The sequence below is a fragment of the Nesoenas mayeri genome, assembly GCF_963082525.1.
Source record: "Nesoenas mayeri genome assembly, chromosome: Z".
Classification (NCBI taxonomy): Eukaryota; Metazoa; Chordata; class Aves; order Columbiformes; family Columbidae; genus Nesoenas; species Nesoenas mayeri.
The window spans coordinates 20,920,155-21,174,153 of NC_137542.1; the positions used below are offsets into that span (position 1 = coordinate 20,920,155).

The 253,999-nt window shown below is 37.4% G+C and overlaps 2 protein-coding genes and 1 long non-coding RNA gene across 10 annotated transcripts; 1 reads left to right on the top strand and 2 right to left on the bottom strand.

Annotated features, from left to right (window-relative positions):
• Positions 1–2,484: 2,484 nt before the first annotated feature.
• On the bottom strand, positions 2,485–39,530 carry LOC308051857 (lysine-specific demethylase 4C-like; the record flags this gene model as incomplete). The annotated part of the gene is made up of 8 exons (XM_080362502.1): positions 2,485–2,748; positions 10,501–10,577; positions 11,521–11,737; positions 12,598–12,779; positions 33,357–33,468; positions 35,663–36,024; positions 37,825–38,066; positions 39,517–39,530. 8 exons carry the CDS (start codon positions 39,528–39,530, stop codon positions 2,692–2,694), a joined length of 1,263 nt encoding a protein of 420 aa, XP_080218628.1. The 3' UTR covers positions 2,485–2,691.
• A 771-nt stretch (positions 39,531–40,301) lies between these two features.
• LOC308051541 (lysine-specific demethylase 4C-like) lies at positions 40,302–180,441 on the bottom strand. Of its 6 annotated transcripts, none has more exons than XM_080362035.1 (9): positions 180,226–180,441; positions 164,889–165,054; positions 156,512–156,687; positions 153,296–153,410; positions 143,149–143,342; positions 128,902–128,951; positions 118,891–118,994; positions 113,238–113,375; positions 40,302–40,918 (listed from the first exon to the last, which is right to left on the bottom strand). In XM_080362035.1, exons 2-9 carry the CDS (start codon positions 165,030–165,032, stop codon positions 40,634–40,636), a joined length of 1,206 nt encoding a protein of 401 aa, XP_080218161.1. In that variant the 5' UTR covers positions 165,033–165,054; positions 180,226–180,441; the 3' UTR covers positions 40,302–40,633. The 6 variants fall into 6 exon arrangements, with proteins under 6 accessions (XP_080218161.1, XP_080218162.1, XP_080218163.1 ...); XM_080362036.1 differs by lacking the exon at positions 40,302–40,918 and adding an exon at positions 94,962–95,077; XM_080362037.1 differs by lacking the exon at positions 40,302–40,918 and adding an exon at positions 105,387–105,682.
• Positions 180,442–180,699: 258 nt separating this feature from the next.
• LOC308051562 lies at positions 180,700–185,942 on the top strand. 3 transcript variants are annotated; one of them, XR_013923510.1, is made up of 4 exons: positions 180,700–181,042; positions 181,997–182,107; positions 182,803–183,012; positions 185,667–185,942. It is a non-coding gene; the product is annotated as an uncharacterized lncRNA (long non-coding RNA). The 3 variants fall into 3 exon arrangements; XR_013923511.1 differs by having other exon boundaries at positions 182,846–183,012; XR_013923512.1 differs by having other exon boundaries at positions 182,882–183,012.
• The last annotated feature ends 68,057 nt before the right edge of the window (positions 185,943–253,999 follow it).

A 253,999-nucleotide genomic window follows, 5' to 3' on the forward strand; every position in this document is an offset into this window, starting at 1 on the left:
CCCATTTGGGCTGCCACACTTTGGGAAGACATTGCTGCTTGGCTAGAGAGCCTGCCTGTGAAAGTTCGGCATGTAGATGCTCATGTGCCTAAAAGTCGAGCCACCGAGGAGCATCTAAACAACCAACAAGCAGATCAAGCTGCTAAGATTAAAGTAGCTGAGGTGGACTTGGACTGGCAACATAAAGGTGAACTTTTCCTAGTTCGGTGGGCCCATGATGCTTCAGGGCATCAAGGTAGAGAGGCAACATATAAATGGGCTCGCAATCGAGGGGTGGATTTAACTATGGACACTATTTCACAGGTTATTCATGAATGTGAAACTTGCGCCGAAATCAAACAAGTGAAGTGGTTAAAGCCTGTATGGTATGGGGGGCGATGGTTGAAGTATAAGTATGGAGAAGCTTGGCAGATCGATTATATTACACTTCCACAAACATGTCAAGGTAAGCGTTATGTACTTACAATGGTGGAAGCAACCACTGGATGGCTGGAAACATATGCCGTACCTCATGTTACAGCCCGAAATACTATCTTGGGCCTTGAAAAGCAAGTCCTTTGGCGACACGGTACATGTCAGAAAGAACTGAATCAGACAACGGTACTCATTTCAAAAACAGTATTATAGGCAACTGGGCCAAAGAACATGGTACTGAGTGGGTATATCATATTCCATATCATGCGCCAGCCTCTGGGAAAACTGAAAGGTACAATGGTTTGCTAAAAACTACACTAAAGGCACTTGGTGGTGGAACCTTTAAAAACTGGGATTCACGTTTAGCAAAAACCACTTGGTTGCTCAACACCAGGGGATCAACCGATCGAGCCGGGCCTGCCCAATCAGAAATTCTTCGTACTGTGGAAGGAGATAAAGTCCCTGTAGTACACATGAAAAATATGTTAGGAAAGGCAGTCTGGGTTACTCCTGCCTCAGGCAAAGGCAAGCCCATTCGTGGGATTGTTTTTGCCCAGGGATGTGGCAGCACCTGGTGGGTGATGCATAAGGATGGAGAAGTTCAGTGTGTACCTCAAGGGGATTTGAGTTTAGGTGAAAATATTCAATACTGAACTGCAGGATGTGAACTGCCGTACTAACAGTGTTTAATAAGTGTCTTTCAGATCAAGACAGTGATGATGAAACCAGAGCTAGCCTTCTTCGAGTGGCGCCTGACAACTTCTTCAAAGTTAATGTCTTTAACCCACAAACAGTGGTCATGAAATGCACTTGTACCATTTTTCCTGCCCTGGGAGACTGTTGTGACAAAATGAACTTAATGAACTTTTCAAAGGATGGTCCACTGATTAAGATTAATTACTCCTGTGTATATATGTACATATGTATATATACATATATATAGTAGTAGTGATTAATTAGATTGTGTTGATAGATTGTATTGATAAGTTTTAAGTATTCAGTGAATGGCATATTATAAGGGGTGGAATGTCCTGGTTTTGTTAAAAAACAAGTTTCTCTTTCAGTGAATTTTGCCTGTCAGCTAAAGCCTTCATATTAACTGCATTTTGCTGGAAAACCAGACACATGTTTTGGTAAACCTAGCAATGGAATGCAAACTTAGTGATAAGCACAGATGGACATCTCACGAGAGGGGCAATGAGAAACAAGTGACCAAGAAACTGACCAACTGTGTATAACATTCCATTCACGTGAATACTTCATATAAAAGTGGGAGATCACGAAGATCTCGTCCCTCTTCCCTTTCCCTTTTCTCTTTTCCTCATGGCCGACATTAGGAGAGGACCTTGCTAGTCGTCCCTGCGAACTGAAGCCTAGTGAGAGACTGAATGCAGCTCTGGTTGGCGGCAGAGTCCAATCCAGGACTTTGGGGGGCCGGCTCTGCAGTTGCTGAGACTTTCAAGGATAGTTTTGTATATTTTGTATTATTTTCTCTATTCTTATTAGTAGCATTAGTAAAACATCTTTAATTTTTTCCAACTCTCTTCTCTCTGTCCTTCTTTCCCTCCCGATCGCCTCTCCTGAGTGGAAGAGGGGAGAGGGAGGGGCAAAAAGGGGAAGTCGGGGGGAGAGGAGGTTAACAATACATCTGCCAGGGTTTTATTGTCACCCTGCAATTTAAACCCTCCACATACAGACAAATTCAGTAGCACTCTTCTTTTTCATCAGTAAACATCACCAAACAGGACCTACCACCTAGTATAATATAAAGTATCATTTAACAGAACTAAAACCAATATTTAATTGCATAAGCAGAGGAATGAGAAGGAACTCTCCCTCTTAAGAAGTGAATTGTGAACTTTGAAGCAATGTTTGTACCAGTGTTTCATAACTTCCATTTTATTTTCCACTGCACAAAACATTTATTTCTCCTTGTTTTCCAATCAGCCTTCCTTTCAGGATTTAAGGCCCTACCCAGAAGGGAATTCCTCAGACAGGTCTTCCTCAGTTACATCTCCTTCTCCTGGGAATCAATGTAAGTGGAAGGAAAACAATTCAGACATTCAGGAAACTGGAGTTTCAAATAATAGGTATTTTATGATAATTAAATCTTCTCCTTTTGTGCACTTTTCTGATGCAAGAACTGAATTTTTCAAGGCATGTGGATATATAGTTCCCACAATGACTCAAATCACAGTTTCACATCTTCTGCAACAGCTGCAGCTTTTAAGAGTGCTTATCCTGAATGAGAATTCGGATGAATACAATTTTTTCATTTCATGCAGAAACTTGAAGTCTGAACCATGTTAGTTGGAATGTAAAATACACTATTTCCTACAGTAAAAAAAAAAAAAAAAAAAAAGTTGTGCAAATAAGTAATTATCTTTAATTATGTCTCCCTCTCCAGAGGGACTTATGGTACCACATAGCAATTTAAAATACAATTAAAATACCATACGTATAACAACACATACAGAAAAAAATTAAACAAATAAAAAACCTGATTCATAAAAGAAGCATAGGCATATAATTCAAAGGTAGCATAAAACTTTCAGCTGCAGGTTGGCACAACTAACATAAATTGCATATTTTTAGAAGGGAAAGGAGTATTCTGGGCAGCAGTGTATTCAATTAAGCTGTCTTTTTTATAGATGTACAGAAGATTGGTTAAAAGAGAACCACATTTATCTTAACTATAATGCTACGATTACATAAAAGTATTTTACTATTTTGAAGTGAAAGCTGTTAGGATAAGCTAAGGTTATTGCCCAAACTCCAAAGAGACAGTAACATTATCCTAAAATGACAAATAGGACCCAAATAAGTATCAGCAATTCTTAATCATGCTGCTGTCAGCAATGAGGTTCCATACAAGCACAAATACAGTAATAAATGTAAGTTGTATATTAAACCGATAATTTTTTATCCAAAGAGAACTACACTCATATTACTTTGCAACCAATAACACTATTCAAACGCAAAATAGAACCATAGAAAAAGAATCCCCAGTGTCTATTTTGTCCTTCTAGCTCAAGGCACAATCAAGTCTTCTTCAACTATTCCTGGAAAATGTTTCTCTAACATGTTTTTAGAAATCATAAATTATAAGACTCTACAACTTCTCTACAGATCCTACCCCAGTAGTTCACTATTTCTAGAAATAAAAAATTGCAAAATTTCCTGGTTTTAACATAAACTTACGCTGATGCAGTTTAAAGTTGCTACGAGTCATCTTGTCCCTAAAATGAGAAAATGGCAATTGATTGTGTTCCTCTTTGATATACACACATAATTTTACATGAGAGAATGCTATTTATTTCCTTTCTGACTTTCACTGGCTGGCTGTACTAAGTTAATTCTTTCAGTCCTCCCTTATGAATGATTGAGATCTATCAGGAATGATTAAAAGAATTTTGGGTTTTGTTTTTTGCAATTTCAATTGCACCTCTTTTTTTCTCGATCCCATTCAGACTCATGTTTTTTTTGCACCACCTGTTAGAAACAGTTCTTCAGTTGGGCTCTCATCGGAGCTGAAGAGAACAGAAAGACTGTTCCGTGTGGTTTTCAGGCTTTACTTCCAGTGCAAGGATTAAACATCCTGGTATAACGTTTCACGCTCTATAGAACTGATGACATAGGTTCAGTTTGCAACCAGAATGGTCACAACTGCAGTCGGCAGCAGGAGCTACTGCTTAGGCAGGTACTTCCATCTTATATGGAAGCCAAATTACTATAGGGAACTTCAGCCTACAAAATGCCTAACACCCTTGGTACTTACAGAAAATGCATCAGGAATGATTCTTATTAATCCTTTCACTTCATTGAAATATTGAAATAACTGAAGAAAACAATATTTTGAATAATGCCTGAAACACACTTCACAGTATTCTGGAAGTTTCTACCTTGAAATATACTCTCCCATCTCCCACAAGCTCATCTTAAATGATCTAAATCAGACCAGTCTAGACTTCCACATTTGTTCCATAAGGACATTAAAAGTGTTCAGCGAATGATGCACAGAACTTTATCATTCTTAGTGATGTCAAGAGTCTGATGAGAATGATGACTGTGGCCTGAGGTACTGTGGGTTGAAAGTAAATCCATATTTCCATGTGTTTGGCAACTATTGATTTATATCATATCTCTTCTGTCCCTTGAATTTAAAATTTTGGATTTAAAACACTAGCAAAACCCTGTGGAAGTTAGGATGCATGAAATCCTTTGCTTATTCTGTATTCCCATGAGCTGTTACAGCAAAAAGCTGGGTTGTTCATAAATACATGTACCTTTGTCACTCTCTAGGTGCTCAGAAATTGATAGATTCATCATTTGTTTAGTTCTCTTGGGATCCAAGGTAGGTTGACTGCTGCATAATTCCTTGAGTCACCCATTTCCTCCCTTTTTAAAAAGCAACATGAAATTTTCCATGCCGCTTGCACCTCATATAAGCTTCAAAAACTCTCAGAGATAATCACTAATAGTTGTGAGATTGCTTCAGCATCTGAAAAGTTTTGAAAGACCCTACTATTAATAAAAGTGAACCGGGTATCGTTAATGTATGATTAAACAACAGAGCATTATTCAGATCCTTCAAAATGATATTTAACTCAGGTAGCAGATGCCTACTATCTATCACTCCTACATCCTTCTGCCGACAATGAACAGTTCACACTGACATGTGAACAACTTGTAATAACAACACACACAAGATAGCAGACTATGGAGGACAAGTTTTAAGTAAACTTAATATTGGTGAGGTCTATTCAATCTTCAACATTTCATTAAAACTTGCCAACTGAATGACAACTTATGATATTAAAAATGTGAATTTTACTCCATAACCATATCTCAATTAAGAGGTCTCTTGGGGCATAAGTTCATTTCAGTCAGGTCACCAAATCAGCTATAGAAAGATGAAGCTGTCAGTACTGACAATTTAGCTGTACAGTAATCAATACATTAAAAAACCACAGCAATTCAGTTAGATATATAATAGCCAAAGTTTACATTAAATAAATTGTCCAAGCGGGCAACACATACTGTCCAGCCTTTGCACAGTGAAAATGGTGCTCCATTTCATTCCTACCATCTTCTTGTCACCTACCACATAAAATTCCATAAATCCACTGAGTCTTCAAACAGAACTACAGGAGAGAGTCCAGCAGAGGACTACAAAGAAGATCAGGGGACTGGAGCAGCTGAGAGACTTGCATCTGTTTAGCCCAGTGAAGGCAAGGCTAAGAGGGGACCTTATTTATACTTATATAAATATATCTACTCTATATATATGTCTACTATATAAATATATATGCTATATATAACTATGCATAGTTATATATAGTTATACACTTATATCTTAAGGGCATGTATCAAGAGGATGAGGTCAGACTCTTTCCAGTGATGCTCAATGACAGGATAAAGGGCAAGGGCCACAAACTGAAACACGTAAGTTCATAGAATCATAGAATAGTTGGGTTGGAAGGAACCTTCAAAGGTCTCATCTAGTCAAATCCTCTGCAATGAGCAGGGACATCTTCAACCAGATCAGGTTGCTCAGAGCCCCGTCCAGCCTGGCCTCAGAAGTCTTCAGGGATGGGGCATCTACCACTCCTCTGGGCAACCTGTGCCAGTGTTTTATACCCTCATTGTAAAAAATTTCCTCCTGATGTCTAACCTGAATCTCCCCTCTTTTAGTTTAAAACCATTACTCTTTGTCCTGTTGTAACATGCCCTTCTAAAAAGTCTGTCCCCTTCTTATAGGGGGACAGACTTCTTATAGTACTTATAAGTACTTATAAGTATTGAGAGGTTGCAATAAGTTCTCCCTGGAGCCTTCTCCAGGCTAAACAACCCCAAATCTCTCAGCCTATCCTCACAGCAGAGCTGTTCCAGCCCTCTGATCATTTTTGTGGCCTCCTCTGGACCTGCTCCAAGAGGTTCACGTCTTTCCTGTACTGAGGGCTCCAGAGTGGGATGCAGGACTCCAGGTGGGGTCTCACCAGAGTGGAGTAGGAGGGTGGAATCACATTCATCAACCTCCTGGCCACACTTCTTTTGCTGCAGCCCAGAACATGATTTGCCTTCTGGGCTGCAAGTGCACACTGCTGTCAAATCTTTCATCCACCAGTACCCCCAGGTCCTTCTTAGCAGGGCTGCTTTCAATCCCTTCATCCCCCAGCCTGTAATGACACTGGGGGTTGACCTGACTCATGTGCAGGACCTCGCACTTGCTCTTGTTGAACCTCATGAGGTTCACATGGGCCTGCACCTTGAACTCTTCCAGGCCCCTGTGGATGGCATCCTGTCCCTCAGGTGTGTTAACTGCACCACTCCGCTTGGTGTCATCCACAGCTTGCTGAGGGTACACTTGATCCAAATGTCTACATCACTGACAAAGATGTTAAGCAGTACTGATCCCAACATGGACCCCTGAGGGACACCACTTGTCCATGACCTTTTGAGCATGATGGCAGTCGGCTTAGCAATAACAACTGCCAGCTCCCTTGGCACTCATGGGTACATCCCATTGAGGCTCATGGATTTGTGTGTGTCTAGTTTGCCTGAACGATCTCTAATGTGATCTCCCCTGACTAAGGGAAAGTCTTCCTTTCTTCAGACTTTCCCTCTTACCTCCAAGGCCTGGGACTCCTGAGGGCCGGCCTTAGCAGTAAAGACTGATGTAGACTGAATGCACCCACGGATTAACTTATCTATACTACTCTGCTTAGCCAATACGAACTATACTACTTCTCACCTTAAAACCTGAACTCACTGTCACCCCTGCCAAGGGGAGGTTTAACCAACAAGAACTGCTAATTTCTATATCTGAGTACATATGATGGTTGGTGAGTTTTGGGAATTTTTTTATACTAGTGAGAGTAGTGTTGGTGTTAGAATGATTATTAGTGTGAGGAGAATGGAGGTGTTAGGGAGTAGAGCGGGTTCCATTACTTTTACTTGGATTTGCACCAAAATGAATGGCTCCTAAGACCAGCGGATTGCTATTATCCTTTAAAAGCAAGGGCGCTGAGGTTTTAGATTCAGGTATTATGAATGCTCACACAACCAAATCCTACAACTCCTACGACTGACAGCCACCTGATGACTCCTAGCTAATCTCAAAAACATAGCGCTCCCCCCACCAACAAACCTAATAGCAGAATTAAATATTACAATTTCACTGTTCAACTTATCTATCCCTACAATCATTTTAAATGGAGTTGCAACCCTATTAACCACTTCATACACTCTATACGACTCATAACCCAATCAGGGACATTACCAACCCACATCACACCTACTTAAACACAAGAGCATTTTCTGATAGCCCTCCACATCATCCTGCACGCCCTGCCTGAGCAAAGTGCCGCACTGCCACCTCCGTGTTTGCTCACTGTGCTCCTCGTCACCTGTGTTCCCCAGAACCATTTGAATCTCCTGCACAACCCTCATCAGCCTCTCTTGCAGTAGCTGTCGCTTCCTGGCACAAATGCCACAGCAGAATCTTCCTCAGGTGTCCCCGGCTCCAGGAACACTGATGTCTGTCACGATCCCGTGCTCAGCCACGGGAACCAGCTGCTACCACCGCTGTGCGGCTCGCTGACTATGAACATCAGGAGAAGCTTTGAGGCTGACAGTGCACTGGAACAGTGAGGTTCCATAAGACAGGCTGTGGATTCTGCTTCTCTGGAGATATTAAAAAAACACCTGGATGCAATCCTGTGCCACCTGCTCTGCATGAACCTGCAAGAGGGTTGGACTAGATGATCTCCATATGTCCCTTACAACTCCAACCATTCTGTGACTCTCTCCAGTTCCTAGAGTGTGTTTTTGAAAAAAAACAGTACTAAAAGCACTTCACATAAAGTTTCCATTTAGCTATTTTCTGTATGTTTTTTATATCTCTTCCACTGCTTCATCTCATCTCCTCAAATAATTTGGCCAAAAAGAACTTTTCCTAAAGATAAGATCTTTCTTATTTTCAGAAACGTATATGCATCACAGCAGAATAAAACTAAATCTATTCAGTAAAATGTGCATAATTCTTCTCAAATTCATGTCCTTGTGTGCAAATTTTTGCCCCAGAAGTTTGTAAAACAAAAATCCCAGTCAGATAAAGCTTTAATCTTTTCCCCAACATTTTCCTCTTTCTACCATTTTACTCAGTTTCCCCTTTATTGTCCCATACTAAACATAAATGAGTCACACTAGTCATTATCTCAATGGTTTTGTTCTTTTCTTTCACCTACCACTGCACTATCTGAATGCCTTCTTCACTTCAAGAACATTTGTAAAATAACCTTAAAAGCCCAGGACAATTTTAGAATCCTTTCTACAACACAGTGTTAACAAATTACAAAAAAATTTATGTTTTACTATTTTTCAGAACCTTTGATTTTAAAATATGCACTGTAGTCAAAAGGGAAAAACTCTCCCCAAATTTTCCCTCAAATGTGTTACTGTCACAATGCAGTTAACATCAGACTCCAAGGCAAAGTTCTAAATTTTTCGGGTTTTTTAATAAAAAATCTGATTCAGTCCTATTGCTGTCACACACAGAATTTAATGAATGACAACTCAGAATTCCCATACTTGCACATTGTAGCATATATCCCCTGAAAAGAAATTAACAAAGTTTCTTCATATAGCAGCAAGGCTTTCTAACAGTGTTTGTTTAACTGATAATTAGATTCTGAGTTAAAAGCTACCTGTCATTTGCTAGAGCAGGCTTATGCTTTTCTCCTGACTTCAGAACAGTAGTCACAAAAGTTGTTCAAGACATCCTGAAACTCATCCAGTCTGCTAAGGAAACTATAATGAAGTTTTCTGGTTATCAATGAAATATGAAAATTGAATTCTACCTAGTAAGAATGCCTTTCCTACTAAAATGAAAGCACGTTACAGAGATAGAAATTGATTCAATAAATAATTTAATAGCTATAAACTGAGAGAATATAGGACTAAACATTAGAGATGGACCATATTTTTGTAATGAGCAATCACTTCTTTCCTTTTGTTTTCCCCAGCTTAGGTAATATGAAGATTAAAAATACCAATTCCTCCTTTGTTTCCTTAACTTTCAGCATTCATGAAAGATCCTTAAAATGTTGACAGTGTAAAAAAAAAAACACACAACAAAAAACCACATATATATACATATATATATTTACTGTTACTTTCAGTTTGCTGATGCTATGACCATGAACTTCTTACAGGTGGCTCTCATAAAAAATATTTTATTTTCCAGTAGCTTGAATTCTCATTGCTTTTTCAACATATCTAAAAATTTTATGATGTCATTTAAGGATTCACATTTTTAAGGCACTCAAATTATGTGGCGGTAATTCAACAACAGAATGAAAAGAAGCCATGCTGCCATCAAAACTGTTTACTGTTTATCACATTTCCTCAAGCTTTTTTAATGAAAACAAGTATTAGATCAGTGAGCAGGGCAACTGATAGATTGGTAAAATGTAAAATTTTAAACTGTTTGTTTTGATTTGGTTTTTTTAATGACTATACGTTTAGGGTTTGTATGAACTATTAATTTCTTGTCTATTTATTCCTTGCTGTATAGAACTATTTTATACCTTATTTTAAACAAAACAGGCATTTAGGATCTTCACAAGTGAAACCTTCTGCTTACACAGCACAGTAAACCTGCTGCAAAAGAACGATTTACTTCTTGACTGTAATTTATTATTCTCTTCCCTTTTTTTATTCTCCAGCTGCCCACACATACACTCCAAAGTCTAAAATATTTAGAGGAAATCTTGTTTTTCCTCCTTCTTACCTGCATTTAAATTTTCAGTTGTTTCTTTGAACAATGTTCTATTCACAACTATATTCTGTTAGATGATCCTCTTGAGTGTATAAACCTAACCCAAATTTGTCTATCAAAATATTATACTACTACATTTTACATTGAAATCTAATTGTATTTTACAAATAGTTTTTCCCCAACAAGTATGTTCAGAAAAAAATACACAGGCCACATTTCACATGCAATCATGCTTGTGCTGTTTCTTTTTTTTTCTTTCCTTAATCCCTAAGGGGTTAGATAACTAAGCAACACGTGAAACTTACGGCTGTCCAGGCTTCCTTACTGCACCGAGAGCACAACCATTCGTTATGGATTTCATGAGAAGGAACACCATAGCAACCTAGAATAAAAAAGCTGAATTGATTAATATATTCTGCCTTTCTGTCTATGATGTCATACAATTCAGCTGTGTATAAACACTAGTAATAAACATCTCCTGTGACCAAGCAGACTTCTCCAAACTAGGCCTACTGCTAATCCCATAGTCCATGGAATATATAAACTAGACACAAAGACACTCTTCCTAAAGCTAAAAAAAAAACAAAGAAAACCTAACTCACAAAAAACCACTAGCAAACAAACAGAAAACAAAGACATGCAAAAAAACCCAACAACAACCACCCCAATACCCAAACCCCAGGGAATTTCTTATTTTCTGTCTTCAACAGCAAATGACCAATTCTCTCTGCAGTATAAAATGCCTAATTTGAATTAATAAGCTGACATTTACTCTACGCAATTATACCGCACTTCCATGTACGAATTTCACATGGAGTTCTTAGAGTTAACTATTCAAGTCCTACTTGTCTGTAGAAGATACAGGAGAAAAAAAACTTGCATTCATCAGTCACTCTTGACATAAAAAAGAATGCATGGTAAAGGAAATTACTGCATACCTAAAGTTAATAGTAATATTCACAATCTTTCCAGAAAGATTTCATCCTGAGTATTTAATAAGAACATAGTAACATCACACAGTGGTTTAAAATACCACAAGTAAAAGAGGAATTTAACAGCCTGAAACTGAAACAAGAATCACAATTTCCTGATTATTGGAAGTTTACAGAGAAGTTAATTCTTCACTATTTTCAAAGCAATTAATTAATTAGAAACAGAAAAAGTAACATAGTTGTAAATAAATTTAGCCAGAAATGGAAGGATTACATAAAGAAATGTTCTTCAAGTACTTCATAAGACATACTAGAAGCCTAGTCAACTATTATTTATCAATACAACAAAGTTTGAAATTACATTTCTACCAACTGAACAATTAGTTTATTTACTTGCATGAACCCGTACACAGCACTTTGCACAGGAAATCAGAAGACTTGTTCCATCTTCTTCGATAAAGGCATTTGATGGATAGTTTTCCGTGTTTTCTTCACTATAAATAAAACACATCTCTGGAATAAGAGGTTTAGTCTTTTCATTTTCAGTCATCAATGTTTCTGCTGAGTTTGCTTCCCCAAAAGTAGGACTTTCTTCATCATTATTGCCTGGCTGGAAAATAAACAAAATTTATATTTAAGTAACAGAAAGGAGAGTCTGTCTTACTCTTCCTTTTGACACTGATCAAACGACTTCTCCCCTCCCAGCTCTTGTACTAACAACGTAACAGTTTTATGAGAAAATTAACTGCTTCTAGCTATCTATCACAGTCATTCTATAGCTCCCGTTCTGTTCAAATAACTGTGAAATCTAGAACAGCACTCAGCCTGCAAACTAGTGTTGTTGCAGCCGTGTTCACCAACGCTTGTGCCTCTGTCTCCCTTTGAGCCCTTTAACTGGGTCCAGTGAAGTACAAGTTTTCTTCCTCGTTCCCATGCTGTAGGGATTCCAGTTTAGCAGCTTCAGAATTAGTACCACTGTACTACAGCAGTATTTTTAGCTGACTTTTCACATAGGAATTCCACAAGCCCGTATCAAACAGTACTCTACTGTTTGTATGGGAATATTAGTCCCAAGAACACTGTGAAAACACTTAGTTCTTCAACATTGCAGGAAAGAGACATAGAAGAGGCTCTGATAAAAACCATTTGAAAATGCACATATAAAGATATAGCTAAATAATACAAACCTATGTGGATTTGCCACCTCCAAAAGTGTAACTTAAAGTGCAAGCACACATACAGTCAACATCAATCCTGGACAAACCCTAGTAGAAGTCCTACACTGTCTGCAACCAAGAATAAATGCAGGTGAAGAGAGTATCAGTTTGAATTTCAACAATAGCAAGTTTGTTTACTTCTCACACAAATCAATTTCATAAGCTTATCTTATTTCTAGTTTGCTGGAAATGAAGTAGCTGTGCAACTATTTCACACTTCACCTGGAGATGGAGCTATTCCAGTCTCGCTTACCTTGTAGTACGGCATGAGGAGAGTGCAAACGGCACAGTGAGGTTCCTTTTCTGCACAAGCTGCATTGTACTCTTTTTCAGCATTGAAATTGTGTACTCGTGTCTGCCAAAGGTAGACCAGAGGCCTGGCCCATGTCTCTGTCTCTTGAACTTCCTCTTCAATTAAGGTAGCCTCAGGCAGTTCTTAAAGAAATTAAAAGAAAAAAAAAGTGTTTACACTGCAACTAGGACAACCAACAATTTTGTCATGTGTGCTAACAATAATGACAAAACAATGCTACAAGAATTCTGTGTGTGAATACAAAGGCAGAAGACTCAAAGAATTATGCAACACGGCAAGCACACAAAAAAGTGGTTTGACACCGGTGTCACAAGCTGACTGCTCCACATAGAGCAGGTCACTAGGTCTAGTGCTTACAGTTCGTATTCATATCCACAACACTATATCTGAGTCTCTCCCACTCCTTAATTACAGAATCAGAGAATCACTTGGGTTGGAAAAGACCTCAGAGATCATCGAGTCCAACCCTTGGTCCAACTCTAGTCTGTTTACTAGATCATGGCACTAAGTGCCATGTCCAACCTCACTTTAAAAACCTCTAGGGACGGCGAGTCCACCACCTCCCTGGGCAGGCCGTTCCAATGCCTGACCACTCTCTCTGTAAAGAATTTCTTTCTAATATCCAGCCTAAATTTCCCCTGGCAGAGTTTAAGCCCATGCCCCCTTGTCCTATTGCTGACGGCCTAGGAGAAGAGACCAATCCCCACCTGGCTATAACTTCCCTTCAGATAGTTATAGAGAGTGATGAGGTCACCTCTGAGCCTCCTCTTCTCCAGACTAAACAAGCCCAGCTCCCTCAGCCTCTCCCCATAGGTCTTGTGCTCAAGTCCCTTCACCAGTCTTGTTGCTCTTCTCTGGACCCGCTCCAGCACTTCAATGTCTTTCCTGAACTGAGGGGCCCAGAACTGAACACAGTACTCCAGGTGTGGCCTCACCGATGCAGAGTACAGGGGAAGGATCACTGCCTTTGTCCTGCTGACCACGCTATTTTTGATACAGGACAGGATACCATTGGCCTTCTTGGCCACCTGGGCACACTGTTGGCTCATGTTGAGCTTCCTGTCAATTAGTACCCCCAGGTCCCTTTCTGTCTGACTGCTCTCCAGCCACTCTGTGCCCAGCCTGTAGCGCTGCAGGGGGTTGTTGTGACCGAAGTGCAGCACCCGGCACTTGGCCTTATTGAACTTCATCCCATTGGAATCAGCCCATTTTTCCAGTCTATCCAGATCCTTCTGCAGAGCCCTCCTGCCTTCCAGCAGGTTGACACTCCCTCCCAACTTGGCGTCATCAGCAAATTTGCTGATGATGGTCTCAATCCCCTCATGTAAATCGTCAATAAAGATGTTAAACAGGACTGGACCCAACACTGACCCCTGGGGAACACCACTAGTGACTGGCCGCCAGCTGGATGCAGCCCCATTCACCAGCACTCTCTGGGCCCAGCCCTCCAGCCAGTTCTTAACCCAGCGTAGAGTGTACTTGTCCAAGCCACGGGCTACCAGCTTTTGTGGGAGTATATTATGGGAGACAGTGTCAAAGGCTTTGCTGAAGTCCAGATAGACCACATCCACGGCTCTCCCCTCATCCACCAGGTGAGTCACCTGATCATAAAAGGAGATCAGGTTGGTCAGACAGGACCTGCCCCTCCTAAACCCATGCTGGCTGGGTCTGATCCCTTGTCCATCCTGAAGGTGCTGTGTGATTCCCTTCAGGATGATCTGCTCCATAACCCTGCCAGGCACTGAGGTCAGGCTGACAAGCCTGTAGTTGCCAGGGTCAGCTTTGCAGCCCTTTTTGTGGACTGGGGTAACATTGGCCAATTTCCAATCATATGGGACCTCCCCAGTGAGCCAGGACTGTTGGAAGATGATGGAGAGCGGCTTGGCAAGTTCTTCTGCCAGCTCCCTCATCACCCTAGGATGAATCCCATCTGGTTCCATAGACTTGTGAGGATCCAGATGGCTCAGTAAGTCACCAACTATTTCCTCCTGGAATACAAGGGGTCTATTCGGCTTGCTATCTCTGTCAGCCACCTCCAGAGGCCAGTTGTCCTGAGGGCCACCTGTCTTTCTGGTGAAAACTGAGGCAAAGTAGGTATTAAGTACCTCAGCTTTCTCCTCATCTTTGTTAACTATATTTCCCTCAAATTCCAGCAGAGAATGGAGGTTTTCCTTGCCCCTTCTTTTGTTATTAACATATTTAAAGAAGGACTTTTTATTATCCCTGACAGCATTGGCCAAATTAACCTCAAATTGCACTTTTGTTTCCCTGATTTTTTTTCTGCATGATCTAGCTATTTCCATAAATTCTTCATAAGTAGCCAGCCCCTTTTTCCACAGTTGGTAAAGTCTCTTTTTATTTCTGATTTCATTCAGAATCTCCCTGTTTAGCCAAGCCGGTTGTCTTCCCCGCCGGCCAGCCTTTCGGCACACTGGTATAGCCTGTTCCTGTGCACTAAAAACCTCCTGCTTGAAGCATGTCCACCCCTCCTGGGCCCCCTTGTTTTTAAGCATTGTTTCCCAGGCTATGTTCTGAACTAGGCTTCTGAATAGGCAAAAATCTGCCCTCCGGAAGCCCAGTGTAGAGGTTTTGTTAATGGTTCTCCCAATGGTTCCTCCAACATCTACCACCTATCCCCCCCCCATGCGCTCTGCCCTGTACTCCTTATGGATGAAATAAGTTGCAACCTGCCAAGCAGCACCAGTCTAATCACTGTTCACCCACAATGTCACCTCTGAACTCTTTATGGGAACTGACATTCATTTTCCAAAAGGAAAAGGAGACAAACGTTTTACCCAAGAAGTAATGGTGAACAAACAGATCTAAGATGTAGGTGGACATGTATGCTGGACCCCGCTACAGGAAAAAATATTTTGTAATATCAGTGATCTGTTGTGGATGCTGGAAAATTTTGTTTTACTTGTTTGCAGTGTTTCTGTGCAGAATTCCGCAAAGGTGACCTTAGGAAATTAAAAGCCTCTAGAGAAGGTGGCAAATAAAGTGAGACTGAAACTCAAGAGAAATAGCTTGTTCAATAGAAGCAATAAAAAAATGTAGTCATTTGCTACTGAGAAAGATGTGGGAAAAGGAAAGCTGTGAAAAGGAGACTGGGTGTAAAACCCATTCCCTAGTGAAATCAATAGTATAATTATTAATGATCCAGTTGTTAACACCAGAACTTCAGCCTAGTCACATGTCTGAGCTAGTCAGAAACCTCAAGGTATCTTCACAGGCAACCTTGCGACTTTGCTGTGTGCAAAATGTACAGATTATGAGGAGAGAAGTGTCTTTTCATTCTAGGGGAGAAAGTATTGCTGACAGGAGATGTTAGCTATTTTTTTCTGAATTGTGTCCTTATACGCTGCTCTGATTAATGATGAGGTCTGTGGTTCTGTTCACTCAAGTGGACAGTGCCTATTAAATCTTTCATGATCAATGAGTAGGCAGGTAAGTATCAATTAGAATAATTAAAATAATGTGATTGTGGGAAGGAAAATGTGGAAAGTTATTGAACAGAAATTTCAGGTAGCAAAAAAGGTCTATAGTTTACAGTGCTTTTCTAACAATGTATTTTAGAAAAATTGTTTATTTCAGAATAAGAAAATTCCAACAACAGAGAAATGTTCAATGAAGTATATTAAGCTGACTCATCACATTCCTTTAGCCCATGACAGGCTTCGTTGACTTTACTAAAAAGCAGAGGCTTTATGAGTTTCCTCCTATGATAAATTGTCACACATTACTACAAAAGCACTATCAAGCTGATACCATTATTATCAGTTTTGAATAAAATATGGATTAAAGTATTTATCTACAAGCAAGCTAAGTGTAGAAAACACAATTTAATTGATATATCCTGAATTGGAATTTTATACCATTTTTAATAGTTTCTCAAGAGAACTAATGTCAATTCAATAAACATTTGCCAATAATCCAGGTGGAAGGACAAACACAAAAGATCTGCAAAAAAAAAGGTGTTACCAACTCAATATTCAGCAGCAGAGCTTTATGGTGAATAAGGTAGCTGTAAAAGAATAGCAGTGAAGAAATAGCTGAACACAAGTAAGAGATGGAAATATAAAATGCTGGCATCACTTTTATAGCTTTCTGATTTCTTTTTAAGTTAAAAGCTTAACTAAGGTTTTCGTTAAAAACATTCTGTCCCATCATATTTTTTTCTATTGCATGCAATTTTCCAGAACTGTAAAATAAAGAGCTCTGAAATCTATGTCTCTAGTTCCATTTCTACCTATTTAAATTTTCTCTTATGGAATGGTCTCACAAATGGCTTCATCTCTGCTAACTTAATTTCCAAATCCTTTCTTTGACATTATTTTCTTTCAGGAGCTTATACTGCCATCACTTTAAATATTTTCATTGTAGTTGTGACCTCACAGAAAATTCATGGCTTCACTGTGCCTGATGAAGACTAAGAGGAACATAAAATTCGTCGTTAAGGTTCTAACTCACATCTTCCATATCTATTATTCATTTGGAAATTGACGTCACTTGATTGCACCACTCCTTATCACTGCTGAATAGTTCTCCCATGAGGGTCGAGGTCTCTGCTCTGAACATCAGCCTATCATGCTCTTCTTTAGTCAAGAATCTATCTTCAGATTTCCAGTCCTGGAATCAACTCTAGGACAATAGCTGTAATTTTCTCACATAGTGCTCTGGTTTCCCATTGCCTGCAGCACATTACTGAGTTCATGACCACATTGTTTTTGCTTTTGATGAGAACAATATTTATATAATATTTATATATATTAAAAATACATATAATATTTAGATAATATTTAGAAAATATTTAACTACAAATAAACTCCACAATTTCAGTAAACTCTCGTATGATGTTTACAAATCCCCTCCAGATCGAGGAAGTGAAAGAATACAAGAGCCAGGAACAAAGGTGGCAGCAACCTTAAAACATTTCGTTGTTTTCAAGAGCTTTGTAGTTATTTTCAAACCACATTCCAGTGAAGGGAGGGACAAAGTGTCATATGCAGATGTACTGAACTGCATCTTACAAAACCTCCAAAAAATTTAACACTATTTTAATAAATGTTTTTCCCCTTTACATTGTGTTTAGAGCAACTACTTCCAGTTATTTATTGACCAGAAACAAACCTCCTCATTTGCATCTGATCTCTATCATATCTAATTAAGTATTCCATCTCCTTTAAGGTATTACTATCTTCTCAACACTCCTTACTGCATGAATTTTGGACCTCAACCTCTTTGATGTGATCCTCTTGTATATTACATCCTGCAATCTCTCACTCTTTTCCACCATAACAAGCCCAGAAGCACAGCCAAGAAAATAAAAATGCCTCCTCCTTCTACAGGGAGCCCAGTACTTCCTAAAGGACTGTTACCTGATCAGCACACAAAATTAAAAATAGGCACAACAGATGCTCTTAAGGGATATAAGCTTTGTCTGACCCTCTGTTATCACTACTGTATGGTTTGTGTATTTCATTTCTCAAGAATTTCCTAGGCAACCTCAAGCTTAATTTATCATCCTTCAAGGGTTTCAGAAATATGAGTTCATTTCTTTACAGTCAACATTCACCCACCCACACAATGAAACGACAAAATGTCAAAAAAAACCTGATAGTAGGAAAAAAGTTACAGAGGACACGACTTCCATTACAGCATATGACAACAAGGCTGCCTTCGACAACTCGGTCACGAGATAAAACATGAAACATATGTGTAAATATTCTACATCAGTAGAACTTAAGCAGTTTCACTTTGTGTGGCTTTTCTAAGATGCGCCAATATCAATGACAGGCAGAATTTCCAGGTCAGCTTCTCAGGTAGTACAACTGGAGTTACCTTCATAGTTTCTATGAAGTCAGAGAAGTCATGTACCATGAATAAAAACTGAGAACCTGGTTACCCAAAAAAAAAGCAAGGAAAAACTAGCTTTCAACCTGTTTGAGAGAAAGCATAGAGTATAAAACCACTTCATGTAACCCAAATTGCCATCTTGATGTAGTTTATAGCTTTTCTTCACTTGTTCATTTGGTAATTCCAATGTAAAATTTATGTTCTGAAAACAAATGGAAAACTTAAGGGGTTTTTAGATTTTTTTTTTTTTGCTATTTATTTGGTGCTTCTTACTTCCTCTTATTCTCTTTAATGAGTCCTTTCATTACTTACTATGTAACCAAAAAGCCATCAGTGACTTAGCCTAAAACAAATTTACTTTCCTGATTCATATTGGTATGTGTGGTTTCAGAGTAGACATTCAGGTGCCTCAGGTGAGCTCAGTGTTTTTTGACCAGGTATGTCTTGCTGGAAGTATGGAAGTGCCACGTACCTTCATATGCTTTCTATATGCAACGGTATAAAGCACATAAGGCAACTGCAAACTCCAGATACCTCCACTCAGAATCCACCTTAACTGAGGATTCTCAGGGTAAGAATGGAGATCAATCTGTGGTGTCGACACTGACTGAAAAATCTCAGAAGCTCCACTGTCATAAGTAGGCATACTTTCTACTTCAACTACATATCAGTGCCATCTCAGTACTCAAGGCCTGCAAAAGCCATGGTGGAAGCATCAGTTCCCACAGTGAAACAGATTAAAACAGTGCCCTCTAAAAATCATACATCTACTTTACAAGACCAGTACGTAATCTTTCATGAAGCTAAATGAACACAATATGTCCCTAAAAAAATCTTATATATTGGCATTTTTCTGAAAGAGACTGAGAGCCAAGGGTAAGTCATGCTTGACCAACCTCATAGCCTTTTATGAGAATGTAACAAGGTGGATGGATGATGGCAGAGCGGTGGATATGGTCTACCTTGACTTCAGTAAAGCCTTTGACACAGTCTCCCACAGCATCCTCACAGCTAAGTTGAGGAGGTGTGGTCTAGAAAATAGAGTAGTGAGGTGGGTTGCAAACTGGCTTAAGGAGAGAAGCCAGAGAGTGGTAGTCAATGGTGCAGAGTCTAGTTGGAGGCCAGTATGTAGTGGAGTGCCTCAGGGGTCAGTACTGGGACCAGTACTATTCAATATATTCATCAGCGACTTGGATGAGTGAATAGAGTGCACTGTCAGCAAGTTTGCTGATGACACCAAGCTGGGAGGAGTGGCTGACACACCAGAAGGCTGTGCTGCCATCCAGTGAGACCTGGACAGGCTGGAGAGTTGGGTGAGGAAAAATGTAATGAAATATAACAAGGGCAAGTGTAGAGTCCTGCATCTGGGTAGGAACAACCCCAGGTTCCAGTATAAGTTGGGGAATGACCTATTACAGAGCAGTGTAGGGGAAAGGGACCTGGAGGTCCTGGTGGACAGCAGGATGACCATGAGCCAGCACTGTGCCCTTGTGGCCAAGAAGGGCAATTGCATCCTGGGGTGTATTAGAAGAGGAGTGGTTAGCAGGTCGAGAGAGGTTCTCCTTCCCCTCTGCTCCGCCCTGGTGAGACCACATCTGGAATATTGTGTCCAGTTCTGGGCCCCTCAGTTCAAGAAGGACAGGGAACTGCTGGAGAGGGTCCAGCGTAGGGCAACCAAGATGATGAAGGGAGTGGAGCACCTCTCTTATGAGGAAAGGCTGAGGGAGCTGGATCTCTTTAGTTTGGAGAAGAGGAGACTGACGGGTGACCTTATTCATGTTTATAAATATATAAAGGGTGAGTGCCACAAGGATGGAGCCAGGCTCTTCTCGGTGGCAAACAATGATAGGACAAGGGGTAATGGGATCAAGCTGGAATACAAGAGGTTCCACTTAAATTTGAGAAAAAACTTCTTCTCAGTAAGGGTGATAGAACACTGGAACAGGCTGCCCAGGGCGGGTGTGAAGTCTCCTTCTCTGGAGACATTCAAAACCCGCCTGGACATGTTCCTGTGTGACCTCACGTAGGCGTTCCTGCTCCAGCAGGGGGACTGGACTAGATGATCTTTTGAGGTCCCTTCCAATCCCAAACATACTGTGATACTGTGATACTGTAATGTTGTCTCAGTTCCGGCAGAGGTTTTCATGGACAGTCACTTATGCAATGCTGCCAACCAACAATGCTCTACAATCCACGCCATTATTTAGTCAAATCTTCTTTGCAATAAACTGGCTTTGCTCTAAGAGCAGCTACCAATGGCCCAAGCCAGACAATCCCAAAGATTCAGGCCAACCAATGCAGTGACACAAAACACAATATGTGTCTACGGAGAGCACTGTATTTATGCAACACTTGAAACAGAGCTAAGCAATTTATTTTGACTTCTATGTTTGCTGTAACCTGAGTCATATCACTGACACTTCCCCACAGTTCACTGCCAGTAAATGCAGGAATAGGACTGTACAGGTGTATAGCAGAATTCCCTGGTGAGAACTCTGATATGCCATTTGCTTTTTTCAGCTTTTCAGCATGTAACTCACATTCCAAATTAAGAATTAATCAAAAGAAAAGTGAATAATGCATTCTCATTATTCTTTGGTAAAGAAACAGGAAATCAGCTTAACTGTACTACCAGATATGTCTTGATGTCAGAGACGATGAAAGAAAATATGGGACTTGAACCTGCTAGCCATGACAAGGGAATTCAATATACATTTGCAGCTCAACTGACAGTGCTGTTGAAGAGATTGCAAACTCTCATGCATAACACATATGCACACTGATAAATACTCAAAGAACCATCTTTAAAGTCTTCAATTGATCTATTTATGTTGTTTAATCTCCATCTGAATCATAACACTACCTTAGTTATAGTAATTATTCCTGTAGCAACAAATGTCATATAAAAAATTAAGGCCATCACTTCAACTACAAAAGTAAACACCTCCTTAGCAGAACATGTTCCCACACAACACTATGTTAAAGTGTAAATGTTATGCTTAATTTAAAATATAAGCACTACTCATAGGAATTCAGAATTGCTAACAATGCAACACAACAATAACTACCTGATTCACCTTCTTATAGTCAAGCTCACTCTTCTCCTGAGACCATTTTTGTCTGGAGAACTTCAGCAGATAAGGCATCGAGCTCAGAGGCTGACTATACTAATATCTATGTGCTCACTCCCTGTCTCAAAGTGCAACTATGAGAAGAACCATACAGCACACTTTTCTCAGTTCCTTTACTATAAAAATACAGTAGAGGGTTTCTTCAACTGGGAAAATGAAAATCCTCTGCTTTTCACATGAAGCCTTTATTATCTGGAATGTGACAGACCTGAGAAATTACATAAAATAAAAATTAAACTGCTTACATGAAAATGATCAATTTTTACATTAAAAAGTCTGTGTGACATCTTGCACGGTGTAAAAATTAAATTTAACTAAATTTTAGAAAAAAAAATATAAATAAGACACTGTACAAGAAAAATAAAAACTTGTATTTGCACCATTGGAAACATCTACATAGACAAGAACCCAAAAACTAATTGCTAAGGTAGAACAATCACAGTCACGAAACAAAGTTAAATATCATACAACTTCTACAGCTTATCATCCTTGTAAAGTTCAAAACATCTCTCTAAGTGCACAATATAAAATAAACTCCAATTTCAAACTAGCCCCTACCTCTGCAGCTGTAAATTAAGCTTATCACCTTTGTGACACGAGTAAGGGCCAAAGGGATCTTCCGTGACTTGGTTCATTAACAAGCACGTGTTACTCAAAGGAAACAAATGTGAAATTATCTTTCAGAATTTCAATAATTTCCTGATGTCAGAGAAAGGAGCTCCATGCTCAATTAATAGTTTCTAGGACAGAGAAGAGATCTTGGGCATCCCATATGTGGAAGAGGACCTACTATTAAACAGACACTCCTTCATTCTGCCTAACAAACACTGGCAGTCTTCTTGATGATGGAGGTATATTTTATAATTTTTTAAATATTTTTTTATAATTTATTGTAAATCAGGGCACTGTTCCTCTAATTTACACTTTAATGTTCCATGTATAAGGTGATCAATTAATAAACAACTGAAACTGAAGAAGGCTCAGAGGATGTGCTAAAGGGCTCTGTGCTTTTAATCTCCAAGAAATCTAGAGAGTAACTGCTCATAGATGTTGCAAAGTAAGAAGAATTTATCTCAACATAAAGGGGGGCCTTTGTTTTATATAAATGGTTGTATCAGCTGGGTGAATCAGCTAGTTGTGTAAATGTTTTTCCTTGAGTTAATCAGAGGATTGCAAATGTCATCCTGAGCCAGACAGACCAGAATACGGGAAGCGTGTACATGGTTCAGTTCAACATAGAGTATCAAAGTTCAACATTGAACAAAATGACAACACATCTGAGCTGATTTCACCCATGTATTCCTCCCCAGCAAATATTGACACCAGTATCATGACACTGAGCATACGAAGACCAGTAATGGCAATCACATTTTTATTGTGATCCAACTGTGTATTGCAATATACGTGCTATATTGTGCTCATACTTTTATTTCAGTACGTTGCTTGTGTGGAACATCTAAAAGAACCCTGTCAGAGACTATGGAACTCTGGCACAAGGAACACAGAATCCAATTCTTCAGTACTGATACTTAAATTGTATTTACATGTAAAAAGACTGACTTGACTTCTGCTAGAGTGTCAGGTATTACAGTTTAAAGCAGCCAGAAAATTCCTGAATAATACAGAAACCTTCAAATTTGGAGTATATGTTTAAATCAAGTTCAAAGACCCTTTACTGGATACACTTTGAGAATATATCACACTTGGACTCAAACACCTTATCAGTACATCATTAAATATATCACTGATTTTGGTATGCTTTGAAAATAACTATGTGGAGTGGTCTTCACATAGTGAGAGTGAGATGTCTGCCTCCTATAGCCTCACAAGGAGACCTTATCATGCAAGTCTGTTAGTATGCACATTTTTTTCCAATGATCTTCTCTACCATAAATTATCACAGCTCAGATTCAACTAGAGTATACATGGAGCCTCACAGAGACACCCTTCGAGTTGGCCTTCCTCAGATCAGCAGGTCTGCAGAGAGTCTCCTCCTTAGACTGGTCATCTAAGGAAAGTTCCTCGAGGACTGAGATACCTTGCCTGATTGGTAAGTGATTATCTGGGTACCCTTGAGTGTCCTCACTTTGTATGAGTGGGAAGATGTGCATTATGAATGGTTAGAACAGAATCTGCTTGGAGCTTATTGCCTTCCTAAATTGATTTCTGGGTGCCTTGATCACAAGTCATCACAGATCTCAATTGTCCATTAACCACCATGGCATTTACTTCACTGAAAGTATAATGCTTTGTTGTAGTATTTCCTTACCTGATACAATCCATAGTGAGGTTAAATATTTTGTTTCCTAAGGGGATAGAGCAGGTGCTCTTTTTTTTTCCAAAAGAAATGCAGAAATACTTGATGAACCAATTAATGAATTTAAATAAAGTGTAACAGTTGCTATAAACCTCACTGTATCATACATGAGCCATAGTAGCACTGATACTATAAGGTAGTTAACAACGCCAAACTCCATACTAGTTCCAGCTATCATATTTGTACCTGAAAAGGATACTTATATAGGATTAATTAATCTCTTTAATGTAATTTTTGATATACTGGTTCTCATTTATATAATTATTTATATGCATCTGTATCCCTTTACATATTTAAGAAAACTGAAACAATTCATTAAAACAAAATGTATACACAAAATGATAGCCCAAAATCTGTGTTAGCACAAAGGATATTCTTATAACAAAGTACGTGTAAACAGGTACTGTGCTGCTTTCCAAATGGGAAAGTGAATGAAATAAATGCTTTCACTAATGTTATTGGTTTAATAGTTCGTGGTAAACTTGTTCCAGTACTCGATACTATTGCTTTGAATGGTTTTTGCTTAGTAAGTTAAACTCAAATTCTCAGAAAACATTTGGGCCATTTGCAGAATGGGCTGTTGCCAGTATTTGCTGATTTAACCCAGCAGATGTGAAAAGCCATAGACGCTAATACAGTACAATTTGCTTTTGCCAATCTCAACAATGATTTTGCTGCCTGGGGTTATGTTCCACTGATGTTTCCTGGCTTTGTACAGCAGCATTCTCTACCATGAAGAGCACAGCAGCATCTGTTATTTTTCAGGTAGTTGAGCATAATCTCAGCCCTGGGAGGCATTATCTATAGTTTCAAATGTCCTGGAGGAAATAATAATAATAATTTAAAAAAAAAAAAAAGGAAAAAAAAAAGTCAATCAGGGAAAAAGACTTGCAACTTCAAACTGTTCCTACAGTGTATTGGCAAATTCAGTTTCAGAAATTGTGGGGCTTTTTTTCTGTAATGAAAGACATAGATTACATAGCAAAATATGAAATTCTAAACTTTTAAATTTCTCTTACTGTACAAGAAATTTAATTTCTTGTATGGTACTGTACAGTAACAGTACTATAAATTATGTATACATTTTTGGTTAGAGAGTCTAATTGCTGAATTATCAATTAATACTTCATTTCTCATAAAAATTGTAAGTAAACACAGCCACACTGAATCAGAGTTCTAGAAGCTAAATCTAAGAGCTCCTGGATTAAATAAGGTTTAGCTCAAGAAAGAAACTAATGGGGTGCTTTCGGGGGGGCGGAGGTGCGAAGAGAGAGCGAGAGAAAAGTAAAATATCAAAAAAGTTATGTCAAAATGTTTTGAAAGGTCATAAAAGTTCAGATTTAAAAAAAATTTTAAAAAGACAATTTGACAGAATTGAAAGATGCATTTAGATTGTGGGGTATTCCAATTTTTCTTGAGCTTATCATTAAAATCTTATAATGAAATCCATGGGTTTTTTGTGACTGAGCTCTGTATCGCATTGGCTACACTGCTAAACATAATTTGTACTTGCACTTGCTGATACTTGCTGTATCAGTCTTCTAAACAAAAATCCCAACTAATTTCAAGTAAGAAAATTCTGTGTTATTCATTAAATCCTCCATATATGGAATATTTAAAAGAACCTAGTCAGGGTATATTATGCTCTGATATTAACTGGCATAGCCAGCAGGATATTCCCAAGGGTGATCAGTATCCATTACAGCAGTAAAGATTACTTTGGCTAAAACATGAATTCTAATTTGGTGTCAGAACCTTGTAGAGAAAACCTAAATTGTGATTAAGAGCAGATAGTGATAAGACTGGCTGCAGACAGGACCACTACCATTTAAAAGAGGAGACAGAACTATTACAAATACTAGCAAAGGCTGAAAAAAATCTCACCAGTTACTTTGAAAAGGAGAGATGGGAAAACCATAATCAAGATTTCCTCTAACGAACAGGAAAGTAACTAAAATCTGTTTGATCTACATTGCTATGCTCGTTTACTAACGAAAAACCAGTTTGCCATATAGTTTCAAAAGCTCAGTAAAACTCATTTAAGCTAACCAATTCCAAATGTAGAATATGTATTTTGATTTACATTTATTTCATATAATTAAGGATTACCTGAACGTGAAGGCCTGATCACCTGTATCTTTATCCCAATATTTAGTACACATGATGTCAACAACATAAAATTAGTGTATCATAAAGGTCTCAGTGAAATACATACACTTCTCTACATAAAAGACTAATTAAAGTTACTATCTCATAAATTTCTGGAACCTTAAGGGATGACCCCTGAAAACCAACACTGGAGTGCAATTACCCACTGGAGTTAACAAACATGCCATGCATTATATTATCAGTGTAAAAGCATTAGATTAGTAGGCTTTTTCCCCCCAGTTTTCTTCCTGCCTTCTAAGAATTTTCCAAGCTAGCATACAATCTAATTCTTACTATTTCTAAAACACTCTACAGAACTTGTCCAACCTACTAGTTGGTATGTGTATCTTGTACAAAAGTTGAAAAATACAGAATACTTTTTCTCAATCTTAAGACAGCTCTTGCCTATTAAAAGGGTCACTGAGTATGTGGTACTTCTTCCTTATTCTAGAAATTAAAATATATCTTCATTGACCATACTGCAGAGTACTATACAGTCAAATAAATACCCAAGAATTTAAAGCTGTCTAGAGTGTTAGAAATACTACAGAGCAGATTCACCAATATACTCTCGTTTTATGCCACTCTTGAGGCAAAAACTAGTACCAAGTGGGGAAAACATGTTTTATGGTTACTTTATATCTCAGGCAGTACAAATCTAACCTATGTCAATATAACATTCCAGCACAAATGCCCCTGGGTAAAACACAGCCGAAATTTTGAGGAACCAGGTTACTTGAATGTTTACAGTTAAGATTATGCTGAAGTTCTTCACTGAAACAAGGCCTCAGGTAGTTAGTTATCTGCATAAGTTAAGTATGGAAGATGTGTAACAGTAAGATTTGAATGTTGGTCCAAATTCACATGGCAAATCAATGCCTGAATCAGAATTATAAAACAAATTATAAAATAATAGCTTCAGGCTACAGTCCCTGCACAGATCACTAAAACAATTATCCCATAAAAACTCCATACACTAGATAACAACTGCATTCAGGTTACCTCAAGGATCAATTTCTTAAGTACAATTATTTTGTACTTTACAAAAAAAAAAAAAAAAAAATAAAATAAAAATAAAAAAAAAAAAAATTACACGTACTTCCCAGCCAAGAAAAAGCATTGAGTTAAACCCCACTGGCATTAAAAACAAGTCACTTCCAATACTGATGATTTACAAAGCAGCTTCAGATTCTGACAAAGGCAACGACGACACTATGGGCTAGATTGTTTTTGTATTTGGAAAAAAAAATACCACTATGATATCTTGGAACTAGGATAATATATTAGACAATCCTCTGTACCAAGACCTTGGGGAACTAATCCTCATTAAATACAAGTTACACATTTTCTGTGTTTCATTTTGGTCTGTAATTATAATTAACAGACGTTCAACTCCAGAAGATAATCTTACGGAAGAGACACCTGTCTCCTTAGCAAACTTCATATCCAGTTTGCTTACCAACTCCACAGCTACCCTTGAGAAGGCAACTGAGAGATTTCACTAATGCACCAGGAACACCATTTTCCTTTTGGCACACTTGATAATGAGAAATTATACATGCCTCTCTCTCTAAGACTGCAGTTCTACCCACTCCTTCAAGAAGTAAAATATTATATTTTAAAGCTAAGACAGCTGCACAGTTAGAGTTGTAAGGTTCATCTAAAGGATGGTGAGTCTTAATGATCATTACACATACCACTGTCCAGCAAATGAGGCATAAATGCTAGAGGAACTGGTTTGTATTCCTCTTTTGAACGAAAATAATGGCTACTTTTAGGCCTTGGTATTTGTAGATGTCCACTCTCAAGCAGATAAGAGCTCCTTGTGAAAGATGCCAATGGACAAGAGCCACCAGTGGCAATAATCAGAGCTGTCAGTTCTAAAAATTACTAGTGATCAGTCACTAGCCCACAAGGTTGACTAGAGTACTGAACATTCAGAAAAAGTTTATAGTTTTCAACAGCTCTCTTTCCCAAATACCTGTGACAGATTCTACCACAATTTTGTAAAGTTTTTTGTGTCTTCAGGTTACCACATGCTATATAAGTGCTAGAACTTATGGTAATCAAATCTCAAAAACTGAATTTAAATAAATCAGAAGCAATTTAAGTACCAGAGGAGAGAAAACACATTTTTCTATAATAATACCATATGAAAAATGCAGATTCTGTACTTGATTAATTAATACTAACACAACTTTAAAGAAGTAAAACTCCATTCAAAACTAGAGCAGTACAATACGGGAGTGAACAGAATACTTTCATGTATAATATAATGTGGCAAAAATAAACATGCTCCTATCAACTGGTTACCAAATTTTTCTCTACCTCCCAAGTAACACCATTAAAAAAAAAAAAAAAAAAAAGTTAACATTTCTTTCTGAAATAAGTAAGAAACTTCAAGCAGAATCTGGCATTTTAAGCTCTGAAGCAAAAGAATCATAATTGCATCTACAAGTGTAATTTTCTCCTATTTCAGCATGTTTAACCTATTTATGACATTACTGAACATGCCTTATATGGCTTAACTGCTACTATCAGCTCAAACACATCTCACAGGATGCTGAGTGAATGTAAAAAACAAAGAAGCTTTATTTTATGTTATAGCAGAAGGAAAACTACAGCTGTAACATCAGCAATCTTCACAAATCAAACTTGTCCAAGCCACTCTTTCAATTCACAGTGCTTTCCTCTCTGTTTCCTTATCTTACAAAGTAACAAACACAAAATGACATTGAACTTCAGAGCTGCATTTAAAACACTAAAAAACATATACAAAGAAACCCATACTGAATTCAATCTATATACTATTATTATATCATTTAGGGCAATGGGAAATCTTAGTCAACTTGAATCTAAAAACAGTTTCTAATGTTGCATGCCCAAATATTGCTGGAAAGGAATCTCTGGAACCAATCAATGTGCATCCAAAGTCAGTATGCTTTCCCCTTCTGCTGAATTTGCCTTTTTATTGCTTAAGTGAGCAGAAATACAACTGCATTAAATACAGAAGAATAATATTACCACAAGCTAATATACTGCATTGAGCATAAGACCAAGGTTCATTACATAAAAATTATAAGTATTTTGAGTGTGACATAGAGCTCACATTGTACTGCTGCACTTATTTTTCTAAACTGGCAGTCTGAGCTATAATTTCTCGGATTGATTCCTCAGTCCCCAGTATTTCTCATTGCTCAGTCCTTTAGACATTAAGTCTGCAAATATAATCATAATAAAGGAGACTCAGAAGTCAGACACATTATGAAAGAAAAAGCTTCAGGGAGGGTAAAAAAAAAATCCACACCAATAGACCACAAAGAAACAATTAACCATTTTTCTGCAGAAGAAACAATCAGATCTTAAAGAAACAAACAAATAAAAAAGCCTATGCAATGATAAAAAGACAAAATCCAATGTCCAAGTGATCCTGTGCAAAAAACCACAATTTCTGACAAAGAACTCTGTTTTAATAGTGAATCCAGAAAGTCTCTGATAAGATTTAAGCATGCTCTTAAATATGATAGTATTCTATTTGCAAAATTATGATTTCGAAATAGTTGACAGTGTTGAAGAATGCTGCCTTCATATTATTAATGGCCTCTGACCACCTCTATTCATAGAAACTTCCTAACAGACCTCCAGTATCTGAAGGACTTCAAATATATTAATTTGAATATAAACTATCTGTATTAGAAATGGCTACAGACTATCCAACTCAGGGAAAGTGACGTAATTTGCCGATGAAATATAAAGCCCCGATTTCTTATTTTTTCGTAACAGCACTAGCCCATGTCTTATTCTTCCATTTTGCTTACATTTATGATTTTATTGGACTCATGTAAATTAAAATATAAACTAATGTATCAGTTCATAAATCCTCCTTGTAAAGGAATAGATGAATTCAAAAGTTATGGTACTAAGAGACTATAGTATCATAGCCATTTCGGGCATCGTTTTTGTTCAAGAAACACAGAGAACAAGAACTGCGTTTGTGAGCATGCCGCATCACACTCCTGGTGACTCCAGAATATGGAGGAAGCACCTTCATAAAGAGGAGCATAGTCATTAGTACATTGGTACTGATTACTCCCCTGATAGCTGACAGCAAACATTCTTGAACATGATCAGAAAAACCTCCTTTGACTGGCATTGAACTAGCCACAGATCCTTAGCTCGCATGACAGCATGTGCCAGGAAAGCCAAAGAGGCTTCAGTTTGCCAGTCTCCCTCAACAGTTCTTCAGTCTCTGCCTTGGATATAAACATTCTGCTCACTCAAAATTTATTGCCTCTATTCTGATGTTCTTAGAAAAGCATGCTGATAAATTAGATCACAATGAGGAATGGATGCATGAAAATAATATCAAATTCCAGTTCCACCTAGGAAATACCAATAACTGCCATGTTACATAAAACTCTTAACCAGTTCCTTCAATCAATAAGCAGACAGGTGCTTAATAGATACTTGAAATTATTCCAAGACGAAGTTTTCTTTCCTAACAAAAATACACCCTCATCTACCAGAAGGACAATCGTCATGTAACCAGGAAACACTGGAAGGTATATGACTTATTGTTGGGATGCTGCTACGTTCACATAAAAATAAGACATCAGGAAGCTGACAAACTACTGGATAAGGTGGCAAATGAAGAGCAGGGTCCTCGAGATTAACAAACCAGTATCATCACATCATCATCTAGTCAGATTATATCATTGAAAATCCTTGCTTAAATAAGAATTTTAAACTATGTTTTAATTATAATGTTGAAAAAGCATCAGCAGGCAAAAAGAATATAATCTTTAATTAAAAAAGAGCAATTTCACTGCAAACTACCATATATTTAAATCTTTAATTACTTTACTAGATGAATCTTAATACTATCCTTTTTGTGTAAATTACCATAACACTTTCTGAAATATGCTCTGTCTAGCCCTCAAGGTATCCAAACATATCCATATATGATATAGATCATGGGCTAAGCTGTCTCTAATTTTCAGAAAGATGCTTAACAGCTAATTGCCTGGCAAAACTGAGGCTTAGTTAAAAAAAAGAGAGAGAGAGAGAGAGAAAGAGAGTATGGCTTCCTCAAACTGGTGAGATGGAAGAAACAAATCAATGACTTCAGTCTTGGAACAAGGAGGAAGATGTACTGATGAGTGACGAGCCAAAATCACAGCATCCAGCTCAACAATGCCTAAAACAGTGCTAAATGAAAGCATAATACTCCTTAGTTACAAGAAGAAGAATGAATTAACAGACATGCTGTCTCTGAAGTGAAGACTGTTGATGTGTAGCTGTAACAAACAGCTATTTTTGACTAGAGGTAATGATTTTGGGGGGACGAAAAAGATCAGGAAGTCCCACAAGACCTTTATATCACTTAAAATATAAAATAAGAGCTCCAAGCAAAATGCAGGTACAAATAACAGGTAAACACTGAAGCGTACAGCAATGCTGGAGTTGGACCTGTAGCCACAGACACAATACCAACTCTGTTGAAGTGAGAGGATCAATCTCCAGTTCTGCTAACTGAAGAGATTCTAGAGAACAGTACTGGAAAAATCTGTGCGTTACAGAACCAAAATGCTAAGACAATATCAAAAAGGAATGTATCTGGTTTCCATATTGAAGGACAGTTTTGATGCACAGTTTGATAAGCTTCACAAGCCACATTCAATAGAATAATGTAGCTTTATCCATTGGCTTCGGCTGGCTGTGTATGTGATTCCTCAGTAAAGCAGATTCACACTTTTTATGTTTAATTCCGAGAAGCAAAGCCCTGCCTTGGGTAAACTTCTTGGCTTCTGCAGCCTGTCTCCAAAGTTTAATTGCTCAAGTAAGCTCCCACAAAGAGCATCTGAGAAATTCTGAGTAATGTTTTAGCTTCTTCAGCCACCGTGATATCTAGTTACAGAGTACTAAATTTCAAGACTGCAGAATTACTTACCTATTTTGTACAGAACTCTGTTCTATATATCACTGTCGTTTATCAACACTATTTCTGGACATGCTGGTTCTTCTTAATTTCAACTTCACTCTATCACTTGATGTGCCTGAAGGCATATACAGTATACAGTAACATGCATATCTCCAATCTATAGCGGAGATCTGCACAACCATACTCAAAATGACTGCCTAATATTAAGCTTCTTATTTATGCAATTAAGTTAAACAACAGAATTTTGCGGTCACTATTCAGTTTTAAAATGAAAAAAAAAAAAACCAAACAAACAAACTTACAGCACCTAAATGCCAAATGAGAAGCCCAATCTTACATGTTCCCTTAGACCACCATTTATCCTGCTTCCAGTTGGTTCTTGCCAACTACAATTAAGCAGAAAACTGCTCTAAGAAAATTTCTCAAGAATTGTTCTGCTGAGGAACAGAGAGGAGACCTTTTGGTGCTTTCTAATACAGAAAGTTTATTTTCATTGTATCTAAAAACAGAACTAGGTTTTTCTACATCTTATTATGTTTGTGCAACTATGGTACTTCTAACCTCTTGCACAGTATTCACTACTTGCAAACCTGCACACCACTTACATACAGTTAAAAGCATATGTAGAGATACGAGACATGTAGGTGACATATGCATCAAAACTGGCTTTTAAATGACTATTTAAAAATCAAGAGAGTAAAGTGGATTTACCAAAACTACAGAGAAAGCGATGTTCATTCTTTCCATATGAAACTAGGCAAAGCCTGGAAATCAAAACATATGTAAAGACTCTTGATGAGCTTTTGATGATATCCAGAAGTCTGTAGCTTTTCCTTGAATGAGAACTACAGTATTTTAAGATACTGACTCCCAAACGTCCAATGTTTATCAAAAAATAGACAAGGAAAATGTAGCTTTAAAGCAGTATACGTGACTATACACCTAAGGTCCATATCCAAAGGATTCTTATGTCCTTTTATTTATGTCTACACAATTAAGAACTCATTCTTAAACAGAACTGCTGTGAGTCCTAATAAGGAACATTAGGTCGGTGAATATATTTGTTTTAAACGGCGTCTTATTTTTCAGAGCTTTTTGCAAAGAGAGATCCAATGGTTTTAGAAGAATTTGAGTGAAAACAGGCAAAGAGAACATGACCTGTCTGTGGATTCAGAAGCCTTACTCTTTACATTTCCCATGCAGAAAGGAACTATTTAATCGAGATTGGTTTTGCAAATGCCTGCACATATGGCGTCACAAAGACAGAGAAATATTGTCAGAAAAATGTATTACTTAGTACACTCACCTTCATCACTAGTTGCTTGCTGTTTAACCAAAGTCATTGGAGATCTAGCTGGGGGTTTATTTAGTGGATGACGCCAACTCTTAGATATTTTCTTTCTTTCAAGTTCTGCTGACTGAAAATGAAAAAACACAACTAATTTAGCGTGTAACTCTGCAAAGTTAATTTTCATGAGCAAAAACATTCTTCTGTAAACAAGCACAGATGTCAATTCTGTAAATACCATCACAGTACTTGAAGCACCTTTAGTGTACCAATAAAACATTTGTCTCTAATTCAGAATATATACTTCAATTAAAAAACAGCAATCCTTGTCAAACACAAGTAGTTTGAGGCATAAGTTACTGCAGCCCTTCCCAAATTACAGAGTATAAATCCTGCTTCGCTCAGGTGATGTTTGAGAGGAGTAACAGCCCAAATAATTCTGCAGAACCAGAAGTATAATACAGCGGCTAACCACGGCTAGAGAAATGAAGCAGAAATCCACTGGCTTCATTTGTGAAAGAGTACAAAATTCCTGAGGAAATTAAGTACAGCTTTCGCAACTCCAGAACTGAATGCTGGTGAGAGAACCACAAAGTAAACCAGCTGCTGATGGTATCTGGGGGTTCAGGAGCAGAGGAAGGGCAAGCACCCTGGCAGAAGAGTGTGAAGGACAGTCTCACAAGATTCCTAGGGACCACAGCATTCTGCTCCTCAACACCCTGAATCTAACCAGCAGGTTACACAGATGCCCCTTGACTGATTTGTGGGTTGAAAATTACTACTATAAAATGGGAAGCAAATTACAAAACAACATGGTATTTGCTGTGATACGCAGAGGGAGGAAGACGTGGTTAAAGCACAGCACAGGTTTATGATCTAGAAAAAGTTACCGAGTAAGTAAAAAGGGAAAGAAGATCAGCCTTTCTAATTGCATCTGTACAACGTGCTTCTTCACTTAAAATTAAAGAGCATGCAATTATACTGGAGAATACCTGAAACCTCATATATAAAAGCCTGAAAGGCTCATAAGGACATAAATACAATCTCTAATACATGATGATTAAAACACTCAGATGTTTATAGTCATCCTTATTACTACAGTGGAAGAGTTGGAGCCAAGATTATTAAAATGCATAACAGTGTAAAAATATCATCAGTGCACTGTCCATGTCTGTGAAAGGGTAACCATGATTATACTTTGGCTTCTAAAATGTATTTCCCACTAAGCCTGCCAATCTGGCAGTGGATTTCCTGCTCTCTCTCTCTCTGCCAAAGTGGGACTGAACTCACAACTTCAAAAGCTACTGGGGCTATCACCACAACTTAATTTTTCATTATGCTTTTCCAAAGTCAAAGCTGCCCATCTTTCATAGCAGAACAACAAGGGTAAAAAAAAGACTGTAAGTTTGTAGGTGCCCCCATAAGAAGACATTATTAAAACTACTATTTAAAAATTCCTTTTATTAGAGGCATATTTTCCTTCAAGTGCTTTCCTTTACGTGTTTTAGGCCCTTTTCAAAATCCAAGAACAGAAGGTTTCAGACCCTAAAATCACACTGCCCATATTATCCTGCTATAGCCATGTCTTGAAGAGTCACCTTCTCCAACTTCAATACTGTGGACATAATTTCAATGAAAGCAAGTCCATAAGATTTCATAAACTGTGTGAGATAATACAACAGAATGAAAAGCAAACTTTATTTCCACCTGTCTTGATGCAGAGATGCTCCTTTGCTTTGCTTCATCTACTTCTTTGAGAAGGGCATCAGTACAAAAATAAATTACCACGTGCTTCCACACCATTATGTTTTATCCTGGGACAGTAAGTCTCTCAGAATCAACCCATCCTGCTGACATTTTACCAGCATATTGTTAAGTCTCCTTAAGACTCAGTCAAAACAGTCATTTCTTGAAATATAAATACATTATACCAAATACAGCAATAATGTCTAAGAATTTCAATTTCATGTCAATAGCCATAATTAAAGCTGATAGCCTTGTTCATACTGGCAGGCAGCGAACACGGGAATAGCTTGAGAGGAGCTGCCAACAGTTCAGATTCAAAGATATAAAGTGAAATTACTAGATATCTAAAATAAGAGGAAAAATATGTCAACATCAAGCTCCAGAAACATTCTGCTTTTAGATCCGAATTCCCCCTCTTACCTGAATACTTCAAAATATGTTAAAATTAGCATCTGATTAAAATCATGCATATTCTTAAGCACTTTATAATAGCTATCAGGTTTCATTACAAACATGTCCGTTCACATTTCATTAAATCAGGAATATGTTACTATAAAGATGTAATTTGCTCCACATACACTGGATGTTTCCATGCCATCATCTTCATCTTTTTTTACAACAGGCACTTCTCCATGTTCCAAGCTACTTCCACAGCTTTCTAGGTCACTGACATCATCCCTGATAGAGACATTTTCCTCCTTATCTGTGTTTTCTGCTTCAGAAGCATGTTCCTCTGACTTAAGGTATACTATGGATGAAACAGATTGATTCTGAGATTCCAAGCTCTCTTCTTTTCTACAGCTATCAGAAGCAGGCGTGCAGGCCACAGGATCTTCACATGTAAAGTGAGGATGACTGGAATCTGTCCTGTCCTCTTCTTTCAGTTTTGTTTTCTCTAGTACAGGAACAGGGCTCGGAAGTAAGTCTGAAAGGATGCTTCCTGTAGACCAAGAATATGATTTGTTAAAAAATCTCACTTTATATCACTCTATTTCACTTCACAACAATCTGAGTTACTCGAAGTCAAAGCACGGTTCCTCATTTAGACATCATACTGAAAACCATTTGGTACAAGGACATACACGTTTTCAGTCTGGAGTGTGAAATAGAGTTTTCATCAAGTAATTGGTATTTTGTATTTGAATTACAACATGTTGTCATGTCATTCAAAATAAACAATAATTCTTATAGTTTGTTTATTCTGATAGCCCAAAAGAACTTCGACTAGTTGGAAAAAAATAATATAAAAGCTTGGTATATTGAACTTTATACCCTGCACTTACACCTATTATGCTTGTTTTAAAAATGGAAATAAATAAAGACTAATGGTTTATAATCAGGAAAAAATATTTCAAATAGGTACCAAAAATATTTTGAAAACAATAGCTCCAGTCTAAAAATGAAAAGCAATTAGCATAATTTTATATTTCAACAATTATCATAATTTTATATTTCAGTGACGTTGAAGGGTGATACTGTGTGGATTTTCCTTTATTAACATTCTTCATCTGCTAATGCTTGCATGGGATGGACAGAACAATGGGTTAGAGAGGTCACAGAAAAAAAACATATTCCTGAAAAACTCTATGGTACACACCGCAGCAAATCCAAGGCATTGAATAGTTCCTCTGAAGTCCCTTCCCATTGTTCCTTTACAATGGTTATTAGAACTTGTTTTTCTGAAAAATTGCCTTTTCGGGTCAAATGAATGTAAAATGTAGTGATATTAAGCATATCCAATGCCAAAACATAATCTCTGGGTACAAAGGGTCCTGCCTCAGTTGGGCATAATGGCTGTACTAGCCAGAGATAACACAGGACAAATGACCATCTCCAACTTGCATACTGGAACTTTAAAAAAACAAAAAAATATCATCAGAACAGACCTGGAAAGGCTTTGATAGAACACCAACTGATCTGTGTGCAGGAATTTCTAAGCTTCCATATTGGAATACTTAATTATCTTTATGAGGATCAGTCCCTGTGTTTACCACCTCCAAATAACCATTAACATATCTATTAATATTTGGAATCGGGGAAATACTCCTCATAAGCAATTTGCAAGTAGATTTTCAGTATTGATATAAAACCAATGGGACTTCTCACAAACTTCATGTTAAAAGTGTTCTCCTTTCTGAACAGGAATGTGAAGCCATACCTGAATTACAATGAAAATTGGAACAGAAGAAATAAAGTCCAGAATAGACCAAGTACATTTAGTTGTGGGTAAAAAAATAACTAACTTTGGTTTGACAAAGCCTTTGTATCTTGAATTATCAGACAGCTAAACAGGAAATGGCAAGAAATATGCAGTCTCTCTGTTTTGGTACACTAATATAAACCACTTCTAACATGCAGCATTCTTCATGTAAATCCATGTAGCATACCGGTATTGTACTGTTTACATAAGCATTAAGACATTCTCTTTAACTTCTGTATCAAAAAAAGGCTATAAAACCTATCAGTGTATTGAAGAAATATAATTTACAAAACCTCCTCCTTTTTGCCCCTTTAAAAACCACTTCATTAAAACAGTTTAAGCGATATTACTCTCACCTGAGAATATTAATTTTGTCATTTTCTCATTCTTACTGAGTATCAATCTTCTCTGCATGACTTTGTAAGCATTTCAGTATTCTACTTCGGATAATACTATGTTTTAACATGCAGTGATTAGGGGCATTAGAGTATATCAACAGCCTACAACTCACATGTTAAATATAATCAGTCTTTATCTCACCTGCAACCTTTACATTGTCAAATAAATGTTGATCCAGCTGCATTCTACTACTGTTTTCTTCTTGCTCAGAAGGCACTCCTGTGTTTACCAGTCTCACTTTTTTCCCAGGTTCTTCATTGACCTTGAAACCATCAGTAGCTGCTTCCGTCACTATGATTTCTGCACCAGCTACCACAGCAGATACTCTCTTGTCCTCTGGAGTTTTAAGCTTTTTAGATCGAGATCTGGTGTGCTGGAAGCTGCTATAAGAGATATTGCTGTCAGAGTAGAATGTCTTGGATAAGATAAAATGTCTACCAATATTTAAGTCCCTTTGAACTGCTTAAAGTGGTAAAAAACTGACAATTTTTCATCTTTTTTTGTGCTGCGATAGTGTTTACAATTTATTAAGTGATAGATTAACAATTGATTGGATTTAACCTTCTAATCTTTTATCACCATTCTAGAGCAAAGTTATTAAACTGTAAAAGTAAAATAACCTTAAGTAACTATTACTTAAACATCATCCAGACTGGCTTTTTAATGAATCATTCTTTCAAGCCTGAAAAAGAATAACCCTTACAAAAATAACAAAGAAAAAACATCCTGAGTTGCACTAAAAATCAGGTGGTATTCCCAAATTTCCATGCTAATAAAACACAGTCTGAATACCTGTGTAAAATCAGATATGTTTAGATATCCTAGAAGTTTTTATACGCATTTTAACATGAACAGCAAGCATCTGAAAGAATGAAAAATTCTCATCACAAATATTTTGAGTGGCTACAATATCAAGCAATATATTTTGTAATGCTGTGTAAAAACAACAAAGTCTTCACCATAAGTTTTTGTATTCTCAGCAGCAGAAGGAAAAGGTAAAGCAGGATAAATGGCACTCTCTGTCAGAAACTGGTTTGTAATTTATATACTTGGGATAAAAGCAACAGGAGATTAGTCCAGTTTCAAATTCAACTGTGTTAAATGGGAGGAGATTTTTATGTACTTCATCACACACCAGGCTTCAAAACTCCTAACACCTTAAATGATAAAAGCCCAACTATGGCACGTGAACCAGGACTTTTACAAGGGTCCTGCATCTTAGACTATACACAACTCCAGAAAAACATTTTGCTACCGCTTACATTTTAGCCTATGTTCACCAATGTATAACTTTCAACACCCTCTGTATAAAATAGCAATTTCCAGAAAACCTGCCAAAGTATGAGACACCCGTCAATTCACACTGTAATATAACAGTGTTATGACTGTTTACATGCAGTCATTAGATGTTCTATTGTAGCAAAGTACTTCAGCCATAAATGTCAGAGTTAAGCTCTCCCTGTCACTATATTTACGAATATTTTCACAGATGGTATTTCTATTTTGATTCTGCTAGAGCTTGTATTATTCCCATAATCAAAATGACAACAATTTCAATTGACACATTACACTAGAAATGAACCTGAATAAATATTTTCCTGTCCCTTTGTAATACTCATTGCTACCATGCCTGAACAAAAGCCAACTCAAGAATTAAGCAGCATTTGAACTGTATTTATTAGCTTAGCTAAGTGCATAAAATCAGCCCATGCGTTCCTACGATAAAACTTTAAACATGATTACTATAAAGGCTTTGCTTATAGTTAAAACTGGCAACCCGTAAGGATGGTTGCAAATGAATCACCACTGGTCCAAATCTGAACTTGCAGTTACTCTGTACAATACATCCGGTCAAACTCACTACAGGTCAAAATGGCATTTAACTAGCTAAACAACAGAATTACTCTGTGTGCCCAGGTTAATATTATACATATTATACATATACTAACAAATTGGCTGTGCAGCAACTTCACTAGTTGTCTTCAAGAACTGACTATCTCACAAATTACTCTTGCCCAGAACAAACCCAATCTTCTGTTTCTCAACCAGAATGTTCCACTACAGTGGCAGTTGATGCTCTTTACAGGTTGACTTTCCTATAATTTTACTCAAGAAATACATTAACTTACATAGAAAATGAAGAAATTCAGTTTAAGAGCAAGTTTAAAAAGCAACCGTATTGTAAAATTATTTGAATGAGGAAAAAAAAGTCTTAAAAAATCAGTATTACCTTTAGCCCAGCAAACTGCATTCAACAGTAAGTATATAGCAATAAAACTGCCCACCCTAGGCTAGACATTAGATATAACTTTATTAGATAATGAAGGAGAAAACTCATAAAGATCCTGTTAAGTAAGACGGGAAGGAATTATTGTACAAAAAATGTTTGTGCAATTGTCTGGGTTTTGTTTAAAACAAGACCAGTTCTCTATTAGTGAATTTTTATTTCAGCTGAGTTCTTCTAAGTAACTGCACTTTTTGGAATTTGGCTGCATGTTTTTCATACACTGTTCACTACAGAGCTGATAACAGTAATAATGGAATGCAGAAGAGGCCCAGATTTAGACTTATTGCTATAGTAGCCAAGGTTACTGCTAAAGTTTGCACATCCCATAAGTGAGAGGGGTGTATTTGCAACGAGTTTTGCCTCAACTCTTAGGAGATTTCTCTCTTGTTTTTTGACTGCAAATGTCTCTAGAAATAATGGCAACCATCCATACCTTGACAATTTTAATGGAATAATCTCTACTAAAGAATGGTTCCAAATACCACAATGGAATGCATTTTGGTGCTCTCCATGCTCATTACCTTCAGCTACACACACAACTTTTAAGTTGGATCAATTTTTCAAAGTCTTTCTGAGAAAAAGACTTTCTTGTCTCCAAGTTGATCTTAATACAGAAAACAGAAAACCAAACTTCATCTAAAGTAAATGAATTCAAATCAAACATCAGAGAAAGGGAAAAGAAAAAAAAAAAAAAAGAAAAGAAATTGACATCATATTGAAGACAACTAAATGGAGGATAAAGAAACATAAATACCACTTGGGAAAGTGCTTTGTTTTCCTTCTTCTCTGTAGCCAGGCCTTTACTTCAGGTGTTGATTCAGGAGTTGGTTTTGTATGATCAATGGTGTATAAATCCTTGCCTTGTTTCCACAGCTGGTATCTGTCTGGTTGAAACTTCCTCACAAAGACGTCCATGGATATTGTCACCATGTCTCTCCTACAAGTGCACTGCATGAGAAGATGGGAATTCGTAAGTGACAAGTAATGGAATACATCGCGGTTTGCTGTAAAGAAAGTCTCAAATATGCTGTAGTGGGCACACTTCCTCACCCCAGCCTTCAAAGCACCAGAAACTTCTAGACCAATGAACCACTATGGTCACGCATATACCTCCTGGTCAACAGACAGGGCCTTGGCCAATGAAACAGCTCTGCTCAGAGAAGCTTCTAGACCATTGACCGTATATAACCACAAGCTCAGATTCAATAAGAGTATAAATGGAGCCCTCATTTATTATCTCCTCCAAGCAGTGCTCTTCAGTTGAAGATCCTTCTCCTTTGACCCAGGATGCCATCTAAGGAAACCTCCTCAAGGATTGAGAGCCTTTGCCTTATTAGTGATCAATTATATCTTCTGGGGTGTTCTTGAGAGCCTTCATTTTTGTGAGTGAGCGGATGCACGTTCTGAATCATCACTCTGAAGTTCTGGGGATCCCCTGAGCCTGAGATATCTGTGCAGTAATTGGATTCCCCTTGGTATCCCAAGTCTGTGTTTTACTGAATGCTTGTTGAAGCATTAAGGAATTTTTATTAAAAGCATGTTTCATTTTTGATTTATCACTGATTATTTTGGTTGCAAAAGGAAAAATAAATTCCTCCTTTGAGTTTGCCATCTGGCTGGTTTGATTTTTATGTGCTTCCGCAATGCACATGAAAACTTACTCAAATAAAAACTTTCCTTTTTACCCAATTCTCACTTTCTGGTGAGTAAACATCATTCAAGAGAAGATACTATCCGAACAAATGTGACACACTAGGATTCCTTAATGGCACTTACGGACACTCCATTGTTTGATTAACTCCTACGAGTAAAGTCCAAAAAAGAAACTATAGCACTTCTCTTTGCTCTATTACCTGTTCTTGACAGTTTTATGCATAATACTATGTTAAATCCAGAGACTGCATATGCTTTTAATGGCATGATTTTAGTTTTAAAAGTAACTTGTGTAGTATCCACCTGGCCCAGAGTTCTCCACAGGCATATACAGTCCTAGCTTTTAATCCTTCAAAACAAAATGTATATGAGTACCTTATCAAGTTGCAGTTTTGCACAGGTTTTTCTACAATGAAGAAGCAGCAGGCAAGAGAAGGGAATATTATGTTAAGGGTCTAAAAGAGTGTGTTATAAATATGTAATCCAACTACCCATGCAATGCAGACCCTAAAATGCCATGCAGTACTTTTCTCACCAGCTTCGCTCTAGACCTTGATTTTAGTCCCACAAAGAATTTTTGCATTATTTGTCTTTACAAATTATGCACATAAGTGGGAAGTTTTACACTTATTTGAATAAACTCTTAATGATGATCATGAAAATGCGGGGGAGTCTTCACTTGGCATACTATAGATGCTAAGAGCATTTTCAGACTGAAGTTACTGTATCTGATACTCAAAAATTCTTAATATTAGAAGACTGCAATCAGTAAATCAATAGCCCTGCAGCATATAAACTATTGTGGTGGGTTAACCTTGGCTGGCTGCAATTTGCCCAACAACTTGCTTTCTCATTCCCCCTCCTCAGCAGGATAGCAGCAGAAAATGAGACAAAAAAGCTCATGGGCTGAGATAAGGACAGAGAGATCAATGACCAGTTACCATCACAGGCTCGACTTCAGGAAATTAAATTAATTTATTGCCAATTAATAACAGATTAGGACAGCGATGAATACAACACTACAAATAGCTTCCCTCACACCCCCCTCCCCCATTTTCCTGGGCTCAGTTTCATCCCTGACCCTGGTGTCTGCAGGGCTGTTTCTCTCACATTTTCCTCAGTCCTCTCTCTCACAGCAGTTGCACGGTGTTTCCTAACCTTTGTTAAATATGCTATCACAGAGGGGCCACCAGAGTTGCTGACCGGCTCAGCTTTGGGCAGCGGTGGGTTCATGTTGGAGCAGGTGGACCTGTCCCTATCTGACATGGTGGCAGCTCCTGGTCCCTTCTCACAGAAACAACCGCTGCAGCCCCCTCCACTGCAAAAATCTTGCCACGTACACCCAGCACAACTATTCCGATTTCAAGTAAATTGACTGGCTAAAGCATACAGTCTCTCAAGTGGAAAAACTTTTCAAGAACTTAGTGTTGTAGACAAATGAGTCTCTTAAAGGGAAAAATTGAGACAGTGTTTTCTTTCAGGTAAACAGATATATACATTTATTTATTTATTTATCTAGCTAGCTATGGATTGATTGATTTATTTATTTATTTATTTATTAGGAGCGGGCAAATGCATGGCTTAGCTTTCTGCTTTGCTACAGCTAAATTTATCTGTTCCTTTAAACAAGGAGGGTGTTTAATTACAGATAAGTTGAAACACACAAGGGACAGAATTTAACTATTCTACTATACTAACTAGCTTTCTTTGTGCTGGATGCAGATTTCTATATCTGCTATTTCCATCTATCATTTCTAGTCCAACCTTATTCCTCCTGAAAAGCACAAGATACATAACAAAAAGAAGGAATCACAGATCTATTTAAAATGCTTGCTTTCCTTTCAATATGTCAACATCAATATGCAGTATGTCTACAACTCTGCCTTCTAATAGGAGATGGAATGAAGAAAAAAAACCTTCAAAATAGAAACTGTAATTTTATGCAGCTGTCTTAATAATAGTTTTTACCCAAAATAGGATTAGAATTTTCATTTTTCAAAAAACATATGTATATGTGCACATACATATATTCTGTAAAAGGCTTAATCTTATTTGAAATAGTATGTCTCATTCAGAAAGTCCTTGATCAGTCACAATGAAAAGTAACAGAAGAGCCATTGAGATACTTCTGTATACTGGAAAGGTACATGGATGGTTCACTGTAATATTTTTAACTTTTAAAAATGAAATTTGTAACATAAAGACAACCAACACTGCATTTTCTCTCCATGTACACACAAAATCCTTCAATACCTAAGCCATACTGCTACACATCCATTAGAAATGTTTGTTAAAGTAAAATATTTAGAAGAATATTCTTTTTGTTGTTAGGCACCAAGACTTCCAGTGGTTTGAAAAAAAATAATCATTTAATTCAGCATTGAAATATCAGAGAAGAAAATACATCACGAAATAAATGTATTCTATGATGGGATGATAATAATATATGAAAAGACTGAAAATAAATTACATCTAAATGAGGCACACAATTTCTGTTTTTCAGTAATCTTTGATCATTTTCCACCACATTTTAATAGCACTACTGCAAATTATTCAGGCAGGTACTAGAAATAGATTTTTTTAGATGTTTTAAAGCTTTTAAAAGCACACACTTCTGCGTAAAAAGTAATGGAGAAACATCATGCTCAACAGTATTACTCCTTGCTTGACAATAGAGAAGACGAGCTTTTAGGCACTAGCAGAAAGAAATTTTTGGAAGACAATGACAGCAGATATGTTCTGAAATTTCTACTCGTATTCCCTAAAATAAGCAAAGAAAAAAAAATAATCTGTTGCTTTGATAAATAATCTGGAGGGCTTTTTTGTTCTTCTTTGTCATGGTGGTGATGGTTTTCAGTGTTTTTTATTCACTTCCCATTTGACTGACTTGTAGCTGACAGTTACAAGGCTTCCTGCTCCCAAGACAAAAACATGACTGAAAGATTTTCTCCAAAGTACAACAAAATGTCATTCTGTTGAAGAAGTCTCCAGGGACAGACACAAAAGGGACATGCCATTGTCTACTAAAAATACAGTGATACCTTCATGGATCACAGTAATTTTGGAAGCATCTTTTCAGATTTTTTTAAAGTGATGCAAAATCCAAGTTGTTGGATCACCATGTAAAATACAGCTGATGATGCAACAGACATGGCAAAAGGAGTATTTTCTATATGCAGTTGAATTAATCTGATACATATTTTTCAAATATCAGTATGAGAATTAGAATCCTTGAGGGAAAAGAACTGTCTCACAAGCCTTTGATATTACTATTAACATCATCAATATCACCATTACTATTATTTATCCTATCATAAAGATACAACTTGGGGGTAAGCAATTCAAATACCATTTATTAGTAGCGGCAAACCTTTATAGCAATGAATTGGAATAAAAATGTTTCAGCAAGTTTAACTGATTAGGAAAACTAAATGTGAGATATATCTGTAATATGAGAAAATTAGCTAGGAGAGACATACTCAGCCAAAAGAATTTTTCAGTACTTGCTATTTGTGAATAGAAAAAAAGAAGAATTATTTTGTGCAAAAAAAAAAAAAAAAAAAAATCTTCACATTTTGAACTCTGATTCATGAAAATGTAAAGGACTACAACCAGCTTCTACACTTATGCATATTTGAGTTAGACACATACTTCAGCACTTTTTAAAATGGGCCTTTTTTTCTACTAATTGCTCTCACTGAGGTAATTGTAGAATTCATGTTTTGATGAGCAGCACATTGACCTACTAACATCTATGGTAGTACCTAAGAACAGCTCTTGATAAACATTTCATATGATTAAGAATCAAGTACATGTCTTAAGGGTCTTTCTAATACTCCATCATTAATATTAAACTCTTAAATCAAACAGAGTAAGTGGATTTTTTAAACTAACCTTAAAATATGCACTCTGTAGAGAGTATCATATTTTGCAGCAATAGAAAGCAAATATATGATTTATCTCATTATTTGATTAGTTGAAGGAGAGGAATATATCTTAGTATCACAGTTCTAGGCACAGAAATGTATATACAGTGTCAAGCCGTTGTGATTTGCATTTTTCTCTTTCAGTTCAATGAAATATGCCTGATGGTGAACCTTCTAATATATGAAACTATGTCTTTATCCACAAAAATATCTCTTCAGTCTAAACATCAGTTGTTACACCACAGTGTTACAATATGTAATACATTAAGCTTAAAATATCCAGAGGATTTTGGATATTTTACATTCAGCAATGGATTTTTTTAATTAAAATGTGGTTTTTGCTATATCTGAAATGTACTTCCGTTAAAATTCTTCCAAAGTATTAGTTTGAAGAAAAACAATGGTACATGGTTAAGCTAATTTTGTCCTTCCTTTACATAATCATTTCAGAAAAAGAGTCACTCAACTCACATTGCAACCGCACAGTCTAGGTAAACTACTTCTACACACCTGTAGAACAGCATGTGTGGGAATAACAGTCAGGAGAAACCATGAAAAGTTCTCTTTGTAAAGACAGAATGGACTTTCACAAAATATATAATAAATCAACAAATTAGCAGAACAAGGCAAGTATTAGGCTGGTAACCTTTTTCATACCCTACGTAAGTCCCAATCCACAAAACATACTCTAAAATGATCTAATCAAACCACTTTTTACTGAGACACTGCTTACAATGGTTAAAGGTTTCTTCATGGTACAGTGGCAATGATGTATTTATTGTAGGGAGACATTTTAAATAATTTAGATTCTTCTTACCATCTCTACTTCAACTGCACTTAACAGACTATCTCACCCACTGTATTCCACTCTTCATGCAATACTTCAACTGAATCATGTTCAAACAACGTAAAAAAAATGTGTTTTGATAAACAACATTTTAAAGGTGCTGCAAGTAGAACTGCTTTTTTTTGGACTACCTGTAAAAGGAGTGCTTGACAGGTACTGTTTGTTAGGAGGACAGGATTTAATAAATCCTGGTAACAATAACTGTTCCTGCTACGGAATCAGGCAGTGATATATTTTCACACTGACCTTCTGGCAACTTGTAGGCAGTGTTGCAGAAACCTTTGATACCAGTTAGCCATCTGTGCAAGCTTCAATAAAGCCAGCCTTCCTTTGGTAAGTCATAGAGAGTACACTCACTTTTTCCCTGACACAATCAGTCACACAAGAAAAATACGAATTCAAAACACAACTCTTTCTAAGGTTCTTTTTATACACATTCCACAATGTTTTGGGTAAATAATAAAATATTTCTAATAAACTCATTATTTGTATTCATATATACACAGGCCAATATCCTGCAATATTTTTAAACAGTTCAATATTTAATTAGTGCATTGCAAAATATGTGGGTTTTTTTCTTTATTCCTATTTCAAATTTATTTTACACTTATGCATAATGCCACCTACACATGCCCACACAAAAAAAAGAGAAGATGCAATTTATATTATGTAGAAATGATTCCATCAGCATCAGATGCCACTGCAAAAATGTGGCTGTTTTCCTCAAATTCCTTTGAAACCTGGCAACAGAAAAGTGTGACAGGACGCAGCTGAAATAAGCCCATCTCTTCTTAAATCTTCCACCTCTCAGCCCTTTTTTCGCTTTAACTGCCTGTTACACCTCCTTGACTATACCCGCTTATTGGCGAAAATAAACTGTTACCTCGACCGGATTATTTAAGACCCTATCTGTTTATCACTACTGATGTTGCTAGTTACTCCAGCAAGTCACATTATTGTCAACGCTTCCAGAAGTATTTTTTAAATTCAGGTTCAGATTTAACAATAATTGATGTTTCATGGTAATATAACCAGATGAGTATAGACACTTTTTTTTCCACAACAATTTGAATTTCACAGATCTGCAAACCTAGCTGCCACTATTAAAAATTATGGTTGCATTCACATATAATAATGCTCACAGACAGTTCATGTTGAAAACAAAATACTATTGAGACTCATCTAAAGCCTTAGGATTACTGAGCATTCCCCAGTGTTGCTTCTAGAGCACTGCACAGCAAATGGAGTACTGACTTGCCCTTATATTAATAACATGATAAATAACATTTTAAGATGTTCTAAAATGTCATGACACATTTCTCTAAGATTTCCTCTTTTAGCATCTAGAACATAGCATTAAGGAACGTTAAAAACAGCAAATTAATGTTACCAATGGTGGATCACAGTATATAATGACTTCTGCCTGGGGGAAGGAGAAGAAAGCAGTGACATTCTAATCAGAGGGAAAACTTGTGGCCAGGTCTCATCTGAAGCAGATAAAGCACAATTATATTCATTAACTTTCTCTAAGGCATATAATAAATTCTTGAAAAAGCTTGGCTCAGTTTTTCAAGATTTACATACCCCAAAATTCATCATTCATATACATCTTGTAGGCTTCTGTAAATGTGGAGTCAAAAAGAAGGCTGAGTCAACCATTGCTTTGTTTATATATCAATAACTTCCTTGTTCCAATTGTTAAGTGTTATTCTTAACTGAAAATCTGAAGTAAGCAAGCAATGGAGCACTGTGGCATTAAATTTAAAAACAAACAAACAAAAAATCCTATCATACACAATGCAAAGAAAAAGCGTCATGTTCAAACAAACTTCAGAAGGAAGATTTTCTGTCATTGTTTAGTAAATCACTTGGTTGTGCTGATAGGTTGAGAACAAAGGCTTTCTGATACAGGTTGGCTAGGTTTGGGAAAGTAGGAGAGGATGAGAAAGTAGGAGAAAATGTCAGTAAAATTGATACTACAGAATCATCTATGACGTTTTCCTCTAATAAATAAAAACTGCATGGAAAACCCACCAAAAGTTTTCCTGTCAAGACACTGACACACTTCTGGTATAAACCATCTTGCAGGCTGACAAACCAGACCCCTCAAATGGTTCCGACCAGCGTAGTGAAGTGGCAAGTTGAGCAATGAAAACTGTAACAACACTGAAAGAATGAAATCAACTCACAACCAAACTCTTATGGTCAGTATCTTGGAACACTGGGCTCAACTATTAAAATTACTCAAACATATAACTTGCAAAAATATGAATCAAAAGAGCAGAACTAGAGCATTATGTACTTTATCTGCCACAAAGAGGAAAGAGCACCTGAATCAGAAGAAAATTCATTGCATGAAGTATGCATTCAAAATAGGGCAAAATTACTTGTAGACGTTTTTGGAAGAAATTGAATGTTTCTGTTGACTAAAGCTCTCATACAAAAAAGAGACCCACTGATGCGAAGCAAAGCCCCCTTCTAGCAAGCACTGGGTTATCAACAAATACATCATTGTCACTGAAGAACCTAGAGAAACATCTGCCAATAGTCATGGAAAATTGAACCCATTCCTAGAAAATATGAGTTTCCAGCTAACAAATACGATAGGCAAACAGAAATGCTCAGTGTAAACAGAGACTGTATTCAATTTAAACTCGTAATGAAAAAAAATGACAGAACGTTCAAAGGAACAGAATTTCCATCCACTCAAGTGAAGAAAAAAAAAAAAGAAGGAACAATGATGTTGACAACACAGGCCTTTCTGGCTTATGGTTTCTAAAAGGATGATAATCAAATGAAGGACTTGACAGAAGATGATGACCAACATTCCTCTTGCCTCAGATAACTTACCATGCCCTAGAGTTCAGAAAATAAACATTACTTCACTATTCACTGAAGTGGTTATATTGCCATAGCGATCACAGTTTATAGGCTGATAACTATGGATATAAGGCAGGAACTTTACCTAAAAAAATCTAACAATTCTGTGCTAGTGGTAGTCAAGCTTTTGAGAGAACAGTAAAAGCAAAACACAATAAGTCTGCAGCTGTATCAGATACATCCATTTAATTTGTTTACATGTTCATCAGCCCATAAAAGAGAATGAGTTAGAACAAACTAAAATATCACTGAGTATTACAACAGGTAAGAATGAATATGAAGCTGGCACACAGAGCTCAGTGTGGAGCATGCAGGTTCATTATTAGATAAGAAATTGAAACCCATTTACTAAGGTACCAGAATTACTTGCCATGTCTTTGGTTCAATACATTTTATTAAACCAGTCTATAGCAGGACTGTTCTCAATCCATTAGCTCTTTGTCTTACAAAAGCCTAGTGTAGCTTATTATTTTCAAGTATCAGTATTACTTGGAATAAAAGCATTGACTTGCTATTAGCCTATTCCAAAGTACGCTAGATGGTCAAACTACTGATCGAAGAAATACCTGATAGCACCAAAGACTGCACAGACAATAAAAAATACACACATCTGAAAAGACTATTTTTCTCTTTTTCTTCTGAGATTCACATCGTGACGCATTAGGTAGGACTTTGTTTTGCTGCCCACGAAACACAGAATAAAGAAGTTTGGTATTGCAGAGAGATATTACCATATAGTACTGGACACTAAAAGAACTTCAGAACCACAAGCTGTACAGCTATGTAAAACGACAGCTAGCCACCTACATCCATGGTCTTTCTCCCACACCCATACATCCACACAAGATCCTCCAGCCTTGCTCTGAAGCTGGGAAGGTAGTATGACCAGAGATCGGTGTGGCTGCAAAACATAAAAGCATCACTACTTTTTCGGCCAGGTGACTGCATACAGACTTGTTTATACCAACCTATATTGAACACCACCACGACTCCTTAGCGTAAGGAGGTTGTGAGGAAGCATGTTCAAAACAGTTTTGTCTTCATCAGGAAGTAGTCGTGGACGATTTGTGACATGTCAAGTGTGCTTAAACAAAAACCTCTTTACTATGCTTTAGTATTTTTAAATCTGCATACAATTAAATGTGTGCTGTCAAAAGTTTTAAAATAATCTCATAATATGGGTAGGACAAAAGGCTGTGCAAGATAGAAGGCTGACAAACTTCTCTAGTGAGAGTTATGATGCAGTAAGAGGAACTTACCAAAAATACAACCAAATGCTGATCATCTGTATTAAATAGATTCAAAAGGTATCACACTATTATGACAAATTTGCTTTTATCAAACAGTATGCTTTGGTTTTTTTTTTCTTTTCCTTTTTTTATTAAACAAAATGCAATAAAGAATATGTGTCATCATTATTCAATTTTGGTGGCTGTAGAAGATAAAAGGATCATTTAAGATCCGTGTGTCTTCTTTCAATAATTATTTTCTATCAATCAGAATTGCCATCATCCAGTTGTTCCTTATGTTCTGACAAAAGATCAGGATTCTGCTTGTGAGTGACAATATGATATGCTGCTTATTGAATTTTTCTGCCAAATGAATAGAAGACATTTTCCCATAACACTACAGGGAGATAAAGAATTTCTGTAGTCATAAAGTCTAATCTAAGCTAATGAAGCATCTACAAGTGGAACAAAAACATGACTAGCTTCCTGTGGATTGGATCCAAAATTCAGGATAAGTGTTTGATGATTTCAAGACAATCAGGTAATCATACTTACCTCTTAATAATCAACTCTCCTAGGATATTAAATGTGGATATTTTTAACTAAGGATTTTGGGTAAGCATAAAAATCCAAATTGTACATTTCTGATGCCGTCATATCCTCAAGAATATTTGGTTTACTCAGACACTGGACTTTATGCTTGGAGTTCGTATTACTGTGGTTCTTATTTACCAACAATAAAATGTATTCTCTTACCAATTTTAGTCCTTTTAAAAACACATTTATTCCACCTGAAATAAATAAAACTGCCAATGAAATTTAAAGGCTTTAACTTCATAGAAATATCTTGTTTGCATTTCATGCAAAAGAAAATTGTGTTACGTGCTTTTCCCTCTGAAAAGCCTTTAGAGGAGGTTTGTACTGGCAGAGAGAGAATTGATAAGACCAAACAAATGGTCCTGTATGCTATCCCAGTTGCTTTTTAATCTGTGAAAAGTCTATTAATCGGACAGAACATGTCTGAAGAGTGAAAGAGATTTCTGCATGAACTCTGTATTAACTTCCAACATTCCCATACATTTCTATGAGATGTTTTATTCCTACTTGCAGCTAGCCTGAAATCTACCATTAAAAAGCGGGTACCAGTTCAATGGGCTGGCAGGCACTGAAGACCGATCTAAGATAATTTAACCTCATTTTGGCCAACTGTATTTCTGGTTTTAAAAACAAACACACACAACACCAACATTTTTATGTTTTGTACACCAAAAAAAGCCTGTAAATATATATGTGTAAAAGGAAATCACTATACGTAGTTCTTTTATTTACACCTTGAAAAAAGGCTTTCCTGTTGTGATCTATTAACTAACAAGGAGATAACCTACATAAATACGTTCTACAGTCAGAAATACGTTCTTCAAGGAAAATAAAAAGTGAGCAGCAGTAGCTTAAGTCATTTTTTCTGGCTACTTGACACCGTAAATTGAAGTGGGAAAGAAAAAAGAGAGAGGGAGATAGAGAAAGATCAAACTGGTTATTCTAATTTTCTAATTCTACATTAAATACCTTTTACATAGATTCAGTATCATAAAACCAGAATATTGTGATCAACTCAGGCCCTACTGTCCCCTTAAAGACTTGCACTAAAGCAGTAAGTTTTGTCTCTGAGTAATCAAATAGTTACACCATTTTTAACACAGAGAACTACCTTAATGTAGTACTCAAAGTAGAAGAATCAGAATGTTACCCATTTCCATAATTTTCAATAGATCTTTTCCTTGCTTGCTTCATATCTACAAAGCTACCAATCTTTCAAATAAAGTAAACAATAGCGTACATTCTATAATAGTTCCAACTAAGAAACTCACTCTAGAAAAATAATTTTAGTTCAACTTCAACATAGTGTACAAATTTCTGAGTATTTCCATTCCATTTGGAAGAACTGATGCTGGAGGTGAAATCCTCAGTTGCAAAGCCTAAAACAGAACATCTACCATCTTCATCTTCAGTCTTATGCATTCAAAAATAAAATTATGCTTCCCTGCAGACCTTCCTAAGTTTAGGTAATATAACTCTATGTTCTGGTTGGCTTTTTTAAGGTCAGGCCTGGCATTTTAACACGAATACACCTCAGGACTGCCCTCAAAGAATCATCACTCTGATTTGATTCAAGTTGTAATTATGTCCTTGTGTTAACTTTTTTTTTTCCCAAAAGTCAAGACTGATGTTAACTTACATATCTTGATGGCAGGATCAACAGGACAAAATATTAAACTATGCAGAGAATAGAACACAATAGGTAGTTATCTTCAGTAAAGTATGGAAATGACCAGAGAATTTTTATTTTTCTCCCAAGTTTTTTTTCCTCAATCCCTGTTAAACATATGTAAGTGCTTTAAGTCCAAATTCTAGAAAACAGCACTTAAAAGTTTTGTGTTCAGCATGGGTCTCTGAATACTTAATAGGGTTATTTTTTATTTATATTGCATGTGATAAGACCAAATTAGATCATTAAATTTTAACATTCCATGGAGGGATGAGAATGGCTTTCTGATTATGTCAGAATAATTAGTGTAAAACTTTTGTGTTTACTTTTCCAGTGTGATCAGCATCTTATTTTATTGTGCAGATGTCACTCTACCAAATTATTATCAGATTGTTCCATCTTTAAGTAGATAATTCTATGCCATATGTTCGTGTAGGAATTAAGATTCTTGCACTGGAACATACCATATTGCTCTCACTAAAATACAGTGAAAGAATTAATGCTTAATAGACACATGCAGTGAACAGTAAACCTGCTGCTGGGAAGGACATGACACAAAAAGAGGAACATTACTGGATGTTCAACTGTAACCAGCTCTATTGGAAAAGTACTAATAATTTAAACTTCAGATTTGTACAATCATGAAATCAGGGAAGATACAAGGATTGTGATTTATATTATTTTAGAAGTTGTCTCTAAGCTTATGTATCTTCTGAGAAAATGCAAAGCTTCTTCAGCTTCTGATGTCTTCAATTGATGCACCATGCCTTGCAGAATCAGAAGCTCTGTGAATACAGACAGCTTAAGGGAAAAGTAAAACTGGCCTCAAGAAAGATATAAATAGAAGAAAATTTAAGTTAAAAGTAATTAAAAATAAATATTTCAGCTTGGGTCAGAAGCATTGTTTTATTATACAAATTGATCACAAGCTTATGTGGGATGACCTCATTAATGTTTATAACTATGGAAAGGGCGAGTGTCATGAGGATGGAGCCAGGCTCTTCTTGGTGACAACCAACGATAGGACAAGGGGTAATGGGTACAAACTGGAAAACAGGAGGTTCCACTTAAATATGAGAAAAAACTTCTTCTCAGTAAGGGTGACAGAGCACTGGAACAGGCTGCCCAGGGGGGTTGTAGAGTCTCCTTCTCTGGAGACATTCAAAACCTGCCTGGACACCTTCCTGTGTAACCTCATCTGGGTGCTCTGGCAGGGGGACTGGACTGGATAATCTGTTGAGGTCCCTTCCAATCCCTGACATTCTGTGATTCTGTGAAATGTTTGTGCTAGAGGAAAAAACAGCAGCAAGACGACCTTTCTAAAACAAGGTGTACATCTTCACAGAATCATTTTTCTGTGAAACATTTCCTCATCAAATACCACATCTTCTACCCGGTATAGTCCGAAAAGGCAAAATGACTACTTCAGTCTTCACTGTTGCTTACAAACAAATACAGAAGGAACTGTGATGAATTTATATATGCTATGTCTTCCTTTTCAAGGATAAAATTCTTAAGGAACACATCAGCCCACTAAACAGAACTGCTAAAAAGCTCTAGCAAAAGCTCACATTCTTCATGTAGTATAAAGTGGAATGAAACAAACCACCTAACAAAAGGCCTGCGATTACCACAAGAATTTCCACAACTAGCCTCTTTTGCTAGGTCCCTAAAAAATGAGGTCTGAATCATGAAATTTATTTCCTTTTAATGATTATTTCAGGCTGATTACAGGGGATATTGGAAAAAAAAAAAACATAAAAAAAGCAGCATACTGTAAGTACTAGAATTCATCTATTTAAAGACACACTAGTAACTTTTCTTATTTTTTAAGGACAGCTTTTAAGAAGGATGAGATTTTATTACCGCTCCATTTCAGGGGATCATAACAAGCAATATTCCAGTTTAAAGGAAATCCTGTTGCTTGAAAAAAAAAAAAAAAGCTATTTGCTCAAGTAACATTTCTAGGTTCCTGGTAAACAGAAGCTTCTCTAAACCTGGAAAAGTGGCAACTACTTTACATTTGAATAAAATGAGAAATATGGAGTAATTATAGGCAAAGGAATCTGTCTCAGATTTCTGTGCTTTGCCTATCAGGACTCTGTTAGGTGATGTTTTCTGATGCATCCTGAAAGTTCATGATTCTCAGAGCCTGCTAGCCAACACAGGAAACAATGCTTAAATCTGTAACGGGGCTCAAACTATGCACTACAACTGGTCAGCCTGCTTGCAAATCTTTGTTTCAGAATCTGTGACCAGTAATTCATACAGCCTTTCACAGGTCCTCTAAACCAAAGAAGGTTTTAATCTTAAAAAAACAGGTAAGTCTGAAAGAAAAACAATGTTTAAACAATGAAACATTGCCCATGGATTTTTTTTTTCCATAAGCTTAGCCCAATCACCTCAGATCATGTGTGCGGTCTCAACCTCTACATCTGCCTGTATTTTTGCAAATAATTCCCAAACATTTTCCAGACAATACTTTTTCAGCTATTCCAATTGCCTGAATTAACCTCTCCAAGCCATTGCAAGCAAATACATCATTATGAACTAGGCTTGGAAGAAATGCTTTCTCAATTAAAAATGTATGCATTGTTTCTTATCCTGACAGCTAAGAGATTTAGTTATTTAACCATCACAATAGCACCATGGTAGCTTCTTTAATAGACTTGCTATTGAATTATAATATTGTGTATGCAGCACATTTCCAACACAGTCATGGGACAATCTTTTACTTGCTGTAAGGTCAGTTCTCACACACTGGTATCAAGCTGCTCTGTATGTTTTACAGGCGTCAGTTCAAACACAAACTAAAACCACTTTGACTCCCAAAACACACACTGTATTCAGAACACTTTCTTCTCCTCAGGTAACAAGGTGCAAGTGAACAACATATAGAGCACTGCCATTAACTCGGTGATATATGTTATGAAAGTTACCAGCTACAGGTGACAGGAAAACTTTAACATTTACCTCATTTCCAGATCTGGATTTTTTTGTATTTTACTACATGCCCTCCAGCATGCTCTCCACCACCACCACTTCATTTCTGTGATTTTAATATAAAATAGTAACCCCTCCACAGATCAACTAATTGTCTCTACAGAACTTCGATGGAAATTTTGAAATCAAATTAATATTTTTAAAAAGACGGGGAAAAAAGGTGAGGTGTATTTAAATAAATTACATTCTCAGCAATGTCAAGAATACTTTCTATATGTCAAGAATGGTCTTTTCTAGTCTATCGTGATTAACTGTTAATAGATTAAAAAAATGACAATGGATTCTAAAATACTAGAACCATTATACTTTCTCAAAAACTCACCTACAGTATCACATTACTTTAATCCAGGGTCCCATTTATAAAAGAAAATGACAAAACTGTGGTAAGCTGCACTGAGGTTCAACACCACTGAGAATCACTGTGAATCTGTGGTACAAAACAAATTGACACTATGTAATTTGTACTGAAACAGAAGTCATATTAAATTTGGTGGGCTTTTACCAGTCAGAAACAACTACAAAAGAAAATGCTACCACTGCACAAGTCAAATTCTTATTACAGAGATTTTTATTTTCTTTGACTTTTATGTTCCAGCTTTGCAACTATTAAAAGATTCAGAGAACAACTGAGTCTAATTGTGACTTGGTCATGATAGGCAGCAGAGTCTTCTGTTAATCACTGCCATTTCCAATGGTACCCAGGTTGATAGAAAGGACGGCTAAGAACTCATTTAAAGTACAGGCATGAAAATATTTATAGAAAAGGGAAGACAGACAGAGGGAAGACTGATTAAAAAGCGTAGACCAAAGACATTCCTACGTCCTTCCACTCTTGAATGCTCAGGTTTGTTTAAAGTCACTTAGAAATTTCCAGGTAGTATTTTCTGTTTCAGGAAATCATCAGTACTTATTGGGCCACCACCCAAAGCAACCCAAATACACACAAATGACAAACGAGCTTCCTATTCATTTTGATGAAGGAACGTGTCATCTTACTTAGGCAGTGAAAGTGAATGGTGCTACTCAGAGAATACAATTATTTTTTTCAAGCACTCCTAACAGTACTTGTAACTCTGTCATCTGTAATGAGGTAAAATAAACAGATACTATTACATATGTACTAAAAGTTCATTACCTACTCAAACATGGAAGAATGCCATTTTTCCTACTATCAGCTAGTTGTACAACGACATAGCTTGTACCCATCTTATGAAATACTGGCAATAAATAGAGGTAGGCTTATTAACATGCAGTACTTGTCTGAACTGCTACATGTTGCAAACCTTACATTCCACTCATCTAGCTTGATAGGGCCATGGTAACACTTTTAAGGGACACTGTAAGAGTTTTATAGTTAACTCACAGACTGGGAAAATGCAACACGGTACATGGCACCTTTCACTGCTGCAGGTTTAAGGCACCTGCCAAAAAAAAAAAACCAGAACAACAACACAAAACAAAACAAAAAAAAAGAAACCACCTGCCAAAAAAAAACGCACCACGATGCCCCCTAAAAAATACCAGCACCATTGACTTCATTTTGGAAGGCTGATTTTTTCCAGTAGGGCATCTTGAGCCTTTACACAAGTAACACTTATGGTACAGAAAACAGAGGTCTTATGAAACCAAGCTCTGTGCTTAAGATGGTTAGTGAACAGCCACTTCCTTTGTCGTTACGGAAAAGTAACAACTGACAGATTGCACTAATCACTGAAAAAAATTAATGTGCAAAATAGATGTCCTACAGCCATAATTTACTAGCCAAATAAATATCCTGGTGCACCGAGTAACCAGAATTCTACTGCCAGTGACAAAAGTATGAGATATGCTCTGCTTTGGACGTAAGTCTTTATTAAAATATATTATCTTTATTTTTTCCATAACTGCACTGTTAACATATTTTCTTTCATAAGAAGAAAGGAAAGTAGCACAGCACAGGCCCCAGACTTCAGGACAGCAGATTTCAGCTTACTGAAGGAATGGGTGGATGGGATCCCAAAGGAGGAAGCTCCAAAGAATAAAGGAGTTCAGGAAAGCTGGCATACATTTAAGGGAAACATCCTTTTTGTCCTGATATTCAGGAAAACCAGAATGTTTAAATGTAGCAAGAGCTGGCTTGGCTAAACAGAAACTCGAGACTAAAGTCCAATGCAAAAAGGCAGCATGTAGAAGTTGAAGGCAGGGCAAGTCTACAAAAGCAGAACTTCAGGCATGCAAGGATGGTATTAAGAGAGCCAAAGCTCATCTAGAGTTGGCACGGGTGAGGGCTATCAAGTGGCAACAAGAAGAGCTCCTACCACTGGTCTGGTAATAAAAGGCTGTGCAAGTGAACTGTGCACTCGCTGCTGAATGGTCAGAGTTACCTAGTGGTGGGATGCACAAACAAGGCTGAGGTGCTTTCTCTGCTGCAGTCTTCACAAGGTCCCTCTGCCTTCCATGCTTAATGACAGAGTACAAGAAGGAACAGAACTACCAACAGTGGATGAGAGCTGAGTCAGGAATTGCTGCCAAAACTCAACCCATCCAGCTCCACATAGCTGACAAGATGCATCCAAGGAACTGGCCAATATCTAGTGAGACTGCTTTCTGTCATCTTTGAAATGTTGTACAGATGACAGGGGAAAGGGCTGGTGACTGGACGACAACAAACACTGCACACATCTTCAAAAGCAGGCCAAAAAGGTAGTCCAGAAACAGCAGACCAGATGGTCTTCTTAGGTCTCACGGAAAAATGATTAAATGAGTCATCTCAGAATGCACTTCTGGCCACCAACAAGTTGTTCTACCTGAACAACTTGATTGCCCTCCCTGATAAAATGACGAGATTTGTGTGTGGCTGTCAGTGGGTGTCATTCACCTCAACTTTAGCAAGGCTCTTAACACTGTCTCCCACAACACTCCTGTATCCAACTTTGGACCTTACAGTCTGGATGGATGGAAAACTAGATAGGTAAAATACTCAACAGATGGATAGCTAGAAGAGTTGTGGTTAGTGTGTTGTAGGTTTACCTGGAGACCAGTAACAAGCAGAGTACTGCAGGGTCTATTCTGAGACCTGAGGAATATTTCTGTCAGTGATTGTAGGAGGTGATGGAGTACACTGTCAGGTTTGCAGATGATACCATGCTAGGGGACCACTTGATATGCAATGGCACAGGTGATGTTGAGAAAGACCTGAACAGGTAGAAGGAATGGGCTGACAGGAGTCTAATGAAATTTCATTTGTGCTCACAAATGTGGAATCCTGTCCCCAGGAAGCCAGAGACCCTGTCAGTGGCACTATGGACCCAGGGCCCTGAATTATTCTATGTCACAAAAAAATAGTTGACAACTCCATCTACAGATCTTTGCACGCCATACACCTATCAGTGCCCAAAACCAATAAACATACACTGAAAAGGCTGATGTCCATGAGGTTAAAAAGCCAGCAAATTTCCTCCATCAGTAGTTATGGATGGTGAATTTTGAAACTCCTTAGTTATGATATGCATTTAATTTTTAAAATGCCACTAGTTAGCAAGGGAGGACAAATGAAAGAGATTGGTTGTATTCAGAAGTAAAATTCAATAAATATTATTTAACATATCCATAAATTTAAAGAGTTGCATGTCCTTCTGGGAGGGAGAGGCAGGAAATACTTTTCCCATAATACTAATTAAGTGTCAGATCACCAAGAAAAAGTAAAAAATCATTAAACAAGATAGCTCAGCAGGCCTAGTTAAAACATACTTGACCTCTGAGCAACAGGACTGAGGACTTCTCCTGAACTAATTTAAAACCTTTCAGTGCTGAACATGAGGAAATTTCAACTGCTTGAATATACTGTTTAGCATACATTTGAGTGAAGTAACAGTAAACTAGAGCACAAAGACATACTATCTTTTCTTCTGTATAAAATACTTATTCTCATGTCTTCATTTTTTATATGCAATATTAATGCAATTATAATTTGCTCACATTTTTGATGGCTGTCTGGTCTGATACTTTGTATTCAAATTAAATCTTTAGTCATACACCATAAGCAGGCTGCCTATTGATAAAGTAGTTTTCCCTGATATATTTAAGCTTTCTTATTCCTTGTTAGACTTTGTGACTATTCAGAGAAATGCAGCCCCTTGCTACTTAAAAACTGACATCTTTTGTTAAAAGAAAAAAAAAAAGTTTGAAGAAAAGAGCTATCACTAATGGCAGCCACATTCAGATAAAAATCTCCATGAATGGCTGAATAATTCAATGATTCATTATGCGTGGCTTCTGATAGGGTTATATCCCTGCTCTCACGGACATCTGACCCAAGCGCGGCAGCTGGTGACTGGCTGTGCGGCGTGCTGTACCCCGACCTGCTGTGAGACCTCAGCCATGAGGCCGCAGCGTGTTGGCAGGGGCAGCACAGCAGATGCCCTTTTCACATTCCCTGCCCAGACAGAAGATAGGCAGACAGACTGGTTTGTAAATGGGAAGAAACAATTTCAGGTAAACAGCTGAGGGACAGAGAGTGGTAATACAAGGATGGAATTTAGCAGACAAACAGTACAAAACTACCGCATACCTCTCTGTACCATGCTGGGGTCAAGATGCCGCAAGATAGCCTGAGTACCACAGAGACCTTGCACAGACCTCCAGGCAACTTGCAATCCTCTCTAGTAGCCAAACTAGCCTAAGTAAATTTATTTGTGCATAGGACTTGCATCTGCATGACTGAACTGAAACAGTACCCTTTTAACCATGGCTAGATGCATAATGAGAACAATAGGGATGTTTAAATGCATTCTGCAGACCTGTGATGATGGCACGAGGGCCAAAGGATCATTTGTTGCTACTGGTTGAATGAGAAGTTTGTTTTAAGTGAAAATGAGAACAAGAACCAAGAACTCTTATCTGTCCAAATACGAAAAAAAAAAAAAAAAAGCACAGAACTTTCCTCCAGCTATAATCTTTGTACATAGCACTTAATTTTGGCTCCAGCTTCACAGTTTGTTAAATAGGTTTCTGAAGAATAAACAACTATGATAAACCAGACTCCTCACACCTAACAATTCACTGTATCTTTCTAAAAAGCATGGGGTCTGAATCTGGTCATCTCTTTAGTACAGTCAGACATGGAAATCCCAGACTCCCTTAAACAATGTTTAGCAGCAAAATATAGAGAAAAAATAGATTTAACATTTTTCCTATGGCAGAGTGACCTATGTAACAACAATTTTATGTACAGCATTCATGAGTCTTTTTCAGTGCACAGTGATTTTGAAACCCAAACCAAACCCAAACAGATTTGAGGAACAGAGTAATAGTTAGAAGGCATATGGCAGAAGGGGGGAATATATTTTTTCTTCATTGTTCCTTCCCTCACCACGGACTCTGAAAACAGCTTACTTAGAAATAATTTACAAAAGGTGTTGCTTAACATTGCAATTAATACCAACAAACTATTTTCATATAAAATATTTTTTATAACATAAACCAGAAACCTTTGTGTGATTATACAGGAAAAAGAGGGTACAACGGCAGCTAATGTTAACATGCCTGTACTAGCCTTCATGCACAAGCACAGGTTAAAAAGAAAATAAAACCATGGAGGAACAAAAAACAAACATACCTTAAGATTTAATGCTGGTTAGAAACCAGCACAGCTATCCATAGTTACCAGAAAACATGTACTCTCATTTCTCAGACATTTTACAATTATAGAAACACACTATCACTTAAATAAGTACACGTCCTAGCACAGGATATGATTAACATTCAATTTGCAGCTTGACATGCACTAGAAGTCAATGTCGGTCAAATTTAATGCACTCCACACCTCAAATCTCACTACAGAACAAGTCAGTTCATAAAGCAACACTGTTTTTCCCACAGAATATGCTGTACCTTAATAATCAGCTATGGTATCCAGAGAATTGCAGTTATACTATTGCATTAGTCCCTATGGACAGGAAGGCATATCTTGAATCCTCAGTATAATAAAACGCAAAGCCAAAAGCAACACAGCTGTAATGTAATATTTTTCAATGTAAATGTGACTGAGGCATTTAAGAAAAGACAGATTCTGAAATGAAATATAGCAGAGAGATTAGCAAAGCCACTACGATTCAAATAACAGTGAATTCTCCAAGGGTTCAAGCTTATCTGAGTCTCAGCAGCAGCATAATACAGCAAAAGTCCAAATCACAGATGCAGGGATTTTGAAGCACTACAGCAACTGGGTATATACCACTAAATAAATCATATTCATGAAAATGTAATTTCTTAACAATTCCTAAATGACAAACTGTTGTTTTTAAAGTAGAGTAAAAGCAGAAACTGAATGCTGTCATGGTGCTGGGTGCTCACGGCAAGGTGCTGCAGGGGTGGCCTGTACTGGGGGCAGGCCAGGGGCTGCCCTGTCCCAGCCGGCCCCTGCCGACCCACAGACAGAGCAGGAGGGAACAAAAAAACCAGAGAAACAGGAGAGGGAACACCAAGGTCAGAAGAGGGGAGGCCAGAGCAGCTGGTGTCTCCTGAAGGACCTGCCTGTGGGGACAGCCCACACCAGAGCAGGGAAAAACAGAGAAGGAAGGAGAGGCAGAGAGGAGATCCTGTGTACTGACCATACATCCCTATCCCCCATGAGACTCGGGGAAGAACAGTCGGGATTGAAAAGAGAAGGTGACCTTTGGAAAAAGGGGAAGAAGGGAGGTGTTCTGATTTTTGTCTATTCCTCACTACCCAAATCTACAGGGTGTTTCAGAAAGACGGACCCAATTGCAAAGCAGTGGTGATTTTAAATTGGGTCCACCTCTGTGAAACACCCTGTGTTTTAAGTGGCAATTAATTCAGCTGCTTTTCCGCAAGTTGAGTCTGTTTTGCCCACAACAGTAGCTGTGATGTCTCTTGGGAAGGGAAGCGAGCCAGTGGCTGGGTAGGCGTCCATCCTAGCTAAAGCTACAATGGGCTAGGCTGAGAATAGGACACAGATTGTACAAGGACAAAGGCACTGTACTGTTTCCCCTCATACCTATAGTAATATTGTGAAGAACTGATTTTACTTGTGAAAAAACTATTTGCAAATGTGGCAGACATAGTGTTAAAATTCGTCATAAGACACACAATCTTAGAACACCCAAGAAACCAGAAAAACTTTCCAAGATTGCAGCTGACAGTCTACTCTTTTATCCTGCAAAAGGCAAAGTAGGGTTTTTTGGGGTTGCTTTTCAAAAACACATTTAACTGTTGTTCACATGATGTATACTGTTAGATGATACTACACTTAATGAAGACAATACATGCCATGCAGAAATTTATGTTTCATTGGTAAACGAAGTAGTGAAGTCTGTACACAGCTGACTCAAGGCAAAAGGATTTGTGCTGGAAAAATCTGGTTTAATTATTAATATAAATGTTCTGTGATACCGTCAAATCAATATTGCTAGGAAATAAGGTCACTTGCACTGTGTTTTTTAACACTGTTATTGTTCCATTATGAAATGCCTGCGCCCTTTATTGTTATCTCTTGTTTGGTTATTTGGATTCTTTCCTTTAAATCTGTAAAGTATCTACATCTTAAACAGACTTGTCTTTTTTTATGCTTTAGAGTCAGTCTGAGTGGGTTCCAACTGTAGTTTTCCACAACTACAATCACACATCCTAAAAAGCTAGAATATCAAGGTTTGTTAGCTTCCTGTTTCCATAAAATCAGTAGTTTTCTGATGACCATTCAATTTGTGATAATTCTACAAGCTCTCCTCTCCCAAGGGGTTGCTTTTTATTAGGCAAAGCACAGGGCTTTTACAACTTTCTTTCTTTAAATAATTATTTTTTTAAAAAAGTCTTTTTTTTCTTAAACATAATAGAAAACTTGTTCCACAGAACTCAGCTCGTACCTTTTTCAAGGTGCACTACCTCACCTGACTCTTCAAATACCTCCTTATCCAATTAAGCACTGTTGACAAGAGTATTGTTGAAAGCTATGAAAGGAGCCATATCCAATCTTCCTCGGCAACCGTGACACAGACCACAGAAGGATTATCACTGGGCTCCAGCAGCTATGAAGAAAACCCATGCTATCTTTACACCATAATTTTATTAAAGAATTTTCCTATTCTTATTACTACCTGCCCATACCCACCAGAAGATGCAGTGATGTAAGCAATGACAGAGGCAAATTTCCGCTGTACAAGCTTAGCTCATAGCAGATTTGGAAAGCAAAAAGGCAAAGCTGCCAAGAGCTTTCAGCACCTTGTGTATGTTGCAGCTCTCACTGCTGCTGCCAGCTGTACAGCTGAACCAGTGATAACACTGGCTGGAAATTTTCGAGTAAACACACTAACACAGACAAGACTCCAAAGGGAAAATATGAAATGAGCTTTTGGCAAAACAATAAGATCAATAAAAAAAATGAAAACCGGGAAGGCTGGATGTACCGTAAAGAGCACTAATACTTTTGTAGTCATATCCGTGAGGAAACTCCAGAATGCATTAGGTAGGGCACCATGCTCCTAAGCAACTATGTGCCAGGCAGCTTTCACACATGTGTCTTCAAAGCATTATAAATAAAGAATAAGTGCCAAAGTCATTATCCTCCCTCTCCTAAAAAGCCTGCGCTAAAGAGTATCAGGCACAGGCAGTTACTGTTCATGCTAATCATCACTGCTGTGAGATGAAACAGCAAAGAAACAGACCTGCTTGGTATTGAGAAACATAATTTGACTAATAATTTTTCCCTAGCAGTAATTTGCATAATCAAATGTATGCAACAAGTGGGTAGCCTTTAGCACCTACCAACCGTACCTTGCAATAAGCCTCCGGAACCATAGTGGAAAATGATATCATTTTATACATTGTAATTCATAAATGGAATGTTTCACTCATTTTAGTCTGGATGAGCAAGTACCATCAGTCCAAACAGATTTTTGTGCATTTGGCCATGACAAACAGAAACAGATGGGAATCCACTTTCTATCTACTATGTAAGAAAAAAAAAAAAAAAGGAAAAAAAAAAAGAAAAAAAGGAACATATGTAGGTTTCTTAAGACATGGTAAAAACAGTTTTTAATCAATGTTGACATTTCCTGTGCACCAGTCTCTCTTTCAAGATTCAAAGTTAGAAAACGGTGCTGTAACACATTATTTTCACATACCAATTTTTTTGGTCTTTCTGCAACAATAAGTCAAGTTGGACTCTCAGTAAGTGTTCAACAGTCTTAAAGACCATAAAAGTCTAAGTATGGAAGAAATAACTTGAATACACAGCCAATCACATTTTGTAAAAGACACAAAGAAGTACTGTTAGAACATAACACTGAGCAACACCTGAAAACAGGCTTTAACAAGTATATCAGAGGTAAGACACATAATAGAGAAAACCAGGAATGTTAATAGACAGAGACTGGACTAAAATCCGTTCATTTCTGAAAAGTATCATAAAAGTTACTCAGATATGTAACTGTGACAATCCTGCCAAAAATGTTTGTTGATGACAACCAAGTTAATATTTCTAGAATCTTTCTTAATGCCAAAACAAACAGCTTGAGGCATATGTATTCCACGGCATTTCTGAGAATAATCACAAAACTCATGGAATAACAATCTTTAGACTAAGTGTAAACTCCTATGTTGAGTGCAGTCATCCTAAACTGTGTTTGCAGCCAGCGGCAAACTTGTCAATGGAGTTTACCATACAATTCATGTCTTGCTTCAAATCGTGCCTAAGATCTCTTGCTAAAGAAACTGCAGTCTGCAAATACCTGTTTTCCTTTGGTGACACTAGAAGAATCTATGGTGACTAACTCAGCTGTACACACCAAGGATGGCTCAAGTCAGTCCAGCTACATTACAGCCTTGACCAGTCAAAACAGTTAAGTCCTAAAACAATGACCAAAACCAGAGAAACAGAAAGACACGGAGAGAGACATAAGATGACATTTGAATCAGGAAGCTAACTTGAAACATAGATTTAAGGGAAAAAGAAAGAAAAATCCGAGGATTTTTCACAAGCGCAATCTTAGATGTGCTTTTGCCATATGAGGGCAGAGAATTAACAAAACTAGAAAATAAAGTACAGAAGAAGGAAAGATGGTAGGCGTGCCTTGTAACAACATTAGAAGATACCAGTGTAAGTAATAAGGTTTTACCAGACCCAAATATTCTGGATTTTCTCACTATTCAGAGTTAATTTTTAAATATTGCATGTGTTGATGCATACCATCAGAGCCGACACTGTACACTTAAAATATTATTTTCATTGTCAGACTGGGGAAGGAAACAATTTGTAGGAATAAATGCAGTTCTCAATTATCTCTTCAACTCCATGCAGCAATACACTTTAATTTTTTTGAACAAAAAAGATACCAACACATTGTTTTAAATGGTTTAATAAATACACAAATCTATTTACAGCCAAATGATAGAACTAAAATTTTAGAACAATGGATGGATTGAATAAGTATTGCAAATACTCCTCCTGGTATTGAAAGGAAATCATTGCATTAATCCATAGATAAGGTAAGAGCAGGAACTAATCCAGTCTGCAATATTTTAATTACAACATTTTCAGCGTAAGTACAGAAATCATTTATATTGCCCATATTCAGTATTACTTAATAAGCAAAAACTAAGAAATAAACAGAGAAGTGAAGGTCATCAAATTAAGCTGACAAACTCCAATTTTCTAATTTCAGTGGAAAAGAGGTTTTTAATATACTTCATGAAAGATACGCATTCTCTTTTCAAAAATTGCTGAGTTGAAGAGAAAGGACTAAAAACCATAGCTTGAGCTACTTAACAAAGGAAAGTTGTTAGTGCTTTTTTTAAAATTACATAGAATTTAAAGATGCAAATCCTATTCACTAAAAGAACATAAGGCTGTCCTGTGGCACTAAAAAAAATGGGGCATATTCAACCTTTTCACCACTGTATTCCTCAGCTTCCCTAGTACTGCAGTTTAAATTTGGCCTGAGTTTCATGTGGTCTGCGTAGCTGCTCGTCACTAATTCACAAAAGGCTATCTTCTGAAACTTGTCCTCCTTAACATGGGAACAGACAAAGTTAGGCTTGAAATTTTCTTTTTGTGCTTTCTTAACTGAGTTTCAGCTCTTTCTCGTATCCTTCAATTTATATCTTTCCCTCTTTGTAACTGACATATAAGGCATAGCATGTAATGTTTTGTATTATCACACCTGAGATAATCTACCTAAGTTTGCTGAGATGAGGTAACAGAAGAACAGCAATCACAATTTGCAATTTTATTAAGTTTTTCTGACAAAAATGAAAATCTTGCCATATGATCATTGGTAGATATTGTTGAACTTTAGTACCTAAAAGGAAACATGACATGAATTGACTAAGCAAAAATAAACTTGAAATCCTTAAAACAAAGTGTAGAAAAAACAGAATGTGGTAAATGTCCTATGAGTTAAGAGGATTCAAACTGTCTTAGAGACACTTAAATGAAATTGAAAAGTTTTACAAAGTTTGCCACCAACTTAGTCTAGAATAGTTTTCCAAAGCCATAACTTCCTGCAAAAACTATACAGAAATTTTGCAACTTACACAGATCTTAGAAAACTAAAGCAAGATTCTGGTCACAAGAGGAAAAAATAAAATAAAATAAAATAAAGGAGTGAGCTGAAGGCAAAGCTGACTGGTAGTCCAAGACACTAAATATATTACAACATTTGTAAGGGAGTCTTGCAGATACCTAAACTACTACAGCAGTCCTTCACTGAAAGATCACTAGTGGCACCTATACTAAAAACCTTCACCTGCTATAAACATCACAAGTCTCTCATGTAAATATTTCACAGATTGTATATGCATACATACACACACACACACACACATATATATATACATACATGCATATATACATATGCGCACAGGTTTTCCAGATTTCACACTTTCCTGGTTCCATAGCTCTTCATCTCTTGAGAACAAACTTTTGAAGGACAAATAAATCCAGCACTATTTACCAGATCATACATAGACTGAATATGTCTGGTTGTAACTTGCGTGTGCTTGGTAAAGGTGTTGCACAGAAGTGGTCTGCACACAGGAGCAGTAAACATATTGTAATTGGGGAAACTTCAGATTCTGTTTATTCTGCACTGAGAAATATTTGTCAGTGCTGTGCTAGATACTACACAAGCTCTCCTAAATACTTAGTAAAGGATATTTCATTATCAGATAGCCTTCCAGTAAGAAAATATTTCTCTAGAATGTAATGTAAATCATCTATCAGGCAATTCAAGTATATCCTCTATAATTTTGCCAGCATACAGAGAACAAAAGAATTACATACTCCATAAAAGAACCTTTTGAAACGCTTGTGATCTCATGCCTTAATCTTCTCTTTTTCAGATTAATCAAACCAAATTATTTCATTAATCGTGTAATTCTTACTGCCTATTGCTGCCTTCTATTACTCTCTCTTTTTCGTATTAATACTTACTAGTGTGTTCTAGACAAATTGGAAAGTGTTCTCCGAAGTGAGGCTTCATTAGCTTCAGGTGAAATAGCCAATTCCCCTGTTTTCCATAAAACATTTTTGCTAATGCAAGATGTCAGGAATTCAGCAGAAAGGTGAAAATTTTCATTATTTAAACAGTGGCAACAGTATGTGCAACTAGAGAAGAATTTGCGCTAAGCCCTAAATTCTCCTTAACAATTGCAATATGTTTAATACCAGCTGTGTACAGTAAATAGATAAAAATTAGTGTATTTTAGAAAATGTCAGAAAATGTCAAACTTTCAATTATGTATTTTCATGATAAAGCAGCTACTGTAGCAGAAACATTACGTTGAGCCTAAGCTTGCATAGCAAATAAATAAAATGTTTTCTTTATACACAAAAGTGTTTCCCTTATTTTTTTCAATTTTCTTACAAGCTCAAAAGTGCAACTAGTATTACCCAGTTTAGAATATTTCTTCACTAAAAAGTGTGCTGATGACAACATGATTATCTAAACACAACAGAAAAAAACAGTAGCAAGTATTGCACTGAAATAGCTAATCTTCCCCTCACAAAGGATCCTGAAGAACTCAATTTGTGAATGCTCAAAAACTGGAGAATTCCTGCTGCTTTGTCCCAGAAAATTCTGTTGAGTCTTCCATGCTCTTCCTCAGGAAAATCATAGCAGCTCAAGATAAGAACTTATCACACTTGGCAGCCAATGCCAAAGTCTCACCACTGTCTTCACGACTACACTCTTAACAGTTGAAGCTGCTGCAGTAATTACAGTGCTACACACTCTCCTTCAGCTAATCTCCAAAACCAGCAGCTCATGCCCATAGCCCACTAGCTCCTGCAGTACCAGAATCTGGCAAAGTACCTTCAGCTCCCATGCTGTCGGAAAAAGAGAAAAAATTGTCCTTAAAGTAATGCTTAAAACCCAGCCTCTTCCCTTATTACTCTATCATGGGAAGGAGATCCCCTAATTCCAGAGCAGAAACCAAAGTGGAGAGCTGAAAAGCTGAGCAAATAATGTTATTTTTGGGAACGATGGTCCAGCTACCACTAAAAAAACCACAATGCCTTCAGAGACTACACAATGACATTAAACCTGCAGCTCAGTTTCACCTGTAATGCAACAAGGCAAGGAGCCACACAACTGATAAATGTAAAGGTGTACCTGGATTATTCTAATTGAAATGTTTCCTTTGCAATCAAGAGAGTATTCTTCCAGCAGAGTTACTTTCTGTAGATGTATATTTAGGCATCTTTTGCTTACAAAGAATCCTACTTTATCTTCTAACCATAGAAATTGGTCTCCACCATATATTGCATGTAACTCCCAGAAATTCCTGTGTCCTCAGAATAAAGCTGGTACAAGATCATTTTTCCAGTAAGATGCAGAAGGTATATGCTTTGCATATTATAACATTAAACATTTAACTTGGAATAATAATCAAATAATCATGAAATTCTGTGTAGGTAAATATAAGCTAGTGCTAATGCACTGGCCCAGACTTTATTCTGTGCTTGAAAGATTTGTAGGAATCCAGGAGACTAAGCAGCTTCCAACTATCACTGTATCCTGTGCATTTCCCTTTCTTGTGTCTCTAGCTGGAGACCAGCTGCAGAATAATAAAAAATACTGTATGCTACAGACTGACTTTCTTTTGGTTATGACACAGCTTCAGAGAGCTGGTCACCAATAGAAATCTCCAAAACAGAGTGTCTCTTTGCCACAACTGTCTTGCTGAGGGCGAAACACAGGATCACCAGTCTATTGCACTGGCTCCACATCATGCGAGGATTCTTTCATGTAAAAAATCTCCAACTGGTAAAGTCTGTCAGGCTTCCTTCTAGCATGGGAACATTGGATGAAACACAGGAGTTTCAGGATATGATCCATTATCTTAATTTTAATAACGGATAGATCTTAACAATATGGATATAGTATTACCTAATCAGATTTTATCATTTTTTCCATCTAAAAGTTGGGATAATTGGGGGGGGGGGGGAGAGAGGGGGAGTGGGGAAGGAGGTTTTAAAGACAGCTTTCAAAACCAAGGTAAATAGAGCAAGCTTGGGAACAGTTACTATGATGGTATTGTTTTCTTTACAGAAATGTTCAGAGAAAGGAAATTCAAAACCGGTTAGAGAGCACTTAAGAATATATATTTTCTGCAGCTTTCCTGGTTGCATCATTCCAAACTCTTTAAAAGCTCCATTGTCTGTCACCAATATGTATCGTATCATCTAAGGCTGAATCAATCTTCAGGATTGACTCCAATAGTCCAGCAGCTTAAAGATACCACTAACAATGAAACATCAGCTACTCCTACGACTACTCAAGCCTATGGGATCTAGCAGAAAATTAGATGCTGTCATTTTCACTCAATAGAGGTGGGGGGGAAATAGAAACTCTAGTTATGAATGACAACACTACCTTAAACTATTCGCATTTAATAATTCTATTTTTCAATGTGTTTTTTACTACTGTTTTCAAATAAGTGTGTGAAAAAGTCCAAGTTATTAACAGAAATACCTTCCAAGATGGAGTTCAGCTTCAATAACTAGTTTAAATTACTTTTAAAGTAGTTTAGTTTTAGTAGCTTATAAAGCAGCTTGTGTAAGCTTTAAGATGACCATTTGATTTTCAGATCACACTGCTGGAACATCCAACAGTGATATATAAAACTGTTAGAGAAAGAACATTAAAATGCAATTAGAGTTTGATCCAGCTGAATTCTCAGCAACTCCAGAAGGCGCTGAATGCCTTCATGTTCTTTTTGTGTTTCTTGGTGCACTGGAACGTCTGAGTTTCGACTGTGTTTATATGGGGTGGAGAGGGGGAAGGATTTTGCTGACTAGTTTATTTGAAATAAGCCTCTCATTAGAAATGACAATGCGATAAGAACTAACACATAACCACTGGCAAGATATAGTTTAAGAGATCTTATCTTATTGTCTTCTTTCAAATACACAAATGCATCCCTTATATAATGCTACGCAAATAAATGCAGTAGGAAAAAGAAATCTACCATTCCCGTTTACACAGTAGAAAGCAACAAAAGAAAAAAAATCTCTACTTAATGTGTTTTGTGAACAGCAACATTTCTGTCATTAATTATTGCCACATGGCACTGAACTTCTCTTTGGATAATAGATGTGAAATTACATTTGCTTTAATCTTCTTCAACAAATCTTACTTTTAGTAATTAAAATCACATTGTTTAAGAGTATTTGAAGCCATTTAAAATAAGGTTACAGCTATATTTTAGAACAGTAACATTAAAAATAAGGCAAAAGATTGCCTAGAAGCCACTTTAAAGATTGCCTGACAATAACAAATAAACCATATTCACAGTCAATAGAAAACATTCCACTTTATTATCCACAAACACCACCAGGATTATTACTAGCCCTACTACTAGCTTTTTAAAATGCACTACAACATTAAAAAATGGTTAAATAGGTTGAACATTGCTTGGCAGGATATAGCAACAGATCTGAGTTTATAAAAATATCCTACACTGTTAATCAGAAAAGCTCAAAAAAAACCTAAGACCTAGATAAGACTTTGCTTTGTAGTGGTGACCTTATCACTGCTATGATACTTTACAGTGCTGAACTACAAAATATACAAACACACTCCTCAAAGACAGATGAGGTAGTTTTAAATCTTAAATATAACTTTTATTAGTCTAATTTCTACACAAGAAAAAATGCTTTATTGATTTGGATCGAAGTCCCAAACCCAATCACACCATTATATCTCAGGTTAATACATAGAGAAAAGGCAAAAATCTGGAGTTAATGAAAAGCTTTAAAATCTGATGTTCAGAATACAAAAAAAAAATCAGAGAAGAACATACCTTATGTCAATACCTTGAGAAAAAAAATCCATTATAATGCTTACTTTAAAGAAACTGTCATAAAAGAACAATTTTCAAAAGTTTTAACATGGTAATTACTCTGGACTCTAAGTCACTCCTTCCCCTTTTAAGAGAAAAAAATCAAATATGAACCTTGGAAATTAGAAGACTTTTCCATGGCCTGTGACATCTGGGAAAGACACTGAAGTAACCAGGAATGCTAGAAAGGGCTTCTACAACCTCCAATTTCAAGAGAGCAGTAAGGGGTGTATGGTCATGTCATCTTCCCAGCGCGACAGTAGGACATGCCTCCCCAGTGCATTTCTCTACTACATAGTCAGACTCTTGTGTGTGTTTTTAAACAGGTATCATCCTCCTTTTGACATGACACATGCTCTTTAAGTCAAAGTACAGATGCATGTTTTAACTTCATCTTCTAAACTTCACATGCGGTCTTAAAAATTTATAATAGCAAGAAGGAGAACAAGGGGATTGCTTTGCACAATCTCACCTTGGGGGGAAAGGAGATACTTGTGTCATGTACCAATTGAGGTCAAGTCTCAATAAAGCACGACAGGTAACATTTCAATGAAGCAGAGGTGATCCTGCTGAAATCTTGATCCCTTTCTTTCCAGGGTTGTTCTATTTGAAACAATATCTGTATTTAAACAGCCTAAATCCTTGAGAGGAAAGAGAATTGGAAACAAAAATATACAACACGGAGTTCACGGTCTACTATGCAAACCAGAAAGCAAGTTTCTATTTCTCTCCTTTTTGTGATTCTGCTCTTGAAAAGAGAAACATTTAGTCCACATTCCTTCAGCAAGTGCCGAACTGTAGAAAGCGCAAACTGTAAGAAGGTCACCTTGTTGTGAGCAGGGATTAAAACGGCAAAATAATGAAGCCATAATTCAAATAGATTAAAAAATACAGAGTCCCTGAAGTGTTTTTTTGAAAAGTAAACAAAATGTTTAAAAAAAAGAAGCATGTTCTTTTCTTAGCTGTAGGAAATATATTTGTAAACTTTTTAAAACTCACTATTTAGAAACAGATATTTAAAGGCTGCCTGAACTAAGCATCTGACCTAGAAATGATTTTCAGAAGTAAACCCCAGCTGAGCTACTGTGTTTACAATCATGATTACAATTGTCTCATTTTCTAAAAGCAAACATAGCCATAGAGTATAAATTTGTCTCCAGTGGGTCTAAGTCCCAACACAGACTGAAGAAATCCTCTCTTATCCAGCCAGTTCTCATATCTTATAATGAGCCCTATCACACAGTGGAGTAATTAAGAGTTGATCTTATATAGGAGAACAACACTGGGATTTACTCATGGCACAGGTATCAAGCATCCATAATGAAACATTGCAAGAGAAAAGCTAGGGGAAAAAAAAGATTACTTCTGGCCTTTATCTAAGACTACAGCAGGCTTTGTTTGCTAATACCATTAACTTACTGGGTCAGTTTTAAATCTTGGAATCTATTTATCCTGTATTTAAAAAAAAAAAAAAAAAAAAAAAAAAAGTATATTTATGCATGGAAATCTTATTTACTGTGAATATGATATACTATTTTATTGACTATTTTCATGTTATACTATGCATGTTTTTATTCAGATTAGTAAATATATAAATAAAAAACTCTAGTGATGTAACACATAGCAGGAAAAAAGTATCAGAAAATAGAAGATTTTTTTATAGCATACCTGTAGAATTGCCCAGTGTATAAAAATTGTAAGAGTTTTGCTTACTCTCAGGGAAAGCTCACATGTCAAAAGAATTTTTATATACTGCTGATTCCCAGAAGAGAGACATCACTAACAAAACAATATCCAACAAGAAATACAGTGTCTATAAGAATATAAAAAGTTGCAGTTTAATCGTAAGCAGGAAAATCACACAGTTGGAGCATTTTGAACGGTTCTAGTGAAAAGCTGATGCCGCTTTTTAATATTAGCATGCAAGTCATACCCTATTTCCCTGAAACCCACCACTGAAACACAACAATGCAACTTCTAGTTTCACGCAGCCTATCCATTGTTACTTCTGCATACTTCAAAATCTGCTTTGCTGAATGGCCAAAAAGCACCTCCTCCCTATATGCTCCTAGACATGAAAAGGTTTCAACTTTTGTTTTAATTACTGTTCCTTTTAAAAATGTTAGATGAGAATCTTGTCTTGTTAGACAGGACCTAAGAATCACCATTGTCACTGACATTGAGTATCTGATTTACTAACCAAAGATGATGCAAGAACAGTTTTCGTACTCATCTTTCTTGTGATTCTCAAAATCAAATTTGGCATGTCATTGATACCAGGAATATAATGTAAATCCTCATAAATATTTGCAGCAGGAAGAAGACAATGCTCAGGAACGGTGCTTTCGAAGACGTATACTCATAAGCAAAATTCCAGAAGTTCTTTTAATGTTTCATTCCAAAATACGATAAACTCACTTTTAAAGCCCAGTAGTTTTGTAATACCATACAACCTATACAGTGAAAGTTTTATGATATTAGGAACTTCTACTTACTGTAACTTACTGAAAAACTTATTATATTATACATTTGTATGTGCTCTTACGTGCCTTGGTTTAAAAATCTCACAAAACTCCAAAATTAAAATACTAAACTAATAATTTACTACTAATTTACCTGTCTGTCTACTTAATACTTACTGATTATTTTTACTGACATTTACATATGTGATACTTTATCACAGGACAAAGGACTTACATATTCATAGTTTAAACTACACAATTTTAATTCACGAATCTTTGGCTACCTGATCACCATCTTCTCAGTCTTAGCCACAAAGCTCTGTCTTAATATGGCACAGTTGTATGATTTAACTTCTGCTGAAAATGTCAGATACATTCACAAGACATTTTTAATAAAAATTCACAAAATCCAGCCGTGTATTTCTATAAATACTTCATATTTGCATATTAACTTTTAAAAGTTAATATTTAATTCATATCCTTATTTTTGAGAACTTGTTAGGTTAAGCCATTATTTTTTTTAATGACTACGGAAGTTGCAGAATCACAGAATCGACTGGGTTGGAAAAGACATCAGAGATCATGAAGTCCAACCCTTGGTCCAACTCTAGTCTGTTTACTAGATCATGGCACTAAGTGCCATGTCCAACCTCACTTTAAAAACCTCCAGGGACGGCGAGTCCACCACCTCCCTGGGCAGGCCGTTCCAATGCCTGACCACGCTCTCTGTAAAGTATTTCTTTCTAATATCCAGCCTAAATTTCCCCTGGCAGAGTTTAAGCCCATGCCCCCTTGTCCTATTGCTGACTGCCTGGGAGAAGAGATCAATCCCCACCTGGCTATAACTTCCCTTCAGGTAGTTATAGAGAGTGATGAGGTCACCTCTAAGCCTCCTCTTCTCCAGACTAAGCAAGCCCAGCTACCTCAGCATCTCCCCATAGGTATTGTGATCAAGTCCCTTCACCAGTCTTGTTGCTCTTATAAAGTGATTATCACTGTGATTCATTCTTAGTTGATCAGTGGGGCCGTTTAGAGAAAAGGGGACTTCATATACATAAAGGTATTATATTGCCTATTGCCTAAATATGTTAGCTTGCCATATAATTCGAAGGCAACTTTTAATCTATACAGAAAAAATACATCCTTCTGGTATCTCCAACACTGAGATCTATCCTTTGATATTAAATTTAAGTAAATATTTTTACAAACCTGTGTGCATATGTATATATGCATGTATGTATATATATATGTGTGTGTGTGTGTATGCATATACAATCCGTGACGGATCTACATCAGAGACTTGTGATGTTTATAGCAGGTAAAGGTTTTTAGTATAGGTGCCACTAGTGATCTTTCAGTGAAGGACTGCTGTAGTAGTTTAGGTATCTGCAAGACTCCCTTACAAATGTTGCAATATATTTAGTGTCTTGGACTACCAGTCAGCTTTGCCTTCAGCTCACTCCTTTATTTTATTTATTTTTACATCACAGCTGTAAATAGGCTTTTGATAGGCCAAATACAGTAGTCACCATTCAAAATTAAACCCTGTCTCTGATACTACCTTAAAGATATCCTGTGTAGATATTACACCACCTTCCCACATTTCCAGTGACTAACAAATGTGACGCTTCTGATGTCAGTAAATGCACACCATTGGCATGTTCTGGATTTTTACTACAATTCAGATAGAAATTTATTAGAGCCAGAGAGAGTGAAATGATTCAGACTTCATTAAAATATTGCTGTTTGCAGAGTTGTGTAATGACAGAAAGCAAAAAACAAACAAATACTTCAGACAAAACAAAAATGCAATTATAAACATAAATACGTGCAGCCAAATACAAGTCCTTCCCCCTCAGGTGCCTTAGTCAATTCTTATTAAGGTCAATGTCTGTTACTCATATAGTAACTCGATAAACTAAAGGAAATCACTTATATTTTCTAAGTACACTGTTAGGTGCATTTATTAAAATATATATTTCTTGAAAGAAATCTTTGAAGGTCCCTTGACTTGTGTTTTAGTATACATATTTGTCTTTCATTACAAATCATAAGTATGTCTCACCTCCTAGGTCTCAACATATAGTTATGCAGATGTCACTTAACTATTTAACATTCAATCTTCTACTCTGGACAGAGCATTGAGCTAAGAGGAGTCAGTGCTGTGCTGGTATGCATGCAGAGCAAATGACAGCATCAGTGTATAAAGGCATCAGATGATATGACAGATGACATGTGAAAATAACGGTGTACATGGAGCAAGTCATAATAAATAGAGCAGTTGCAAATCCAAAAAAAAAGAACCCAGATGAAGCAAGAAACAGGCAGGAGATGGCCAGAGTGCTGGCTGCATCCAGGCCACACCGTATCTAAGTTAACAGCACAGAAGCAGCAATGGCATCACAGAACTTAACCTAGCCTCAGCACAGAATCTGCAGGAATCACAGAGATTATTAGTCATTAGTCAAGGAGAAACCAAAATCTGCAATGAGAACTCAAAAGGCAGCCTTCCCTTGTCTGCCATACCTCAAAACTAATCCTAAACAGACTGATGGGACATCTCAGGAAAGAGAAGTAAGTCAACATGAGAGAATGAGTGTAACCAAATGCACATGAATAAAAACAATAATAAATAATAAAAATAATTCTGTTCAGGTTTTTTCCAAAAAAAAAAATCACCTTCCTCTCCTACAGACTCTTGCACTGAGCTTTTCTATAATGAGAAATAGTATGAAATACAATTATAACATCTGCTTTTGCTGTCAGCACTGGAAATGATCATCTGAGCAATGCATGCATGCAGAATAGGCCATCTCACATTTGGCATATCCAGTTCATTTCCAGGTTTTCAGTTTTGCTGGATTCTGTTTTGAATAATATATCACCAAAGTCTACTTGGATTCATTTCTCAGCTCAAATGATATTTTGACCCAGGCTTACCAAAGAGTATCACAGCAAAGGTAAAGAAAAGCAGCAATTGTCATTGTGAGCTCGAAGCTTCACTAAACTTTTTTTGTAGACAGAGCAAAAATCAGCTAAAGGACCTGAGTTCCAAATTTACTGTTTCACTCCTTGAACTACAAGAAGGGAGAAAGTGCCCCAGAAAGTATAAATAGTCACAGCAAGTTGTGCACTGGGAATGCACACAGATTGTTCAAAACCAACTCCTACAGGGTACACAGCTCTCAACACTACTGTAACTGGGTCCAAAGGGAGTAGTACCCTAACTCCGTTTGAAAAGGTCTTGGCACAGTCCTAATAGAAAGGATTTTTAAACAGGTTAAAAAAAGAAAAAAAAAAAAGTCTTGTAGAAGTTCAGGCCCTAACAGGAGTGTAGGAAGTTCCACAAAGGAAAACAAAATAGCTGATCACAGTCTAATAAAAGAACTCTTTGAAACTACTGCAAAATTTCAGGTTATGTGATAAAGCTACATCATTCTGGTGGAATCCAATATAAGCATCCAATATAATATCATTTTCAAAAGACTCAAGAGGGAGTGTAATCTGCAAAATGTTTGCATTTTCACCACTTCTACAGATTATATTTTTTATATTCCTTGCCTTTTTAATGTATTTTCTACTGATTCAAGGTTTCTGTTACTAACAATGCATATATGGTCTACTTGTTCACAACGCTGCATGTGTTACATAGAACCACTCCTCAAGATTCAGGCTAAATGAAATAGGTGCACACTCTCAGATGCTGCCAGAAACAACAGCACATCTGAGGAGGGCACAGCTACCTGGGCAGAACAGACCTGGAGGGGACGGCAGAGCGCAGCAGGCAGAGGAGCATCCAGCTGCATGAGAGAGTTACACAAGTCAGGAGGGGAAAGAGATTTGGATAAGGCAGAGAGAAGATGGAAATGTCTGCATCAGAGGAATAAACAGGGAGGAAAATGAAAAGATATCTGAAAAGCAGGAATCAGGAGTCAGAACAGAGCGAGACACAGGTGAGGAAAGAAGAGGTGAATGGTGGGGCAGGGTGGATGGCAGCACACACGGACAGGAGGCCAGTCACAGGCTGGTCTGTAACCATTGGCATATTGTCTCCTCCAGGCCTCAGAAAAGAACATCCAGGATCTACAGCCCTCTTTTGTCAGAAAAAAACCTTAATCCAAAGGCAGCATTTATGCATCATCTCTTCTGTTATTGATTAATATTCAGAGTGAAACTTGCCACGGCTACCACTTGCTGTTGGTTCTAACATAAGAGATCTGTACTGATGATGTGAAAGTCCAAGACCCATTGCAAATCACAGACAAGAAAATTTCCAGTTCTTTTTTAAAATATATTTGAATCTTAAATTAAAGGAAATATTATGAGAATAAACATATAAAGTCAAGCATTCTCAAACACGAAATATTAGGATCAAAACTGCATGAATGCCTTTAACTCATTCCAGTATTTCTATACATTATTGTATGCTTTTTAATCAAAGGACCACACTTATTTCTAAACGAATATTTCTCATGAAATGCTTAGGACAGATATGTCCTGGGACAGAATAAAAATGTTGTAATTGCTTATGTTGCACAGCTTTATAGATACTTGAAGATGTTCAGAGAGTACAACAAACAGCACTTGAGGAAATGGTAAACTTTACTTTTTAAGGAAATAACACACCTACAAGAAGAAATTAGTTCTTTCCTTGACTCAGTCATGGAGTTCCTGTGTGATGGCAGTCTAACCACAAAATCCAATCTTCGTGAGCAGTAGCCAATAAAACACTACAAAAGGAAGCTGCAAAAGTGATGATCTACTACGTCTGCAGTTTAAGTCAGCTAAACTGTGGTTCAAAGCACTACAAGAAAATGCTAAAATTTAAAATGCAAGTCATTGGCATCTCGTGTTGGACACCGTAAATCAATAAAATATTTCAGCCTTTATACATTTTAAGCTTAAAGTTCCCCAGCTGTAAAATACAGATAATAATATGAACTAATTCACAGGAGTGCTGTGATGTTAAATTAATTTTTATGAAGTTTACAGATCCAACGATGGAAGTATTACAAAAACATCTAGAAAGCATTTTCTTTCTTGTTGGTGCCTGCTTTGAATAATTAACAGTAGGACTACACATTATTTGCTCTGATAAAGGAATACTGAATAAGTGAATCTTGTTAATGGAGTACAGTCCTGTGGAAAAATATGCATCTGTTCATAAAATTAAATATTACATATTAACATAACAGGAATGAATTAAAGTTGAACTGACCTCTTAGTTCTGACTATTTTTTCAATACTTGATTTTGTACCACTGCTGTTCTTTTACACACAGTTTCTTCATTATTGTAAGAATGACCTAATGACCTCCTAAGATGCTAACTGTTTAATATTAGTATTCTCTAGACAATAAAAAGTACAGAACATCTTGCTGCTATGCAGACAAGTCAAAATACATGAACTGTCTGAAAATTGTAGGCTGACATTTTCAAAGCAGCGGTCTGTGAAACACTTTGTAAAGATGCATTTTATTTGTTTTTGTCGGTATGATAGGTGTTTCTAGAAAAGACCTACTTACAAAAGCAACCAGAATATGAATGCAAATTAACTTGCTAATCTCACAGTAAAACCTCAATGAAATGTAAGACTAACATGTTACAACTGTGAACTGTGCCACATTTGCCAAAAAGGAGTACTTTGAAATATCTTAAACACTTTTGAATAAGTGTTAGCAGTAACTTCTAAAGAAATTGTACCATTTGTGTAAACACATTTTTTAAAAGCATCTGTAATTACCAAGGTGAATACAGATGTAGTCACAGCTGACCGAGAAAGACCTACTGAATTGACACCAAGCAGTATTTTACCTTACTGAATGATTTCCAGGCATCTTAATTTTAGCGTGTTGTAAAAACAAGGGTTTTTTTTTTTACATTTCCAACTGCAATTTCTCAAACAGAATGTGCGTACATGTAGCAAACGGACAGTGAACATGAAGCTCACCAGGATCACTGACTACTGATCAGGACACGCACAGGATATGGGATGCCTTCAGGTCACACCAGATGGCCAGCGTATCTCACTTGGTTGTATTTCTCTGGTGTGGTAGAAAGCATGTGACATACTACGTATGTTTCTGGATCACAGCAAGGTAAGTACTGCTCTATCCCTGAGTAATCTGTGGCAGAAAAGAAGTAAAAGTAAACTCTCTTCAAAAATCTCAGAAATTAGGAAAATTTAGGCTCCAGGAGGCTACTCGAACTCAACTGTAACTCTCTCTCACTCTTCAATTTTTAATGGCAGAACTATCAAAGTAGCTAATAACTCAGACACTGAGGGAAAAAATACGCCAACCTTTCTTTTTGCTGGAAGTCTACACAGGACTAGTGTTAGAAAGTTTACTGTATAGAAATACTTTCAAATACTGTCTTATGTGTAGTCCAGACACAATAAAAAACTCTTCCCCTATTCCAATTTTTTAACATCCAACCGTAAAAGCTGAACTTACAGTCTTTACAGATCTCAATTTAGGTGATGAATTAAGAATTTTTGTACCTAAACACTCTAAGCTGCTCCCCAGAGATCCTACTGCCTCAGTAGAAAACTCAGCATATAAATTCGAGTACTTCTGTTACAAGTATGGAACTAGGAAAGCTTAACTAGTTAATGCGTTCTCAGTTTCAAATTAAATTTAAAGGAGAGATTTAATAATCTTTGTTTCCAAATAATTGTTTTCCTCATGTTTAAATATTTTTAGCAACTGGAATGTGTTAAAATACAGGAATGTAGTGATTTAAATCTGAATGTGCAATCTGAAGGATAAATTTTCCTGAAGATTGATGTTTAAAAGTATTTATACAGCTAACTATGCAGACAGGTGTGTACTGGAGTTTCTGGAAGGATACAGGAGCCTAACTCACAAAAGCTCTCCACTATCATTGCCAAGAGAAGACCTCAGCACCCCAGCCGTGAGAGACTGCATTTTCTTTGTACAGCAAAAGCCAGCAGCTATTTGGAAGATGACTGTGGATTACCATATCAGAGCTTTATAAGAAGTAAACACTGGCTTCCCTAAGGCACCTAAGAAAGACACACTGATAATGTTAAAAATACCACCAAGAAATTTCTAACAATCACAGGCAAGATGACTTTTCCCATCCTACATGCCCTCAAGCACCTTTTTATTTAGCACTCTGATGATAACAATAAAACTTCTTTAAAATTATAGAGTGAATTTACTCATGTTATGTCTTATACAAATTATTTCCATAAAAATAATGTGAGTTCTATGTTCAATACTATTAGCAAGTGACTGCAACAGAAAGCAAAATATTGTAAATAATTATAAACATCAAAAGATGCTTAATTTTAAGTTTCCTTCTCCTTTACGCACTATAATATATTTAACACTGTTAAAGAGAACATTTTCTACATAGCAGCCTGCTTTTTCTGATTGCATATATCTCTAAAACAAAATTACAAAAAAGGACTGAAAATGTACCTAGTCAGGTACTGCTACATTTTCTCTGCAAATTGTTACACATGAAGCTGAAAGAACAACAGCACTTTTGTGTACAAATAAAAGAACTGCCGGTATCTTTCCTAGAACCTGGGAAGCCAAACACAGGATATGGATTTCAAAATAACAGTATTAAAAGTTAAGCATGAAACTCTCTTAAAACTAAATGTCTTCTGAAGCGTTAGTGAATCATTTCGCACACATTTTTCACAATTATAACAGCAATTAAATGAAACAAAGATGAACCCAATAAATAAAATATTCCAAATGAACCCACATTAGACTGTATCTAATCCTTTTGGTCAAATATGGTTGAACCCACAATTTCCCATCGGGATTACAATTTGAACTCTTATCAATTTTCTGCCAGACCACAAACAATGTCATCCCTTTCCAAATTCACTAAAGACATGCTTTACATTCTTTCTATTATTGCTATTTAGATCCTTCCCATTGGTTGTATCTCTTTCCTTTCTTTTAAATGTAAAATTGAGGCATATTACATCCAAGTGATGGCTAAGAATTTTAACATAGGAAAGATATATTTACTTTCTACTTCTCTCTTCTTCTCAGCATCACTTCTAATTTTGTTTGCCTTATAGTACTTTTTCACATCTCCTTTCCTGGTTCCTGTAACACAATTCCTCAAAACAGCATTTTAATTACTAGCAGCATCGCTAGACCTTGTAAACAGCCTCATCTTTGTGCGTCTTCTTCAAAAACCACCTCATTTCAATAATGTCTATAAAGAAATCGGCCAACTTCTCTCCTTTTTCCTACCAGCACAGCATTCTCTGTGTAGAAATGACAGCGCTTTAAATTGGACAAATTCAGAGGAAAGTGTGCTGGCCCTAAGTTTTGGCAGTTGTTTCATGATTCGCGAAGACTGTTCCCCACAAAAACTTGTTATACCAATAACCCTGCACTAAACAAAGCCAACATATATCCTCAGCACACATGTAATACATAGGAATAAAATATTGAGCCCTCAGAAAGTAAGTGTGGTTCATTTGGTCTTTTTGGTTGTTACACATGGTTTTGATTTATTAAATCTGATTTATTAAATACTGTTTCATTAAATGTTAATAATATAAAGACAGTAACTATCTTCTCATTGTTTTTTAAATTACATTAAAAAAATCTTTCCAGTCCTCACTGGATATTTATCTAAGTTTTAAGAACCTGAGTTTTCTCTTTAAGAAATAGAAACAAAACATTTCAAAATAATTCTGACAAACAAAAACAAGAGTGAGTAGGGCAAGTAAAGAACACAGTGCCAGAATAAAATAAAAATGCTTTCTAATGTTCACTGAGACATAATGTGTTTCCTTACAATCAAAGAGCAGTCATGGAGAAAAAAAAAGAGCAAAACTGTCAAACAAGAGTACACAACAAAGTTCAACAAGCTCATGGTCAGTGCCATGCAAAAAGCAAAATGGACAGAGAGAAGGATGCAGCGTTCCAGCCGAAGCCAGTATCAATACTCCTATTTAAACGGACTACGCAAATTTTATTAAGTATTTGTTACAATTCAAGTTACTCATGCATTTAAACATTTATGCCACAGAAGGACAAAATAAAAATCCCAACCTCTTCTCACTCAAGTACATCCTTTGATAGAACGGATTCTCCCCAGACAACTTTCCCTCTCTTTATTTTTCCTATATTCATTGTTATTTCCCACATTTTTCTCTTTATCTCCTTTTCCCCAACCCTTTAGTTCTATGTTTTTCCAATTCTTATTCTCCTTTTTTGTTCTCTCATATCCTCCTGCTGCTACTGAAGGTACATTGCAAAGAAGAGAAGACACATAATGCCCCAGCAACTTCAAGCAACCAACAGAGCTCCGGGTACAGCAGCACACACTGGTTGGAGCATCATCTTCCCAGCGTGTGCTCTCAGACACAAAGTAAGTTTATGCATAGGCTGTCAAACTGAGTGGCCACTTCAGAGGACAAACTATGCATTCATACAACTCTCGGCTTAGCTGAAAACAACGTATCCTACAGCCACATGGATACAGACACGCAAATTCTGTACTGTCCGTCATCTATTGCCGAGTATGGTCACTCACCACTACCTACAAGCAATCAGCTTCTTTCTCCATGCTGATCTTCGCCAGGCTACTCTCAGAGAGGACACTTTGTTTAAACCCCATTAGCTCATACTTACAGGCTTAGACATCTCTAACAGAACTCACAACAAAACTGTCAAAGGCTCACATTCCAAAATAAATCAATGGAAGGACAACCAGTGTAAGATCTACCAGAACTTAAAGCAAAGATGACAATGATGTGTGGAAATTAGACAGGCCATGTAAACCAAGCTGTCACTGGCAATAAAGGCTGGTAGAGCTGCCCAATGGACACAAATAAAAGAAGAAAGCTTAAATTAATTAGTTAAATGGCTATGCCAAAGAAATGCAGGATACAGCTTTTATTCAGTATTTCTGCTCCTCTTATACAGGTGTCAGAAGTTTATGAATACACTTGGTATGAGCTGCACCATGGGTATCACTTGCCTTTCTCAGGAAAAAGTGCCTTCTGTTGCTTCAGGCGCAAAGTTCTTTGTACCACCCACCTATCTTTTTTTTCACCATTTTGAGAGCTTGTACTGAAAAAACTACCTAATCTCTAAGCATGTCAAATGTCTTTGCTAAATAAAATAAGTTTCAATAACTTAAACAGTAAAAAAACAATCAAGTGCTTTCTTCATTTATAATAAGCAAGCACTAAAAATTACATGTATACAAGGTAATGCTAATATACACTGTAAAGCATTATATTGTGGTTTAGAGTCTTTCAGAGATGAGTAATGTTTGGAAGCAAGTTTTAGTTTCTTTTGTGACATAAAATTATAAAAAAAAATGCTCTCTCTCTCTCAAAATCAGTCACTAGTAGAATAACTAATCATGGTTAGTCTATTTCAGAGAAATTCTAAAATAAAACACATAACAGCTCAAAGACACAAATCATACAGAACTGCCTGAACTCTACACTATTTCCTGATATTGGAAAGACCTCCCACAGAAGCTTTACCTAAATATAAAGGATTAAAAACAGTATTCTACCACACAGCACCAAGACAAGTCTATCCACTTTGCATGCATATGCGTACATTGTTTTACACTGAAATTCATAGAATATGTACCCAAAATATCCGGATGTCTCATGGCCAGACCATCACACCCTACCCTATCCCACTCAAAGAGTGAAGACAAGAAAGAGGAAACATGAGAATCCAGAAGTGACACAATCTATGGCAATAAACAGCAGTTTTATTGTTTCACTCTGAAAAGATCAATAACCCAATTCATCTAGATATCATCTACTTTCATTTTCAAATTAAGCACTTCACTGGCCATCAGTTGACATCTCCATTTCACATTAGTTTGAACAAGATTTTGTTCCAAAATGATAAAAAATAAACACATTTATAAAATTCATTTACAATCCAATTAGAAGCAAGTATGGCTCATTTTTATTTAGAAATTACGCATTTTGTAACAGTTACTTATTACCTATTCATAATTTAGAGATTTTTTCCACACCTGTTGCTATTGCAATTATCAGCTGCCATAGCTCAGCAAGTAACAATTTCCAAATCAATTATATATGCTGACTAGCACGCCAATTTCCAAACCTATTCGCATTTAGAATTTTATTATATTAATTACAATTATCAAAGTAAAATTATCAGTCATCTATTATTTTTGTTTGATACTACAGTTTTGAAATTAAGTGACTATTTTAGAAAATGTGCATACATTATACAAGGTTTAAAATTTTTTAAAAGGTCGAACATTTTCATTTACTACCTTTAGTTTTCAGAAAAGCTGCAATATTATAAATCTCAAACTACTTTTTATTCTTATATCATACTCCTAGGTTGAGTATTTCAGAAATGTTCCTCTTTGTATCTTTATCCTCATTATTTCATTTCACTTTACATGGTTGAAAACTGCAGTGCATTTTGTGCATAGAATTATTATATTTTTGCTGCACACATACATTTCCAATTCTAATCCTGATAGTTATTTTAAGTTCAGGAATATGTGATTTAGACTGCTAAAAGCAAAATAATTGAGAGCATTATTTTCCTCTCAGAAGACACATGGTCTTATTTGTTTCATAGTTACATTCAGTTGCATAAATGAAGGACAACATGATTTCTTTCATAACAAGAAAAGTTATTGATGCAAATCATCATTTCACATGAAATTCAAAGATGAAAAGCAAATAATCAACACCATTCTTCTGCAGCCTGGGACATGCACTGTAGGAATAAATACATTTCCAGAAAGGTTTCTGGAAAGTGATCAACATTTTGGTTTGGATTGTGGGGAAAAAAGTTTAAAACTGTTTGGCATAATTTTTTCTTTGAAATATGGTATATATGGAAGGTGTACATTCTCATGAGTATCTGTTTATTTTTAAAATATGTGACCTCCAGTAAGACTGTCATCAAATGATACAGTTTCCACCTAGAGAACTATTTCAACCATCACTCACTGCTTTGTTTTTAATTAAAGAAACACTCAAAGGTATATAATAGAAATCTTAAGCTGAGGTTGACTGATAGATACATAATAAGGTTTCTAATTTAAGGAAGAAATACAGAATACTGGGATATCTCCTTTTAATTGATCGAAAACATAGCAATGGGTTAAAGGTCATTGTAGTGGCTTTTTTAGCAGCCATATTTGTATTACATTGCCATTGAGAATGATGTTTTAAAATAATATTGAATAAATTGTCAAGACTTATAAGAAAGTAGCCTGGTTTCAAGCAACATGAAACTTTGTTCATAGTTTTTTTCCAAAACCTTGCCTCTAAAAAATTCACTAGTAGGCAGCACCTCTCCTATGTATTACCACAACAACGTAAAAGACCATCCATTTTCTATCAAGAACCTGCTTGCTCTGTAAAAGCAGTGATTTGATTAAAAAATGCCAAGGAACCCAGCAGTGCTGAGATTATTTCCATTAAGACAGCAAAACTGAAGGAAAAAAAGAAAAGCCATCTGACTATAGCCTCAGAGAACACGCACCAAATAGCATTTCCTTAACATGTTTTAATAGATTCAGGCAGAGAACTTATTTTGGAAATTAATTATCAGCTGTCACAACACATGGGCATCATTAAAATGAGAAAATACGACAAACATGATACCACATAATCCTTTCTTAAGCTTAAGTCTGAAGTATTACCAAAATAATAGTCAAACACTAAAGTTATGGCAAGGTAAAAGTTCAAACAGAACCTATTTTAAATTATATAATGCAATTAGAAACATGAAAAAACCCCATAAGTTCAAACTCAGTTTTATCTGGCAATTTCCATCATCTGTACTTTCAGTAACAGACCAAAGAATTGTGTTTTAGGAGAATCTGAGAAGAAAAGTCCATATATAAAACTCATTAAAAAAAATCAAATAAAAGAAATTATTGTGAACGAAGTTCCAACTCTGAAAACTGGTAGGCCACTGATATTGTATAGAAGGCAGAAACCCTGGTAGAAACACAAAATGGAATTTCCCTAGAAAAACAATATCGCCTCTTCATGGTTTTGGGAGTAACCCATGCTAAACCCATTTAAACTGACTTTGCACAGGACTTCATCTTAGTCCTCACATTGACGCATAAGATTTCATTTCATTTTTAGGTTGCATTCTGGACTAATACATCCTTATTCATATCACAGCATCTTAGTACTGCAGACTGACATGAAACGAGTAATGGGCTCCTGTATTCCTCTCATTAATCATCATAATGCCCCTTTCTGGGAATCTGTGAAATACGGATATATAGCTCTGGATCCACCTTTCATTCTTATCAAGTTCATGTCAAAAATCCATATATCAAATTAGTATCTACATACCAGACCTGAAATCAGCAATAAGGAAGTAGAATATAGTAGGTATCCAAGAGTGCACTACGCAGAAAACACAGCCTTTTGGCAAGGGATCCCCTAGACCAAGGTGCTGTATGAGAAATGACACTGAAGGCCCAAGCAACCCTTCTCTCTGCAGTAAGAATGGAAAGATGTTTCCCTTCCTCTGGTTGGTACAGCCAGCTTTTCCCAAACTTCCCCTTCCTCCTCCTCATTTTACAGAGAATTCCAGTCTGTTTCAGCTTCCTCTAAAAACAGATTTGATGCAGAACCATTAGGACAGTGAAATCTTCTACAAACACATCATATGTGTAGTATGTCTCCGCTTGCACATACTTTCAGTAAAGTATTAAAGGAGTACAGACGTGCAAATGAAAACACTATTTGAAGGGTAGCATAAGCAAGCATAAGGGGAAGAAAGATTGTCAATCACATGAAAAAGAAATGTTAATTTTCTTTAAGATTTCTTTAAGAATTCCTCCCCTGGATTCTTTCAGAGGAAGAACAGGAGTATCATCTGGGATGACAACCAAACAGAGGTATTCAAGCACCTCACTGCGTGCAGAAAAACATGTCTCTCAAAATGTTTGCTCTATACCTGAGCAGGTGAAGGCAAAGTGTACTGGAATTTTTACCTTCTCATTTTGGTGTCCAAGAGCATAGCTGATCAAGTGTTTAGGTTCAGATTGCAACCAGCTGGTAAGAGGCAGGTGTCCAAGTGTTGTCACCTAAATAAGCCATTTTCTATTTCCATTTTCACCTAAATAAGCCATACAGCCTTTTGTCTTGCACAATCAAGACAAAATTGGATTCAACAGTTCTGAGATCAGACAACTAATCCAGTGTAAGTTAGTTTTTAATGCCCTCATTACTCCTTCAAAAAAACCCTGTTCTGAAGAAGTCCACAAAAAATAGGATATTGGGAAAGGATTTAAAAAAAAAAAAAAAATTAAAAACACCTAAAAAGAAAGCAAACAAACACCACCACCACAGAGACAGAATCCCTGCTATTTTCTTTGCTACCTGACAGTTCTATACACAAATACATTGAATGCTGGGAATGAGTGGTTTTATCATAACAATCCATGCAATCTCATCATCACACAGAAATTACTACATTGCATTTATCTCTAATTGCAGTTGCCAGGAAAAAAAAAAAAAAAAAAAGCCAACCTCTCTTGTATCTGTGCATTGCTTTTCTATTATACAAATAGATAAATGGAGTTTGAGACATGAAGTTAAAACAAAAAACAAACAACAACACAACAACAACACACACAAAAAAACCCATCCACCACCTTTTCATAATTAAAATGTGACAATTTTCAATAGAACTACCTAAAGTAAAACATTATGGAAGCATCAGATCAAAATACGTTCCTGACAACAAGCCTGTCACATCATTATTTGGTTCAAAAGCAGATTCCAACAGACAATCAAAGAAAGATGCTACAGACACATCTGTTCATGACTAGTTTACCAACTTCTTTCACAAATCATATCCTCCAACTCTAAAATGTCTGTTGCAGAAAGAGATGGAACTCAGGCAATGTCTATTGAAAGCTTACTTAGTACATTACTATCCAAGAACATCTCCACTAAATTAATTTGTCACCAATCTCTGTCTTAAATAAGCACTCTGAGTATTTTATATTTTAATGCAAATGTGCCTGATAAAATTATTTATATTTCAACTTTTCCTACAGTCTCCAAAGTAAAGTTCTGTCGTCATTTGTTCAATATCACATATATTATAATTATGAAACAGTGGTGACATACATACTCAGTTATTAAGAGCATTTTAACAACAAGGAAATTTTAAACAAAAAAATATTGGAAAAAAACACATTCCTATTTGTCTTACAACACAGCATAATGCCAAGCATCTCAGGATACGCTAGGGTGATGAAAAATTATCCACTTAGTATATTTGGAGAAGCTATTATCTCTCTACCAAAACACAGTAAAAGTCCACATGCATGTGCCTGGATATAGCACTGAAAATGAGAATGGTTTAGCTCTGCAAGTCATTCAGTTTTTTTATGCTAAATTTTTCCAATTTAATCCTGTTATAATAGATAATAAAATCACCAACTAGAGTGAGATTCCTGTAAACCTGTCTTTGTATTTACTCCAGTTAAAGGTTTAATAAATGAAACAACCTTTTCAGTATAAATGAAAAGTCTAAGAAACTTAGGTGATTGTTAAATTATTTACCCAACATATGCAACGCTAGTTACATTTGCACAGTTATACTATGTTCATTTTAACCATCTAACAATGCTATATTTAATCAACCATTTCTGTACATTGTGAGATATAACCATATAAACAGCGCTATATTTTTACATGAAAATTCGTGCTTTAACCCCAGTCACCAACTAAGCACCACACAGCTGCTCGCTCCCCCCATGGCACAGGAGAGAGAATGAGAAACGTAAGAATGACAAAACTCCTGGGTTGAGATACAGACAGTTTAATAGGTAAAGCAAAAACTGCGCACACAAGCAAAGCAAAGTAAAACAAGGAATTCATTCACAGCTTCCCATGGGCAGGCAGGTGATCACCCATCCCCAGGACAGCAGGGCTCCATCACGGTAACGGTGACTTGAGAGGACAAACACCATCACCCCAAACATCCCACCCTTCCTTCTTTCCCCAGCTTTATATGCTGAGCATGACATTATATGGCATCAAATATCCCTTTGGTCAGTTGGGGTCAGCTGTCCCAGCTCTGTCTTCTCCCAACCTTTTGTGCATTCCCCACCTTCTTGCTGATGGGCCAGTATGAGAAGATGGAAAGTCCTTGACTGCTTAGCAACAACTAAAAACATCAGTGTGCTATCAACATTCTTCTCATATGAAATCCACAACACAGCACTATACTAGCTACTAGGAAGAAAATTAACTCTATCCCAGCCAAAACCAGGACAAAACCATAGCAATTATTACTTGCATTTATGTTTCTCAGCCTAAGATTCAATACCTGCTGAACCAGATTTGAAATTGTTCCAATTTTGCAACAGAGTGGTAGCAGGAATGACTGAATTATTTAATGAAATCCTATAATTAAGTGCAGATCTGGAATTAGAACACAATACACGACCACAAATACTTTGGCAAAAATTTAAAAGCAAAAGCTACTTTATATCAGATACACACAGGCTTCATTATCTGTTCTGCCATTCTTATCTGCATGTAGTATTTAAAGGACGTCTATTGTTATTTTCATTTTAAATATTGCAGCTTAAACAGTGGTAAATTAATCTTCAAAACAATTTTGACTAATAGAGGAAGACCAGCATTATCCAATCCATTTGAAACAAAAGTAAAGAGATGGATGCAACTGCCTAAGGTCATTCAGCACGCTAAGCACAGAGCTGGAACTCAAAATCTTTTAATCCTAGTCTCATGTTTTAACACTGGTAAATGCTGCCTGTCCCAGGCTGTTAGCGGGAATTGTATTTATGCTCTGACAGTAAAACAGACTCTTTGAATGTGTGATGCCCAAAGGAGGAGATGAAAAACAAGAAACCATATGTCTGAAGTCTTTCTGAATATGCCTCAAGAGCATCAGAAATAGGAAAGCATATTAAAAAAAAAAATGCCACACATGAATATCCATTTTAGGATTCCTGATATGTTCTGAAAGAAGAACTAAATGAAAATTTAAACAGCAACATTAAAAAAAAAAAGAAAAAAAAGAAAAAAAAAGAATTATCATAACAGATTAGTATTAATATGATGTACACTATAAGGTTACGGCACACACACGCTTCGTAAGGACTGTAAGGGCCCCAGCCATAAAAGAACAACCCTCTTCTTGTAACAACATACGGAATAAGTTACTTCTAATTGAGACCTGAATCTACTTTCTCTTAATATCACAGCACGGCTTCTCAGTACACTAAACTTACAACATATGGAATGTAAGGTAATACGAATCTGCAAAAAGATTTAATCCTACAGGAAAACCAAAACACATATAAAAAGAAATGACAGAAAACCTCCCAAGCTTTGCTTGATTCTGTCACGAGGAAAATAAAAGGCAACAATGACCACACACACACACACACACGGGTGCATCACCTAATCCAGTAAAAAGAAGTAATATTATGCTTTGCCATCTCCATAAAGTCTGGACATTACCTGTCTGTTTATGAACTTTGAGAACAACTCCCATAGGGTACAAGTACTAGAAAGTTTATACAGCCTTTTGAAAGTGCGTAAGGAATACTAATACCACAGCTCATTGGTTTTTCATCATGAGTTCATATATTTTCTCAGTATTTACAAGTAGGTGTTCTTTTAGTTGAAACTAGAAATAAAAGGATAAACAAATTAAATCCTTTCACAAAAATGTATGAAGTTACATTGCCCTCTGCTGATGAACAGCTAAAATTGGACATAAAACCAGAGCTCATGCTCCAGTAAACACTTTGAATAACATATGTTACAGGAATTCAGATATTTGGTTTGCTATGATACAAATCCAACAGACCCCAAATGTCATTTCTGTTTTTTAAAGAATTATCACCAAAAAGAGCAATATAAAAAAGATCTGAAGAAGAACAAACATGCAATTTTATTTTTTTTCTTCTCCAAGAGTTGGAAAATAAACTCTGCTAATTTAATTTTACTCTAACATAAATTTGCCTGCATGATCCAACTTTAAATTACTTACCATATCAAAATATTTCTCCAATCAAGTTGCATATTATTGACATCATTTTCTTCTTTGAAATGAATATGAAATGACAACTTATTTAGCAATAAGCAAAACAATCTACTTCACACTGATGTTGAAAGGTGATTTTTAAAAGAAATTATATAGGAGAGGTTAGGAAATAAACTTATATCTTGTCTATACAGGCTGTTTGATGATGAAAATATACTTAGATTACAAACCAAACATACACAGCCTCCAGATCTGATCTCGATTAAACACTGGCTTTACATTTATAAATATTTTAGTCATTAATTAGAAGAAATTCTTGCTGCCGTTTACTTTACTTTCCAAACCCTACAGCTTATTGCTGGTAATGCTAATGTGTTATCAACACCTGCTTGGAGCCAGAGAGAACTGCCAGAGTCAACTAATTCAGTAACTTGAATTGGAACAGTTTAGAAAAGTACTTGCTCATTTTAGCTTTGCCCTTGTCAAGACTAATATCTTCAATACACTAGTTCAAATAAACAGCAGCAGTACAGATACAGTTGAACATACTTTGAAAGGCCCAAGTAGATAAAACGATAGCCTAAATTATTTTCCAGCCTCTAATTTCTTAGTCCTGCATGTGCTAAAGCATACATGTGTTACCTTAACTGCAGTTTAATGATGTGTTAATTAAATCATGTTATGTCATTTCACCTCATAGCACATATTTAAGCTCTAATCTATACAGGCCTCTGATATCCTTACACTCTTCTTAAAATACAATTAGTAACACACAAAATAATATCCCCTTGGAAACAGGGAAGTATGTTGCCCCTGCACAACAATAATGATCTTGCATTTTTTTCAAGAGGATGCTTTCATAATGCCTTTTTGTTTTTTTTATAAACCACAGAAGAGTTCAGGCCTGAGATAAAATGGGTAAATAAAAGGAAACAGTACCTGTGATGTATTCTAAATAAAAGGGAGTTGTGCTCATCTTAGTATCCAGGGATTTTTATTCTTTCTATTTTAAAAGCCACTTTCACTAAAACTCAACAAGTTTAAGATGACAGAAAAGAGAACACTCTTTAACTTGTGACTTTCTGTCATTTTCATCTTGCCCACAAACGGATGGTATACAGTTTCTTAACATAACAACATATATTTTCTTTACAATACTCATACATACCACAATGTAACAAGAACAACTATTTGTAAAGTAACAAAGAATAGGAATCATGAGAAAATAATAGTATTTCTTAGACTTTTAAAAGTAGTAGATAGCTATCAAACTAACGTATATGGTGATGAGATTAAACAAAAATATTCAGCTGTCGAAAGTGAGACATACAAAAGCTGTAAGTAAGAACAGGAGTAAATCAGCAATTAGTAAAAAAGAAGACAGGTATTGCCACACAAAGTGGAAGACTTTATTTTATTTCTATACTTCTCACCACTGTTTAGTTTTTCAAAACAAACAAACACACACACACCAGGCCACTTTAACATCTCTCCTGAAGTACATTAATTGATTTATTATAAATTCAACCCAGCCTAGTTTCCTTTCACATCCACTGAGAACCTTGTCCACTATGGATAACACAACAAACTATTTTCAGAACCAGCAAGAGTCATATTTGCTTCACCAGAATAATGGCATAATTATTTTCAATAACCTACAGTGCTCCTTGCCCACCTCTTTGTGTAATCTCCATTTACCTCCCAAACTCATTGTTGAGATTCTAAATTTTTCAGGACATGTCTCAATGGATTTCTCATATGCTTCCGGAAAATAAAGTAAAATAAAGTATTTTCTGATGCACATCCTGATCATTAGAACAAAGCACTTAGTTATCAGAGCAATAAACAGCTATCCTGATACATATGTACAGCAGCAATCTCCAGCTCACCCATACTCTGAGGCATTCACTGTTCAACAGTGTTGACACTCAACTACACTTACAAGACAAAAATCAACTCAGACACATAAAAGTGCTTATCTTCTTGCAAGTCCCTATGAAAAAAAAAAAAATCACTTTATCCCAAGAATTCAAATGTACAAATCTTCAGACAGATGCCTTAAGCCCCCAGATACCTGTACTCTTCCCAAAGGATTTTCAGGTTGCCTATAGTTTTAATGCTTATGCAATACCTCATGTTTTTGTCTTGGGAAAGGTAAACAGATCAATATCCAAGCCAAACTAGGGCTTCCAACATAGGTACTATCATCATCCAAACAGGTGTACTAAGAATATTCCAAACATACCTAGCAAGATTGAGGTCCAAGTGAAAAGACTGCAGATTCACATATTTCACCAGAAAGAAAACGTCTTATCATATAGAACCTGCTAGTGACCATCTGAAAACAGAGGGGCTGCCATCCTCTTCTGTGAAGGGTCTCAGGATTCGGAAAGGATGTGAAGATGGACCTTCCTAGAAGATAGAAGTCTTCCATCTTCTTCATCATATGCATCTTCAAGCGCCACCAAGCTGATGTTCCTGTAAGTAGCATTCTAAATCTTCCATGGGCAGTCACATGTAAAACATGTCAAGCTGCACTAAAGTAGCACTACATACATTCATATTGCCTAAATCCAAGGAACTGATGAGATTTTCTAGAATTATATAGCATTTTTTAGTTTCCCAAGCAAAAATAGTTTCAACAACCACAAATAAACCCCAGTCTAGGTACATCCTTAGACACGACTTCAGGACATTTTGAGATATCCATATAACAACCAAACAATTGCCCCCAGGGAGAAAATGAATGCTTATAAAGGTGAATTTTAGTCATTCTGAAGTGACTGCTCTAAGTAATTTAAAGCTTTATGGATGTCATGAAAAGCAGGTCTAAAATTCTGAGTCAGAAGTACACAGTTTAAGGACCTAAAAGGTCAGGATGGGCTTAGGAAAAAAAAAACCAAACAACTGAAGGGAAAGGCTACCATGGTGGTTTTAGAAACAGAGTCTTAAAAACACAGGTTATTCTCTTAAATTGAATCACAGTCAGAGAACTGACATGATTACAGAAGAAGTCCTAGCCCAAAGGTGGTGTGCAAAGGAAACAGTAATGGAAATAACCTTTATTTTAAAGCCCTTCTGCGAAAAAATACAACAAGCCCCAAAATGGCATGATAATCAAATAATCCTCTAAAATCAAATAAAGTAATTGGTCACTGAGCTTCTCCTATCTTTGAACTTGCATTAGGGCTGTTGGCCAGGTTGTGCTAATCTCACCCACGGCTTATTAGAACTGCCGTCTCACTTGTCTTAATTATTGCAAACCACTCACTCTGAAAATTGCTTTTTTTGATGGTAACCTTAATGAAATACAGGATATTATGAATTTTTAAACTAGGCATTTCATGTACCTGGAACTATAATTTTTCTCTACTTGCTTTCCTATAAAGGAAGTAAGAATTAAGAATGGCCAGGAAGTCATGAATCTTTTCTGGTATCTAGATCCATTCATAGTGCTCAAAATCTAAGCCTGCCAGAAAAATATTTGAAGAGGCTGAATGAATAAACTGCAAACAAAAGCTTAAGAGCTCAAGGATGGAAGACAGGAGGTCTACAAATGCTCACCTACATAGAAGACTAAAATGTATTTTCAAAAGTGAAAAAAGAATCCAGATTATGTTTCAAATTTGCCTAATAGAGAGTCTCTGATTGCTCTTCAGTATTGTCATTCATTAAAAGGTTTTGTGCACATTGCAATGAGGTAGTGCTACTGAGTAATTATTTCAGTGATTAAACAACACTGAAAGTCAATCTCACAATTACAATAAAGGACACATATGACAAAAACCAGTTTGTTAAATAGGAACATTGAAGAGAAAACCACAAAATGAAAAATATTTTTTCACCAAAAAACATGGAGCAAGAGTTTGGAGCATGACAAAGTTCTCCCCCAAAATCAGTCTAAATTAAAGTAAGCCATTTATAAGAGTAACGGGGGTGACAGAGTAACCATGACCGCAAATTCAACCAGGATCCCAAGTATTGTTAGACTATGTGCCTTTATTGTATGAGTGACCCCCCAAGTGATCATTACTTTAAAAAAACAAAATAATTTATATTGAAAGGCAAACATCATTTTAAATAAGAGGTCTACTACTTAACCTAACGGTTCTTTGGAGGCAGAGGAACCACTCAACAGCCAATCCACATAGCTCAATAGGCACAACACAGTTGCAATAAACTGGAGCTGCTTCATCATCATATGACTGACATTCCTGAAACACGCTCTGGTATTCACCAAACCACATGGGGTCCCTCAAAAATTCTGAAAAATCTAAGTGGTTTCTTGGTCCAGGAAGTTCTGGAACTGCTAAACTATCCATAAAAGTGCACTTTATGAAGGTGTATTCCTTCTAAGAGTAAATGCAAGAATACTATTAAAACATTTTTTATTCCTAAGTGTTGTAATTATAAATGATACATGCATGTCCAGCAAACAACCTGTATTCAGTTTTTGCCTACAGTAAACCATCATAACATACCAGTAGTTTCTAAAAGCCAGCAACAAAATCCTGTACAGTTCTACTGTAACAAATAGAAGACTTATTTTTAAAAAAAATCTTCTCTAAAATCCCAGTTTTTTCTTGTTTCACTGTATTTAAAATTTCAGGAAATCCCGAAAGCTTTACACGCTCAGGAAGCCCTCAAGAAACAACACTTCTGTGTGCCACCTGACTTCATATTCATTCTTCTGATAAGCTATTATCTAAGCCTTTCAGATTCTGCACCGAACAGGCTTTATCACTAATAATTATTTTAGACATGGCCAAATAATGATGGAAATGACATGAAGATATTTGCATTTATCTCTCTGATCACTACAGTTATCAAAGGACTAAGATAACAAATGTGACACGAATCCCCTTTCACTAACTCACAGCCTTCCCTTTTTGGATTTACTGAAGCAAACACAGTCCATTTGCCAGATCTCCACACACCTGCTTTATTTAACTCTGATATCTGTGACCTAGTATCAATGCAAAAGGTCAACAACAAGTCTTATGGATGAAATTAAAACAGTGCAAAATATTAAAAAGCTTTTTTAAAAAGCTTAATTGGTGGATTGTCAGCATTCTCATTTACAACTAGTTTTGAGAAAACAACTGTATCAATTGTAACTTGCTTTCAAAAGTCCAATAGTATCAATAAAATTATTAGATCTTATTTCTGAAGATTCATAATATCCACAACAGTAAAATCTAATCACCTGATTGCTCCTTCAGTTTTTCTATCATATATTCATGTTATTTTCAAGTATTTGCAACTGGAGACAAAACAGAACACAGACAGCAATGCAAAATAGTTTAAACATTATTTTAAGTAACTGACTAATTAATTCATAAATGACATAAAGGGAGAAAAGAAAAGCAATTTTATTTTTAACATGAATATTTGCAGGTCAATCATCCAAAAGATCCAAACTCATTACTGTTCAATAAAAAGTAGCCTTAATACTTGCAGAATATCTACGGTGCATCTAGAGAATAAGTTAAAGACAGGTTTTTGTACTTCATTTTTTGTGGTATTATTTTGGTTAGTAGGACACTCCAGAAAAACAAATAAGTACAATTATTAGTTTACACTAATAATAGGGAGACCCACTGTGCATTATCTTAGAGAAGATGAGTAAACCTGGCAAATAAGCAAGTATGCTGCTTCACAATGCTTTTACACAACATTACTGTTAATTACTTTGAAAACGTTTAATCATACATGAGCTTGAAATGCAAGCATAACCACAGGCTAGGCAAACACATTAACGTGTGCCCACATAAAAAGGCACTGAAGAAACAGTTTGGAAAGGAAGATTCTACTGTCAACTATCTTTCCAACCTATGCATCCAGGCAGGAATTGTCATAACCGCAGAAAGAACTGATGGGGCAATTTACGGAGCTGCTTGTTGCTATGATTTCACCGTGAAGAATAAAAGCTATCAATCATCCAGTCCCAAACAAACTCAGAGGAGACGCAATGACCAGAACCGAGAGATCCCAGAAAACACATTCACCTCAGGACACAAACTGCTACAGATTTTTCTCTAGTTTGTCAACATGCCATATAATTTTGATTCCAGCTATAACCGTGAGGTGTGATTAGCTCAGCATTTTAATCCCCTGCTCCATTACAAGAGAATTAACACAGTACCACAACATTACCAGTATCAGAAGTAATTATTTTGAAGAAAACAAGACTTTGACTTAGTGAGTCAGCAATACTTTAGTCTTTCTGAATGAATTTAGGTAAACTAAGTGTTAACCAAAGTTGGATCCCAGTGTTTGAGGCTACCACTTAGAAAGGTTTCCATCTTGCAGAAATTTTTTTCTGAGACCTCAGTGAACTCAACTAGTTCAGTATCTCCCACTTTCCAGTCTAGTGCTAAGGTACAGGCATTTGCCAAGCAACTGCCTCTACAGCCTGGCTTTCTGTCATAATGCATGTAAATCACCTATCTTGGCTCAAAACAATCTTAAACTCTCTTTTCTAACTGTTAATAATAGCGACAAAGAAAAAAATTAAATAATGGCAATAAGCCTCAACACAGAATTCATGGTCTCAGTTAACACTGCAAGTCTTTCCTTCTGGATTGTTTTCAACATACACAGTACTATCAGTGGGCAACTTCCCTGCCAGAAAATGACCAAGAGACTGTGTTTCAATGCTGCACAGACACCAGCTAATGGGGAGAAGCCACAGAGCAAGTTGCAGGATACAGAAGGACATAAAAGGATTATGCTGCGCTTTAGTAATCATTCCAACAGCTTCAGAAGGTAGAGCTGGCAACTTCTGAAGTAGTTAGGGCAAAAGAAGCAGCTACATCATTTGGGGACCATTTGAGCATTAATTTGCTCAGGGGAAAAAAAAAAATAAAAAGAAAAATAATTCAAATTAAATTGGATTGTTATCCTTATAAGAAATATTATTATGTATAACATACCTTCACAAAGAAAAAAAAATATAGCCTGATTTGGGTTTAATAAATGTATATAAGTGTTAATTTAATTAAAATGCATTTCCTTCATAGTCATTTTATTAATAGCTCTGGAAGGTAAAACAAGATTACTGAATCTTAATTAAAAATAAAAATCCAAATGAACTGCAGCAGCATAATCAATACAAATTACATTATTTAAATTAACTAAAATTTAATTAAAGGCATTCACATTAAATTTATTCACTTTGGATTCAAAGCTTTTCCAATTTAAACCGTTTTGTAACAATTTTATAAGCAGCACGGCAGTCAATAAAATTTCACATTATTCTAAATTAGCTATTATGTGCTAGACACATCATTTTTACGAAACAAAATACTGATTCTGTCACATGATGGAGTTTAGCAACAAAGCCAGAGGAAGAAAAATGCACCTAATTCTCCAGGCTGTTTCTGTACAAACGCAGTACACGATCACTGCCCATTTGATTATGGCAACCCATGTTACACAAAGCAAATGAATAGTTCCATTCAAGTTATCCCCTCTGTCCTCTTGCAATACAAGTACTTGGTGAGTATACAGGACAAGAGCTGTCTCACAGAGAATGGGAATATATGTAGCATTTCCCGTAAAAATTGCAGAGACAAAAAGATGCAGGAGACACACTGTTAGTCATTATTAACACTAAAATCCTGTCTGAAGTTTTTTAAAAATTGCTTGCTTTTTAGACATGCTGAATTATGCTAGCTGGCAAGAGGACCTGAACATGCTCAATACCTTCCAAAAGTTGGGAATAAAAATGTTTGATTAGCTGTATAAGCTTGTCAAAATACATTTATGCCAAAGTAGCTTAAAAAAATAAACAAAAAAACCTCAAGATCATGACATTTTTGAAAGCTTTCTTCATCTAAAAAAACATTCTGAATCAATTCTAATTGAACCCCAACTAAAGACATCATAATTTCAAATATCAGATTCAAGAACTACAACACTTGTAACATCAAGAAGCCTGACAGACCAGGTGTGCAAGATCAAGTAACTGATAAGCAAGTTTGTCAACACCACAAAAGGGAAGAAGGGAGAGCCCTTCTGAAATACTGCAGGGACATTTCAGCCACAGACACAACAGGACAATAGAAGATTTCACTCTTTTCCAGGCAGAAGACACTACAATAAGGAAAGAAAAGTGAAGATTTCAGAAGAGAGTGACACAACCTAAAGAATGTACAGAAAGTCACTCTAAGATGGTAAGCAAAGATGAAGTAATATACATCTTATAACTCTCCATTATAACATACAGGAAAGGCTCCCAAGGTTCTAATAGGTACCAATATTTTTTTTAAAAAATTGCAGTGTTTGAAATATGTGCCTCAGGGTGTTTCTTACTGAAAAAAAAAAAGATATAGGTATGTGCCACACAGCTAACTGGTTCCAAGTTTGCAGATCTCTTCCCCTCCTGCAGTACATGGTGTAATGCAAGATTTCAGAGGCCAAAGATCTATACTACATAGTGGTAGAGGTTAGAAAACTTTTCTTAGATTCTTCCTTTCAGTGATTTGGCCATCAGAAACTGATAAATAGTATTAATAAGCTTCCATCTTTTTATTCCTACAGGCCCTGGTTTTGCTGGAATCAAAACAAAGTATATAAGCAAAAGGGCAGAAGTATGACAAAGGAAAATGTCTACCTATCCTGCTGCTACTATCACAATTACTGTAAGTAAAGATGCTTTACTGAAATGCTCTAATTTACAGATTGCACATTTCCCCTTTATTCAGATTTACTGATTAATGCTGACTCTTTCTGATCGCTTTGTGAGAAGAGAGGAAAAAAAAAAATATATGTAATAATTTCCTAAGAAAACACCACTGCTCTATACTGTCTTTTACAAGATGTCTCAAATTGTTTCTTTTACAAGATGTTAGAGATCAAGAACAGAAAAACTATTAAACTGTCCTGTTTTGAAAACACTGTCAGTACTCAGTGGAGTCATATATGAGGAGTTGCTGATGACTGACTATTCTACCTACATGTGCATGATAAATTTTTACACTAACATATGGCATATCATTTTTTGTAAGAGATGATAGTGAACTGCTTGACAACAATTATGAACAGACCAATGATTTTGAAAACTATTTTGAAAAGAAAAAAGAATTCAAGTAAATGACAAGTACACCACACATAGTTCTTAACAGCTATTGCAAAGAGCATTATGGGAAGAAAAGCCCTGTAAGCGTCTCAGTGCTCTAAGTCCCTAACCCCTAGCTGCAAATATCAATTCTGCAGGATTGTACACCATTCAGTTGGAAAACTAACTGGCTTGTCCAGAATTCACTGTTACCTGCTTTGCCCAAAGCAAGAGAACAACTTTTACAATGTCAAGAACATTTTGTACAAGTAATGGTAACAGAACTCTCCCCCAGTTTCATACAACTGGAGATTACTGTAGAAATTGGATTTTCAAGTTGAAAAGGCAGCATGTGAAGGAGAAAGGGGAACAGCTCTAGAGCAACAACAACAAAAAAATCTTACATAGACATAATAAAAAAAAAAAGATTAAATAGACTGGATTTGACAATTACAATTTCTGTGTGACTGCACCAGCTCTCACCAAAGCAAACAGGGTAAGGGTATAATAAACCTAAAATAACTTGTGGAAAGTCAACAAATCGAAGATTAGCAAACAAAGATAATTCGATCTATTTTGATCAGAGATGCATATAAATTGCATACATCCTCTGAGCCCTTACATGTTTTAAAGTCACATTGCTAGCAGTACTTTTTTTCTAAAAAACAGTCAGAAATTTCCAAGCCATTCACTGAGTAGAGCATCAACCTCAGCTTAATCAGGGAGCACAAGTGCACAATCACCCAAGTTCACACAACAACTGACCTACCCGAGATACGCCACTCATTTATCTTTTCAGTCTACGCTACAGAAGAGTCAGATCCTGACTTTACATCTCCAAACAATTTGCTCATTGATGCTAGCTGCATTCAGATTAATAAGGGTTAGAGAATGTAGACCTATGGGGACTATCCAACTACTGCTTTATTAAGGCATCAGCAATTACATTTTATTTAACTATGCAGAATACAAACCTTTACTAACAACACAGGAGTTCTTCATTTCTTATCAAATTCAGTGAAAACTTGATATTAAATGTGCTTGCTACACCTTTAGAGAAGACCTAAAGAATTCTGCTCTCCAGCTCTGGACCAAAATCAACACAGGCAGATTTCAAAGGTGTAACCACCCCAAATTCTAGTCATACTTCTTCACTAAAAAAAAGCCTCATATCTGGTTACTGTACTGACATCCAGTCTATAACTTTAAAATCTTGTTCTTTTACCATGTACTTTCCAACAAAATACTTCTAATTTTGCACCAATTTAACTGTTTAACTACTAATACTCTACTTCTTTTTGCTCAGGCTATCAAACAACACTTGAGAATGCTCCTTGTAGGAGACAAAACTTATCATGCAGGTAGATATTTCATGGATATTAACTTGTTTCATTGCAGATGAAAAGTATTTATCCCCTACAGCCAACAGTAACCAAATGGCAAGAGAGGACTGGAATGGCAAGCACAGAAATTCTATTTGTATCTCCCTCAGTCCTTTAAAGCTCCCACTTCTCCCAGGACTACACTTTCAGTGCCTCAGCAATCTATGTCCATTTCTTCACTGTTTCTTCCCTCTCCCTTTCACAGGTCCTCATGCATCTTTTCCACAAACACTCTGCCTCTGTTTTGGATAGAGGAATGTCTGAAATGCATTGAAGACAGTTACTATTTTACAGATTTAATCATACGAAGTAGCTTAATACTGTCTTATCATTATTAGGAGCTTCTCTCAAAAAAAAAAAAACCCACACTGAAATTTAGCCAAGACCTCAATTTAACCGACTTAGAATAAAAATCTAAAAATAAAATCTATGTCTCCTTTTTCAGGCAATTACTTGAGGATGCCAACTTTCAGTTAAACCACTGTTGCATCAAAGGTAACTCAGACTGTAAATGCCTGTAAACCATCAAGCAAAAAGAAAATGCTCTCCCTCTTAATCCTCGCAAACTCTAGCACATTAAGTTTTTAATCCTTTTCTTATTATCTCTTGAGAGCTATAGTCCATGCAGGGTGTCCCATTTCAACACTTACATCTTTTACTGTTCATTATGGTGTACTGTCATCCTGATGACATGACTGCTAAATACATAACCAATCACTTATTTTTGGAATCACTCAAGATTTTTTCCAAAATCTGACATCTGTCATGATGTTATTACTGTTTCTTTAACAGTGTTTTTTCATGAAATAATTCCACCACCTCCAGGTAACTTGCTTTGTAATCACAGACAGAATAGGTAGCTCTATGATGTGCAGACTTGCAGACAGGTATTTGTTTCACTGACTTTCTTGAGCATTTTTCTACTAATGATTGGACTTTGACCCACTAAAGTCTATCTAGTAACCCTGAGAGTCCCTGCTAATCCTTTTGTGCAATTTAACTGGAAACACTGCTCCTCTTACACCCAGCAAGCTCTAACACATTATTTCTTTATCCTTTTTTTATTACCCGTTTCCAACTATACTCACACATTAGAGGGAACAGGACATGAAGTTAGAACAGATATAAGGCTCACTTAAGCCAAGGGGCTGAGACAGCACTTGTTACAGCCTCTAAATACATGGAATTTCTCCAGCAAAACTTTGACACAACACACAGTCACATCTAATTAGATATCTCACCTACACAAAAAAAATAAAAGTAACTACAAAAAACTTTTCCTCTTTTCTAAGCTTTCTACTTTCAGGGACCATATATAAATTTCAATTTTTTTTTTTTTTTAATCAGAATTATCTGTGACAACTTTTGCCAAAAAGTCTTCTTGTCTGGAGTCCTTCAAGTCCCACTACTCCCTCTGATAGCTGTGCAATAATACTCATGGAATATCAACAGGATCACCTAGGACATTACACTGTAATTTTAACTGCAGCATTAAAACTCATTTAAAACTGCTTAGTTCGAGTATTTCATTCATACATGCATCATAGATTACTCCCCACAGGACTCATAAAAATACATAAAGATACTCAGACCTCTCAGTCTTTCTTACATACAGTGATTGTTCTGAACACAGTTTGAAAAGGCCACCAAAACACAGCATTTACTGCTTTCTATTAAGGTCATCAGAAGAAGTAACTGCCAATTTAATTGGAATAGGTTGGGAAATCTAGACACAAGCACAATGACACCAAGATAAAATAAGTTTTTATTTGTTATTCAGATGTTTGTTGGATATTCTAAACTAGATTTTTCCCTTGAAGCAGTGGTTAATGCTTCAGGCAGAAAGACAGAACTTAAAAACTGAATATAACCACACTACCACTGAGGTCTTACTTCAGCTTTTTTTGATATGGAACATTTCAGAAAATTATTTCAAGATATACTTCAACCACCCCCTTTTTGTAAAGCATAGCAATATGCTTTTTGTGGATTTTATCTAAAAATCAAACCAGTACAAGTTATACAGTTCATTTAAGATTCTTTTCAAGAATTCTAAACCTTAAGCCTTTTTAGCTTGTAGCACACAAGCAAGTCCTACTCACTCAAACAGCAAGCACAGTGGAGACACTAAATCTACAGCTGAGGCATCCTCCCATGTTCAGCTCCTGTTTCACTTTATCCACTAAACCACATTAAGGTCATTTGTACTGAAAGTAACACATACATTTAATTTGCCCTTCTATAGTCACCTTGGGATGTGATTATATCATTTATTCTTCTTCACACATACAAGGCTTCTCTAATGCTCAGTATAAGTCAAAGATTTTGAATTATGTATATATATATTACAGTGTGGTTGTTTTGGATGAAGTAAAGAAACCATGTGTGTTCCACATCTATGATACTGCTATTTAATGTTTCTTCTTCATTTTCACGTAATATTCCACAGACTCTCAGAAAAATGCAGAGAAAATTGCAAGTACACCTTATCTCCACAGTATGTTTGGCCTGAGGTGAATTAGTGAACTGCAGGACTGATTCACCTCCAGTAGAGCTGAATCCTGTACACGGTCCCAGTAGAAGATACATAGGTTAACAGAGTGAAAATCAACTTCATACAAAGCTTTATCTCTGTAAACCAAAAAAAAAAAAAAAAAAAATAAAATATATATATATATATAGAGAGAGAGAGAGAGAGAGAGTTTCACACAATGTCAGTGAGCACGAGAAACTGCTTGGAACATCAGCAGAATGGCTGCTAGTACCCTGAGTATCCTAGAACAATACTTCCCTCTAGTAGCACGAACTTGCTATGAAATCGACAAAACAGCAGCGTACCTCACTCTTACAGCACTAGTCCACGTGGAGGACACTGCTTATCAGCACTACCTAACACTAGAATTACCTGCTACTACTGTGAAGAAATGAACTCTCTTGTGGTTCAAACTGAGACCAAATAGCTGCAAAATAATAATAATAACAGTAATAATAGTAGTAGTATTTAGTTAGGGGAGGGCTTGGCTTAAGAGGATAAAGATTGAGCGGTGGTGGTTTTAAGAGACCTGAACCCTAACACTTAAGTGATCTATTATACCTATCTATGTAGCTCACCTCCTAGTCTCAAAATACGGAATTACTCTAGCAAAGCTAGAGAATTGAGTGGGAGAATGCAGTTAATTTTTAGGATGAGTTTCACTTATGCAAATTGTGTAAATAACAGAATACAATGACAGAGAGCCCCCTTCAATTACTTGGGCATGCAGTGACACATGAACCACTTTCTGGTATCTACGACATCTGCCTGATCCCTAAATATTACACTAGATTAATGGAAACTGGTACTCTTCTGGCTACGCAGAAAAAGGCAAAACATCTTAAGCTATCTCAAATGCTGTTGGACACCTGTTTTTCAACAGCTGATTCAAGCCCAGAGTCTATTTCATGAACCTCAAACTTATGAAAATAATTTCTTACTTCAGATTCTTCTTTCTTGAAAAACTTGCAATGAAATAATCTCATTACAGGCTGTGACATTAATATATGGACAGAAAGCTACCCAGTGACAACAGTTTTTTTCTTAGTAAATCAAGGATAATTATAATCCTCATTCTGATGAAAAGTAAGGAAGACAAACTGTATTGATTTACTCAAAATTTCATATAAATGATATTCTGAAAATGCAAGTTTATTGTAAATTATTGGCTTTTTCTATGAAAAAAATTACCTCACAGTTTGGTGAAAGCTGCTATAAAACAAAATCTCTAAACATCCACTAAGTATGCCAACTTGGTACGTTTATTACTGTGATAAATGGAACTTCTACAATATCACTTGGGGGGGGGGGGGGGGGGGAAAATCAAAGGAAAATTAGATTCCATCATTTCTACTCATTCACAGTTGCCAGAAAGTACTCCAAAATTTAATATCTTATTTTAAGGAATTCACTTCTCCTTACTTCCTAAAAGTTCTAGTTATGTTGGTTCGATTTTTATCTAGTAAAGCAAACAGCTTGCATGAGAGCTCTGTGCCAGAAACATGTATGCATAACCTTAGTCACAGATACTGCAGCATTACACAAAAGAAAGGGTAGGCACAGATGGAAAAGATTCATGAAAATCTACACTGAGCTTCACAAACACAGAATACACAATTCCCAGATAATAACAATGCTTACACATACTGTAGCACCAACCGTCAAGAAGTAAGAACACAACCAGATGAAGGTTTGGATTCTGAATTCACTACCGGTTGCTCTACCAAAATGGGATGGTATAAAACAAAAAAACAACAGAATATAACTCTGTTGCATTTACAGTCAAAAATATTGCTATTATTACTATTCCCTTAAAACCATTACAGTTCTAAATTCAGGACATCACAGTACTAGAATTATGAAAGTGCCCAAGTTACTGCCCACTGAGAGACTAACAATCTCACCATTACAGCAACAGATTTTAGAGTGGGAAATTTTAATACCTGCTGTTCCCAGGAAATGCTGAGTTTGTGAGGTAAGAATCAAACGGGCAGTAGAGGATGGATGCAAAATGGGCAAAGCTAAAAGATGAGGAACAGCTAAAGATAAAATAAATAAACATAAACTAAAAATAAAAGAGAACATTCTGTGACAACTATAAATCTGAGCGTACACCATGGCACTATGATTATGAAGTGAAATGTCAAACTGCACAGTGCACAAGATTTGCTCTGAAGTGGTGTGGTAACCTCAGGACCAGAAATGAAAAGCACTGTCTCCTTCCTGAATCTTTGTAAGATTTCATTAGCAGCCAAGTCAACGATATAAGGTAGCTACTTATGATTTCCAGCAAATAAAAGCATTAAGTTGTACATTTTGAATGATGCTGATATTGTAGATAGGTATTCAACATATTAACATGCAGTGTTTTAAAAAAAAAAGTTTTCTTGACAGCAGTACCTAACTCAAACTAATAAAATAAGCTATTAATAATGTAAGAATCACTCCTGAGCTCATGCACATAGCCATTTCTGAAATTCAGTACTAAACACTGCTGTAGGAGTAGTAATATACCTTTTAGCCTAAGCCTTTAAATCATTCACCCACATTAAAGGGGGGGGAGGGGGAAGGGACAATTGAGAAGAATTTTTATTTTTGTTTTTAAAGAGACAATTAATATTTTATCATAGAAAAGCAACCTAGCATAATCCTCATTGAAAAAATTATTACCCCAATAAATTATGAGAGGTAGAAAAGTGCTTTGGTGTGGTAAGTATAATTTCTTCTCTGATAAAATTATTTAAGTCATATATGTTGTCTCACAATATGTATTTCATGATAAATATATTGTTTGTATAGCATAAGATGGACATGGCTATCCTCAAGACAATGATTCTCTTTTACCCAATCAAATCAGTATAATAAATAACTTTTCTTCTATTTGAAACAGTCATAACTGCTTGAGGCTGCTGCAGCACAAAACCAAAATATCTTCACAAAGGTCTCCAAACAGTCAAGCTGAAAATCTAAGCTAAAGTTTCATTTAACAGCCTGTCAGTTTTTTGATATGAAGCTAATGAATGCAGTGGCAAACAAATCCATCAAACCTAACATCAAAACAACTGCACTTCATCCTACCAAAGGGAAAAATACAACCTGCAGGCCAGCACTTTGATCTAACCTATCCACAGAAAACACGTTGCTAAGCAGCTACCACTGAAGAATATGCATGAGTAATTACTGAATTATTTTTATGAAAGACAACAATAATACTTAAGTAGCCTGACTTTCAAGTCGAAAAGGTTGGTAGACTTCTCTCCCCAGGTTCTGCATTTCAGCTAAACAACAAAAAGTTTTCCAGCACCAGCATCTGAAAACAAATCACGTCTTAAAAAGAGCTGCAATAAAAAGGAATCATTATAATGACTAGTAAAATCACCTAGTGTGACTCTGTCCCTGATAGAAGGCAGTAAAACTTGCATACATTTATACAGAGTGAAAGTCACCAAGTGCTGCTGCAAAACAGACACAGCGAGCAACAAGACCAGTATTCGGAAATGTCAGTGCTTTCTCTGAAAGCTTTTGCGAGGATGGGTATCGATTTGGGCAAGAGGTGACATTGTGTTGTATGACACTTCAACATGAGGATTTGGAAAAGAAACAGATGGAATTGTTGGGATTTAACCAGTAACAGGAAGAAAACAGAAGAATCTAAAATAATCACAACCGAATAGAGTTGAGAGACCTCCAGCTGAACCTGCCCACATCACCAATGTCCTGGACATTTCCTGCTCATCTCAACCCAATTCTCTGTTCTGTGAACTACGTTCTCCTACCAAACTAAGGTATGACCATGCAGTCTAGAAGCTCTGCAGGCCTGAGAACTCCAGTTCTGGTAGATGTGAGATGTCTTGTACTGTAAGCCTTGTATGAGGGTAACATTAACTTTCATTAGAAATACCCATTACAACAGACAAAAGTATAAAATCAATAAACATAGATGATCCACAGATTTGGGGTTAAGGGCAGAAGGTCTCCCACTGTGCAGCTAACAGAAATCAGAAAGACAAGATTTTTCTTAGACTAGAGAAGTGTCTTTTATCCAGTTGATTCAGAAATATTTTTATTTTATTATACATAAAAGAATTATGTGTAAATATTTCTATTTAGCAATTCTAATACTTAAACATCACCCCTTGTGCAGCACACAATTCATATAATCAGCACAAATCAAGTAGATACCTATAAAACACACAAGCTAATTGCCACTGGCTCATCTGCTTTACCAACAGTAACAAAATGTACTTCATGAAGCTACACATTTCCAGCCTACTCAAATAAATGCAGCTCCATAAGGAAAATGACAAAATGCACAGAAGTCTGAAGAAATATTCCACTTGCCCTTATTTTGTACCATTTATTTTTTTTCACCAGTATCTCCTATTTCTCTTCCTGTGTATTCTTGCCTGTGGAAAAAGCAAAAATGATACTGTTTCTGCCCTAAAGTTGGGGGACCTTCAGTATAGCTGTTATTGCTCCATTTCTGCCTTTTTTTTAATCTACTTTTTACTGCTATTTAATTCTGTCCAACTTAATTCTATCCAAAAGTGAGAACACAGCTCAAAGCAGCAGCCAAGCCGTAGCAAAGAGCACTCTGGAGGTGCCACCTGATACTACTTTTCACATGTTGCCGCCTGAGTGGAGACTCACACAAGCTCTAGAAAAGCTGGAGAGTACATCCCTATTTCCATGGTTCAACCACTATAGGTAGGCAGGGTACACAGAGTGAAACCAAGATCGCAAGTTTAGCATTTTAAAGACAGAATATGCATCCATAGTCTCTGCTTTACCAAAGTCTCCAATACTAATGGTCTAAATTATTGCTGATTTGCCATTTGCAATCAATTTCACAGAATCTTTAAACATCGTTTCATTTCATGCACTAATGCAGTATCACCACACAGCCTAAACACTTATTACAACAGAAATCTTTGCCCGATTTTATTATTTTTTTTTTTAAATCGATGTAGAATGAATATTGACTGCACTTCCGGATATTTTCTTTTCCTAAGATAGAAAACCAGCTGTAAGCAATTAGAAATTATTCTCTTAAAAAAAAAGTGTTCCTGTAGGAAGACAAATGATCAGTCAGTGTATACTCTACTCTAAGGAAAATACAGCAATGAACTGACCTAGATATTGTGACTGCCTGATGCAGGCAACTTCTGCAGTACAATACAGGGAAACTAGGGAATCCAAAATACTTTTTTCAATTAAAATTCCTGTACTTACCACATACAGAAAAAAAAGATAAGTTAAACACAACACCAGTACTCTGAAGAATGACAAATGGGAATGCACGGTTACGTGGTGGTATTTTTTCTTTTAAATGAAATTACCAGAGCTGCAAATAAAACTCACTAAAATAGTATTCTTTGGCCACATAGACTTCTTGCCTTTTTAATTAATATTTTCAGGAAGTTTTCTGAGGATGTGATAAAACTAATCATAGCTGTCTTCATGTTTTTCTAGAGAAAAACCATAATCAAGAAACAGAGTATCCAGTCTGCAGTAACTCCAAAACTTGTGTTTTCAAAGTGTCATATAATTAAACTTAAGAACAGATAACTAGTTAGAATACTTTCTCTGTTAGACTTGTTTACCCGATTTGTATGGTATGAACAAATATAAGTATTATGAAGAATTATTTCACCACCTATTACTTCTCTTCTTACACATTCCCATTTAAAAATATTTTAAAATCCTACTAATCCTACTATTAGCACTTCCTAGCACTAGTTCTTTTTCATTTTAAAAGAAAAATAAATTTTAGTTTTCGTTCCTGTAAGCAAGTAATACTGACCACTTGCCAATGAAACTGGACTTCACCTTTAAAAACCGGTATCTAAAATTTCTCTATAGATGGAGACTAGACATATAGATGGAGACTAGACAGCTGCCACTTTGAAACTTTTCAGACATTTAAATTCAACTGCAGACAGCACAGAACTCCTCTAATTTCTTAAACTATACATGCGCAATACTGCTCCTTTGCGCAATAACAACATGGCATAGAATTCAGTGTCCTAAGATTAAAGTTTTAGCCATACACTAGAGAATTTTGACTAAATAGACTTGTGTTTAGAGTGTACATGCCATGACTTCCTAGCTAAGAATTCATAATTTCAGAATCACTTTTGAAATTATGTAAAGGAATACAATTTCATTAGCTTTAAAAAATAATTTTGTAACCCTGCTGAATTTAAACTTGACATTAAGTTTACAGTATAATACAATAACTGAGAGGAGGCCTCCTGCTGGAGGCCTAAACCATTAAATAGTTTGTACTGGGGCAGCTGCACACCCAATGGTATGCCATTTTTTTAAAACATAAGAAATATGAAGCGTGTACACTGAAAGGGATGTAGCTGCAGGTATCACTATCTCAGCTTTGCTGTATGCAAAGACAAAAGTCTGCGATTCTTGAAGTTCAGCTGAATGACTTTTAGAGCTGTAGCATATTCATACCTTTTAAAATCCAGGATAATATTAACTGCCACAGTCAATTCATATGTGTCCATGTTCATTTTACTCTCAACTTCGTTTCATTGTACTACCAACAGACACTCCAAACTATCAAATGCATATATATGTTTTTAAACTAACTTTACAGCCAACACCTTATCTGTTTGCTATTAAAAACACAGCTTTCCCATTACACGTAAAGACTAGCCTGAAAGCATTATATGGATCCTCATGTTTTCAATACTTCCACTACTGCTAGTGGAAGCACATGGAAAAAAAATATTTACAAACTTTTTCCCTTTGAAGCATACTCAGTCTCACTAACAATAATAAGCAATAGTGCCTAGAAATTCCACTATTTGAGAACTTTCTCGAGATGGTATTCCAATCTCAAGTGTTTAATCAGAGTTCACAATCACTATGTTATTGTTAAACCTGCATATCTGATTTTGCTCTTTATTTCATGTCATCTTATTAGATAACATACTTAGCAAGTTACTACTGAAAAGGGTTTTTTCAATAACAGACAAGTCAATGCAGAAAATGCCTCTAACTTAAACATTTTCAGCAGCATACTAAGCAAATCTTACATAAGCCATAATTCTGAGAAAAATCACGGAATATTGAAAAATGGTAACAAATTGCACTTTCTTGATTTTGTGTATTTACTCACACGTTGTACATGAAAATAAGGAAAAAATGCACGCCACATAAAAAAACCTGAAATATCTCAGTAAAACACACTTCATGAGAAAGCTGACCTTGTTTCTTTTAACTTTGTTTAAAGTTTAATTATGTATGTTTCTTCTTTCCACGTATCAAAATTCCTAGCTTAAATAAAGTGCTTTCACAAACTTATGCCGCTTAGAAGAGGTTAAAAAGTAGAAATCAGTTGTCTTCATATATATGTGCATATGTATCAGTATATGTAACCTCCGCTTAAAAATATCCATAAACAGAAATAGTTCTGAAGAACAATATATACATTAAGCTGTAAAAAAATCTCACTACTGAGAGGAATCCACAGTGCTGGAGTACCCACTAGGAAAAGAATAACTATAAATAAAACTTCAGTGGCAGTATAAGGTGCTACCTGATCTAATAGTTCTTCCTTTCTCATAGATTCTCACAAAGAAGTAGCAACAGGAAAGAATTCCTTATGCATCAATTTTCTGCAATAAGGCTTACCAGCTTTGCTGCTTTTCCATAATCAATCCATCGGATGGTGGCAAAGTTTGTTGACTCTGCACAGTTAAAACCATGATTAAATCCTGCATGGTATCCATATGGGAAAGTGATCATAAATTCTCCTGCCTCTTGTGTAACCTATAGCATAAAAACAAAACAAAAAACTCAAAGTGAGTCATTTTTTGTAACGACAAAAGCACTTTTGCTCCTGAAGCAATGAAAATTATATTTGCCTTTGCAACTATCTAGAAAGAAAGACTTTTTCTCTCCTTGCATAGAGTTGCTATTTAATGCAAGCAGCAGTAGTATACTTGAGACAATATTGCTTACTATAAAATACATAGCTACATGTACTACTTTACAAATTCAGAAAGTACTTTCAGAAAAGCTAATCTTGGAACAGGAGTTCCCTGGTAATGAAACCTGGAAGTACATGGAGCTAGAAAAGACAGTGCCAAAAAACATATCAGTCTCCCTGAGATGAAGGAGAGACAGGCTGGAGCAAAATATCCACAGCTGTAATCCCTAAATGCTAGTACAAATTAATCTGAAGAATTCTGTCCATTGGGCTGAAGATGCTCCTCTAGAACAGCACCAGAACTTCTCTTGGAAAGACTGGAGAGAGAGCTTACTCTCACTCTTCTCTCCCATACTCACCCATTTCAAAAACCATGGTCTGAAGACCTGTGACTGAGGCCTGATTTGCCTTTCAAGTTACTTACTATTGATGATCAAGCATTAAGTAGAAGAAACTCTAAGATAACGAGCCTTAGCAGCTAGAGAAAACAGTGTTGTTCATCCCAAAGGAACACAGTGGGTACATTTGGATCTCCTCAGGCAATACCTTTAAATCATTTTGGATAGGAAAGGAGGAAGCAGAATTAGCAACAATTGGCCTGCACCGATTCTTCAGCCTTAGAACTACTAACGCCAAGGGGATTCTTGGTTTGGAAATGACATGCAGAATGTCTCAATGTAAAGCCATAAAAACATCACATTGAAACAAATTTTAATCTGCCCCGTCCTTCTCCTCTTTCTCTTTAAGCACAATTTAAGAAAGCAGGAGGAGTCTGGTACCACTGATAACCAGAATTCAAAATACCTAGAGGACAAGGAGCCTCGAAGAAGATTCTCAAAGAGGAGAAGCTTGACCACAGTTAAGCCCTTATATTGCTTTTGAGAATGAGTGAGGGTAGTTCCAAAGGGCCACTCTGCTCTTTTCAAGTACAGTGAAAAGCAACCAAAAGTGTACTGAGGTCAGTGACTCAACAAGGAATTATAGAAGGCAGGTGAACAAAAAATGAGACAAAACAGCACAAAATTTTAGAAGTCACTGCCATAGTAATTATATTTTGTATAGCAGAACAGAAGCCAAATTCCTAGTAGTTATCAAAAAGATATATCAGGTATAAAAGGCTTCTGGAGTAAACTACAAAAAAGTGAGGTAAGGTAAATAAATCATTAGTCAGGATATTCTCTTTCAAGAGAGGAATCTCATCTTCCTGTACTGGGATGGACTGCTCATCTTCTCCTCTGGACATGAAGAAAGGAGAGACACCAGCTCTTTTTATTTACTAATATTCTTTGCACTCAAAGACAGCTTTAATCTCTTAAAATCAGACCACCAAAGACTGTAACAAGGACAATCTCACCAGAGACTAGAAATGGCACACTGTCTTCTGAACTATCTGATAAGATTTAAAAAAATAAACTAGAAGATTCAGAAGTAAAGAATTAAAAAAGATTCCCCATACTCTGTCTGATATAACTTTTGACATGAAACAGACATGAGATGGCAGACCCACTAAAAAGCAAGCGGATCCATTTAAATGAAGCAAATAATACGAGCAATGACTGATAAGATGCACTCAATAAGATGCATTTGCTGATTACAGGAAAACAAGAGACTTCTTAGAGATTAAATAGGCTGTTTTCATTGTGCGACAATGCTTTGCACAAGCAGTACACAAACTGGAAGGACAAATATGACTCCTTTTAGGGAAATACACTTATGATTTCAAATTGCAAAAAGGGAGATAGATTCACATTTAAAAAAAAAATAATCACCAAAATTAACACTCACAACTCCAAACAGATTTCTTATTAACATGTCATGTCTTAAATCTCAGCTTTTTGCTGGCAAAGTTTTCTTACATTCAGTTTCCGCTTTTAGAATCCCCCCTTCTTCTCCCTCAAAATTCTCATCTTACAGTTTTATGAATTCTTTGTATGTTTGGGGTTTTTTTGCTTGATGCCGGAACAAACACACAGGAAGAACACTTCAAGATATATATTTCTGATTTTATTATAGAATGAAGGAAAGAGAGGAAAAAATAAAAATATATTTAACTAACAGAGCTAAAGAATAAAATTGGATCTTACATTTTGCATCTGCATTTTGCAAGGTTAATTTTTGTGGGTTCATATTCAGTTTATACATGCAAATGCTCATGCAGGTGCATATACTATAACTGCTACAGTAGCACTCCAACAATTGCTGTGGGAATGTTTAAGAAAGATTATTCTCAATGCTAACAATTCCAAAATTTATCTCAATACACCCTCCCACTGCTGACAGTTTAGCAGGTGTTCTATTGCAATGAGCAGCAGTTCAGCTGCCACCTGGTAGGCGTAGGCTGACTTATCAGCATTCAGCATATTTCCACTTCTATCACTTTGAGCCATGAATGATCACAGCCTGGTTCTCTCTATTCACTTTCTCACTGAATCCCATTAATTACAATTACTCTTGGGTACAGTCTGCTTCCTCCCAAGACTAGGTGACAAAACCAAACTTAAATATTTAACTATTTCTAGCACCTTTTTTTTTTTTTTAAATTAGAATACAGGAATAATGAAGACACTGAAATAAGAACATCAACTCCCTTACCAATTCAAATGTGTGGTACTGAAAACAAATACACTGGCATTCTGTAATATGCTACTTTAAACATCAACCACTGAAAATTATACTATTCAGAGTAATGTTCTGTAAATCCAAAACTATAAATCTAGTTATAAAACCTTCCAGTTTGGAAGGTTTCATCTGACACTTCATGATAAAGCACAAGGCTATGAAGGGAATCAGTGTTTACCTATATATTACAAGAACTGAACTCAGCAACTACATTTCCATATGATAATATATCATTCAGAAAACAAACTACTTCTTAAATGAGTAATTTATTGAAAAAAGTTTGCTATCTGAGACAGGCAGTATCATTCTAAACGCCTACACTTCTTCAATTTTATACAGAGGTTGATTTAAGCATGAAAAGTGAAGCGATATTCCAAAGGCATACAACAAATCAGTGGCTTCATCCCACCTGAATGTCTGCCTCACTTTGGTTTCTTTGCCCTAACAGTAATGCTGTATTTCTCACAAGGTTCTTCTTTATCAAGTAACCTTCTTTGCACCCACGCAGTTTTACTAGAAGCATTTCATATAATTTACAGTACCAGTTTGTGCCGCTTATTAGTAGTAGTGCTATTGATCACTATTGTTGTTGTAGACCCTAATTATTGAAGTTTAGACATGCATTATTGGTGTGTAAATGCTTGTGTGATTTTTCATTTTGCTGTAAAATACTATTTTCAGGAGAGATCAAGAACCTCTTGAACTGTTGATAAATTTCTTTTGTAAAATATCTTTAAAGACATATTCTCTCTCCAATTATATTTACATCTTCAATAATGCATTAATTTCAGGTGGCAATACCTCACCAACAAAGTATAATATATCATAATATCATCCTATAAATTCTAAGATCATAAGATTTTGTATTGATTCACTTAAATTATTTTGTGTGTTTTAATATTACATTTTCCAATACACTCGGTACTGGTTTTAGCTGGGATAGAATTACATTTCTTCATAGCAGCTTTATGGGGCTATATTTTGGATTTGTACTGCTAACATTGTTGATAACACCGGGATGTTTTAGCTGTTGCTGGGCAGGGCTGACACAGAGTCAAGGCCTTTTCTGCTTCCCACACCACCCCACAGGTGAGTGGGCTGGGGGTGCACAAGAAGTTGGGAGGGGACACGGCTGGGACAGCTGACCCCAACTGACCAAAGGGATATTCCATACCATATGGTGTCATGCTCAGCATAAAAAAACTGGGGGAAGAAGGGGAAAGGGAGAACATTCAGAGTGATGGTGTTTGCCTTCCCAAGTCAATGTTACGCATGACGCAGCCCTGCCCTCCCAGAGATGGCTGAACACCTGCCTGCCCACGGGAAGGAGTGAATTAATTGCATCTTTCGCTTCACTCGCATGTGTGGTTTTTGCTTTACCTATTAAACTGTCTTTACTAAAACCCACAAGTTTTCTCACTTTTACCCTTCTGATTCTCCCCACCTTTGCACAGGGATAAGTGAGCAAGCAGGTGTGTGGTGCTCAGCTGCCTGACAGTTAAAACATGGCAATACTATACATGAAAACATTAACTAGGTTTCATCCTGCTACAACAATATCAACTGGAACAGACAAAGCACCACATTATCCTACGTTCTAGTCCAGGGAACATGATAAGCTACGTTTGTATACACGGGCCCACATGATATCAGTAAACAAACACATATACTAGAACAGAAACCACAATAGTAAACAAGGAGCATGGCAAGGGCAGTCTACAGGACTATACTCTAGCAGGAATAGAGCGAGAAGTATATATTGTCTGGTTCTTCTGAGCACCTTAAAACAGTCTGTGTGGTGGGAAACCAAGAACCACAACCCCTTAACAATCAAAAGGCTTTTAAAAACTGACTATAATAAAAACAGATGTACAGGCACGGGACATTCTGCTGTACATCAAGCTCTACTCTTCTGAGTAGGCTAACAAAGCTCTTGAATTTAGAAATTTAGAAATTGCAAAGCGTTCAGGATATAGTACAAATAAAGAAAAAGCAATGCAGTAGCAATGTTTTTATTAGCTGGCACCTATAGGAAGCTCAAATGGAAAACAAATCGGTAAAAAATCTTGTAGGAAAGAAGAAGAAACTGAATACATCAGATGTTTTTGAAAGCAGCTATGCATTAAATTCACCCATAAAAAAGAAAGCCAATTTTCCTTTCCACTTTCTATTTATGTAATGTTCTTTTCAAGTGTCCAGTCTCCCTCTACCTAGCAGCACAGCACAAAATTATTATTTATTCTTTGCTAATATGTTACAGCTTTAAAAATAAACATATTTTAAATCAAGTAACAGTTCTTTTTATTTTATTCAACCTGAAAGTTTGTAGATCATAGTACTGATAAAGCTACATTTAATTGCATCAGGAAAACAATATACAGACATCCAGAAATGAAACATTTATTTTAAAATATTTGGTTTACAACTTGAACTAATATAGATAGTTAAGAAGTGTTTCAGTCAAAAGAGAAATCACATCCAAAAATAAAAAATATTGCTAGTGTCTTAAAAATCACTAAAGGCTAAAGATTATGATGGCTACAATTGTTTTCTGCTTGAAAATTCCAAGCTAAAGCATGTAAAAGTCCTAATTCTAAAAGCACTTCTTTTCATTTTTTCATAGAGTCAGTGTCTTAAAAAAAATACAAACAATAATTGTCTCACCTTTACCGTCCCTACAGCAATCACACTGATTCAATCTATGAATGTACAGTTTAAAAACAAACACTACTGTACCTTGTCAAAAGGAATTCCATACTTCTTCAATATTGATGGAGAAATCAGAGTCATCTTGTGGCGAAGAAAAGCATCACATCCTTGAGAACTGCTTGGGAAGAACCCTAATAAGGCAAGATAAGTAAACCAGATATATTTTAGGTTAAAAGAGTAGGAATTTTTGTTCTATTTTACAACATACAATACTGTTTAAATTTGTTTTAGGATTTTTTACAGCATCCTTGCAAGATTCTGCAAGATTTGTATCACAATCAAATGCTGGGTTTTTTGTATGTTAACATTAATTCTGCAACCCTTGTACACATGAAAATCAACTGTAGTATATACATTTAAAAGGATTCCACAAGGACTAAGTTTACCTAGCCCTTCCAAACCATCTATACAGAAAACACACACAACTTTCTCTTGAAAAGCTTAGAAAATGTAGCTACTTTCACAGAGATGTCTGGTAAAACTCAAAACAGCTGGGGGCTTTTTGCTTCTTTAAATATTCTCTTGATTTCTATGAACAGAGCCTGCTGTCCATGATTACTTATGTACCATTCCATAAACACTTCAGAGGTCACTAAATAATTATATAAACCAGTTGATGAGGACACAGAGATAAATTAATGAGGGGGAAAGTGAAAAATTAAGGACTAGGTTTCAGTGTTATTAAATTCTGGTGTTTGACCCTCTAATCAGAAGGTGAACAGCAGCTCAGCTACAGTTCAAATAAGCTAGCCAACCTTTCCTTGTCTGAAGTGTAAATATCAAGTTATTTTCCCTTCAACCTAACAGTAAGAAATCACTATATTTCAAGGAAAATGACAGAAGATAAGAAGGAGGGGCAAAGTTTTCAGAACATCACTAGTTTAGTCCGTCCTGACCTCCTTCCAGATTCCATTCTAGAGAACACATAACACTCTCAGAAACTGAAAACACAATTCCTACAAACAGTAAAACAAATGAAAAGGCCTAGTAGTTAATTAAAGCAAGAAGCTCCTGAAAACACCAGATAGAAAAGTGGGAGGAAAACTGAGTGAAAGCCATCTAATCCTCTAGAACTTTCTCTGAAATACTTGCTTTCAATCTCTCTTGCACTTAAGGGCAGGTTTATTACGTGCTCTGAGACAAACACGTCTTTCTTGGAGCCAGTGGAACATCAGAGGTATGCAGTCTCACAGAAGCCGCACAAAGTTACAGCACTAGCATCAGTAGAACTAGGCTGACAAAGGGGAACAATTAACTCACTAATCAGCAAAGATTAGAAAGTCCTTATTATTATAAAAACAATTATTATTATTTATCTTTACAGTCTTTTCAGTGTTTGCATCAGGCCATTAGCAAGAATCACCGTGGGATGTACTATGAGTAACTGCAATCAATACATTTAGCAGTATTGGACAACATGTAAACAGTTTAATAACTAGATAATAACTTTACTGTATCAAGGGCAATAACATTTGAAAGTAATCCCTTTCTTTGAAGTTCAAGTTTATTCGTTTTGCTTTCTGCCATAGAGTATATTTTTCTGTGTTACCAAAACTTCTTAAAATCAATAGTTGACTGTACGATATGTCATTTATCCTCAAGTGATTTCAGAGATTTCACAAAGATCAGCAGTCTATTACTAAAAAGAAAAAAAATAAAAAGGCTATTAAAAAGAGTAATTGTTTGAAAAAATTTATCTTAATTTTCAAAAAACAGAACTGAGGCACAAAAGAGTTCACTACCGCTAACAGTTCCAGAGGATAAAAATCAAGCAAACAAGAAGCTGAAACAAGAAGTGCTGGCTCCTTGTCTTACACTCTTAAGAGCAAGTTCTCACTGCTAGGTGTATGGCTTCATTGCAGCCCTCTCATAAAACATGCAGGAGGAAATTATTAGTCTTTACTGCAGTACAAATTGGCCTGACTCTGCTGTTAAAAAAAAAAAAAAAAAAAGAAGTATACAATAATTACATTGAGTAAAAAGGATTTCCCAAAATTATTTGTATAATAAACTTAGGTAAAATTCATATGGTAAGAAAATCCAAATACTTAGCCATTTTAAAATGATTACTTTTTTTCTGGTAACAATGAAAACATACATAATCCTATTCTGTTATGCAGGAGAACTACCTGAGAAATATGGACAGAACTCAAAGTGAAAAAACAGTATTAAAAAAAGTATATTTTACTAATTATCTTGCATAGGAACTTGATACTGGAGACAATACATTGCCAGCTCTTCATGATGTCTCCTTCATGACTGCAGTAATACTGATTCAAAAAGTATACTTTTGATTCATTTTGTACATTTGTTCATTTTGATTCATTTTATACATTTCTGTATAAAATGACATTTTATGTCTGAAGAACACAAAAGATCTTTGAGAGAGATCCAGATTGATAAATTTTAGTGGACACATAATTAGCACAGGACATTTAACTTGCAAAAGGGCTTTCTATGACCTTTTTACCGCATTTGCACAAGTTGTTCTTCTCATGTAAATGTTAGTTTGTCAGTCACAGAAGCAGTTTCACTCTTGGAACAACAGGCTCACTGCTCAAACATTAAAAAACAAGCACACTGACCTTCAATCAATTAACAATCTAAATATTTGTAATGACTTGAGGAAAAAAAGATGAAATCTCAACAATTTTCCAGAATACACAGCATTCTCTGTAATGTCAGATTTAATTTCTTCTCGCTTATGTCTTATATTTTTGACCATTAATCACCCTACAATTCCAGAACAATTTTAAGCTGATCACATTACAACTGTTATATTCTTAGCACTTTTTTTTCTAGCACATCCCAAGTGCTGGCAGAACAATTTTTTCCTAATGTCTTAGGTATAAGGCTAAGCAGCATTTAAGCAGTAAAAGTGCAGAGCACAGTCATGCTGATCAGTGTTCTAGGAACTTTGTTCAGATGCCCTGAGATCAAATTTACCATTCTTTCTTTTTTCTCCCCACCAACAGGCACATAATTACTTACTCTCTTTTGGAATTGCAAATAATAAGTTGCAAAAAGAAGTACTTGGAAGTAGTACTTTTGTTCATAGACTTGTATCACAAGGTCACACAAGTTTTATCCCACATGTTTGGCTTCACTGATGAAAAGAGTTAAAAGAAACCAGCCCAAAATTTCAACTGTTTTGGCACAATTAATGCCTATAACATGACAATAAAAATCATCATTTGGAATCTACAGCTTATAAATTTCAAGAAATCTTAGTTCTAAACAGTATAACAATAGAAATATACTGGAACGTACTGTGAAAAAAAAGTGATTGAAAGTGACACTTAAGACCGAGGAAATAAATGCTATGAAAAGTAGCAAAAACCTTCGTTTCTGAAGCAAGGAGAGTTTGATTGAAGTGTTTTCCCTGAGAAAAAAGAAATTGTACCAAATTCTGCTACTGCAATATGATTAATTAGCTCAATACCTGACGATAAAAAGCAAATTATAGGCAGATATCCAAAACGTAAATTGCATCACTACAGCTCCAAGAGATCAGAAACACTTGCAACAACCCCAACCAGAAGGCAAGGTCATTGATGAGAAAGCTGCAAACAACACATAAGAACACAACCTGCTCAATTAACAAAAATTTACAGAACATTTGCTGTGGTTCCAGAGCCCGCACAGTGAAATCGAAGCACAGCCCACACATTCAGTACTAGTATAAAATATTTTTTGACTCTGTCAAAGTCTACACTTACACACACTCAGATTTTCCAGTCTCAGTCACCTCATTTTCTCAAAAGAACTCCCCTTCAATAAACAAGGGAAGAAAGGAAGGTGGTATTTCCTCATTACAAGACTGTTTATCAGAAGGTCTTTTGCTCTGCCCAGGTTAAAGGTGAGGTCACACAAGCTTTTCTTTCAGGAAAGAAAATCACTGTGGGAGAATTGCTTAGCAGATGTAAAAAAAATTACCTAAAAGCACACTGGTGTGGGAGAGTAATTTAGAGTTCTGCTCTCACACTGAGATGTGGCAGACTTATTCTGTACTTCTTCTCAATACTTATATTTAGCCATCTGTACCCTGCTTATCTTCTTGGAAATTATTATAGAACACAAAACAACAATTCTAAACAATTACTTCACAGGGGCCGATGAGCAACAATCAAAGATCAGGGTGAATCAGAATGAGGTTGCTCATTGGTTTACATCCATGAGAAAAAGACTGTTCAGCTGAAAATTCTCCAATCCATTATTTAAAAGAAATGCTGACATTCTCAACATCTAGAGCAGAATTATAACAGTCTACAAAGTAAATATGTGATTCAGCATTTGGTGGCCAAATGTTCGGGTGTGAGCACATGAACTACAGGTGGAGTACATCTATCCACCAAACTTCAAGTCTCACATAGGCTTTTTAAAAACCTTATATAGTTAACACAAGCAATAACAGCAAAAAGTATGCAAACACATAGTCTTCAGACTGTGTTAACAATCAAAAATATGCTCTCAGAAGACTGTACATACCTATTCTGAAAGATAACATATACCCAAATAAGATAATCTTACACAAGGTAACCAATGTTATTTGTACTAACAAAATAAAACTACTTCTTGAGTTACCATTTTACCGCCGGGCTGGTGAAGATACAGCCCTTGGCAACGTTATTTTACCTCTAGAGAAAATGACACTTCCATAGAATTTCTGATTTTATGATACATAATTTAGATATGAGGCAAGCCTCTTTATCTTTGGGGGATGCTGGGAGCAGTGGGCACTACGCAGATTCCTGCTGTGTCTGAGGAAGACAGGATTCCACACAGAGGCCATCGCTGCACTGAAAGTTTTCAAAGCATACATGCAATGGTTCAGGGATAAAGATAATTTTAACATCAGTTCAAGTCTACAAATTCTTGAGGGACGCTGAGCACTACTGTCTGGAAGGCTCATTTTTTTTCATCCTGAGAATATCATTCCTGTATAACACACATGGCTCATATCAGATGAGCACATCACATAACAGCTATCCCTCTAGCAAATCGTTGATTAGTTGATTGGCATTTTCAATATATTTGGAATGCTCATCTATGGTACTGTGTCCATACTGTTTTCAATTAAACTGTTCAACTACAATTGTACATGAACAAATCACAACAGTATTCCCGAAAGAGTACCTCTACAAGTAGTTCCATTGACTTGAGCAGCGCAATTGCCTATATATTACCTTGTATGGTCAAGAATATCACAATTTGGCCAATAATAAAGTCCTTATTTAAGCACAAACACGTAAAAACAATATTCTTAGGATAATTTCAAATCAAATTCTGACCAGCCAATGAATGAGGCTAGAATTCCCATCTCTTTTTCTACACTTCCATACTCTTCATCTGAAATTTTTTAGTAGAGATGCTGTATTTCTAGTTAGAAAATAGTTGAAAACATAAAATATTAAAATATTAAAACTTACATTAGAAAGAAACCACCCTAAACCGCAAATATCTTTCATGTAATTTAACTTTAAAATAATCCAAGTTAATGTAATTAAGCTCAAAGGTATGGTATTTCTTATACATATCTAGATCTTCACTTAAAATACTTGAAGCAGACAAAATAATAATCATAATTCACTTATCAGTACTCTTGGAATACAGGCGAAGGTGAAAGGAGGACTGAGTTTTCTAGTCATTTTATTTTCAGATTTTACTTTAGTAAGTACAAATACAAATTTAATATAATTTATTTAAACTGATTTGCAGTGATCTGAACTAATCTGATTCAACTTTTTGTATTGCAAATACAAAAAATTAGGAGGATAAGATTGTATGCCAACAGTCCCCCGAAAGAAGCATGGCAATTTGTATGCTATACAAAGCACAGAGTACCAAAGCCACACAAGAAGCAAGTGCTGTGAAATATGAGTGTTGTTATGTCCAAATGAATACATTACAGCCCTAAGTTTATTATCTCTTAGATGAGGCTTTCCTAACTTTATGCATATAACTATCAACTGAGACAAAGTTCAATTCTTCAGCTGCTCAAGTTTCCAGATTCAAGACCCTTAGAAGTTATACAAGATCTACATCAAGTTTCATTTTAACAACTATTTATACTTGTTTTCATACATAACAGTTGATGGCTTCTGCATGAAGTGAATTAATTAATACTATATACCATACAAAAATCTTTGTAACAACCCTATGCATTAAACTCTACTTTAGTTTCTTCTTTAAAATAGTTGAACATCACATATAGATGTCATCTCCCCTTTAAAACAGTTTCTGCAACTAAATGATCTATTAAAAGATCCTGAAAATCCTTCAAACTGTCATTTCTGATTTGCCACTCTGCTTCTATTTCCTTCATTTTCCAACTCATTTTATGAAATAAAAAATGCTTAAGAATACCATGGTATTACAGATTAACGTAAGAGGTATAAAAAATGCAGTTAACAGCTCACTTGAGATTTTTATTACATTTATGTCTACATAAAATTGAAAAAACCCCACATAAATGAGAAAGCAGCTGAAGGGCAAAATCAAACTGTTGCCTTTATCAGATGCAAGTCTAATGTCATGCAGACAAAATATTTGTAGGTGCCACAGTCAATCAAGATTTCAATGGAAAGCAAAAATGAAAGTATTCATGCACAAAAGCCTGTGTGGTAATTGTGATGTGCAGATAAGATAATGGAAAATATTCTAGCCTTCCTTTAGTTTTATATATCAACTATTGCCTCGACTTAGACAACCTGTCATATTTAATGCATTATTTTATTATTTTAATTATTCAGGAGCATTTGATTAATTTGGTGGGCATCTGGTCAACAGAGCTAACCTTCTTGAATAAAATACCTTTTTTTTTCTTCAGATGTTGCACTCATACAAAAATATAATTAAAAATATTTTAATACACATTTAATTAAGTGTGAAGATCTCATTTACACTATGTTTCACTAATGTTTATAAAAGTGAACTGCAACCATGCGGCTTACTTTACATTTTCATCTTAAGATACCTTACTGTATAACTCAGACTGTATTTTAGCAGGCAGCAGTTGCAAAGTATAAGATGACAGACATCTTAACCTCCACAGTACATAAATAATCATAAAAGGTAGTTTCCCAAAAAATTATTTTAAAGAAAGTGAATGTGTAAGTAAAGTAAGTAAATTGAGCATGAAGTCCACCATCTTCACTGTTAAGAACTACAGCATCATCTTCTGACTTCCAACCTAAGCTATCAGCTGGACCAAAGATATGAAAACAACATACTCACAGAAAAACATTGCAGGAGACATTAAAGTCAAACAGTGAAAATTTATGAAATGTCAGAGATGGTTGTCTGTGAAACTAACTCACTTATCTTACATTACTGTTCCAATAAAAATCTCTGTATGAATATGCAGTTTCCATACAGAAATCCAGTTTCATTCACAGAATACAATGGAATAAACAACTACGTGCAATTTTATGTTCACTGTTCAGTACCTGATTCTAGGTTTTATTTGGTATTTGCTGTTCAAAACACAGTTCTGAAATACAAATAATTAAGTTTTGATCATACATGATTCATCAAGGAAGGTAGTTTTCCATTCGCCACACAGATCTTTATAACTTGTATGAGCATATAACTAATAGCAGTAGTAGACAACTTCCATGAAGATGTTTACATATCAAGACTCAATAACATGCCTGGGCAACTTTTTAAATTATAGTGATCTGTAAGGATATACTTAAGATATACTGTATGTATTAATTAGGCTTTGTTACTGACTTTAACTGCTTCAATATGTGATATAATAGGAACCCAAGGAACTGGGTTCAGCTGTAGAAAAGTACATACACATGTGCCAGTGCAGCTCAAGCCAGAGCCCTTTCTATTCCATCTTCTTCCAGCAGTTCTGGATCTAAGAACTGAAGTCGTAAGACCCATGTAGCCTACCGTCCAATTACAACTCTGGCATTCAGGCATTAAGACAGTGTTCCACCAGGATAACCTATTGGCTTCTGACAAACAGTGAGTTTGGAGATTTCCACTTCTCCCCATGTTTTATGTCTCATTCCTCTTACTGTATTAGGCCACCACTATCAGCAATAAGAGGCCTGAGCACCTCCAGGCTACAGTTTTCTAACATAATACTTTCTTCAACTATTTAAGTTGACATGAAGTGACTTCAAAAGCTCCCAGGTAGCAAAGCGTGTATCTCCAAGGGTTCCCTACTTTCTGAATTGGTATAGGTTACTTCAATATCTAGGGAAATCAGGGTATGTCAAAAAAAAATGTGAAGGCTTTCTTTAGCCTGCAGCAAACAGTGACATGACAAAATCCCACTTAATTTTTAGAAATGAGTGAAATGACCGTTGCTGAAGCTGCCGTTCTCTTGCCTCATTCTCAAAAAAAAAAAAAAAAAAAAAGTTTGGCTAAACACTTATTACAGGACCTTTAAACCTGAATAGTTTTAAAATGCAGCACAGTTATAATCAATCTGAAATCTAGCATAAAAGCCAGAACAGCCATATCACATCAAATGAAAAAGTCTGTCTACGTGAAGACTGTGTTCCCAGCAAATGTCAAAAGTGGATGTGCAGAGAAGTGTTTAAATACAGCACAAAATCTTTGCTTCCCTTGAGTAACGTATTACTGACAAGTTGCTGTTCCAAGACTTCCAAAGCCAGATGAAGTTTCTATGCTCCTCTAACAGATTTCTTTGCCAGTGTCATCCAGTCTCCCCATGAATCCAAGAAAATTTCTGAATCCACCACAGATGGTGAGGAGTTCATGCTGTGAAAGGAATCATCTCCATCCATTTGTTCTGAACCTGCTAAGACTCTTCATTCAGAGTCTCTAGCTGTAGTGGAAGACTCAGAGAACAATCCCTCTTTAGTCATCTTTCCCATGCCGGTCATCACAGGTCTTTATCGTACCTTCTTTCCTTTATTTGACACTTCTTCAGATTGAAAAGTTAGAGATTACTTTCACAGTTCAGTGATACACGCCATCTGATTGTTCTCAGCAACAGTTTAAAAATAGCTCAGAAAAACAGTCATGCACATAAAATTGATATGAAAAGTACAAAAATTTCCAGAATTTGATCCTGATACACAATATCTGATTATCAACTTTCAATGGCATTCTTTATATAATATGGTTAACAGCAAGCTATAAAACATCAGCTGCCAGGCCAAGAAACATGCCTGATTATTGCCATGTTCAGAATCTGCACTCTTAATCTAGGAACAAAAAGAGAGGTAGAGTGCTATTGAATATAAAACAAACTACTGTGTGAGAATTTTCCTATAGACTAGTGATTTTTATCCCTTAGATGTCAACCTTACAACAATATTTGCTGAAAAAATTCTTCCCAGAAGGGGTTGTCAGTCATTGCAACAGGCTGCCCAAGGAAGTGGGCATCCCTGGAGGTGTTTAAACACCATCCCTTGAGGTGTTTAAAAGGTGTTTAGAGGAGTTTTTTAGGGTTTAGTGTTAGAGTCAGGTTATGGTTGGACTCAGTGATCCTGAGGGTCTCTTCCAACCAAGATGATTCTATGATTCTCAACAGGTGTTCCTTGCACCTCTGGAGGACGGCAAATGTCAGGACATGCTCTGGCTGGTCAGCAGGCTGCTATGAAATAAGATTTTGTGTTGGAACATTTTGTCTGCTTACCCTGTCCCAGAGGTAATAACCAGGTCTCTGAAACTTCTGGAGACTCAGTTCTTTTCAATATTTCTTTGTATCAAATTTGGCTAAGCAGTTAAGATTCAAAAGTTACTGATAAAAACAAAGACACTAGCAATGAAAATCTAATGAACAAAACCAATAAAATACTAAGGCTCATTTTCATAAGCTTCACCAAGCTAAAAACCCCATTACAAAATAAAGTCCTAAAAAGAAAAGTTTTTTTAAGAATTCCTCAGAGTACTAAAAAGTATTCCTTGTTTGCAATCATACCACAGACAGATAAAAGTCACACAGCATTAAGTAATAAAACACAGTAGGTAAGTCAAGGACAATGTTTTCCAGTTTGCTGGAGGTTTGTCCTTCAAACATCTTACATATGGAAATACTGAAAACATTACCTTGAGCTAGTCTTTCAAGCCGCTTCCCATGCTCCGGAGGAATGGCATACCTAAAATTCACATAAAGAAAAGGATGAAATGCTTAAAGACATAGTAACAGCACAAGCCATGATTCATGTGTGATGAATATCTAAAAATATAGAAGCCAAAAAGATGAAAGACTGAAAAAAATATACAGGAAAAATATACCCATTTCGGAGGAAATAATACGGACGGGGGTTTTTTGAGAGAACATTTTAGCTTATTTCTGGTGTAAATATTATAACACGTAATTCAAAAATGTTACATTCACTATTAAAAAGCATGCATACTGACAATATTTGATCACAATTACACCACTCCAATTAAAAAATATACAGACACTTTCATTTTCCAAATGAAATAAAAACACATAAAATAAGTAGTCTAACTTACACAGGTTTCACTTCCTTTATTTTTACTGTGCTTCACAAGAGTTCAACAGAAAAAATATAAGCATTAAAAAAACCTGTTTTTCTTCTAGCCAAGGCAATAAATAATTTAAGATTTCCTGTGCTATCTGCAACAAGCCAGTTAACAATGTAGAAGAGCTGGAATTAACCTCATGTTATTTTTAATGTTTATTACAGCTAGTACATCAAAGATTATTGAAAAGCTGTAATTTTATTCTGCTTTTTTGAACAGTTATTTACATATTTACTGTACTTCAAAGATATACTGTATGTATTAATTAGGCTTTGTTACTGACTTTAACTGCTTCAATATGTGATATAATAGGCTTTCATTTCAGTTCAATGTTGCAATAACTTTGGATTGATTATTCTCTATTAAAAAATATGTTTCAGAAAAGGAGAAAATGCATATTCAGCTGTACAACATAGTCCAAATCCACATTTCAAACTAAGTCAACATAAAGCTTTTTTCTTTTACTACACTGTGAAAACACATTTCATTCATGTCCTCTGAAAATTCACTCAGAAAAAAAACAAGTGAAGGACCCTAGGGCCCCCATTTTGCACAAGAAATAAACATCCCATCACCTCAAGCTCTCATTTGCATCCACACAATTTTACTACAATTGAAACTGCTGCACAGAAGCAAGGCCCATCACTGCAGACATCAGTGCCCTAAGCTGAACTGTAGTAACACCCATGCCTACTGACGAGCCACTCCAAATAGTATCAAATAAAAAGAAACTGATCTCCTAATAAGTCTCTCAGAAAGACAAGACAATACATGATATAACTGGGCTATGGCTATTTATTTAGCTAATCAAAAATGACCAAGCAATAATTCATTCAATATAATTCAGTGCTTTTCATCATTGTCTTCATTTGAGGTCTGTGAAAACATCTACTCCTCAATCCTTTATTGCTCTTTTTTCACAGCTGAGAAAGGGACCAGGAAAGGAGACCATCTTTGTAGTATCAGACATGAGCAGCTCCAAAGTCACTGTCTAGGCTCTTTATGGTTGGTTCCTAACACAATTTATCAGAAAACTGTGCTTTTTTAACAGATGTGCACCTGCCCTGGATACCAATCAAACTACAGTGACATGAACGGGATCCTTGGTCTACTGTACAGAACATTAAAAAAAAAAACCTCCCAAACTCAGACCAGTAAGTCAGAGAAAAAGTATTCACTCTACATCTCAATAGTTAGCTCATATGAGAACATCAGCAGTGTTAAAAGCTTTTAGACATGTATTTTTCATCATCTTGTGTCCAGCCTCCTTTTATCTACATTACCAAATAGCCACTAATGTTTGGACTTTTCATATTTTAAGACTAAGTCAAGCTCTCTTTAAAAGTAAATGTAAAGGACATTAAATGCTAAATCGCTAAGTCACAAAGAGCATGTTTCTTGGATAACAAACAAACAAATAGTTAAAAAGGGAAAAACAGATTAAAAGGGAAATGTTGATGCTAACTACATTTTATTAGTTCAGGAAGACAAACTTGTTAAAAATTCTGAAAAGACAGATAAAAGCTGAAGTGTCACTGTTCATTGCTAGAATCATTTTACAAAGACAAATAATATGGTATTTTTCATCACTTTAATGTTCTTTCCCTTTCCTGATTACAGTATAAGGTATAACCATTTGATTCTTTCAATAATGAGTGTAGGTCATGAAAAACAAACTAGTCAAAGCTCTTGGATATCCAACAAGAAAATTAACATGGAAAAAATTGCAAAAACAATTTTGATCAGAAATATCACTACATTAACGTGCTTCTGGGTTAAAATGCAAGAAACAAAATGTTACTACAGTAGCTGAATTTTAAATAATTAGGTTTTAAATTGATTTCTTTATTCAGACCTCTTTGTTTCTTTCCCATATCTGCATACTAGAAATGTTAAAAAGTCAAGGTTTCCAATTTCAATTTGGAAAAGCCCATTTTAGTTCAGTTAGTAGTAAAATCATTGTATATAGCTTGAGATTACATATTTGTAATAATGCTCCTGGACCGTTTGTGACATTAACATGCATAAAAATTTCAAACATCCCCCTCTTTTTAGACCTGACTACTGGGTAGATCTGACAGTTCCCAAATTCAACACACTTGCTGCAACTCCATTAGGAAGCACCTAGCTCCACGCATCTACAGTATGCAGAAGCTTAGAGCTTAATTCAGCATTCTGAAATGCTTTCTAGGATGAGCAGTATGAGTATTTACTGATATGAGTAAAGCATGGTATCGCAGTTCATTATTTTAAGGCCCTTTGCTGAGCCAGGTTTTTGTAAAACAGATACCCTACTGATCTGCAGTTGCTTCTTAATTTCATAAAAATGCATACATTATTTAAGCAATTCTAGCATTGCTTCACAACATCTTCTCCAGAATCTGCAAAATAATAAAGAACAAGGCAGTATCATATCACTAAATTGATCAGCTGTAATTTCTACATAGCCAGGAATAAAATAATTAAAATGAAGAGAGAGAGAGAGAGAACGAGACAAAAAATTTCACATTAGAAGCCACAAAGCCTTCTTAAAAAGATGGGAGTGAAACAAAGCACTTTCAGCCCAGAGATACAAAGTCCTTCAAGAGTAACGCAGTAAGTACTTCACATTTTCAAGAGTAAAATATCTGTAATACCAGAGAAGAAATGATCACTTTTTTTTTTGCTCCACTCTCTGAAATGTTTCTCCTGGACTTTATCACGAAAAATCTCCAAGTAGCCAGAAAACAGCTCACAAACCAACCAGAATTTCTGCAATAACTTCACAGTACATGTAAATCACCTAAATAATGCTATTAAAATTAAACAAATGCAATTGTATGTGATTAAAATGTTTTCAAATACTTACAAATGTTGATTGACAATAATGTATGAAGAATCATTGCTACTTTTAACATTTTATATATATTAAATATATTAATTTAATCCAAACTTTAATAATTTAGTATTGAAGTTTCTCTAACTTTCTGTAACTTCACGTTAAAAAACTGTATTATCTTGTTTTTAAGATACTAAGAGTATTTCTTTAGAAAAATTAAATGCAGCATAACACTAAGTATTACAACTGTGTTTTCTGAAATAATATTTTACACGTAATTTTTTAAAGTATCTTACATAATCTACTATCACAGCTAAAAATAAAAACAGTGATCCTAATTTTTATTTGGATCTGAAGTAGGCCTTTCATTTCTCTTCAATCCACTGCACAGATTTAACGTGTACCTATGATTCTCTCTATTCTGCCTTTAATTAAACAGAGAGACAAGACTGTATATTGGCCATGACTAATACTCACTTTTCATTACGTAGTGTTCGAATAAATTTTTAAAAAATCAGAAAGCCTTAGTCAACATTCTAATTAATGCAGTTTTAAGCAGCATTGCTTTAGACTTGCAAGTTTTCACCCTCACTTATACTATTAAGTGTTCTTCACTCATCAGCACCTCTTCGAATTCTAGAAAAAGTTTCTATCACCAAGACTTTTCCAACATTAAAAACTTGGTTTAAGAACATGTTTAAAATGGAAACTAAGTCCAAGTCTTCACTCAGGGAAACGGTTAAAAAGAGAAAAAATGACCTTTTGTCTTCATCAGCTGCAAAGAATGCCAAAAATCATAAATACCTGCAACATATTCTGTGAATTGCATAGCTGTCATTGTATAACAAACAAGGGTATCCCTCTAGAATGAGTCATGTGCTTTTACTTTAGTCTGTATCCACGGAAAGCGAACTTTCCTTTCACAGCAAGAAAAGTAGTAGAACTAAATGATACTAATATATAAATTAATAGAAAGATCTCAAAATTGTTCTTCTTTTTCCAAGCATGTCTTAACATCACTCCCAAGATGGAAAACGCGGGTTGCAAGAGCATCCCAGAATTACGACTATATGATGACAAGTCCCTAGCTTCTAAGAACAGAAAACAAAACCTGTATTTGTTATTAAAAATATATCGAGTTAGCTAGTAAAAGAGACTTCCCATGTGTCAGTACAATATTCTATAGGTCAGCACAAAATTCTGTGAACTGTCAGTCACATCCTGACTTTCACAGCTGAGTTGCCTTGCACTCCTCTAATGTCCAGGATGAAAATAAAAGAAAGACACTGAGTACAATTTGATTTGTCCACAAGACAGATACGGTAAAGCAGCTCATGAAGTTAAACTTCAACAGATGCTTTTTTTGACCTGCAAAGCATTTAAAGTTATTGATAAATTTAATGACGTTAGAATTTTAATAAAATGAAAACAAAATTAAAGCTATGAATGAATGTAAAATCACAAAGTGATATAAGCTTGCACAGTAAGGTTATAAAAGAACACAAAAAACTACACAGTTACAACAACTTTATTGTAACAATCAATAGAGGTATAAAAATTTAGTCAGATTTCTTAGATTTTATAGTGATCTTTCTGTCTATGCCTCAGGAAGCGATTATAGGAATCTGTGTCACATTAATAACATGGCTCTAGACATAAGAGCCAAAGAAGTTACATTTTGTACTATAGAATCATTACTAGGGTAGCTCTACTGAAGCTACAAAGGTGAAATACAAAGTAATCTGTTCCTTCCATCACTAAAACCATCAAAACCCACAGATCAGCAGACAAGGTAGTTCAGGAGACTGGTCATTAGTTTCTGAAAACTTCCTTCTCTAGCTTACAAACTGCAGAGTTAGAAAGTAAATGGTTACCTATATCATACTCTTATAGCTTATACAAAACAAACTAATAACTTATTCCAATACCCAACAACTGCTACCAACTGTCATAGTACAAAACCTTGTTGTCAAAGAGAAGAACATAGCTGCTTCTTGACCTTCAAAGTGAGAGTGGAAAGATGCTTACCAGCTACATTGCAAGACTTCACTGTTGCTTTCTTTGTCAATGCATCTGTTGTATGAATGGGGTAGAGACAGTCCTCGTTTTCTCTAACCTTCTATTTGCAAGAGCTTTATTTCTCAGGATGCAGAATAAGAAAAATGTTGGTTAAAAATATGTAAGTAGATAGAAATTAGGAAGAACCAGCAGCAGAAATGGCTGCAAATGAATTGCAAGCAAATTTACCTACAGGTTTGAAATTCTGCAGGAAAGCAAAACTTGATTCAGAATTGGGTCTCAAGTCACGCTATTAATTATCAAAGTAACTTTGAGCACCACCTTCTTTAAATTCAGTATCACAGAAAGATAGAGAATTTTAGGCTGGAAGAAACCTGAATGTCATCTAGCCCAATTTCCTGATCAACATATGGCTAACTTCAAAGTTAGATCAGTTTGCACATGGCAACATATACTCAGGCGTTGAAAATTTCCAAAGATGAAGACTCATCACCCTCCCTAATCTACCGATGTAATTTTGAATTATTCTTTCCTTCTACCAAACAGAAGTGTCCCTTGTTGCAAGTTGTGATTACTGCTGTCTTTCCTTCATTGTGTCAACGCATCACTGATAAGAGTTTAGCTCTGTCTTCTCCATACTCTCCCTACACCACAGACTACAATCCCAGACCATACACTAGAATGCATAACTTTTACAGAAAACTTCATAAATCACCAACTATATAAAAGTAACAAACAGCTCTTTTTTTTTCACCCCACATAATTAATGCTTTGCCCCTAAGGACTGCAAAAAAACCTCTCCCCTTACTTTGTCTATAGACTTCTTATAATTTGAAAAAGAATCCTTCTACAATAATCCATGCTGTTAATTCTGGTAAGAATAAAAAACTGAAGTTCCACATTAAAAAGAATTCTCACAATCCTTCAAAGTTCAGCAGTTGTCAGGAAAGTATCCCATATGGTTGGAAATATCCCACAGATAACATTTTCAGAAATGCTAGACATTTGGGCTTTGAAGAAAAGTAAGATTTAAATGAGCAGGAAACTTCTTCACAGATACTTCCACAGACACTCCTCCACAGACACTTCACCACCCAAACCCAATGTAGGCATCAATATGGGGGAAAAGTCTATATGGAAATACATCAGAAGCAGTGAAATATACAGTATTATTACAATACATACATTCATATTATCCAAAGTTAGTAATGAGGGAGCCGAAAGAAAACTATACCAGTCCTAACATCTATGAATATTCTAAACAAAGAACATAACTACATAGATTTGGTTTCTTGGGCGGGGGGGGGGAGGGATACAAAGAATTAAATTCATTCTGTCTCACAGACAAAGATCTTGCAGAACAGAATCTCTCCTTTTGTTCTGCTTTTCATGTCTTTCTCAGTAAAGTTCTCCCACCTTATGGGGAACATTTTCTTCTCACATGAAAAGTTTGGACTTCACCATAAATTTCTATATCTGTTATTTTTCCTAGACATAGAACATAACTAGGAAATATGTCAGTTCTGCAACTGGAACGCATAACCTGTGCAAAGGTAGCAATACTCTTACACTCATGTTGAACTCCAAAAAAATTTGACCAGTCTTTGTCTGAGCTGCTTTTCACACTGGAAGTCCTATTAATGCTATCACAGAAGACCCTGTCAGGACCTGGCTGAGTCACTTTTAACCCATTCACTTTATATGTTTGTTCTTAAATTATATGATGTTAGCACAATTCTAAGTATGTTCTACCTTCTTCACCTTTTTTGTCTGTAATTTTGCCTAATCCTAATATCAGAACATCATCCATTTTTATCCCACCATGTTCATAACTGATTAGTATTTCCTCTGCTACTGGAATTCAAAATGTGTAAACTTTCACATGAAATCATATTTTAAAGACTTCCACAACCCCTGCTGAACAACTAACTATATCTCCTCATTTTTCCACTTCATCAAGGAAGACAAATGGGTACACATTCTACACTGGCAAATCCATAGAAACAGCTTCTAGCCATGGCAAACAAGACTAACAGTAAACTTACCATGGCAAAAAAATTCAGGCAATCTGGAGATAAGATTTCTCACCATCCTGTAACCACTGAATTCCCAAATCACCAGCTTTATGTTGAATTTCACCATAGATCCATTTCACCCTAGTTCTCTTACAACCTAAATAAACTGCCAGGTCCAGTCTCACTCTCCCAATCCATCTAATTTCGGCTGTCTGAGCATTCTCTCACCAAAAATCTGATCTCTTTTTCTTGACATTATCACAAAGAACGAACCATCTTCTTTCCTTGGAGAATATATTTCTCTTTATTTTATGAGTGATTGACCCTGCAAGGCATGTTGTGACTTATGATATATTAGTAACAGGAGGGTTTTTTAACATAATTATTGTTCCTTGTCATTTCCAGACTGTTCAGAAGAGCTAGGAAATGAAGACAGGAAGGAATGACACAGAAAGCATCAAAAAATGGTAAGTAAGTTATGTTTGTGTTATACTGCCTGTTTATACTGTGCCCCTTTGAAGAGAAAGTAAAAATGCTGGTTCTTTATGCAGAAAAGAATTCAGGCCTCCTCCATCAGATATAAAATGTGAACAAAATGAGCACAATTTTTAAATTTTACTTTCTAAAGTATTACATATAGTCTCTACATATTGTTAGTTATTTTCTCTGAAATTTAATAAAAGGTTCAGTTATTATTATACTTGAAATATCCACAGTGCAATGAAAATAATTCCTTTGGGCCTGCTTAATATATACTTTTATGTATTAAATATTAATATTCTTCAAGAAGGTTTACATCATCTTAACACTTAAAAATATTCTATCAACACCACTGTTTTTCATGCATCAGGTAAACAGCAAAATGAGTAACCCTGCCTTCAGATACTCATGTAACCCTGAATTATTTTTCAAAATGTAAATACCTTCGATTTTTTTCTTTATAAATTTATAATGTAAATTAAAGCATTATCCATATTTTACCCCTGGATCTAAAATACATCTAAAAGTATAGCACTTGTACTATTAAATAAAATCTGTCTTATGCCAGGCATTAATTTCCAAGAGAAGATAAATACATTGACAACAAAATTCCTTCAATTACTACACAAAACAAAAACAAATTCCTTTAGTCAGGGCCTAAACCCCCAAAATAATAATTGCAATACAAGAAAACAACAAATGGCAAAGAGAATAAATTTTTAATACTAATAAGTAGTTCGCAGAGACTGTTATGAAACACATCAAGAACAAGCTAAATTAATAAATTATACCATCAATCACACCAGTGGTTCTTCCCGGTAATAAGACTTTTTTTCTAAGAAACTGTGATGTAAGATAAGGTATCATTTTCAAGACTTCTTTCACCTCAGAAAAAAATGCAAAGGTGAAGTAAAAACTCTGCCTGATAGCAAATAATTGTTATAGACTCCACGCCCTTTCCTGCAACTCTTTCTTCACCATATCCCTCTCTCCTCTTGCATTGTTCTGTTTCAGAGCTTCTGAGATTTTAATTCCTTTTCCTCTCATTGGCACTTTTTTGCAAGTAAAAAATACTCTCTAAAGCAAACATGTATTACACAAATAAATACATATATAAACACACAAACAGCCATAGTCCTCATTTTGCAAATGGCTATCAGACACACTCTGCCTTGTGTTTCCCCAGAGGCAGTCAATGGAGGAATCAATACTGATATCCTCCCTGTGCGACGACCACCTCAACGAGGAAGAAACAACAGGTTACAGATGTAGAGGACTTCCTTCTGAGGGGAACAGAGGGTCCAATATGCTGGACAGACCCTCCTCTTATGGACGTCTGCTGCCTTCCTGGGGCCCAGGTTACACACATCACTGGGAAACCTCCTAGCCTGGTGCAGCCCTTGGACTACACCCATTACTGCTCTTCTGTGTGGGTGGCGATGAAGCTGTGACTCACAGGCATGGGCAACATACAGCATGAGCTGGAAGCCACCGTGCTGCTAGAAGGTTACGACCTAGTGGCCATTACAGAAACTTGGCGGAACAGATCCCATGACTGGAGAGAGGCAATTGACAGCCACAGCCTGTTCAGAAGGGACAGGCAGGGAAGGAAGGGTGGACGCGTTGCCCTCTACATCAACAGAGGTGTGGAGCGTGAAGAGCTGTCTCTGAAGAAAAGCCACAAGTACATAGAAAGCTCATGGGTAAGAATCAGAGACTGAGGCAACAAAGGAAACCTCATGGTTGGTGTCTACTACAGGCCACTCAGTCCAGGAGAGACTATTGATGAAGCCTTCTTACTCCAGCTACAGGAGGCATCGTGGTCACAGGCTCTTGTCCTGCTGGGGGACTTCAACCACCCCAACATCTGCTGGAAAAGTAGCACAGTGAGCTGTAAGCAACCCAGGAGATTCCTGGAGGGCAATGAGAACAACTATCTCAGCCAGGTAACAGACAGCCCTACTAGGGGAGATGCAGTTCTGGACCTGATGGTCACCAGTGTAAGAGAGCTGTTGACCTCAAGACTGGAGGCCTGGGCTGCAGTGATCATGCACATGTGGAGTTCACAGTCCTGAGCAACGTGGGTCAGGCAAAGAGTAAAGTCAGGAGCCTGCATTTTAAGAAAGCCAAATTCCAGCTCTTCAGGGACATGGGAGCAGAACAGAGCTGGCAGATCTTTAAGGACACTTTGCATAGAGCATAAGAGCTCTTGATCCCCAGGTGTAAGGAAATCAGGTAAAGACGGCAAGTGGCTGGCATGGCTGAGTTGAGACCTGCTGGTCAAACTGAAGGGCAAGGGAAGAGTTCAGGGACACTGCAGAGATGGGGTTGTGCAGAGATGGGGTGAGGAAGGCCAAGGCACAGCTGGGGCTGAACTTGGCAAGGGATGCAAAGAAAAACAAGAAGGGCTTCTACAGGTGTGTCAGCCAGAAAAGGCAGGTCAAACAAAGGGTACCCCCTCAATGAGCAAGACTGGTAAACTGGTGACAATGGACAAGAAGGCGGCTGAGGTATTCAACAACTTCTTTGTCTCAGCCTTCATGTGCAAACTCTCTTCTGATACCTCTCGAGGAGACAGACCATAAGATGGGGACTAGGGGAGCAGAGTACCTCCAACTGTAAGAGAAAATCAGGTTTGTGACCACTTGAGGAACGTGAACATATATAAAACGATGGGACATGATGAAACACATCTCAGAGTCCTGAGAGAACTGGCTGCTGTGGGTGCAAAGCCACTCTCCATGATATTTGAGAAGTCATGGCAGTCAGGTGAAGTCCCTGGTGATTGGAAACAGGGAAACATCACACCCATTTTTAAAAAGGGTAGAAAGGAGAATCCCAGGAGCTACCGACCTGTCAGCCTCACATCTGTGCCTGGGAAGATCATGGAACAGATTCTCCTAGAAGCTGGGCTAAGGGACATGGAGGACAGATGGGTGATGCAAGGCAGCCAGCATGGCTTCATCAGGAGCAAGGCCTGACTGACCAACATAGTGGCCTTCTAAAATGGAGTAACTGCATCAGTGGACAAAAGAAGGGCTACAGCTGTCATCTATCTGGACTTCTGTAAAGACTTTGACTTGGTCTCCCACAACATCCTTCAGCTTGGAGAAGAGAAGGCTCTGGGGAGACCTTATTGCGGACTTTTAATACTTACAAGAAACCTGTAAGAAAGATTGGGACAGACTTTTTAGTAGGCCTGTTACAACAGGACAAGGGGTAATGGTTTTAAAATAAAAGAGGGGAGATTCAAGCTAGACATGAAGAAGAAATTTTTTACAATGAGGTTGGTGAAGCACTGGCACAGGTTGCCCAGAGAGCTGGTAGATGCCCCATCCCTGGACAGATTCAAGGCCAGACTGGACGGGGCTCTGAGCAACCTGATCTAGTTGAAGATGTCCCTGCTCAGTGCAGGAGGGCTGGACTAGATGGCCTTTGAAGGTCCCTTCGAACCCAAACTATTCCATGATTCTATGATAATACAAAACTATAAACTTATTTGTGTACATCTTGGAAGTGAAATTGCACAGAGTATAAGAAATTAATCTATGCCTACATAATGGAGAAAGCTTCAAATTCTACAGACTGCCATAGTAGTCAGATTTAGCTGCTGCCTAGAAGTTCTTATCAGGGCTCCGAGGTAGAAATGGTGGTCTTCTTACAATTAAGAAAAAAACCACACTGCCCATCATGCTTCTTAATAACATATTCTTCAATTCTTCCTAAAACCTGTGTGGCTGTCTTGAAGAACTACATGCATACCCAGTAAAATTTAAAAACATGTGTCCTGGTTTTGGTTAAAACAGGACCAATTCTCTTAGTGAATTTTCTGTTCAGTTAAGTTCTTTTAAGTAACTGCATTTTTCTGAAGTTAGCTGCATGTTTTTCAGAGTCCACTCCAGAGCTGGTTATACCTGAGAGTTTTATTGAGCTAACTCTAGGAATCCTATGCAGAAAGGCTCATGTTTATATTTTATTCCTATAGCAGGCAGGGTTGCTGCTAGATCTCTTATGTTCTATATGTGAGGGGTCATAAAAGGATCATACTAGCAGGGAGGGGCAGACAGGTGACCCCAACTGACCAATGAGGTATTCCGTGCCCTACACATCATACTCCGTTTAAAGCTGAGGGATCACCAGGATCACAGAATCACAGAACGTCAGGGATTGGAAGGGACCACAAAAGATCATCTAGTCCAATCTCTCCGCCAGAGCAGGAACACCCAGATGAGGTCACACAGGAATGTGTCCAGATGGGTTCTGAATGTCTCCAGAGTAGGAGACTCCACAACCCCCCTGGGCAGCCTGTTCCAGTGCTCTGTCACCATCACTGAGAAGAAGTTTCTTCTCAAATTTAAGTGGAACCTCTTGTGTTTCAGTTTGAACCCATTACCCCTTGTCCTATCATTGGTTGTCACCAAGAAGAGCCTGGCTCCATCCTCTTGACACTCACCCTTTTATATATTTGTAAACATGAATGAGGTCACCCCTCAGTCTCCTCTTCTCCAAACTAAAGAGACCCAGTTCCCTCATCTTTACATGAGGATCTCACCAATGAGCCTTCACAAGGATCTCGCTTTCTTTGTTCATGGCTGGCTTCTGAAGAGGACCCTGCCTGTGACTCTGAGCCTTATTCCAGTTCTTGCATTTCTGAATACAATTTCTGTCTACTGCGGACTCCACTCCAGAACTTACTGGTGTCTGCCCTGCAGCCGCTGGCACAACACCAGCTCCTCAGCAGCCCTTGACTGGCTACAGGTACTGCAGCTACTTCGGAGATTCAACATCGGTTTTTGTCTATTGTGCATTATTTCTCTTATCACTAGGATTATTCATTAGTAAAGCTGTTTTAATTTTCCAACCCATAAGTCTCTTCCTTTTCCCCTTTCCTTTGTGGGGAGGGTAGGGGTTATTAGAGAGCATCTGCCAGACTTCGTTGTCGCCCTGCAACAAAGGTAGTGCCCCTGCACATGCCTAGGTATTTGGTTTCACTAAGAAAACACTTGTCAACTCAGTTTAAATTTTTTAAGAGCAGACAAGATCTTTACTATCTGTATCCTAAGGTTCAATTCATCTTGAAGAAAATACTACACTAATATCATATTAGCATAAGACACATCTTACTGATAAAGGAACAGCATCAGCATAAAATATTGCAGCATCCTCCAGTAAAAGCACACATGTAACAAATAAATTTTTAACTGTCTGTCAATTTTTTCTTTTTATGGTTGCATTTCTTAACAACATGTGGTGCAGAAAAGGAAGTCGTATCCACCCCTATTTCTTCTAAAGACAAAGAGGTCAATGTGTTAATTCAGAAGCGTAAACAAATACCTGTAGACTAGAAAAGTATTTCTCATATTATCAACTCTTATCTTCTTCAAAATACTTAAATAAAAATTTTTCTATCCATTATGTCTAAGACTTCAGAGTTTAAGAAAATGTTTCTTCTACTTGAAATTTTAAAACATGCAGCAAATTCTTCTTTAAATAGCACTCTGAATATTCCTAAGAATCTAAAATAATTTTAATAAAATCATTGTTTTAGTTAAATTTGTCCTGTCATCTTAGAATGCTTTGGAATTATCTGTCCTTACATCTATTTTTAACAAAGATACTGTTCTTATGGCTGAGAAGACTTTCTTGGTAAGTTTAATTCTATCAAAGCAGTGCTTTTTAAAATATACATATAATTAATCCATTCAAAACACAGACTTGCATTACTACAATAGGTGGTGTTTACCATTTCTTTCTAAACACAAGAGATCCACTATCGAAGAAAAGCAGGTAAACATAAAGCAATGACCTAAAAACCAACAACTGGCCAATCTCCCACCTTCTTAGTTTAAACTCATGATGTTGCATAGGTCTTTATCTCTTGTATGGGTACAAAAATAATCAATAATGTTTTATGGAATTACCAGCTACAAAGTTTTCCATGTAAGTTTGGATGACTAGAAATTGCCAGAACCTAACTAAGTATAATACATCCTTTATATATATTTCTAATTATTTTATGTTCTCCTCATAGTTATTTTGAAAAAAAAAAAAAAAAAAAAAGAAAATAAAGATTTTATGATAAAAGACAATTGAACCAAAGAAACTGACTTCAAATTGGCCTTACAGAAGTTCCCTCCAATAGTCTTGGGGATCCCAACTCATTAGACTTCTCATATTCAATCATTACAATCTTTTTCTGTTGAACTCAGATAAGCCTGATGCCTTTATTAGCCTTTTCCTTTAAAATAAAACAATGCATTACTGTGATCTTCCTTACATTAAAAAATTGACATATTTTATAGCATTCTCAGCTTAAAAAAAAACCAAACAACAAACAAAAAAACCCACCACTACTATCTTAGCTTTTCACTGAAGTTTATCATTGTGAAGCAATTGCACCTCTTCTGTTTGGTTAACCCAGCTGAAACAAACAGATAAATGAAATAATCTTTAATAAAAATTTAAACTTGCCATGACTTTGGCTCCCCAAAGTGGAGATAATTAATACTGTAGAGATCCATGTCTTCAGTGTGCCATGCAAATGTTGTTTTCCACATGCCAAAATATAGATATGGTGTATTTACACCCTCAATAGAAATTCCACAGTCTTCTCCTACAACATCCAATATTGTATTAAGATGGGCAATATTCCATTCCTCAATACCCTAAAAAAGATACACAACAAATGTATTAATAAATTTATGAAGCAATGCAATTTTACATAATAGTCTCAGTCAAAAGATATGCGCAGGATCTAGCAGATTAATACATATTTGTAAGCAATTTAGAAGATGGCTGAAGTTACCTGAGGAAAAATTATCTTGACCTTGGAAAGATTTAGATTAGGTTTTAAGCCTGAGATCTTCCAAGCAGAGAACATACAGAAGTTTATATCTGCTTAACACTTAATACATCAAATCTAACATGGATTGAAATACCATACACAATAGAAATAATAGCTGCAGAAAAAAGTCTTTGATTAGTTGACAGCTGGAAGCCACTAAGTTTCACTGAGTCCATCTACTCTTTTTAATTACTTACAAAATAATACTAAATAGTATGCAAAAGGATTTTAAAGTGAGTTTACACACATAAATTTACCATTTCTCTGAAAAGCATAAAAACTAAAACCACTACATCACTTCAGAAGTATTTCTAATCATAATGATATACTGAATAAGAAATATACCATGGAAGAAATCTACTGATTTCACGGGATTTCAGCTGTTTCCGTACATTATTGCCTATAACATACATACATTAAAAGCCATTCAGAAAGCCATGTATTTACATTTTGCTGTATTTCAGCTTCAGCCACAAAGTGCAATTCTAATTTCAGGTAATACAGCATGTAAGAGCCAGTATAACCAAGATCAAAGCAACAAAACTGAAGAGAAAGAAATTAGACTTCATTATAACAGCAGTTATTAGCACCTCCGGGCAAGACATTAGCTGGTGCTCAAGCAGTCAGAAAAACAAGGAATATAATCAAAACTATTACAAATTCAATTCAGGCTAATTTCTTTATTGGGAAGACAGCCCCTACACATCCTTTTAACCGTGACCTGCTCTGCCATCACTGAACTCTGCACAGTTTTGGTAATCTTACTCAAATTTGGGGTATGAATTGATGGCACACTGCAGACCCGATACAGCTCATTAAGACTAAGAAACATGGTGACATTCAATAGTTGGGCAGGTGGTGAATTAAGAATACATTTTAAAGCTAGAAGACATGAACATTGAATACTCTCAGTTTTCAATTCATTGTTTTTTGAGATTTTATATCAAGCACGTTACATACGCAGCAGCTAGCACTGATACACAAGACGGTAACTTCTGTATGAAGTTCAGCCTTCTCATTGAACAAGCACTTCAGACTGCCTGCTACAACTATTACATTTAGTAAGGAAAACTACCTGTAAGTTATCTGGGACTTTTAAAAAGGAGTAAAGGACTTCACAGAATGAGTTTATTCCAAACAGCAATTTTTGTTCTTTTTGGGTGTTTTGGTTTTGTTTTCATTGTTTTTCTTTTTCTAATGGAAGCTCTGGCTTTGATGCATTTGTGTGATATAAAGGCACTCAGAATTAAAAAAAAAATAAATTAAAAAAAATTATCAAATAAAAAGAAACTGAATACCAATATAAACGCAAGTAGTAGACACTCATAAAATTTGGACCTTTCAAATCTAAAAATCATAATGACCAGCAAGGCAGTAGTAGATATAACATTTGTTTGAAGAAAACTAATTATTCCTCAAATTAATTTACAGATTTTATTTTTTTTTAAATCACATAAAATTTATCATCTTTCTCAAACCATGCAGAGACACAAATTAATACAACAAAACAAGAGCAATGACTCAACCATGTAGGCACACAGACACATACAGGGTTAGAAGACAACAATAAATACACCAGATAAAAATCAACTGTTACTCTAAGCAGCATACTCTTTCTGACAGTGGCCAAAAGAAGACAAGAAACAGCATGTGCAAAGCAGTACTTCCCCAGAAAACCCTTCCAGCCTGCAGCAATTTGCAGATTGAAGGTTTCTCCAGACAGAGGTGTTGCCCTTCTACTTAACAGTACCCTGTGGGCTTTTTACCAATTAATTCATCTAGTCACCTTGTTTAATTCATGTAAGATGTCAGCAACCATAACATCCTGAAATTCTGCTCTTCTCTTAATAAGAATGAAGGGATAGTTAAGAGAATAAATTAAGTCTTTTTTCAACACTACATCTCATATTTTCACCCTCTGTTAAGTCAAATCACAACTAGTCACCAAGCAAACTGGTAGTGGTTTGTCCCTAAAACAAAAGTAAATCCTCCCATGGAGAATAATTCTTGCTTCAAAATACCAAGCATACAAAATACTTAATCCACAACCTCTACACTCAAAATGCATGAGCTATTTCCATTTCCTAAAGACTATTTTGGACAAGCAGTCTTAGCTCAAAAGGATATGTCCACTGAAACTGGCTGAAATACTAAAATCACAATGATTCATTTTAACTCTTCCCACAGTCTTTGAACTTAAAAATAGGAATAAATTAGTTCTATATCTATGCCTAGACTGTTACAAGTAATTATTACAAATTATTATAAAGCTGTTACTTTCCCTCAGAGATACATCTTTAACATTCCAAAACATTAAGTAAAATGCTTACATGAAGAGTAAAATACCGATTTTAACTTTTCAAACGGTTATAACACTTTTTTTAAGCTTTACAATTGCAATGCACACTAAGAAAGATTACAAGAGCTGTAAAAGAGCAGTTTAACAGGTCAACACACGCTTCTCAAAATCAAAGTACATCTTAGGAGGTTATGCTATATTTAATAACAATTATCAAAACACCAGTAGATCATAAGGTGTAGCTGGTAGTTTCTTAAAAATGTAAAAACCCATTTAGACATTGTAATCTGTTCAATGTTAGGAAAATATCAAACATTTATTCTACTCAGAAAATCATAATAATATCAGAATATTCTAATAATTTCAAGGGAATGTGTAAAGTATTTCTAATTTATCCACATTTTTGATGGTAAATTCTTTTAAGAATATCTGCCATCTTTGACAACCATACCGCACAATACCAAATCAGAAAAAAAGCTGAAATATTACATATTTTTCTTTCTTTACAAAGAAATGCAGGTTTGAAACATCTTACTATCTGTGATCATTGCTACACACATTAGATTTACTTCGTATTCCTTCAGAGAAATATTGTAAGATGCATAGCAGCTTATCTAGAAGACCACTGTTCCAATCTTCACAACTTTTGTAGATGATTCAAACTTATTTTAAATTATTATCAAAGAGTTTTTACAACTCTTTTAACAGCCTCTGGACCAGCTTTTAATGCAATGTGGGAATAAAATGGGACACTTCCCTTCTCAAGTATCGGAACGCTTGCACAGTTCAGAAGGAGCTGACCCATCCTTCTTTCAAAGGCATGAAGAAAAATGTAGCTTTCAGTATACTGGTCAAAAGTGAAGCTCATGGTTCTAAGCAGAGACCTCTTTGCAGATAAGAATAAAATAGGCTCCAAATGATTTTTATTTATTCCTTTTTTTTTCAAGTACTTAAAATAGTGATGATAGTATTTTGTGCCCTATACTTAAACAAATCAGTCAGTGTGATGTATTATACGTTTATGAATGTGATTTTGTGTATGCATGCATTAATACACACAATCCCTTTTCAGTGTTTAATTTTTCCTGTGACTATCTCATGGATTAATTTCAATATTAACCTGGCAAACAAGACACCTGCTCTGCAACTAGGAATAAAAATGCCCTATGACTGACTGTAACTGCTCAAGTAATAAAGAAGAATAAAAAAAACTAATTAAGAGGGTGGAAAAGAGTAGGAGAAACATACAGAAAAATTTGTGCTTGGTCATCCACTTCTCTCTCCACACACCCACTCACTCACACCAATGAAGACAATAAAAAACCTGCCAGGATTTTATTGCTGCTTCAAAGTGCATAAAACACAGACAATCTCTGCATCGTAAACACACAGATTAGGAAATACCAACTATCTCCTTCATTTGATCTGTTTTTTCTCTTCTCAGATACAACCTTTGCTTTGCAGCACCCTTTGAAAGGGGGGTAAAAAACACAGAAGAAAGTAGATTCTCTTTGGTACTGAACATTAGAACCAAACACACAAGTGAAGGAATGATCACATTGATCTCAACTATCAGCAGATAATCGAGAAAGGGCATTTCACATAATTGTGTGCTAAAAAATGCAGACCTTTCTACATTTAAAAAAAAAAAGCAGGGGATGAGTCTATGTCGCTTCGTTAAGCTAGCCAGTAACATCCTGTATATACTGTAAAGGATGGCATGTGAGAGATATACTTCTGGTTGTCAGTTTGCAAAAGACAATCCGTAGGACTATCTCATCAAGGAAGGAAAAATCCACAGTCTCTCTGGGCAACCTGTGCCAGTGCTCAGTCACCCTCACAGGGAAAAAGTGTTTCCTGACGATCAGCAGGAATTCTGTGTTTCAGTCTGTGCTCATCGCTCCTGCTCCTGTCACTGGGCACTGCTGATAAAAGCCTGGCTCTGTCCTCTTTGTACTCTACCTACAGGTATTTTTGTACATTGATAAGGTGCCCCCTGAGCCCTATCTAAGCTGAACTGTCCCAACTCTCTCAGCTTTCCCTCACGTGACAGATGCTCCAGGCCCTTCATCATCTTAGTGGCCTTCTGCTGAACTCTCTCCAGTAGCTCTGTATCTTCAGGAAAAGACGGGAAGCCCAGAAGCACAGCACTTCAGGTGGGGCCTCACCAGTGCTGAATAAAAGGGAAGGAACATTTCCTTCAACCTGCTGGCAGCTAATCTTCCTAAAGCAGCCTAGCACAGTTAGGCAGGTTTGCTGCACTGGCACATTGCTGGATCATGTTCAAAATGGTGTCCCACGGGGTGCCCAAAGTACTTTTCTGGAAAGCTGCTTTCCAGCCTTTAGCCACCATCATGTACGTCATATACCTGGGGTTGTTCCTCACCAGGTACAGCACTTCGTACTTCCCCTTGTTGAACTTGCACAGTTTAGTCCCTGTGGAGTTCCCATTTGCCTGTTTCTCCAGCCTGCTAAGGTCCCTCTGAATGGCAGCATAACCTGCTAACATCCCAGCTGATAGTTTTGTATCATCTGCAACTTCTGCCCCATCATCCAAATCATTAATGAAGATGTTAAACACAACTAGACCCAGTACTGATCCCTGGATTACACTTACAGAAGTCCTTGTTGCTCTCATCATCTGTGATTCATTTCTAGGTAGGCTCTGACGTTCTCAATTGCCTATCTGCATACTTGGACAGTGTGTCTATATTACTCCCAGGTTACACATCCCTGTTTCTATCTCCTGTATATTTCCTGTTCATCCCTGTGTTTTGTCAGAAACTCCTTGCTCAACCATGCAGGTCCATGTCATTTCTGCCTGACTTCCTGCTCACTAAAATGGACTGCTCTTGAGCTTAGAGGAGGTGAATACCAACCAGCTTTCTTGGGCCCTTCTTCCCTCCAGGGCCTTATCCCACACAACTGTTCCAAGTAGATCACTGAAGAAGCTGAATTCTGCTCTCCTGAAAGCCAGGGTTGTGGTCCTGCTTTCTGCCTTTGACATCTTCTTTCAAGATCCTAAACTTCAGCATTTCATGGTTACTACCAAGGCTGCCTTCACCCTTATCATCTGCAATAAGTCCTCCCTGATTTGTGAGTACAAGGTCCAGCAGACCACTTTGGACTGGAAATTGTTACTGATGCACTCCAGAGACTCTTGGATTGCTTGTGCCCTACTGCTCTCCTGCAGCGTTAGGTTACATTACAACTCAGATGCCATCCCTAACTCATTTCATGGTCAAATCCAAACTTATACAAGGTCAAGGTGCTGCTTTACAATCTAGTCAGTTGCTCGGTCAAGGGATACAGCAGAAAACTTGAGTACATTTGTTGCCAGAGTTAATATTACATTAGAGATGTACCTACAATTTGGCAAAAAACCGCAACTGTTAGCCTACAAAATCCACTGAATCAATCTCTCCTGTATTACTAATCAAATATGCTGCCCACGGCTTACACATAGGAGAAGGCAGGCAGCAGGAACTGTCTTATCAGGAGGAATAAAACTAAGACAAGGAAAAGGGAAGTGATATCTTCAAGACAGGAGCTGAAGAAGAGTGGTAAGAGAGAGGCTAGACAACATTTAAACATGCTGCTTCCAAACCTTGGCTTTTCTCTACTGAACAGCAGATTCCATTGACAGCACTGAAGTCAGGTGTATTTTATGATCCTCTATAAACGTCAAATCAATTACTTTTCTTTGGAACTTCTTTTGAAACACGGAAGATTTTTTTGCCCCTGGTTGCTACATCAGTTCATGCAGGGGTTTCATATGTCTTCCCCATTTGTCCACATAATTGTAGTTTCAAATGAATTAAGGAAAAAAAAAAGGCAGGAAACAAAGAAAGTTAATTGAAGCACCTTGTACCTCATACAATAAGGAAACAATCTGTGGCCTGAGTGATGTCTGGTTTGGTTTAAACAATGGTTCCAAGTGGCACAGAAGTGGAAGTCCTAAGGGTAGTTCAGCAGAACAGGGACTGCACAGAAAAAAGTAGGAGAGTCCCACTCCTCAATTTACTCACAGGTACAATTGCCACAGAAGTTAATAAAAGGTAAGATTAATAATGATTTCAGTAAAAACAAACAAACAAAAAATAAAAAACACCAACAACAAAGAAACACTCCCGTCCTTCCACTTCCTGACAGAATGATAATTTGTTTGCAACTGTTTCACAAAGTAGTCACTCATAGTCTAGGTTGGCTCAAGTTGGCATTACATACATGCTGACTCTAGGAAGACGGCTCTCTTGAAATAATAATAAAAATAATCACTTCCCTATTAAACTTCCTAAACAATCGTCACTCTTAGGTGTTCATAAATAATTCATGAATCAGTTTAACAACTGCAGCCTGGTGACTTTGGTGCTTTATTACTGACATTATAAACTCGGGAATATTAATTTTCACTCATATCCACATGACCTTACAGCAACAAAAAGACAGAACTTTGAACATGTGTCTAATACTGTTTAAAATCTTAACAAAAATAACGATCCTTACAATCTATTCCTTAGTGCTATGCTTTTTCTTGGGTCACCTACATCATCATTCTCCTACAAAAGCACTGTAATTAAATGTAACAGCAATTAAAATGCATACAGCACATAATAATGATATTTCAAGCAAACATTCAACTATATCGAATTTATTTTCTAAAAAGCTCTATACAGTGTACAGAATACTTGTTCTCATAGGTTATTCATAAACATTTAGTCTGTGTTCAAAATTGGCAAATAACCATAAATACATTATGAATACACAACACAGATTCTGGAATAATCCAAATATCACAAAGATAAACTTTGAATCACGGATGTCAGTTGTCAAATTTCAAAGCATGCATTTATATCTTTGTTCCTAATGTTTAGTTTTGGGGGTTTTTTTGCTGTTCCATATAATACAGGCTTTATAACTTTGCACCATCTTCCAAAACTCTTAGAATCTGTCATCCTCTGATCTAAGAAAAGTAAAAAAAACTGCAAGATCTATGATCTCTCTGGCACAATGCCAGCAAGACGCTAGATTCCATGAATAATCATATTGTTGCTTAAATAATTGAAACAGAAAAACAAAACAAAACAACAACAAAAAAAAAAGGTTCATCATGCTTCAGATACAGATGTCTCAATGTAAAATTGAACATTACCACATGGAAAAGAAAATGTAATATAAACTTTTAAACTAAAGAAAAAAAGGACTTTCAGTACAGCAGCATTTCTCACTAATTTTGATGGCCAAATTACATGTATACAACACATTTTCCCTAAGTTCCGAGTGTTTTCCTACCTGGAATTCTGCCAGATTCTGCCCTTCTGTATTAAATGCAACATCTATAATACCCTGTTTTCTATAAAATGCATTCTGCAAAATGCAAGCATTTCGTTTTGTTTATCGCAAATAGTCTGTTACGACAAATTAATTCCACCATGCTCTTTCTGCGGTATGTTGTCCAAAAGTCAGCTAATTGTATTCATCTCTTTTCCCTGAATAATGACAATCCTGAAGCAAACTTAATGAAGACATAAGAATAGCTTCTAATTACAAACAGAATCAAAAAGATACTTTCTTAGCACCATCTTCAAATGTAAAGACATGAAAAATATTACTTGTGCAAGTCCACCATCTGCTGGCCAAAAATTAACTTCGGCAAAAAAATTCTCAGTGAACACATTTTAATCAGTGGCATCTGTAACTTTCCTCATGAACAGTGTGGCACCATCATTTTTTCCTTCTTTTCCTCTAAACCCCACTGGGCTCTACACCGTGACACTGACATGGCTGTCACATTAACTGCTCAGTCTGTTCTTCGGTGTCTATTCCTTTCACTGACATTTCGCCTTTGATATTTACTTTTAAATAATATCCATTTAATCACAGTCATTAAGGTTCTTTTATTCTAACTATTACTGTTTTCTTCCCCGCTCCTTTATTTCCTGCTCCCTACCACTTTCACTGCTTTCTTGGTCTCGTCTTCCCATGCACCCAACAGCTGAGTTAAGATTGCTGAATGCTACTCTTCTCACTTCATTCACCATTTGCTTTTTCAACCTCCCTTTATCAGCCCCCCAATCTAATGAGTGCAATTCCACAAGAAGGAAATCTCTGACCTTCTCCGTGACCAGGCAGCACTTCAAAATCGGATATTACTGCATTGCTCATGCAACAGTAAACCTAAGATACTAAACACCAAAGAAAGCACATTTGTACATTTGTGAAAAGCGACACCAGAAGGTATTATCTGCCAGTGTTAAAGAAGGCAAAATAAAAAAAAGCAAGCTTCTATTTCTTGAAAGAAAAACTGCTTTCCTGTGCCCCATTTTGGTCTCCATAAAGTAAAACCCCCTAGAATGACTCTTCACTAAAACACCCCAAGTCAGAATCTTCAGTTATTTTCTCCATCATTTTTATACAGCTATTTGGACTTGCTGTTTTCTCTAAACAATACACCATTCAACATTTATAGTTATCTTTCAAACATCATACAACTTAGTGCAAAAACTGAATTGCCTTGAGCCATCTTGGCTGACCATATTTATCTTTGGACAGAGTCTTCAAGTAATTTTTCTTCTGTGAAGACATATGAAATATTAGCAGAGCCTCAGACCATCAGCCACAGGGAAATTCTACATTTTTTCTGGTTTTTTTTTTTCTTTTAAATGAATGGAGAAGGCAGTTACACAGAACATGAAATAACTCAGAATCTCAACACATGATAGATACTTTTGGATAGAAGTTTGCCCTGCATTTTTTAAATCCTAAAATCTTTTTGGAAATGCTAACAGTTTTTCTGCTAGTTTCATTACTTCAATAATCCTTTCAAAATCTGGTTCCTATATCTACTTACACAGCCTAAGTGATATCAATGGATATTGTTATTCTTTGTATAATGAGATCTGTATTAGAGTCACTTTTTATTCGTGGAGATCTTGGCAAGTAACCAGCAAAATTCATTTCCCTAGGAAGTTTCTATTTTATCTGTTTTAATTCAGAGGTACATAGTAAATTGTAAGCACATTTCCAGGAAACTGCAGGCATTCCAAGCATGTATAAAGTACAGCTATCCATTTTCCTCAGTGAAAGAGAGAGAAATAAAGTATTTAATCTTTTAATTTTAAAGTTACTTAAAATATCACTAGATTTCCACAGAGGTACAAAGATAACACACATACCGAAAAGTTAATAAACAAATAAATAAATAGGAAGGAATCTCAAAGTTCTAGAGAGTTCAAAGTGAAGAAGGGGAAGAGTCTTATGATCAGGAAGAGTAGCAATATCCTACTAAGGACAAAAGTTTTCTGACTCTTCAGATGTAGAGTTAATTTCAACTTTCCTTGGAGTCTTTAAAGTGGGTAACACAAAGATTTCAAAAGAAAGACAGATTGTCAGTCACAAAGCAAGAATGTATCCTCTAAGTATAGTGCCCTTTAAGAGGGCTGGAAGAGATAAACTGGATAAAAAGCTATGCATACTTCATCATAAATGCTTCCATTGATATCTGCTCCATAAATTGGTGCCACAAAAGTCAAGTTCTTCCAGTATTTGCGCTCCAGATCTTCATAATCTACGTATCTTGGGGTGCAGTATCTGCAGAGGAAGAGGGAGGCAAAGGTTCAGCAGAGTCTTTCAACAACCACCTTTCACAATGTACTAGGTTTCTGATACTGCAAACTGAATTCTGATGTCACGTTATTCCAAATTCACTGAGGAATTATTAGTTGTCCTGAATTATTAGTTTAATGTGCCACCATAGCATACAACCTCCTACGAGACAGCTACACTAACTGAAGTCATACACCTACCTGTACATTTTCTCGAATCTCCAGCAGCAAAGCAGCACATCTACTGCCTGTCCTTAGGCTGAGGCTCCCCCTTTTGTTTCTCTTCCATAAAAGAGACACACATGGAAAAACCACTCAACTGAAAAGTATTTGGTATTTTCCTGAGTCACTATCAGCACTACAAAGACATAGAGGTAGGTCCTGAGCAAGCCTGTCCTAGAACAAGTCAAATGTACTAATTCTGTCAGGTAGCAGCCTGTATTTTTCTCTCTTCTTCCTTTCCCAGAAAAAAACTTTTGAGAAAAGGCATAACGTTTCAAAGAGTAGACATGAAAAATTCTGTCATGCAGTGAAGAAAAAGAAAACCCACACACATTTAAGGGAATTTTTCTTTTTATTTTTTTAGTGCAGCACAGGGCACGATACTTTTATATACATAAATATACCTAGAGATATACCTAGAGATATACCTGTGGAAGGTTACTGAAACCTCAATGTATAATCTTATGGGAACACAACAAAAGCATACTACCATAGAAAATATCCATTAATAGCTTTGGCCTCGAGATCCTCTGTCAGGCCTCCATTCCCCCATATTTAGGTCTTCAGAAAATGAAATTTTCTCCCCCATTACTGCAAATCTGAGAAGTTTCACATTAGCACTACCAACCTACTACACTGGAACTACTGGAAAGAAAATTCAACCATACAAGAAATAAGTAGACCAGGAACATTTACATCATGCAATAACACAGAACAAAGACAAGCAAGTTAGCAAAACACATCTTAACCAAAGCATTCTCCACAATGGAGTTGTTTCCATTATTTTGCATGATAAGACTCCAGAAATTAGTTTGTATTTCTGCTTCTCACTGAGTAATATCAATACATGAACTCAGTTACCCTAACGCAAGTATCTTGATTATGGGATGCAGTTATGCCCATATTTCCCAGAGGTGAGGGTGGAAAAGCACTTTGGTTCAATGGTGAATTATGAATGCCTAAACAAATAAAAGATGCAATGCATTAGGCTGAGCACACATGGCCCTTTTAAAGGCAAATATGATCAAATTTAGATGTTCATGGCCCTTCTCTCTTTCTCAAAGGAAATGGATAACTTCACAATACTCAAGAGCATTTAACAGAGACGTCTTCTTCATTAAGGAACACAATTATTTTACTGGGAGAATAGGGACACTCAGCTACTTCATAGTTTAAGAAATATAGACTGCATTAAGAGTGCCATAGGAGGCTGTATGACACATTTTCTCAAGAGCAGTGAGAAATATTTACAAAGATCCACAGTTAGTAATACAGCGTGTTTCAAAAAGATGGACCCACATATCTCTGCAACCATTACTGCCTGTGAATGAAACTCTCACAGTCCATACAACAGGTAGAGGGAACACAGAGCACTTATTAAAAGGTTACTAAAACTTGACTAACTCATTAAATTGCTTGCAAATTTTTGTGTAATTGTAAGATTACACAAATTTTTCTGAAACACCCTGTAGATAAGAAGCCCTCCCAGCTGTTCTTAACTTCACCTATGAAGTTGTGAACTGATTTAAGTAAAAAAACTTGAAAACTGAAATCAGAAACACTTCCAAAATATCTTCCATGATAAAGAACATAATAATCTTAACTAACACTGTGATACATATTAAAACCTTCACAGCATTTTGCATTATCAAACTATTTTAAGAAACTACTGTTTATCATTTTATCGTGGGTTAATCTAATGTAAACTTTAAACATATATGAACAGGTATAATAAAATATTACTAAGGATATCATGCAGGTTTGATATTTTATTCTCCGCTTTAATAGTTACTGAACAAATAATTTTAAGAACTACAAAATAGGTTCTCATTCCCACTTACCAGGGGAAGAAAACTGTAAGTGTGATAACATCAGTTTTTCACAAGTAATAAATGGGTAGAAACATACCGATCCTTTTTAATTGAAATAAGGAGATCAGTTTTGCACTTTTACAAAGGCATGAATATTATGGAACATTTGCTGAAGAGTCTCTTTAAAAGCTTTTCACGTCCTAGTTTTTCCTGATCTTGATAACAGCTTCTCTTCTTACCTCTTAATTTCTCAAATGAACTTATGAGAGAAACTTTCCTTCAAACTAGGGCAGTGTTATCGTCCTTCATTATATTCAAATATCTTTTATGTCTAAGATCCTTTGACTTACCTTCCAGAAACTATTTTCAGTCAGTTTTAAGGAAATACTGAAGCAGAATTTATTCTTTTTATGCAGACAAAAGGAATGGGGAAAAATTCATTCTATCGCTCCCCTTTTCTTGGAATGCCCACCAATTTGAAACTTTTCAGTATAGCGTCTAGCCCTTCATAGACTTTTTCTCCTCCCTTAATGCCCATCTGGCTATAATTGGAACACAGGCATTTGCTAGGAGCAGATGAGTTCTTTTACATTAATGCAAAAACTTCTGGGCGAGTTAAAAAATATGTTCGTTATTTTGAGAAATACATGATAATTCTGAAAAATAACTACATTACAGTATCTAGGAAAAAAAAAAATAAACATTAGTAAGTGTACTCAAAATAAAACTCAGATATAAGTCTCTATCATCTTCATCATTTTCAATATAAACATTTGTTAGGACAGAAAGAAAAAAGGTAGACAGAAAGCATTATGTCTCAGGTTTTTTAGATGCTTCCTTGCTGCCACGGTACCAGATGCTTTCAATGACAGAAACACAAACAAGATTCATATTGTGGTATCCTTCTACAACTTAGGAGACAGGAAAATATCTACTGAATAAGTGCAAAAAAAACCCCAAACCACCAGCTGCACAAAACAATTCAAAGAAACCACAATATGTGAACAGATATTTGTCTTTTTAATCAAGACCCGCACCCCCCCCATATACATACTTGTCACTGTTGGCCAGCTGCTTGAACTCCTTCACTGTCATCGGCTTTTTCTGAATGTTGTACTGTGTGAAGAGTCCTGACTGGCCAGTGACCATCTGCTGAATTGGAGCAGGAATCACCAAATCTTCAATATCATCATAATGTTTTCTTGGCTTCCACTCCTTTGGTGGGATAACCTTTACATTCAGAAATTAAAAAAACAGGACATCAATAGTTGCAATACCAACTCAAAATATTCGGGGGGCTGGGTGGGATCAAAAGAACCAGTCAAATATGCCCACATGACCAAATGAGCACTTGTTTAACCAGGTGTTTCACAATAACTAACTGACCATATAAGTACTACTAGACAATGCAGAAACCAATTTAAAATGGGCATAGTGTCACCTCAGTTCACAAGCACTAACTCACTGATCTACAGCATTTCAATCATGTGCAACTGTGCAAACACTCACATGTAAAATAACAGAACAGACAAATATTTTATAATCAGAAAGCCTTATAATTCACAAACATTTTGTACTCCACAATATAAAATTGTTATCCTCTGTTATCCTCTGTCCAAATGTTATCTGGTATAAACCATATGAATAACTATTTCTTACTGAAAAAATATAGCTATTTTAGAGAGCTTTAGATTTTAGAGTCTTTTTAACTTACTCCCCATAAAACTGCAGAGTACAACTCTATTACAGTGAGAGTTTGCACTAATTTAGATATACTAGTTTTTATATTAACGTGATTTAAATCTCATAATTAAAGATTAAAGCTATATGCAGATTAAACAGTTGTAAAGTTAACACTTTTATTTCAAATACCACAGAATTGCCCAAAGTCTAAAAAAACTCCTCAGCAGATTTCAAACTGTTAGCAATAAAGTCATTAGGAATTTCAAAGAAGCCTGTAGTCATACCAGCATTCCTTAGCAGGCTCTGTAACTTTGAATATTCCTCGCATATACCATTTTATACGAAAACATAAAACTGTCCAGACTTGAAATTATAACAGTTTGAAAACACAGACATATTTAATATATATCTTTGGTTTTGTATTGGTTTTTTACTTTTACTTGCCAAAAGACTCAATGATATGTTCTTTGATTCACTCATTATACTAGTTCCTTTCTGTGGTGCTCAAATCAAATTTTCACAAGCCTTATCTTGGAAAGTTTAAAAGCAATATACAACAAGGTAGCATGGCTTTCACAAACATGCATCTACAACATACAAATTACCAGAATAATCAATTCCCATCTTAGAGGTAGCCATTACACTAGGTTAGCTAAGTTGTTCCTCTAACAGCATTTCAGGATTCCACACAACACTGTCCTTTAAAGATTTTGCTATTACATCACTCTGACAAAGTAAAAAAATCTAAAAATATAATACAGCCATCATTTGCTACCTTTGAAAAACAAACACAAATGGGCAAATTGTAATGCTAATGTAATCAAATAGTCCACCCCTCAAAGAAATCTGATCAAGACCACTCATGCTAGTAAGCATACACCAAAACCAAAACACCAAGCTGAAGAAAAGTTACAGATAGTAACATATTTCTGTACCTAATGGATGTCAGCCTGGTCTGTCCCATCTCTGCCCCCTTCCTCGCTGCCTCGTGCCTGCACGCAGAGCACTTAAAAGACTTTGGCTCCCAGAAAACAGCTAAGATAACAGCAGCTCTTGGATTCTCTTTGTTCAAAAAATTCAAAGACACTAGAAAGAAAAAGACTGACTCTATCCTGGGGTGTTATCTTCATGTTCTCAAACTAACCCAAACAACGGAGCCAGCTAAACAAGAAAGAAAAGTTTCTAACTGCATGAAGAAAGTTTACTTGCCTTCAGTCAAACCAGCACATAAATAGGCATTTTTATCCACTTTTTACACAGCTGCAACTCCCTCTTTTCCTTTTTTCCATCTCAGATTGCATGGGACTTCAGTTATACAGGGACTACTTAGCAAGTTTCAATGTTGTTTACTTTCAGAGAAAAAAAATAATTGAATCATCTTGTGAATCCTCTTTATTTCTTCCACACAAATATTAAATTATATGCACATTAACAAAATATAAAATGTTGGTTGGGAAGCAGAGAAGTCATGCATTCAGAATATATGCATAGAAATCAAATATGTGCACAGAGATTTCCATTTTCATCATTATTAAGCATGAACTTGTAGGTTTGGCTCAAGTATATGAATATTGAAAAGCAAAATTTGCATGATTTTATTTAATTCAAGGTCAGTGTGTTTTAAGCAATAAAAATATTTTTGTGAATACAGGTTTAAAACATCCCCTTCCAGGTAACTGGATCATGTTTATTATAGTTGTAATTAAAGCACTGGTTACAGAAATGGATTCTGTAGGGGTTCACAAAGAATCTTAGAATCGTTTCGTTGAAAGAGACCCTCAGCATCACCAGGTCCAACCATAACCTGACTCTGGCACTAAAACATGTCCCTAAGAATCTCGTCTAAACGCTTTTTAAACCCCTCCAGGAGTGGTGACTCCACCACTTCCCTGGGCAGCCTGTTCCAGTGCCTGACAATCCTTTCTGGGAAGAAGTTTTTCCTAATATCCAATTTGAACCTCCCCTGGCGCAACATGAGACCAGCCCCCTCCATGCTACAACCTCCTTTCAGGTAGTTGTAGACAGCAATAAGGTCTCCTCTCTGCCTCCTTTTTTCCAGGCTAAACAGCCCCAGTTACCTCAGCTGCTCCTCATCAGACTTGTGCTCCAGAACCCTCAACCAGCTCTGTTGCCCTTGTCTGCACTCTCTCCAGTACCTCAAATATGCTAAGCATCATTTTAAAATAAAATAAAAATGGAGTCCCTGCTCCAAAGAAGTTGTATTTTCTAATAAAAGTTAGGGCAAGGACTGGATATGTTAAAATATCACGTCCAAAGTAACACACAGCTAGTCAGTATCAGAGTTGGAATTAATGACTAGGTCTCTGAGTTTTTACCACTGACCTGTCTTACTTAAGCCTCTTCACATTCCCTCTAGCAAAAATAACCTCTTCGAAATTAGGCAAGTTAAGTTTATTCCATGTAAGCAACCTAGATCGAATTCATCAGTCGAGCTGTTCAATGCTCAAATGTAAATTAAAAAAAAAAAAAAAGAAAAAACCCAAGGCAAGGCTTTCTCATTTATTTATTTATATACATCTATATATACGTATCTCAAAAATCCTAAGCCTGTTAACACCATCTAGTGTTATTTAGCACAATATACTTTCAGTTTCAGAGAGGGATGTCTTCATTATAACTACCGCTCCGTCTCCTCCATGAAGGCTGCACATTAGTATAACTGAGGTTACTTCATAGTGCTATGAACACATAAATTTCTGTTAAATCTTCTTCCATATTGTGGTAATCTCCTGTTCTACATCTGATTCTGAATGTCATTGGCTACTATCTCTGTGTAGTTACTTCTGCCCCAACTCCTCTGAAAATTGTTTTTCTTGTACTTGCCAACATTTATTTTCAGTATCATGTTCCAAAATTACTTGCCTACTTGTCAATGAGACTGCAAATTAATTTAACTATTTCAGTCTATGTAAATACAGTTCGAGACCCCAAAGCACTTCTTATTCAAGTAAAGACCAACTGATCTATCGGTGTGCCTTGTTTTTCATTTCTTCTATTGCTTTCATTCTTTGTTTTCCTCTTTAAAATCCTCTGTAACAGTAAAACTAAAATACATTATCTATGCCTAAAACTCATTCCAAACTTTTAAAAGCCTAACTGCAATTTTTTAGCCAATTTGTTCCAAGGATGCCACAGTATACTATCTGCTCTGGAAAGAGTTTAGTGTTGTTTGCCTAGTAGCTTAATAATTTGTTTCAGGCACAGTATTTGGAACTTTTTTTTTAAAAATCATTTTATTCCTCACACTGCCCCTCTCCTACAATATGTGCAAAACTTAGTCCTTTTATCTCCATTTATATACATGTATTCCTCTGCACAGGTAAGATGTCTGCTCTCTTTAGACTTAAATATTTAACTTAAAGTGTCAGGTATGCCTGCTCTGCTTATGACCTCTGTTCGAAAGCTAAATTACTGTTTCTGTATATGTATATACCTCCTCTGGTAGTCTTCATTCTCTTTGCATTCATATTTGAGTCTGTATATCATAGACAATACAAATTAGGTCCTCTGTAAGTTCATTTTATACCTCTATTGAAACAGGAAAAAATATTTTATTCTTACTATTTAAAAAACAATTTCCAAAATTCTGAAAATGTCCCTTTAAGTTTTGCAGTATGAATTACTGATCTGATAAGATTTGTTTAAAAATACTTGGTTGCTATATTTTTAATGCAGAAATATAAGTTTTGAGATATATCAAAAATAATGAGAATCAAAATATAATAAGTCTCAAGATAACTGAGAAATACGTAGCACCTGACAGGCTGAAAACAGCTAGACAGTCTTTTACTGCTATTCTAGTATCCAGCAGAAGGGCAAAGCAGACCTACGTGGTGTGGCTAGTAAAGCCCCTCCTGAGACACAGTACAACTGAAAGACAACTAATGTAATTAATCATTTTTTAAAGGTTTTGTTATGCTTTCTTGTATCATAGACATTATTCCAGGTGCTCTGTAAACCCAGGTCAGCAGATATCCCAGATTCATATAAACACATATATAAAAAATATTTTTTGTGGTCTTTGTACTATCACATTTATACAACGTATACATGAAGAAGAGCTTCCCAAATGGTTCTGAAACGTGACAGCTAGAATGGGAATTAAACTCTGGGTGTATGGCCAAAACTGAGACACACATTTTCAGTCTTACAAACTTGGGGATATTAACTTCAAACAAGCCAAACTACGCTATGCAAAATTTCATAAATCCATGAGTACATGGTCAAATTCTGCTCTTATCAGATATTTTCAATTTTAGTGACTTCAAACAGAAACAGGATGAAACTCTAAGTGCTGCAAGAGTAGTGACAAATTCTGTAAATCAAATCTTTGAATTACTCTTAAAACTCCACTGATTTCCAGTTTCTCTTAATTGCATGTATGTGTACAATCTGAGAGACCAGTAATCTGTAGCCAAACTTTTCCACCACTACTATCTGATAATGAGATCTAATAATCATCTCACTGAGAGATTATGTTCCTTTTTTGAAAAAAATTATATTATTAGATCAGATAAAATTACAAAATAAAGAGGTATGGTTTGACAATGGCAATGACACTGCAAGGTTCATCCTTAAGGAAGTAACTAATTATTTCATCAGGAAAGAAATTTGTTTCAATTTGTATTTAATTATATTAAAAAATAGAAGTTGCTTGAATATTTAAAAATTAATACATGTTAAACAGTGTTAACTAAGGATATGGATCTAAAATTTACTATCCACTTCTCATACTACACCTGAAAGCTGTCCTATCTTGAAGTACCTGGATTGTCACTTAAATTACTAGAATGGACTCCCTGCTCATTTTCAACTGTTATGGGGTTCTAATCCATATCTTGCAGCATTACCTCATGGTGACTAAGACCACAGCTTGACCTCTGTTGTTCTCTTGCCACGATCACCATTTTACAGACTGATTTTTGCTAGGTTAGTGCTAAAGTAAATTAAACACAATATATGCCTGCATCCATTCCACATCTGACATCTGTATTATACTCTTTAAAATATTAAAACATTTGGCTAGATATTACTGTTGCATCCAGTAATTTTTAAAAGTCAGTTTAACACATTCATGTGCCTAACCTAAAAAGATAACTACTACTTTGGCCCATTAGAATATTCTTTTAGAGTGTTTCAACTTCAAAACAAAGTTGACAGGAAATAAAGTTTGCATATTAACATTAACTGCAACTCTTTTTAAAATAACAGCACTAGTATATTTTCTAGATATTATGTCATACTTGCCTTTTAGTAACAAGTGACTATTCAGATCATACGCGTTTCATGTATGCAGGAACTAATCTCATACTTGGTTACTGCAAAAAATTATGCCTACCCAGAACCTCCAAAGATATTGCCTTACAGATTTCACCAGAGAAAGAAAGTAGAACACCACTAAGAGTAAGGTTATGAAGATGACAGCAATATTACAGGCATTTTAAAGTATACAATAAACGCAAAACTGCTCTGTATTATTTCCTTTCACATTCTTTCCTAATGTTACTATGCCTATTGCTTTCCTCAGGACATCCTCAATGCCTCTGCCCTTTTTTCCTACACTGGTTGCGCATGTAGGTTTAATTGCTAGATGGCAGAAGAGGAACCAGAACTAGAAATCAGGATAAGGAATCAAAACAAAACAAGACTGGAGCCATACTCATGTCTAAAAAAAAAAAATGTGAATAGTATTTCCAATAAGACAAATTCATTATCTTATTATCTTTTTATACTTCCTACTGTCTGAAATTTTGCAACCAAGAATGCCAAGACATGGAAGAGTCTCCTTTTCTAGATATCCTGAAGTTCATGCATAAAAATGACTAGTACACTAGGCTCAAACTATTACATATTTTAGTCCCACAATTCATCTTAAGTATAGCAGCTGTCTCAGAGGAGCACTTAGCACCATGTGAAGCCACTGACCAGCATTCCCAGCTGCTTCAATCCTTGACAGAAGAGAAGAAGCACAGAAAAAGCCTGGCTGAGAAGAACTGAAGCTTTTATTTGTTCTGAATGTCTCAGAAATAAGGAGTTTGCATAGGATTTTTAAAGATTGCAGTATCATTTTGATGATATAACTCCTGAGAATTGTCTAAACAGGTAAGTATATACAATTTTTAAAGGAAAATGAAAGGTTTGGGCTTTTTTTCATATTAAGAAGCTTCTGGTTTTGAACACTAACAAATGAAAAGAGCAGTTGTAGTCTAGTACAGACATAGCCATGATAAATAGCGTGTCACAAATATTCTTCTTTTTAAACAAAACTGTTTCAATTTTTGTGTTGTTTTGGGTTTGTGTTTGGTTTTCTTTTTCTCCCCCCAAACATATTACACGTTAATCTTGGCTTATATAATAGCTTCCTCATATAGCCAGAGAAAGCAAGGAGTACAATTTATGTGTAGCTGTTTTACACACAACATACCAAAGAAAGCAAGCACATTACATATGAATAAACAAATTGAAACAGAAGAAAATCAGTACATCTCAGTGGCTGGTCATAAGGTGCCTTCTATTTCTTTGGCCATGAAACTACCCATGAAACTACCAACAGTTGACATAAAGCTATTTATACAAAAAGTAAGATTTTTTTTTTTTTTTAATGTTAAGTCCACGTACATAATCCACAGAATAATACATAGCTTTGCTGTTCAAGACAAGAGGACTAGAACAGTTCATCCTCACACAAACAGGTTCCACAATACAGCTGAATATGTGAAAAATTCAGCTCTGGCTTTCCTCTGTCATCTTTTTATCACGTTTCTACTCCTGTTGCAGTGAAGAGTTTCAAAATAAGACCTTTATGTAGCCCACCCTCAGACACAAGAAAGCAAATTAACTACAGCATTCTCAAGGTGTGAGGGGTTCAGTTTTGCTTTGCTTTACAGGAAGCAGGGAAGAGGGAGTCGGCACAGGGAAACCAAGAATTGCAGGGTTTTTTTTTCCTCTTCTCTCCATTTTTAAATGTCTTGACTTTGCAATATTAGCTTAAGAACTCAGTGACAGAGATGGCTCTTCTCAGTGACTACTTCAAATAACTAAGTTAGGATTTCTAGACCTACACTGTGTCATGCTGATTTGAAAAGTGGCAAAACAGCTAAGACAGAAACACTCATGTGATGTAACACAAAATTACATCAGACTTAATCTCTGACAATCACTCTCTGCTAGGGAAGGAAAACCTGCTGTAAGATCCTACATATACCATTGTTCAATGTAGTTAGTGGACCTCAAATTCTGATTAACAAAAAGATAACGTCATCATCATTAAAAAGAAAACTTTCTATTCAAACAGTGCATCACTATCTTCATGCATACAACCACTCACTATAGTGGGATTATGTGCTTCAGTAAAGTAATACACAACTCTAAAAGACTGAGTTCAACATCTGGTAGATAAGGACTTTACAATTTATAATATGAACTCCCTATTTTGTTCTGATTTGCCCAAAACTAGTTTAAATCTGCCTTAAGAAGAGATCCTCTTTTGCTATTGTAAACATGGAAACAACTGACAGAAGAGAGCATCCATCATCTTCATTAGTTTGCATGAAACAGAGATAACAAAAAGCTGTTTATTAAAACAGTAACAGATCAGTATCTATTCCTCGAAAATCATTTGGAAAAAATGTTAAATACTGAAAAGGTCAATTTTGCAATCAGCAAAATACAAATGTTGGGAAAACAGTTATTAGGAAAAATTTTCCACCTACACTATAGGTGTTTACCTTCGCAACTCCAGCCCTATGAGCACCTTGTGATTCCATGTATGCTAAGTATTTGTTGAACTCCCTGAATTCCTCCATCGAAGGTCTAAATGTCATGATTTTGCAGCTTGGGTTCGGAGGACTATCTGAGGTGACAGCAGCCATTGTGGTTCACTTCCAATTCAGCCTTAAAAAAAAAGAAAAAAGAAAAAGATAACATACACTGAGGAAAATAATCTAGAAGAAAAAAGTCTCATTTAGACATACATGTTTCAAACAGGAAAAAAGCTTCCAAAATCTTCTGTCCATCCTGGTATAAAATGCACCAAATGAATGTTTACTTATTCTCCTTACTCCTTTAGGAATATTTAGCCCGTACCCAGCACAAACACTAGGATGAGTGACACTTATACAGTCCAGTCCATACCTCTGCTTTTATAGCACATTTTCTCAAATTAACCTTTAACACCATACTAGCATCTCCTTGTATTGATCCATCCACAGGTTGCTGCAATTCTCGGTCCAGAGATTTACATTACACATGCACAATCAGGAGTAACAAAGCTACACATTTGATAAAATATCACTATTGTCATTTAGTATATGGAAAAAAATGATTAGTCACTACCCACTTACACTGCAAACACAGAGAAAGAGCACCTGGATTTCCTAACTCTTGTATTAGCAGTTTAACAACAGAACAGTTTTAGTCCTCATTCTCTTCAACAGAAACAAAGCATGCAGGTGACACATGTAAAAATAATGGGTGTTTCCTCTTATTTCCATTTCAGCATCTAGGATGGCTGAAAACAAGGTCATATTTCTGTTTCATATCAAGATACAGTAATCATGAAAGGACTGATATTCAGGCAACTGATAGATACATTTTAGCTTCAGCACGTGTTGGTGTTTCCAACTACACATCACCATGTGCCATCCTCTTCTCGTACAGCCCTCACGTTATTAACCACTATTGATTTTTCAGGCAGGCAGCGATGAAGTTGCAACAAGAAGTCCAAGGGCAATCAAGAGAGACTTCAAGGCCTCGGGATGACTGGTTAAGGGATCAGGAGCACAAACAGTGTTCTCCTCTGTCCTTCCAGTTTCAGGGGATTATGAGGGAAGAAACAGGAAGAGCCAGCAGATCAATACCTGGCTTCAAGCCTGGTGTCACCATCAGAATTCAGGATTTTCTGATCATGGGTCAGTCTACACAACACCAGACCCTCTGGCAACAAATTGAATGTAACTGTCTCAAAGCTGGAAAAGCAGGACAGGACAGGAGTTAGCAGGGCTCACTGAAAGAGCTTAAAACTGGATTTGAAGGGGAAAAAGGATAAAACCAGAATCACTAGAGATAAGCCTGATGGCCGCGTGCCAGTGTTGAAGAGACAGTGTGCTAAGTGAGGTCCTTCGGTCTGCTGTCTCAGTGGAGACAGGGGATGGAAATCCATGCAGCAGCAAAGATGCAAGGGTTCTTGATGTATTAGAAACCAGAGGAGCACCTGAAAATGCTCATTTAGAAAACAGAGTATCTCCCCTCTAGAAGGGTGGCAGGTTCTATATTTCAACTGAAGTGCATCTACATCAATGCACACAGCATGGGCAACAAACAGGAGGAGCGGGAAGCCACAGTGCAGCAGCACGGCGGATGCACTCAATGTGCCCCCTCCCCACCCAAGCAGCAGTTTGGTACAGACTCCAAAGGAGGCAAAGGCCTGAGCTGCAGCCAGGTCAAGGGCTCTTTTTAGGAAACCCACAGGGAAGCAGAACAGCACTGAACAGCGATGAGTTGTCGGCGCAGGGAGTCTCACACAGACCTTTCCCACTGTGTGCGGTTTCACTATGAGCCAACCGCTTTATTTCATAAATACAACAGCCTGGGCAACCCCATTGTGAGCTCTCTCTGCTGAACAAGCTGACTGTATGTGGATGAACCTCTACCACTCACAGATCACTGGATGACCCCAATTTAAGTTTCATATCAATCATTAAGCCTAAGTAACTGCATAATGAATTACAGAATTATAGAATTACAAGGTTGTGTGATTTTTAATATACTGCTTGCTTCACGTTACTTAGTAAAGCTGAATTTGCTGTCATCTTAAACTGCATGCTGTAAAGTTCTGCTCATATTCACCAAACTTGCATCTGCTTAATGGCAACAAAAGCGGCTACAGGTCACTGTGGACATCTGCAACACAAGGCCTGGCTTGCACCTTGCTGGGAAGAATGGAATTGAGTGGAGAGAAAATAACCTCTCCAAGGCCAACACAAAGCAATTGTGGACCTCTGCAAGGTAAGTTCTGTTCTGCACGTTGCTGGGAAGAAATAGGATTCATTCAGATGACACCTTCAAGGCTATGAACTGTAAACAATACCTACAGCTAGACAAAATAAAGGCCCATCTGAGATCAGTCAAAAGGATTCAATGAGAAACAAGAAGACCCCAGACCCAAATATTGCTGTTGGGCTGAATCGTGGTGTGAGAGGCAGGTGTAAGGCTGTAAAAACCCAGGGGTTTCTGTGCCTGGCTGTGACCTCTGGAAGGCACCCAGCTTGAGCCAGCCCTGCTGCTGTACTCCAATGAATTATTTACTTCCATGGGCTTCAGTGCCTGACAGCTTGCTCCAAGAGACCTGGGATCCAGAGTTCAGAGGGACATGACACCAGGCCCCTGGAGAGGAGGTTAGCAGGTTGACATGCAGGATAATGAAACTTTGAAATCCTCAACAAGTAATATAGAGTCGCGTGTGCATATATAATCCTTTGGCCATAAATGCATATAATCCCTTACCTGTTGTCCCTTACCTGCTAAGTCTCTTAGACTTGAACTGTTGATCAAGTCTGGGGTTAACTTTGGATCCAGCTAAGCGTAAGCTCCTCCTCTCTGAGAAGGTGTTTAGAAAGCAAGGGGGTCCATTCTGAACCTTGTGACTCAATGGGAGGGCCTCCTTCTACACTTTCACATCTCCTGTCCCCATAAAAATCACTCTAAAACAACCCTTGCCTGATCTGCTTGGCATATTTCCCTCATGCCATAAGTAATAGAGTAGACCTTGCCATCGAAATCTGCTAAGTCACATCTTTCCTTAAGTGATCCAAACATTGTTCTGCAGCAACTAGAACCTTAAATTGCTCATCTTCAACAAGCATAAAAGTTATTATATAGTTGCCACCATGGAAACATAGTGGGATGACTCACACAACTGGAGTGCTGCATTGGATGGTTATAAACTCCTCAGAAGGGATAGGCAAGGAAGGAGTGGAGGCTGGGTAACCCTCTATGTTAGGAAGTGGTTTGACTGTATGGTGGTGATGCTAGGGTGGAACATTTACCCATAAAGAGTCAGGAGGAAGGCAAACAATGCAGACATCCTGGGAGACTGTTACAGACCACCCATCCTGGATAAAGAAGCAGACAAAATATTTTGCAGGCAGTTAGGAGAAATCTCATGATCACTGGCGCTTGTCCTCATGGGGGACTTCAACTTAACAGATTGCTGTGTTGTATTTCCAATAGACGAGACAAAACATCTCCTAGAGTGTATGGAAGACAATTTGCTGACACAGTTGTCAGTGGAGGCAAGTAGGGAAGGTGCCACACTGGACCTGTTTTTTGTGAACAGAGAAGGACTCATGGGTAATGTGTTGTTTGGAGGTCACCCTGGGCACAGTGATCATTAAATGATTGAGTTTTCTATTCTTGGAGAAGTAAGGAGGGCAGTCAGCAGAACTGCTGCTTTGGACTTCCAAAGGGCAGACTTGGATCTGTTTAGGAGGCTGCTTGGCAGAGTCCCTTGGGAGACAGTTCTGAAGACAAAGGAGTCCAGGAAGGCTGGTCGCTCTTCAATACGGAAATCTTAGAGGCACAGGAGCAGGCTGTCCCTGTGTGCTGGAAGGCGAGCTGGTGGGGAAGAGGATCTGCCTGGCTGAATAGAGAGCTGTGACCGGAACTTGGGAATGAAAGGAGAATTTATGACCTTTGGAAGAAGGAGCAGGCTACTCAGGAGGACTACAAGGATGTTGCAAAGTTATTCAGGGAGAAAATTAGAAGGGCCAAAGCTCAACTAGAGCTGAATCCGGCTCCGGCTATAAATGGCAACAAAAAATGATTCTATAAATATATGAGCAAAAAAAACATAGCACAAGGGCTATCAAATACTGGAACTGGTTGCCCAGAGAGGTTGTGGAGTGCCCATCCTTGGTGATAATTCAGAAACCAGTTCAACACTGCCTGATAAATCCATTGCAGCTGAGCTCGCTTTGTGCAAGGAGATTGGACCCGATGATGTTCAGAGGTCCCCTCCAACCTCCACAGTTCTCTGATTCTGAGCTATACCTACCTACTGCTGTAAGTTAAACACTTGCAGCTGCAAAGCTAAACACACAAAGCCAAAGTTACAGTTACAAATTAATTCTGCCAGCTCATATATGTGCACAGTACCAGACATCACCTACACCACCTTCCACTACACCACAGGTGAAGCCCATTTCCAAAAGCTTTCATTCTCCAATTAGCTTGATCAGTTTCTACATAAACTTATTAAATGAAACCACACATACAGAAAGCCAGCTTCAAACACAAAAAACACCCAATATCAACCTTTTTATCCTAGTTTTGTCTGTGGGCATAAAACATTTGCAGGCACAGTGCCTGTATGTGTTCCTACAAATCTGAGGCCCTGTCTTCCATAAATTTTGGAACTAAATTTGCCTAAATCTGAAAGGTAACTGAGTTTTTACATTCCTTAACAGAGGGGGTAAGGAGACACGTAAAAGCCATATCCAGGTGGTACAGCTAAGAGAAAAAACTGCAGAGTGATTTTGGCTAGTGCCTAATTACAAGCAACAGGCACAAACCAATTATCACATAAATTGGTATTATAAAAATTCCTTTCAACCAAAACACTTCATCAAAACATATCAGTTTTAATACCTGAGCTTCTTTAAAAACAGCAATGTATGAAACAAACATGCAATTACCAAATGACCTGACTATATCCTAGCTCTTAGCTACAACAAATAAATTAGCTAATTTAAGGATTGTTAATCAAACTAATAACTCTGATTAACATGAGTTAGCTGAATAACTCATGCTAACTGCCACAACCAGACATGCCAACATGCTTGTCTGGCTACTAGATACCTAAAATCCTGTTTGCAAAACATACCAAAGTAAAGATACTAAATAGATTATATTTTTTTTAAGTCTCTGGAACTAAGTCAAGGCTCAAGAACATAACTGAATTGTACTGTGATGAATATGAATCTATATCACAAGCAGAATTAATAACTTTAACCATGAAGAGATCTGTGTAGCACTGGAAAAGCACAATTTTCACCCAGCTTCACTGGAGCATGAAAAATACAAATCCTTTCTTTCACAGGATCTTTCCTCTAGTTGCTTCCATGCATCTTAGGGTCCAACTGCCTGTGCAATGATCACACAGACCAGCATGCTCTGTTACTTGCTGTGGGAATGAAGTATCCAATCCACGCTCCTGTGTCACCCTTCTTCCTCAGTAAAGGACATTTCATGAACTTACTGATTAAAAAAGCTCTTTGACAAGCACAATGTTTGTCAGAACACTCCTTGAGCAGATTCTACTATACAACCTCTGTAGTTTAGGAGGCAGAAAGGTCATAAAGGCTATGCAGTACTTGCTACACTAGAAGTCCATATGCTTCTTATTAGGCTACGCTACTTATTTTATGATTTCTTAGTAATTTAACACCTTTACAGCTATTATCTATCAGTTGAGACTTCTTAAATTCACTTCCGAATTTTATTATTACAGTAATGTTCATTACAAATGTCAGTCTAAAACAGTAAGCACCAGTACTGTTACACGGTTTAAAGGAAAAAGAATAAAGCTATGCTGACAACCAACCAGAAAATGTTCCCTTCCTATTCAATTCTATTAACTTTTAACACACTATGTAATTCTCTCAAGGATTCTGTTGAATTCAATAATCCTACATACTTTCTCCCACCAATTCCTAGTTTTCCTCTTTCTCTCGCATACAAAAAAAATCTATTATACCCTAACAAATCATTAAAACAAGAGAGCGTAAAACACAGGCCAGTGTAAGAGTCAAGATGCCTTCAGAGGTTCTCTGGCAGACAAGAACATAACTACTAAGATGGCATTCTATAGTAAACCCACACTGCCATCATACTTATCATTGTCTTCACTATCCCACTTAGGTGTATACATAACTACCTGTTTTGTGATATTACAAAGCTGTACAAGCTTAGAAATAGAACTTCCAGAGGTTTTATTTACTCTCCACAAAGAAAACATGCGAGACATTAGTAAATACAAATTTGTAGAAACAAGGGCAGTACGTCCATTTAAGCTGCACATTACAAAATAGAAAGACAAGCAATATGTATACAGGCATTTTTTTTATAGCTCTTTTAAATCCCTAATATCAACATTCTAACCAGCCATTTCCTGTCTCTCTGGCAAGACAGTACTGTACATTGACAAAGTTGCCCATGACTATCCAGAAAAGCAGATGGTAATGTGAATAAATGAGAAGACATAGTTCACTCGAATTAGCATGCATTAGTACTTTATATAACACTACTGTGGGAGAGGCTTTTTAGCTAATCATGGGAAAGCTTTAGTCAAACAAGCTCAAGCTATGAGCCTGATCCAATAAACTGCAAAGCCTGCTCATAAATCTTGAATTTCTTGGTGACCAAGTAGTTTGTCTATGTCTCGAAATGGGTCTGATTAAACAGCACAAAATTTGGATAAAATCCAAGCATGTAACTTGTTTAAAGTTGCCAGCTAAAGAGCCAATAACTGGGTTATAGAATCTGATCCTCCTTTTTAAAAGTTTATAGCCAGGACTTGTCGAAAGACCTTCAAATCATCTACCAGGAGTATACTAATGCTACAGTTGTCTTAGCTCTACAGAATTGGGAATGAGGTCAGCAAAGTTTACTCATCCGCATCTATGTCAGCATGTGGCCTGAGAATTCTAATGAACCTAATTCAAAATGTCAAATTATAACAGTAGAAAAGCTCATATACTCACAGCAAGACAAAATCTCATTAGTGCTACCAGTATGTATATAGTGCAAGGTACAAATACATTTCACCATTTATTATGATGGAGGGGGCAGGGGGGAGACAGGGGGTGCTTTTTAAACAAATCTTTTTATATTTAAACTGCATAGCTTGTACAAACATAACAAACCTGATACTTTGATACGTATGTTAACTACCAGAACAAAAAGGTGATTAAAGACTACAACAAACTTCTCAGGGGCTGCCAAAGCAGAAGGAAAAAAAAAAAATTCAGAACAGAGATTAAGAAAGAAAATAATAACTTTCTGCATTCTTTGACATTAGTAACTAAGGCCAGATATGGGAAGAGTCAACTACCTACATCTACAAAACAGAACTGTACCGTATTTCACACCTAAACACACACTTTATTCTGAATGATTGTTTGGTAAGTGCAGAATCTATAGGATTATTTCTTCTTTACCCTAAGAAAAGGAAAGAAACTCCATATCCCAACACAGTCAACTCAATCTCAACTATTCAGATTAATTCCAGGCTGCTACAATTTCCAGCCTCCTCTGTCAAAACAGTGGACTGCTTTTTGTAATGGCTACACCTTACCATATTTTTAAGGCTGTCAGGATACTAAATATAATTTATTGGTGGAAGGGTTATCTGTTAAAACACCATTCTTCCATGTAGAATCGTCCATATCCTCACAAGAACAGGGAATGTATTATCCTTAGAAGTGGAAAATATCCTCCAAGTTTCATTTATTTGATACTTAATGTAGAAATTCAAACTAGCAATTGTGTTTAATCAAATTACAATTGAAGCACTGATTAACACAACTGGAAGAAGCTCTATTAAAACAGAACGGAACACACTAGAAAAACAGCATGTGTTAAATCACAGTTGGTTAAAGTGCACAAAAACCTGCAGTCTTCACTACATGAAACCAGCTTCCAGTATTCTCTCTTGCCTTGATGCTAACCTGTCAGATCTCCGAAGGCTATCCACTTCCTTCTGGTTTTAGTGTAAAATGGACTAATCACTGCTTTGAGTTCCACCCCTCACCACCATGGAATCAAAACATTCTAGCATTACATACATAACACTTGACACAATTGTTCTTCCGAAGATGCTTTGAGGAAGGCATCTCTTGATTGGCAAACAGTGTCCACATTGGCCCCTGTACTGAAAGTACTGCTGAACAAGAAAGGAGAAAAAACACCACCTGTTACATCTGCTCTGCTATACACAGAAATTTTTAGCTAACGTGGAAAAGCACTAAATAACTATAGGCCATTTGGGTCATACCTGCATCATAAAACAAGTGCATTCATAATTTGGAGGATTAGATTATTTTATTATTTGTGTGTTCAACATATAAAGTATCAATGTCCACAACCTTTACTCAACAACTCAAATAACATAAAGCAAGCTTCAGTAAACAAGAAAAAAAGGAACACAGAAAGGAAAAAGCACAAGTCTTTGAAGGTCATCAGTTCTCACAGATATGCAAGTTAAAATGTCTATCTTCCCTTTTTCTTTTCTTGCAATTTTCCCACCCAGACTAACTATGGGACAACATAAATTTGAGGAAAAATTAATTCATTCTGAGATTTTTTTTTTTTCAAATAGCTAACAACAGGAAAATAAACGTGCCCAGAGAAAGGCATGTATAAAAGGCCACAGCATTTTGTTGAGGCTTATCTAAAAGAAAACACAAAATAATTACTTGAAAACAGGTGTCAGATAGAAAAGTCTTCAATTAAAAAAAAAAATAAGACCGAATATTCACATTATAAGGTACTACCCAACATTTTTCAGGAATCGTTCAACAAAAACACTTTATTGACAAAACTTGAGGAAACTATGATTTTTTTTTCCACTAATCTCCTAATTGCAAAGTCTGTTTTGGCAAAAAAAAAAAAAAAAAAAATAAAAATAAAAATAATCCCTTCCAGCTCTCTGCAAGAGCTGGAGAGGAAACAAGCAGTAGAAAACTAGGTCTTTAGAATAGTCTAAGCAGCAATATTTTTCACAACATAACTAAACTCCATAAGCTCATCTAGTAATTTATTTTGATCACAGATATGGGCAGATTCACTACTGCATTTTACCATATCATGTTTTTCATTTTTTTTGCGTAATCTCTAAGTTGGTACCATCCAACTCCCAATATTGTTTTGTAAAGCAAATTCAAAGATGTAAGATACTGCACTAGTGCACAGTCCAATACTAGACACAGTAATGACTTTCAGGTAATTGGAAACATAAAAGCATAGCTTGCATGTCCAACCATTACTTAGCATGCAAATAGTTCATTCTGAACGTAATTTGGTTTTGCATACTTATGTTTTCATAGTTCCTTTAATAACAGTAAGCATGCATGCAAATTATGTCTGCCTAGTTTATGGACCTGGCTTACAAAAAGGAAAAAGATCCTACTTATCAAGAATTCCAAAGCTGCTGTTTATGTTATTTAATTGTATTAACTATTAAAATAAATGTATGGGCCACAATGTTTTGAATTTGTGGTATGAGGCCATTAATAAACTAAATCTCATGGCTAGGCATGTATTCAACAGACACCCAGCAGTCATCAGGAAGAACCAATTAAGTTTAAAAATGTTAGGTGTATCAATCTATTTAATCAGTCATGAAAACTTAAGAAACCAGGAATATGGATAGGTAACCATATTCTGAAGCTCCTAAAACCATCTCAATTTGACTATAAAGCTCTAAGTAGTTTGATAAACTTCAAGTTTGCATTTCTATGTCCCAGTACTACACTCACAGCAATTACTTCAAAAAATACAAGAATTATATATTTTGAACCCATAAATACTGAACTGAAAAATGACCTGAATTCATTCCATAGACATTTTTCTCCCACACCAGACTCGCAGCACGCAAAAAATGTCTTGAAACAATTGATCTGGAACAAAGGGCATATTTTTTTTGCAAGCCACGTTGCAAGGGTTTTTACTTTCTTTTTAATGAAAACACAGGTATGAAATCCGTAGTCCTAGCTGGAAGCAGCATGTAAGAGCCTCCAGCAACAGCAAGTCAGACCTATCAAGTTTCCCGTGTTGCTAACAGCAAACACCTAGGGGGAAAAAAAAAAAAAAAAAAAGAAAAGAAAAGAAAGAAAAAGTGTAGGGATAGCTTACACTCACACTTTTCAAGAATACCACCTCAGTCTTCACCAATGCACAGATCAAGAAATCTTTATACAAAGAGGATATCACTGCATTTTGTGGACTTTGATGGATTTTTGTTTTCCCATGATTTTGAACCTCTGAAGACTTTTCATATCCAAAACAACTTGTGACAAAGCATTCCACCATCAACAATATGCTAAGTGATATATTTCCTTCTGTATGTTTTAAATATTTCACTTTTGTTTCATCGGACACCTTATGTGCACACTGAGAACTTTCAAGCCACACATGACTTACAGATCTCTATCATGGTCTCCCACAACCATCTCTTTTCTAAGCTGAAGGCCCCTAGGCTCCTTGCAGAAAATCCATTCCATACTTCTGATCATTATTGCATCCTATTCCTAGATATTTACCAGTTCCAGTAAACTAGTTTTAGACAGGCGAAAGAGATACCAAAGCTGTAAGCACTATTCAAGATGCAAGTAAACCATGAGTTCACACAATGGTGTAACAACATTCTCAAATTCGGGTGTAGTCCTCATGGAGACCAGAAAGCAGTTTGGCCTAGGTCTCAGTTTTCAAAAAGCTTACAATCACCTAAAAGTTCACAAAAATACTCATTGCTAACACAGCCTATAATGTTCCTGAGGATACAAATAGCAGGTGGTGGATGTGAACTGCTTGATAATCAAGCACTTTTTAACAATTCAGCCAGGTCTGTCACTTCTGCCAATATGCATTTCCCAAAATAACTCCCTAACTATATGGCCTGTTATTAACTGCCTTTACAGATCTCCTCCCACAAGACACCCTTATTGTCTTGGATTTCACAACTCCTTAACATCACATGACACGTATTCTTTTCAAGGATATGCTGTAGTAACTCTGATAATATTTTTCACAAGTCACTACTACATGGCAAATCCTTTATCAGATGCAGAACAAGGTAAGGACCAAAAACCTGTAAATCAGTCTATAACCTGAGAAACAGAAAGATGTACTTTTCCCCTTTAAAGCTGCATATGACACACCTGAAACTATATTTCTGCACCTGTGATAAGCTACTACTATTAACCTTCACAGTGAGCACCTCCTCTCACACAGATTTTGTAATTTGAAGACATTATGTGATTCCCCTGCACCTTGTTTTAAATTACCACAGATCCAATACCTAGTGGCCAGGGAAGAGTCACACGTCTTGTCTTTCTGCTGTTACAACTGAAAGTACACACACTAAAGTGAGACACCTGCCATGTTGCACTTCTGTGGTCTGCTATAATGTTCACAGCAGCACTTGTTCAGCTCGCGTGACCAAAAAACTCCTCACTCCAAACTGATCACGTGCCACTGAAATGTCATACAATTTAACACCAGGGATGGGACACTTAAAATGAACTCACAGACTGGTATCTGGGAATCACATGGCTTTAATCCACAATAGTATAACAGACAAAAGGAGCAAGAAAAGTCAACATTGTGCCTCTGTTGAACTTGCAGCTCTAGCATGTCATATCACTCTGCACTGCAAAAAGTTCAGTCAAAAGTAAACTATAAAGCTAACATTTGTACAGCAGGAAACTGCAAAGATTTCTATCTCTATAAATCAAGAAGACTGCTCCACGGGGACAACAAAAGAACACTGCTACCTTAGAAGTTTCCCCAACTCAAATATCAGTCATCTCTACAACCCAGATGATGACAAACCAGTCAAGAAAAAGTTTTCCTCCTATTATTATCTAATATTTTTCCGAATTTTAGATATTTGTACTGATCTCAGGTATGAAATATTTGTCATCATTTATTCAAATAAAATAGTCTGAATACCCCCATCTGAAATCAAACCCAAGCATGAAGAGTTTGATTCCTAAAACTTACAGTTTCATAAACTTTTTTTATTTCTACACCTTTATTCATAGCTCAGTTTACAGACTTCTATCCTTTTTCCAGCTTTAATTTTAGTTTTACATTTAAGTAGCCCTTTTTTCAAAACAGTCTGATTATAAACAATTTATCCAAAGCCATAGGTTCATTTACAATTATAACAATTTATAACAATTTATAAATTTATTAGATAAAACCCAGCAGCAAATCATAGATGTACTGAGCTAAATCACAACAGCCTCAATGTACCAGTTCTAGATTTTACAGGCAGAAATGTCACAAAGGAACTGGAACATATCCTGTCTGAGAAATTCCGCTGTAATATCTGCAACAGTCACTGAAGTATCCTGTCATGTCTGAGAATCAGAAAGTGCAACTGATTAGACACTGAAATTTTTCAACAGCCTTCAAAAGAAGATAAATTTTGAATTTTAACCTCTTAAATTAAAAATGCTGATAGTTTTTCTCTAATCTGTTCTTTACATAGTCCTCAGTTTTTACAGTTTGAGGTAAACAGAGTTAAGGATAAAAATGAGTGCTTGCATAAGTCAGAAGTAGCACTACTCACACAGATGAAGTTAACAACTTATATCCCTAACTTTACAATTTTAAACAGGTGGAATAAAGCTGCAGCAAAATCCAAGCCTACAACAGCATGAATTATGATACACAATGCCACTTAAAAAAGTGAAGTACACTCTAACTCTTTATTTACCAAAAACTACAGTGTTTAATGCACTCTGGACTTCAAATCAGCAAATTGTTATAAACATCTTCACTACATGATTTTATCACACAATTATTCTCTTCCAAGTATAAAATACTGTATTTCTTAAAAATACCTTAATTAAGAGTCAGTCTATGAATCTAAATGAAAATCAAGGAAAGAACTCAACATATCACTTGATCATTTTGAGATACGAACTGTTAAGCTATCAAGTGACTACAGACATTTTTTGCTAGATAAGTATTAAAATCTTAATGTTTCAGAATATCATGTTTTGAGCTACTCATGATCATTCAGAGAGCCTGAAAATATCTTGTATTAACAGAATTCCAGTAAAACACACTCTCTTTGAAGCTCTGTGTATACTAAAAATGTGTTTCAAAATGTATTAGTTTTTTTTAAATTTGTGTCAGGGGGTAGTAGGATAAAAATACAACCTTCAGGAAACAAATTTGACCAAAACTGATGCCACCATATACCCCATTCACATGCTGCTCGGGATCCTGCTTATCAAACATATTCCAGTAAAAGACAATTATAGAAAAAAAAAAAGAAAATTTCAGAGCTAATTAATTGCAGAACTAAGAAGTAGACCAATAAAGAGCTGTTTAAACTGAACTCTTAAATCTACTTAATCCAATATTTTTTTATGAAGTTAGGTATGAAATCATCAATTTTTTTTAATAATTATTGACCTTGTTCATAATAGCTTAGGAAGATTCTAATAAGTAGCACTTGACAATACGATTTTCTGATTTTAATCCACTTCTGCGGTAATTGTGCATTTAGATTTGGTGCAGAATTGTGTACCTGATTTCTTTTGAAATCCGGCCAATAGACAGAAAATTCTGTACTCAATACTCACCAATAATTATGGATTAAAAATTGATTTTTTTATTTTGTCATGTTTACTGTTTAAAAAAAACATCAGAGACCAAATCAGATTTTTTTGTTTTAAAAAAACACTGACTAAAGGTTTTTCCCTTATATACATTGCCTCTAACACTGATACAACAGCTATTTCATCATGTCCATGTATTTTGTTGAGACATAACGTTTCCTGGGTCACTTCCTAGACAGGCAATTGCTCTTACTTGCTTCCATATCCGCGCTTAGCTAAAAGAAAACCATCAGCAGCCAGCAATCTATAACAACAGTACCACTTCATACTATAGTTGAGAGTAAGATCAGTAGCATGAGTAGCGGTGGTTCAGTTTACCTTCATTTTAAGTACTTAAAACCAAATCATGCTTGTGTTTTCCATCATCTTTTATTTGGAAGGTACTTCTGTGAAGCAATACCATCAGCTAGCTATCATAGTTCACAGAAAAATAAAGGTAAAGCCCAAGACCAATCCTACACCACACCCAGTTTTGCATTCTTGGTTCACTGAGAACATTAACCAAAAAAACTGTAGGTGACAAAAAATATCGTGCATTAGGCTGCCAGTAAATTTCTTTCTTGTGGAAAGTGTTTCAGCTTAACTGCTGGCTTAGTAGCCACCAGGTAACTTCCTTTGCTGCTGTTGCTAATGTCTCAGAAAAGAGTGCAAAGAATCATGAATCTGCAGGTTAATAATATAAAAAATAAATGCTGTTTACATTCTGAGCAAGTATAAATCTTAAAAAAACACACAGAAACCCAACATTTTTTTTCTAAGACAGTTAATTTTTTGTATACCCTTGTTATTTCAGATAGCCAGCTAAAATCAACTGCAGAACAGACAATGCTCATTAATAGAAGGCTATTACCATAGCATAAAGCCCTGATCCCAAAACTGGCTCTTAAAGCACAGAGCACTATAGCCACAGACAGACACATTTGGAATTGGCACCTCACTGACTATTTTACTCAGAAGACAGCTTGTTAAATCTTTTTCTAACACTTTACAACTGTTAACTTCCAGAAGCGCCTTAGCGACATGCAGACACGAACGAGCAGTACGACCGCAGCCATACGTCGTAAGAAAAAGCAGCTGTTTGAAAAGTCCATAGAATTTTATCACAGCCCGGAAAGACAAGGTGAGAGGTAAACGCTGAACTTTACTCTGTCCATCCCCTTTGAACAGCCGGGGAAACCGCCTGGTCTCTCGGAGAGCTTCCCCCGCCTGCCTGACCCAGAACCGCTGGCCACCGACGGGAACACGAGATGTGTTTTTCCGACACCTGCCGGTTTCGTTTCCTCAGCAAGGTCCCAGCCGCCGTCCGCCTGCCCGCAGCGCGGAGCCCCCGGCGGGACCGCCTGCCGGCCGCGGGCCGCCCCGAGTCCCCAGGCACCCCAGCGGGGCTGCCCGGCGGCGTGGCGGCCGTTCCACCCCTCGCCCCCGACCCCTGCGGCCTGTCCCGGCGCGGTCTGTCCCGGCGCGGTCCGTCCCGACGGCCGCTCCGCCCCGAGCCGCTTCCCCCGGCCCTGGCCCGCCTCATCTCCGCTAGTCCCTCGTCCGTCCGGCCTGCCCCTGTCCGCCCGCTCGCTGCACCCGCCCTCCCGCCGACAGGCCGCCCCGCACCTCCGCCCCGCGAATCCGCCACCGCCCGGCCCGGAGCTCGCCTCACCTGTCCGGGAAAGGGTTAAGCGAGCAGCCGCAACCGGAGGAAGGCGAGGAGGAGGGAGAACGGCAACAGTGCAGGTGTGCAGGTGTGCAGGTCCGCCCGCTCCCTCGCCGCCCCCTCCGCCGCCGTCCCCCGGGGTCCCTCGGGGCTTCTCCTCCCGGCGCCTGCGGGACGCGCCGCTCCCTGCGCGGATGACAGCTGCTGAGCGCGCCTGCGCGCAGCCCGCGCACGCACCGGGGCAGACGGCGGCCGGGAGGGCGGGGGTGGGAGACGCGTGACGGGGGAGCGGCACCCGCGTCACGTGCGCAGAGTGGGCGGTGCCGCTGGTGCTTCCGGGCGCTGCGAGGGATTGGGAGTCACGCGGTGGTCACGTGGGAGCGCTCGCGCCTCGAGGGTGGTCACCTGGCGCGGGGCGGGGCGGGGCGGTCGCGGTCGCCAGGAGTGAGGCGCTGTCATGGTGCGCAGGTGGCGGTCGGGGCACTGTGCTGCTGAGCGCCTACCGGGTAGGTCAGGCTCCGCTCGGGTCCGGGCGTGCGGGAGGCTGAGGGATATCTGGGGGAAGCGGCAGCTTTCGGAGAGCTGGCCTCGGAAAGGAGAGGTGTGGCTGCCGGCTCCCCGGCCCTCCCGCCGCGCACGCCCTGCCTGCCCCCCGTGTCCCGGCCGGCCCTCAGCGATCCGTGCTGCTGAACGGCGAGCCGGCGTTGCCTCCGACCTACCGCGGCAGCCGCGGGAAAGCACGTGAGGAAAGCACAAGTTTACAAGTCGGTCAGTTAACCACAACGATACTGCGCAAGCAAGACCTTTCCGACCCGTGGGGATGGTAGGTCTTTCAGAGCAAGCTGCTAGGTCGACCTCTTCTACACCGGCATGTCCCTTACTAGTCAGCACTGCTACGTTGAAGTGATTTTGTTTCGAAAACTTTAATGTTGCTGTTAGTGACTCAGCCATGCAATGTTGTATGTCATTCCTTTGCTTTCTAAAGTGCCACGGTACAGTGTAATTTTGATTATTCAGGTTGCTGCTAAAGTGAATTAGACTTCTCTTTAACTGTGTAGTACATTTCAATTTTTCTTAGTAATCTCCATCTTTCATCTTAGCTTCTGGTTGCTATGTTGAAGAAGGCAGTGAAAACTTACAAAAATAACTAGAGGATGTCCTTCTTCAAACATACCTATTACATTAAAAGAAGTCTTAGGCTTTAATTTATCTTTAAGTGCCAAAGACTTTTTTGAGTACTAATGGAACCTGAAAGTATTGGCTTTTTTTTTTAAATATCTAATGTACTCAGAGACTTTTATGTTGTTTTGTTTTTTGGACACAGTTCTTTACATTAAATGCTAGTAGTACTGCATATGCTATATCTTCAGTCCCAACAAAAGTCATGTAATGGTATATTTAAATATCTCTGTATGGCACCACTATTTTCAAGAATGTCTAAAACGAGTCATCCTTATCTACCTAAGGAAAGGAATTTTATTTCACTGAATACAAGCATGAGGAACGGAAGAAGTAGGTTGCCTTTTTCCTCAAGTCTTTGAAGGGGATGAAGAAAATACTTAATGCTTATGGGAAAACAGTGAAGTTGAATGTACTTTCACATTCCATTTATTCTCTGCTCCCTGATGCAATTCTAAAGTACTGAAGACAGATAACTGAGCATCGTTTTTGCGTATGATCTCTAATATTCATGCTAACTGCCTGTTGAAGAGAAAGTACAGCAGTGACTCTTGAAACTTATTGAGTCAGCACTTCTCGTCGTCTGCTCTTATTTCAGTTTACAAGTTTCTGTGAGGTCATGAAGTGCCTGGAGTGTGTTATAGTATTGCCACAGCATACACCTCAGTGTCCTGGCTCAGCACTCCCAAGGGATGGACTGAGTGTGCAGGTGGGTGGTTTGAGAACATTAATCCCCATCATGCTGTTGCTATGGAGAACTATGCTTTGGCCTCATTTTTAAAAGCCAGTAGCTTTGCACTTCTATCTTGCTAGATGGAAATAAGGACACTGACCTTTCAGAATAGTTGTGTAGCTATGCATGGTCAATAAATCAACATTTTAACATTATTAAACTGTTTTGGAATTGTGCTTTCAGTGCTTACTGATAACCTTCTCTGCTTTAGTGGGTTCATCTCCAAGCACCTGTGAATCTAGCTGGTATGAAGAATTTTTTCCTTACTGAGGTTTAAGTACTCTTTTGTGCACTTTTTTCCTGCCTTCTGTGTTTTGGACTATATGTTAGTGTTGGCTAGCAGCAGAAAACCTGGTCGTGATCACAGCCATAAAGTGAATAATATGTAACTCATAAGTTCCCACACTTTTGTTTTAAGTTGATGACGCAAGGTCTAGGCAGCACAAGATTCTGACAAAAAAATGGCCTGCCTGCTGTAAGGTAGAGGAAGTGCATTCTCTCTTTCACCTCCTTTGGCAGAGCTCAGAACCCACTTCTGTTTGAGTAGTTGATGTCTGTTTAAGTAAGTTAGGAGTTTGTCTTCCATGACACTCTGGGTCCCTGTTTCAGTGTTGTACCACTCACAGTGAAAACTTTTTTACTTCATATAATCTTAATTTTCTGTATTGCAGAAAATTGTATGTTTGTCTTGTTCTATCACTGTGTGTTTCCAAGGAAGCTCCATCTTATCTGTGCCCTCCCACTGGGTAGTGGAGAACAGCAAGATCACCCTGAAGCCTTGTCCTCCCAAGGCTGAACAAACCCAGCTCTCCCAGTCACTCCTCATGTGTCATATCCTCCAATTCCTGACAATCTTGTGGCTTTCCACTGGACTTGTTTAAGTAAGTCGATGTCTTTCATATACTGGGAAGCCAAAACCTGGGCACAATGTGGTATTTCACCTAAATTTGTGCAGAATATATACTTTTTGGTTTTGAATGTAGGTTACTTCCATACTGTGTATCAATAATACTAAAAAATCTTTTCAGAATTGAAAGCAACATATTTGCTTAACGTGACAGTAGCATAACTATCTAAAGTAAGGTCACTTTTGAGACAAAAAGTTCTCCTGTAGAATTTCTGTGCAATACTGCTTAAAACACATGAGATGGCAGCAAACACCAGGAAGCAAAGCACTGCAAGCCCACAGCAGAAAAGCTTTTGGCAACAATATGGATTTTGCCATGTTCTTGATATTATTGTCTAGACTGTGCAGGTTGCTGCAATTCCTTTTACACTGCGTTGAATTATACATCAGGATGTGAGTGCTGGCTGTTCAAATATAATCCTGACTGAAACTTTACAGAAAGTAAAGACTGTTAATTTACATTTACATTTACATGTTACATTTACAGACTGTTTAATTCTGTGGAATTTAGTAGTGTTACATGACATATGTTTTGTAGACCACAGAAGAAATGTAACTTTTTTAAAAATTATGTATCTTGTGTCAATTTTGTCTTTGTTGTCGTGTCTTCATCTTAAAAATGTTGATAGAAGTGTATAAGCTTGTATCTCCTAAGTGTTCTGTAAATTCATTCACTTCGTAGAAGTTAAACATTTCAGTGACATGGAGGGGAAGTTAGGCATATTTAAACTGGGAATGACGTATAGTAAAAACAGTAACAGTACAAACAGGGAGTTAGTCTACCCTGGGGTACAGTCAGGAGGTAGCCGCCTTCTGTTAATGTCATTATGTCCAGATCAAAAGTCTTCTGAGGGCTGTGACTCAGACAGAAGTCTTTGGCTTGTTGTAGGAATTCCCAGAGTATCTCTTGACCTGTTACAAAGACCCAACTATATAACCATAAATATAAATTCTGAGTGGAGAATTCACTTTTACTAATTTATTCTTGACATTTTGTATTAAACATAGAGGAAACCTTATTGCTTTAATATTGATCACTTTCATTAAAAAGCTTACCTATCCAGACAGTATTCCTTTCAGCCAATAGATTTTTCTTTCTTCAGAAACTGTCAGGATAAAATAGAGAGGCTATGCCATATTAGTTAAAGGATGCCTGTGGGCTCTGCAGAGAAATAGTAGTGGAACAGGGCCTTGCAAGTCTACTCAAGCATCAAGTCTCAGATGCCCAAGTTCTTGTCTCTCAGCCAGTTCAGCTCAGTTGCAGAGCAGCCAAAGATTCATTAGTATCCAAATGCAAATGCTAAATAACACTGCATTATTTTTACGAAAAATGTAATGCTAATTTCCACTAGTACTGGACAGATGGTCAGGAATCTTGACTGTACTGTAGTGTGAAAAGGATGACAAATTAACAGTACATAATTAGGTCAGCTTGCCTTTTCTCTATGTCAGTAAAGTTGTGTTTCTTTCAGTACCATTAGTTGTGTGATCTATTTTTAGTAGTGTTCTAGGTCAAAATTTTCACAATATCTGCCCATTTTCTCTGCAGCAGCCACAGAATCACACAGAATCACAGAATGTTAGGGATTGGAAGGGACCTTGGAAGATCATCTAGTCCAGTCCCCCTGCTGGAGCTGCAACAGCCAGATGAGATTACACAGGAAGGTGTCCAGGCAGGTTTTGAATATATCCAGAGCAGAAGACTCCACAATGTCCCTGGGAAGCCTGTTCCAGTGCTCTGTCACCCTCACTGAGAAGAAGTTTCTTCTCAAATTTAAGTGGAACCTTTTGTGTTCCACTTTAAACCCATTACCCCTTGTCCTATCATTGGTTGTCACTCATGTGACTTTACTGAGCTTTGAGAGTTTTATATGCAAAAAGAGACAATCCCAGAGTAATGGCAAGGTAAAGATGAATATTCAAACAAGTACAAAGAATGGAGGATTTTTTCTGTCTTTCCATTGCAGATACATTAAAAAGTTGATGTATGTAAGCTTACCCATAAAAGATGCAAATACATCTTGTGATTAAATACCTTACCCAGGTACTTTATACCTGCTATGAGTTTGATTTTTTGATGGCAATATCCATTGAAGTACAGGAAAGTTTTTCAATTTGTAAATTGGACATAGAGTCAAGGCACATCCTGCTTAGTTAAGAAGTTATATGTTAGTGGAACCAAAATCTCTTTATTCTGAAAGTGACAGAGGTGCCTCAGCACTGACCTCAGGACAGCCAGGAGGAAAGAACTCTGATTTAGTGCATTAAACAGCCCCTTGAAAAGAAAGTTCTGGCCTGTTTGCTTATTTTCTTTCATCATTGGATTGACAGCATGTTCTTTTGCTGTGTGGACAGACTGTGTTTTATTTCTGGATGCTATAGATGGCAGTCTTTATCTTCTCTTCTTCTGGTCTATGAACAGTTCTTTTCTTCCACACACAGAATGACTAATCTGCTTACACTGCAACAACAGAAAGACAGCAGGGCTTGGCTCTGTCAATAATCTAACTGCTTGCACTTAAACCATAGATTTAACCTCTGTAACCTGTCCACTGGATCTACTCCGACTCTGACAAACATGAAACTGCAAACAAGTGGCATTTAACCGTCATTGTCCTTTTTTAACAGTTGTCTGATTTGAGGGCTGGACTGAGAAGAATTAATTAGGTTCCTTTATAAAGCCCTCATCCACAAATGTATGATCTTCTTTGGTTGAGCAAGTGACTGAGAACCATTTTTTCACTGTTGTCCTGAAAAAGTTTCACTGCACAGCGAAGGTAACAGAGGAAACTAGACACTAAGTGGGTAAGTACTGATTGAAGGACACCATGAGAGAACTAAAACTCTGGTTTAGCCTGTGTGATTGCTGTAAGTGATTTGAAACCATGAAGATAAATTGGTGTGGATGAAACTAGCAGTTTGGCAGCTTTCTCCAATAAAAAGAAGAGATCTATTGGCCTGATGCAGGGAACAGTCATCAAACTTAGCTTTTTCAAGTAGAGAAAGCCCCAAAATATGATAAAAGCGGGCTCTGCCACAAGTTGGCTAAGAACAAAAGTCAGCCTGAAGGAAAGTCTAGTGCTCCTGTGATCATAAGTGGAAATCAAGGAAGCTGCCTTTTTTTGTTTTTTAATTCTTCCATCACCTACATTGTTTATTCTTTTGTCTTTAGACCCCGTTATGTGATAACACAGGAAGCAGCTGAAATAACTTTACCTTCAGTTCACTGCATAGAACATGTATAAAGGAAAAAAATTAAACAAGTATATACAGCCCAAATTATTGCCTTAGAATACTATTTTCCAGAATTTCCTCTGGGTTTAGAATTTTGGAGAAACTGGAAATTAAATGCAACTTTTACTAACCAGGAGTTGCCACAGTTTTAATTACTCACTTAAATTCAAAATTATAGTGTATGATAGGGAGACATAAAAGGTTAGAATTTGTAGAATACCTGAATACAAAGACAGAAATCTCTTTTTTGCCTTTGAGTTCTTGTTTCAAACATCAAATAGTTTGGTTGTAATACTAAAGCTTCTAGCTAACTTAAGCTTACATATGCAGAATCCTTTAGTAAATAAGTTGTGACTTGTAAGTAGTCAGAATTAACGTGAAATGGATAGGTCTTATATTTGAAGTTTTAAAGACTGATAATTTTGAGAGTAAATGTAATTAAATACTGAAATAAATTTTGACTCAAGTTTGATACTCTGAAGTTTTATTGCTTTTTTTCAGTTTAGTAGTCTACACAATTCTTTACAACATTTTTCTTTTATTGTAAAGACATTCAAAGCACTGATGCTGTCACAGCTCTGAGAATCAACATGAATTCAGAACCCTTGAAAATCTTGGAAAGTATCAACCAAGCAGCTCTTGAAAATTAATGTTTTTGACCTGACATGATTTCATGTAGCCTTTGTTGTTCCTTAGACTCGGCTATCCATCCCATTAATAATGCTATAATCAGAGTACCCGAGGAAGTCCAAAAATATTCTTACTGACTTCACCTGATACTTAACTGATCTTTTAAATGTTGTTTTTCCTCTCCATAAAACAATGAAGAATAGCATTTGCTATACTGGAGTCAAACAAGCATTAAATGAGTAAAGAAAGTTTCTGGCATGTGCAGAGTATTATTTAATCTTGGTATATTTTGACTTTGTTAAAAAGTGACTGTTAAATCAAAAAGACTAGAATCAGTCATAGAATAAATATTAGTTGCAGGCTAATACATGTAATTTACAAGTTATGAGGGGAAATATATCCAATAGGAGAGTACATTGTGAATACTGTTTTTAAAGAAGTGTATGAACACCCCTGAAAATCTTTTTTTCTGGTCTTTGTATTCTCATAGCAGCTTAAAAATTCAGTTTCTTACACTGTTTGCTTTTCTTTTTTCTATTTCTGTAGACCAATTCCATACCTTATTTTCAATCACATTACCCTTCCTGTGTAAACTCCCAATCCTGACAAGAGATTGTGAACCCTTTTGTGCCAGTTTAGTACTGCAGCAGCATGGGTTTCTGTAATTACAGTATGTTGGGACAGAGGTCAGAGCTGGGGGGTGTTTTGTTGTTGTTTTCCCCCCACACTGTGCAATGGTGGAAAACATATACTTATCTACTGGATGACAACATGACATGCATCAACATATAGCATTTCCAAAAAGTACTTTCTTTTTTCCTGCCTTGTTTTTTAAGGCATAAAGGCACTTTCAAACATCTGTCCAGGGTAATGATGATACTTAAGAGTCAACAGTCCAAGGTTTTTAACTTGAATGACAACACTGACAGCTCAGATCCTGAGGTCACCCAAGGAAAAATAGGAAAGGGTCAGAAGTTCTACAAAAATGAAAGTCTTTCATCAGCGTAATTCTTTTGCATTTCTACCTTTTTACTCAAATGTGCAAAATATGATCAGTACTAGCTTAGCTCTATATTCCCATTTATTTCTCTTTAAGATGTATTCAAAGCAGAAAATGGTCCGTCTGTCATGGATATTAATAAAAATTCTGGCGAAATGTTGGATTACTTCTGGGATTACACTCTAAGACAAGATTTGGAGAAGAGGAATTTTTAAGCACAGTATCTGCCCATTTTCTCTGCAGCACTCACTTGACTTCACTGAGCTTTGAGAGTTTTATATCTGTAAAAGACTATCCCAGGATAATGACAAGGTAAAGATAAATATTCAAACAAGGATGAAGAATGCAGAGATTTTTATTTTTGTTTAGGTTTGGGGCAAACCTGTTTTATTGAGGCTTGCACAGCTGGCATAGCTTATATTTTTTTTAACCAGATTAAAATCTTAGGACATCATATAATTAATTAGAGGACCAGAACCTCGAAATAGAACTTCATTTATAATGAGTAAACCAGCTGGCTATGCACATTTTCGAAAGCATGCACTGTTAAATTAGTGTTACTGTACTCATACCTTTTATTTGATTTTTAAAAGAAGCATATTCATCATTTGATCCCTGAGCATATTGCTGCAAGCATTGTTACTTTCCAGCTGATCCACAGCGAACATGCCTTTTATTCTTCTTTCTTCATGTCCCTTTTATCACTTCAGTGTGCTCTTCCATGTGTTGTAAAGCACAGACGGTGAAATGCTTTGGGTCATGCAGTGTCGGCTGTTAATTCCTTTGTGAGCTGTGGCGCCAGCTAATCCCCATTTTTCAATTTCTGATGTGTTCTGTGTAATCACTTTCTTTGGTTTAACCATTATGCCTGAACTAAAGAATGTCTCTTAATAGCCTAAAGTCAAAAGCACTGAGCTAAATTGTTCTTCCACAGACACCCATGCAATTAATTGGGTTCACTGATACTGAAAAGAATAACAAAAAGGAAAAAAAATTACTGACTTTTACACAGTGATAAAGTCTTTATAAATATTAGAAATAAAGCTACATCAGACAGCTACAGCATGTGCAGAAGAGTGCATCCAAAATACTCTTTCAGCCCAAGACTAACAGTGTGAAGCGTGGGAAGAAGATGAGGAGGGAATTGTGCACGTAACTTAATTGCAGCACTGGTGAAGTAACCTGATTAGAATAAAACAGTAAAATTACTGAAACACATGTGCAAGTCCTGGTGTTGGGCTGCACCTAAATACTGTGCTTTCCGTCATGTAGTTTGATAATAGAATGTGACATTCTGTGCCTTTCAAAGGTATATCCAAACAGAAGCGGAGACTTTTCACAGTGTGCGATGTTATCTTTTGCTGTCTGCTCCTGAATATGGTGGTCAGTGGGTGACGTTTGTGTTGGACACAGCTTAGGTCAATGCAACAGCTTGCTCCTCCTGAAATGAGATTGCCTTTCCTTAATGTGTACCCCCCAACACACAATGCCACACCATTGCTTTTGTCACCTTCTATCAGCGCTGGAGCTTCGACCCCGCATCTAAGCAGACTCAGATTATCAATCAAATTATTTATATATATACACACTTATATATTTTTATATATATGTATATAATTCTCTGATAAATTATGAGATTGAATCTGTATATAGACAGAAATGTGACAAAAGCACCAGGCACCTGGTGTAAACAGAAGAGAATGTGAGGTTTCTCATTTTCACCAGTGATCAGTTCAAGCCATCACTGGTTATATGGTTCTTATTGTCCATTGCATCTCATCTGCAACCTTTTATTAGCACAACTTTTCATTTGTTTGTTTCTCAAACTCTTTTTATGAAGTTTAAAAATGAATTTTAAAATGGCACTTTTGTGAATAATTTCTCTTCAAATTAAAGGAGTTAAACTGTCTGAACAATATGGGAGACACTGTTAAGAAACCTGTTTAATAAAAAAGTCTCACACCCTACCTACGACTATGACTGGATAAAAGAAGGCTGAGTCCTCTCATAGTTGTAGGCTTTACTTCTCTGCTTTCCAGCTTAAAAAGCATTTTGGGAACTCCTACATTCTTTAGAAAAAGTACTGCTAATTGTATCCAGCTGTAGATTGAAATACCTTTTTTCTCTTCCTTTTTTGGTGTTCTTGCTGAGAAAGATGTCACATGAATACACATTGAATTTATACAGAAATTAAATGAGCTGCCATGAGCTTTTCATTTTCCCTAACATTCTACAACCTCAGCACTCTTCATGTTTCTGTCAAGTTGCTGTAAACACGCCTATGTAATAACAGTTACTGTAGCCTGCAAAGTTGTTCCTTATTCGCAGTTGCATCCACAGAAAGAACTTAGTAAACCAGGGGAAGACAGATAGATAGATAGATAGATAGATAGATAGATAGATAGATAGACAGATAGATCGATAGATAGCAAGCTTACAAACAGATGGGACTCTGACAAGGCACTTTTAACATTGAGTATACTTTGTAAGACCTCATAAGACTTGATCAAATTATTCCAGGACCTTGCCCCAGGAGTTCCAGAAGGGACTGCATTCCCCCACTCCAGGGTGAAATTAAATACAGGTTAGATCTGACATCTATGGCAATCAGCTCTCATGAGTGTCACTATTGGACACTCATCAGATTTATGGTAGTCATCAGACTCCACTAATTGGCAGAGTAAGAGCAAATGACAAGACAGGTGGTTTACAGCTTATGGAGCTGTGAAAAGTGTGTTGGCAACAACCTAACTTATATATTTATCTTCCTTTTGGTGTAGTAGAAATGCTGCAAAATAAAATATTGAATGAACCATACTTACTTTTGTGCATCTTGTAAGTTAGATTTTTCAGGTTAATTTACAGATGGTTTTGCAAAGAATGAAATTCAAGTGATGGAGGACCTGGTTCTGGCAAAATAAAGACTTCTGTACAATAAAGTCCGTTGTCCCCACTCCAGACAAAACTACTGGAAGATATTTCAGGTGTTTTAGGTTACTATGTGCTTTTAGTAAATAGAAATCCTAGCACTAACACCGCAATTTCAAGAGATAATATGTGTGACTCAAACAGCTTGTTGCTGCAGCTTCTCCCTCTCTCTGAGACACTCCCACCACCTACTAGACTTTGTTTTTAGCTGATTAAACTCATTAACTAAGCAGAAAACTAATCCAGAAAAAGAAAGATGGCTTCCTGCATGATTAGCAAGATGAAATGGTTCATCACCCAAGGAAGGAGAAGGAAACTCACAACAGAAAACAGAAGGAGATGAGATGGAAAAATAGAAGGAAAGGTTAAGTTTTCTCTTCTCGACAACAGTGAGATATTGCAGTGCTAGATATGAGATTATTCATGTCCACAGAATTAGAATAGAAAAATGGGAACTAGTAAGTAGTTTATATGTGAAGATGTGATGTAAATAAAGAGTGCACAGTTTTGCTTAGTGAGGTGTCAGGCTGGTGTTTCTACCTACAAAAAGGAGGAAAGAGGACAAATGTGATAAGGCAAAAGAAATAACATAGCAAGGGAAAAGCTGCTTTAAAAGAAAACTTTGCAGAAAACAAAAGGGAAATGGGGGAAGCAGAACAAAACCAAGAATACAAAAGAAGTAGAAAAAGGAAGCATATAAAAGCAAAATAAATGAAAGAACTAGGACAAGGATAATTATAATCTGTAGAAGCTAGACTCCCTGAAGTGCACTGATACATTCATTTTCCCAGCTCAAGCGTGGAAGGCAAGTTTCTTGAATCATCTGATTTCTAGGGTCTTGCCTGCTGCCATGTGGTGTAGCTGCTGATGGCAAGCCTTAAGAGGGTCTGGAGGATGCAGCACCAATCTGCAATTCCTGCACAAGAGCACTAATTGTAAGAAAAGGTTGCCATTCCAGCAACTAACTTTCTTCCCTGTTTGGCAGAGGTTATGTGAGAAGGAAAAAGGATTTGAAAAGTTTTTTTTCAGTATTCTTCCTGTTATCCTGGGTAGAAATGGACAAATATTAAATCCCTTTCTTGCATGGTGATTTCTTCACCTCTTCTTATTATCTGTTTGTAAGTCATTGCAATTTTTAAGACTTACTCAATTAATATGGGAGTGAAATTACTTTTAAAATGCAATATGAGTTATTGGAAAAAGCATCTGAGCTGTAGAAGATAGGACAGTAAAGATTTCAGAGAATTTTGATGAGTAGAGAGGTGAAATAAAGACACTTTGCTAATAAATGTAAATATTTGTACCCCCTGCTAAATACCAGTTCTGTGTCTATTATATTTGACAAAAAATCTGAGTCATTCAACAGTCCTGAATAAACAAAAGATACAAAATATTGGCCAGATTTCAGAACAAAATTGACCAAGTTTGAAAGACACCGTTAAAATACTGGTTTTCATTGTTCTTATTTCCAAAAACAGCTATGAAACAAACATTTCTCACAGCTTATTTTTATTTTTAAAACTGGTATGGTATCCATTGCAGCTCTGTGAACTATTTGTATATATCTCTGAGTCAACACAAAGTGACACTCGAATTTAACCTTCTGTTCTATCACAAGACCAAGCACATGCTGATAATATTTACTTACCGGGAAGCTGGCAGATCCCTTCCCGCTAAAAGCCCTCCCTTGCTCCATCCCAATGGCCTTTCCATGGCCCTTTAGCTTCCTGAAGCCCTCTAAAACTGGCAAAGAGGAACACTGAGATTCATTGGAAGGTGGGGGATCATGGAGAGGGTTAGGATTTATTCAACCCATAACAAGTGTACTGGAAGTAGCTTACAACCCGAGAGTGTTCTGCTTCTAAGTCCATTATCAAAACAAGTTCAAGAAGTTCTGCAGGACAAAGGAGCATATAGTGAAATATGACCGGATCATTGTGGGGCAGGGGACAGATGGAGAGGGACACAAGGGGACAGGGAGAGGGGGGCACAAGGGAGATGAGATTTTACAGTAACTTTTTACTTATTGTGAAGAGTTTTGTGTTAAGTTCTCTGTTAATATGCCTGACAGTACTTTGCCTTCTGTTGGGTCTCTCTCAAGGAAAAAGTTTATGAAGAGATCTGTTCATGAGAACTGGGAAAATAAATACCAGTTTTACACAAAATAATTACCAGTTTTACATTGTTTGCTAGGGAATAATCTAATTCATAATTTCTAGAGCAGCAAATAAATTTATGCAGATAGATTAAGGTAACCATGGGGAGAGTCATGGCATGTTTTATGTTCTTATCAAGGGTATATCTGCGTTGACATCCGAATGGGCCTAAAACCTCAGATGAGTAAAATTATTTTAGAAAGAAACAGAATTGTTAAAGCTGTGGTTCTTAGATTTTTTTTTAGTTAAACAGACTCTTGTAAGTTTCTCACTGGACAATCATCTATTGAACATTTAATTGTTGTTTTCATAAATTATACTATTCATATATGTTTTCTCAGAGTACATACTCCTGCTTTGCAGATTGTTATACTAAAGTCTCTTAACTCCATGCAATTATTTCAAACCTCTTGATCCATTTTCTGTTCCATTTCTTCTATTATTTTCTGCCTAGTAATGACTGAACTGTTCAGGCTAGTTTATAAACAAAAGTTCTTTGAGAAATATAACGTGTTACTTGTAATTGGTCAGAAATTTTAAATGGAAAGTAATGATTTTTCAGGTTCTGCTATCTGGTTCTTAATAATGGGTGACCTGAGTTTAAGTCTTTGATTATTTCGTGTATGACTAGAAGAGTTAATACAACGAGCTATGGCTAGGGAAGCTGAAAGAATCTATTATTTGTATTTCATTGCCACTATTGCATTTAATTACTTTAAGAGGTTCTGAATACGAAGTCCCATTTAACAGTGCATATTGCTTACCTTGATTAAAAATTGCTTAGGCCGGAAGGCACAGACAGTATTAGTTCATGCTCCTTGCCCAGTGTTTTTCCTACAAACAAGCCTAGACATTTTCTTTGGAAAGACATATTTCTGTCTTTTAAATATATCCTAGAGTTGATGTTGATCAAGAAAGTGCAAGTGTTCTGTGGAAGCAGTAAGAAGTATCATGGGTTTTATTTTCTGGAAGCTCCTTGTGCTCACATGGCAGAGGTTACTGTGGGGCCCATGTTGTTAAAAAAGCAGTTGTCACTCAGATGAGGAAGTGCTATTTCCCTCTGCAAAATTTTCAGAGGCTCCATTTCTGGTTTATGTTAACCTTTATCAAGTAAAAAGTAAAGGTGAGTTGATCCTATTATTTATTTCATCTTCTTTAAAGATTGCCAAAGACAGAGTTGCATAATGCCATTTTGCAATTGGTAAACGTAAGCACAGAGAGGATGCATTTTAAATATTTGCACTTAGGCAGGCTAATTTATTAGCCCTGGCAGAAGATGGTGATCACTAACATTCTCATCAGTACAATAATAAATTAACAGACTGCTCTTAATTAACTCAGTGTCCACTGGAAAATCAACACACATTTCAGATTAATCCACGGGTAACAAGTATAATCTTCTATAAGAACAGATGTAATATGAAACTACATAATTTTCAGATGTTAGTACTATGGAAATTGCAACTCCCTCTTCCCTCTGTTCATCTATTAGTAAACATTATGCCACGTTACTCTTTGACAGAGTGGCTGTAATGACAAACTTTATATGAGATAGTGGGTCTTTTGTATGTCATCATTATGCTAAAATACAGCAAAAGAATTGTTAGTAACATCTGGGATTTCTCAGCTTCCCTCATCATTTTATACGGTCGTGCTATTTTAATTACAGATTATGGCCAATCTGCTATATTTTACATCCAAACAAAATGAAACACTGAAAATCATTAACATCTAGGATTTCCTTTGCAGGTTTAATCTAGTCTCTAGACATACACGCTAGAATATATTTTCAGAATATTTAAAATCATTGTTTTCTTTTCTCCCTAGGACACATACCTGATTTAGCTGCCCCTTTTTTTTTTTTTTTTTCAGCGCTACACTTACTATTATTGCTAACTCCTCCTCACTTCTTTTTTCTTATTCTTCACCACTGGTCAGTCCTGTTTTGATCACTACTCTCACTGGTTGCTTATTCTATCACCTTCCTTCCACATAAACCATTCTGACAGTGACCAGCATTTCCTGTCAACTGTGGCCTGTAAAGTAGATTCCCAAACTGTGTTTTTCAGCTCCTTGCTGTAGTCTACCTTTCCAGCTGCTCACCAAAGTCTGAGCATTGTTCCTTCCCCACCTGAGTTAGGATTTTGCCTCACCATACTGCACTAAATAACAAATTTCTGATTTAGTGGAGGCTCTTTATCATGTTAAAGAATCCTGTTAAGAGGCAAAGTATGTTAATGCAGATCACTGCTGAACCAACATGATTGCATGGCTTTTTGTCCAGAGCTGCAGAATCAGGACTGTGCAAATCATGTGCAATCCCTGAGAGATTCAGGAAGCATAAATGAATGGTAAATCATGGTCCGAACATGCCGTCCCAAGGTAAAGCGTGCTTACTGTAGATGGAAAGTTTAGAGATGATGTGGCTGAGTCCTAAGAAACCTCTAGCAAGTATGTGTGAACTGATCCTTTCAAAAGCTTGTATTTTAGTCATGTTTGGTAGATTTACTTTCAAATTTTTTTTAACAGGAGCAGCAAAAAATATCTAATACCAGAACCAGGCCATTGCAACATTTCAAGCTTTTTTCTAAGTTATGTATTAACTAAGACATTATGTAACATTAAAGTATTCACATTTTTATTTCAGAGCCAGGTTATTCAATTCTGATTCAATCTTGGTCTGTGTTTAAGAGCTCACATAGATGTGTTCATCAGGAGTTTGGAAAATATCAGATACTCTGATCAATTGCAAATGCACTTCCAGAAGACAGTTGGACCAACCTTAGTAGCTGCAGGTTCGTTATCAGAAGAACCAATTCCATTTCTTTCACTCTCCTTATCCTGCTTGTGCAGTCCGGCTTCCTACCTTGTACTGACTGTGATACTTGTTTTCTGTGATCCTTTAGTGGGACAGCTAAACTTATTCAGCCAAGAAAAGCATTCCTCTTTTTCGGCTGGACTTGATGTAATGAAATTTTAGATGGATTCAATCAGAAACTTAAACTTCATCTGCAGTTATGTGAGCAAAGCTGTATACATGCAGGTACAGTCAGGCTATGATCAAACAAAATGCCGTAACTGGTTACAGGCCATCTAGAGCCTGATAGAAAAAATGTTTTAATGGAATCACTTGTCTCTTCTGCAGAACTGCTTTAACTGATCTCTTAACATCATAAATCATTACAACTCTGGAAGCAGCAGCTGTCTTTAAGCAGATGAGGACTCAGAAACTCCCCTGTAAGTTTTTCAGTGTAAGAAACTGCAGGATTCCTTCTTCCCAAATCTTCTGCTTTGAACTGCAAAGGGAAAAGTGGTATGCCCTCATTGGAGTTTCCGTGATTTACAAAGAGGCCCTCATAAACCTTTATCTCAAACAGAGCAGAGGAAAATTACTTTGTAATTGATTTGCTATTGCTAAGGCAAGTTGTTCAAGATCTGGAAAAGACAAAAATGCCAAAAAATGAGGAGCTGTGACCTCATCTTGCAAAGGCAGGAGGATTTTTATTCAGTGTTTTTCAAAGTAATGTTTGATTTAATTAACACCCATTGAACTGGAAATCCAGACAGATAACTGGGATCTGAGACCTTTTATTTAGAAGAAAAGTTAAGATTTTGGTGAAGCTGTCATCTCAGCAGTTTGTATTGGCGTGCTTTCTGAAGCACAGAGGGTATAATTTTGTTTCTAATGTAAAAATATTAATAACAAAACCCCATGCATACATAAAAGCTAGTATTTTGAAAAACAACCTTTTAGACTTCCTGAATTTTCAAAATGTGCATACGTTGTTGCATAATATCTTTAACTCCTAGATAAGAATAAGAGAGGACAGATGCTTATTTCCCAAATAGTATCTCAGTACCTTGTCATCATGATACACCTGTTAAGGTCAGCTGTGTACAGATCTCTCTGTGCCAGAGAGAACATTTTTATTGCCTAATGAATCTAGATTAAGCAAGAGAAATTCTTGCAATGCAATGTCTATTACATAGATATTAGTAATAGATAACATCTGCTGATATCAAGTATTTGCATAGGCAATGCTCTAACCATATAGCTGTATTCAGTACTGAAAAGCCAATGGGCACAAATAACATGATAAGAGGTTTAATGTATCCAGTATTAAGAAACTGAATTTGCAGTCAAGGTCTATCAAGAGTACCTTTGAACCAAGTTAAAAAAGAGCAAGAAACGAAAAAAGAAAGACTATAAAATCATCATCAGCAAATAATTCCGACTTTGCAGGAAATACAGTGTAGATCCTCCTGGCTTCTCCTTTGGAAGGTTTACAGAGGACAGTGCTAGGGGTTCGTAAGGATTGACCGTAGATTTTTACAAATACATCTGTTAGAAATGGCAGTGCTAATAAGGAATAAAACAAAACAAAACCAAATCCAAACAACAACAAACCAGACACACACACACTGAAACCACAAACCACACACAAAACAAAAAAACACTGTATAGTGGATTGTAACCCTACAGTTTTCAGGAAGCAGAGCTGCTTGCCATGGAGACACAGCAGCAGCTGCCCTGCTTGGCCGTGTGTCCCAGACATGTCCAGCAGTTCAGTTAGTTGCAGCATGAGGGAGCAAGGTGGCAGGTGGAGAACAAACCAGTGATGTCTGGAGTTAATTCACTTTATCTACTCTGTGGGTTTCCCCAGCTGCAAACATACAATGGGGTGGAGTAGAAAAAAGGTTTAACTTGTGTTGAAGGGTTAAGGGACTGTCAGAGGACTGAAATAATTTAGGAGTTTTTAAAATAACCTAAAAGCCTGTGGGCAAAGCCAGCCTACAGAGAGGCCCTACCCGACCACATGAAACAACCACCATGGTTAATTCAGTTGTTACAGGAGAAAGTCAGAGCCCTAAGGGCACCAGTGGGACCAAGTGGCCCTGAGCAGCCTCACCCAGGGTTCCCACTGCCCGTGAACCTAGCGTCTCTATTTCACCTCAGCCCCAAGCCCTCAGCTATCTCACCTGAGTGCTGATCTCCGGACTAGTCTGGCCCTGCTCAAACCTACACAGTAGCTAGCTTGTCTCCTGGATGGGTCCCTCAGATGTCCATTAGCCACTGTCTCTAGCCCTGTCTGCTAATGGATTTCAGATTCAACCTGAAACCTTGTCTCTAGTCCCATCTCTGGTCTCATTTCCTTTTTGTCCTGCCTAAAGTCCCTGGGTGAACCCTGGCCCTGGTTCATCACTTGCCTGGGACTTCCAATGGATCCTACTACCAGCACCTGGCTCACTCCGCTACGACCAGCCCCTGAAGGATCATGTCCTGCCAGGAACAACCCTACCTGCTCCAGAGTCACCCTTTACTCCTGGAGCCCCTGGTCTGAGGGAACAGCAGGCCTTTGCTGCTCCCTGACAGAGGAAATGGAGAAACCACACTAACAGCTAGTACCTTAAAAACCGTCAGGCACTTGTCTTCTTCAGCCATTTGCCCACAGAAGAAATGCGATTGGAAGGAGTTTGCTCCAAGGTTAGTATTAAAAGATATTGGGTGCTCCCATCTTCTACGTGTCTTCTCTTCTGACATCATAAGGATTTTAACTTCTCTTCCTTCTCCTTTCCTTCCCTTCTTCACAGCCCTGTACCTCTTTATCAGACTTCTCTGTGTCATCTTCCCTTGTCAAAAACACTGTATTAGTAATTTATTTGATTAAAAAAATAAAACTGTATTTGAATATTTAAATATCAATAGGAAGTTAATTGATTATCCACCTGTATCTGTGTGTATATCTAAGAAATACATACAGAGCCTAAATAATTTTTATTCCTACATTCATTTTGAAGAGGAGAAATGCATATGATTCCATGCAATAGAATGTATAAATATTTAAATATTATTTCTTTGAGATGTGAAACATGCTTTGAGATGTATGATACAGAATTGCAGAGTATTCTATATCTGCTCTGTTGACTTAGCAAGTGTGGAACATAGCAGATTTGATAAGGATTATATTTCTAACACTGCAACTAGAATGAAAGCTGGACCCTGAAGATGCTGAAGCTATGGATGTGTATGTGAGTAAAAATACTTCCTTGGGAGGAAGCACAATTCAGTTTCACTGTAGCTTCAGTTTATTGAATAACTGACAACAAACAAGATCTGAAATTATATGAAGTGTCAACTCTAATCAAGGTGCAGGGATACTTCTGAATTCAGAACAAATAAAAGACTGTATCATGCAAGGACTGTCAGTTAAATAAGGGACTGTCAGTTAAAGAATACATGCTTAAAAGCTTGAATATATATTAATCTAAAATTAACATTTACACAGCAAACATCTCACTGAGGAATCTTGACTACAGCTCCTAAATACGCAGCATGATACTATGTTATCTGATGTGAAAACAGTCCCCAGTCTTTCATGGGGGATAGCAACCCTAAACCCAAACCATTACGATCCATGAGAAATCTACTATGCCAACTGTATTATCTTATGTACTGATGTATATTTTATTTTATGATCCAGCTGTAGTCAATGAAAGAATAGCAGTGGGTAAAAACTGCAGAAATGTCCCCTGGCCCTTTGGCAGTAGTGGCTGCATTAAGCTCTTGAGGGCTATCATGGATTCAGGAATATGTAGTTGATTTGCTTTCCACCCTCAACACAACATTGCTTGTCCTGCTTACTCTGATGTTTGTGTATTGCAAGAACACATAAGGAAACTACTCTATTGAGTTTAGGGACATGAAAACTGCTTCCTAGATATATATTGCGTGTAATTCATGGAGCTCTTAAATTTCATTGGTGTAAAGAGATTAAAAAAAAACCCAGGCACTCATGCATTAAATATGGGCATACACAGATGTGATGGTGGTAAGTAATTTTCTCCCCACTAGTAGCAGTTGGTAGTTGCTTGTGAAAGAAATATGACATATTGCTACTTCACTAAAATAGTACATTTATGAAGAAATTTAAGTAATTCCTGGCCTGGTATATTAGGTAAAAATCTGTATTGTTCCTTATGCTGTAGTGCTTTTCAAGTCTTATTTTAAGCAAAGAATCATGCTACAGCTTAAACATTTCATTAAGAGAAAAAAACTATGATAAAGATGTCTCACATTAAAAGGTAGTAATGTTTACAGTACAAACCACAAAGCAAGAATAACTGTGAATTTTATCTTTTATTCTCTAAGGACTAAAATATTTTCTTTGATAGCAAGCATATGTATAAAATATGTGCTTAAATATATTTGCCATCTGTTTTCAGTGGAAAAATATATATGTATATATATATATATAAAAACTCCAAACCATTATCAGTAGAAATTCAAATGAGCTTCAGTATTGAATTAGATACAGCTGAACTGAAAGAGACACCACAACCCTTGTGCCCCTGCGTTTTAAGATTATTTCAGGATAAGAAAGATAAAGTGTTAATGAGGGTGTCCTCTATCTGGATTGACACTTAAGATAAGCCTGGCCATCAAAAGACCATTTGGTAGGCATTCCCCAACTGACTTGCTAGAGACCTTTGAAAACACTAATGATGGCTAGTAATTTTCTTAGAAACGGCATCAGAGGTGGTAATTTAAACTGCCAAAACCTTTCTTTCTGTTGAGGAATTTCTATAGAAAAAATCTTGACTCCTGAGTCAGCATATGTTGGAGTCAGTCTGTACTGGTACTTGCATTATTTATTGTATTTTACTTGTTGCAATGTCCTTAAGGAATAGTAGACTGATAAATAAAGGATTACAAAGTGACTGCTCTTGAATAATAATCTGTTACATTTATTCCACTGACAGTTTACATGGGTTCAGTTGGCAGCTGAACAGATTTGGGAAAAAAAGCACATGGAGAAATCCTAAACACAGAAGTCCCAGGATGCTGACTGATTGTCAAAATACTGCAGAGAGGCATCAGTATGTCTTTTTGTCCTAGTCTTGTGTTCCTACTTGGGTAGCTGTAATTGTCCCATGTCAGACATGGGACAGGCTACTGTAAGACGTAACATTGTCCTTGCGTTCTGTGACATAGTGGCGCAGAAGCTCATTCATTGGAACAGGCTTTCAGCTTTGGGTGACAAGAGGGAACTGAAGTGAATCTTAAAAGAATACAACACAGTTTTCTTTTTGTGATAGTTTGTGACTTAAAAGGAGCAAAGAATGGTAGTTCAAACAGCACTGATAAACCTTGTAATATCAGAACGACAATAGAGTTTTCAAATAAATCACAAGTGGAGTCAAGATGGATTGCAGGATTTTTTGTCCTTGTTGTGGCATTCAAATAAAGCTAATAAATGTCAGTGTTAGGAAGAGTACATGTACCATGTCACTTTAACTGACATAGGCAATTCCTTTTAAGAGTTTTGCTTTATCTGCTTTATTTGCTTTATCTAGCAAAATTGGATCCCTAGCCAGCCACATAGCAACTCATGGCGGTGTCAGCTCATTAGACCAAGACATACATATATCTGGGCTCTGCACAAACAGCCTTGATAGGAAGACGTTGCTTTGCAATGCTGTCCACTCTTCCAGGAAACCCCTTCTTTCTGCTAATGGACATGCTGGGTTTGTTGGCTACATACTTTGAAGCAACAGATTTACTTGAAGCTACAAGATTAGCTAGGATTTATTGATTTGGCATCAAAGCATTATTCACATTTGACATCAAAGCTTCATTTTCTGCTATGTCTCTTGTTCAGGATTCCTATTTTGCTTTTTAAGGCCATAATTCAGTTTTCGCAGGGCAGCTAGAGAGTTGGATAGCTGGTCAAGCACATAAGCAAGGCTTGTATCCCTGCCACAGTGATTGCACATGCTAAGATGATGTCTGTGCCGAGTTTCTGAAGGACAATTCTTTAGCCATAGAGTGGCTTAACAAAGCACTGCAGATGTGGTGCTTTCCAAATGAAGTGGGCATGCCTTGACACTAGTGCCTTGTTCCCTGGCACATCTGTCCAGTCTTCCTCCTCCCAAGCATAGTTTTGAAATGGAACTAAAACTAGGTTTAGTTCTGGGAGACCCAGAAATGTGGATTAAAAATATATATTATTTGGGATGCTGAGATGCTTCTGTCTTGCCTCCAAATCTCACTTCCTATGGCACTATACACAACAAAAAACTCCAGTGCTACACTGAAAATAAAAATTCTATCAAAGATACCATTTCAGGTGAGCTGACTGTAATGGCCTATTTTGTGTGAAATATCATTCTGATATTATCTGTAGAGAATAGGGATAATTTTTTGAGTAACAAATTCATAACAGGAATTAATTTGTTATTATTGTGGTTTTAATGCATCTTTCTAATATCTCTATCTACTCTTATTAGATTATCTCAAGTTAAAAATCATAGCAAAGCTTTAACTTCCTTCATGCTACTATCATATTTATAAAGAAGCAAATTATAAAGGAGAAAAGTGAAATATCTTTCTCTTTGAATAGCAATCTGTTAAAGTTAGTGTTGGATTCATATCACAAGTCTTTGCTGTTTGAAGTGAGCTCCATCTCAGCTCAGTGTGTCACTTGAGACTCTCGCTCTGAAATGGGAACTGAAGTAATTACTACAAATACACACTGGTATGAGTTCTGGGAGACTATTTGAGCATAATGAAGTAATTTAGATGACTCGGATTATATCAAAGGAGTAATTCCATGTTTACCACAGAAAGAGCTTGCACATGTCAGTGACCTTTGGTGCAAAGTAAAATTATTTTTACATTCAGGAGTAGTGATTAGTTATGAAATTCAGAAGACAGGCAGCAATCATCAATAGATTTCATAATTTAAGATTAAATCAATGTTTGCCTTGGAAATTTATTTTTATCTTTCATTTTTGCCTTACTTAAATGTCGATGTGAACACAAACCCTCAGTGTTGCTACACTTCGTTCTGTTAATATAAAGAAAGATGCAAGTTTGTAACTATGCCTATATTATCCTGAGAGATGCAGAACTGAGAGGAAAAAGTAGGTTCCAGTTAACCTCTCTTCTCCCCAAGACTAACATCACCAGAAGCTCGCAATGATAAAGTCGACACCTGCCCCCCACCGCACGGTAACAGCTGCGGAAAGTGGCACGTATTATTCCTCCAGGAGTTGGTAACTTGAAAGCAAGTCGTCGCTCTGCTGCAGAAACACAGAGAACTTCATTTTCCCACCCGCTGCCCGACCTCTCGGCCCGGGCGCCCAGCCGCGAGGATGCTCGGAGGCCGGGCCCGGCAGAGAGGGGTCAGGGCCGAGCGGGGTGGCCCGAGGGGGCGGCCGGGCAGGTGGCGGCGAGGCGGGGCGAGGGCGGCACCGCCCCCGGGCCCCATTGGCGCCGGCCGTGGGGGGCCGCGCCGCACCGCCCCCCGCACACAGGCGGTGGATGCCCGGCGGCGGCAGCGGCAGCGGCAGCGGCGGCGGGGCGATGCAGAGCTGCGGGCGCTGGTGGGGGCGGCTGGCGGCCCGCGGGGCGCCGCGGCACCTGCGGCCGGTGGCGGCGGCGGGGGGTCAGCGGCGCTGGGGCGGCGGCGAGGCGGCGCGGTGCATCGAGCGGCTCCTGCCGCGGCACGATGACTTCTCCCGGCGGCACATCGGGCCGCGGGAGCGGGAGAAGCGGGAGATGCTGCGAGCCGTCGGGGTGCAGGTGGGTGCCCGTGCCGTGCGGGGGGGCGCAGGGGGACGCGGGCGGCGGGGCTGGTCCCCTCCCGGTGCGGGCTAACAACGGCGTGCGGTCGCCTCTTTGCAGAGCGTGGAGGAGCTGATGGATAAAACCATCCCGGCCAGCATCCGTCTCCGGAGGCCGCTGAGGATGGATGACCACGTCTGTAAGTGACCGCATGGCCCGGGGTGCTCCCCGACTCCCCCGTTCCCCTCCTCGCCCTTCCCGCGGCTCTTTCCGGCGGCCACGGGGCAGGATTTGGGGTGCTGCCCCCCCACCGCCTTGAATGTCCCTGCTGAAACGTGTAACGAACGGATCTCCCCGCTGAAGTGCAGAATTAGACTTAAATAAGCGTAGCAGAACCACTACCAACACTTTATTCTTTACGGACTAACTCGGTAGCATAGTTCAGCTGCTGCATGTCTCGCTCTCGTGTTGGAAATCGGCAGGAAAACGTATGTGGCAGACTGGGATTGCCCGAAAAAGCGTTTTTGAGCTCAAGTGCTGCTCAAGGCACTTCTCTGCGCCCCAAAAGTCTCATGCAGAGGAAAAAGTGTGGCTCAAAATCTTCCCCTTGGTGTAGACTGTAGCTTGAACTGTGCAGATGTCTTTTGTTGGCTCTTACATTTCTTCAGGATTTCTTTGTTGTCCCCCCTCCCCCCGCCCATAATAACCTGCATATTCTAATAAAATGGAAAACCTGTGCCACCATATGATGGATACACAGTGGATGTATAGCTAGCATTTTGAATTTGTCTGATTGAGGGAGGTAGGTAAACCTGCTGGAGTACAAAACATCTGAGCCAGCAATTGTGACACTACAATAATTTAGCAAATTGCTATAGAAAACTTGATGTGATTTGGTAAGTTTTTAGACATTAACGTTTTTAAAAGTTAGCAATCACAGCACAAAATTTCTGTCTGCGTAACTGCACTCTCAATAGGTATCTGTGAACATCATGCTAGAAATCCCATGAATAAAAGAAACGCTTTAAAATGCACCTAATTTAACAATTCAGCTGAAACTAACAAAGCTCAATGGCCTTTCAGATAGCGGAGTCGACTACATCCTTATTCATTTCATATTTTTGTCAGGATCCATTGCCCGATTTGGAAAATCTGATCCCTTTCTCTGGGGTTTTTTTCCTTGCTCACCCATGCGCTGTAATTTGAGTGTAAACTTCAGGCCTGCAGCTCCGGTGAGGTTCCCGGCCAGTTCAATCTGGTTGCTCCAAGATGACATCACGCCTGAGAGGCAGCGCCACAATGAGCAGCCAGGAAAACTAGAGCCTGAAAAGACAGATCCTAGCCAGGAAGGATACAGTGGTGACTGGAAGTTTCTACTTCTAAAGTGTTTCATTAGTACAGTGATATTTTAGTTTTTGGTAATTACCCATCCTATTAAAATGAGGACAGTGGGGTAGAGAAGTGGAATTTAACCACCTTCTTCTCTCTTTATGACTGCTGAAAGTATTGCTTGGCATATTTTCCTATGATTAATGTATTTTAATCATGGTACTCACTGTCTCACAAGTGATTTTCACTTACACTCAGAGAAAAATAACTTTTTAGCTTATTATATTTTAGGCCTTTAAGAGGGATTAAATGTAGACTGTCATTAATAACTACTTAAAAAGCTTTATTCTGTTTTCCCGGATTTAGTATATGATACTCTTATGAAGTTTTGCATTACATGCCTAAAAGTGGTACAGTATGGTCGGGCACTAAACTAATTGTACATTATTGAAAACTGAGCTGATGATGTCAACCTAAGTAAAAATGTTGATGCACTTGCATGTGTTCTCATGCTGATTTGCACAGCAATTTTGAAATTGATGCCTCCTACATTGCTGTGCCTTAGTAATGTTCTGTTGTATGCAAGTTCATACTGTGCAGCAGGACCTCATTAGCTAGCAGGGTATTTAGTTCACTGGCATTTTATTCCACTTGCTATGCTGTTCTTGTTCTCTTAGAGTAAACTTTCAAAGAATGTGACTGTAATGCAGAGCCTCACATTGCACAGCCTGCAACAGTGAGTTTTCAAAAGAGATGGCTGCATGAGGTACAGAAAATGTTTTTGTGCACACTGCTTCTTCTTCTGCAGTCAGTGGGATGGACTAACTTGTAATTTAATGTGTAGATTTTTGCCACTAGTTTTCAACTGAATTAGTAGCATGAAACTCCACAGCTTGTAAAAGAGAAGTTAAAAGGTTCAATTTAAAGTTGTGCAATTTCACATTGAATATGTTGTGCTTAGGACACTGTAGTCTGAGTAAAACTTACTTTCTCGTTAATGCTCCATTAGAGATAAAATTGCCTTGCCAATCACTAGTGTGGGATTTCTTAGATGGCTATGGTATATTATTTCTCTGTCATATCCCTTGTATTAAAGGGAAACAGCAAAATTAGGGAAGTGTCATGAGAACTGCGTTCTGTTTTAAACATATTCTTTGTATTTGTACAAAGGCAATTTTGCTCCCGCCACGCCCAAACTCATATATGCAATGAAGGAACATGGCAAGGCAATTCAAAATATGTTTTTCAACTTAAGCATTTATAAAATTTCTAATATGGCAACTCCTAGTGGTTTAAATAAACACTTCCACGTTTCTGTATAACTTAAATTAAAAACCATAATGATAGTCACCCCACAAATCAGCTGTGCTCAAGCTGCTCCTTTGTATTAGGAAATGCAGTTGAGCTTGCACTGAAGTCTCATTGAAATCAGTGCTTATGGCTAGAAAGAGATATGCAGTTCAAGAAAACCATGCATACACCATAGGTCCCTGCAATTGTATTTGGAATTTTTTTTTAAGTTTAATACCTTTAGGCCTTGTCTCAGGTGTATACATTTGGTGTATATTCATATCTTCAAATTTTCATTAGGTGTGCCAGTAGGAAAGACTGTTTTGCATTACAGATCCTTCCCTTGGTAATGTAACAAGTTGTCTAAAAGACGTATAATCAATCATCTGTGTGTATGCAATAACAATATGAAAAAAAATCCTCCTGTGGATGCACCTTATGTTAAAGAGCTGTTTTAAATGGTATCACATATTTCATTGCTCATAAATAAAACCTCTGATTGCAGTAGCACCACAATCATTTTGTGCACATATTGTCTTTCCTAGATATTTTAGAACAGCCCTGCTCTTCAGTGGAAGAATCAAGTTTTCATATCTTCCCTAAAGGACATAATATATTGAGAGGGAAAACCTCTAGCCTTAACTGGACATTTGTTTTGCTTATGTATGAATGCAAAAACCATTGTGGTAGATCTTAAGCTTTTCTGGTAAAAGTGCATCTATGCTAGAAATGCTTTTTCAATATTTATTAGTGTTCCTATATTGGTAGATTTCTTATCATACAGACCTGGTCAGTGATGGAGGAGAAGAGGGATGTAGTTTGTGCTAAGAGGTTTCTGAAATGAGTTACGTCCTTTAGTACATAATATGACAGAAGTATCACCTGTGTCTCTGTTCTGACCATAAAAAGAATTTAAAAAGCTATCTAGAAAGTGCCTGGAGCCTTGAGCCCACTGGCAGTGTTGTAACACCACCCGAATATGCCACTGAAAGCCAGTAGGGGTGAAACAGCAAAATGTCTGATTTTCCATAACAACAACTTGCAGTCCTGTACCTCTACCGATTCTGGAAGGGGGGCCTTTTTACAGTCAGTGTTTCTGCAGATATTATTCAGCGAAAATGTTATTTTGGCATGTAACTTCTGTTCAGTCAATATTTAGAACAAGGCTAGCCATCTGTTTGATACTTAATTGTGATCAACTGGTATTAACAGAGCTTTTTTCCCACTGTCACAGTAAGTAAACTTTAACAATCAGCTTTTCTTTCGGTATTGAAGGTGCTTTAGCATGTATGTGGTGATTGACCCATTTGAAGTAAAAGAACAGATTGTCTTCTGTAAGAATAATCCTCTTTCATGCCTGTGAACGTGCTGTCTGTATCAGCCATAATTATCCCTGCAATGCTGCTATTGTAAGTCCATCTTTATTTAATGTGTAGGCTTTGTACATATGTTACATATTTCTGCTTTTTTTTTTCAGGATTTGAATTAAAAAAAAGAGTCTGAAAACAGTGCTGTATTTTTTTTTTCCAAAGTAGTCCCCATTACTTTATCAAATTTTAGAATTTATAAACATTAGTTTGTATAATCTGTGTAAGAAACTAATTTGGCCTCCAGTCTGAATGTTTTTAGAAGCAATATGGCTCAGAAGCAGTTGTATTGTCAGAAGGACTGTTTGTATCTTCAGATTCAACTGCTCTTCATCAGTATCCCAACACAGGATGTTGCAAGCTGCATTTTTTAAACCATATGTATTGAAATTTGCTGAAATCCTAGTCTTATGTTTCAGCTTTAAATACATACATATTTACCAGAATACAGTTTCCACTACATGTGCTCCGAGGTATATGCCTTATGCAGCAGGAAAAGTCTGTGTCATTTTCTGAGTTTAGTGACACTTGTTGACTGAACTGGAAACCTAGCAATTTCATTTTGAATTTTAAGATTAATTTTTAAGCACACATAAGATCACTCTTGTTATGTTAGCTTTAGTTATTTACAGAGTGACCAATACAGTGTTAGACGCCTTTCACAAATAATATTGCGGATTACACTGTTAAAAGCTAGTCTTGATGGCGTGGGAAATACAGCTACTGCCAGAGACACAGAATCCTGTTTGGGCTGATGCGGAGCTGGGGAGGTGTCCAGCTCCAGCCCAGAGCAGGCTTAGCTGTGGGCTCAGCCTGGGCTGCTGAGGGCTTCACCCAGTCAGGACATGAGACTCCCAAGGATGGAGAATCAGCCCCACCACCAGGATGTCCTCGCAGGCACAACCTCCTTTCAGGTAGCTGTAGACAGCAATAAGGTCTCCTCTCAACCTCCTTTTCTCCAGGGTAAACAGTTCGAGTTCCATCAGCAATTTCTTTTAAGTCTTGTGCTCTGGGCCCCTCAACAGCTTCTTTGCCCTACTCTGAACTCCCTCCAGCACCTCAGTGTCTTTCCTGTAGCGAGTGGCCCAAAACTGAGCACAGGATTCAAGGTGGGGCCTCACCAGTGCTGAGTACAGGGAGATAATCACTGCCCTAGTCCTGCTGGCCACAGTATTCTTGATACAAGCTAGGATGTTGTTGGCCTTTTTGGCCAACACTGCACACTGCTGGCTCATGTTCAGCCACCTGTTGATCAGCACCCCCTTCACAAATAGCTCATTAAAATATCTTCACAGATATCTCATAAAAATGTAATGCGTTAAAATATACTAACTGTTGGGATTATAGAATAGTTTAGGTTGGAAGGAACCTTCGAAGGTCATCTAGTCCAACCCCCTGCAATGAGCAGGAACATCTTCAACTAGATCATGTTGCTCAGAGCCCCGTCCAGCTTGGCCCTGAATGTCTCCAGGGATGGGGCATCTACCAGCTCTCTGGGCAACCTGGGCCAGTGTTTCACCATGCTCAGTGTAAAAAATTTCTTCCTCATGTCTGGACTGAATCTCCTCTCTTTTAGTTTAAAACCATTATCCTCGTCCTAATGCAACAGGCCCTGCTAAAAAGTCTGTCCCCATCTTTCTTATAGACCCCTTATAAGTACTGAAAGTCACAATAAGGTCTCCCTGGATCCTTTTCCAAGCTGAACAACCCCAACTCTCTCAGCTTGTCCTCACAGCAGAGCTGTTCCAGCCCTCTGGTCATTTTTGTGGCCTCCTCTGGACTCTCTCCAACAGGTCCATGTCTTTCCTGTACTGAGGGCTCCACAGCTGGACACAGGACTGCACGTGGGGTCTCACCAGAGTGGAGCAGAGGGGCAGAATCACCTCCCTTGGCCTCCTGGCCACGCTCCTTTTGGTGCAGCCCAAGATACAATTTGCCTTATGGGCTACAAGCACACATTTCTGGCTCATGCTCACGGGATCTATCAGTGCAGGTCTTCTAGGTGGGATGTTGTTCTACTCTTGAGCTTAATTGCTGCCTAAGCTGCTCACAGTCTTGCTAGGACATCTGCTTTGTGCCTTGAATCAGTTTGGAAACCATGGTGTTACTTCAGGGAGCTCTAGCACAAGTTCAGCATCTTCATGTGGTAGATACCTATATTTGCCGAGAGATGACTCTCTAGAAGAAACATCCTGTTGGACAAACAAAGGAAATGTTATCTGGCATATGGTACAGTATTTGTGGTATGTGTTTATCGCGGAAATTGTACTTCTAATGCATTTTTGTGTGTGACGTTGGGCTAGCATGCAAGTGGAATGATAGCCAGCTTCTGCCTTCAAATGCATGTAGAGCTGAAGGGGCAGATTCATTACCATTTTAAAAAATTGTGCGTGTTTAAATTCTGCAAGAATATTACCCTCCCTGTCAAATTACACCCAAACTATCTTCCATCAAACTTCTGGTTTGCAAGTGGTAGAGGATGATCTCTGCAATGATAAAACTCTTATTTAAAATAGACAAGTGCGTCTGTCTAGTATAAATTGTGTGGGAGGAGTATGGGGAGTGGAGCTGCTGACGACACTTCAGAAACTTTGCCCTGGGTTTTGCTGAGTTCAGGTGTAGTAAACACATGGTTCTTGAGTGTCCAGAAAAAAAATGTAGTTTATGAAAACAGGAAATTAATCTTTATACATCAGATCTAATAGTAACACTGAGTAAGAGGCAGAGAAGAAACGAACTTTGAAGTGAGAACTGAAGATCAGTAAAAAAATAACTTTGTGGGAGGTATTATGTGGCTGTGGAAGAAATTAATTGAAAACCAGAAATATTTTTTTTAAATTAATCTTTATACCTTGAATGCAATAGTAGCACATTGAGTAAAAGGAGGAGGAGAGATCAGTTTTGAAATTAGAGCTGAAGTTATAATATCCTTGTTTATGGCTGCAGAAGAAATTAATTCAAAACATAATTATTTGCCAACACATTCCAGAGCATAAGCTATTTTGACTTGATCTCTCTTGCTGAAGTAACCTGCAGAGAGAAAATAGGTTTTGAGACATCCAGGGCCTGAGCTATGCTGCTTTGGTGATTTGTAGCCTTGTATTCCACAGCCTTGTTTTCAAGTTGCAGTGCAGAATGAACAGACCTTGGTGCAGCTGCCCCACTGCAGCAGTTTCCAAGGTCATGTTGTTGTGGACATTAAAAAAGCATCTGCTCCCCTTACCTAGGAGGGTTAGTTCCACCCGTGTCTGTTTGGTTGGGCAGGACTATTTCTCTGCATCATCTTAGACAGCCTACTGACTCTCTTTCTGCATCCTCAGGTACTAAAATATTTTGTAAATCTTTCCCTTTGGCAGAAGATGGGTAGCATTATTCATTGACTACTAGGAACAGGTTGACTGAATGTGATTTTTGCACAGCCCTCAGGACACTGAGAAGTATGTAAAAGCACGAGCAAAGATCAAACTATAGTTGGGGGAGGGAGGGAGTGCAAATGCTTTTTGTCTGGGCACTTCAAAAGCATTCTGTTGTAATCTCTCCAAACTAGATTGGCAGACTCATTTATTAAAAGTTAATCTTAAATGGAATTTCTTAAGATAGAAATACTGTTTTCACAGTTGGGTTTTGTTTTGTTTTGTTTTGTTTTTAAATAAACTGGTGAAGCATACTAAAACTGAATTAAAAGAAGTGTTCATTTTTATCAGCTATTTAGGGAAAATGCAAAAAAATAAGGTTCTTTAGTACATAGAAATCACTAGTGGATGCTTGGTGTAAGCCACATCTGTACAAATACGGCTCTGTTAGAAACACTAAATCATAGTTGTGGATGGGTATGACTTAATCCAGTGCTATTTCTGCAAGGTTTACCTAATAAAAGGTGCCTTCTGAGATATATTTTAATGCACGTTCAAGAGACCCAGAATGTACATTGTATTAGCATGGAAAGGGCTCCATAAGCCATTTGCCTGCAGCCGTTTCTCTCACTATTGTTTCCATGTTATTTGAAACCCTGTTATTATTCAGTTTTTTTTATTTTTTTCAGAATTTTCACAGAATTTAAACTTTCCCAGAGTATTTTACTAGGTTATAATGTTATCTTTTCTTGGTTTGCACCTTAGTCTGCTGCTGTTTCTACTTGCATCACCAGTGTTGTATTTTTTTTACACAGTGGTATAGGTACAAGACATTTCAGTTAAAAACTGCTGGCATTGAATGTAACTGTAGTTTTCTGATGTTATTTCTTTTCAATTAGGTGAAAATGAAATCCTTGAAACTCTATACAATATCGCAAGCAAGAACAAGATATGGAGGTCCTATATAGGCATGGGTTATTACAACTGCTCAGTGCCTCAGCCCATTGCACGGAATTTGCTGGAGAATACAGGATGGTAATGTACAACATTTTCTTTTTAAATGAGTATGTATATACTTCATGCTGAAGTTAGAGGGCAAAGAGAATACTTTTCACTTAGAAGATGCTTTTCCTGTAAAATATTTCATTGATTGTGGTGACTTCTGTTCACAGTTCCTATTGTATTTTACTAAAACACAAATATTTGTTTGCTTTAAGGAAGTATACAAACTTAACTCCTAACTTGAAGCAATTATTTCCTAACTTCTGCCTAAATTTAAACTGGCTCCCTCCTGCACTGGTGTATACAGTTTTGGGTGGAGACAGCTGAATACTATGCGATACTCAAATTATGGTTTTCTTATTAGGAAGTAAAAAGCCTTGAACTTTTTAAAGGTAAATACACTTGCTATTTCTTTCTTGATTTTATTTGAAACCAGAGACCTTCAAGAGTTTCGATGTGTGTCCATAAAGTAAGTTCTTGTTTGAACAAATAATTTATTGGTGCCTGAAAATAGGTAGACAGCAATACTTGATAATTCATTTCTGAAGAGGCCTGAGGAAGATTATTGTACTTTGTTCTCATTAGCCAGCTGACTTTTCAGTTTTTTGGGACAAGCAAAAGAATAGCCTGCCTGACAGACTTGAATTTGAGTGTTATTATTTTTGTTTGTTTGTTGGTTTTGATTTGTTTGTTTTACTTAAATGTATAAAAAATAAATTAAATTTTTAAAAAATAAATTGAATATGTTGATTTACATCTTATGAACAGCACTTATGCAAATAATAATGGTGTTTTGTCTCTTGATGGATTTTTCCTGACAAAGGTAATAAGGCTTGATTATAAACACTCGTTTAACATTGACATTTCTCTGAAGAACTGTAACTCAGAAATTATGCAACAGGAAAACTGAATTCAATGTAATCTCACTTTCTAACAGCCTGAATGCCATTGATACCCTGCATTGTCTGATTTTGTTTAGAAGTTCCCTCATATCTAGTCAGTAACCTAATTCTTTTGTATTGTATTAAAATGACTGTTGTCTTTATTACTGCCTAATTTTTATTTTAATAAAAGCAGTATTTAAAGGTTAAATAGCCATATGAAAAACCCCAACCAACTGAACAAAAAGAGTCAAATTAGTCAGTGTAAAGAACCATTGTTACTTAGGTGCTGTATTTTTAGTACTTCGGGTTGCCATAAGATGGGTGTGTGTATCTGTAGACCTCTGAGTCTATGTATTATCAGATTGTCTCTCTGTTTGCATTTGAAACTTTGAACTGACCAAATGTCGCACTATTTGGACTCAAGGAATCTATGCAATGCATCTATACAAAGATTTATTTGGCCTTATCCCCACCCACTTTTTGCAAAATATGCAATCTAAACATTTCAGTACAGTGCCGCAAAACAAATAATCATTTGCTAGAGGCAAAAATAAGAACAGTTTAAAAGTAAATGGACCAAAATGACCTGGATATTTTTAAATCCTAAAAAATTATATAGTGTTAATGAAACTGGGAGAGTCTGTCCAGAAATCTGTTCTTGGAGTGTCCAGTAAAGTCAAACTAGATGGCTCAAAACTGAGCTTACAGATGGCAAAAGTGAAGGTTAAAATGTTTATTGAGGAGGTGTATGTGTATGTGCATATGTGCAAAAGCAAACTTTTTAACTATACAGATCTTGTGGAAACTGTTTAAGAAACCAAATTTCTCCTTATATCTACTGGGGGTGTAACGCTTTCCATGCCAACACACTTCACATTGCAGCTCCCAGGGAAATGCTGCAAGTGCAGTTTTATTGTTTATGCTTAATTGTGCCTCTCATGACTCGTCGTTTCTCGTTGCTTGGCATTTCGTTAGAGCAAGGTTTGCATTGGAATGCAGTGGAAGTTTGTAAAAGATTGTTCATAGAAGTCTGTGAACACAGAAGTGAAGGACTTTATGGAATTTAGGACACTTAGGCTTTCTGCCAGGAGGTAGGAAGCAAAGGGGTAGATTTCAGGAGGAAACTGTTAAGCACACAATATAAGTTTGGCTGAAAATGAGACTACTGACCCACGCTGCTTTATTTAGAAGATTACCACAAAAGTCTTCCCAAATATCAGATTCTGTTGAGAAAATACTCAACACTGGTGGAGTTTCAAAACTTTTTGAAGCCTTTGGACAATTACGTATAATATCTCTGTTCACAATAAAAGCTGTATAGTTTAATTACTGTGAGATAAAACCATCTGACTGAAACTATGCACTAATAAGTGTCTGGAATGTCAGCATTTAGGAATTTCTTGTACTGATAGCTTTAGAAAAGCACAGGCATCCTTTAAAGTCTGAATCTCATTGTAACTCCTTCTGTGTTTGTGAAAGAAGCTATTTCAAAACACTTGGGGCAGATTTTTTTCAGATAACTTTTTATCCAAAGAACACTTTGGTTGAAAGTTAAAGAAAAAGAAGAGAAATTTCTATCGTGGACCTGAAATGCTGCAGTTAAAATTCCAGTCTCCTATGCTAGGGTTTTGACTTAGTTGCAGAAGGTAGAGCATAGGTATCTCTTATTTTTGATAATTGATTTCCTTTTGGTTTTCATTACTGTCTGCTAGCACTTCTTTGTTCCTAGCAATCTGTGACTAACAATTCCATGATAGCATGGGTGAAAGTCTTAGAAGTGTTTTCCATACACTCCTTAGTTGATATTAGCAAAAATAGTAGCCTGTTTTGTGCAAACAAATAATAGCAGGCCAGTGTGTAATTTACTTTATCCTTAGAACATCTCAACTCTAAAATGCAGGCAGAAGGATTTATTTTGGGGCATACTACCAGTTACGTGACTTTCAGCACAAACTTCTCAAATATATGAATACCTGTCATCTGTCTGCTGTTTTGGATACATAGTCTTTATTCTGCTGTACCCCATATTAATATATTCATTATTTTTTTTCACATCCAATGTGCTGACCTCTTTCCTTAGTGACATACCAAATTAATTCTGTGCCCTGCCTTGAACATAAATGAATAACTGAAGATATGAAGAAAATTTGGCTTAAGAAATCAGCTTACATATAGGCTTCTTACTAATATGTGTGTCAAAACAATGTAGTGTTTATTTGTGGGCTTAAATATAAGAATACTGAGTAAAACATAAGAATAACTATAAGGCCTTGAAAATCAAGAGGGCCTTTAGAGTCACACCAGCACGATACAACAGAGAATGATGCAGAGGTCTCCAGAGTACAGCTCACTCGATTCCTTTGTCCCCAGCCATTAAATACGTAAGAATAAAGTACCTGTACCAAGGACACCTGCGATCTTTACATTGGTAGTGTACCTTATTAACTTGTTAGCTAGTAGCACTCAGCACTTATGCATTGCATTCTGAAAATTGCTGCATATCATGCAAAAATCTGATATAAACATTATGCAGCTGATATCTCCTTGTAAAAAGTATACAGAAACATGCACAAACATCTACAAAGCATGACAAATTGGCAGTAAAATCTGTATTTATGCTTCAAGTGGAAACTGGCACGTGACCATGCCGTATCATAGGACTATCCAGCTTTCTCAAATCTATGGGTAATATACTGTTTTAGGAACACCCTTTTAACTGCTCTTCAAAGATGCACGAAGTTCCAAGGGAACTGTAAAAACAGCACAGCATTTGGGAATCCTACAGACTGGATTGAACTACCTGCAGCTGGATGGCTCCCAGTTGTACAGCTTTACTATAGTGTCTTTCTACACTGCCATATTTATATATGTGCATATTTAAATACAGCTGGTTTGTTGTTGTGGGTTTTGTTGTTGTTTGTTCAGTTTTGACCTTAACACTCATGTTCAGTTGATAAAAGTCAGATAATTAAAAAATGTAATGTATTAATTACTGAACTTCAGTCTCAGTTTTCCAGTGTTTTTAGATGTATGAATTATCTTCTTTTCCATGACTCATGTGTGTTGGTTTTAAATTCTACAAGTGGTCTGTCCTTACTTTAAATTCATTTCATCTTATTAATTGTCAGATCACAAAATGAATACTCCATATGACTGGAAATACAAATCAGTTCTAGGTCTGCCATTGCATGAGATTAGTCTTGCAGATGTCTAAAACTACAAGAACATAATTTATAACAAGATAAAAGTATTATGTTGATTATGAACACATTTACTTCCCAGAGATTCAATCAAAATATAGAAAAGATCACTAAGGAAGATGTAAGGTGAACTGTTTTGCTAGAACCTACTGTATATTAAGAAGTAAATTAGGCTTAGTCTTAGACCTTATTGACTGTACACTTATAAATAATAATCAAGAACTAGTTCATTTAATGTTGCTCAGTAATGGAGTTTTCTGAATCTTTGTGTGGAAGCAGGAGCTAACTTAGTATGAGGAATCCATAATTGTTAATCTTGCAGTTAATGTATAGTCTGTTTTGTTGCTGAACCTAGAACAAACACAACTCCTAAGTACAAAAGCTTCTGCACTTTCATAAGCCAGGTCTTTTGATGAATGGACTAGCTTTTGGCTGAAAGCATGCTTTCTTAGATGCTTCTTGCTTTGGTACCTGTCTGTTGATGCTGGTTTGCTTTGCTCCATGGACACATTTTTACTTCAGCATCTTTTCAAACCTTCATCAGTATCTTAAATTGGTATTCATACAAATATTTTTAAGAGTAGGGTAAGGCAAAATGTGAAACATTGAACTAAAGTAGAGAGTTATAAAAGCTACAAAAACTGAAGCCACTTACTACTGAACTACTGAATGTTAGGCACTGGCTCAGCTTCTCATTGTTTCTTTTATGTCGTGACCTGTCTGCTTTAATTATCTTGAGAGTATTTGTCTGCAGAAGTACTTCTGGTCAGAACAGAAACTGAGTGGAGATTGTATTTTTCTCTGGATTGATTGAACAGGAGGCAGTTCATAGTTGTGTTCCTTGCCATGACGGTAATTCTTCCTTTTCATTTTAATGTCCTTGGTACTGGACTTGAATTATGTGCAGAAGAGCCACTTGAACAAACCTAAGCAGAAGAGAGGAGGTTTTTAAATGAGAGACAGTGTACTTTTTAGAGATTCAATTTTTGTAAAAGTTTACTTTAGATATTACTTTTAAAGATTTTGCTTTTAAATTACTTTAAAAAGTCGCTTAACATGTAGTGTAGATTCAGGCAGAAGTGAGAGAAGACTAAAACCAGCTGTTTCAGTTGAAGAAATTGTGAGGTAAAATTAGTATCTTAGAAGGTTTAGGTGCTTAAACAGTACTGAACAACCTTCTAAATAATAAAAACAATTGAAAGTGTTGAAATAAATGTTTTTATGTTATAAAAGCTATCTTTACGAGTACAGCTGTTCAAGTTCATGCACCATAATTTGCGGTAATGCTGGAATTCAAGATTTCATGGTTGAATTTTTTCCATCCTCTCCTAAATTGGTTTGGTTTTACCGTTCAAAAGCATAGCATCGAAATCACAAAGCTTCGTTAATTCTGTTTTGTAGTATAGTGTACTATCCCAACTGTGTGGGGTAGGACCGAGGTTATTCAAGGGAACCATCAAATTAGCAGCTACTTAGTAGCAGTTTAAGAATAGTTTTCTTTATTTATATTACACAATATAAAAACTTCATTTAAAGTCATTTGAGCATAAACTGAGTGGAAATTCTTGAGGCTTTTTTAATAGATTTCTGGGTAGCTGATTAGAGTGGTCTGCTTTGAAGCATTCAAGCATTCATTGCAGTCTATCTCTAATTATGTAAGATAAAATCTTAAGAAAAGAGGTTCTCATGAAGTAATAAGTTGTGAACATTACTTGCATCTTAAGAAAGATGCTTTGTCTTTAGAAACAAAACAGAGCATTTTGCACCACATGAACAGCGACAACTTTAGTGTCCTTTAGCAAAATTTGCAGCCAAGTTTAATGTGAAGTATTGTTTCTCTGCTACTGATTATTTCCCTACCTTTCCTATTTTGCATCAGTCCCTAATTAGTAATGGTTTAATGAGACAATGTTTTTGTTGAGATGAACAATAAAGCCAGTATACTCAGCTTTAATGAAAATTTAATTTCTGCCAACTGATTATTCTGGCAAGTACTAACCAATGATTCTTGATTCTATTTTTCTTCCCTTGCACTGAGTAATCTTTCTCTAGTGCATTTCAATTAATCTCAATGCTTTAATTCTTACTAGTCTAATTCTAGTTCCTCCTGCAAGTTATAATGCAAAATAAGGCTTTTAGCTGAAATTAAATGAGAAATTAAGACTGTTAACTTCAAGTACAAAGGTGTTTCCCTTATTAAGCAAGGAAACTTTGTTCATGCAATGGAGTTGGGAATAACTCTTTTTATTGGTGAAAACTGAGTGGACAGGGGGACCATTCAGAAAACAAATCTGTATAGTCCCAGATTGAAAGTTTATCTGGCAAACTGAAAACTGAGTTTAACAGCCATGGAAGAAAAAAAAAAAACAAACAAATTATGTTGAGATAAGCAATGTTACATGCAGCCCAGGACATGGACTTTCTTGTGAACTATGCAGTCAACTACATGATGATAAGTAGTTTATTGTGAGGCTTGGCTAAGAGAAAGGAAAAACCTTCAATATTCAGGAAAATCATATATATTTATATAATTTGATACATAGCTATTGATTTCTGTCACTGTAATGAATAGTATATGTGAGAAATTTGAGAAGATGTATAATTTAAATAGACAGCTGTTGTGGTTTAACCCAAGCTAGTAATACAACCACAATAGCTGCTCACTCACCCCTGCTCCCCACCTCTACCCAAATAGGGGAGCAAATCAAAGGGAAGGGATAAACTCGGATTGAGATAAACACAGTTTAATAAAACAACAAAATACTAATACACTACTAGCAAATACACACATACACACACACACACACTCGCACACACACACACACACACATATATATATAAAAAATTTAAAATAAAAGATACTCAGTGCACTTCCTCATGAACTCCATTCACATGGAGCAGCCAGTCCCAGGAAGCAGCACCTGGTCCCAGCAGCTGATTCTGGAGAGAGGAAAAAGGAAAAAGGCAGAAAGGCCCAGAGGCCTCTGCAAAACAGCTGGATGGCAAAAGAACAAATTAAATGTCCCAAACAGAACTCCCCTGGCTCCAACAAAATGAGCGAAGAAAGCCAAGAAGCGAGAGAGCAACTGGAAGAACCCGACTATCCTACAGTATGAAGCATGATGCTAATGGGATGGAGTATTCTCATTGATCAGTCTGGTTGTCAGCCAGCTCTGCACCATCCATGCCCCCCTTCCTCAATGCCTGATGTCTTTGGGCAGAGCTCTCAGAGTGTCCTGGGCTCTCAGACCAGAGCAATTAAAAACATTAACTCTGTGCTGGGATGTTATCTCTTTTTCTGAAACTAAGTCCAAATAATGAGTGTGCTAGCTATGAAAAAGGAAGGTTTCTAACTCCATGAAGAAAATTAACTCATTTTCAGTCGAACCAGCACAACAGTAAATACATTGGGATCATATATTATACTTTGAGTTTACTTATTATGTACTTTCTAGCTCTTCCATCCTTTTCTTGAGGACTTTTTTCCTACTTTCTCTGTTGCATTACTATTTGATTTCTTCTCTTATCTTGCTCTATACCACAGGTTTTGCAGCTTGTTCTTTAAAAGTTTTTGTTGCTAACCTTCTGTTGACTTTACATGACTTGAGCTTCCAAATACTTCAGTCTGTCTTTAAAGATTATAGCATTTTTCAAAAGTCTAGGGCTTACTACCCTGTTTCCATTGACAGAAAACAAAGGCTATGAGTGTTCTCACTTATCACTTGTTTCTGGCCACTGCTCAGAACTCAAACTGGCACAAGGTCTGTCCTGAACCACCGTGGAACCCAGTACCCAAATTTCCAGCAGTGAGAGGAGAGTCTGATTTCTGGACCCATGCTGCTTTGTTTTACTGGACTGCTAGAATGAAATAAATCCTTCAGATTGTTGCCTTTTCTAAGGAATTGCTTATATTGCCTCTAATCTTTTGTTCTCCAAGTGACAACAGATAAACTCACATCAATCTCACTTCAGTTCATTGACATAGATGAAAACTGTCTTTTCACAAGAAGCTGCATATTTCTGAGCTTGATTCTATGAAATGCTGAGTGCCTTTCCTTGCATAAGAGTGGAGAAGACTTTGCAAGTAAAAGGCTTCAGAAACATTATTGAAAGATAATAGCAATACCTAAATGTGATTGAACTAAGCATTCTCACTTGGATATTGCCAGTTGACTCAGTTCTCCCACACTCAGTGCCTACTTCCCCTCCCCTTCTCCAAGGTGCCCTCACACCTCTGCTTTAAAAGTAATTTATCTTTTCAAAATAGAGAAATAGAATTCTTCTCCTTTAAAAAGCCAAGTCAATACCAGAAGAGAAAATATTTTCAGGTTTCCAGGACAGTAATAAATTACAGCCATCTAAAAATAAGTGTTTTGTAACGAATTTCCACGTTAGTGAATTATGCTTTACAGTTTATTTTCCTATGACACAGTTCAGTTACATATTGGCATAACTCTCTTACACATTTGTTTTCCTAGATCCAAACTCAGGCTTCTTTTCTTACAGGGTTACACAGTATACTCCTTACCAACCTGAGGTTTCCCAGGGCAGGTTGGAGAGCCTGCTAAATTACCAAACTATGGTGTGCGATATCACAGGAATGGATGTGGCCAATGCATCTTTGCTGGATGAGGGGACAGCTGCTGCAGAAGCCATGCAGTTATGCCACAGGTACTATGTTTAAAAGTGTGGTTAAATCACGGCAGGAAGGAATTTTGGAGTTTGAAAAGCATTTCACGTTCTGTAAGCATGGATAGGTGAGTGGGTTGAAGTTGAGTGTGGCCTTTTCACTGCGAGCAGATCACTACACAACTATAGCCCATGTTATTGAGCCCCCAGAGAAGTTGCCGGTGTTGATGTAAATGTTTAATTCAGACATATAAGGCCTTAAGAAACCTAAGGACCTAGAGACCAGGGGGGAATTCTAGAGTAAAGAAGACTTAGCCCTGGTGGAGGAGGATCAGGTTAGAGAACACTTAAACAAATGAGACATACACGAGTCCATGGGCTCTGATGTGATGCACCCATGAGTCCTGAGACAGCTGTCTGATGTCATTGTGGGGCCACTCTTGATTGTCTCTGAACAATCATGGTGACTGGGAGAGGTGCCCCAGCACTGGAGGAAAGCAGTTGTCACTCCTGTCTTGAGGAAGGGCAGGAATGAGGATGCAGGGAACTACAAGCCAGTCAGACTCACTTCGATCCCCCAGGGAATGGTGGAAAAACTGCTAGTCCTGGAAACCATTTCCAGGTATGTGAAGGGCAAGAAAGTCATCAGGAGTCGCCAGCGTGGATTCACACAAGGAAAGTCATGCTTGACCAAACTGATAACTTCCTACAATGAAGTGGCTGGGTTGGTAGGTGAGGCAAGAACAGTAGGTATTGTCTACATTGTTGGTGTGCCTTAAGTCCTCACAGAGAAGCTGAAGAAGTATGGGCTGGATGAGGTGAGTCAGGTGGATTGAAAACTGGCCAAATGGCTGGGCCCAGAGGGCGATGAACAGTGACGTGAAGTCTAGTTGGGGGCCAGTTATTAATGGCACATCCCATGCTCCACACAGGGTCCAATTAATGATCTGGATGATGGGGCAGAGTGTATCGTCAGCAAGCTTGCTGATGACACAAAACTGAGAGAAGCAGCTGTAACAGTAGAGGGTCATGCTGCTATCCAAAGGGTCCTTTTCAGGCTGGAAAAATGGGCTGACAGGAACCTCATGAGGGTCATTAAGGGGAAGTGCAAAGTTCTGCACCTGGGAGGGAACAAACCCAGGCATATGAGGTACATGATGGGGGCTGACAAGCTGGAAAGCAGCTTTGCAGGAAGGGCCTTTGGGTCCTGGAGGACACCAAGTTGAACACAAGCCACCAGGTGGAACAGAAGCCAGCAGTGTGCTCTGGTGGCAAAGAAGGTGAATGATATCCTGGATAGGAGGAGTGCTGCTAGCAGGTTAATGGAGGTGATCCTTGCCCTCTCCTCAGTACTGTTGAGGCCACTCCTGGAGTTCTGTGTCCAGTTCTGGGCTCCCACTAGCCTACTGGAGAGAGTCTTACCTGTTCCAGCTGCTGCCAACACAGACACAGGGGCCTTTGTGGCTGAGGTGCTGCTCCAGTTGGTGGCACTGAAGTCCACTCGCTCCAGTCACTCCAGTTGCTGCACCATGGACTCAGACATGTGGATGCTCTGTGGCATGACTCCAGTTTCTGGCACCCAGACAGCCATGCACACCACACCCCAAATACAGAGCCCCTCAGCCATGAAAATAATCAGAAAGTAATTTAAGAACAAGAGAGGACAGACTGCACTAGTTGGATTCAAATGTATCAACCAGCAACTATTCATATATGACTTGTCCTGTTTATCCCCTTACGACTGTATTTTCTTACACTTGGTCCTCCCAGAACCACTTAACTGTATCCCTTTTCCTCTAAACATCTCATAATAAGCCCTTGCAATCCCAAAATGCCTTTTTCCTGCATCCCATAATGTCTTCTTTCCAGGGGGACCCAGACAGTGTGTCTGTCAGGGTTGGTTAATTAATCTGAGTTCCCACATGCCTTGCGGCCCTTGTGCTCCTCTGTGCTGTGGAGACGCGTCACTGGTGGGCTGGTATCTCCTGTGATGGCCCTGGGAGCAGCAGGGACAGGGTGTTACTTTGGTTCCCTCACTTGCCATTGCCTCTCTGTGGGGGTGCAGGGGAGCTTTTGTTGCAAAGCCTAACAGTCTGTGTCATGAACCTTTTGTGTCCATGAACACGGAAGACGTGAATTGTTTTTTTCCACTGGCAGTTAAAAGGAGCTTTGAAAGACAGTGAAGTATGTCGGTCTTAGGTTGCTAAATTTGAAACTGTCACTGAAATATACAAATTTACTTTCAGGGATCTCTATTATGAGAGCATTTGAACAGGATCTGCAAATAAAGTGAAATCTGAGAGATTATTGAAGGTCACAGAGACTGTGTTGTAACTATTCAGTTGATCAAAGCATCAGTATGACACAAAATCATGTTTAACAGAACTAGGTGGTTGTCTTAGTCTCCATTTTACTACTGTGATGGCTCATATTTGGTTATGCAGGGCAACACTGAAAATCTGCAGTAAAGAACACAGCTGCATTCCTTTCAAAGAGTATGTGTGTGTGGAGGCATTCCTGCAGCTTCTTAACTTGGCTTCTTGTTCTGTTTCATAGTCTCTTTTAATTTTTGTCACGTATGGATCTCATTTATGTGTCTGAAATGAATTTTCGTATTTTAAAAGGTCCAGAACCTTCATTCAGTCTTTAGTTATGATAACCAAAATTTACAACTGCCTTTTAACTTAGGTAAACTCACGTGTAGAAAGCAAATTTATTTTGTTTCCATGGAAAACGATATATTCTTTATATGTAACCCTTCTTTTTTCCTTTTCTTTTTAACAGACACAACAAAAGAAGGAAGTTCTATGTAGATTCCCGATGCCACCCTCAAACTATAGCAGTGGTCCAAACTAGAGCAAAGTAATGTTTCTCTCCATTTTCCACCGTATCTTTTCACTTACATTGGATCATTTTTCATCTGTGCCTCTTCACCATATACCTAATGTTTTTGGAATATAGGATTATGCATTCTTTGCAAAATAAAAGCAGAAATCTGTTAACATTTGGCATTGCTTCTGCTTTTCGATTCAAATACAATTGCAAAGTAATTAAAGATTTTTTTAAAAGAGACTGAATGTCTGATAAAAAGAAAATATTTAATCTTCCCCTTAAGTTGTTTGCACAAATATATACATTTGGTTATTGAATTCAGTCAGTCTAGTAACTTTTTAACTAGAAAATGTATTATACTAGACAGCAAAACTTCTCTTTTAATGAAAGCTAAATCCATTTTAAGTTTACAGTTTAAATGAGCCATTTTCTAAAAATGTGACTTGGTTGTCAAACGTGCTAAGGCAGCAAATGTTGCCATCAAGTACCTTATGCATCTTCTGCTCTGCTTTGTTCCATATCTCTCATGACAATATAAAATACAATTATTCTTCTGTACTATATATCGTGACATTACACTTTCTCAATGTTTAGCGTGCAAAGCAGATTGAAGTCTCTGTATGTTGAAGAAAGATGTCATGTATAAGGCTATGAAAACATCATATCAAGTGTCACTGCAAGACAGGCAGTGGTTTGAATATGTTGTCTTCTGCATGTTTTTGTTTTACAGTTATACAGGTGTTATTACTGAACTCAAATTACCCCATGAGATGGATTTCAGTGGAAAGGATGTCAGTGGAGTATTATTTCAGTATCCAGACACTGAAGGGAAGGTGGAAGACTTCTCTGAACTTGTTGAAAGAGCTCATCAGAATGGGGTAAATTCCATTGGTCTCACAGGTTTCAGTCTGATGCATCAAACAGCCATAGTTAATAGAAACTAAGTATTACATGAGACACTGTCTGAAGTATTACTCTTCAGCTCCATGCAATTGATAACCATTACAGCCATTGCACCTCAGCTCTGTGCAAGTGATATGGAACTGCTTCAAGCCATATCTTGCTCCAGCTTAGCTCCCATGCAAACACCATTCCTTCAGAAGAGGCTGACTGCTCTCTGCACTTCTGTTCTCAGAGTCTTGCCTGCTGCGCTACTGATCTTCTGGCTCTCTGTATTCTGAAGCCTCCTGGAGAGTTTGGGGTAGATGTTGTCCTGGGTAACTCCCAGAGGTTTGGTGTGCCACTCTACTATGGGGGACCCCACGCGGCATTCTTTGCTGTCAAAGAGAATCTAGTGAGAATGATGCCTGGCAGAATGGTGGGTGTTACAAGGTAAGGGCTCCCTTCACTGTTAGCTACAGGGAAAATATAAATAAAATGCATTTCAACCATCTTGGGCATCCTTTATGAAAAACAGATGACCATAGTGTTGTACCAAACACCTTTTTTTCTGTAAAACTCAAAGAATAAATGTTGCCTTCCAGTTTTAGGAAGCAAGCTTAAAGAACTGCATTTGTGTGGAATTAAACTGTGAACTGTCTATAGTGCTTGCTGCAATATGGGATGAGGAGATAGCTGAAATGGCAGACAGAACTGTGATGAATGAGAGGATGAAATGAAAGAACTTTGCAAGCTAAATTATTCCACTTATTCTGTACTGCTATAACTTTTTCTCCTACATCCAGTCATTAAAAACATAAATAGAAGTAGAAAATACAGTGAACTTCCCAAATAATCAAGAAGAACTTAATTGAGTTCAGATTTTAGTCAAGCTTAAACAAAACAGAGAAATAGTGTGCAAAAATTTTCATCTCACAGTTATTGATGACATTTTGAACTTCGACAAGATGTCTGAGAATAGTAGAAATGCAAAGTAATTGTTATTGGAAAGACTGCATATCTTTGGCACAGAAGGTATTTAGAGGTACTTCAGTAACAACACAGCTAATGACATCAACAGTCATCAATAAGCTTAGAAATTTTCATTTGTATAGTAATACTCCTTTAAATGTATTTTTAATCATCTTGCTTATTCTAAAGGTATCCTTAGGCATTACTCATAGTTCTGAAGTCTCATCCCCAATTCGGATTTTTGATCAAAAGTCTTGTACAATCTTTTACAAAAGAACAGTAAATCTATTTACCAAGGTCATGGATTTGAATTTTTGGCCCCAGAATGGTTGAGGTTGGAAGGGATCACTGGAGATCATCTGGTCCAACCCCCTTGCTTAAGCAAGGTGACCTAAAGCCAGTTGCCCTGGGCCATGTCTAGATGGCTTTTGAAGATATCTGAGGATGGAGACTCCACAGTTTCTCTGGTTAACCTATGGTAGTCCTTGGTCACCCTCACAGAAAAAAAGTATTTCCCGGTGTTCAGGAGGAACCTCCTGTGTTTCAGTCTGTGCCCATTGGCCTGTGAGTCTCATTCTTCTGTCCTGATTTACGCTTTATTCTCTCCAACACCTGTCTGTCTCTGAGGATAGATAGCTAGTTTCAGGTTAGCATGCATAGAGCCTAATCTGCTAAATTTCTGTAGTTTTAAAGTAATGGTAGCAACATTTTCATTTGTGACACAGAGATGCAAATGGAAAGGAAGTTTATAGACTTGCCTTGCAAACACGAGAGCAGCATATCAGGAGGGATAAAGCTACAAGCAACATCTGCACAGCACAGGTAACTTGTCATGCTTTATTTTCAGCTGTAGAAAGGAACAAGTTAAACCATAAGATTGTAGTCCTTACATTGTAGTAATTTGAGTTAGCTTTACTTTTGAGAGTTAATACTTCACCCCTGAATTTGGATAATAATCCAAAATAGTTATCTTCAGCATGCCTCCACAGACCTTCAGCCAGACAAGTTTGTAGTTTTCTTCTGCTCTTATCAATGCTTTAATCCTGCTCTTAATTTTGTGCCAGATTCTTAGGAGAGATTATTAATGTTAAAAAAAGCTTAATTACTTAGTATTCATAGATATTCCGTAAGTGGTTTGTATCAGTCCTAAGCAATGACTGGCTTTACTTGAGAGTCTTCAGATATCTTTGTTGCAATAGTTGAATTTAAGTTCATGTTCATTACTGGCACAGTTACATTTCAAAGGGCATTGAATTAATAATCAGTGCTTACGGTTTCATTGAAGTGTTTTGCCTTTCTCACCTTTTATTTTGTAGGCAACACATAATAAAGTATATCAGCTGAGTATATGTGGTTGTCCCCAGGTGCTAAAGAAGCTTTCCACTAACATGTTGTTGTTATTATCATCATCATAATCATTAATACTATTAATACTATTAATAGTACTACTACTACTACTACTATTAATAATAACGTGCTAAGTTGTATTTGGATCCTAGGCTCTTCTTGCTAACATGGCAGCTATGTTTGGTGTCTACCATGGGTCTGATGGATTAAGGCATATTGCAAGAAGAGTACACAATGCTACTCTAATCTTGGCTGAAGGTGAGTATTTAACATTTGCAGAAACTGTTCTTAAATCCTTACACCTACTTAAATAATACATCTTCTTAAATAAATTCATGGGGTTTTTTTGCCAGCTGATGTGTTTTATCTCTCTCAGCTCTCAAGAGAACATTTAAGTACAAAGTTCATAGATAAAGTTTTTGTGTACTTCTGACAATTACATCAAAAAATTAGACATCTGTGTGCTACGAGCTTGCAAGTGTTACTTCTGTTTCCTTGGGAAAATAACAGAAGTCTACACAGTGAGTCTCTAGTGCATAAGAGTCAATTGCTATTTTCCAGCTGCCAGCTCTCTATTTCATTTACTGGACCATCATAGTTTATGCACAGAAATCTGCAGAGTGTTAATAACATAGTGAAAATAAGTAATAAATGAGATTAAAGAATTAGCGGTGTTTCAGTTAAGTTGGGTGGAATATCACACCTGCTATGAACACTTGGAATCCCAAAGCTTAACAGCTAACCGAAAGCACAGACTCTGTAGCAGTAAATAATAATTGCATCTGGACTATGTGGTCTGGTAGGTTTTTTTCACTGGCATGACTTTTATTGCTGTCAGAAAGAGCTATGCAGAACTGGAATGCTGGGAATTGATTGCCACAGTTATCCATGCTTGATTTGTCAACTTAGCTGGAAGACCTTTTGCTGCAGTGAAAAGCACTAGTGCTCTGAACTTTGTTATGGCAAACTCCATGACATTCAGTATCCATTGATATAATAAAACTTTTCTTTCCAGTCTTGTGATTTTGTCCTTATTGCATTTATCTACCAGTTCTGCTATAGTGTATATTACAAATGTGATGTATCAGAATAGACTTCCCTAGACTTAATCTGCATTATTCATTAGGTCCGAATCTAAATTTACTTGCTTTTCATGCACAGTAACATTTCACAAAAAAGCTAGTGATTTTGCTGGTCTGTACACAAGGAGAGTGTTTTGCATTACGTAAAAGCATTTACTTAGGAGATCAATAATCTTGTTATGCAAGTACTGTGTAAACAAACAATACAGTATGCAGCTAATAGAATTAACTTACTGTTTTTTATAGGTCTCAAGCGAGCTGGTCATAAACTACATCATGATCTGTTCTTTGATACCTTGATGATCACCTGTGGATGCTCAGTCAAAGAGGTTTTGGACAGGGCAGCACTGAGAAAGATAAATTTTCGGATTTATAGTGATGGCAGAGTAAGCAACTCCCTAAACCTTTCAGAAATTCTGTAGCATGGCTTTTTCTGCATTCAGTTTCTAGCTATTAGATGTGCTAAACAAAATTAAATTATTTTAGACTTCTTGTAATTTGCTGAAATCTATCAGTCAATTTATAAAGATAATATAGAGCATGAAGTTAAGTGAGGTACTGAACTTCCAGAACTAATCATTCTATATTCATTTTATGCCTGTTTAAAAAGATTTTCTAGTTGTTTCATGTTCACTATACCACTAAGGACTAGAGTGCGGAGAGACTTTAGAACCTAATGATGAAATACAAGATGATTTCCAGAATTCAAATCCTGTGGCAGTTTTTAAAGACAGATTGAAATATAAGCCACATTTTGGTAGGCAATAAGGACTTTCTGCAAAATCTCATATGTTCTGTAAAATCAGATGTGGGGGAGGGAGTGGTCTAGCAAGATTGGCCAATTTCTTTTTAAATGGAAAACACTTAGAAATATTACAAGTGAGTTCACAAAGCTTGTGAGACACCTGGCTTGGGTGGTTTAGCAGGGGAAAGGTAGGAATTGGACAATTTTATGTAAATTTTATGTATCTATTACATAAAATGAAGTGACATTTACATGTTGTTGGGGAGGCTGATTTTCTTTGTCCTCCACTGTGTCCAGAGTATTTTTTCTTGACCAGAACAAATATCCCTGGAATTAAGAGCTTGGAGTAATTACTGTTGCTTTTATCCATAGCTTGGAGTATCACTTGATGAAACTGTAAATGAGAAAGACCTAGATGACATATTATGGATTTTTGGTTGCGAATCATCATCTGTAAGTAGACAATACATGAAAGGGATTAAATTATCGGAATGTTTCAGAAGTTCAGTGGAAAGCAAAACTGTTCTTGGGACAGTAAGTGTCTGTATGAAGATCATCTGTGAAATACAGAGAATTTCAGATCCTTCCTTAAAGAAAGAGGCAGTACAAGATAACAATGATTTATGTAACTAAGTAATGCCATTTTCTGATTGTGACGCTAATACTTTCGGTCAGCTTGAAAACCTTACACTTTGGTTGTTATTTGTTTTGTGAGGTTTAAACAGGGTGGTCTATTATTTCTCTCCCACTGGAATTTTTCTTGCATGTCCTTAGTAATTAGCAGCAATACTTGCAAGATGTGGACTACTGGGACATCTGTACCCAGTTTTAATATAATGCTGTTGTCATGCTAGATATATGCAGGTATGTATGCTGATAAAGGGGGTTTTTTTTACACAAACAGCTGATTAAATCTTGTTGTAAGCTGGTACTATAAGCTAGTTCTGATGGAATTTGACTGTGAAAAGAGAAATTTCTGTTAAAGTATTTGACTCTGTGTTTCTTTGCGTCAAAGGAGCTAATTGCTGAGGGTATGGGCGAGGAAACCAAAGGGATCCTTGGCACCCCATTTAAGAGAACTTCTAAATTCTTGACACATCAGGTTTTCAACAGGTTTGTGAAACTGCTGTATATCTGATATTTTAATGGAATGTGAAAGTATCTCCTTTGAAAAGTGGAACTAGAGTCAGCTGCTACGGTTTTATAGCTGTCACAGAGTCACTCATTATTCAGAAATAATCTATTTAGTAGCATTTTTAGATATCTTTCACGATTTAAATGAGCAAAGCAACACTCATGGTTACATGGGCATTATGTTTTTCCATTGATCTGCAACATTGTACAGCCTATTATTTGAGGACATAGTAGAAGCAGACTTACTAGAGCCCTTATATTACATATTTACTGATAGCATTTCTGAGCAAATTATAATAGGCATTTTTCATCTACATTACTATTAGCAAGTATAAAGTACTGAATTGGAAAGAAGTACCTAGTATGTACTGAAAAGTATCCTCAGCCTTAATTATTTTTTATAGTATTTCCTGTTAGAGGACAGATCAACCAGCTGGTATAGCTAATCTGCTTTTGTGTTCTCCAGCTATCACTCTGAGACAAATATCGTGCGGTACATGAAAAGATTAGAAAACAAAGATATTTCCCTTGTTCACAGCATGATTCCTTTGGTAGGTATTTACCAAAAAGAGAAAAAATTAGGTGCTTAGATACACATTTATATATTGTAATAAATACTGACAAAATGTGTTTGTATTCTTAGGGGTCCTGCACAATGAAGCTCAATAGTTCGGCTGAACTTACAGTAAGTTGAACTAATGCTGTCTTATTTACCCACACGAGTAAACTACCTAGCCAGTGTCATGGTAGAGAAGTAAAGACTGCATTTGGTCTAGTACTCCTGCTGAGCAGGCAGTTTCAGAAGGAGCTAAAGTCATTCAGCTCCCTTTTCTGCTAGGAAGAAAGCTGAAAAGCACAGTAGAAGCGTAACAGCAGCAGGAAAGAGGGTGGCTCTGAAGACTCCATTCTGAAAAAAATGAAAACAATTTTTGGAATTAGGTATCACAGTCCTGTTCCCTCATGTGGTGTTGCGGCACTTAATATCTATCTGCTTTACAAATCTTACAGTCAAATCTTCAGATATATCGAGTCAGGTGGGACTGGCAATTCATGCTTCTTTGTCAGTTTGCTGTTTTTTAAGATAGCACTCATTTTTTCCCCGGTGAGGAGCTGGAGTCTCCAGATATCTTCATTTTTCTAGCTGGTAGCAAATGAAACAGAGCCCTAGCCAGGCGGTTTGGGTACTCAATGACTTTTTGACTCTGAATGATCTTCCTCTGCTCTCTTTGTAGTAGCTTCTCACTTTGATCTTTCCCTAGGTTTCCTTTGTTCCCTTTCTCTCACTTCCTTTTCTCTGTCTTCTCCCTTCACTGAATTCTGTCCTTTATATTCCCTTCTAATTAAAATCAATAGAAACAAAACTGTGTGAAGCAAACTGAGAGTTATGTACTATTCCACGTGACCCCTCTCTGTTTGCCCTGTGATCCCACAACTCTATACAAGGGTAGGTGACCTAGAAGGAGAAAGTAGGGATTTTAAGCATCTTCTGAATATTATTAATAAAATAAAATGTTACTGGAAACCACAATTAGTTGGGAACTTGCCTTGCTGCACAAGAAATATTTCATTTTTTTATTTGAGCACAGAGCAGTGTCTTTACTTCATAGAGTTTAACAACAAAATAGAATTGTCTGCAGAATTTTTGTTACAGCACATACTTTTTTTTTTAATGAATAGCCTATTTCATGGAAAGAATTTGCCAGCATCCACCCTTTTGTGCCCCTGGATCAAGCTGAAGGGTATCAGCAACTTTTCAAGGATTTAGAGAAGGACCTGTGTGAAATTACTGGCTATGACAAAATCTCTTTCCAACCAAACAGGTAGGAAATTTTTTCTGAGTATTTGCTCCTTAACAGGATTCCAAAAACTTATCTCTAAAGCAAATGTGCAAGCCAAAAAAATGGAAGTTTATAAAATTAAATTTAATAAAGAGAAGGCTTTAATGCAAGCTTATGAAAATAAGATTCGTGTTTTCAAAACTGCAGAACCCTATTTTATTTGTCTCTTCTAAAAGTTTAATTATTTGGTCTTTTCCATTCTTTTAATCTATTTTCCTATGTCTTCCTTTCTATGAAGGCCGGTTTCTCCACCATTGTTTGCTTAAAATGCTGATGTTACTCATTTTTTCCTGCTAGCTACAATTAAAGATGAAATAGGAATAAGCTGTATGATCTGGCAACTATGTAATTGTTGAAATTGATATTTGGTGAGTAGGTGATCCTAGGTTTGACTGAAGAATGCCTAAGATCTGCATGCTCACTGAAATAAATAAAGCAGAGCTGAGTGAGTACTACTGCAGCCTGTTTATGTCTGTTAGTAGTTTCGATACAAAATGAGCACCAAGGACTTACTCTGATACTTATGATGTCATGGAAAGTGTTTCACTGTGCACACTTTGCTATACATTTCGGTATTAGTTTGCCCGTGTGTAGTCGAGCATGTAGTCCCCTGCTAGGTGCAGAAATGGGGCTCAACTCAGCCACCGAAAGGATTTAACACAGTAGCATCAGCACATGAAATGGCGCAACTTTTTTATCTTGCAAAGGAGGTAAGAGCTATTAATTAATGCTTATGCATTTGTAATTTAATCCATGGGATGTACTTCTTTTAATTTGCTGACACTTGCCTGAAGCAATAGAGAAGGATTAGGCCTGGAAAATTTTAAAGTTTTGGTAGAGAGCTGGCACTTTCTGGTTTATGTGTTTGTGTAAGAGGCTTTGTGTTCCTTTTACAGTGGAGCCCAAGGAGAGTATGCTGGTTTGGCTGCAATCAAAGCTTATTTAAATGCAAAAGGAGAACATCATAGAACTGTAAGTGTCAACCATCGTATGAGGAAGAGCTTTGGTTGAGAAGTGGAAAGAGCTGATTCAGCAACTAGGACTCACCTAGAGAGAAACTAGGTTGTGTATGCTCATCTGTGACAAGCTTTCAGTATTCCCTGCTTCCCTTATGGGTCACGGGAACCATCCTAAGAGTGTTTCTTTCCTTTGCAGAGAGTGGGAATGAGGAAGGAGGATTTCCTTCAAAGGGTGATTGTAGTAAGGCTGTCTGGGATGGAGTTAATTAAATTTCTCCATAGCAGCCCATATGATGCTGTGTTTTGGATTTGTGGTCAAAATGGGGCTGATAACACAGGGATATTTTGGCTACTGCTTGCATAATGTCAAGGCTTTCTCTCTTTCCTCCTCTGCCCTGCCTCCGCTGTGCCTCCTTCCACAGACTAGACTGGGGGTGGGCAAGAGGCTGGGAGAGACACAGCTGGGACAACTGACCCAAACTGACCAAAGGGATGTTTTGTGCCATATAGTGACATGCTCAGCAATAACTGCTCAGCGAAAGGAGGACAAAACAGGAAAAGTCATGGTTATGACATTTTTCTTCCTAAGCAGCCATTACATGTGGTGAGGCCCTGCTTTCCAAGAAGTGGCTGAACATCCGCCTGGCCATGGGAAGTAATGAATTAGTTCCTCTTCTTGCTTTGCTTGTGCATGCAGCTTTTGTTTTCCCTGGTAAACTGTCATTCTTCTCAGTCCAGGAGTCTTTAATAGCTACTTTTGGCTCTTGCTGTTTGCTGTGCTGCTTGTCAATTTGTTTTAGTGTTGCTGAAAACATTTTGGTAAGGCTATGATGCCATTCCTGTGCTACATGAGCTACCTTGTGCAGAGCAAGGGATTACACCTCCCTCTTCTCCCCTGGGGTTGATGTGTCCAGCTCTGTTGAATAGGCTCCTGAGGTTTTTGGTACATACTTACATCAGATGTTTGATCCTATTATCTAACATTGTTGGCTTGTTGTTGGGTGTGTGGAACCTTGTTTTATCCTGGCATAAGAGTAAACAACTTGTTGTTGAGCTGACAGAGAAATGTGCCCTGAGGCAATTGATCTCTGGGTGACAGGCTCTGTGTGAGGGTTAAAGCAGGTGCATAGGGCTCTTATCACCTCCTATAACCTGTGATTTTACACCTGAACAGGCATGCAATCCAATTCAATTGCCACACTGGTGATGGAAGGGTGCCTTGCCTGCCCCAGTGAGACCCAGCAGCACCTAGCACCGTTTTGGGGCTTAGCCTCTGCCTGTTGGGCCACTGTCTAGCACCGGCACAGCAGCAGGGCAAAGTAAGGAGAAAATGATAGAAGTCATCCAAGAGGCAGAAATCACCCCATCACTAACCGTAAGCAAGCTTCAGGATATGCAGAAAAATTACAGCTGCCAGTCATGCAGGCATATTGCTGCCTGTTGCTCAAATGCTGCAATGCTGTAGGGGATAGTCAGGAACTGAGGGTAGAGAAGCCCAGCAGCTTGGATTCCTCACTAAGGACCAGGAAGTCAGCAAAGAAATCAGAAGAGAGCTGACAATCTGCAGCCTGGTGATGGCTATTGAGTGTGAGGTGTCCTATCAAGGGTGATCTTGTCAATTACTGAGACAAATGAACCCCTGCTGAGGAAGATGTTCAGTATCTAAGAGAACTAGCAGTGGTGGAGGTGGTCTACAGTGCCCTGGACAACAAGCAAATCTCCACAGATCTGTATGACATCCAGTGCACATGGTCTGTGCAAAATGCATCAATGTTGTACACCAAGTCCTTGGTGATGATGGACTGGCCACACCTTGAGATACTAAGATGGGGAGATTGTCTTCCTGGTTCTGGCATGTTTCAAAGAGAATCCCTCCACTTCGCATCTCCCCCCAGACAGTGTCTTGGCTGTCAGAGGTGCACTATGGAGTCAGCCTCTCCCATGTTGGAGGGAAAGGGAGCCTTAGGTTCACACCACATGGTACTCTCTGGGGAGATAGGCACAAGGAAGAGGGACAGTGCACTCACCTTGAAACTAGAAGCCTGTGTACCTGAACTGCAGGGGAAGACAAAGACTAAGAACTGACCAACCAAGTAGGCCACCATGCCAGTTGAAAGCAACCAGCAATTCCCAAGACATAGAATAAGGGCTGAAAATGCCCCTCCTCCTGAGTTTGGTGAAGGGACTTCTGGTCTGACACCGCAGGAGTCAGAGACTGAATACTACAACCAAGAGTCCCTGTCTCTGGCTGGGAGGAGGAAGGGGATAATGAAGTTTAATGGACTGTGTGGATTCGTTGGCCTTGCACATTGGATCCACAGGAGTATAAAGCTTTTGTGCATACTGATGCACAATGTACCATAATGCCATCAGGGCAGGAGTGGGAGGGAGCCATCTGGATTTGTGGAGTGAGAGGAGGATGCCACCAGTTGTCTGTATTGGAGGCTGAGGTGAGCCTAACAGGGGACCAGTGGCAGAAGCATCTTACCATAATGGCCCAGAGTCTCCATGTATCCTTGGTATTGACTACCTCAAAAGAGGGTATTTCAAGGACCCAGGAAGGTACTGGTGGGCCTTTGGTGCAGCCACAGTGGACACCAAACAACTGTCCACCTTACCTGGCCTCTCTATTTTAGGGTTGCTGCATAATGAAGAACAGCAGGTGTTGGTTGCTATCATGATGATGTATCAGTGACAGTATTGCACCAGCTGAGAATCCCTGGTTAGCGTCTATAAGTTGGTTTATCTATTGGAGAGCCAAGGCATGATAAGCAAGACTTAATAACCCTTAAATGGTCCCATAAGGCTAGTGCAAAAGTCTGACAGGGGGTGGAGGTTAACAGTGGACTATCATGGCCTGAACAAAGTGATGCCACCATTGAGTTCTGCCATGTGGGACAAGATAGAACTCCAGCATGAACAGGAGTCAAAAGCAGGCAAGCAGTATGGCGCAACTGATATTGCCAAAGCATTTTTCTTTATCCCTTTGGCAGCAGAGTGCAGGCCACAGTTTTACTTTCATGTGAAAGTGTGTTCAATACATCTGGAACCAACTGCCCAAGGGCTGGAAGTACAGCCCTGCTTACCTGTCGGTCTTGGACTGATGCATACTGCACTGGAACAGGGTGAAGCCTCTGAATACCTGAAATACATAGATAACATCACTGTGTGGGCCAACAGCAGAGGGAGCATTGGAGGAGGAGGAAAGAATAATCCAGATCACTTGGAAAACTGGTTTTGCCATAAACCAAAGCAACGTCAAAGGACCTGTACAAGAGATGCAGTTCTTGGGACTAAAACAGCAAGTTGTCACACCCCGGGGGCTGCAATCAATAAGATAATAGCTGTGTATCCACCACCTGACAAGAAAAAGACACAGCCTTGTTTAGTCATTGTGGGTTGCTGGAGAATGCATGCCAGGTTACAATCAGCTTATGAGCCCTCTCCATTGAGTGACCCTAAAGAAAAACTATTTTGAGTGGAGCCCTGAGCAGCAACAGGCCTTTGAACGCATCAAAGAGGAGACAGTAGGGTTGTCTTGGGCTCACCTGGATGGGACCAGCTGTGAGAAACATATTCTGCACTGCAGCCAGGGAGCATGACCTCACCTGGAGCCTCTGACAGAAAATGCCTGGAGAAACAATGTCAGCCTTTAGGATTTTGGAGCTGGGGGTTTTGAGGATCCTAGGCCCACTGCACCGTGACTGAGAAAGAGGTACTAGCAGTGTATAAGGAGGGCTGAGCCACTTCAGAAGTTGTTGTTGTGGAAGCACAGCTCCTCTTGGCACCATGACTGCCTTTGCTGTACTGGATGTTCAAAGGATGCTGCATAGAGTGGGTGGGTAGAGCTGGTCATGCAACAAGCTTGGACAGGGAACCCTAGTCCCCCAGGAATCCTGAAAGAGATCATGGACTGATTAGAAGGCATACATTTCAAAGCATCACTCAAGGAGGTGACTCATGCACAAGAAGTGCTACCACGTACTGACTTATCAGAAGGTGAAAAGCTGTATGGTCTGTTTACCGGTGGATCCTACTGTGTTGTAGGAAGTCATCAGAAGTCGAATGTTCCTGTGTAGAGTCCTACACAACAATTTGTCAAAGCCATCAAAGGAGAAGGCAAGTTGAACCAGTGTGCAGAAGCTGGTCCTAGAGAAAGATGAACAAGAAAAGCAGCCAGTAGTCTCATGTAAATACTGACACATGGATGGTGGCAAAACAGACCAGCTGGCAGCACTGGCATAAACCCCTCTGGACTGCTGCCTTCTGCCAAGACACTGCTGCCTGGGTAGGCAGCGTTACTGTAAAGGTACACATCATACAGATGCTCACAAGCCCAAGGGCAGCACCACTGAAGACCACCAAAACAATGAGCAGGTAGACCAGGCTGACAGAATTGAAGTGGCTCAGGTGGACTTGGACTGGCAACTTAAGGGTGAGTTACTCATAGCTCAGTGGGCCTGTGAAACATCAGGACATTTAGGGAGAGACCTAAAACCTGTAGGTGGGCTTGTGATCAAGGGGTGGAAATAACCATTGAAGCAATGACGCAGGCTAGTCATGTAGGTGAAACAGTGATTCAGATCTTCAGTGAGATGGATCTAGGCCCAGATATCCGTGTCTCAAAAGAAAATGGACAACAACAGTTTTTTGTTTTCCAGGTGCTATGACACTCCCTCTCCAGTTTTTTTCAATTACAAAGGGAACACAAACCGATTATTTAGAACTTACATTGCTTGTAACAATAGTTGATTCCCAGTATAGCCACTCCTGACAGAAGAAGCAAACCAACTTCTGGTATGTCTTGGTGGCTACTCACAGAAGTCTTTAGGTTCATCCACTTCTTGCCTGCTCAAACTGTTTCAAATAAACTTCTGTAGGATATATGGAGGTAATCTTGCTTCACAATGGCCACAAAAACTGTAGATGAATAATGTAAATCGGTTTTAATAACTGAGGATCATCTTCAGTTGGTAACATGAGAGTCTAAAGGCTTGATTTGTGTTCTATACTATCTACCTGCAACTTTGACCTCAAGGGGTCACTTCTCAGTTCTATCACTGTGAACTAATAAAAGACAGTGCTTGCAAACCTGAGAGATGATACAACTGTAGGTAACCACAAAAAGAAATCAGTTCTTACTGATTCTTACTGATTCTTACTAGTACCCTATGTTTAATAGGATTTTAAATTCTCATTTTAAGAGACTTCTTTATTTGCATTTAATGGCAGACAATTATAACTTAAAAATCTGAAAGCAATATTGTTCCTTTAGGTGTTTTCTGAACAATCTGTGATGCCTGAAAGAAAGGCTGTGTTAATCATAGTTTTTTTGGTATAAGTTTAATTGGAAGTGAAATAGGTTGAAATATGAGAAGTTGGCAGTAGCAAGTTTCATTTTGGAGAGACGATTGCATGTTTGTGACAAGAACAGCCAGATTAGCCGAGACCAAAAGTCTGTCAGTCCCAACATCTAGTTGTACAGTGGTCAACAGCAAACTGATAGACTCCTCTTACAATGAGGAGTACAAGGACAAAGCAAGTGTAAAATGATGCTTATCCAGCACACAGACCCAGCTTCTACATATCTCTGGTTTGGGAACTTTCCTATTCAAAGGATTCTAAAGGCACTGCTTATGCATTTTTCTACAAATAATCTGGTCTCTTGACCTCTTGTGAGGAAGCTTGTGATATTTACAGTATCTTGGAGAAAAACATTCTGTGGCTTTATCACCTATTATATGAAGAAATATCTCCTTTTATTTTTTTTGAACTTGACATCTTACAATTTCATATAATACTCTCTCACTCTTGAAAGATGATGAACAATTCTTCCCTGTTCACAGTTTGCATATCATGTGTTAATTCTGATTTTTTTAAAATTATATTTTTATACATTTTTTATTTTTCTCAATTTCCTTTTGCATTTTAATGCAGTTTATTCCCCTCGCCCCCGCTCCCCCTCCCACCCCCAACACTGCAATATCTTTTGAGTGGCAGTAATTTCAAAACAACAATCCTAGTTGTGTATTGTTAAGATTTGTTTTCTAATGTGATATTCCAGATCTTTCTGGCTCCAGTATATTCTCTTTCAAATGTTGTTACTCAGTACTGTGGGTTCCTTTCTGAGCTATGCAATCAATTATTTTAGTGACCTGGGCGATTTTGTATTAACAGGTTATTTGGCATATCGCTGTATGTCTCCATTATAAGCCAATGATGAGTAAATTGAAATGCTAGGGAACTGGCACAGGTATTTATAAAGTTCTATTAGGATTACCTTTTACCACAGTGAAAACTATTTACCTTTTCCTTTCTTTCCTGTATTTTTATGAAAACTTTATCCATGTGAAGCTTCCCACTTATCCTTCTGGAAATTAGTTTAGGAACATTTTTTAGGAGCACATCAAAACTTCTTGGAAATCTGAGGTTAGATCTTCCTCTTTGACACACACAAAGTCGGGTTTAAACATTACCAAAAAAAAGTCCTTAGTGCAATAATACCTGTATTTTTTGAACCTAATTTTACATGTGGCTTTGGAACTCATTTGCCTTTTCAAAATGAAAGGGTCATCATCCTGACTTTTGGGAACTATAACATCTGTGTGAGGAAACTACCTAAAACTGAATAGTGAGTGTTATCTTGTTCTGCCTTTGTTTCTTTGTTGCATTTACATCACCTCTATCTCCTGGAAATCAGCTTCTCTTTACAATTACAAGCTTTGTTTTGTGAGTAGTTTTACTCAGCAGGAAGTTAAATTACGTTGAAGTTTTATTCCTTGGACAGCTATCTTCTGATTATCCACATCTGCTTTGCCATTTCTCTTATTCTGTGTGAGGTCCTTGGGCTTCTGTGAGTGTTCATGGTTTCTCTCACAGATGAGAGAGCCTGTGAGCTGCTTGCAGTCTCTCAACAGATTTCAAATGTTATAGTAAAATCAAGGTATTATTGGAAATATATAGGAAATAAAGGGAAGAAATAAAATAAATAAGCCACAAAATTTCGAGCTTTAAGATCAAGTCGCCTCTTCTGGGGTGCAGAAAGTAAAACAGCAGCTCAAGCTGCCTGCCGTCGGCCTCATTTGGATTTGGTGCCCTCTCGTGGAATAGAAGTACGGACATTAACTGAGCTCACATCTATCTGCTTTGTTGCCTGATCAATAACCTCTGTACCAAGCAGCTGCAGAGGCAACCCGGCAAGACTGGGTAGCAATCTAGACTCACTTTACTTTTCTGCTATTCAGCTAAAATTACTGCAGATGGGCCACAGGTCTTCCCAGCACTGGGGCTTGGATCTTTTTGTTTCCTCTCAGCTGCACATAAAACACTGACAGCTCTCTGCAAGAAAAGCAAATATCCAAGTGCTGAGACAGATGAGAGGGTTCCTTGGAACAGCTTTTAAAGCAATTAAGATTTGTCTCACCATCTCTGTGGAAAATGAGGTAGAGACCATTGTGCAGTTTCTCGTGAAAACAAGTGCCTTACTGTCAGTTATTTAATCCAGCTAAGTTTGAGTAACTTACTTAACAAATTTAGTTAAATTAATCCTTCCAAGAGAATCATAATAAACATAACAGAAGCGAAGGATTTTTTAGAATTATTTTTTTAAATTTTTATTTTTAGAGAAGATATATTTATTGTCTTTAGAAAGGGGGGAGTTCCTAGAAAATATTTGGAAATATCCTGAACTCCATTTTCCTAACTATCGCTAAGAAGAACCTACATTTATTTAAGTAAAAGTATTTATCTTTTTTGTTTTAAAATTAACTGTATAAAGCATGTAAGTAGCTAGCTGAAGCTTCTTAGCTATAGCAAAAATATTTCGGGCTGTATTTTTGTTTTGAATAGAATACAGAAGAAAATGCTGTGGAAGTCAGCTGAAAATATAGTGGAATGTTGGAATTAGATAGTTTTTCCTTTTGAGTCATTTACAAGTGGAGGCTGATTACTGTAATAAAATCAGTCTTTTTTTTTTAAAAGGGCAGTGAGAGGAAAAGATTTTAAATGTGACTATCTGAGATAGTATTCTGGAAGCACATGCCTAAATAAGATTTATGCAGGAAATGAAACTTTATTTTCATAATGAGTATTTAGTTACTGATACTTTAATGGATTTTCTTCATTGCCAGTAAACATTCCCTGAGGATCCCTTTAGAAAACTTTGATAATGAGTTCTAGCTGAGTGTAGACCATAATTCTTCAAGATTTTTTTGGTAGTTATGCTTTATGCCCTGCTTATTTTTCCCTTCTAAGGTTTGTCTTATTCCTAAATCTGCTCATGGTACAAATCCAGCAAGTGCACATATGGCAGGGATGAAGATTCAGCCAATTGAAGTGGATAAAAATGGAAGCATTGATATCTCTCATTTAAAAGCAATGGTGAGTATTTAATTTTCTTTCATTTTCAAGGCAGAAACATTCATTTTCCTCTACAGGTTAAAGTGTGGGCGTCTGAATCAGATTTTTCTTTGAGAGAAAATAGGGCAATAATAGTGAATACATGATTGAAAATGATAAGTAATTGTTTCCTTTTTTTTATTTTTTATTTGCTCAGTCAGACACTAGCCATGTGACATGAAATTTTTCTCTAATTTGAGGATCTTTGGTGCAGGAGTGGGTCAGTGAGTCTTTCTACACAGCGGGCTCTTTTACAGAAGAACTTTTTGGTCTACATCTAGTATTTGAAATGAAAGAAGCATTTTCATGAGCATGAGGCCTATGAAACTGCACTTTAGCCTTTGCTTAGTGAAGTTCAGGCCCACCTCTACTGGGGAAGGTGTTGCTAGGCAACTTTTTTCACTTTTTTGAGTAGAATGGCTGCAGGTGAATCTTGGGAATCCAAGGGATTAGCAGGATACATTTCCAAAAATGCATATTTGAGCAAGGTTTTTCAGTAGTCATAGAACTGTGTTGCTGAAAGCAGGAAGATGGTCATTATATCACATGAAGTTGAAGCTCAGATGTTTCACTCGACTTGTCTTAAGGTCCCAGAAGTGACTATTATATGTGCATCTTTTCATACCATGCCTTCATCTGTGATTTAAAATTGTGACTTATTGAGAAAATTCTTCTTTTCCATAGTGGTTGCTGAAGGAAAGAGCCGTATATCTTTTTCTGACTATAAATGATTAGATTACCTGCTGATAGACTTGCTTCTCACCTGTAAAACACTCAATGGCCTTAATTACGTGATTTTGAAGAAATCTTCTCTAGAGAAGCTTTGGGAGCCTTAATGACTTTCTTTACTCTCTCTCTCCCTGCCCTCAGGTGGACAAGCACAAAGACAACTTGGCGGCCATCATGATTACATACCCTTCCACCAACGGTGTATTTGAAGAGGAGATTGGAGATGTGTGTGACCTGATTCACAAACATGGAGGCCAAGTTTACTTAGATGGAGCAAATATGAATGCCCAGGTACAAAATCTCTTAGGTAGATTTATTTTAACTGGGAGTGTATGTTTCCTTGGAATAAGAATAGCACAGTTCAGACCATAACACAGCTTTCTCACAAGATGGCACAGTGTTTGAGGGAGGAGGTGAAGTTTCCAAGAGCAGTAATAAAAAATAGGTGGTAAAAATAATTATGTTTTATCTGATTTTGCCCTGAAATACGTTGTAAGATGCAGGAGTTGTTCACTATAACTGGCTTCGTCTGCCTAATTCTTTGTCAAAGACACTCTTTACAGACATGAATAAGAATGTCTAAAGGAAAAAATTGTTTGCATCGTTTCTTTTTTGTGATGTATTGTGTTGAAGAAAAACTGAAAAAACATATAACATATTTTTGAACCTATTTTTCTTGAATGTAGTAGTAGGTCTTAAAATGGCATGTAAAGAATATTTTGAGAGAGAGTATTCTTTTCATAGGTGGGTCTATGTCGTCCTGGAGATTACGGCTCTGATGTCTCTCACTTAAACCTTCACAAAACCTTTTGCATTCCCCATGGAGGAGGAGGACCTGGAATGGGACCAATTGGAGTGTGGGTATCTCTTTATTAGCCTTTTCATTGACAAACCAAATCTCTTCGTGAATCTTGGTTGGCGGCTCACTTAAGTACAGAGCCATGAATGTGAGAGGTGTACTGTTGTTTGTAAACTTACGTCCTTCTCCAGGACTGTCATGTGCTGATCTCAGGAATCATGAGGTTCACATGTATTCTGAAACCCTGACTTACATGTTGGCTCTTCAGTGTGTATGGCAGACCCCACTCAATGGTCTTTTTTTCTGAGTAAATGCAGAGATGATCTGTGAACTTTGAGGGCTGATACTGTATGTAGTTCAGAACACAGGAGTGATATATGAACTACATTAATCTATTGTAGGGCAATTATATTACTTTAAAAGAAAATAATCTCACTCTTTTTAAAAAATAATTTTGATTTGGATAGCTGCATGAATATCTTGTGATTGGTTGAAAACTGAGTGCCATCCTCCATTGTCACCAGTTTTGTTAATAAACTTTCTATTGAAGAAGACATAGACCAGGCTTCCTGGAGGACTGTGTTTAGAAGCAAGGTGAAGAGAAGCTTCTGATGAAACTGTCCAGGAATGATAACAGGAATATACAAGTTCTAAAACCAATGTTTTTGTTTTAGGAAGAAACACTTGGCTCCTTACTTGCCTACACACCCTGTCATCAAAATACAGCTGGATAAGGATGCATGTCCTTTGGGTACTGTCAGTGCTGCGCCTTGGGGTTCCAGTGCTATATTGCCCATTTCCTGGGTGTATATCAAGGTGTGTAGACTTTTGTAAGGAAGATCAGCTGAGGGTCTGTTTCTGTTTCAGCAAGTCTGAAGACCACTGGAAACACATGAACAGGTTTAAGAGCAACTTGTTATGTTTGTACAGACTGAAATTAATATGACTACAGCATGGTCATAGGTTATTTACATTCTTTGAACATCCTTGTTTTATGGTAGGACAGTGGAACAGCCTATTGCCATCTATTGCAAAAGGATCAGATGGCAGAACAATTGCTGTACCTACGTAGCCTGTTTAATTTTCTGTTTAATTCTCTGTTTAATGTCTCATCTGTAATAATTCTTGAGGCAAGTGGGTATGAGGCAAAAAGCTGTAGGCAGGCTTGCCCTTCCACTGTCTCTAACATCAAAGTTTTCATGTTTAAATGCTGCTTGGTAGTTACTGTTCTTCCAATGATATTTTTGGTTGAATACTGCAGTATTGTTATATTGATATATTCAACCTGTATTTAATATTTAACTTTCCAAAATCTGTTTTAATAAGACCTTGAATTCCAGGGGGTCTTACTGAATTTGAAAACTGTGCTTAGTTTTGACTTTGGATATGGAACAACTTGATCATGATCTATGAATTTTTAATGCCTTGCAATTTAATTATGAGCCCACAAATATTTCATTACATATAGGAAAGTATTCAGCCAACAGAGATAAGTGTTGGTTCAAATTCTCTTTTATAAGAGTGTGTGCTGGGACTTTGAGCAACATTTAAAACTTCGAGTAAGAGTTGGAATGGTGAACGTAAGGGCAGTGTCATTGAGAGTACCCCGTAGCCAGTTTAATACTCTAACCATGGAAACATCCACTCCTGGGGAAATCAGCTCTCCTGGAACTTGAAATAAGCAAATATGATCTGGTACAACTTCCATGGTGGATTTTTAGCTGTGGGTAAAAATTGTGACTGTAACCTGATTCCTATTACAGAATATTTAAACTGTAGTAAATTTTTAAGGGAATCTGTTTCTTCACAATGCAAAGTGCTGTGTGTTTACACTGTCTCATCTAAACTGGCTTCCTTAAAGGCTGGTTTTGGTTTCTTCTTTGCCACCTTAGCTTCTAAGTGCAGTGCTAAGAACTTCAGCTACAGGTCAGTTCCATCACTGTCCTTTTGCAGTGTCTTAACAGAGAAAAAAGTGCATCAGCATTCATTTGGCTCTGGTCTCTGTTACTGCACAGTATCATCTGTGACATGACACCAGCAAGCAAAGTTTGAGTTGCTGGGATAATCTGTACAGACAGTACACAAAGCTTTTTGGGAGGCTTCTCTGGACACTTCTCCCTAAGGCTAGGGATGGTGACAGGCAGTGTGTTACAAGTGTGCTGATGAGGTTCTTCAGTTCTGCCCACTTTATTCACTTCAAAGCCTCTCAGATTGAGGAAGAGATTGGGTTGTTCATTTGTTGACTTGAAGCAAAAACTCTTATACAGTAAGCAGTCTTATAAGGTATGGGTACCAAAGTTGCTGTAAAGTAACACTAAGTGCTTTTCTGTGACTGTAGCGTGGAAAAGTGTTCTAGTAGTGTGATTGCCTTAAAACAAGCCAGATACAGTAAGGTGCTCTTGTCTATCATGCTTGCCAGCACAAGAACAGAGCTTGCTTGGCAGTGTATTTAGATCTGTTTCTTCCTGTTACTCCTCTTTCAGACAATGGGAGCAAAGGGTCTGAAACATGCTTCTGAGATTGCAATACTAAATGCAAACTATATGGCAAAGAGGCTAGAGAAGCACTACAAAATCCTTTTCAGAGGAGCAAGAGGCAAGTATTGGACAATTTGGTTTCTTCCACAGCTGACTTTTTTTTCCTTAGTGTAGAAGTTGGCTTGCAATATGGTTCTTTTTTAATGCTATTTGACAGCTGCATCTCATACTTCTCTCAATGTTGTTTCTAATGAGAGAAATAACCTGCGACAGTGCTGCTCTGGAGGTATCGCAATGAAACTAAGGTACTTGGAAGTAGAAGAAAAAATGCTTGTTTGTAATTAGAAGAAATGATGACAAAAGACAGAGTAAACTTTGGAATCATATTGTTCTTTTTGAAGTCTGGTAGCAGATCAGTGTAGAAAAGGGAGCAACAAAAAACCCCAGATCTCCCATAACCAATGGCACAACAGTTTAAGAACTGTGGCCACTTTTGGACCTGTACTTTTCTGCTTCCCAGAAATCACAGAATCACAGAATGTTAGGGATTGGAAGGGACCTTGAAAGATCGTCTAGAACCAGAGAAAGAGACTCCACAACCTCCCTGGGCAGCCTGTTCCAGTGTTCTGTCACCCTTACTGAGAAGTTTCTTCTCATATTTAAGTGGAACCTCCTGTGTTCTGGTTTGTATCCATTGCCCCTTGTCCTATCATTTGTTGTCACCAAGAAGAGCCTGGCTCCATCCTTGTGACACTCACCCCTTACATATTTATAAATATTAATGAGGTCACCCCTCAGTCTCCTCTTCTCCAAACTAAAGAGCCCCAGCTCCCTCAGCCTTTCCTCATAAGGGAGGTGCTCCACTCCCTTAATCATCTTCGTTGCCCTGTGCTGGACTCTCTCCAGCAGTTCCCTGTCCTTCTTGAACTGAGAGACCCAGAACTGGACACAATATTCCAGATGTGGTCTCACCAGGGCAGAATAGAGGGGAAGGAGAACCTCTCTCGACCTGCTAACCACCCCCTTTCTAATATTCTCCAGGATGCCATTGGCCTTCTTGGCCACATTGGCACAGTGCTGACTCATGGTCATCCTGCTGTCCACCAGGGCCCCCAGGTTGTACACTTTCTCTGGAAAAAAAGAAAAACTAATTTCTACTCCTTATTATCCTTTGTGAGAAGTGGAAGCATCCCCTTGGCAATGCAAAATACTTTAGACACATTCTAGTTCCCTGCTACGTCTCTGCAGTCTTGCAGCAGAACACAAATAATGTATAAGAGGTGAAAAAAAAAAATCTGTTATAGTAGAGTATCTGTCAGAGAATGCGATTTTGCTTGTTTAAGCTGAATAGCACTGAAGGACACGAGTGCAATATCTATGCTCTTCAAAATATATGTCTAAATTTATTGGAGTGCAAGTTGGCTAAACCTGCAGGTTGCATTTTTAGAGAATATATTATTTCCTCATAGAAGTGAATGGAAGTTGCAAATTTTGAAGGATTCAACAATGAAATGAAACTAGGTTCTCCAGTATCATGGATCTAAAGTTAAATAACTTATGTCTTTAGCTTGTCTGTAATACCATGTTTGAGCTTTTCTCTGGCATAACATGAAACTGCTTATTTTGTGCATAGCTAATTCAAGATAGCCTAAGACCCAAATGGTGTTGGGCCACTGATAAATCAAATTATTTTTCACAGTACTTGGAAATTATAGGAGCTACCTTGACCACCTTTCCCTTGTTCTGATCTATGAAAAGAAGCCTCTTCTTAATGTGACGTGGGACTCAGAGGGCCAGTCTTCAAATACTGAGTTGGATATCTCTTACCTGATAATTTATCCGTTTTGAGTTTTTGTCCAAGTGAATACCTTTTAATTTGTCTTTTTGCCATGTTCTCCACAAAAGCAATGAGAATAGACTGCTTGGTAGATTATGTTTTTCTCCTATCAAGTAAACATAATGTACACATTTTCATTTACAGGTTATGTAGCCCACGAATTTATTTTGGATACAAGACCTTTCAAAAAAACAGCAAACATTGAAGCTGTAGATCTTGCTAAGAGACTTCAGGATTATGGTAAGTCAGGTGGTTTTGTTTTTTTTTATTAAATTAGCAGTGTGAGAATTTCCTAAATCTCTTCTAAAGGGAGCCAGAAACATTCTAGTCCTGTGCTTATGGATGGTGAATCTGTCACGATCATTTCACAGGTCACCTTATGTTCATTTAAGGGCTGAGAGAGATATTTGCATCACTTCCCTAGCCCTGCTGGCCATAGTTTCTGATACAAGTAGGATAACAGGATTTAAACACCTTCTTTAGGCAGTTCTGTAGACATGGTGTAAAGTATCTGATCATGGCTACTCTTTGGCCACCAGTCAAGATGACCTATTGAACTGCTTGATCCTGTGCAACTGTGGTTCTCACGTATATGCATAAAAGCTGTTAAAACCCTAACCAGTAATACGTCAGTGAAATAATCCAAAGCCCAGTCATGATACCAAAACCCCCCGAACTTTCTGCTCTTTGTAGTGGGATGCTATGGTCTTAAATAGCGTGCACCACTTTAAATAGACTTTTCAGTAGGTATGGAGGTGAGTTCCATCCTCTGCAGCTGAGAGAAAAGTGTCATGAGGTTGTGACTAGCAGTAGTGCAGGAAAGCAATCATGAAAGACTACCTTTTCTTTTTGCCTTGTTTACATGTGCAGAAATCTATGCCTATCTCCCTTTGCCATTCTACCAGTCATAAGAAGATAAAGTGACAAAACGCTTCGACTGAAGTGGGCAGCAGGAAGTAACCCAGGGAAGAAGCAATATACTTTGGGCTGAAAACTAACAAAGCAAAAAGAGCAGGTTTTGAGGGTGTTTCATCAAATCAGTGTGTAACTCTATTGTATATAACACAGTGGTGTTACCCTTCCATGTTAAAAACTTGGATACTTGAAAACTTTGTCCTACCTCTGCCGTACACTGCCAACACTGCCAATGAGTTAAGTCCTCTAAAGATTATAGAAGAGGCTAAACCCGTGAATCCATTGCTATCTAATGCATGTATTAACTCATAACCTATTGTCAGTGACTCATTTCTTCGTTGTCAGGCTTTCATGCTCCAACCATGTCCTGGCCAGTGGCAGGCACACTTATGATTGAACCAACAGAGTCTGAAGACAAGGCAGAACTGGACAGATTTTGTGATGCAATGATCAGTATTCGTCAGGAAATTGCTGAAATAGAAGAGGGCAAGATGGACCCCCAAATTAACCCACTAAAGGTAAGATGGCACCTAGGGCAAGTTACCTGTATTTAACTCTTGAGACTTACTTGAGACTACATGAGCCCACTTCCTGATCTTTCAGTACTCTCAAAAATAACTGTGTGCAACAGTGAACACGGGAGCTTCTTGAAAATTGACATTTTTAGAATCCTTAAAATTTTTCAAAATTTGAATTTTGACTTTTTCAAGTCGGAAGTCTGGCCTCTACTGACAGAGCAGAGAGTTTTTTACAGAAGCATGTGATCTACAGTTTTTGAGGCCATCTCAGAGCAATGAAGATGAGATGCTTTTTTATCTGGTTTAAGAAGGGAAGAGGGATGACTTTAAAGCTAACAGTAAAATAAAAGTTTGAATGAATTATTTAGCAACTGCAGCACAGAATTGCTATAGGCTCAAGTTCTGTTCAACTCTTGTAATGCTGTAACTGACTTTTTATATATTGAGCGGATTTTGTGAAAAGCTGGAATCATGTTCAAACCTTGTGTAGTATCTTCAGGCAAACTGAAAAAAAATTCCAAACACTGAGTTGCTTCCTGTTTTAAATCTGCTTTTTTTTCTTTTTTTTTTTTCCCCCAGACAGTAATTATTTATATGTAGTAATGTGAAGGAGGGATCACACTGATACATTCAACTGAATTCAGTAATGTCATGTCCTAAACATGTCCTTTTGCTTTGTAGATGTCACCACATACTCTGAACTGTGTTACTTCTTCCAAGTGGGATCGTCCTTATTCCAGAAAAGTGGCAGCATTCCCACTGGTGAGTAAATAATGGGATCCTAGTGGTGTGGTAACATACAAATATTCTTTCCGCTCTGTGATTTTCTGGTCCGTTGGAGATGAAGTAATCCAGAAAGAAAAAAAACTTAGTGCCATTTTTACTGTTGCTCAGATTTTATGTGTGAGAGCTCTACAGTAGTGCCATTAGTTTTTCAATACAAGGAAAAAAATATCTTAAAAAAAAAAAAAAAAGGCACTGAACATAAAGTGCAAATCTGAATTTCTAAATCTCAGCACTTCAATATTGGGTATTCTCATTGGAAACTGAGTTAGAATTACAGGACGTTCAGTTCCAACATACTGCACCAGTGGCTCCCAGAGTCTCACGTCCTCATGTTCAAAGCTCTGCTCCAAACAACTTGGATGAGATTTTGACAAGATGCACAGTCAGCTGTTTCAAAGAGGAAGAATTTAACTGCACCTGTGAAGTTTGCCACCTTGTTTTTGATGTTTTAATGATACTGAATAGCACAGGTCTTGCTAGTCTCCTCCACTTTTCCTCGGTTCCTCTCTGTAAGCCAGTTATTCAAAGGGCCATAAATTTCCTTTTATCCCATGACAACTGTTCCTTTGCAAACATTTGTTGGAGGATGTGGCTACATCTTTTTAAAAATCTAAATATTCTTTAGCCTGCCAGCTTTCTTATACATGCTCATTAACTTTCAGGGACTGCAGCCAGATTTGAAGTACGACTTTAGTTTAAAAAAAAAAAAAAAAATCTTAAAATTTCTAATGTCTGTTACAATTATGTAGATGCACTTAGTAGAAAAACTAAAATAATTGTTTTTTTCTTCTGTACTTAGCCATTTGTGAAGCCTGAAAGCAAGTTTTGGCCCACAATTGCTCGCATCGATGACATATATGGAGATCAACATCTGGTTTGTACCTGCCCGCCAATGGAAGCCTATGAATCTCCCTTTTCTGAACAGAAGAGAGCATCTTCATAAGGCTGCTTCCAGCTGCTGCAATTTCTGAGTCCATGGGGATGGCCTTTTCCTCCCAGACCTGATAGGGGATATATATACTGTGTATATTTTGGATAATCACCATGTTTGTTAATTGAAGCACTACTCAGTTAAAATGTAAATACAATCAATATATTAGCTGTAAACAAAATGTGATTGTTCTGCAGCAGTTGATGCTGAAGTTGCCTTGATTCATTATTTTGTCTGTTTTGTGCTGCAGTTTTAACAACACCCAATTTGCAAAGTGGCTTAGAAGATATGGTTAAAGAAAGTAGAAAACATGCAGATGCATAAGGCAATAGTAATGGATATTAACTGCAGGAGTAATAGTTTATATTTTGTGAAAAAAGATGAAGTAGATTGTTTAATTTACTTCACGTATTACCACTAGCATTGCTAATGTTAATATTTCATTATTTTTTTCTTTTTTTTACCAATGTTAGTACTCTAATAAAATTGGTCAGAATTTTATGTGTTGTCATGTTCTGAATTTTAACTTTTCAGCTGGATTTCTTGAACTGAGGAACATGGAATTATGAAGCTTAAGTGCTGATTTGTCAGAATTGCCACAGCAGTAACAGCTTCTACAAAAGCAAAATACTGGGAGTGATTATTATTGAAATAAATCTGGTTTTTTGAAATAAGCTGCAACAATCAGTTTTGCTGACCAGTAACAAATTTACCTTTTTCTGTATGACATAAGTTTTCCTTGTAGCTTCATTTAATCCTCACCTCTTATTCCAGAGAAGGCATGAGACACCTTTTCTAACAGATTGTGAACTACTTACTATGAGGCAGACCTTTTCTAACAAAGTATTGTCCTTTCACAGTTTCTCAGATCTCTTATTTTAGATACTGGGTTTGAATCACAGAATATAATCATAGAATCATGAAATAGTTTAGGTTGGAAGGGACCTTCAAAGGTCGTCTAGTTCAACCCCCTTGCGATGAGCAGGAACATCTGCAACCAGATCAGGTTGGTCAGAGCCCCATCCAGGCTGGCCTGGAATGTCTCCAGGGATGGGGCATCTACCAGCTCTCTGAGCAACCTGGGCCAGTGTTTTACCACCCTCATTGGTAAAAATTTCTTGCTCATGTTTAATTTGAATCTCCCCTCCTTTAGTTTAGAACCAGTACCCCTTGTCCTACCGCAACGGGCCGTGCCAAGGGGTCTGGCCCATCTTTCTCACAGGGCCATTTTAAGTACTGAAAGGCAGCAATAAGGTCTCCCTGCATCTTTCTCCAGACTGAACAGCCCCAAGTCTCTCACCATGTCCTCACAGCAAAGCTGTTCCAGCCCTCTGATCATTTTTGTGGCCTCCTCTGGACCCTCTCCAACAGGTCCATGTCTTTCCTGCACTGAGGCCTCGAGGTGCAGGGGCAGAATCACTTCCCTCAAACTGCTGACCATGCTCCTTTTGATGCAGCCCAAGATGCAATTGGCCTTCTGGGCTGCAGGCACACATCACCAGTTCATGTCCAATATTTCAGCCACTAGCACCCACAAGTCCTTCTCTGCAAGGCTGCTCTCAATCCCTTCATCCCCCAGCCTGTATTGACACTGGGGTTGCATCTTGAACTCGTCCAGGTCCCTCTGGATGGCATCCTGTCCCTCAGGTGTGTCGACTGCACCACTCAGCTTGGTGTCATCCGTGAACTTGCAGTTCATTTTCCACTCATGAGGTGTGGGAAGAGAGTTTGCCCATGAAGACTGAGGCAAAGAAGTTGTTGAGTACCTTAGCCCAGCCTTCTTCTTGTCCATTGTCACCAGTTTACCAGTCTTGCTCATGAGGAGGTGTACCCTTTCTTTGACCTGCCTTTTCTGCTTGACACACCTGTAGAAGCCCTTCTTGTTTTTATTTGCGTCCCTTGCCAAGTTCAGCTCCAGCTGTGCCTTGGCCTTCCTCACCCCATCTCTGCACAACCCCATCTCTGCAGTGTCCCTGAACTCTTCCCAGGATCCCAGCCCCTGCTTCCACTGCCTGTGCATTTCCTTCTTGCCCTTCAGTTTGACCAGCAGGTCTTGACTCAGCCATGCTGGTCTCTTGCTGTTCTTACCTGATTTCTTACCCCTAGGGATCGAGAGCTCTTGTGCTCTATGCAAAGTGTCCTTAAAGATCTGCCAGCTCTGTTCTGCTCCCATGTCCCTGAAGAGCTGGAATTTGGCTTTCCTAAAATGCAGGCTCCTGACTTTACTCTTTGCCTGACCCACGTTGCTCAGGACCATGAACTCCACACGTGCATGATCACTGCAGCCCAGGTCTCCAATACTGAGGTCACCAGCTAGCTCTCTTACACTGGTGACCATCAGGTCCAGAACTGCATCTCCTCCAGTAGGGCTGTCTATTACCTGGCTGAGATACTTGTCCTCAATGCACTCCAGGGGTCTCCTGGGTTGCCTACAGCTCACTGTGCTACTTTTCCAGCAGATGTTGGGGTGGTTGAAGTCCCCCAGCAGGACAAGAGCCTGTGACCACGATGCCTCCTGTAGCTGGAGTAAGAAGGCTTCATCAATAGTCTCCCCTGGACTGAGTGGCCTGTAGTAGACACCAACCACAAGGTTTCCTTTGTTGCCTCAGTCTCTGATTCTTACCCATGAGCTTTCTACATACTTGTGGCTTTTCTTCAGAGACAGCTCTTCACACTCCACACCTCTGTTGATGTAGAGGGCAACACGTCCACCCTTCCTTCCCTGCCTGTCCCTTCTGAACAGGCTGTGGCTGTCAATTGCCTCTCTCCAGTCATGGGATCTGTTCCACCAAGTTTCTGTAATGCACTAGGTCGTAACCTTCTAGCAGCACGGTGGCTTCCCGCTCATCCTGTATGTTGCCCAGGCTGCATGCACTGGTGTAGAGGCACTTCCGCTGGGCTGTTGGCTGAGTCACTTTCTCAGAGGTGACTTAATTAAGTATTTCACTGGTGCTTTCCTGTTGGCTTCTGTTACCTCAGGAGCCCTTCGCTCATCTTCATAAGACTTCAGGTATGCTCCAGCGAGGCAGACACACCTCAGGATCTCTCTTGAACACTCATGCCTGGGAGCTTCCACTGCAGTGACACAAACAAGGCTAGTGTCCACAGCACTGTTTTTGGTATTGTACTTTTGTGTCCTCCATAGAAGTTTTGGGACTGCAACTTTTTTATTACGTACCTTATGACTTCAATGGGGGCTTTAATTACTCCAAGAGTCCATAGATGACAAGAGGCAGGAATGGATTTCATTAAAGGAACACTAGGCCACATATAAGTTTTGATGTGAAAAGCTGCACTTGGGTCCTAAAATGTATAAATACATAGTGAAGAAAATTAGAATTTTATACTCTAGAATTTACTTTTAAAAAAGGCATCTTTCAATAGCTACTGATACAGCACTAAGGGTGTAAACTGACAACTTCTAATGTGAGGAAAGGACAGTCTTTCTGCATCACCAATCTTAACTCCACAGAGTCTTGCCAAGCGACTTTAATGTTTGGTAAAGGCAGTTTTATGTTGCTTTGTGTCTGTCACTGAAAAGATATTAAAAAATTGGTTTACATTTTTTGTATTAAGCAGAGAACTTCTTATTATTGACCTCAAACTGACAAATTTATCTCATAAATCAATTGGTAAAAGCTATCCAATGGAAAAAGCATTAAAAGGTATAAAATATTTCACAGTATTCAGCTATCAAGTAAAAAGCCACAAATCTTATGTGCTTACTGCACAGATGCAATGATTGTTACAAATGTAAAATTACATCTGTTTTCCCCATACTGAGCTCCCATTTTGTAAAACATAGACATTCAACAGGATACAAGAATCTGTCTACAGACCTTTTTAACTGTATGCTTAGCACTAATACCAGTTCACCTACTAAACAAAGGCTGAACCCTCATTCTAGTAAGCACAGAACAAGCGGATGAGTTAAAATATAGAATCATTTGAATGGTTTGGGTTAGAAGGGACCTCAAAGATCATCTAATTCCAACTCCCCTGCCATGCTCATGGTCACCTTCCACCAGACCAGGTTGCTCAAAGCCACCCATCCAACCTGGCCTTGAACGCTTCCAGGGATGGGGCATCCACAGCTTCTCTGGGCAGCCTATTCCAGTGCCTCACCACCCTCAAGGTGAAGAATTTCTTCTTATCTAATCCAAATCTACTCCCAGTTTAAAGCCTTGTCCTATCACTACACGACCTTGTAAAAAG

Bases quoted from the DNA above. Each gene is read 5' to 3' on its own strand.
- LOC308051541 (XM_080362035.1), bottom strand. From the start codon at position 165,032: ATGGCTGCTGTCACCTCAGATAGTCCTCCGAACCCAAGCTGCAAAATC. The intron at 118,995-128,901 runs GTAATGTTTTCA...TTGCCTTATTAG, and splicing joins GCTTGAAAGACTAGCTCAAG to GGTTCTTCCCAAGCAGTTCT. The intron at 40,919-113,237 runs GTAAGCCTTATT...CTTCTCATGCAG, and splicing joins ATGGAAAAGCAGCAAAGCTG to TGCACTTGTAGGAGAGACAT.